The 216,992-nt window shown below is 43.2% G+C and overlaps 2 protein-coding genes and 2 long non-coding RNA genes across 18 annotated transcripts; 2 read left to right on the top strand and 2 right to left on the bottom strand.

Moving 5' to 3' along the window:
• The first annotated feature begins 1,416 nt into the window (after positions 1-1,416).
• LOC146494045 (myosin-7-like) lies at positions 1,417-33,501 on the top strand. Of its 3 annotated transcripts, none has more exons than XM_085147231.1 (45): positions 1,417-1,770; positions 4,959-5,058; positions 5,842-5,945; positions 6,205-6,348; positions 6,428-6,584; positions 6,852-6,879; positions 8,987-9,080; positions 9,184-9,276; positions 9,383-9,446; positions 11,099-11,197; positions 11,509-11,612; positions 11,690-11,828; positions 12,348-12,466; positions 12,564-12,713; positions 13,030-13,200; positions 13,293-13,472; positions 14,263-14,395; positions 14,507-14,583; positions 14,817-14,904; positions 15,693-15,810; positions 15,890-16,013; positions 16,094-16,230; positions 16,489-16,659; positions 16,756-16,840; positions 17,965-18,207; positions 18,293-18,469; positions 19,384-19,529; positions 19,626-19,716; positions 19,797-19,954; positions 20,293-20,524; positions 21,111-21,237; positions 23,973-24,091; positions 24,196-24,392; positions 24,553-24,736; positions 24,838-25,003; positions 26,792-26,916; positions 26,987-27,102; positions 27,758-27,944; positions 28,151-28,360; positions 28,444-28,569; positions 28,787-28,877; positions 29,157-29,236; positions 30,758-30,862; positions 30,955-31,050; positions 32,170-33,501. In XM_085147231.1, exons 2-45 carry the CDS (start codon positions 4,959-4,961, stop codon positions 32,335-32,337), a joined length of 5,823 nt encoding a protein of 1,940 aa, XP_085003357.1. In that variant the 5' UTR covers positions 1,417-1,770; the 3' UTR covers positions 32,338-33,501. The 3 variants fall into 3 exon arrangements, with proteins under 3 accessions (XP_085003357.1, XP_085003356.1, XP_085003355.1); XM_085147230.1 differs by lacking the exon at positions 1,417-1,770 and having other exon boundaries at positions 3,578-5,058; positions 32,170-32,313; positions 32,389-33,501; XM_085147229.1 differs by lacking the exon at positions 1,417-1,770 and having other exon boundaries at positions 3,578-5,058.
• Positions 33,502-35,136: 1,635 nt separating this feature from the next.
• On the bottom strand, positions 35,137-153,869 carry sulf2b (sulfatase 2b). Of its 13 annotated transcripts, none has more exons than XM_085147235.1 (23): positions 153,470-153,869; positions 130,942-130,977; positions 111,265-111,313; positions 80,591-80,819; positions 78,706-78,826; positions 77,707-77,825; positions 77,484-77,635; positions 76,830-76,999; positions 68,719-68,869; positions 66,403-66,502; positions 65,773-65,848; positions 63,264-63,392; positions 55,899-55,955; positions 55,227-55,356; positions 51,715-51,955; positions 49,553-49,745; positions 49,354-49,450; positions 47,801-47,895; positions 47,664-47,723; positions 47,349-47,518; positions 46,994-47,136; positions 45,481-45,604; positions 35,137-39,825 (listed from the first exon to the last, which is right to left on the bottom strand). In XM_085147235.1, exons 4-23 carry the CDS (start codon positions 80,748-80,750, stop codon positions 39,380-39,382), a joined length of 2,934 nt encoding a protein of 977 aa, XP_085003361.1. In that variant the 5' UTR covers positions 80,751-80,819; positions 111,265-111,313; positions 130,942-130,977; positions 153,470-153,869; the 3' UTR covers positions 35,137-39,379. The 13 variants fall into 13 exon arrangements, 12 of the variants coding, with proteins under 12 accessions (XP_085003361.1, XP_085003359.1, XP_085003360.1 ...); XM_085147242.1 differs by lacking the exons at positions 130,942-130,977; positions 153,470-153,869 and adding exons at positions 42,906-42,962; positions 43,109-43,142 and having other exon boundaries at positions 39,654-39,825; positions 111,265-112,251; XM_085147239.1 differs by lacking the exons at positions 130,942-130,977; positions 153,470-153,869 and adding exons at positions 42,906-42,962; positions 43,109-43,145 and having other exon boundaries at positions 39,654-39,825; positions 111,265-112,250.
• Positions 113,786-114,447, top strand: LOC146494044 (uncharacterized). The gene is made up of 2 exons (XR_014871713.1): positions 113,786-113,960; positions 114,238-114,447. It is a non-coding gene; the product is annotated as an uncharacterized LOC146494044 (long non-coding RNA).
• A 44,205-nt stretch (positions 153,870-198,074) lies between the features above and the next one.
• On the bottom strand, positions 198,075-216,044 carry LOC146494042 (uncharacterized). The gene is made up of 2 exons (XR_014871580.1): positions 202,079-216,044; positions 198,075-201,964 (listed from the first exon to the last, which is right to left on the bottom strand). It is a non-coding gene; the product is annotated as an uncharacterized LOC146494042 (long non-coding RNA).
• Positions 216,045-216,992: the final 948 nt, after the last annotated feature.

Below are 216,992 nucleotides of genomic sequence, written 5' to 3'. Positions count from 1 at the left end.
GAGTTGTGACCTCAACCCAACAGAAGACATTTGGGATGAATTAGAACAGAGACTGCAGCCAACCTTCGAGTCTGACGTCACATGCTTTTCTTAAAGAATGGTCCAAAATTCCCATAAACACTCCTAAACCTTGAGGAAAGCCGAGAAGAGCTGACGCTACTAGAGCTGCAAAATGTGGGCCGACGTCATATTAAATCTATCTGCCACAGTACTGCTGGGCTCAAAGCTGGACCCATGGACAGTAGCTCTGGGAGCAGCCTGCAGATTCCTTTGGTAATCTTTATAATATGACTGCCCCAACTTACACCACCTAATGCTATGTGATTTTCAGTTCCCCTGCCTGTTGATATGTGAGCTGGTCCTCAAAAACCAGCCGAACAGTGGAGCGAGCTGAGTTTTCACGAGATTAAAGAGGCAGCAGAAGGCTGGTTGTTCTCGGTGTAAAAATAGCACGATATCAAAGCTGAAAGCCGCGAGTTTAATCCCCACTGCAGATCTATTCAACTCTGCACAGAGAAATCTAATGTCAAAATCCACTGCGGTCCAAATCCTGCCTGGACTCGCTCAGTGTGTTATCAGTCAGTGAAACATGATGTGCATCATTGTCTTATTTATTACTGTCAGTGACTGATGGGGAAAACAGAGGATGATGGGAGCTTAAAAGCAGCTTCTAAGGCTGGTGTTTGCTTGAAAAGACAATCACAGTTTATTAGAGTGAATCTTTTCTATTATTAACAGATAAAGAAGCCAAAACTCAGAAGACCAATGCCATTATTTTCTAATTAAATTAGTGGTAGGTAGTTCATGGGTTTCCAGTTAGCATAGCATTAGCTGAATGTGGTTACAAAGTATTTTATGTGGGGAAGCAATTATAAACATTCAAAAAAGAAAGAAAGAAAGTGAACTGCTCATTTGTTTCCATTTTAGAAACTGCAATGATTTAAATTTTAACAGATAAATGAATTTATAGCTGCTCAAGCTGCTGATATAAGTTAGCATAGCTCGCATCTATATAACTAATTATTCAGACTTTATTAAATTACATCTTTGCTTTCAATGTTATTGTGAATGAATATTCTATGAATAGAAGCAGATACTGAAAACTAACTACTGAAGACACGAATGACTTTCACCCATCAAAAATCTGAGTCCTAGCACTGTGCTGTCATTAAAGCCAGTAAATATAAGAATTTTTGTTAACAGGTGGGCTATAAGAAAAAAAAAGTTGAAGAATAAACAGGAAATTTCTGTGAATTAATATTTTTTTAAAAAGTCTGTTTACCTTTAGAGATTTTAGAGCCTGAGGAGCAATGCTGACAGGTTTCTCTGATTTACCACATCAGCAGTTCATTGACAGCTTGGCTTAAGTTTGACGCCACAGGGTTAAATAAAGAATAATTGGGAGATAGCCTGGATGGGATACATGTCAGAAAGATGGAACAAAACACGGATGGGCAGAAGCACAGAGGGAAAGTCAGCAGTGGACAGTCAGTCTCCATAGATAGACCGGGATGCAGTGGGAGAAAACTGGGATGAGGAGGGAGCAGATGGGGCTTTGGTTCTGCTTTAGTTTGGTATTCTATCCTGACCACAGCAGGCCTTTTATGACCGTCCAGCAGACCAGTCTGCCCAGTCAGCTGCAGGGGAGGGGGTCACATGCTGCAGTGACCTTCACAGTGAGGTTATAAAGCAAAGTGATGCTCTTTGAGTTGCGCTATTGTGTTTTTCTGCACATCCTCAAAGATCTTCAAAACAGAGCCACCCAGCACAGTAAGTACGAGGCCCCCATGATGTATGCTTTGATATTTGAGATGACTGTCATAGATCCTAAGATGAGTTTTATTTGTACACAGCAACTTGTGTAACCGAGTTTTTAATACAAAAAGTGCAAAAATTTAAAGGATTCAAATTTCCCAGCAACCATCTGAAGGTGTTACCCAGTAACTGTATGAGTCCAGCAACACTGTGTGACACTCATCTAGTGAACTTTAGTTTAGTGCAAGTTTGCTACTGAACTGAGGACAAGATGCACGGCTAATAGACTTACTAACTTAGACTTAGATCCTCCCGCGCCGATCGGCGCATTAGGCGACAAGAGAACGCCATCGAACTCAGTCTATCGCAGCAGTTGTTGCTTCATCCCATGTCATCCCATGTCATCCCATGACACGGCTAATGGCTAACACCATTATTATCTGCTCCTTGGTAACAGCTGTAGAATTGTGACGCAGTGATGAAGTTACCTGTTTACTAATGTCCTACAAAAAAAATTGTTTTATATGTTTTACTTTGTTTCATTTTGCCAAAATTGCACGTTATTTTCTGTTGCATCCCCACTGGCTGCAGTCAGATCGTGAGATGGTCATCCTAATTTTCAGAAACACAATTGTGTCCCTGCTTATTCACTAATGTCATTTTGTATTAGCTGATCTTAAATTGTATTTAAAAGACCTGGAGAGTTCGTTTCAAATCTGCTTCATTTTTAATGAAATAAGGTGAAAATTGAGCTTCATGAGTAGGGATGGGTATTGATAAGATTTTCACGATTCCGATTCCATTTTCGATTCTGTTTAACGATTCGATTCTTTATCGATTTTTTTTTAAAAAAGGAGAACACTAAGGTCTAATAGCTTAGAACTTTGTTTTATATCTTCTCTTTGAACAAGATAGAAATTTAGGAGTAACATGGCCTTACAAACCCAACAGTGACATCTTAAGAGATCCACAGCCTACGGCTTTTCAATGGGGCGTCACAGGGTCCCCAGGAAAAAAAAAATGTAAATGTAAAATAATAAAATAAATATTCTTCTGTAGCAATAACAAAGTATAACATCAATTATTCTGTAGCAATTACACAAGAATATCCAGTAATGTCCCTGCCTACAATTAAACACATTTACTTACCGAAAATCATCTGCTGTGGCAAATGGGTGCAAACCTTTGACCACAAACTTAGTCACTGCTGGGTGACATTCGTCTATCCTGCCTGAAAGGAGACGCTACGGTAGACTGCAGTGAGAACTGCCAGCATCTGAGCCAGACTCTGTCTGTCTCATCATGGTCACCTAAATGCACAGTAATGGCAGGTTTTGTAATAAGGCAGATCGCGCTAACATAATATGCACTGTTAGTTGATTATTTACCTGCCGCATTAACGGGAGAGGACGTGCAAACGTTACCGCTGCTGCTGGGCTGAGATTCACGAGTCCGGAGCGGAATTAAAAACACGACATTCATTTAAGGTCATCGTGAGTTTTGTGAGCAAATGCTTTTGTATATTTGTAGTGTTTCCTCCCTTAAATTAAATATTACTTTGCAAGTATTGCAAGTTGTCCTGTTGTCATCCATTCTCGTAAAGCAAAACCAAACTTTTGAGCGTTTGAGCCGCTTAGGCGCCGTGTTTCCTGCCAGGTAAATGACGCTCCGCAACGTGGTGACGTCATTCGGGGCGACTGGAATCGATAAGGGAATCGTTTGCAAAAATGGCAAACAATTCCAAGGAATTGAAACACTGGGAACCGGTTCTCAACAAGAACCGGTTTTCGATACCCATCCCTATTCATGAGCTTCAACAACTAAAGAGTCTTTACTGGTGCTCAGAACTATGTGAATGTTCTTACTGAACCTCGTTAAACTAGAAAAGAACAGAAGCCTCAAAATATAAACAAGTACTAATGAAATATTATTATTTTGCTCTTATTTTATAAGAAGCAGACTGAGAAACAGCTTTCTGTGTTCACTCCCAAATAATCAACATTTATCAACAGTTCAATACGTTACTCACCATATTTGAACTGTGGACTTTATGTGGACTCAGGGGTGAATGGATTTAGGTTTATTAGGTCAAATGTGGCCAAGCAGATGATTTCTGCCCACTAATAAAATAGTCTCCTCCCAGTTAACTCTGTCCTGATGTTGAAAAGGAAAAGTGGACTTGTACAGCATTTTTCTGGAGTATTTGAGCACTCAGAGTACTTTCTTATGAAAAGCCTCATTCAAGCACTTTGTTCTATGCAGAATCACTTTTACACTCAGACATTTCAAACCCAAGATTCAGTATCACGGACTCTTCAACGAGTAGAGGAGGCAGGGATCGAACCACTGACCTTCTCATTTATAGACAACCTACCTTTTGAACCACAGATGCCGTAGAGACGCTTCACCTCATCTCGTGAGTCTTAGTTAAGGCACTCAGACTCACACAAAGGGAGATAACTGAAGGGTTATATTTACTAGAAGAATTTCTGCAGGCAGCATCAACTCAGCTGTGGGCAGTAATGCAGGGAGACGCCTGAGCGATGCAAAAGGATCCTCTTGAGCTGATGTGGCAGCTGTTAGCTCTCGGAAAGCCTGAGTAATGCAGCGAGTTTAGGCCAGAACTACTGTGAATGACTGCCATGCCAATTTGTTGACATCACAGTTTAGTTCAGCCCATGCCTGGGATTTACTCGCAGCTAAATAAAGATTTATAGTGCAGTCGATGGGATGAATGATCGTGGCTTATAATGACGGGAAAGATAAATGTGCTCATGTTCTATTTTTTTCTGACTGTAAAGAATTTCAAGAAACAGACGCAGCCTCTACATGAGAAACCTACTGATGACGTTTGCATTAAACAATGACGGTGCACGTCCTCTCAAGTGTGACTGGTGGAAAATGAGCATCTGAACTTTGTATCAGAACATATCTGCAGCCAACGCAACAGAACGGGAAGAAGTTGGTGCAGACGTTGGATCAGTGTCGCCCTACCTTAGCCAGAAGAAAGCCAGCTGTTATTTATTAGCCTGGTGATAAATGCTGCTGTCTGAGAATGCTTTAAACGTTTGCTCATGAGCCTTCAGAACATTTAAAGCAAAGCAAGATGGCAGAAAGTACCACATCTTTTCCACGTTGTTTGGGAAATAACAGCCCTCTGAGGATCTTTAATGAATGCTCATATCTGTGATGTTTGTGTTCAGATGTCTCGGTTCCTGGACATGGCGGAGTTTGGAGAAGCGGCTCGCTACCTCCGCCTCACCAACTTGGAACAGCTGGCTGCCCTGGCCCATGCTTTTGACGGTCTCCGTTTCCTTTTTATATTTCTCTGTACCAGAGGTGGAAAATACGAACAATCTGTACTTAACTATGAGAAAAGATACTAGTGTAAAAAAACTACTCCAGTAAAAGTCAAAGTAGTGATTCAACTTGTTTGCTTAAGTACTGCTGCTCTGAGCTTTAGTTGTCCCAGCTGAGTTCCATCCTCTACACTGAGACGATACAGTTTGTTGTTTTTATACTAGAAAGTATGAAGGTGGAATTCAGTGACTGAATCTCAGCATCATCACCTAACGTCCAATCAGTCTGTGCTACACCACAGCTGTGCACCAATCACACACTGTCCTTTACTACCAGTACTCCTTACCTTTGTAAAAAGACAAACAAACACGGGCCCACTTTAACACCAGACTATGACACACAGTGTGCAGCAACCCTGGTCATCAATACACAAACAGTACTGCCTTTCATGCACTACTGTTTAGGCTCACATCGCTTTGATGTCTGAAAGTGCGCACTGACGTGCAATAACTCCCCTCAAATGTTAAACCAGAAGTAAGGAGCCTGTTTCGAAAATGTAAACAGTAGAAAAGTACAGATATACATGTTAAAATGTAGGGAGTAAAAGTAAAAGGTTTTCAGGAAAATAAATACTCAAGTTAAGTACAGATACCTGAAAATTAGGAAATAACAAAGTAACAAAGTATTTGTACTTCCCACCTCTGCTCTGTACATAGATGCTGTATGTATATATATATATATGCTACTGCATACTAAATAAAATACTATGTAATCCATTTCTCTTAGGCACGAAGCGCATTTGGATGCCCGATGAAACTGAAGCATACACTGAAGTGGAGATCAGAGAGCTGAGTGGAAACAAGACTACTGTGGAGACCAAAGACGGACGGGTTAGTCAGCCAGCTAATTCTGATTACTCGATATGCTGTTTATTCATTATTATTATTTAGTCCTTTAATATGTTGAGTAGAAGCACGCAAGCCCCAATTATCCCCCAAAATAAAACGACATCTCCTTTTGATCTTTTTTGTTTCCATGCACCGTTTTGCTGTCCTGAGTTAAAATGTTGTTTTTCTTATTTCACAATCAAAAAACAAATAGTTAAATTTCACTTTGAGGGGTTTAACTAAAGCTTCACGTGTGTTTCAGTTTCTAATAGTAAACGAAGACGACCTCCAGCCAATGAACCCTCCTAAGTTCGACATGATAGAGGACATGGCCATGTTGACACACCTGAACGAAGCATCTGTCCTCTTCAACCTGAGGAGGAGATACAGCATGTGGATGATCTATGTTAGCATCTAATGTACAACCATCAAAAACATGTTTCCATCTTCCTCACTGTGTGTTTCTAACTGTGCGTCTCTGTCAGACCTACTCTGGTCTGTTCTGTGTCACAGTCAATCCATACAAATGGCTGCCGGTCTACACTCCTCAGGTGGTGACAGCCTACAAAGGGAGGCGCCGTGCAGAAATGCCGCCCCACATCTACGCCATCGCTGACAATGCTTACACTGACCTGCTGCAGAGTGAGTCACCTTTAGCCTCATCAGCCATGCTGTCAGCTTTCTCATTGCAGTCGTTACCTGGCAACCAGCCAGTTGATAATGTCTTCTATGCTGCACTTTTTATTCCAATTAAACATTAGAGGTATAGTCTGTGTTTGTGGTGTCAATGTACGGACCACTTTAGGTGAATGCGTGAATAAATCTTTTTTAACAGTTTGCTTAGTGGATAAACTTTGAGCTCATGATTTCTTCTGAATATTTATTCACTTGGTTTTATTTCCCCCACAGATCGTGAGAACCAGTCAATGCTCATCACGTAAGTCAGAATCACAGCTGATCTAACATTACGGTCGGTAATATGACATCATAATAAAAATACAAATGGAAATGTGAATTTTATAGGAAAAGCAAACCATGTCCTGTATATAAACGTGCAGTTTATTTAATTTAAACCACAGACTACATATAAAAAGATGGAAGTAGCTTCTAGGTCAGAGCATAAAGCTGTTAACCAGGAACATTCTTTCTATTGGCCAGCAGGGGGAGACTCCTCTAGTTTCAAAGTCGTGTACAAGTCTATGGGTAAATGCCTCTGCCACGCCCTTGATTATTTAGTAAATATTTCATGATGGCTTAATGGTCATAACCAAGAGTTTAGGGTCTTGTATTGTGGAAATCCAAATTTTAAAATAAGATGGTGCAGAGATGACGAAAAGTTGCTAATTAGTATCTAAAATACTGCAAAACTACACTTCTGTTCACAGAGACACCCATAGTAGACAAGTCAAAGGGTAGAGGCCAGACAGATTTGGACCACCCCTCCCTGGGGGTTGAGATAGGGCTAAAGGGACTCAGACCCAAACAGAGAAACACTGACAGAAAGCTCAAATCGACTTTGATGAGGAAGGATCTTCCCTGTGAAAGGAGTACGTGCTGCAGTTAAAGGTGGATTGGTCTCAACCTCGGGAAGCCAACCATTAACATCACTAGGTCGAGACTGAAATGGAATCCAAAAGGAAAGAGGAAGAGAGAAAGCCGGAGGAACACATGGCTCAGGGATACTGAGGCACCTTGGTTCTTCTTTAGGAACAGAAAAGTATAAACCACATACCAGGATTGGATTCTGAATTACTTCCAGTTCTTGGTAGCTGAGTGATCGTTAAACATCACAGCTCTCATCTGACTAGCATGATTTAACTCAGGGGTGTCGAACTCCAGGCCTCGAGGGCCAGTGTCCTGCCGGTTTTAAAACCCCCCCCCCTGGGTCAACACACCTGAAACAAATGATTAGTTCATTACCAGGCTTCTGGAGAACTTCAAGACATGTTGAGGAGGTCATTTAGCCATTTAAATCAGCTGTGTTGGATCAAGGACACATCTAAAACCTGCAGGACGCTGGGCCTCCAGGCCTGGAGTTCGACAACTGTAGTCCACATGGGTATCATGGCATAGGGATGGCAATAGGTCTTCCAGTTGTTTCAAGCAAGGTTCCAGTCTTGGTTGTGGAAGTGTTACACCCCTAGTCACTACTGTAGGAGAGCACAGGGCCTTGGTTTCTTCTGTAGACCCATCCATCGCTCATTACATCCAGTTAGTTAGCTCAACGGAAACAGCAAAAACACTCAGCTGAAGGCTTCAAAGCCTGTGCGTGACTGCACAATGTCATGATTTAAACCGAGAACAGAGAGTCGTGTTCTCACTTTGTCATGAACCGTAGTTCAGCACACAAGCTGGACCCAGAAGCAGAGACAACACGCCAAGGTGCACGCAAAAAAACTTTATTTTAACTAAGGGTGTCCCGAAGGGTCAAAGGAAAACACACCAGGTAACTAGAAAACCAAGGGACCGGGAAATAACTCAGGAACGCCGTAATCGGGACTGTGGGAGGCTGCAACAGAAAGAGAAAGAGGGTTACTGGGGAACGGAGAAATAACAGCATACGTGGGTAGAGAATTAATCTTACGGTCCAGATGGGGCCGTGGGAACCGGAGGGAGGGATGAGGGTCCGCGGGGAAGCTCCAGGTGATTAGAGGAGACGAGTGCCGGTCCAAAAACTCCAGGCGGGCAGGAGAGGGCTCCAAACACGTCGAGCTGTTACCGCTGAGAGGCGACTAACGGACTGGCGTGGAGCAGCTGGCTGAGCTGGGTTAAATGGTCCACCTGATCACCTGGGATGGGATGCAGGTGTGGAGTCGACAGCCACACCCGTGGGCGTGGGCATCCCATCAGCTCCTTGGACACCGGGCCGCGGACCATTTAATATGTGCCCCAGTGTATTCGTTCTGTCTTTCGCCTCAGAGTTGTAGAGTTTATACATGTCATGATGAAGTAGCACCAATATTTTATTGCTCTCATTCACTGATAAAGGCGTATTTTAAACTGTTTAACTGAAAATTGGCTTTGTTTTTACACCATCCTTTCAGAGGTGAGTCAGGTGCTGGGAAAACGGTCAACACTAAGAGGGTGATACAGTACTTTGCCACTGTCGCTGCTCTAGGAGAAAATGTGAAAAAAAGAGTAAGACTCAACAGTTTCCCTTTTCCTTAACTGTTCCAGTCCATAGTGAAAAAAAATACCCATACTGGGAATATGTCTTTGCAATGTTTCTCTTTGTATTCAGGGATCTTTAGAGGATCAGATTATTGAAGCTAATCCAGCTATGGAAGCATTTGGGAATGCCAAAACCATCCGCAATGACAACTCCTCCCGCTTTGTGAGTTCATCCTCAAGGCTGGAGTGGAGAACACAGCTTTGTGTCTCATGTGGATTACTGTGTAGACATGTTGTAAAGACCGTGGGTTTGTATTTGTGTGCTCCAGGGCAAGTTCATCCGAATTCACTTTGGCCCAACAGGGAAACTGGCGTCTGCTGACATCGACATCTGTAAGTGTTCTCAAAAAGTTATTCCAAGTTTGAATTTGTTAAAGTTAAACTGCACTAGCCGAACATGTTAGCCTTTCTACTCAGCATTTTTCAAATGGCATTTTATTATCACACAGCCACAAATACGTTTTAATTAAAACCATCCATCCATCTAGTGTAGAATTTTGTAAGGCATGCGGGTCTAAAAAGTATGGTGGCCCCTAGAGACAAAGCACGTACAAACTCCAAAACACTTGTTTTTTGTGTTTTGGAGTTTGCAAGTGTTTTGGAGTTTGCAAGTGTTTTGGAGTTTGTACGTGTTTTGGGATTTGCAAGTGTTTTGGGATTTGCAAGTGTTTTGGAGTTTGCAAGTGTTTTGGAGTTTGCATGTGTTTTTGGAGTTTGCAAGTGTTTTGAGATTTGCAAGTGTTTTGGAGTTTGTACGTGTTTTGGAGTTTGCAAGTGTTTTGGAGTTTGCATGTGTTTTGGAGTTTGCAAGTGTTTTGGAGTTTGCATGTGTTTTGGAGTTTGCAAGTGTTTTGGGATTTGCAAGTGTTTTGGAGTTTGTACGTGTTTTGGAGTTTGTACGTGTTTTGGAGTTTGCAAGTGTTTTGGAGTTTGCAAGTGTTTTGGAGTTTGCATGTGTTTTGGAGTTTGCAAGTGTTTTGGAGTTTGCAAGTGTTTTGGAGTTTGCAAGTGTTTTGGGATTTGCAAGTGTTTTGGAGTTTGTACGTGTTTTGGAGTTTGTACGTGTTTTGGGATTTGCAAGTGTTTTGGGATTTGCAAGTGTTTTGGAGTTTGCAAGTGTTTTGGAGTTTGTACGTGTTTTGGAGTTTGCAAGTGTTTTGGAGTTTGCAAGTGTTTTGGAGTTTGCATGTGTTTTGGAGTTTGCAAGTGTTTTGGAGTTTGCAAGTGTTTTGGAGTTTGCATGTGTTTTGGAGTTTGCAAGTGTTTTGGAGTTTGCAAGTGTTTTGGAGTTTGCAAGTGTTTTGGGATTTGCAAGTGTTTTGGAGTTTGTACGTGTTTTGGAGTTTGTACGTGTTTTGGGATTTGCAAGTGTTTTGGGATTTGCAAGTGTTTTGGAGTTTGCAAGTGTTTTGGAGTTTGTACATGTTTTGGAGTTTGCAAGTGTTTTGGAGTTTGCAAGTGTTTCGGAGTTTGTACGTGTTTTGGAGTTTGCAAGTGTTTTGGAGTTTGCATGTGTTTTGGAGTTTGTACGTGTTTTGGAGTTTGCAAGTGTTTTGGAGTTTGCAAGTGTTTTGGAGTTTGCATGTGTTTTAGAGTTTGCAAGTGTTCTGGAGTTTGCATGTGCTTTGTCTCTAGGGGCCACCGTAAAAAAGGGCTGAAACAGCACATTAGTTGACTGAAAACTTGTCTCAAAAACTAAAAGCTCTGGGGCATTGTTGGAAAAAGAGGCACATCCCAAACACTCCTAGTACACTGTGACAAATTACTGAGGAATAGTTTAAGTCATGCAGCAGTTACTATACAGTCCTCCAAGTTTCCAATATCTTACATTTCTTGGGCATACTTCATTTTATGGCTTGGTGGTATTGCAAGACAAGATGTGTTACTAACATCTCTGCGTCAGACACTGAAAGGTTGTGAGGTGTTGTGGGTGTCTCGCGATGCTTTGGCTGATGAGTGACGTAGTTTGTGTTTATTTTCCTCAGACCTTTTAGAAAAGTCAAGAGTTGTTTTCCAGCAACCAGGAGAGAGAAGCTACCACATCTATTACCAGATTCTGTCCAATCATAAGCCAGAATTACAAGGTAAAAAACAAACAAAAAAACTACCCAGTGCTGTAACCTGTCCAATGAAAGACACCAGCTACATAAATGACACTCAGTTTAATAGAACTGCATTATTAACAGAAACAGAAATAAAACCAAGAACATGCAGAACAATAAAAACAATGCACGTCTGTCTTTGCCTCTGCTTACCAAATAACTGAACAATAACATTATGAAATGTAACCACACAAAATATGAAACATGCCATTTACAGTCTGAGGAGTGTGGGAAGAAAGAGAGGGTTAACTGTGATAACTAATGATAAAATAATTTCATGATGTGTGATGCAGACATGCTGCTGGTGACCACCAACCCCTACGACTACCACTTCTGCTCTCAGGGTGTGACCACGGTGGAGGGCATGAGTGACGGAGAGGAACTGAGGCTCACCGACGTAAGAGGAACACAGCGTCTCAAAGAAAACTCTCTCTGATGATGTGTGTAAACTGTAATCTGTATGTTTGTGTGCAGCATGCCATGGACACGCTGGGCTTCACTCCAGAGGAGAAGTATGGCTGCTACAAAATTGTTGGAGCCATCATGCACTTCGGTAACATGAAGTTCAAGAAGAAACAGAGAGAAGAGCAGGCCGAAGCGGACGGCACAGAGAGTATGACCCACTAAACACCATCACAAAGACACAACAGTTAGTTTGTATGATGGATGCAAGCGATGCCGCCTGTCGGGGATTTTGGACAGAGCTTTCTGTTGTCTCGCAGTGTGTTATTAAAAATGATTTTGGTAGAATATGATGGAAAGATAACAAAGCAACAATATAGTTTTAGCCTTTTTAAACAAAAATTACTTTTTCAATTTCAATTTTTTGATTAAGGTACAGAAAGAACCAATGCAATACTAATTGTAGGCGAAAGGTCATGAGCTGGGATTAACTGCAGACCTCGCCCAAATCTCACAATACACAACCTCAGAGGATGTATTATGAACTTGTGGTTGAGCTGCGACAGCCATCAGTTACATATGGTTCATTGTAGTTGGTCTTTATAACTATCTGACATTCAAGTGAGCAAGTCCTCACCTTTTTTTATCTTTTTGTATAACTGTGAAAAACATGTCTAGTCTGTGCTGGTAGAGACCTCAGATAATTACCTGCATGTGTTTGTGTGTTAAGGTGCAGATAAGGCAGCTTACCTGATGGGCATCAGCTCTGCTGACCTGCTGAAAGGCCTGTTGAATCCTCGAGTGAAAGTGGGAAATGAGTTTATTGTTAAAGGACAGACTGTAGAACAGGTGATCAAAGTTTTCTGTCTTACTACATAAACTTGACTGTAAATTTCCAAACATGTTTATCTGTGGTTCCAGGAAAACTAACATCTTTTGTGTCTAGGTGAACTATGCAGTGGCCGCCCTGGCCAAATCCACCTATGACCGCATGTTTAAGTGGCTGGTGAGTCGTATCAACTCGTCCTTGTACACTTCTTTGCCTCGTCAGTACTTCATCGGTGTCCTGGACATCGCCGGCTTTGAGATCTTTGAGGTACGAAGGAAATACAAAGAGACACTTTCAGCACCTTCAAATCCAGCCAAGGTCCAGGTCTTTCCAATGACACCAAATATATGTTTTGAAGATAAATGCTACTGTAAAAATAGTGCGCAACCATTGGAATAAAAGTCGTGAAATCATAGCAAGGATATCCTAGCTGTCAGGTCAAACCTAGCACAGGAAACACTAGCAGATAGCTTTTCAGAGAAAAGATTTTTCTTCTTTGGTGTCACTCGTGGTTTGGTCCTTTTGCAGAGTTGAACATCTTTTGATCAGTAACTACAAAAATATGGTTCATTTCTGTTTGCAGTTCAATAACTTTGAGCAACTGTGCATCAACTACACCAATGAGAAGCTGCAGCAGTTCTTTAACCACCACATGTTCATCCTGGAGCAGGAAGAGTACAAGGCTGAAGGCATCGAGTGGACCTTCATAGACTTTGGTTTGGACTTACAGGCCTGCATAGACCTCATAGAGAAGGTATGTTTGCGTGTTACATGGGTTGCATTGGATGATTCCAATATGAAGCCTATGTGAATATGAAATGAATTAATTAGAGCTCCTTTGTCCAGCCAATGGGTATTCTATCCATCATGGAGGAGGAATGTATGTTCCCCAAGGCCACGGACCACAGCTTTAAAACCAAACTTTACGACAACCATCTTGGGAAGTCACCCAACTTCCAGCGGCCGCGTCTAGACAAGAAGCGCAAATATGAGACGCACTTTGAGTTGGTTCACTATGCTGGAGTGGTGGGTATCCTTTCATAAAGTCACTTTTTCTGTTGTTGGTCATTTGAAGTCTACTTGAAGGTGAAGTTCTCCAGTTTTATCAGGACAATTTAATTTTGGTCTTAGCTCAGATAAGCTACAGAGCTACAGCAGGGTGGTAGAGACGTTGTTCTGGCCTTTTCAGGTGAAGCCATAAAGCTTTTGATTTTACTCTTGAACTTGGGTTGAAACTCTGGACATGTAGAATGTTGCTGGGAAGGGAACGTCGGGATGGGAATTGGTGTGACTTTGAATAAGGAACACAAAAAATCCTAAAGATATAAACATGGAAAAAAATTGTGTTATATTCTCAGCATTGTTTTTAAAAGCTTGAGTTGACAAAAAAAATCTTATGATGTTTTATTTTGGTATAAATGGACAAATGCACATCCAGTTATTTATTATACAGGATCATACTTATGCTTTAAGTCATATGAGAGCCCAGTGGCTAGAAGAGCTCAGCAGCAAAGAGGCCACAGAACATCAGTGAAATTCGGTTACTTGTGATGACAACAAGGAAACTAGCTGATAGCAATGTGAACTGGATGGCTCTACAGTTAAAACAACTATCAGTGAGATTAAAGGATGCTGTTGACTGACAGGTGGGAAAAACATCTGGAACATCTACAAGCTAACATCTGGACATTTCCTTTGACCTGAGAGTGTCTGTCATGCAAATACACTTTGAATGCAACGCCTCTCTCTCTCAAGTTAGATGATGTCACATTAAAGATTTGGTATAAAAAGCTCGACTGACTGGTGTGCGTTGTAGGTGCCGTACAACATCACAGGCTGGCTGGACAAGAACAGAGATCCTCTGAATGAGACGGTGGTGGTCCTCTTCCAGAAATCCTCCAACAAACTGATGGCTGGACTTTTTGAGAACTTCATCAGCTCTGATATGCGTAAAAAAACCAGCTGCACTAAATATTTAATGGAAAACCGTTCAACTACAAACAGGAATTTAACTATATGAGTGTGTTTGGATTGAGTCTCGCTTTTTTGTGTTATTTTAGCTATTGATCCGAAGGCTGAAACCAAACAGAGGAGGAAGAAAGCAGCTTCTTTCCAAACTGTGTCACAGTTGCACAAGGTGGGTGTGACTGGCAGCTTCCCCCGAGACACCATTACAGTGCAATTCATTTTCCCAAGGTGCCACAGGAGAAACTGGGACTGTTATTGGAGGGCATAACCAGTAAGCTTAATTTGATCTCTTTATAAGTTTATGTGAGAGGGCCTCCACAGCAGTCTCAGTTTGTCATGTGACCCTTTAGCCCCTGCTGTACACTATGACAGAGGTTTCAACTAATTGTGTGTCTATTACAGGAAAATCTTAATAAGCTGATGGCTAACCTTCGCAGCACTCAACCTCACTTTGTGCGCTGCATAATCCCCAATGAGAGCAAGATTCCAGGTAAAACCATGAACCCTGGTATCTACTGACAGCTGGTGTCTGTGAGTCGTCCTCACCCAGAAAAATAAACTCGCTAAATGAATGACCTGTATGTGGTGGGGGAAAAGTTGTTTTTCACGTTGGCACCACTAAAGGTGTTTTTATCGTCTCGTGCCAGAAATATTACCAAAGATATTGTTACTACTTTACAAGTCACTAGGGATGCACCGATACCGATACTGGTATCGGGTATCGGGGCCGATACTGTAAAATGTGTGTGTGCTCATACTCGTAAAAGTTAACCGATACCATGAACCGATACCAACTTATTTCATTAATCAGAGGGTGGCTTGTCATTTCTGTTGTAGTTTTTTCGATTGGCCACTAGGGGGACATCCCGCGCTTTTTTTTTTGTGGTCATTTTTATTACGATTTTATTTTTTATCTGCAGAGAATAAAATAAAACCTGTCTTCCAATTCATTGCATTTGTGTGTGTGTGTGGTAGAAGTATCGGTTTTTGTACTCAGTATCGGCAAGTACACAGATCCAAGTATCGGTATCGTATCGGTTTGAAAAAATTGGTATCGTTGCATCCCTACAAGTCACAACAGACACATTATGTCTACATGCATTTGTTGATGCACTTTCAGTTTGGTTTTAGCGTAATGCTCGATTTTGTAAAGAAACCATCTGAAGTAATGACTTTTACTAAATTGCACTGAAAGCCCCAAATAAAAAATATTGTAGGACGGCACAGTTAAAGTATTCTCCAAGTTATTTTTTGAGATGCCTTCCTTTGTTTTTCCAGGTGTGATAGATCCCTTCCTGGTCCTCCATCAGCTCAGGTGTAACGGGGTCCTCGAGGGGATCAGGATTTGCAGGAAGGGCTTTCCAAACCGCATCCTGTACGCTGATTTCAGACAGCGGTGAGTCCCATATCTAACACATATTCATTTACTTCATCTGCTATTGCTCTTCAGTAATGGACTTTTCTTTTCTTCTCAGTTATCGCATCTTGAACCCTTTTGTGGTTCCAGAGGACTCATTTGTGGACAACAGGAAGGCTGTAGAGAAACTGCTGGGCTCTCTATACATAGACCACAGCCAGTACAAGTTTGGACACACAAAGGTACAACAAATTCGTGTTTACCCTGCCTTTGATACCTGTGTTGTTGGAGTTCAGCTGATGGTCCCGTTGCTTCGTCTCAGGTGTTCTTTAAGGCGGGTCTGTTGGGTCAGTTGGAGGACATCAGGGACAACCGTCTGTCTGAGATCCTCACCACCGTTCAGGCCATATGCAGAGGGAAGCTCATGAGGATGGAGCGACAGAAACTGATGCTGCAAAGGTTAGTATCACATCTATCAGGGGAATGAATGATAACAAATCAGTAAAAGGGAGACTTTAAAAACTTTTTAAGTGCTGAAGCCAGAAAAGTTGATCAGAAGGAAGGAGGAAGTTGTATTTGTAAGAAAGAAAAGCAACTTGACAAGTTTAAGCATGCCAAGATGTTTAAACTTTGCTTAGTGCAGCATGTTGCTGTTGTGTTGACTCTCATCACCTGTTTTTTGGGGCTGATGTGATTTTTTATTCTTCTTCCTCTCAGGGACGCAGCGATGGTGATCCAGTTTGCCATCAGGGCATTCTTCTCAGTGAGGACTTGGCCGTGGATGATATTATTCTTTAAGCTCCGCCCGCTGCTCAGGAGTGCCCAGGTAGAGAAGGAACTGGCCGCTCTGAACGAAGAGTTCAAGAAACTAAAAGAGGCCTACGACAGGTCTGTTAATCCGCCGATGTTTGAATCGGGGCTACAGCCTGAAATGAGCTGCACGCAGACAGACGTCTGATGTTCTGCCATGTTTTTTTTCATCAGGTCGGAGGCGAAGCGGAAAGAGGCGGAGGAGCGGCAGGTGGCTTTGGTTCAGGAGAAAAATGACCTGGCTCTTCAGCTTCAAGCAGTAAGACATAAAGAAATTTAAACGAGTGTCACCACATCAGGATCCTCACAGCAGGGTTTCACAGAGTAAACACAGAACTGAGTCAATGATGGCAGAAACCTGGTGGTCATTAAAAGGTTAACATAGGTTTACTTTCTGCATTCGATTGTGTTTTGTCCTGTTTATTGTTCGTGGTCTCTATAAATCTCTTTTTTATCGTCGGCCCACTGGTAGCAGACCCAGCGTAGTTCTGCTGCAGATTTCTTTAGTCATTTTTAATCGTGCGTTCTCGCCCTCTGAGGTCATAGTTGTCACGGTGGTGGACGGACTCAGGCACAGACCGAGGTAACACGGTTCAACAACACTTTATTAATCACTCCGGTGCGCTATGTACACGTGAAGTGGGGGGGGAACACCAGGGTCCCGGGGATTAATAGGGGGAAACACACTTCTTCACACTTGCTCCGCTCCTTGTCCAAACACTCCTCACACGAGCAACCCACTCACACTCACGGGGTCCAGGAATCAAAACGGGCGGGTCCGGATAAACCTATAAACATAGACGAGGGTAAGTCGGCGGCAAGTACGGGAACAACTGATTCACAATGAAGCCAGGCAATACTGACGAGGGTCACTCAATATTCCAGCGACGGATAGCTCAGAGCCCCGGCCTTAAGAAGATCCAGAGATCAACTGCAATTCACTCGAGATCAGCTGCAGGTGCGTGGGCCAAGGGCGGGAGCCCAATCAGAGCTCCGCCCAGGCAGACAGGCAGGAGAGAGAGACAGAAAAACAACAAACACTTGTGGCCACACTGGGCTGGCCGGGGAGGCACAGGGACCATGACTATAGTGATATACTTCCTGCTTTGCTATTTAAAATATGTTGATTGCTTTATTCTGGGTGCTTGTTTGAGCCTCAGCAAACCCTCTGTGGGTTTAAGCTCCCACCAGTAAAGAAACTCTCATTGTTTTAGTTATCCAGCTAGTCATGGTCATGGGACATGTGCAGTCATAAGAGCACAATTTTAGTCACTCTGTATACAGCGTAGTCCATTATGCAACAATTTTATGCACTTGTTCATATTACAGCTGTTACTGATATGCAGACTGGCCTCATATATTTAAATAACTTTTGGTATCCAGGAGCAGGACAACCTGATGGATGCTGAGGACCGCTGCAACCAGCTGATTCAGTCTAAAATCTCTCTGGAGTCAAAGCTGAAGGAGATGCAGGAGCGCCTGGAGGATGAGGAGGAGTTGACCGCCACGCTGACGTCCAAGAAGCGCCAGCTGGAGGACGAGGTGTTATCGCTGAAGAGAGACGTGGATGACCTGGAGATGACCCTGGCTAAAGTGGAGAAAGAGAGACATGGGGCTGAGAACAAGGTTTGTTCTCCAAAAGAGACCATATCAGTGCTTTCCATCACTTCCCTCACTCACAGAACGATGTTTGTTTTTTCTCTCCATGCAGGTGAAGAACCTATCACAGGAGATGGCTGTTCTAGATGAATCCATAGCATCTCTGAGCAGAGAGAAGGCTGCCCTGCAGGAAGCTCACCAGCAGGCATTGAATGACCTCCAGGCGCAGGAGGACAAAGTCAACATGCTGGCCAAGGCCAAAGCTCGACTGGAGCAGCAAGTGGACAGTGTAAGGAGAGATATTCCTGGATGTCTGACAGTAGGCTGCAATAATAAACTGTTATTTATGGATGAGCAGCTTGAGACGACTGGTTGAACCTGTGCTGTATAAATAAAATTGAATCACCTGAAGTTTATTCAGGTAAAATCTTCATATGAAAACTCAGATAAAGCATCTTGAAGGGATGGTTCACACTGAACTGCAATCCTCTGACCTGTGGGGCTTTTTATAATCCACGCTGTGCCGTTTGCTGTTTATGGGATATCAGCTTTGAAACATACTGCCATCCCCGTGCACACGTCTCACGTTAACGTCTCCAACATGGGTAGCTGTAACCGATCACCGATAACCACCGCCACGCTCACCAAGTCTCTGAAATGGACAGTTCCCCTGTGTTTGTGTTGTTTGTACCTTTTGTAACACTTGAATGGAATGAACTGAAACACAATAAGTGTTGCTGTGGAGTCTTTGTATCCATGCTTCAGCTTTTCTGAGTAAAATTCTGGTATTTTGCTTTTCTGTTATTTAGTTAGCAGAAATGTGTTTGTTTCAAACCTGCTAGCATTAGCTGGTCATTAGCATCTCACCCCAACCTTAAACCTTAACAAAATCCAAACGAGTGGATACAATTTTCACTCATACAGCATCACAATCGAGAGTAAACATGTTTAATTCTGCTGTAAAGCTGGAAATTTCAGCACAGGAGTGTGTTAGTCTTATTTTTGAAGCCAGCTTCAAGTGGACGCCACAGGTCTGGGCTTTTGGGAGATTTTGGCACTTTCACACTGATTTCTGTCCCTAAACAATCACTGAAATACCCAAAAGAATTTCTACAACCAACTTTTGAACGCTTGTTTAGCGCTGGTCCAGAAAAGACCTGTAATGTTCCCTGCTGTTATTACTGGTTTCTACCTCGTGTGCAGGTTGAGACTTCGCTGGAGCTGGAGAAGAAGGTGCGGATCGATCTGGAACGAACCAAACGGAAATTAGAGGGGGATCTGAAGCTGTCCATGGACTCAGTGAGGGACTTGGAAAACCAGAAGGAAGACCAGGAAGAGAGACTGAGAAAGTATAAATGTTTAGCTGAAAGGGCTCATTTTAACTGAAAAAAGGTTTATTACTGTCAATCCCTACAAAATGCTTTTGTCGTCACCCTTCTCTAAAGGAAAGACTTTGAGTTGGTGCAGCTTCAGTCAAAACTGGAGGATGAGCAGAGTCTGGCTGCTCAGCTTCATAAGAAGATCAAAGAGCATCAGGTTGGTGCAGAGAGGATCTTATTCAGCTTCCTCTTCTTCGCTGCTGCTGCTATAGTTTGTTTTGTACTTGCCCTCCTCAGACTCGTATCGAGGAGCTGGAGGAGGCCCTGGAGGCAGAGCGGGCATGGCGTTCCAAGGCGGAACGTCAGAGGAATGACATTGCCAGAGAACTGGAGGAGCTGGGAGAGAAGCTGGAGGAGGCAGGAGGAGCCTCAGCGGCTCAGATCGCCCTCAACAGGTTAAAATAGGCTTTGGTGATTTCTAACATTTAGTCAGAGCCACAGTAGCTACGCTAGAGGTGACCCGTCCTGTGTTTCCTTACTTTCGGTCATATATAAAGCGCTCAAATCATTGCTGTTTTAAAATAACATGGTCATTGTATGCAGAGGTACTTCCTGTGAGGCGTTGAGACTAATATGGCGATCTCAAGAACACAGCTCGAGCTGTATGTCAGAGAAACTCTTTAAAGATTACATGCAGATGTAGATTCCTACCTTCAGAGTTCAACAGTGGATGGATCAGTATCTCAATACTGAGATTTACCCAGATTATCACAAATACTGCTTTGTTGAACAGGAAGCGCGAGGCAGATTTCCTAAAATTGCGGCGGGAGCTGGAGGAGGCGGGGCTTCACCACGAAGCAACAGCAGCCACCCTGAGGAAGAAGCACTCGGACATGGTGACGGAGCTCAGCGAGCAGATAGATGCTCTGCAGAGAGTCAAACAGAAGCTGGAGAAGGAGAAGGCGGAGTTCCGGCTGGAGGCTGATGACCTGGCTGCCAGCGTGGAGCAGCTCTCCAAGTCAAAGGTAGGAGCAGACCTCCCGCTTAAGGGCCACTCCTCCAGGGTCATCAGTGTCAGTCTACTCGTCATGTTGAGTCCTGCTGGCCCTGTTTATGCTGCCTGGATGCAGTAACAGAGCTGGGTACAGCGCTGCCTCTCATCCTTGATCTTAATCAATGCTCTGACAGCTTTGTCCTCATAAAGCAGCGTTATTGTAAGAACTGATGATGGGACACAAAACAAGGTGGTTCTTGCTCTTGACCTGTTTACACTTTAAACCTGTGAGGAGGTGAAACATGTTAATGCAGTGCAGTGGGACCAGAATTGGTCACATTGTAACCACCGCACGTCGATCATGTTTCTTAGACCACATTAATTCAATTTATTTATTTATATAGCGCCAAATCACAACAAAAGTCGCCTCAAGGCGCTTCATGATACAGAGAAAAACCCAACAATCATATGACCCCTTATGAGCACTTTGGTGACAGTGGGAAGGAAAAACTCCCTTTTAACAGGAAGAAACCTCCAGCAGAACCAGGCTCAGGGAGGGGCGGGGCCATCTGCTGCGACTAACTGTGACTTCTCTGTTGATTGATGTTTGTGTGCAGGCTGCTGTGGAGAAGATGTGCAGGGCTTATGAGGACCAGCTGAATGAAAGCAGGAGCAAAGCAGACGAGCTGCAGAGACAACTGTCTGAAGTCAACGCTCAGAAAGCACGAGCAGTCACAGATACCAGTACAGCACACAGACACACAGACACTGATAGATTTGAACACCTGATTTTAGGCTGCCTGAATTTTCTTTCTCCTACATCTTGCAGCACTCTGTGTGGATGTCATAGCTCATAGGTGTCAAACTCTGGCCCGCGGGCCAAATTTGGCCCGCAGCCTAATTACATTTGGCCCGCGAAGCCATACCAAATTACTATTAGAGCTGGCCTACTGGTATTATACAGCTAATATATATATTGTTTAGTATTAAGCTTTGCTTGTTCCATATTCAGTTTTTCAGCCATTCAGTCCATAAAAAAATATTCATTCTTATATCTGGAGGAATAAATATATTTCAATAAGTATTAACGTTAGCCCGCGACTTTGTTCCAGTTTTGAATTTTGGCCCACTGTGTATTTGAGTCTGACACCCCTGTCATAGCTGGACTGGCCATCGGGCATACCGGGCATTTGCCCGGTGGGCTGCTGGCGATTTTTTGTTTTTATGGGCCGATCGATTTTTTTTTTTTTTTTGGAAGGGTATAAATAATGAAAGGTGTTGGATTGGCCAATTGGTCATGATCGACTCTGGGCTGGACCAATTACAGCCGAGGAGGTCGGATGCACCCTCCCCCTTGTTTAGCAATCTTATAGACCATCCATTGGCTCTTTGTTACTTCGGAAACATGGCTTAAACAATTTCCACGACGTAATCTGATAACAACCGATCTCTTTACCCGTCGGCTTCCCGTGGCTGTCATGCAACAGGAGTTGTGCCAAAAAGTGATTGCCTGCCAAAAAGTGATTTCCAATGTTTGCGTGTATTTTTTATGTGTAATATCTTTACGTATGTTGGTAAATAGACTTCGGTGAACAGCGTTTACAAAGGGGCTATATATGGAATTAAAAAATTATCTGTTTTTTCAAGTATCTTTACAACTCTGTGTTATTGTACTTACATTATAACCAATCCGTTCCTTTATCCCCACTTTAAATATTTTTACAGAACTATTGTAATATTTGAGCCATTTCTGCTGTCCAACTACTTCTTACAAAAGACATTTTTAATGTTAATTAGACTTTTTTTTAACGGCATAAATAAAGGTTATATAAAAGTCACTGCCAAAGACTGATTGCGGCTTCTACCTTGTTACACTAATGTTGTTTGTAGCTCAATATGACTTTATGTCATCCATGAGGGATGCATTTGACATATGTTTCACATGTTATAGCCCAACAAGTTACTTATAGCAATTTAAATACGAGAAATCAGTTTTTGGCAAATACCAGAAATCAGTTTTTGGCAGACAATCACTTTTTGGCACAACACCGGCTATTGCAGTTAATAATACAACAGTTTCTTGCCATTTTTTGTGTTTCTTTTTATCGCTGTGTAAGTGAGTTCAATTGAAAGCCTGCATGCGCTAGTACCAGAATCCTTTGCGGTTTTACCCCTGAATGACGTCACATTTTTGGTGGGCCGGTCTCTAGTCAAAATGCCCGGGCCGATTTTTTGTCCCAGTCCAGCCCTGGTGGACGTCCTCACCTTCCCGTCTGTTGTGTTAGGATTATTAGGACAAATGCTTAAAATGTACTCTATAGAAAAAAGTATTTAAAATGATTTCTATAGTGATCAACATAATAATATTAAACATTAATTGACAGCGAAAGGTGATGGAGAATTATTGCGATGGCAAAAATTCCTCTCCCTCTCATCTTAAGCTTTGCTAACAGGACAAGGAGAAGGTCATAAAATGTTAATATAAGCTTATTAAAGCTAGTGATGATGGCCATCACTACAATCATGGCTGAAATAGAAACCACTGGTAGATGATGTTGCTACTTTTAATGGCACCAATTTTTAAAAACTGAACTTCTTTAGTTTCCCTACATCGATGCATTGGTTTCTACACTTAGATTTAAAATTTCCCGTTAGATATTCCCCATTTTTCCATCTAAAAAAAGAATTTCAGGCTCAACTGATGAAATACCTTAAAAGTAAAAACTTTATGTATTTCTTTTAAATGGTAAATGGTCTGTATTTGTATAGCACTTTTACTAGTCCCTAAGGACCCCAAAGCACTTTACATATCCAGTCATCCACCCATTCACACACACATTCACACACTGGTGATGGCAGCTACATTGTAGCCACAGCCACCCTGGGGCGCACTGACAGAGGCGAGGCTGCCGGACACTGGCGCCACCGGGCCCTCTGACCACCACCAGTAGGCAACGGGTGAAGTGTCTTGCCCAAGGACACAACGACCGAGAGTGTCCAAGCCGGGGCTCAAACCGGCAACCTTCCAGTTACAAGACGAATCTTTGAGATTCCTTCCCAGGCACATTAGCCTTCACTCACATCTGGCGTCAGGTGATCTCAATAGGTCACATGACAGCGTGAGGCAATGGTTTTACCTGAAACCTCCGCTGATAATGACCCACAACGTTTTTTGATGTGGTAATAATCATCACACCGTCCCGCACTAACAGCAGTAAATAGTGAACTATTGCACTGGTGGATAATTTAAGTATCTGAGGGTTGTTCGTGATAGTGTTCTGTCCTCTGAGTCATAAAAAAGTCCAACATCATTTTATGTTTGATCTGAAATGATGAAAGTTTTTGAATCTGCGCTTATGTTTTGTCCACGATTCTTAGTAAACACGCCTACCAAAAATACAATTTGTATAAATGGTAAATGAATATCTGATGTCTAACATGCAGCAAGCTTATCGTACGTTTGGCTGTCGCCTTTTCAGCCGAGTACAGACGCCGTCTGGAGGAGCGGGACGCTACGATCGCTCAGCTCCAGCGCTCGAAGGTGGGCGCTTGCCAGAACGTTGAGGATATGAAGAAACAGCTGGAGGAGGAGAGCAAAGTAATACTTAACTCTTGTAACACATCAGGTCACGTCAGTGCTCTTATTAATACCTTTTTGAAGGTATTTTATTGGAACAAACGTATCCCGTGTCTGTGTTTCAGGCTCGCGTGGCGCTGGCTCATGCGGTGCAGGCGTCCCGACACGACTGCAGCCTTCTCAGAGAACAGCTGGAGGAGGAGCAGGAAGCTAAGGCTGAACTGATGAGGGCGCTGACTACAGCCAACAGTCAGGTGGTTCAGTGGAGAGCGAAGTATGAGACTGAGGCTGTGCTGAGGATAGAGGAGCTGGAGGAAGCAAAGTAAGACTGCTGGAGCTACACGTCACTCTGAGGTCCCTTTCTAACACATTATAGGAGAATGCAAAGACCACAGTTTAAATTCTTTATCCAGTTTCCTTCAAAGCAGCTACTGACGTCAGACTTTAGACTGGTAACGTTTAATAAGTTGAATTGTTTGCAGGAAGAAACTGGTCGTGAGGCTGCAGACTGTCGAAGAAGTTGCAGAGGCGTCTCAGGCCAAATGCTCCTCGCTGGAGAAAACCAAACAGCGTCTGCAGATAGAGATGGAAGACCTGATGGTCCAACTGGAGCGCTCCAACGCTGCAGCTCTGGCTCTGGACAAGAAGCAACGCAACTTTGACACGGTCAGACATATGGCACGATTCCCCATTATACCAGAGATTTACACTTTAATGCCCATAAGTCGGTGTGCTCAGAAACAAATGTGTGCACTGGTTTGATGCAGGTGCTCAGTGGCTGGAAGCTGAAGTTTGACGAGTGTCAGATGGAGCTGGAGGCCTCACAGAAAGAGTCTCGCAGTCTGAGCACTGAGCTCTTCAAACTGAAGAACTGCTATGAAGAAGCTCTGGACCAGCTGGAGACGATTAAACGAGAAAACAGGAACCTGCAGGGTACCGCAGCACCTCCCCTGTCCTCTTAACTTACTACAATCACACTGCTATCTTCATTTCAGGGACCTTACAAGCTCAATATCATGGAGAATATCATGATGTGAAGAGAAGTAGAGGTTTATCATATAATGTCATGCCACATGCAGTGCATTGTTTTCAGCATAGCTGTCCTGTGGGGCAGCGGCAGGCAGGAGGTGGACCCTAATGACCCGGACACAAAAACTGAACTTAAGGCAGCAGCTTTACTGCTGGGAAAAATGTCCAAAACATAAGCACAAAAACTAAAATCCTAAACTTGAAAACTAGAAAAAGAACACTGAGAACTTGAACTAAAACTCAAAGAAACTAGAAACATGAGAAGTACGACGCAACAAAGGGCAAAGGAAAACACAGGGATCTACAAAGGAGTAATGAGGGAATGGGAAACAAGAGGGAAACACAGCTGATAAGGAATAAGGGACCGTCAAAGTAAAACAGGAAACACGAGACAATCACAAAGACGCAGACTAGACACTGAGACAGAGACGACTGACAGGAGACAGAGGGGACATGGAGACGAGTGGCTACACGTGGAACATGGAGAAGACGAAGGCTACGTTCACTCTGCAGGTCTTGATGCTCAATTCCGATTTTTTGATCAAATCCGATTTTTTTGTCTGCTCGTTCACACTACAAATAAAATGTGACAGCAAACGCGCTCTAGTGTGAACGCTCAAAACGGCCGCATGCGCAAAAGAAGACGTCACACACAACGCGCTCTGTTTAGACCCAGAGCAACAGTATGTTTGACTGATGACCTTAATATAAAGACTTCGGACTTTACGTTTCCCAATTTTTGCTTTAAGTTATTTTGTTATTTACATAATAATGTAAATAACCTAATAATTATCCTTATTGCTGTTTTAGAGGAGCGCTGCTTCAAAGGATAGCTGCAGATTTCTGTCAGAATCTGCAGATTATACAGAACAAATAAAATGTTCACGTTTCTCCAACGATGTCTTCCCAACAGTTTCACCGGATGGCCAGGAAGTGTTCACGATGTCTTCTCCGGCGCTGATAATTGGCGTCTGTCTTGTGTCGGTGACGTAAAAGACGGATTTAATGCGACATGACCATCAAACAGCAGTCGCTTTCTAAAACATCAGATATGCATCAGATTCAGGACCACATACGAAAGTGACCCAGATTGGATTTGAAAATATCGGATTTGTGCCGTTCACACTGTCACACCATGATGGGATATGGGTCGCATAGGGTCAAAAAAATCGGATTTGATGCGCTTTCGCCTGCAGTGTGAACGTAGCCAAAGTAATAGAAGCCTAAATTCTAGAAATTAAAAATATAACATAACCAAAAAACACTGAGAAAATATAACCCTGAATAACAATAATCAAGGAATATAAATGAACCAATCACAGACCCAGTACCGTGACAGTTGGTGTCTAAAGAAAGTCGACATAAATCTGAAAAGTTATTACAATACTTAAGAGGGGGTGAGTCTGGTTGCAAAGAGAAGTTTGATTGTATAGAAATCTGTGAGAAAAAGACCTACTTGAATCATAATGTTCAGCAAATGCCATTATGTCAGGACACCCTTCAGTGTTACTTTAGTCTGTTTCAACAACACTTCAGCAACAAGAGTTTGTTACATTGTAGCTAGAGTAAGTATTTCTCCAAAGCTGTAGTCCAGTGAACAAACTACTTCAATTTTTTAATCCTTTTTTAATATTGTGGGAGTTATGGGATTAAATTCCAGTGTACCAAAGTGTTTTCTTCATATATCTCTAGAGGAGATTGTGGATCTGACAGATCAGATCAGTCAGGAAGGGAAGACGATCCATGAGCTGGAGAGGATGAAGAAGATCCTCGATGTGGAGAAGAGCAACATTAGAGCTGCCCTGGAGGAAGCAGAGGTAATTAGCTGCTGTAATCAATTATCTATAAAGTGTTTATTGCCTGAACTGTTACCTTTCCATTGATCAGGGAACCTTGGAACATGAGGAAAGCAAGATCTTGAAATATCAGATGGAGCTGGAGCAGATAAGGGCAGAGATGGACCGAAGGATTGCAGAGAAAGAGGAGGAGGTCGACAGCCTCAGGTAATAAATATATTAATAACAGACTGAAAAGGGCTTAATGTATGGGATAGAATAGAATAGAATTAAATTTAATAGCCCTTTATTGTCATTGGAGAATGCTTGAAAGTGGTGCAAAGTGTGTGGAAGAAGCTGTTAGTGAGTCTGGAGGTAGGTGTGGGAGCAGATTGACCTGAGGCGCTGACCACAGGGTCAAACAGGTGGTGAGCGGGGTGCGAGGGGTCACCTGTGATGGTCCTGGTTTTCCTGAGACGGGAGGATCTGGCGAGGCAGAGGGAAGCCAATGATTTTTTTGGGCTGTACCCTCTGCACAGCCTTCCTGTGTATCAAACACGAGTCAGGAGGAGAGCACGCTCAGAAGGCCAGCAGTGCTTCTGGTCCAGGTTATTCTTCCTCAGGACAGGCCTACTGTTAGCTACCGTTAGCTGGCGAGCTAGATAGAAGGCTCTGCACTGAATGGACGGCGAGCAGTGACTGTCTGTAATTCTGCTAAAGCCCCGTCCTAAGGCACTTAAGTACAGAGTCCACAGCAGCTCTTTCCCTGTGTAGGCTCTGCCTCAACCAGTCATACCAGAACAAAAAAGTTCATAACCAGAGAAAGAACTGACAACTGCAACCTTAGTGCTGATGGAGAGGTAACTCCAATGCTGTCCACCAGGGGGAGCCAGCAGCGTTCCCTGGAGACTATGCAGGCCAATTTGGAGGCAGAAATTCGTCATCGTAGCGAGGCGGTTCGTCTGAGGAAGAAGATGGAGTCTGACCTGAACGAGATGGAGATTCAGCTGGGAAACGCCAACAGGCAACAAGCAGAGAGCCAGAGGATCATGAGACACCTGCAGATACAGGTACGCTCACCTGTTCACATCAGAGTGATGAGTACAAACAGTGTCCAGGGAATGTGCTCTTTACTGACCACACTGTGCGTCATTATCACATCAATCATGGACTGAAAAATGCAGAAGTGAAAACTTCAACCAAAACTAAGCTGCGCCCCCTAGTGGCAAATGATATAACATGTAAACCAGTCTTTCTGTGCTGAACTCTCTCGCAGGTTAAAGAGCAGCAGGTGGAGCTGCAAGAAAAAGTCCAGCTGACCAATCAGCTCAGAGAGCAAATCGCCCTCCTGGAGCGGCGGTGTTCGCTGATGTCAGCGGAGGAGGAGGAGCTGCGGGGGGTCCTGGAACAGACTGACCGCACCCGCAAGATGGCCGAGCACGAGCTGGTGGAGGTGTCAGAGAGGGTTAACCTGCTCGCTGCAAAGGTTAATTAATTATGGCACATCCAATACAGTCATGTTGAAATATGAGCATTTCATCATCACGGTTTGATGACTTCCTGTTTTAGAACACGGGCCTCATGAACATGAAGAAGAAGCTGGAGGCTGACCTGTCGGTGCTGACCGGAGAGGTGGACGAGGCGATGCAGGAGAGTCACAATGCTGAGGAGAAGGCCAAGAAGGCCATCAGTGATGTTAGTCCTGACCCATGACCTTTGATCCCTGATCAAACCCATTGCTGCTGTTAAACTGTAGTTTTCATCATGTTAACTGAGTTTGATGCTGGAAAACTTTATTAATCTTTAAATTTAATAACTCAGACATTTCAGCATTTCTTATTCATTTATTTACCCCATAAAGCTGCGATTCATGCAGCCATCACACGCTCTGTCAATGTTTGTGCTTCACCAGGCGGCCATGATGGCGGAGGAGCTGAAGAAGGAGCAGGACAGCAGCACTATGCTGGAGAGAATGAAGAAGAACATGGAGTCTACTGTAAAAGGTACAATAACACTGCTGACAAAAATAAATAGATTAAAATTGCATGTATCGACTGTGATGTCACCTGTTGTCATGGTAGGTTAATAGAAACAATAGAAATGAGCTCGCCAAAACAAAAGCACAGACTTCTTGTCTGTTTGCTTTCTGGCACATTTGTTATCTGGATTATCTGAACGATATACTGTATATTCTTATTTCCTCACTTGTAGATGATAACGTGTTCACATAGTTCACCTGCAGACGTCACCGTGTTTTTACAGCATCTATGTTCTTCTGACAGAACTGCAGGTGAAACTGGATGAAACGGAGCAGATGGCTCTGAAGGGAGGAAAGAAACAACTCCACAAACTGGAGACAACAGTGAGTGAAAGCTCAGTCACAGGACCATCAGTCACAGTTAAATCAAGTTTCAGTGTGTTGTGGAAGTTTTCCACTTAAATAAAGCCTGCAGGCGAGCGGCGAGCGGTAGCTAACATTCTTTAATCAAAGCACACAGACAACCAAGCTTGATGGAGAGCCTGCATGACCGCGGGGCAGGTCAGCAGAGTCTCTCTGAGCCTAGCATGGCTCTCAGTTAAATACCTTCTCCAGCAACAAAGGCAGTACACAGCTGTTTCACACCTTAAGGTTCACACTCCCTTGCTACTTCCTAAAGTCCTCGAAGAGACAAAAGACTCTTCCCGTGGAGTTCCTGTTTCCCCCAACATCCTGACTACACCCCCTACCATTTGTCTTACAGTATGAGTGTCAGACATGTTAAAACAATAAAATAATGTGATTAATACCTAAGTGAAAGAAATTCCTATACAAGTGCAACACCTGCTAGTTTAACAAGGACACTTTCTACTTATCCTCATTTCTGTCATACAGATACTCTTCTGTACAGCGGTGCATGTGTTACATGCATTACATAAATAAAACCCCAAAACGTCTGAGTAACTTCTTAGGTCAGTTTCCAAAAAAGCACATTTACAGAAAAAAACTGTCTCTGCCAAAGTCATCTTAAAAAAGGGTAAACATCTGTATTTGAGGTTTATCAAAGAAGTAATTGTTAAAGAATATTTGTGCTGGGAACAATTTTGCTCTACTGGTATCTGCTGCATAACAATGTAGGCAGCATGTATAAACTTCTGCTGGAGGTGTCTTCCTGTTAAAAGGAGGTTGTTCCTTCCCACTGTTGCCAGGCGCTGGCTCACAGGAGGCTTGTTTGACTGTTGAGGTTTAAGCCTACAGTATAAAACACTTTCATGTATTGTTGTGTTTTGGGGGAGTGGCCAGTTATCTCCCATCATGCCTTGGGACACGTGCTGCTGTTAAGATGTTCTTGTTTTATTGTTTACGGTTACATGACTGTTCTGTTTATACTGCGGTTCAAAGTCATGGACGGTTACTGTTTTACCATGAGTGAGGTCGGTTATGTTGTTGTTGACCGTCGGGAGCGCCGTGCAGCACGTGTTTAATTAAAAACTCTTCTTACCTGTTTGGGGAGGAACAGCGAGCTCAGTCTCTGAGGGAGGATTTGTTGCTAAGATTCCTCTGCTTGCTCCAATATCATTAAAATGAAAACTGGAAAAGTAAATGACTCAAAAAAACTGAACGCACTATTAAATGCACTAAAAAATGCAGTTGATAAAATGTAACATCAATTGATACTTTGTTTTTCAATTTTCCTTTTTTAAATCACTTCCTCTTATTGGTCATTTTTACATTTGAATTTACCTTTTGTCATAGATTCATTGATGCATGCATATAGTGCAATTAAAGTTGCATATTTTTTACTGAGTCATTTAATTATGTATTCATGCTTGATTTTGGCAGTTTTGCTCCTCTATATCAGTAACAGGGAACCAGCAGGAAATAAATCAGCTGCTGTGTGTGCAGGTGAGGACGCTGCAGACGGAGCTGACTGTGGAGCAGAAGAAGAGCGAGGAGTATCAGAAGGGGGTTCGACGCTACGAGAGGAAAGTGAAGGAGCTGACGTACCAGGTGTGAGGTCCTCACTGCATCCAGCTGCTGCTGTCATACAGATGTTGGTCCCGTCTTCTGTGTTTTCATTGGATCTTTGTGCTTTTGTGCAGTCGGAGGAGGACAAAAAGACTTTGCTCAGGATGCAGGAGCTGATTGAAAGGCTGCAGGCCAAAGTGAAGAGCTACAAGAGACAAGCTGAGAACGCTGTGAGTGTTCAGTAATGCTCGAGTCTATAAAATGCAAATCAGCATTAAAATGATTAAAAAACATCTTTTTTTATTTCTATAAGGTCAATATTCCTCCACGGAGGGACTCACGTCTGAGCTTTTAATGTGAAACATGTGCAAGTATGCAAACATAACGAGTAAAGTAAGGGATTACTATTGCAAAAACGGTAATTAGATTGACTTTATTTATTTTCTGCTGTGTTTTACTTGCATCTATTTGAAAGACTGAGTGTAAACACAAAAATATTTTATTTTATGTGCTGGAATGTGCAGAAAATAGGTTTAAATGTTAAACTAATTTCTTCCAGTCAGAGAATGTTGCAGATAATTAAATTTTTGCTTGATGCATAAAGTTAAAAGATTAAAACTAATAAAACAAGTTTTAAAAAGAGACTTTTCCATTTGATTACATTTTGTATGATGATTATGCAGAAAAAGTAGAATTGGGCTGAAAGATCTATCGCTTTATCACCTATTCAGGTTGTAAATCGTGTTTTTATAAAGTAACTAAGTAATTAATTACTTTTGAAAATAAGTAATCAGTAAAGTAATGGGATTACTTTTTGGGGGAAGTAATCAGTAATTAGTTACTGATTACTTGTAGTGACCAACAGTGTTGGTCAACTTGACCAACACTGCAAATGACTAGCAGGACTTTTCCTGCATAGACAACACAGAAGGAAAATTTAGATCATAATCAGCATGTTCAGATTAAAACAACAATGATTCTGGGAGATTTTCTTTAAACAAAAACAGCATTTATTATTTTAATTTTTATTTGCTTGTTTTTAGTTTTTAATTAGTTAATTAAATTAATTAACAATTAGTGTGCTTACCTGTGTAGTCAACCCACTCCACCCTCCATAAAAGTACAGTTATTTCCTGAGCGCCACAGTTATTTGGGACTTTTAGTAAATGCACAGTTTGCAAACACTGACATCAACAGAGAGCAACCTAGAAAAGCCCCGCCCCTCAGTGGTCACGGCATATGGCCACCCGTCCTTGAGCCTGGTTCTGCTGGAGGTCTCTTCCTCTTAAAATATATCTAAATATATAAAATAACATCTATTTAAAAGGGATCGTCTTTTTGTCCACCAGGAGGAGCAGGTGAGCTGCAGTACCATACGTTTCCGCAAAGTCCAACACGACCTGGACGAAGCCGAGGAGAGAGCAGATATCGCCGAGACGACCGTCAACAAGCTGAGGATTCGAACTCGCGAACAGACCAGCAAGGTCGCCATGGTGAGTTACGCTCGTAGAGGTTAACGCTGTTTTGCTTCCATCAGTGTTCCTAATGAGCCGTTCGTGTCTCTGCAGATCACTGAATGAAGCTCTGCAGCATCTCCATCACTGATCAACTGTGTTGTTTGTTACCTGCTGTGTGTTTTTATCCAGTGTGTTTGTACATCTGCATCTACTGTACGACAATACGTTTTTTCAATGAAAAGTAATATAACCTGGTTTGAAAGGGAAGTGTTGAGGGCGGCGAGAACATACGAGCGATCATGTCAGCCGTGCGTAAGCCCAGAGGGGGAAGCATCAGTTCTCACCTCCTTAAATTTGTTTTGAACAGTTTTATGCTTGTTTGTTTTCAGCGGGGTTCAGCATGCTTAACAAATTAAAGAGAAGACTATAAAGATCTTTTTAAAATAGCAGTTTAATCTTTCCACAGTCAGCGATCCTGGAAAAATAATGTAACCAAAAGAAAGAAAGAAAAGAAAGAAAGAAGGCCTAAAAATAGTTGTTTTGCTTCTCGTATGTGTCAGTACTTCATGTATTTCTACAGGCATTAGCCGAATCCAGGAAAAGACAACTGTACAGACCTACAGGGCTGTGTACATACCACTGGGATGTGTATCTATCAGTTCATGTAGACTGGCACTGTTGGTTTAATAGTGATAGATTTAAAATTCATTGTAAAGATTAACGATGTTGTATTTTTATTTGGACTGTTTGTGTGGTGCACATAAGATGCAGGATGTTAGCTTTGTCATAGTGGTGACAGAGTGTGAGGCTGTGGCTATTTCCTGAGACTTACTAAATGTTGATGAAAATACTGCTGGTATTATAAAATCATGATCCAGTCCAATAAATACACCAAAGAGTCAGTAGCAGAAGGAGCTGTTTGACACCGGCAGAGAAGATTTTCATGGTTGCAACACACATGTGCAACCATTTAACAAACAGGAAATAAACCGGCTTTCAACTGGGACAGGATTTATTGCAAAGAAGCGTCGTTACAATAAAAAAATAATAAAACTATAAATGAATAAAAAATGTTTTATGTCAGTACTGAATCAGATGATTTTGTGGTTTTTGTGCATAAAAAGTTTGGTTTGTAAATGTTTTGTGGTGTCAGACTGTAACGTCCCAATTAAAGAAAGAAAAAACAGCGTTTAGAGATCGTCTGTTTAACCGAAGGGGGGAAAACATACTCGAGAGGTGGTGGAGACCAAAAATGGAGCTAAAAAGAAAGTTTTCTGATTGCTGGATGGAACATCAGTGCTGATTTTTCTCTGCCCACTAGTGAAGAAGTTCAAACGAAAGAAATGTGCCTATATTCAGACTGTAAGTATGTTGATGTGTGGCTTTATAATTATTTGTTTTACTGTGTAGTGACCAATAAAAGCCTGATGCTGTTGACTGCTGCTTTTGGTCCACTCCTCTATATGTTGTTCTTTCATTTCTGCACAGCTCTCGTAAAATACCGTCACAGCCTTTCAGTCCGGTTCATGTCTGAACTTTGGGCCGTTGATCTGCTGCAGAGCTTGGGATCATTAGCCGTGTCTCAATTCAGGGCCTGCATCCTTCGGAGGACCCAGCCTTCGCGGTCTACGTGGGCCGGGTCCTCCGAAGACCGAGAAGGGCAGAAGTGCGAGGCTGTGAAATGGGACGGTCTCGCCTTCAGATTCGCGTCAAAATATAACAGGACACTGGAGTAAATTCTCGATCATCTCACACTTCAGTTTAATCAGTTTTCTGTTTATTCAGCTGCGTGAAAACTGTTTAATCTCAGCCAAACTGATTTACTCAGGAACAAATAAAACACTGAAATAAATCAAATATTTAGACGTTATCTAAGTGACTTATATATCATGTTCAGTTCAGTAGCCAAATTCTGGGATAGGTACGAACGGTACACCCGACCCATCCTTCAAATTCGGGGAAATTAAGGACGCATTTGGAGCAGCCTTCGTCATGTCGCGTTGACATAATCGGCCTTCAAATGCGGCCTGGATGCAGCCTATGAATTATTACAGTGATAGTCTGTCACTGTAACAAAGATGATGTCACATTAGATTCCATCTTACTTTGGTATACAGAGTTCACGGTTGTGATCCGAAGGTGCCCAAGCCTAAATCATCATCCCTCCACCGCCGTGCTGACAGCTGGTGTTCGTGCTGTTTGTTGCAGCAGCACGTCAGGAGGACACCAAACGTCTCTGCTTTAGTCTCGTCTGTCCACAGGACATTTTTTAAGGTTTGCGGTTTATTCATTTGCAGCTTTGCAAATCTAAACTGTGCTGTCATGGTCTTATTTTAGGGAAGAGACTCTTTCCTGGAAACCTTTCAAAATAAGACACACCTGTTCAGTCTTTTTCTTATAAACTTTAACCTTTAACGTGCTATCTTTTTTAGCTTTTTACATTTTTTTACAGCTTTTCTGAGCGTTGCTGTCGGACCTTTGGAGGAATCTGCTGGGAGGTTCACTACTGGCATCTGTTTTGATTGTTTTCCACTTTCTTACTTCGAATGATGGATTACAAATTTCAAAATGCCAAAACATCTTTTTTATAGAGGTGCTCACATATGCATCCACACCAGTGAAGTAAATCTGATTAGCAGCACGTACCATATCATTCATTATTCCTGGGGAAACTTTCTTTCTTATAAATCTTCAGTGTAAAACTGACATAAAATATTGAATTTTATTTTGTGACTTACTAAGGTAAAAGTTTGAGTTCATTAATGATTTTAGCAAATAAAAATGTAATTTGTGGTTATTTTTTGTCTTTGTAGTGATCCGTTTCTGCAGACAAAAACACTTTGGACAGAAAAGGCACAGTTTGGCATTCAACACTTTATTCACAAACTAAAACCAATCACTGTATCCACAGGTCAGTGGGTGACTGTACAGGTGTGTTAGATCAGTATTAACCGGCTGCACATGGCAGCTTTACATCATGCCTCACCACGAACCCGCCATTGGTTCATTCGTCCCCTGTATCCTCCAATCAAAGTGCTCTGCAGTTTGTCCTTCAGTGCGTGTGTGTGTGTGTGTGCGTGTGTGTCGGGGTGGATAAAGTGAAGGTGTGTATGTGCGCGTCTGTCCAGGCTCAGCTGGACCACATCGGTCCGGTTCTCGTGTGCGTCTTCAGAAGACACGCCTACACATTTACAAATACATTCAAACACAACCAGAAGGTTTTTCCTAGATATCTGTTAGACAGCAAATAGCACCGCAGAGCAAAATACACTTTGGGGTTAAAGAAAGAAAGAAAAAACGTCTACAGACAGCAGAGTGACAGCTGCATTCACACAGGAAGGAAATCACCTCCAGAACTCTTCATCATGGCAACTCTGATATGACATTAGCGTGAGATTAGCCAATGAACAGCTGTCTCACTGTGGTGTTATGATATCATGTTAGGTCACTGTGTGATCTCCCTCTTCACCCTTGAGCTGTTCGGTACTCCACACATTAAATCCAAACTTTAAAAAAATGATATCACACAGACTGTTATAACGTACGACTAACTTCAGGGAACGAATAATTTGGATCACCGAGTTCACCGACATCTGTTCTGCTAATTTCCAGCTCCACATTTTCAGCCTTGGACTCTCTAGAGTAGCTTTTGCTGAGTCCAAGTTCAAAATAATCCTTCTTTATGCTAAACAGGGCTGTGGTGCTCGGTTCACTGCCTGTTTTAGCTCCTACCATCCAGATTTCTGCTGCAGGTGGGTGAGGCTGTGTCGGAAATGACAATATTAGGGATATTTCCTCTCTATGACATCACACAGACCCAAGCACTGAAAAAATGGTCTGAAACTGACTGTTGAGAGTCTGAAGCCCAGCGCTCGCGGTGATTATTTGTACACACTGACCTTTGTGTTTTGAACTTTGGCCATGTTTAATATGAACATCCAATACTGGACAGCTGATATGTTACAGAAAATACTGAAACGCAGAACAGGTCCATAAAACGAACAGCTGAACAGCATTCTGGGAAATATAAGAAACACAAGCGGGACCAGATGTAGGTAAGAAAACTGACGGAGCCAGAATATCTGAGGGGACCCCGACAGAAACCTGGGCTTAGCCTGAAATCACTTCCTGTCCAGCTGTACTGATGGTGATCTTCTCTCAACACTCAGCGTTAATATTCAGACGTGGAAATTCAAAAATAAACGACTTCAACGTTTTGACTTCCTGTGTGAATCCAGTCGTGCTTTTCTACAGTTACAATTTACATCTTATATGTTCCGTTGTTGATCTAGATGAAAAAAAAAATACTTTAAAACTCAGCTGAGCGGACGAAACAACTGAACCAAAAGGAAGGTGTGTAGGTACAACGTGATTGGACGATGAAGCGTTAAAAAACCAAAACACCGAACCAGATCTCCGTGAACTCTTGTTTCCAGACCTGATGACATCATCACCGTGCCCTCGCTTCACGGCTCACGAGACACTAACAGACCTTTTCCCCCAATTGTTTGTTCTCTTTGACTCTGACGTGTTCTTCTCTTCGGGGCTGCTGCATTGCATCATGGGAACTGTAGTCAGCCACCAGGTTAGTACAACTGTAGCTCTGTCATCAATAAAGCTGTCGGTCACTACGGTAACCGACACCCAAGTTAGCGAAGGGGAAAAAAGCAACATCACATTTGCATCAGCAGTGATGTCAGAGTGGTCGGCATTAAAGTTTGTGGCGTCCGCTTCAGTCTCCGTTTAGTAACAACAGGAAAAGGGAGAGCAGGTCCTTTAAAGTCCTCATGGATGGTTAGAAAGACTAAATATGAACATGGAGAACAAATGAGGCCACTGGGAGGTCACCTGAGGAGGAGGAGGAGGAGGAGGAAGAGGAGGTTTCACTTCTATGCTTCTGTGTAAAAATGGCGAGCCTCTTCACTGTGAGGTTCAACACGAACACATTTTCATCATGATCAGAATATCAGAGATTAAAATACTTTCTTATACTAAATTATGACAAAAACGTTTCAATAGAAAAATAACTTCTCATTTTTATATTTGACATTTTTTCTTGCTATCATGAGATTCTGTTTTTACAAGGAATAATGTAAACATGAGACGTATATGGCAGCTTTCTTACTTACATTTATAAGATTGTTATTAGAAGATGGAATCAAAGGTTGGCCAACAACGACCAAGCTCACTACAGACTAAAATGTGTCTGCAACACAAGTTCTCTAACTACATTTACCTGATAAATGTGGTTAACAGGACTTTCTGAGAGATTTGTGCTAATCTTTCTTCTTCTTTATCAGCCTGTTAATTAGCTGTAATTAGCAGGTATGCATGTCTGAGTGATGCCCAGTTCATTGATGAAGGTTTCTGACCACCAAAGCACTGAGGCTCTAAAACCATCTTTCACGTGTAGTTTAAAACAATGATAATAATAAAATAACTGTTTGTAGACTATTATTCCCAAACAGATGATTTAACAGCCCATGAAAAGTAACATCGTAAAAAACAATTCATACTTGTCTGTACTCTGTGTTTTCTCCTTACGATGAGATGATTTAACTGATAAATACGTCAAAATAAAATGAAAATGAAATGTTTTATTTTATAATTCTCTCTCACCCCAACCGGTCGCAGCAGATGGCCCCGCCCCTCCCTGAGCCTGGTTCTGCTGGAGGTTTCTTCCTGTTAAAAGGGAGTTTTTCCTTCCCACTGTCGCCAAAGTGCTGCTCATAGGGGGTCATATGATTGTTGGGCTTTTCTCTGTATGTGTTATTGTAAGGGTCTACCTGACAATATAAAGCGCCTTGAGGCGACTGTTGTTGTGATTTGGCGCTGTGTAAACAGAATTAAACTGAGTTGACTAACACAATCCCAGCTGTCAGCATGTTAACAATGTTTCTTGTAAAACTTCACATAATCAGAGTGAAACTATGTTTATATGTGTTACTATATTTTTGATGATCTCAAAATTTCAACGAGCTTTAAAATCATACTTTTACCTCTTTTTCTTATTAAAAACTAAAACTTTAATTTCATATCATGAAAACAGCCTAAAGTTCTTTTATACTCGTTTACACTTATTTATGGTTTCTTTTGTCATCATTACATTTCTTTCACTGAGCTTTGAAGATGAATCGAGTGATAACAATATTTTTCTAAGAATGTGAAAATATGTCAAAACTTCTACTACCTTTAAAAAGCTGATTAATAAAGATGGACTCAGGATATTGTGTCACAACAAAGTTTCACTACTTTTTAATCTCATCAGACTTTATTCTCCTGTTATTGTGATATACCAATTTCCCCCCTAAGGAAATGTGTCAGATAATAATGTAAATTTCAAAATACTTCACATTTCCAAGATCTTTTAGTATCCATGTCATTGTTTCTTATAAAACTCAGATATGATAAAAATGTCAGAAACAAGTTTTTTACTGCAGCTGGAACATTTTCCCCCAAAGCTTCAAAAATATGTTAAAATATTTGTTCTTGTTTTAAAGAGATGTGAATTTAATTTACTTATTTATTCATTATTGTGGAAACAAAATTCTGGTTATACTGTGACCGTTTATCTGCTTTCAGTATTTATGATATTTATGATTTAGGTTATTATATTATATTTTGTAAAAAACTGTAAAGCCATAAAAAATACAAATGTTCGTCCTCATAGTGGGTTCACATGTTTCCTCTTTTTAATTTATTCCATCTTTATGGAGCAAAGTTTCCTGTATCAAGGAAAAACATTTCCTTATGAACATTTTCTTGTTATTAATACCAATTTACCATTTTCAACATAGCGTAATAGCAAGAAAATGTATCAAAAATAAAGTTAAGAGGTTGGTACGCAACATTTATTTCATCACGGCAGAAGCTGTTTGTGTTGTTCCCTCACTGGAGACAAAAATGGGAAAATAACATCTGAACTTTTCCGTCTTTAACAGAGTCGCTCAAAAAAAACGAAGAAAAGAAACGTTTTTATAAACTGACGCAGCGTTGGTGTCTGAAAAAAATTAAACTCAAAGAGCGCTTCATGAACACCTGAAGCAACATGGTTTCTGTCAGAGACGAGATGAAAACAGGAGTCGATAAGAAGAATCGATTTTCAGCAGATTGATGTTCGGTGGTGTGAAACAGCAAAAAGTTTTTCCTCAAACAAGCCTGCTTTTATTTTACAATCAGGGTTTTCTCGTCTACCTCTCTGCCTCCTCCTCATCCCCATCATCATCCTCCTCATCCTCTCCTCCTCCTTCTTCTTGCTCCTCCACATGGTGCTCCTCTCCTCGTCAAGGGAGGAAGAGGAGGAAGCGGGAGCACCCAGTGGAGGGGTGCGTCGACTATTTTGTCCCAGTGTCTCCCTGAGCGGCAGGGTGGGAGGTCCTGGTGATGTCACATAGACTAAAGAAGCTGATTGGCTGACAGGTGAGGCGGAGCCGTGGTGGTCAATTGGTGATGATGTCTTGACGACCACGCCCTCCACCTTCGAGCTGATGTGGGTGGAGTTCAACCAATCTAAAGGTTTAGCCCTTCCATCCATCCCAGATCGGACCCCTGTTTGGATACACACACACACACACACACACACACACACACACACACACACACTGTCAGACTTGAACCACAGTTGTGTGTCTGCACTGAGAGTGTGAGTTACAGTAGTTACAGCAGAGAGGCCATGCAGGCAGCAGCACAGGAGGCGGCTCAGACACAAACGCGCTTTATTAAGGTGCCAAACTAGGGGTGGGTTTTTATAATCGATTTATCGATTAAAATCGATTCTGGCTTGGATTACGTAAAATCGATTCATTAAAATCCTGAATCGATTTTTTAATACAAATTTATTTTGCCCGAAATGCCAGAATCTCAGGTGAAATCTCACAAAATTTCAACAACCACCAAACAGCTAAAACAGTAAATGAGAGCAGGAACATGGATTCTGCACAAAGACTTAAACACACAGCGCAGCCTGCGGATCAGAATCAGTTAGATGTCGAATTTCTCACAGTCGGGGCTGAAAGCCGACAGCGCGCTGATTCTGATCTGTCGGCGGGTCCGCGCTTTGTGTTCACGCCCTTTATGCGCTGATTGTAAAGCTGTTAGTTTGATGTCTCTCCAAACAATATTGACCGAACCAGCAGCAAAAGAAGATCCAAACTAAGCTTCACATAAACAAAGTCATGAATTCACTCTGACTTTTACTGTTTTGCTTCTACCATGAGGCACAGCTCTCTCTCTCTCTCTCTCTCCCCCTCTCTCTCTCTCTCTGTACGGTTTTCTGCATTATTCGCTTGCTTGTTACGCACAAGTCTACCTTTGTTCACAGCGCTATCGGCCGACTTTTTTTTCTTTCCGTTTTATATACTTCCGAAAAGAAAACCTAATTTCTGCCGTTCAATGCTGAACAAATTTAAACTTTTTAAAATTATGCAAAATGCAAAACGCTAAGCCGTGTCTCTAATAAAACCGCTGTAACTTCAGAGGTAACGTTCATATGTTGATTAATGGTTTTCTTTCGTTTTTGATGTACTGCAGAATATTTTTATAGAATCCCAGGCCAGGAAAAATCACCTTCATGTGTTTCTGTGTTTTATCTTCAGCTACTTTGACACAAAGGCCTCTGCTGTGACGCTCACACCTTTGATAAAGTCTTGGTGTGTCAGCTTCCTTTTTATAGATACAAAAATATGTAAATGTACTAATCTGAATTATAATATTTCTGACTGTCAAAATTTCCCATATTCAAATCGAAGTGAATCGAATCGAATCGAATTAAATCGAATCGTGGATCGAATCGATTCTGGACCTTGTGAATCGGAATTGAATCGATTCTAGAAATCAGTGACGATACCCAGCCCTATGCCAAACAGCACGAGTCAGTAAATGAATTATTTAAACTAGACACACTCTACTTTTAGGTTTCTGCACCTTCAGTCTTTCACTTTTGATAAAACCAGAACATCTAACACATCATATGAGTTATTTCCTGCTGCTGGTAACAATTACACTCCTCAGTACTAGGGGTGGGCGATATAAACGATATACGATAGAAACGATATAAATTTGGCCAACGATAGAGATATCGCTCTATCGCAATAGCGCATGTTGATGATGTCATCAAGCTGCGCCTGTTTTGGTTGAAAGCATCGCAGCGGCTAAAACCATTATCATCTGCAAAATGCTGGGCGACAGTCACAGCAAAGAGATGAAGCACTCTTGAAATATGGGGAAAGCCAAAAACTGCTATGCGATTGCATTTGTCCCTGACCACCAGAATCCCTCACGTTAACTTTCATCCTCCAGCTTCACTGTGCTAATGTTGTGCTAACGTAGCTGTGTCGCTAGCAATCACGTAGCACAACATTAAATACCAGCTAGCCCAACTTCAGTAACCCTACAAACGCCATCGCCGTTTACTTTTCTGTCTTCATTTATGTTGGAAGTGATAGCAGAGCTGTACGTTTTAATTAGTTTCAAAAATCTCTCAGTCAGAACATGCTATGAAATGTTTAGGTGGAAACTAGCGAGCTAACTTCCTGCTAACTTCTAACTCCGTTAAATTTAGTAAATTCTGTTTTCATGGATGCCTGGATGTTAAACTTAATTGTTACACCTGATAAAGCAGCAACGCTGATGATTTAATTAAAGATGAAAGAATTTAGACCGTTTTTAACTCTCAGTGTTCGTTTGACTTTGCTAAAATCGGTTCGAGGTCAGTAAGCACACCCAGAATTCATACATTAGGAACACTCTCGATTTTTGAGAAAATGAAAGGATCTTAAGTGTGCCTTATAGTGTGGAAAACACGTTATACAGAACAAAAGAATATATCGTGATATGTATCGTTACCGCACGTGCTTCAAATTATATCGCGATATGAATTTTAGGCCATATCGCCCAGCCCTACTCAGTACTCATGTGGACGCAAACAGACATCAGTTAGCATTTCCACACAGTGTTTTATTTTGAAATTCAGGTCATATTTACACTTCCTTTGGATAGAAAAAAGCTATTAGCATCAGTAAAGGTTGATCCATCACTCTCAGGTCTGTTTTTAGTATAACAGCTGGAAGTTATTTTGACACCTGAAGGAGACATATGACCTTCGACCCTTCGAAGTCATCCTGTCAGCCACTTGCAGACCTCTTTCAGCAAGGCTGAAGACCTGCAGTGACACTAAGTGCAAACATGAACTTTTGTTTTAAATTTATTGTGAAAGATGTTGTTAGCGAGAGCCGGTCTCTGGTTGAAGCTCACTCCAAAGGTTATAGCTCAGGGTGATATTTGAGTCAAAGTGGAGCTGGAAATGTCCTGAAGTGTCTGAGGAACAACATTCAGATGAAATGAGCCAAACTGTGGAGCGTGCCCACGTTTCTCCACACCAGGACTGCGGTCATGTGCTTCTACTCGCCACATTTGCCTCGCTGTGTACTTCAAGTGCAGGTGGACAGGCCGAGACTTCAGCTGAGCTGAGAGCCGTCCAGAGGTGCACGAGGAGACCAGCTTGTTTAAATCAACTTTTACTGTATTTATTTATTTTTATTCACATCTCTACTGTATGTTACAGACACACAGTTAAAGGCAGTAAGCGGCATGCAGGTCAGATGAAGAGGAAAATGAGGAGGAAGACTCACAGGGTTCGAGACGATGAAGGTTTCTTGACTCTCTGCCACTTCCTCCTCTCAAACAGCCTGATGCAACAAACACACACCATGTTACACACACACACACACACTCTGCTTCACCACCAGCAGCCCTCAGCTCCATCAGGAAATCATGCAGCATTCAGAGCAGAAAAACATTATATACGAGCGTGTGTGTGTGTGTGTGTGTGTACCTGTAGTCATGAAAGCTGCCATGTTCCCGCCCTCCTGCTGAAAAGACAGTTTGATTGGTTGATGAGCAAAGGCAAGGCCACTTGTGATGAGGTATTTTGTTGTCCCTGATCATCAAGTACAGCAGCATCATGTGATCAAGGATCGCCTGAATGCACACACACTGCAGTGTAGTGGTAAGACCACACACCTCTGGAGTGGGAGTTGCAAGTTCGACTCCCACCCAGTATCCAGTAAGGGTCCTAAAACTAAGCCCTGGAATGGCGAGGCTACGTCTGCAGCTCGGACACAAATGTGTATGTGACGAATAAAGCTTGTTTGTTGTTGACTTGTCACAATGAGAAGCTGGAGTTAAGTTGCTGCTGATGATCACTTAAACGCCTTTTTCAGTAATGGAGTGCCACAGGGCTCTAACTTTGGCCCATTGCTATTGACTATAAATGCATCTTTCCATCTCTTCTGATACAATTTTCCTCCATCCTTTTCAGGGAGCCTATCCCAGGGTTCATGGGATAGACTTGTCTAATATAGAGACAGACAACCATTTGCACCTATGGGAAATTACCAATTAACCTAATCCCACTAACTCTGAATTTCAGTGTGTAAGCAAGTGCACATCGACAATAAAAGTTCAAGTCTAAGTCTAATTGCATGATTACCTGGAGAGAACATGCAAACTCCACATAGAAAGACCAAAGCCTGATGCTGGAATCGAACTCAGGACCTTCTTACTGTGAGGCAACAGTTCTAACTAGGGATGCACCGATACCGATACTGGTATTGGGTATCGGGGCCGATACTGTAAAATGTGTGTGTACTCATACTCGTGAAAGTTAACCGATACCATGAACCGATACTAACTTATTTCATTAATCAGAGGGTGGCTTGTCATTTTTGTTGTAGTTCTTTAGATTGGCCACTAGGGGGACATCCCGCGCTAAACAGGCACAGGGTTAGGCGAGTCAGACTGGCGGCTCCAGATAAAAAAGAGAAACTGGAGGCTGCTGTAGCTAGGCTAAACAAAATGTCAGCAGTGTGGAACAGCCAACTTTAACTCAGGTTTTGGAAAAGCGATGAAAAATGTCAAGAGAAAATCCACGGACAGTTAAAATAACAGAGGCTCTGACTCATTTTATCGCTCTGGATGACCAGCCAATGCCGGTCGTGTAAAACAGAGGATTCTTCTCAGCATACTCGAGCTGCGATATGAAATTCCCAGCCGCCCACACATCAGGGAGATAATGGTGCCAAAACTTTCTGAAGAGGTAAAGACAAGCAGTGTGTGCGCGATGTCAGTCCTCGGTTTAACGGCACAGTGGACTGATGATCCACGGGCAGATGGGGAGTTCGTTCGTCAATGCTGAATACTTTTGTTATTTTGTTTGTTTGTTTACAATATGGACACTCTGCAACAATTTAAAAGTTAATTTTATTCTCAAACCTAATTTGTATTTATTTTATTCCAAACAGAAGTGTTTATTTATTATTCTGAAAGCTCGAGACAGTAACAATAGTTCAGTGATATTTTGTTAAATTACAATGTGGAGACTCTGCAATAATTTAACAGAAGTGCTTATTTTTCACTTGAAATTTTTTTGTGGTCATTTTTATTAAGATTTTTTTTTTTTATCGGCAGAGAATAAAATAAAACCTGTCTTCCAATTCATTGCATTTGTGTGTGTGTGTGGTAGAAGTATCGGTTTTTGTACTCTGTATCGGCAAGTACTCAGATCCAAGTATCGGTATCGTATCGGTTTGAAAAAATTGGTATCGTTGCATCCCTAGTTCTAACCACCGTGTTTTTTAAAATGTTTAAAACCTGATTTTAAAACCTGTATCTTTATCTTAAATTTCAGAAAGTTCACATCTCGCTGGAACCCTGAACAGCTTAAAACCTTTGAGGCAGTGTTGCAGCCACTGGCTCTGAATTTGAATCCAGGCTAATTTTGTGGGCAGCACAGACACGCCTCCCCGGCTGAACAGGTCTGACGTACTCTGCACCTTTTTAAAAAGAACAAAGAACCACGAAGCTGCTTTCTCTCACAGAAAACTTCATTGCTGAGCAGATTTCTTATGTTAAGTAAGTGTTCTAAAAAGCCACGACAGTGAATTCAGCCATCAGTATAACAGAGCACAGGCTCAGCTGAGGGAACAAACGCTGCTCATTCATATCTGCAGGTGGAAATATGCAAATGCATGAAGCTGCTGTCTGAATTGCAGAAGTACAGCAGCTCCAGCTGAGCGTTGGAGTTAAAGTTTACAGTATTCATATTTCTGAGGAAGGATAGTGAAAGAGTTCCAGAGCAATAAAAACGGTGCTGTTTAGAGCAGCTATATGAATGACGTTTGTCCAAGGTGTGTGTGTTTGTCTTACCTGGCTCCACTGAGCGCGTGCGAGGATTACACTGTTTGTGTCCCTTGCACCCTCTGAGCTCCATCAGCTGCACGTGGAGCTGGTTGAGAACCGTCCGATCTAAAGAGCTGACAGCATTTATCAGCTGGAAACAGAAATGAGGAGACAAAGAGAGAGACGGTAGTTTGTGTGTTTGTGTTCAGGTAAATTAGATGATGTGTATCAGCCCAACAGCTGTGGGGCCTCAGGAACTCCACATTTCTGCTGTCATGCGAGTTTCTTGGACGTGTGCATTGTGAGTGTGACTGTCGGGCTGAATGTGTGTCATTTATAAATGAAAGAAATATGCAAACCTGTAGAAACATCGTGTCTCAGGGAAACACTGAAGAACTAGTTTACAGATTTTTACTTCTGGGCTGGACGACTGTAATTTGTTATTATCAGGATTTCCTAAAAGCTCCCTGAAAACCCTTCAGTCTTAAATAATCAGGCCCCATCTTATCTTAATGACCTTGTAGTACCATATCACCCTATCAGAGCACTTCGCTCTCGCTCTGCAGGCCTACTTGTTGTTCCTAGAGTATTTAAAAGTAGAATGGGAGGCAGAGCCTTCAGTTTTCAGGCCCCTCTTCTGTGGAACCAGCTTCCAGTTTGGATTCAGGAGACAGACACTATCTCTACTTTCAAGATTAGGCTTCAAACTTTCCTTTTTGCTAAAGCATATAGTTAGGGCTGGACCAGGTGACCCTGAATCCTCCCTTAGTTATGCTGCAATAGACGTAGGCTGCCGGGGGATTCCCATGATGCACTGGGTGCTTCTTCTTCACTCACTGTGTGTTTATTCACCTCTCTGCATTTAATCATTAGTTATTATTCATCCCTGACTTCTTCCAGTGTGTTTTTGTCCCGTCTTTCTCTCCTGACCCCAATCTGGTTGCGGCAGATGGCCTCCCAAGACGTTTCCTGTTAAAGGGGCGTTTTTCCTTCCCACTGTTGCCAAAGCGCTTGTTCACAGGGGGTTACTTTACAATATAAAGCGCCTTGAGGCAACTGTTGTTGTGATTTTTTATATTCTTGAGTCTTGATGTAATTAAATTAAATTCAGTGGTATCCAGATGTAGTTTCCTGCTGCAGACAGCCAGACACAAGTCTTAGTTTCTTGTTTTAAGCACACGAGTCTGATGGGAAAGGGTGTAACCCAGGCTCTGTTTCGGAGCTTTCATTTCCAGATGTCTCCTGAACGTATCACACACGGGCGGTCGTACAGTAGAGGTCGGCTGTAACACTCACTGAATGCTTTAGATGAGACGACTGCAGTGAGTGAAGTCATTTCTCACAGGAAACCGAAGATTAAAAATGATGATGAACATGACCACGTATTTTTCATGAGGACCAGTTTGACTTTTAAACCCCCCCTCCCTCCCTTTCACAGACCTGTTTGAGGGTTAAAGCCAAAATGAGGTTAGAGTTTGGGACTTTGGGAGGCATGTCAGCGAGCTAACGCAGAAGCTAAAATCAGAAAGCTGCTCTGTACCTGGTACGGGTCTGTGCTGAGGTCAAAGTACTCCAGGAAGCCAGTCGCAAACTCGCAGAACAGGAAGTTGTGGGACTCGTTGATGGTCCTCAGACACCAGTACGTGTTGTTGTTGGCACTGGTGCAGGCGCAGAATGAACCCACTGCAACACCAACACCAACACAAACACTCACATTAACAATATTTTTCTTGCTGCGCTGGTTAAACCTGAAGAACGAGGACATTTTTAGAAAGTGTGGTTCTCTTTTAGAAACGTCTGCAACAACAACGCTCGAAAGCTCAAACACGGGAGATCGTGATGTCAGAACGCTCAGGGCCGTGATAATCATCACTAAGTACAGCGGCGGCTCTTACGCGTCCAGAACGGCGCCGTGTGCCAGTGCTGGTTGTCATGAGTGAAGCAGGTGAGTCCTGGCATTGAACACGTGTCATTGTTTCTGATTCTCTTGATCATCTTCCTCATCTTCTTCCTCCTCTTCTGCTCCTTCAGAAGCCACGCCTTCTTGTCCCGAGCCCCGGCCTTCCTGCTCACACACACACACACACACACACACACACACACACACACACAAAGATAAAGCTTGTAGGATGTAGCTGCCCGGGGCCATTTATGTAAACACGTTCCCATGGCGTGCTGGCTTATTGCCACAAAGGTTGATGTATTCTCACCTGAACGGGTGCAGACTTCCTCCTCTGTACCTCAGTTTGTTCTTCAGTTTGGATTTGTACCTCAAACACAAACGTCACATCGCGTTTAATCACGTGCATGAATCTAAAACTGTGGCGTGCACGTTTCTGCTACTTACAGATATTTACTGCAGTCACACTCCTGGGGGCGGGCCTTCTTCAGGTGACCTCTGACCTCTCTCAGGTTCTTTATCTTCGTCTGCAGAGTCTCAATCTGAGAGAAAGTCACAGGTATCATTCAGGGCCACTAATAACATTCTGCAGAAACTTCTGCGGCGTCAGGTGTGAGCTGGGATTTTTAAAACAAGCGTCACTGCTGTGAGTCTTTTTCACTCTCTAACTTCCTGTTTTGATTGGCTGGGTGAGCACGACTGCTTGCCTAGATGCTGCAGATCTTGTTAGCTGGATGAACCAATTAGTCCTATTTCATTCATTTGCATCTCCCAGGTTTACCTGACAGGTGTGCCGTGTTGTGCACACCTGTCAGGAGCTGTGGCTGCAGTCCAGCAGACAGCAGCATCCTGGTCTGTAGCAGGAAGTTGTAAACTAATGAGGTGGAGAGAGAGAGGAACCCGGCACACTCAGTTATCTGTCACAGAATCATTCACCCGGAACAGCAGCAACAGTCTGCACAGACACGGGAACGCTAACATGCTAATGTTATCCACACTCTGCACATCCCAGCAGCTAGAATAGGATCAGATCAATGAGCAGAGTAATCACTGGTGTAATTACTGCGATCACTGACTTTTAAATGTGCCCTGTGTTTAACCGTTCCCATTAAATCGTGCTTAATTTGGACTGTTTTCTTACTTTTATACATGACGACTAATTCGATTTATTATTCTGCTGCTTTATAAACCGACTCCACGATGCTTGCCTCACACATGCACGACCCCGGGGTTTCGTTAGGTCGGGCGTACGGTGCAGAATCTGTGCCTGATCAAACATGCAGATGGATCGTGGGGAGGCGGAGCGGCTCAAGCACTTTATGAACATCCTCCCTCCAGCTTTCAGAAAAAGCTGAGTCAGGAGCTTCGAAGCTCGAGGACGGTTCAGTTTAAAGGGACAAGAGCAACTGACTGATTCAACATTTCAGCACTACTGTGTCTGCATGTGACTGCGGGATGTTATTTCAGGTGGAAACATCAGTAAATAAACCAGAGCTTCAGGGGGTAATTCACAAAAACCTTTAAGCAGGAGACTGGGGTTTAGGTACCACAACTACCTTTGGAGAAGGTCAAGTTTAGATTAAATTAAAGCTTTTAAAAAAGTTGTTTTAAAATCTGTTCATAGTCACTAAAGTTGTGAAGTGTTTTGGTTGTTGGCAGCTTAGTTTGTTGAACCCAGAAGTCACAAGCGAGTGATGAATCTCACCGTGAAGCAGTGATAGTGACCTGTCAATCACAAGGTAGGGCGGGCCTAAAATGTGCCTTCCTTCATGTTTTTGACTCAAACAGGTTAGAAATGATAAGACTTAAAACAAAAGAAAGCAAAACCATCAGCAAAGTGTTTCCTCAGGTCAGAGATCAAATACAGAAGAGAAACAATGCACCTAATGCACTTAAATGGGCTTCATGTCCACCTCACATGCGGTTTGTGGTCACATCAGTGCAGAGACGCTAACTCGTGCTGCTGTGTGGCTTTTGCAGAAACGTGAGAAGGACGTTACCTCGTGGTCGATATGCAGCTTGTGGTCCTTCCAGGCCTGCAGGGACTGATACACTCCCGTGTCACACTTCACTGTTGCATTAGCCAGGATGGAGCATCTGCAGGGAAACAGATTTAATATCAGTCGTGTTTGGTTAAAGAGCATCGTATCATAACACGGCAGATTTTAAACCAGAACGAAAAAAACAAGCATCACTGACCGGTGAGTGACTTTGACAGAGTTGGGTGTGACCACGGCGTTGGGATCTCCTCCCATCCCGCTAAACTCGTCCTCAGACTCGTCTCTCATTGGCTGATCCCAGCCTGCCAGGCTCTGGTTTCCGGGGTAATTGTTCGTCATGGAGAGAGAGCGGCTGTAACGGTTCCTGGAGTAATTCTTCAGGGTTTTGAACTCTGACAGACAAACACAATCAAGCTCATCACCTCAGCGAACATCACCACTGAGAAGAAGAAGAAGTTTATCATCACACTGCTCTTGCCCTTCACAATAAAATCCACTTCCTGCAGTCTCTAAGTACACGTTTACATGCCTCAGTGTTACAGTAATGGCTAAACTAAAGCTCATCAAATATCTGCATCTCTACCACCATAAGGGTGATGCAGTGCTGTCCTCAGACATTAGAGGTCAGCATCACACCACAAAGCTGCGGCCTGAGAACAACAGCTCTGAAACAGGAGAAACCAGGTTATCTCTCCTGGAAATCTAAAAACATCTTCGCTCACAGGCTCTTCACAAGAAAATTAAAGGAAAGGTTGGAAGCTCTGGTGGCAAACTGTTGGACACTGACCTAAAAATAACTTCTTTATTCGTTACACAGACGTAAGAGTCAATCTGTTCCTGCTTCAATTTAAGGAATTAAGAAGGAACATTTCACCATGTGTGCTTGCTGTGTGCTAAAACAAACCCAGCCTCGTGCACAACAGTCACTGCTCCGAGTGGTACTGTGAACAACAGCTGCAGGACTTTCCCAGTTAAATTTCTGCTCTAATGTGACATCTGAACAAGTCTGACAAATGGATTATTTAAACATGTGGGCCTCCAACCACAGAGTTCAAAGTAGCAATCCATCAGACACAGGATCAGCCAAACACACTGCTGAACTCGGAGATAATGATCCGAACCATGACAAGAGCGTGCACTCCTCTACGACCGCAACGAGCCGCCTCAAACGTGTCATCAAACGTGTCATCAAACGTGCCATCCTGGCGAGATGAGTTTGTCAATCAGAGGAGTGAAAGCTGACACGTCTGAGTTTATGCACCGTCTTTCTCTCTGAGCACACACAGCCATGCTCATATCATCTCATATGAACCGCGGCTCCTGTTTCATGACAAACTTATTACCACAAAGCAGCGACAGCTCTGCTGAAAAAAATGAAAGTTTAAAATCAGAAGCAATCAGCAGCTGGAAAATTAAAAACTGCAAATAAGTGTCATGCAAAAACATTTTTGTACTATTTTCCAAAAGCTCTGACATTTCTTTGGTGAGTATGACCGGCACTAATGTGTCATATCTGCAGGAGTTTGTCAGACGTGTCGGTGTGCAGGTGCTCGTTTGAGTTATTAATCATTGGGATTAAAACATCTGCGTACACCAGTCATCCACAACAATGAAACCACTGTAGAGTCAGTAACAACAATCATCTTGTCCTGGCACTCTTTTAAACGCATCATCCAAACGTATCCGATCATCCCTTCGCATCCTGCAGACACCGCGAGCAGCATGATGACACAAACCCCACCACACTGCAAAAAACAAACAGCTTGAGAAGCACAAAATCTCCAAATCACAGCCCAGTCGAGGCCAAGCAGGACGTTCTGGAACGAGTCTGCGAGGGCCTCGTCCGCACGCCGACAGGTCAGAATTGCTCTGGCGGCACACATCGGAAGCCAAAAACTGTCATTCAGAAACCAAGTCAATGCCTACAGACGCCCATTTAAAATTAGCAAATTTACAGCGTTAAAAAACTTGTTTACAGACGTTTGGACCACCATGGACAGTTTGGTGGTCCAAACTGAGGACAGGTTGTTTTTTTTATAAACTATCCACTTGGATACAACTCGGGTTTAAAATTCAAACCATTCAAAGAAGTTTCTGCTTCAGTTTTGAGATTTTTGCTTATTTTAGCTAAAAAACCTCATTCTAACGTCGTGATCGGATCCAAAAAACAATATGGCAGCAGCCAAAACGTGAACATGATTATGGATGAAACTTAATAAAGGAATCAGAGAATTCCAGAAAAGCTGCTAAACTTCTCACACATGGCGCTCAACAGTTTTCCATTTTAAACCCAACACAGAATTATGGTGCATGCCTAATAATCACTGCTGCCCCCTGGTGGTCTGAAGCGTTAACACTCACTCTTTTTGGAGAAGAAAGGCTTCTTGTTGAACGGCTTCATCATGGAGGGTCGAAGGTTCAGAGGTCGCAGGTCACGGAAATCGCAGTCGCAGGCACCAGAATTTGGAAGGTACAGTTGAGACTTGATGCTGATTGGACGCTGACGGCCAATCACACCCCTCTGGAAGCTCGTGGCCCCTCCTTCATTCTTACATTTGAAGAGGCGTAGCTTCCCCGTGGCGTCCTCCACACACTGCCACTTCTGCACACACAAAATCGAGCGCGAGGAAATATTTTTAACAGTTCAGAGGAGCTGGTTTAGTTTTCCCAACATCAAATGTTAGCATACAAAAGCTCCATAAATAAAATATAAATAAATACTTTAACGCGAATATTGAAAGCTGGAAGTTAAAAGGGAAACGGCATCCTGATGATCGTATAAGGATTATCTTCAGGCAGGATGTGATGTCACATATACAACAACTTACAAAAGATGCAACAATAAAGTTCACGAATCACAAAATTAAACCTCAGAATTAATTTACAACAACACGCACGCTTAACAAAAGCTCTTGTTTGGTCCACTTGGTTCGGTGTAGCGCCGTAATCACACTGAGCGAGGGAGGCAACTGACTGCTGCTGGTCTTGGATGTCAGGCTTTGATTTGTTCAGGTCGATGAAATTTTGGATTGGGGCTAAAGATCCTCACATACATCGGGCCATGAACAGCCGACGTGAAACAGCAAAATCTCCAGACGCTTACGTGCAGCAGCTCAGAGCTCCTCAGTCTGCAGGGAGAACGAAGTCTCCAAGCAGAGGCTCATTTCAGCTCTTTGACTCACAGCCTGAATATCAAACCAGCAGATAAATCAGACGCTTTGCCCGACAGCAGAGTTCTTTGTTGAGTCTGGCATAACGCACCTTATACTCATTACTGCACAAGGCCTCGTACGCCATCCTGTCCATGTGACTGAAAAAGACCCTGAAATACTTCTGTGGTTGGGCCGTTAACTCCCAGCAACAATCAGTGATGATTGGCTGATTATCCAAATCTTATATTAAATAAGGTGACATGCACGTGATTTAAACCGCTGATTACGGCGATACTCCAGGGGCAGCAACCAGGGACACCCGAGCTTCAACACGCCAGACTTGCACTGAGTGGCGTTCGTAGGTTTGAAACATGAGTGGTTTCCTTTTACACATCAGGTAAACGCTGATTACACAATGTTTCCAGGACAAATCACACTGGCTTCTTGTCTGCTCTCTGCCACCGGCTACAAAATCCTCGAAAGCTGTTGTGGAACCAAAAAGAACAAAATAACAAAGCTTCCATTTTTCTCCGATCGCTCCTGCAGGATCCTGATAGAAGCTATGAAAAGAGTCACTTTACTAAAGGAGGTAAAGACGAGGCAGAGAGCCTCTGAAAACGAGAACCTTGGACAGGTGTTTGAGAGCTTCGTGACTCGTGAGGGTTCGAAACGTTCACGTGGATTTGCTTTGATCAGCACGTAACAAACCTGCCGAGCTTTGAGTGAAGGCGGTAGGAAAGGCGAGCCTCGTAAACACGTACGATACATTCAGAGTCTTCTTTTGCTTTCAGCACCGGCTGCATCGTGACTGTAGTTGTTCATTAGAAGATTAGCGTGACCCGGATGAATTCCGACTGTTGCCCTGAGTCACTCACGCTTATTAAAGAGCGACAAATGCCTGAATTATTAAGTACACACACACATGTATGCAGTTTTCTTGGGGCTGTTTATCACAGCAACCCAGCAGCTGGCAGACTCTGTTGCTAAGAGACTAATCAACTTGCTAAAGGGATTTTTCGACAAGTGTAATTAACCTCAAACAAGCGTGAACACAAACACAGTGACACAGCTCTGAATGTCTGGCAGAAAAGTTTCTGTTGTGCTGTCGCATCTCGATTCTCTCCACGTCTCTTTGATGCTGCGGCATTCGGCGAGTCCATTGTGTTCTGGTCGTTCCAGTCGTTACTGCAGTTATTGTGTGTGTCGGGTTTACAGAGATGACATCTGGTTTTTCATCTCTGCGACACAAGTCTACCCGGCTTCTTTCAAGTCTCTGTTTATTGGAGCGGTAGCCATCCCAGCTTTCCCGTCTTTATTCCAGAAACAGCTTGTTACTGAGGACTGCACAGACCAAAGAAAAACTGCATCGGGAAGAGTGCAAACTTTATAGTCTGCATGTTCTGTCAAAGCGAAGCAGGAATAATGAGCAATGAGACTGTGATTGAAGCCACAGGATCAGGAGTGACGACAGGATCGTAGAAGTAACACGATGAGACTGGCAGTGGAGGAGCAGTTAGGAGTGCGGAGAAATTAAACATATGGGGTTCGGATTTCTGGAAGTTATGGAGTTGAGAGTAAATAGCACCTGGATGAAGTGATTAGACGAGGATTAAACAGGGATTAAGAGTAAATCAGTTCAGTTGTGAACAAAATGATGGGATCAGGAAGAAATGACTGGATCGAGAAACGTAGCGTCCCGAGTGAGGAACGAAACGATGAAGTCACGACTCAAATAATGAGATGAAGACTAAAGTAAAGTGGTGAGGTGTGCTGTAAACAACAACAGGAACATTATTCTGGAGTAAAATAGGAGTGTGCAGAACAAAGCAACGAGATGTTGAATAAAGCAATCCAGCAAAGGGAACATTTACTGGATTATGACTGAGGAATGGAGTGAATGTGATAATGTGATGTGAATGAAATAATAATAAAAACGAGTAGAATCAGGAATAAAGTCTCAGATCAGAAGTTAGAAATGGGATGTGAGGATATTGGGAAAATAATAAGGTTTGAAAGAACGATTTAATGGGATTGGGAGCGGAACGGAGCACAGAGTAGGATTCTGGAGTCAGGAAAAGGATAAGAGTCATTTAAAAGAGTGATAATGGGACCAGGAATGGGTTACCAGAAGGAAGTTTACAGAAAAAACAAGGAAAGGGAACGCTCCAAACAAATCTGATCTAAAGTGTGTGTGGAGCAAAGGGTTGGAATAAAGTACTGCAATCAGAGTTAAGTAATGGGATCAAAAGTACAGAAATGATATGAGGAGTCAAGTGAGTTCAATGGAGCCAAATTTATAGGAAAACTGATAATTTTATGAGTGAATTTGATTAATTTGGTGAATGGAGTGAAATAAGGTTTCTGGAGAGAAGTGAAAATTAGGAACATATTCTGGAGTAAAGTTAAGACTGGAGGTAAGGTAATGCAATCAGGGACACGTAATGAGATCAGGAGTCATTGGATGCAAACTCAGTGAAACTCATGACTGAGTAGAATCAGGAAAAATAAGGTATTCCAGAGTAAAAGAGAGGAATAAGATTATGCATTGAGGAATAAGCAGCTCGAATAAAAAGTAGAATAATAACATCAGGAGTGAAGTCATCGGATTCAGGAGATTATAAAAAAATCTGACTATTGTTGTGCAAGGATGGAGAAGGTGATGCCTTTGGGAGGAGTTCGATCAGGAGTCGAGGAGTAAACGAATCAGGAGTCGTACTGTACCTGTCCCGTCTGCTGGCAGGGCGTCTGGTACTCGGCTCTCTGACAGAGGTCTTTCACTCGTTGGCGTTTGGGCAGGAAGTTCTCCTCCTGCGATACTTCCTTACCTTCGACGACCTGGTGGAGCAGCTTCCTGTAAAAACGTCAAACAAGCAGGGAGGAAATCTGCATGTTTAATGAATTCATGAGTCAAAGTTAATAAAAGTTTATTTTGGCATTTTTTATTTATGCATTTCTTCTGCCTGAATCAAGAAATCTGTTTTTTTCTGTGTAAATGCTTCGATGGCCTCGAGCGTAGGGTCGCTGCCACGGAGACGAAGCCAGCGAGCGACTCACTCGAGAGTTCTTTACAAACTTTTAAAAGCTGAGAGTTAACCTTTAGCCCTCCGTTAGAAGAATATTTGACTGAATCAAAGCTTAATGATGTGTTTAAGCTGTGATTAATATCTGTCTGAGTTATTATGTAAACACTTTTTACTAATTAACCAAACATCATCGAGCAGATCTGCTTCCACCGGGTGGACGACACCGGCTGCACGTCCATGACTCAGGGACAGCAGTTCTAGCTGCCGTGTTTTCCCAGCAGTGAGAGCAGCTGCTGTGTTACACTCTGCACTGTTATGTGTTATATTTTCCCAAGCAGCAGCAGCAGCAGCAGCGATGTGTCGTCTTTACCCTCTCTCCACCAGGAACGAGTCTCTCCACACCTTCGGCTTCTTGTTCACTTGAAACCTGAGGAAGAGGATGAAAACAGCGAGAATCAGAATTCCTGCACTTCTGCTATTTTTAACCCACAACCAACACTGTCGCACCTCCGCCTGTCTTCACCTCACCTCACCTTCTTCTTTTTTCACGTCGACTCATTAAGCACGACTGCCTTTACTGAAGCGGCGTCTGAACGAGCTGCTAAATGTGCATCGCTGCTTCATTTTACACCCCTAAACTTCGGGCTGGAGCTCCTCTCACGGCCACGTCAGGAGCAGCGAGTTCATTTCAGTTCAAATCATTGAACATTACACACATTTATCCCCTCATTAAGCGCGCGACTCCATCTGGTTTCTATTCTGGGATGTTTGTAACGTTAACTTTCAGGAACAACATTTTGATTTTCCTCCTACACTTAAAAGAACAACCGCAGTGGAAACGACTGCAGGACTTTTTCCAGTCGTCTTCGTCTCGACTGATTCACAGAATAAACAGCACAGAAAGACACAAACATAATAATGAGGCTGCGACGAGGATTTACACACAAAGGCGGTGGAAAATGTTGCTGCTCGATGTAAAAGCTTGTCTCCAAAGTTTGAAACACACTGAAGAAGGGCTCATTTAAGTTTCCAATATGACAGCAAACAACTAAATATTTGGATTTTTTTAGTTTTACCTTTAACATCCAAACCAGTTGCCAGCGCAGCGCTTAGGTTTAGGGTTGGGTTGAACTTTAGCCACAAGCTGGGAGTAGTGATGGTAAATTTGATTCTTTTTACTGAATCGAGTTTTAATGAGTCACTCACCAAAGTGAATCGGGTTTTTTCACTGAGTCAGTCGACCAGAGAGTGCAAAAAATGTACATTTTCACTCAAACTTAATTTGTTTCTCTTTTCATGTAAATCCTACTGCTAAGATGAATGATTCTAAAAGAAAACAACTATTTTATAGAGCAAAAAAGAGCAAAAACATTTCTAAAATTAAGCAATTTCCTATCAAAATTGCTTAATAAACATTTATTTATTTTTAATTTAATTTAATTTTGTTTTGTTTTGTTTTGTTTTATTTTATTTTATTTTATTTTATTTTATTTTATTTTATATTTTATTAGTATTTTCCTTAAATGTGTTAAATATATATTTTCTCATCTAAATGTCCACTGAGCTGTGAGCCAGGGGGCGGTAATGCGCCTTAACATTGGTTGCCAACCAAGAAGAAGAAGAAGCTGTGAGCCAGGAGCAGTGTTGCCAACTTAGCGACTTTGTCGCTATATTTAGCGAGTTTTCAGACCCCCTTAGCGACTCTTTTTCTAAAAAGCGACTAGCGACAAATCTGGCGACTTTTTCTGGTATTATTGGAGACTTATTTATGACGACTTTTTGACGTGAAAACGCATATCGCTCTTACTCTCAACAAGCAGCGGTGCTGCCGTGGGCGCCTCACCCGTGCCAAAGTGCTCACGGGTGGAGGATAGTCCTCCCCCAGCTGCTATCAGGGCAGGAGACGTTCACACCTGTGCGTCCAAACGGCAAATGAATCGCGCATGAGCGAAGCCTCTGCTCCCCCACTGACTGTAACGCAGTCAGTTCTTCTTTTACTGTTATGCTGTTTTGTGGATCACAAGGTTTAAAACTACTTATAAACACACACAAAGTAACTCCACCAGAGTGCCAATTTCGGGTCACTTTTGCCCGGATAAAGGAGCAGGTTTGGAATTGTGACATTAAAAAACAATAATTGCTAAAAGAAATTAAATTTGTAGTTCTAAATAAATTCTAAATGCATTTAGGACGTTTTTTTACTCACTTTATGTCTCTTCCACGATGTTATTTCTCTCTCCAACAACGTAGGTTACAATTACATTAGCATGACCAATTATGCAAATTAGGTGATGACGTCATTTAGCGACTTCTAGCGACTTTTAGGACAGCCAATAGCGATTTTCCTTACTGAGGAGTTGGCAACACTGGCCAGGAGGGAGGGGGTGAGTAGCTCAAATGTGCTGTTAGCATGTTAGCAGAGCGATGCTACTGTTAGCACCGAGGAGCTATTTTCTTGATGTGAGCTTCTACTCAGGGTTTTTTCTTCCAGTTCAGAGCAGAAATGATTTTGTTAAGATACTGGATGTTGTGTTTTTCTCCACAATTTTAATTATAAGCTAGATACATTGCTGCTAACAGCAACAGGGATGAGTCAGTTGAGCTTGTGAATCATGATTCATGAGTCAGTAAAGTGATTCTCGAGTATTGAACGATTCGTTCATGAATCGCGCATCACTAGCTGGGAGATGCTAAACACACCCTGGCCAAACGGAGCTCATAAGATTTTTGTTTCTTATGTGAAAACATGTAGAAAGTCTGTAAAAAGTCAGAGAACTAAATCTAAGTGTAACTATTAAGAAGCTGCTGGTGACCTGAAGGACAGCACCTTTATCCACCGATTCTCTGCTGTTCACAATGGTTTAAAGACATGGAAGCAACAAGTGGGAGCAGAGCTGTCGAGTCGCCTCACGTCTGAGGCCACAGCGAGTTCACAGACAAAATCCCTCCGGCCTGTTGTGTGTCTGCTCCGGGCAGAGTTGGGCACGTTCAGAAGCATTCCGGTCCAGGCATTGTTGTCAAATTCCCAACATCCTTATTTTAAACAATTTTTATCATTTAGTTTCTTTTTATACGTGAAAAACAGCATAACACTGATCCTGGTGTTAGCTCAGGCAGACCATGAAGGCCAACTCAGCTGTGGCAAATCAGCTGACCTCGGGGTCAGCCCACATCAGCTGATGGCGCTGCTAATACCCTTTAAAGCATCTAATTGGCTGTCTTATACAGGGCACGCTATTTAAGCGGCTTGTGGAGGCGGGTTGTGGTTTCTAGGCTCAGTCGCAGGAAGCAGAGGTAGAGCAGTGTGTCTGATGAGGAGGGTGGGACGCCTGCTGGGGACGTCTAATTAACCCCTCCCCCGGCAGCATGGAGATTGTAGCAGATGAGAGACAGGAGATGCTCAGCGGTGAGTCTGAGAGCCAGTGCAGCACAGCAGGACACAGAGTCAGAGACTGTGTGAAAAGTAATGTTTGAATAAAACTGTGAAAGGAACTGTGGAGAGCTCGCAGCAGCAGCCGGTACACTGCTTTAACCTGCCCACAGGTACTACACATCTGCAAGCTGCTTTGCAACCATACCCACACCTGCTTTTTCATGCTGCATCTGTGACTGTACAGCTGCTGAAGTCTGCTCACATGTGCTGGATGTCTTTCTGTTGCTCTTCCTGCCTGCAGATTTCAGCAGTAAAGGATCCAGAACAGACCCATTTCACCAAATGCACCCTCGTTATCAGGGGGCTGTCTTCTTGTTGGCTCTCCAGTGCAGCTGTCGATACTATCATTGCCATTATAGCAGACCGTGACAGACTGGTGTTCCACTTCTGCCCATCTACGAGTCTGAACTGGCTAAGCAGAAGGAAATGGATTGATGGAAAACATCAAACGCCTTTTCACTACACTGCTATTGTTTAACAAGCAAACACGTTACCACAGTCAGATGAAGTCCAGGTCAACAATAAACTGGCACAAATAAAAATATGATTATTTTTGGTCAACAGGAGCTGCAGCGTGGAAGACTAAACTATCTGTAAATGCCTGCACAGTATCTGTTCTCATGTTTGTAGCACAACAGGACCCTCTTTCTTTATTTGTTGGCTGTAAACTGCTATCAGTCACTGTTTTGTCCTGTGCTGCTCCTGAAAAACACCTAGAATCTATAATCATGTGCTTGTTGTGAGCTGTTAGCTGCTGCAAGGCGAGTCTGGTTTAATTCTCCTAACTGCAAAGAGCAGACTGTTCTGGGAGAATCTGCACAGAATCAGTCCATTATTCTGAATAAACTCTCTGTAATCAGTCTTTCAGCTACTGTTGGTGTTTCCTCTGTACCTCACAGACAAGAAAAAGGGAACAGCTGCTGTAAAGTTCGACTCTATTCAAATGTTCAGACAGATATCCTCAGAGGCTTCGGTGTGCTGCAGAACTGAGAGTACAGCTAAAAACGCTGCGTTTCAAGTTTAAAGACACATATCTGGTTTGATTTGAATTCAACAACATGAAAAACACAAAGATACGGCTGCATCACAACATGTTTAACCGGAAAAAAGACAAACAGCATTTCTGCTTGTACGGACAATGTTTTAGAAGACTTTAATTTCTGAACTATTGTCCTCCTTCAGCTGCAACATCCCCCAAGTCTCTGACCTGACCTGACCTCAAAAACCTTTACTACTCGAACCCTCGTGAACCTGTGCAGTTTACTGAAACTCAGGTCCATCCATCCCTCCCTCCATCCATCCATCCATCCATCCCTCCCTCCATCCATCCCTCCCTCCATCCATCCATCCCTCCCTCCATCCATCCATCCATCCATCCCTCCCTCCATCCATCCATCCATCCCTCCCTCCCTCCGCTCATCCATCCCTCCATCCGTCCATCCATCCCTCCCTCCGTCCGTCCATCCATCCCTCCCTCCGTCCGTCCATCCATCCATCCCTCCCTCCCTCCGTCCATCCAGCCATCCCTCCCTCCGTCCATTTATCCCTCCATCCCTCCCTCCTCCCTCCGTCCATCCCCCCTCCCTCCATCCATCCATCCATCCCTCCCTCCCTCCATCCATCCCTCCCTCCCTCCGTCCGTCCCCCCTCCGTCCATCCATCCATCCGTCCATCCCTCCCTCCCTCCGTCCATCCCTCCCTCCATTTATCCCTCCCTCCCTCCCTCCCTCCCTCCGTCCATCCCTCCCTCCCTCCCTCCGTCCATCCATCCATCCCTCCCTCCGTCCATTTATCCCTCCATCCCTCCCTCCCTCCCTCCGTCCATCCCCCTCCCTCCATGCATCCATCCGTCCCTCCCTCCCTCCCTCCCTCCATCCATCCCTCCCTCCCTCCCCTCCCTCCCTCCGTCCGTCCGTCCGTCCGTCCATCCATCCATCCCTCCCTCCATCCATCCATCCATCCCTCCCTCCCTCCGCTCATCCATCCCTCCATCCGTCCATCCATCCCTCCCTCCGTCCGTCCATCCATCCCTCCCTCCGTCCGTCCATCCATCCATCCCTCCCTCCCTCCGTCCATCCAGCCATCCCTCCCTCCGTCCATTTATCCCTCCATCCCTCCCTCCCTCCCTCCGTCCATCCCCCCTCCCTCCATCCATCCATCCATCCCTCCCTCCCTCCATCCATCCCTCCCTCCCTCCGTCCGTCCCCCCTCCGTCCATCCATCCATCCGTCCATCCCTCCCTCCCTCCGTCCATCCCTCCCTCCATTTATCCCTCCCTCCCTCCCTCCCTCCCTCCGTCCATCCCTCCCTCCCTCCCTCCGTCCATCCATCCATCCCTCCCTCCGTCCATTTATCCCTCCATCCCTCCCTCCCTCCCTCCGTCCATCCCCCCTCCCTCCATGCATCCATCCGTCCCTCCCTCCCTCCCTCCCTCCATCCATCCCTCCCTCCCTCCCTCCCTCCCTCCGTCCGTCCGTCCGTCCGTCCGTCCATCCATCCATCCATCCCTCCCTCCGTCCGTCCGTCCGTCCATCCATCCATCCCTCCCTCCCTCCGTCCATCCCCCCTCCGTCCATCCATCCATCCGTCCATCCCTCCCTCCCTCCGTCCATCCCTCCCTCCATTTATCCCTCCATCCCTCCCTCCCTCCCTCCGTCCATCCCCCCCTCCCTCCATCCATCCATCCGTCCATCCCTCCATCCCTCCCTCCCTCCATCATCCCTCCGTCCGTCCGTCCATCCATCCATCATCCCTCCCTCCGTCCATCCATCCCTCCCTCCTCCCTCCCTCCCTCCGTCCATCCCTCCCTCTGTCCATCCCTCCGTCCATCCCTCCCTCCCTCCCTCCATCCGTCCATCCCTCCCTCCCTCCCTCCCTCCCTCCCTCCCTCCGTCCATCCCCCCTCCGTCCATCCATCCATCCATCCATCCCTCCCTCCCTCCCTCCATCCATCCCTCCATCCATCCATCCATCCATCATCCCTCCGTCCATCCCTCCCTCCCTCCATCCATCCATCCATCCCTCCATTCATCCCTCCCTCCATCCATCCCTCCATCCATCCCTCCCTCCATCCATCCCTCCATCCATCCATCCATCCATCCATCCATCCATCCCTCCCTCCCTCATCCCTCCGTCCATCCCTCCCTCCCTCCGTCCATCCCTCCCGTCCCTCAGGGCTTCATTTAGCTCTAGGTCTGCAGAGACTTAATTACATTTTAGCTGCTCAGCTGATATCCGTCCACTAATTAAACCAGACTAAATCATTCATCATTAGAGGTGATTGAGACTCTCACGCTGGTGTAGTTTATCTACTTTCTAGCAAGTGCACCTCAAGATCTCCCATCCACAGTAGGAAAGGAAAACAGCTTTAGAAGGAAGAAGCCACTCACAGAATAAGTCCAGTCACCTCTAACTTACCTAATGAAGTCATTTACAATTGACTTGAGCACCAAATGGATTGTTTCCATTGACCTGACAGCTCGTACAACTTATTGTGAGCAACACAGAGTGAAGCGGTTCTCAGTGAAGACAAACCGATATAGTTTCATTCATTAAAAACAGCTCCGATGTTTCCTACACAGATGGTCACGGTCCGTTTACCAATCACATTCCTGTAGTTGGGGACTATTTTTACTGATGGATGAATCCACATTTGGTGTCATGAGTCCTCACAGGAGGGTGTATGGAGATGAAATAATCACCAGTTTAGGTTATCGGCACTAAACCGCGACCCTGTGTGCAAAATCCTTCCGTCTCAGCTCGGCGGGTTTGACAGCACCCCGAAACGCTTTCCTGTTTGTTCCGACCTCTTGACCTTTATGTTTGCCTTTGTTGACGCTCTGATCATTATAAATATTAATAGAATATTTCTCTCGCTCCAGGCGAACCAGATGGCTCTTTGTGCTGCCGAATAGCGGCGCAACCAGGAGTTTAAATGAGGTCGTTACAGTTGAGAGACGCCCTGCTGCTCCGACGACTCTCTGCAGGAGGATGATTTACATACTGGTGATGCGTCTCTGTTCTCTGACCTCTGTTTTCAACAAGCAGCTGATTACCTCACTGTGAACTCTGAGAAATGAACTTCAATCTGTGTTTAATGGTTTGTGTGTTTAGGATGATTAATGGCATGAAAAAACTACTGTTTATTTATTTAGAAGCTCTTTGAGCGCTCAGATGGTTAAAGAGCATCTTAGCTGGAAGATGGTGACGCAACAGCTCCTTCAGATGGTTACAAAACAAGGAAGTGAAATGCTTTAACAATCTGGCATTTAGGTGTGTGTGTGTGTGTGTGTGTGTGCGTACCTGTTGGCAGGTTTGTCTGTGTCCAGCAGACTCATTATCGACTTTCCGTCCATATCTGGAGGCGTGTCGACGCCAGCGATGTCCAGGATGGTCGGAGCCAGATCGATGTTTAGGACCATGTGAGGGTTACTGACACAAACATGCAAACAGAGTATGAGCGCTTATTTTATTATACGTGTGTGTCTGTTTTAGCTTCATGCTGTCATAACGAAATCCGAAAAAGAAACTGTTAACAAGACTTTAATAAGTGTCTCGTTTTTACCAAAACAGGGCTTCAATTTTCTTGTGACATTCATTCCTAGAGTATTTAAAAGTAGAATGGGAGGCAGAGCCTTCAGTTTTCAGGCCCCTCTTCTGTGGAACCAGCTTCCAGTTTGGATTCAGGAGACAGACACTATCTCTACTTTCAAGATTAGGCTTCAAACTTTCCTTTTTGCTAAAGCATATAGTTAGGGCTGGACCAGGTGACCCTGAATCCTCCCTTAGTTATGCTGCAATAGACGTAGGCTGCCGGGGGATTCCCATGATGCATTGAGTTTTTCCTTTCCAGTCACCTTTTTCACTCACTATGTATTAACAGACCTCTCTGTATTGAATCATATCTGTTATTAATCTCTGTCTCTCTTCCACAGCATGTCTTTATCCTGTCTTCCTTCTCTCACCCCAACCAATCACAGCAGATGGCCCCGCCCCTCCCTGAGCCTGGTTCTGCTGGAGGTTTCTTCCTGTTAAAAGGGAGTTTTTCCTTCCCACTGTCGCCAAAGTGCTGCTCATAGGGGGTCATATGATTGTTGGGTTTTTCTCTGTATCTATGAAGCGCCTTGAGGCGACTTTTGTTGTGATTTGGCGCTATATAAATAAAATTGAATTGAATTTAATTAAATGTGATGCATCATACATGGTTTTATTACAGCCGTGCACACACACACACACACACACTTTCGTTTTGCTATCTTAGTGAGGACATCTCATTGACATAATGCTAGCTGATTAAGCTAACCATCTAAAATCAGTGCCTAACCTTCAGCTTAAACCCAACCACAACATAAATGTAACTCTGACACTAAAACCACATTTTCAGCCTCAAAATGCTCAAACTCGTGGGGACGGGCATTGTGTCCCCATAAGTGACTAATGGTCCCCACAAGCATGCCAATTTTTCTGTCCTCACAAAGATATCTAAACATGCACACACACACACACACACACACACACACACACACACACACACACACACACACAGTCAGATCTTCTTAAATTACTAGGGCTCATTTATTTGACGAGCCCTTTGTTTTTTTGTTATACCTCAAAACCTTTTAAGTGAAATCTTCCACCATGAAAACGGTGTTTGCTGCTGAAGCAGAACAGCAGACGATTAAAAAAAATACACATAATGGAAAATGTTAAAAAAGGACAAATTACTCGTCCCATCTTGCTTTGTGCTGATATTTTAAAAGCAAATTGCTGAAGGCAAAACAGACCCAAGAGCTTTTAAAGCACAGACTTGTGTTTGGTTTGGAGAGCAGGGGGGAAAGTTCACGGGGACATTTATTGTGAAGTATTGCAAACAAAGTGTTTTTTATCTCAGTAACGTCTGCTCCGAAGAAGGGAAAGAAACTCTCGCCCTGAACCCGTGATCATCTCGTGGAACCGCTCTGACTGTGGTAATTCAATTTGACACACACAAACGCACACAGTAGCACTCTGAAGAAAACAGTGCTGTCATATTTTTCATGGATACCATCTTTCTGCTGCTTCACGTCTCCACAGATTCTTTATATTTTTGGTTCTGAGATGTTTTAAAGCAGCCTGTACGCTCGTGGTGGAGACCAAAACCAGCAGGTTTTTGTACACGCTCCATCAGCTTCTCTTCCCTTGCATCCACCATGTGGTGCTGAGCACTGAGGGTTTGTTTGCTGCTCGAAACAAGAACAGGAATTTAAAAAAGGAACGACTCCAATGAAGCAGAGACGATGCTGATAGCTTCTGTACATTTAATTGGGCTGCAAAAAACATGTATTATGTATTAACATGTATTATTTGACGAGATGCTCTTTAAAAACAAATCATACAAGTCCGTCTGCTGGGACATGATGGTGTGCGCCACAGTTTGAGTGGCTGGTAATGATTCATTACCTGAAAATGACTGTTTGGTGTGTGATGGAGAGCCAGCTCTCATCACCAGATTTCTACCTGAATATCAGTCTGACAAAGAAGCTGATGTTTGCTTGTAAATGTGCACATGCAGGTGGTCAGGAAGGGTCCACAGGTGCGTGGGAAGGTGACCTCGGGCCTCAGAGAGCCCCTGACATGTAGGTTGCATGGGGAAAATGTGACTTTCCTAACCAGCTGGCATGTGGGAGGTGGAGTCTGTGAAAATAGAGGGTGGTGCACTAAAACTCTTCTTGCGATTGCTGTGGTCACAAAGTAACGTTTAAAGTTATTACTGAGTTCAGAGGATCGGCGGCGCCTTTGTGCAGTGAGTTGTTGTTGAGGTGTGTGTGCTTACATGCTGCCCTGCTCCACGTTAGGTCCTCTGATGTAGAACGGGACTCTGATGTCAAACTCGTACGGCATAGATTTACCTGGAGACACACACACACACACACACGTTATTAATGCTGTCATTTGTAGCTGAGCTGGTGACACTGAAGCTCGCACACACAGGTGTGTTTTGCTGTCACGTTCTGACGTTATCTTCATGCTCAGCACAGTTTTCTGATGAACACAAAACATTTGTTCCTTTAAACTCAAACATTTTATTATCTTGGATTCTTCAGATGTTCTTTACGTGCATCTGAAATCCTGTTTGCTGTTCAGCCTGTACTCACAAAGAGCGATTGTCCAATTTCCAGACTCTTAGAATTTGTGCTGTTTCGCTGTTTATTTTGTACATAATGCTGTTTCATCTGCTGGAGATTCATTCTTAAAATGAGTCTGGCACACATCTCACAGTGTTCCTCCCTCCACTGCAGCTGTTTTCCTACTAAAAAAAAATCTAAAAATCCTTTAAATCACAAATCAGGATGTTTCCAGACGATAATCACGTTTAATCAGTTATAAAAATAATCACAAATTCTTTCTTCCATCAGCAGAAAAAGAACCAGGCAGACACAACAACCTTATTCTCTGTTCGTACCTTTAACGAGGCCGAACTGGCCGATGTGGTAGCCGTGATCTGACGTGTAGATGATGTAGGTGTTTTCCAACTCGCCCGTCTCCACCAGCATGTTATACAGCTGAGAAACAAACAACACCATTTCAGTCTGTGGCTTAAAAAAAACGGAGTGATTTTGCACACTGGTCATCTTTTATCTGTTCACACTTCCACCAAACCTGACTCACTTTTGTGAGTGTGGACGCTTCCTCTCTTTGCTCTTTAAATGCTTTGCTTCTTTTCTTTTTCCCTTTTTTCCGTATGAGCTTACCTGCGATAGCTTCTGGACACTTATAGATCATTAGGACTAAAGTGTTCTTAACAGAAACAGCAACATTTTTATAGTTACCGTATCTTCAGTGCTCCGTGTGTCTGTGGCCTACACACAGCCTGAAGCCTGATTACAGTATCTGGGCACCGAACAGCCTCAATAGCCTGGAAAGGTGCTAACCGCTAGGCTAATTACTCAAACGACTGGAGAACTGGGCAGGTCTTTCAGGAACTGTACTAAACTGGTTCAAAACATACTTAGAAAACAGGAAATACTTTGTATCAACAGGTAACTTCACATCTGAGCAGACAAGTATCACATGTGGAGTTCCCCAAGGTTCCATCTTGGGACCCCTTCTGTTTAACATTTACATGCTCCCACTGGCACAGATTATAAAGAACAACAACATAAACTATCACAGCTATGCAGATGACACACAAATATATATCACAATGTCAGCAGGAGACCGAGGCCCTGTACAGGCTCTTGGTAAATGCATTGAGGAAATTAATAACTGGTTGTGCCACAATTTTCTCCAGCTAAACAAAAACAAACTGAAGTAATAGTGTTTGGAGCCAAAGAAAAACGATTACAGGTCACCAGAGAACTTCAATCTCTACACCTAAAAACCACAAACCAGGAGAGAAATGTGGGTGTAGTGATGGATGCAGACCTAAACTTAGAAAAACACATTAAGACAATAACAAAATCAGCTTACTATCACCTCAAGAATATTTCAAGGATAAAAGATCTGATGTCTCAACAGGACCTGGAAAAACTAGTCCATGCATTCATCTTTAGTAGGCTTGATTACTGTAACAGCATCTTTACAGGTCTACCTAAAAATCAGTCAGACAACTACAGCTCATTCAGAGCTCTGCTGCTCGAGTCCTCACTAAGACCAAAACAGTGGACCACATCAGTCCAGCTCTGAGGTCTTTACACTGGCTGCCTGTCCATCAGAGGATAGACTTTAAAGTTCTGATGCTGGTCTATAAAGCTCTGAATGGTTTAGGACCAAAATACATCAGTGACCTCCTGACCCAGTATGAACCTTCCAGATCCCTCAGGTCATCTGGATCCGGTTTTTCATCAGCTCCCAGAGTCAGAACCAGACACGGAGAAGCTGCATTCAGCTTTTATGCTCCTTATATCTGGAACAAACTCCCAGAAAGCCTCAGATCAGCTGAAACACTCAGTTTATTTAAATCCAGGTTGAAGACTCACCTGTTCTCAGCTGCATTTGAATAAAGCACCAAATCCACACTTTCAAGCTTAAATTTCAAAACTTACATTTTAACTACTGATTTTATCTGTTTTTTAATCAATTTTAAATCCTGCTTTTTATTGTTTTTGTTTTTTAATGTCTCTGTAAAGCACTTTGAATCACCTTGTTGTTGAATTGTGCTGTATAAATAAACTTGCCTTGCCTAATAACACAAGCTATCTTTTTCCAAGTGTGTAGCTGTTTGTGTGTGTGTTCCGGTCAAAATCTGACATTTGCTATCCTTGTGGGGACCAACAGCCCCTGTGGGGACCTGGATTTTGGTCCCGTCCCCCCAGAGTATCTGGTAACAGATGGGGGGCCATGGGGTTCAGAAGGGGGCAGAAGGGGACTATAGTGGTCTGGAGCTGCTTGGTGGTCGGACAGAGGCATACCAGGCGGAAGGTCCATCTGTATACAATCAGGGATGTATTCTTCTTTGATTAGTCCACTCGATGCAGCTGTATTTTGAAGGCTGAGACCAACGATGCCTGGTGACACCACCCTCTCATAATGGTAGGGGTTGACGCACACGCAGTCATACTTGAGGTCAAAAGCATACTGGCAGAATTTGACATGCTTTAGTTCATTCTTGTGGAGGTCAGGCCAGCGCCACAGCCGTGCATAAATCACATTTTTCACACTCAAAATGTGGTTTTAGTGTCTGGGTTACAATTAGGTTCTGGTTAGGGTAAGCGTCAGGGTCAATGACATGTCTCCACGAGGATAGCAATACCAGACGTGTGTGTGTGTTAGTGCCCACCTTCTCCACGCTGTCGTCCACAGACAGAAGCGTCTGCAGCCGTTTCCTCTGCAGCATGTTGGTGAACTCCATGTGAATGGGCTTCATGGGGCCGGTGTAACGCATGATCCAGTGCTTATCTGGGTTCGGCGCGTAGTTATAACTGGGAGTACTGGTGAGAAGAACAGTGACAGGAAAGGAGATGAGACAGGTGGAGCGGTGGGTAAATCCTGAGTTATTTGTGCTGAAAAGACGATCTGGCTTTGGATAGTCTGTGATAGCAGCGTTTACAACCAACGCTCTGTATATCAGAGCAACGTCATGGTGCTGCGAGTGCTTTAAATGTGCTCTGTTCTGCTTTTTCCAGTGTGTTAACAGATTGTATTATAAGTTTAATCACGAGACTGACTCTCGCTCGCCTCGAACATCTTGTGGAGAAACCTCTATGTGAAAGATACAGGATGGATTTTCCAGACAAATCCAAGCATAATGATCACGAATTTGAGGCTTTCCTCCCCCGAAGTACTTCCAATCCCAGCTTCTGAGAAATGGAGTCCACTAATCACTAGAGATGGACCGATCCGATATTACGTATCGGTATCGTGCCATCTCTACTAATCACTGACATCACGAAACGACTGACTTCCAACAAAATACCGACTCAAAGACAAACTGTGCAAAGTCGTATATATGTGTAAATCACAGTGTAAAGCTGTGCAACTGACACACACTTTCTACAGCAGGGGTCGGCAACCCTGGGTTGCCACAGCTGGCACGCGAAGGGTTAACTGAAGGCATGACCATAGCTGGACTGGCCATCGGGCATACCGGGCATTTGCCCAGTGGGCTGATGATTTTTTTTTTTATTTATTTATTTTTTGTAACGGTATAAACAATGAAAGGTGGTGGATTGGCCGATGTGTAAAAATAACTCAGTTGTTTAGTGGTGGCTGTGGCGGAGCTTCCACAGAGGCCAGCAGGTGGATGAGGGAAAGGGGAGGCAGGAGGAGGAAAGACCTGAGGTGGAAGCCGGTCCAAGTGTGAACTGAACTTCAGGTAAGAAGTTATGACCTGCAGTCTATCTGGTCAGATATAAACCAAGTTTAGGTGGAGTTTATTTTCGTTGTGCTGTCTTTTTACAGTCAGTTACAATAACTCGTACTGCGTGAGCTAGCATGACGGAGTTTCTATACAGCTGGGTGGTGCTATGATGTTACTGATAGTGAACTTTATTTTATTCATAAGGTTAGTTAGTAGAGTTGGCAACCATCCCGTAAAAAACATAATCGTTCTGCATTCAGAGAAAATATTACGCGTTTCATATTGAGCTGAGAGGGGACGCAGTTTGTCCCGAACTTCAGCTCGAATGGAAAAAGACACAAAGCTGGATTTATTCTGTCTTTGCTGCACAGCTGCCTCTTCCTCTCTCATTCTCCCCCCTCCCTCTCCTGTTTCTACTTCAATCATTAAACTGATCAATGATCAGCTGATCGTCTCTCTTGTTTGTTTATCGCCCACTTTGCACCAGAAAGAGGAAACCAGCGGATGTCGCGCTAAACAACAGCAGCACGTTTAAGCTTGATCAGCTGTTGTTAGAATTTATTTAATATTAATTTCTAGTATCAGCTGATGTTTGCTGGAGCCACAGCTGTAAAGCTGCTGGTCATGATGGTTTGGATATGTGGTGAGAGGGAAACATGAAGATGAAACCAGGAGACGTCCTTACTGAATCATCAGAGCTGTGATGGAGAAACAGGTTTACCTTTTAGGTGACATGGATGAGTTGAAGTTATGAACTGTTTCTGAGAGACAAATAACACCAGGATCCTTTTCTAAGCAGCTGACAGCTGGTAACTGTGCAGGGGCGGGTCTAGCAAAGCTTTGCCAGGGGGGGCAGGTAGGGCATTAACAGGGAGAGGGGGGCACAAAGAAATACTTTTCTCTCTTATTCTTATTTAAAATGTCTCGCTTTTAATAAATAATTATCTGAATCTTACAACCAAAGTTTTTAGTATGACGTAAAATGTATAGAAATCATACATATACCAACAAGACTGTACATCACTGTCACCACTGCGTCTCTTTTCATTCAAAGGCTTTATGGCTTTTCCTATAATACCTGGTGGGCCGGTCTCTAGTTAAAATGAAGTTAATCTAAGAAGGTGCATTAAAAAATAAATGGCCGAGCCAGCGGTGCATATTGCAAATCAGCTTGCATAGACACATTAGTTGTGCTGCTTCTTAATGACGGTATCTTAGCTAACAACCCCAACTACCAGATTCAACTTGTAATTGGCTAAAAATAACTTAGCCTACTGGTGAGAGGGACGTTGCTAGCTGGTAGTTTTTTCAAGTGATGTTGAAATTTCCACATTTCAACACTTCAAAAGCTTCAGGAGCTGTCGGCTCAGCGCAGCATCAGCACCGTGGAAATACTCGGATACATCCAAATACTCAAGACAGAATTCACAAAGTGTTTTCAGGACTTTCAGGCGTTTGGACCAATGTTTTCTTCTCTGATCAAACCAGAAGCTTTAATGAGCAGCTGGATTTGTCTCACATTAACTGGCTGAGTTAATGCGACATCAAAATGCAGCTGATTGAACTGAAAAGCTCGACTCTGTGGGGTCAAACTTTGCAGAACTACGAAGCAGCTGGAATCCACAGCTGTGCGTGTTCATGCAGCTGCATGTTCACCTGCTGGACGTCACTACCTGACAAGTTTAACTCTTCAGAACATTGCAGAGGCCTTATTGACAGTATTTGGCTCTACATGTCTGTGTGAGCAGATTTTCTCTCACATGAGGCCTCAGGTAGCCTCTGAATGCTAACGCAAACATGCAAACATCTGTGAACAAATATAATTCTATATAGTGTGTAACTGTTAATATAGAGCGTTATTAATTAATATTAGCTAATGCAATCACATGGCACACTGAGACTTTAGATGGCCCTCATCATCAGAAAGGTTGCCGCCCCCGGCTCTACAGTAACAGCGAGGTTAGCTCTGTGAGCGACTTTGCTCCACGATGATTGGATGTGTTGTTGTATCTGTGGTCGAGGATGAATTATGACACGTTGGCACTTGAGCAGCATGCAAAGAAAAAAAGGTCCACAGATGACAGAAATGTGTTTTCGGTCTATGTTGAACTTTTCTTTTGTGTGTCTTTGTGGTGGTTTTGCACCCATTTGTTTTATTTTTGTGTCTCCTTTCAGTCCATTTGAAGTGTTTGTGGCCGTTTTGAGACTCTGTGCAATCCTTTAGTATCATTTTGCGTCCTTGTTTTCGTTTTGTGTGCCTTCTCATCTCCAACATCTTTGTGTGTTTCTCTGCGGCTGTTTTGTGTCAGCTTGTGGTCGTTCAGTCTGCAACCACGTTTCATCTGCTTCAAGCTTCTTTCAAGAACTTTCCACATCCACGTGTGATTACTGTGTCTTCACTGGTTAACGTCTCTGTGATCAGTTTGTCTCCATTTCTGGTCCTTTGAATCTCTTTTTTGTTATTTTTATTTCACTTAACTTTCCAAGAGGAAATATCACTTAATACGAAGGCCCTCAGACTCGGCCTGTAGACCTTGGCAGTAATTCCTCGATGTCTGTGCTGATGTCAGGTCTCGGTAAGTTATGTGAACTGATCAGGAACAAGACTTGTATTTACTAAAGCTGCTGCAGCAGCAACAGGAAATTAAATGAGAAAAACAGGAAATGGAAGAAATGAAAAACTGTATGAGCTCCAGCAGGTTGTAAAAGTCTACTGGCTGTGAGGCAGCAACGCCTGATCCACAAGCTGCTTACAGACTCACCCGAGAAGAGTTTAGGCTAAGAGTGAAGTGAGCGAGCCAGCGACGTGCCGAACAGTCTGAACATTGCTCTTCTAAAAATACGTCTTCTCTTTGTGATCATGGTTTAACTGAACCATCCCACATGCTTTTTGGATTCACAGCAACTTCCTGCTTTATGGCATGACCGTATTTTAAAGGAGGACTAATCTCTAAAATAGAAAAACATGAATTTGTAATTTGACCGGTCCGTGAGTCGTTTGGTACCGAGAGTTGAGGCTCGGCTGTGAAATTTATGGTTTTCAGGGTTTTTATCGTTAACTCAGAGTCCCTGGGTCATTTCCTGTGTTGTAGTTGTGTTTTATTTTGAAAGAAATATTTACACGTTACCATAGCAACCAGAGAGCATTAAGGGGCAGAGAGGAGGACGTTACTCTCAGTGTTGTTGGCGCATTTCAGGAGGACGCTGCTAATAAAGTTACACAATTACACAGTGACTTCACGTTTATTATTATATTTACAAAACAACACAGTTTTTGTCGTATAATTTTATTTTGTTGTAATCATCCACGAGACCTTAAAGGCTCCATGAAAATATTGCCTGACATTAAACCGTCCGTGGCGGGGGAGCGCTGGACTACACGGCCATCAGCAAGAAGCCTGGTGAGAGGGTGACAACGGTTGGTGAGATTATTTGCAAATGGACAAAATATAAGTCACCCCGGGTCTGGTGCTCCATGCAAGGTCTTGCCTCATAGGGTGAGAATGACCATGAGAAAGGTGGTTGTTAATAATCTGAAGGCAGTTGGGACGACAGTCACCATGAACCCCACTGGTAACACAATGCATGATTGAGAAGGCTTGGAAGAAAGTGGTGTGGTTAGAGGAAACCAGCATCGAGCTCGTTGGCACCAACTGGACGTGCCGGGTTTGAAGGAAGACGGCGCAAACGACAACCACAGTCAAGCACGGAGGTGAGGACATCGTCAGATCTTCTGTTAACAGGACAACTTGGCTGCAGGATGGAGCTGCATGGATTGAACTTGGACGAGAGCTTCCTTCCCTCAGCCAGAACACTGAAGATGAGTTGATGAGTCTTTCAGCAAGACAGTGACCGAAAACATGCCACCAAGGCAACAAAGCAGTGACTGAAGAAGAAGCACATAAAGGTCATGGCTTTGTCCAGACAGCTGAAGCTTGGAGTTGCTGAACAGCAGCCAAGAAAGCTGAAGGATTGAGAGAGTTTCTGTAAAGAGGAGCCGGTCAGTCAGCCTCCTGAGATGTGACCAACAACAGGAAGCATCTCACTGCTGTTCTTATCAGTTTAACCCTTTAAAACCGGTCAGAGCGGGCACGCTCTGTTTTGCGTAACTATCTTTAAATCCTTGTAGCTCTGCAACCACGTGAGCTAGCACAATAATTTTTTTTGCATATGAAACCGGAGGAGTTGTACTTACATCTTATGCCATCAGCTTGTCCTCGGTCACAGTTTCCTTCCACATATAGCTTTGCAAAAACTGCATAAAAAGCACTTGCAGCAACAAAAACATGATATTCCAGAAACACGCTTTGCTGATCCGATCAGCTGTTTGTAACACTTCCTACGTTGGAATAGACGTCAGCGCGAACTATCCATGTCCGCCATTTCCTGGCCGAAACCGGAAGTGACGTCAATTTCGCAGAAATGTCGTTTTTTTACCATCAGGGCCTCATGAGCCTATACTGGTGTTTTGACTTTCTGACTTTCTGTGTGGTTTCTGGGATGCTTAGGACTCATATTGCACTGCTGGAAATAGTTTATTTTGATGCATATGCTGCTTTTTTGCAAATTTGCATTATAATATTTATTTTCGTTTTTCCTGCAGTGTATAAAAATTGGTGTATTTCAAAAATAAAACTATGAAGACACTCAAAATAAATTTCCTGTGGTGGGAAACTATTTTGTGCAACTTTTTTGTGTTTACAGTTTTGAGGGATAAGCCTCTTAAATTTCTCTAACTAGAAATATATGTTAAAAAACAAAAACGATTTTCAATTTTTTTGTAATTTATTGCACTTTTTTTTTTTAGATTTTTTTAGATTGTAATTACTATGCACTTAATGCAAACATATTATTAAAATCTGGGCTGTAATGGTTGTATTGATGTATAGCAACTTGAAATGCTCCCAAAAATGGCTCCACAGCATGTAAAAATATAATATAAGCTCTGGCGGACTTGGTTCTATGGTAGGTCTTAAAGGGTTAAGAGTTTAAGACACCGAGTCTGGATGCTTCCTCTAACTTTTATGTATATGTGGAGGCAGTAAACACCAGGCTGAATATGAACACGCAGTGTTAGAATGAAGCGTGTGTGTGATGTGTGTGTGTCTGTGTGTAGCTGAGTGTAATATCATGTTTGGACACATCAGGCTGTGTGAGGAGTGATGACAGCAGATGCTCCTTTTCATTAATAACACAGTCTCTGTCCTCCTGCTGTGTTAGCTGCAGAAGATGTTCCTGCTCTGTGTTCTGCGTGGATAATGAATGACTCCCATCAGCTAACTCGTTTACTCCTCTCCTCACTCCTGCTCGGCAGCTTCATAATTAAATTTCCTCGTCGGGACAGAAATGCTGCGGGCAGCTGGAAGCGTCTGCACGGGCGCAGGCGGCTGGAACGCTTCGGTCCGTCTGACAGGCGGTCAGCTGACACGTGTGGAGCTCGTGAACTCGTGTTGGGGAAGATTGACTTTATTCGTTTTGAAGGACTGCGGCGCGCCTCATTAGTGCAGCTGCGGTGAAAGCGTTACCTCACAGCAACGAGGTGCTGAGCTCAAACCTGCCAGGCGACAATCAGACAGTTTGTTGACATTTAAACGGTTCTCTTTGAGGCGCTGCTCCCAGATTCACTTTCACTGCATTTTCATGCATTTTGCAAGTGCAGCTACCAAAAAGCAGAATTGCATTCAGCTGGTAAACTGCGTGTAACTGACATGATGATGATGCGTCACAGTAAGCACGTTTGAAGCAGATCAGGCTGCTGGTTCTGGTCCAGTAATGGCGGTTGGCTTTGGATTCGTTTGAGGTGTTGAGAAATGAAATGAAGCCAACACAGAAATGCATTTCCTCTAATCGGCAATGAGACCGCGTCCAAAAGTGAGTCAATCCCCACAGAGGTTTACAGGCTGGTACAACAAAATGGTTTTAGCATCTACGTTCCCACCGCTGTCTTCAGCGTCCAGTCAAACCAACTCGACGTGCAGCCTCGGCGCCTGTTTCAGAGCAGAAAGGTAAAAATGTTTTCTTTCCTTCTGCTTCATTTTGTCTTTATTTACGAGACTAAAGCTGAATGCACGGCTGTTTATTACTTCGGGGAGAAGCTGCAGCCTTTTCTTCAGAATTCGACAACACAACAGGTCTCCGCTTTCATTAAAGTCTGCAGCACCACACGTTTCCTTAATCAGCCATCGTTCGGTCCCGTCAATAAGGTTTAAATTAGACTTTGCAACTGCTGCTGGTTTCCTGCTTTCTAATTCATACTGAATAATAAAAGGAGAAGCAACTCTGCGCCTGTGCTGCATTTTTGTTCTTTGTGCACAAAGACAAAACTGTCAAACGCTGATCATCCCGGCGTATGAGCGTCGAGTTATGCGCTGACTGTCAGAGGAAAGGGATTACTGTCGGCTCCGAGTACTTCCAGCAGCGTTTCTGTGTTACAGGAATAGAAAAACCTGCATAAAAATCCCTGTGAGCTTTAAATGGGATTTAAATGGTCTCCTGGCAGCAGGAGTCCAGCCGGAGTTTCCTCGGGCATCTGTTTATATCTGCGGGATGAAAAAGATTTCAGTGTGATGTCTCCGTCTGCTCAGCGTCTCCCAGTCAGGTCATAAACAAGGGAACGTATCTCTGATGCGAGACTCGCGCGTGGACTTTGTCACGTTCGCTAAAATTGGACTCAATTCATGTAAAGATAGTAAATAAAACTCATGTATTCATTAACACACACACACACACACACACACACACACACACACACACACACACGTGTTAGGGAGGATTGTGCCGTTTCAGTCGTGTTGCTTCAGGATTTATCCCGTGGTGCAGAACAGAGCTGCTCCATTGTTCTGCTGGATTACAGTGGCTTAGTCTCATTGTATGTGTGCATGCGTGTGTGCACTTGCATTACTACTTTTGTGAGGACATAAATGTGTTTCCACAGTCGCACTGTGGGGACTCGACTTCCTTATGGGGACAAAAATGAAGTCCTTACAATGTAAATCATGACGTTTTGCATGAGTTTATTTTTTAGGATAATTCTCTAGGAAACGAATGCAAGTCGAGGAAAAGGTAACTGTGTGTGTCTGTGGGAGGCCTACATGTGCTGCGATGCGTTGGGGAAGGCGGTGCTGTACTGCGGGGCAGAGTCTTCGGGTCCATGAGGGGCCGCGTGACTCAGAACCATCAGGACAGGGCGGTGAGGATAAAGTCGCTTTGAAGAGCGGAAGTAACGCATCGACTCTGCCGTGATCAGGTCGGTCAGGTAGTCCTGGAAGCACAACAACACACGTCACTATTATTAACCCTGATTTTCTTCACTTTAAGTTAAATCTCACTTAACTTCTTGACATCCACCAAATCAGTGAAGCAGTCAGCGCAGCATCAGAGTTCACTTCAGTTTCAGCCACATGCTAAACTATTCCTGACCCCTCAAATCCTCAAGGCCTCCTACATTTACAAAACAGCTCTGCTGACATCAGATTAACTGGTGACTCTAGCTCGCCCCACGACAGAACGACCACATGTCCGGGGTGTTCGGCCCACTCCAGCAGAAGCACTTGGATTGGACTGGTAACACACTGGACTGACATGCTGTCCCCTCACCTGAACCTTAGATGCTGTTTAGCGTAATAAGCATCGCTTGCTTCCGCCTCCATGATTACTTGCGTCCATACAGACAAAGTGAGCTGTAACTCTAATAAGAACTCTGTTGCATTGCTGTGCAGTGACAGAGTTGTGTTGCGTGTCCTCACCTGTGGATACTGCGCTCCGTGCTTCTCTCGCACGCCGTTGCGACACAGCGTGTAGTTGTAGAAGCGGCTGTTCTTCACCAATCCGAGCCATTCCCTCCACCCGGCGGGAACGTACGAACCGTTGTACTCATTCAGGTACTTTCCAAAGAAGGCTGGAGAAAAAGCACAGCTGTGTTAACAGAAGCCTCACAAAGCCTGAGTGCGTGTTTGTGTGTTTGCCTACCTGTCCTGTATCCAGTGTCGTTGAGGTAAACGCCGAAGGTCCGTGGCTCGTGCTGCCGTTGCCAAGACGGCGAGGAACAGTTCTCGTTGTTGGTGTAGGTGTTGTGGTTGTGAACATACCTGAGGGAGACACAACACGTGTTACTACAAGAGGCTCGTGTAAAGTTATTTAATAGTTCTGCTAATAGCGCTTTGGTAATAAAACACATCCATTATAGGATTTTCACCCTCTCCTTTACACATGAAGACATTAAAATCACCTGTCTGATATTACTAACGTCTTCGTTGGGCCGCCAAACCAGATTTGACCTGTCGGGGCACAGATTATCTCACACTGAGGCATGCAGCTTATTAATCTAACACCTGCATCAGGCTGGTTCTCTGCAGAAACAGCCAAGACACGATAACTGGAAAAAGCTGGAAATGACTCATAAGCAGCTGGTTGCTTACAGAACATAAGAGCAGAAGAATAGAATAACCCGTTATCGTCATTGTTCAAGGGACCTGTGATCTGTCAGACGCCACTGCTGTTCTTGGGTAGTTGTTGTTGCTTCAAAACCGCGGGCCTCCTGACTCAGAGAGGAGCTACTACTTAAAGGTGGTGTAAGTGGGGAAAGTGAGTAGACCAGCCGATGGAGAGCAACTGTAATAATTGGTGGAATAACTGGTTACAGCATTCGGCAAATCATCAAGCTCGATATAGGTCGAACTTGATCGATCCTTAAGTGTAAATGAGCTTCATTATCCTCTTTGACTTGATTAATAAAATTAACATCCTTTTGTATTTAATACGATTTGAAACGAGCACCCAACCATGAACTCATCAGTGAAGTCTTTACTGACGCCAGGAACGACCTTTTTCCTGTAGACAGTTTATACATCGGCTTTCTTTTTGCACTTAGACCAGTCGCCCCCTGCTGGCCAACGGAAAAACTGCGTCTCGGCTCTGGCTTCCCTTTTCGGGTGTAGCAGGCACCTCCATCTTTGGAACTGTACTTACTTCCCAGTGAGCATGCTTGAGCGTGACGGACAGCACATGGGCGTGGTCACAAAGGCATTCGAGAAGGAAGTCCCGCCCTCCTCCATAATGCGGCGAGTCTTATTCATCGCCTGCATCGACCCTGCGTGGAGAAACCGACGGTTAGCACATTGTAAACCTTGTCCACCTGCTTTGGTGATAAGTTCCTTGGTTTCTGTTGAAAATTGTTCAAAATCATTTGTCTCATAAGCCTCAACATAAAATGCGACACCTGAAACAAGGTTCTTATTTAACCCTTTAAGACCTACCATAGAACCAAGTCTGCCAGAGCTTATGTTATATTTTTACATGCTGTGGAGCCATTTCTGGGAGCATTTCAAGTTGCTATACATCAATACAACCATTACAGCCTAGATTTTAATAATATGTCTGCATTAAGTGCATAGTAATTACATAAATTGCAAAAAAGTGCAATAGACTACAAAAAAATTGAAAATCGTTTTTGTTTTTTTAACATATATTTCTAGTTAGAGAAATTTAAGAGGCTTATCCCTCAAAACTGTAAATACAAAAAAGTTGCACAAAATAGTTTCCCACCACAGGAAATTTATTTTGAGTGTCTTCATAGTTTTATTTTTGAAATACACCAATTTTTATATACTGCAGGAAAAACGAAAATAAATATTATGATGCAAATTTGCAAAAAAAAGCAGCATATGCATCAAAATAAACTATTTCCAGCAGTGCAATATGAGTCCTAAGCATCCCAGAAACGACACAGAAAGTCATAAAGTCAAAGATAACTTTTAAAAACACCAGTATAGGCTCATTGAGGCCCGGACGGTAAAAAACTACATTTCCGCAAAAATTACGTCACTTCCGGTTTCGGGCAGGTCATGGCGGACATGCGATAGTTCGCGCTGACGTCTAATCCAATGTAGGAAGTGTTATGAACAGCTGATCGGATCGGCAAAGCGTGTTTCTGGAATATTATGTTTTTGTTGCTGCAAGCGCTTTTTATGCAGCTTTTGCAAAGCTAAAAATTATTGTGCTAGCTTACGTGGTTGCAGAGCTACCGGGATTTAAAAATAGTTACGCAAAACAGAGCGTGCCCGCTCCGACCGGTTTTAAAGGGTTAAAATGCTCGATGATTAAAGATCAACTCTTCCCTCATAAAGAGACGTCATTCGACCACCTCGCCTCTGCCCTTAATAACGAGTTCTGACACCTCGGTTTATATCAGTAAAGTCGTGGTTTGGCGACCATTAGAACAGCTGCATTGGCGGAGACCACGCTCACCAACTTCTGAGGCAAACCCAGCAGCTTTGTTCTACGAGCTAGCCTGAAATATGACAGAAACTGCTCAGAAAGGCGCTTAAAGGTTACTCTTAGTAAGCTTTAAAGGTTTAAAGAGTTTACCACAGCTGTTCTGGTCAGAGCAATGAGCTACTAAGCCAGTACAAGACCCAAAGAGGTTACAGAGGGGGGAACAAAAGTTCTCTCCTCCTGCAACACGCCTGCACAATCTACGATACATTTACTTAAAATGGGATCATAATCTCAGACAACAGCCACTTCCAGCTGTATGTCGTTAATAATAGAAGATTAATTTTTGGATCGCAGAGAGGAAGTTAGCCCTAAAAAGGCTCCCAGACAGTAATCATTGCACTCCGACCTGTTAAAGAACAAAATAAAGGAGTTACTTAATGACTCACAAACACTTTGAAGTAAAGCTCAGTTGCTCAAACGAGATCCGATGTATTAATATGACGAGTGTAATATTATGTTAACTGTGTATTATTGTTAAACTGAGACTTATGTCCACACCAGTGTGTTACCAACAATCACATTAACAGTACAGTCAGACTAATGCTCATAATGAGGCTTGTAGTGGAGTTTCAGTCACCCAGCTCCATGTCCTGGTCATCAGTCAGGATCAGGATGATGTTTGGTCGGATGTTGCGTCTGTCTCTCTGGAGGCGGGGCTTCAGGCGTTGTGTAGAAGAAAAATGAGCGTGGCAGAGCGCCACGGAGACAAACAGGAAGAGGAGAAGTCGACCCGCCATGGCCTTTGACCCCCGGGCCTCCCCACAAAGGTCAACCAATCAGCTGCTTCCCACAAGTTGTCTCAGCTTCTGGAAAACACACAAAGAGACCGCCTCGAGTTCAGAACCGAGGTTCAAACAAATCTGCGTGAGACCGAGCCACCGGTTTACAACGTTCATCATTTCCAGCTCCATATTTTTATTCCAGACTCCACTTAGAGCAGTGGTTCTTAACCTGGGTTCGATCGAACCCTAGGGGTTCGGTGAGTCGGTCTCAGGAGTTCGGCAGAGCCTCCGCCTTGACATGCACGGCTCATTTTGTGCACCAGTAAAAAACACATCTATGTCTTGAATTTGAAATAAATCATATTTTATTTTTCACTAAAGAGGGGTTCAGTGACTGCACATATGAAACTGGTGGGGTTCGGTACCTCCAACAGGGTTAAGAACCACTGACTTAGAGAATCTTGGCATGATCCAGGACTCAGGATAATCCATATTTATCTTGGTGCCCCCTCAGTTTATGCTGTCTCTCAAACAAGCCGAGCTCCTATCAAAGCCACCCTGCCTACAAGACAGCTTTCCTCTGACTTACCGTTCACAAACAGAAGATTTGAACAGTCGATGGTGGAGTTTCTGTGCTACCAGTCTAAGATGACCACAGTTTAGTTACCATAGAAGAAGAAATATGTATGAAACAGAGTGTTTAGGACAGGCTGACGCCTGCGTTTTAGGCTCACGGGAACTGAGCCTGATATAAAACCTTCAACTGGCCACTGAAAGAGAAGACCTTACAAAAGGATTCACCGTACCAGAACCACATAATGCTGCTTTAGTTATAGATATTTTAGGAAACTGTTTTCCTTCTGATATTGCAAACACTTCCTCAATCTGTTGCTAACATTCGCTTCCTCGATGCATGTTTGTTGTAGTTGATTGGAATCCTGCAGGTGGTCATCAGCGTCATCGGGATTGATCCTCTTGGAGGCGAAAAGTACCTGCAGCAAATGTCAGAGTAATCTGGCCAGCAGCGGGTCAGATATTGGAAAAGGCCAAACGAATGCCCCGCTGCTCCCGCAGCTGTCGGACGTGTTATGACTGTTGCAGCAGCGTTTAGCTGAAATGTGCTGCGGTACGTGACGCGCTGCGTTTATTTACTGCGCGAGGGCGGGAATGTTGATGATCCATCCAAGAGAGCGCCGCTTTCACACAGCAAGAATAATAATAATAAAAAAGTCAAAGATTTCTGGTCCCAGTAGTTACAGGACACACACACACACACAAACACGTTTGTGTGTTTGTGTGCTAATGACAACACACACAGTTGTCATTAGCTGCAGTCTATTGTTTCTCTGATAATAAAACGCTGAAATCTTATCAGTCACACTGACGTAAAGCACAGTAGGAATGTGTGTGTCTGCAAGTGTGAGTGTGTGAGTGTGTGTGTGAGTGTGTGTGTGAGTGTGTGTGTGTGTGTGAGTGTGTGTGTGTGTGTGAGAGAGAGAAAGAGCTCACAGCAGGGTGTATCATGCAAATTAGCCAGTAATCAAAACAGAAGAGGCTCAGTGTTCATTGTGAACACACCCACGGTGATTTGTGTGTGTGTGTGTGTGTGTGTGTGCGGCTGCTGATGGAGCTCTCATGTTAAAGTGGTCTGGTGGCTCCAGCTGTGAACAGACTGGAGATTACACACGACCTGCTGAGAGAGAGAGATTGGCAGAGAGACCTCCACGCTCCATTCAGGCCACAGCCACAGTCACGTATTTCATTTTAAAACAATCTTCACCAGAAAAACATATTTTGAGCTCATCTGTTTGTGTAAAAATGCTCAAAGAATCCAGAATGAAGCCACCCGGATGCTCCACAGCAGTGTAAAGAGGTCACAGAGGAAGGGAACACTGGGAGTTGGGAGGTTTTGCAATGCAAATCCATCAACATATTCACGTGATGACAAGATTAATATCCACAGACAGAGAAAGGACCCACACTGTAACGATGAAATCAGAAAGGGTGAGCCGGGCTGGAATATTCTGGGTCCTGTGACAGATGAAGACGTGATGGTCTGCTTGAAGAGTAAAGTGTCTCCACTGTTTTCTTGTATTTGTAAGACTATCTGTGGTACCATGAGTCTCAGTCAGGAAGTGAATGTGGTCGTCTACGTCATTGTTTCCCAAACTACAACTAAACTAAACTCAACTGTCCTTACATTTCAGAGTAGATCAGCTCAAACCCTTAAATGCGTCACAGCCTTAAAACTGTCAGCTGCAGCTTCTCATGTGCACAGTTTTTCATCTTTAATCTTTGTTTCCATATTTTTCTCACTTTGGAGATGAACTCCAATTTCACATTCTTACGTAATCAAACCAACTTTTGAACCAATCAGCATTCAGCCTGAACATACAGAGGTCACATTTCATTGCTACTGCTGCATATCTGCAGTCTGTGCTTTGGTTCCCATGATCCCTCTGTCTGCAGAGGCAACAGGTTGCACAAACAGACGTCAGAACTGGACCATAAAGCCCAGATTTATTTGATTTATTTATGCCCAGGGCATGCTCATGTGGTGAGGACCCTAAACATGGACTGATGTCACACACGGATCTTGTTTCCGTTGCTGCTATGTTGGAATTTTGAAACTGGATGTTGAAAAGTGAGGCGCTGACCAAAAAACCATGAAAATGTAGCACCGGAGCATTTACGCAGGTGGCCTACGTTAAAGGTTAGGGTACTTTATCACTAATGGGGATCATAACATTAAAAATAAACATCATGTTGTCATCAGTAACACTTGAAAATAGGGATTGAGACCATATCTAGATAAGTCGCCCTCTGCTGGCCAAAGGAAATAATGCTGACACTTCTGCATTTGCTTCATATTTCAGTCCAGGAAGCTACTCTGACATTCCTTTGATTTTAAAATATAATTCTTCATAAAGCACCAGAGATGGGCAGTAACGAGTTACTGTAATCCGATTGCTTTTTCAAGTAACGAGTAAAGTAAGGGATTACTATTGCAAAAACGGTAATTAGATTACCGTTACTTTCCCGTAGGAACGCTGCGTTACTAAAACCGTGATTTTTTGCGAGAATGTCTCATGACAGTGACGTAAGCGAGTGCGACGTTCGTGACAACAGCTGTGTGCAGATCAACAATGGATCATATATCGAGTGCAGAGAGAGTATGAGGTGCAGCGTTTAAAGCGTGGAAGTACTGACCTTACTTTGAGTTTGATTCCATAAAAAGTGACAAAAACATTAGTGTCCGTTGTGCGTGGGAAGAAAACTTCTTTTTACAGCGAAAAAACCCCTAAACTTCCGAGCAAGCACCGAGTAGCTATGACGTAATGGGAAACTCACAGAGAAACTCGCGGATTCTTCCACTGACCGCTGCACACCTGCACCAGGGTAACCCTCCGCCTACCCCACTCCTGCTTTACAGGTGAAAATAGAGCAACAGGACCGCTAGTCTTTGACTTTATTTATTTTCTGCTGTGTTTTACTTGCATCTATTTGAAAGACTGAGTGTAAACGCACAAAATATTTTATTTTATGTGCTGGAATGTGCAGAAAATAGGTTTAAATATTAAACTAATTTCTTCCAGTCAGAGAATGTTGCAGATAATTAAATTTTTGCTTGATGCATAAAGTTAAAAGATTAAAACTAATAAAACAAGTTTTAAAAAGAGACTTTTCCATTTGATTACATTTTGTATGATGATTATGCAGAAAAAGTAGAATTGGGCTGAAAGATCTATCACTTTATCACCTATTCAGGTTGTAAATCGTGTTAAGTAACTAAGTAATTAATTACTTTTGAAAATAAGTAATCAGTAAAGTAATGGGATTACTTTTGGGGGGAAGTAATCAGTAATTAGTTACTGATTACTTTTTTCAAGTAACTTGACCAACACTGTAAAGCACCAACGTAAATACTGACAGCTAAAACTGATTGCATTAAACTTAAGATGAACAACTGTGCAGATTTATTATAGAGTGTTTGGTGACATTAAATCTGCATTTGTAATCTGATTTAACAGAAACTGTTCTAACAAACTTTCTGACATTTGATACTTAAGCTGCTCTCACACAGACTCCCACTTCGTATATTTGCATTATGATTTATATGGCACTGATGTTATTGCAGCTTTAGCACAAGCATCTCTTCCTTTGGTTATTACAGCTGAATTTCATTCATTTGTTTTTATTTCTACGTATCTATCTTTTCATACCAAAACCATCAAACAAATATGATACAAATATGTTTCACTCTGGTAGATACACACATGTATTGCTGTCCTTTTAGGGATGTTGGCTCTAAATGAATACGACTGGCTAATGATGCTGACTTTGAACAGGAACCAAGTGAAACTGAGAATAAACACATGTGAGACTCTGCATTGTTTAACCTGGTTTATGGATCCAACCCAACATCTGGACTGAAGTGGAGCGGTCCAGCTGTTGGCCATGTTCAGCCCACCACTGTCGGTAATCTACTGCAATATATTCATGTTATGTCATTGAGCGTCATTATGAAACTGACCTACAAACTGACCTGAGACCAGACCAACCCCGACTCAACCTGCAGGATTATTTTTCAGTCTCAGTCTGGGTCACAGTCAGCTTTGAACGCAGCGCGGTTAAAGTGCAAATGATCTGCAGCACTAACGGATCATAAAGGTTTCAACACGATGACACCTTGATTTATTCGTGCAGTTCATGCTGTTGAGTTATTTATCCCCACAGTCACACAGGAAAAAAGACAATTCTGATCATTAATCGGGCACCAAAGCGAAAAAATCCAAAGGTAATATCAGCTTGAAGGAAAAAAAGTTTCCATCTAGTGCTGCTATAGAAATACGAGCCGATTCATAGTTGGTGGAGCCCATTCCCCCGATCCAATCTCAAACACTCAGCGTAGAAATCGTGATGGGAATCTATCATTTTTGTTCTCGCAGGCCTGCAACAGACTGGTGACCAGTCCGGGGCGTAGCCCGGCTCCAGGAAAGGCTCTGCAGCCCTGGATTAGATAAGCTGAAGAATATGGATGAAATTAATGAATCACTGAATGGAAACTTCTTGAAAATACCCAACAGAGGTGCCTGTGATATTGACACAGTCGGATCAGACATATTTAAACTGTAAGCTCTCTGGTGTGAAGTCCATGTGCTGCTCACCTGCACCTGTTAGTACCATCTGATTAATTTACAATGAATGAACTGGCATCCTGTGTGCTGCCACCTGCATGCTCTCGCCTAATCCAAACCATATTTCCAGCAGGGATGTGGACAACTAATCAACAAGATGTTTAAATACTGCAGCAGAAACACCAGCTGATTAAACATAGATTTTATTAATGCACATAAAATGTTAAAAGTTGGTTGAATGATGTTAAGCTTTAAGAAGTTGGACGTTCTAAACAAACCCAGCTGGTCTGGGATGAGTTTGTGCAGAGCGAAGGAAAATAAGTGAGAATTCCTTCAAAATAAAAGCATCAAAGGTGACCAAAAAAGAGTAAAAGAGTGCAACACTATTACCAAAGCAAACTGAGGATAATGTGAAGGATGTGGATTCTGTTTACATCACAGCTCCAAAGGTGTTGCCGTTTTGCTCTACCTTGTACAACATTCGAGTCCTTTGAATAAGAAGCTGCGCTCAAACATTTGGTAGTCAAGATAAAAAGGACGTTTTAGTGCCGAGCTTCTGTTTGTCTCCATGCGTAATTAATTCTGCTTCTCCTGCTGCTCCTCCAGCCCTCCTGCTCATCAATCATTTCTACTGTAGCTTCTAAAATTATCTACCTGAAACAGTCAAGAAACAGCTAATTAAAAAGAAAACTCATTTGGCAAGCCACCAAGGACTAATATCATGAAATACCCTCCGTGTTTGGTGAAATATAATAGGTAATTTGAGCAGGAATATTTAATTTTCTAGTTACAGCCGGTTGTTTCTCCCATCAGACCAGACAATTACACCCTAATAGGCTCATCTTAGCTGCCAGCATATCATGTGAACAAGTTAAAAGCCCCATAACTTTGATTAACGGCACGAATTAGCATAACTGGTCTTTGTAAATAAAGCTTTAGTCGAGCCAGTGTTGTTAAAACGAGGGTTTTAAGGCCATTGCAGAGTTAATAGTCTGTTTCTGATGTTGATTACAGGACTGCACATGATCATGTACGTGCACTCGCCGGTCTGAAGATTCAGTTTTGCATTGAAGATGCTTTGGTTCACTGCTCGGGAGCGAAAGCCTTTATAGTGCTGTAATTTCAAACTGCTGAAAATACAGCAGCTGTTTTGAATCCCAATACTTTCTTTTCATTTGATATTCATGGAGTCGAGCCTGAAAATAAAGCCGCTGCTCTCGATTCCAGATAGTTTGTTTTATTTGATATTCAGAGCCTTTTCGTGCTGAAATATTATATCCTCACCTCTGAGGAACATCAGTAAACACACAGGCAGAAGCAGCAAAGAGCAGAGTCACTACATTATTTAAAACAGACGGTAAAGTTTTTAGACTTTACAGAGAAATTTTCCTTTCCTGAGTAATTAACAAGAGAAGAACCACGTTTTATCCTCAGAAGACACAATAGAGCCGTACTGTGGCTTTTCAGTAGATTTTTTTGTTTATTTCAGATGTAAATAGTCTTTATTTACCAGCTTTCTTCTGATTGGCTGCCCCTCACAAACATGGCATTTGAACTGCAGGTGGGAGGGGCTTCAGTGAGCTGCTAACTGTCTGCTTGGCCACACATATGCTCACTGCGTTTGTGGCTTTTGGTGGTAGAGATCACCCAAGACGTCTGTCCTTTTGTAGGTGAGTGAAACCCAGTATTTATTCATCTGGACACCAAATAGCAGGTATTGGTCTGTGCACTGCACCTGTGCAATTATTAATGGAGCTAGCATTAGCTGATAACTTTTAGCATTTTAGCATTTTAAGCTCTTGTCCAAATTTCCCCACTTCTGCCTCCAAAACGAGTCTGGACTGTTGCCAAAATGCTAACTTCACTAACCGAGGCTTCAAAATGCAGATCTGAACACCAGTGACTGAGCCATGGTGTCTACATACAGCCTATATGTGTGCCTAAAATAACCATATATCAGGGCAGTATCTGGTCCCCACCTGATCCTGGATCTGCCGGAGGTTTCTTTCTGGGTGCTATATAAATAAAATCAAACTGAAAACCGAATATGGCTTCATAAAGAGTAGTGTTTAAAGTGTTGGGAGCTGTTGGCTCACAGGAATAACTTGTAGAGATGCTGCCTAGCCAAAGCCAACACGACAGCTTTGCATGGGAGACATCTTTAGACATCCAGACATCTGAAGACCGAAGACGCCCGAGGGTTAAAAGTGTGTAGACGTTATCTTTCTATATAAAGATGCTTCCATGCACAAAGCCCGCACCATACAGAGATGCTTTTCCAAGTGCTGTGAGGATGAACTTGACTGGTCTGCATGGAGCCCTAAATCCCCCCATCCAACCCTTTTGGGATGAACCCAAGCACCGGCTGCGAGCCAGATCTTATCACCCAACATCAGTGCTGGACCTCAGTAACCCTCTAGTGTCTGAATGGGAGCTAATCCCTGCAGCAGGTTCAACATCTGCTGGAGAGACTGAATCCAGACAAGGAAGGCTGTTAGAGCTGCATATTAATGATCGTGGAGTCACAGTCACGCTCCGCTCTCAGACAGCGCCGAAATACCGGAGCGACTGCACGCTTTCGGCAGAGCAATGAATGAAACTATATTATGGGGCTATAATATGCGCTACACGTGCAGTCACGCTCTCCTGAACTGTGAACAAGCGCTCCAAAGCCCCACGGATCATAAATTCTCTCGTCTGTCATCCCGATGTGCCCTCTCTGGCTGTGGCTTCTCGGTCACATCTATCTGCTCATTAATATTCATGCGCCGTGGGCGGGCCTCGCAGCCGAGGCAGCTGGCCACCAAGTGACTCAATATGAAATGTGGTGAATGTCAATAAAGAGATACTGCAGCCATAATATGGCTCCAACTGCTCATTCATATTCATTAGCATCTCTACATGCAGAGAGACCAGCAGGGGAGACTTAATATCTCCCTGGGCGGAGGTGAAAGGTCACATTTTCCAGGTGAAAGGTCAGCTCAGTGCTTCTCGACAAAACTCTAAAAAGTATCAGACGAGAAAATGAAAAGTGCTGCGGTTGCTGTGGTGACACGTTAGCCTCTTAGCCTTTATTGCAGAGCCGGCTGCGGTTATTGACATACACTATGCTGATCGCAGACAGAAATATCAATGCATTTGCCATTTTCATTTGGCTGTAATTGATGCGCCGGCTAATATTTCTCGACTTTTACTAATAAACATGTCAGGAGGCATTTAGAATGAGGGATTTATTTCTGGACACAACCTTAAATTCTCTCCGGCAGCATCGCCTCTGAGGCTCTCAGACCACGTTTAACCTTCTGCTTTATTTAAAGTCCATCAACAACACCACCTCGCTGTATCACTGCACCACAACAGTTCTTGTCAAATAGCAGCAGGAATTTTATTAAGGGCCGGTAACAAATCAGCACAGGTCCCACGTTTATTTTAACACAGGTTCCAGTTTTGTTTGATGCTGCTGTGGCCGCAAACCTGAACTTTCAAGAGTTCAGCTGCTCCAAACACCAACAACCTGAGAAAATACTTAAAAATACACCATTCTTTCAATTTCACTATTTCACTCAGTGCAACAAGCTTGGATGCTCGAGCAAAGCTGGTCCTCGCCACAGTGACGCCACCCGTTTGTCCCACTGTGAAGCTAATGGCGAGCATTTCCAGCGTCATCATGCACGATGAACGAGGGATGGATCTGACTGAGAAAAGGAAGGACTGCACACACGGGGATCACACGTCCTCTTTTTCAGCCCTTTTCACTATACTGGGAATAGCCACAGGCTCAGTAAAGTGTTCACAGGCTCACAGATAAAGCAGCAGGGATGTGACCCCTTTCTGGCCACTGCAGGTTTAATTCACTTACTTATTTTGGACAACAGCACATTTTATTTTATTTTTTGTAGTATTGCCTCCGTGCACCACCTCAGTGGACTTTAAATCAAACAATCTACAGCTTTAATTCATGCGTTTGTAACAAAAGTACTGCACGCGATGAAAGGTGTCAAATCTGTGCCAAGTCAAACACTGTGGCATCCCCTCGGGAAGTAAGAGAGCAGCCAAAAGGTCTTTTAAAAGTAATTAGACAACTGACTGACAGGCAGCAGGTGAGGCCTGTTCCCTCATTACTTTGTGGGAAAGCAGATAAAAGGTGATTCTAAGTGCTGAACGTGTATTTCCCAGCGTTTCACTGAATATATGAGGAACAAGCAGAAGTATAAAAGGAAACAAACCGGTCAGAGTTACAGAAACATTCAGGAGACGCTTTTTATAGGCAAAAAATAAATAACAGTCAGGTTTTGCTTCATTGTGGGTCCAAGCATAGAACGGAGCAAGTCAGAAGTAAACCTTCATGTTTCGCTTTTTAAATTTTGTTGGTTTTACCTGCAAAGCACATCATGTTTCCATGGAATAACTGTGCACTATAAATGAAGCTGCCCTTTCTTTCCTTCCACGACCTAATGAGCTTGTTCTACCAAGCAGCAGCAGATTAGACAAACACAGCATATTGAACTAAACAGTGGACAATTAGGTGAAACCTTCATTCAGGGTGTCAGCGAGAGGGGAAGGCTGGCGTCGATGGATTCCTCCTACAAGAGACGGAAATCTTTAAAAGCACACACTTCCTCTTTTCAGAGGATGAACCAACAAGTTCTGCATTCGTTTCTGCAAACAGATTTATAACTAGAGAAGCTGTGTGTTTACAATCCACCAGGTACAGTTAGAGAGGAGAAATGTAACAAGATAACAAAAGCCTACAAAAGTTTCATTTCACACAAATCTGTAGATGTTCCTGAACTTATTTCTGCCCCCCTGAGGATGAACCCGGACTCTGTGGCCTTTTCATCTCCAGGACAGAGTACCGTGCGGTAAATTTCTCTGCTTAAAGTTTTGCCTTGAAGCTGTGTAAATAAACGGAAAACATTTTCTGTTATCAAAGTACAATCTCACCACTTTTCTTGACTGACAAATGTTCTGCTTCGGCGAATCAAACATGCTGCACTGAATGGAGGCCATCCATCCATCCATCCATTCACTTCCGCTTATGCTTTTCAGGGTCGCGGGGGGCGCTGGAGCCTATCCCAGCTGTCATAGGGCTGAGAGGCGAGAGGCGGGGTACACCCTGGACATGTCGCCAGTCTGTCGCAGGGCCAACACACAGAGACAGACAACCAGTCGCACTCACATTCACTCGCACATCCACACCTATGGGCATTGTGAATTGTTAAATTAACCTATCCCCACAAGCTGCATGTCTTTGGACGGTGGGAGGAAGCCGGAGTACCCCGGGAGAACCCACGCAAACACGGGGAGAACATGCAAACTCCACACAGAAAGACCTGATGGTGGAATTGAACTCAGGACCTTCTTGCTGTGCGGCAACAGTGCTAACCACCGTGCTGCCCTGAATGGAGGCGTGTGACAAAAACATGTAGACGTCCTTTCTTACTTTTCACCACCACCTCCGATTGTATCATCAGCTAGGGCCACTTGAACCCTCAATTGAGGTGAACAAGGTAAAGTTGAGGGCTATTTTAATGTACAGCGCCCTCTGTTGGCATTAAGGTAAATAGCAGGAAAACGTGCCCAATCCGTTCCTTTGACTGACCCCGTCAAACACCACCCTTACATTTTTGGATGCTGCAGGCTGGACTGAGACGGTGCAGGTGTGTCTCTTAGTTGGACTTCAGAGTTAAATGGTGCTAAATGTGAAATAGCCACACTCAGCTTTGAAGCGAAATACAGAAGCCAACTAATGGAAATCCAGTGTGACTGCTATAATAAGTAACAGCTACGGTTACAATAAGCAGCAACGATGGAAAAAGTCCAGCTCTGTTTGCACTGGATTCTTTTCCTTCTTCTCTGTTGATAAAATGAGACGACAGCTTTGGCTGCTCCCAGTCTCTGCACTGGACGCACACGGATGAAACTAATACGCATCAGATGGCCGAGGACACCCGAAAAAATGCGTCTCTGTTCTGTTTTCTGTACAATAAACCTCGAGTGCAGGGTTCACAGTGATATCATATTACCAAATGTTTTGGAGAAGTAGAAATAGGAAACTTCTGTTTGTTCTCTCTGTCCAGCACTGAAGCCAAACTTTGATTGGGGACAAACAGGATGTTCAGTCCTCTGGAGTTTAACTGTATATTTGTCTTACTGTCAACAAATCCTATGAACACACCAAAGTTTGTGTGTCCCCCCCAAACCTTCTGACCTCGTATTGATGGCCCTCAACTCCAAATCCGCTGGTTCCTGCCAAAAAGGCAACTCTATAGAGCAACAAACATAATGTTTCATTTATATCACTGACCCGGCGACGTGTTACTAGACATGGGAATCATTTATCGAACTGACAGATGGACGTAGTTCATTTGACGGGACGATTTTCAGCCGTGAATTAACAGACATTTGGAGTATTTCTGAGATAAAGACAGATAAATGAAAGAAATCAAGCAATGCTCCAACACAACACACCCAAAGCCAGAGATAAGGAGTGTAACAGCCTGCTGGCACAGTAATGGTAAACGGTTTACTGCCCATCACAGCAGTGAAGTACCGCAGAGTTACTCAGGTGCTGTATGCTAATGAGCCAGTTGGTAGAATTGAAACGGCTGCAAACAGCTCCACTGAATTCAATTCAGTTTTATTTCCACAGCAACAATTCACAATAATAGTTGCCTCAATAACTGCTTCTGTGTTGCAGGTAAAGAAGAAAAGTAAAGAAAGTAAACCCCAAGAATTCGTCGATACCCTACGAGCTGCACTTGGTAACAGCAGGAAGAAAGACTTCCCTTTTAACAGGAAGAGACCTCTCAGCTGTACGTCCAAATGTAACCATCATGTGAACTTGAGCTGAAGCGTCAAAAGTAGCCATTACCACTATAATGCCTTTATTTTGCTCCAAAATACAGAAATATCAGTAAAAGTATCAATAAGAGTATCCACTGACAACTCTGTTCACTTCACCCTATTTCAGGGGTGTCAAACTCAAACACACAGTGGGCCAAAATTCAAAACTAGAACAAAGTCGCGGGCTAACGTTAATATTTATTGAAAAAAAAATCTTCCTTCACATATAAGAATGAATCTTTTCTTATGGACTCAAACAAGTTTTGCTGAAAAACTGAATATGGAACAAGCAAAGCTTAATACTAAACAATATATATATTAGCTGTATAATACCAGTAGGCCAGCTCTGATAGTAATTTGGTATGGCTTCACGGGCCAAATGTAATTAGGCCAGAATTTGACACCTATGCCCTATTTGATCTAAGAAATATTAAGACTCACTCATTCAAAACATCTCAATAATTTTATTTGTTTGCAAGAAACATTTTGTGTTTGTTGGTCAAGAAAGAAAAATCCAGAGCATCACCAGATTTCACCTTAAACCTTTATCTCTGTAACAACCACATGTAAGACTTCTAGACGTCCGTCTGATGTCTTTTCACGTAAGACTCTGAATTTGATTCGTCTGTCAGAAACTTTTCTTTCTACAAAATTCACATTTTTCGCTGACTGATAATCCTCAGCTTCTTTCCAGCTTCTCTATTGTGGGGATGTTGGATTTCCTTGTGTCTAATATATTTCAGTCATATATTTAAACGATGTATATCTGTAAGTGACTGAACAGGAAATGGAGAAGAAACAAAGTATTTAACGACAGACTGACATTTTTGGTTTGCTCAGATTTGCTGACGTTCATTCTTCCTCTGCTCTTTTCTATCGATAAAGCTTTCCAAAACACAGGCACGAAACCATTTACAAGCAGAAGCACTTACTGCAACGAGGCGAAGAACATGAAGCCGAACGTGAAGAGATCACACAGAGAGAAACACGACGAACAGACGGAAGTCGGAGGAGAAGACGGCAGAAATTCTCCTGAAACTCTGCAGAATAAGCCGAGCGCACAGCTCCACTTCTGCTTTCTGTTCCTTTTTGCTTTCACTTCTTCTTTCGCTTCCTCTCAGATGATGTTTTACTCTCAAACCTCTCACTACACTTCTCTCTTTCTCCCTCTGCTTTCCTTTGTCTTTTCCTTCACATCGCTCTTTACTTCTGCTCTCGTTCCTACCTCGTCCTCATGGGCCACGCTGCCTTGCTCGTAGGCTCCGGCGCCAAACCGACAACCTCCCCAGCCTCCTCTCAGCCTAGGTCCTGTTGGCTGTTGTCGAGGTGGCAGACATGACAATAATCCCCGTGGCAACAGCTCTCTCCCCTCGGCGACCGCACGCTCTCACTGTTGTAACAACAGCTGAGCTGCTGCTGCTCCTCAACCTCCTCCGTCCTCTTCCCCTCCTCCCTCGCTCGCTCCAGCTCGTTCCCTCTTTATCACTTTCTCTCTCTCTGTGTTGATCTTTTTATACCTCCTGTTCTCTCCCTGCTCTCCTCTGGCTCTCTCTCCATCACTCCCTCCCTCGTTCTCTGGCTCTCGCTCTCTATTGTCTCTCTATCGCTTCATCACTTTCTCATATCTTTCTGCCCATTCCTCCGATGTCCTCCTCCCAGTTACAGTTTTACAGTCATTTCACCGATATGTGAATTAGTCGTTAATTTGCTGTCTGGATTATTTTGAATTGCAGTTGTTGAACAGAGAAGAAGAAGAAGAAACCAGGGTCAGGAGCGATTCTGGTTCTTCAGATTAATTTGAAGCAACCAACTTTCTGTATATATATATATAAAAAAACAACAAAAAAAACATGTTGCTGAATCACATGAAAATTGAACACATTAGAAAAAAAGTGTATTGGTGTGTTTGAGCACATCCACAACCTCTGATGGGACGTTTTCAAAGTGCTTGCTCCTCCACAGATTTCTGACTTTTGATTGACCGACCATTTCTGTGACTGTCTGAAATTTGTGACCTAGCATTTACTACAATATCAAGCTAAGCTAATCTGCATTTTCTTCAGGATAGCACGATGTTGTACGCACCCATCCAACACCCCGACCTCCACAGCCTTAAAGGGCTTTGGGCAGGAACTTTCAGCACGATCTGATATCCTCGTGTTGGTGTTGTTCCCAGATCATCATACTAAATGTTGTTCCAGGATCAACATTGCAAGTGACCAATCAGAATGTTGTGATGTCATACTTTTGCGACTTCGGGAAAAACCGGCGTAAAACAAAAAACTGTACTTAAGCTGCGAGAAACCGCCTTTGTCCGCCAATCAACGGACCCTAACCCTGACCCTTTAATAAACGCTAAGCAGAATTGATATTGTCCTTGCAACATTGGAATTTCATAAATGCACGAATGGGTTGGTGCACAAAAGAATAACGTCACAATAATGTGATTGGTCACTCGCAATGTTGAACCTGGAACAACATTTTCATGATGATCTGGGAACAACACCAACACGACGATATCAGATCATCTGGAACTTTCATGCCGTGAGCAGCTGCACAGGAACCAGCCGGTCTTTGTCTTTTCTCATTCATCACACTGTTATTTATGGAACTTTCTCATGTGAAAAACAGTACAAACGTCTCCCTGTAAATCTGAGCTACTCTCTCCAACTGGACTCCAACTGGGCTCTCACAGTCTTGTGGAGTGTAACACCCACGCTATACCCCTGACAGAAGAATAAAGTGGTCCTCACTTGACACCTCTCAGCAATAATAACCATCAGACTACATTTTACAGTTTTAGTTTTATAAGGATGTAAAATGACTGCCTCGTTTATTAACACAGTGTAGAGTTTGCTCAGTGTCAAATACTGAATTCGTCTTGTTATGTTGAACCTGTTTAGTCTGAAAAACAAATCCTGTTTTTCATTTTGGTATAAATACGCTTCATGAATCACCCTAAACGAATGAAAGACGGGGTTAACTAAGGACGGCGCTGACAGTAGATTATTCTGGTGGAGCGTACCATTCAAAAGAACCATAAATAGTAACATCAAAGATGGAGAAATCCACAAACGGCACAACAAAAGCTCTTATTACACAACCTCCATGAATCTGTGGAAGCACCGTTGACTGGATATGAAAGGTGGAAGTAGTGTGATGTCACCCATTGGTTTTGAACGCTGCAATTTGAAGCCTCAACGTTAGCATTTTGGACACCGCCATGTTGTTGTTTTGTAGCCAGGAGTGACCATATCTGGATGAGAGGGTGGAGTGCTAAATTATAAGCTAGCGCTAGCCAGCTTTGTTAGCGAGCTTAGTGCAACACATAGTCACATTTGTCTTCAGTGTATTGAAGTAATTTTAAACTTGTTGACTTAAACTTGTTGAAGTCCTGAAAGCACGGTCAAGGAGAAGCATGTTACTCACCAAAGGTTCCACCAGAAATGCTCCAAAAGGTAAAACAAGCACAAACAGGACAGTCCGGGTCAGAGACCTCGAAGACACTGATTGGCTGCAGCTCCCTGCAGAGCAGCACCTGCCAATCAAGAGGCGGTTTGTGTCGCCTGTGCAGCGGCTTCATTTTCAGCCCTGAAGGTTGCCACCTGGGAACCACACGCTGCAGCTTCTGACCTTTGGACACTCCTACCGCTTGTTCAAAAGCTGATTAAGGTGCTTCCATTATTAATAACCAGCTAGAGAAGAAAAGCCTTTTCAACACCGAGCCTTACATTCGATAACTAGCAGAGACAAATTCTAGTAAATGTAGGCAGCGATGACGTGGATAAACGCTACAATCTGATTTGTCTTGAATTGTCCTGAACACATTCAGGCTCTGCAGAGAACAGTTAGACTGTAATGATCTTTAAATTGTTCATGCACACTCAGGTAGGGCTGTGCGATATGACCAAAATCTCATATCCCGATATAAGACATCTATCGTCTGATAACGATATAAATCACAAAAATGTAACAATTTCTGTAAAGTCTGTGAATCTCGGGCAGCTCGACTTGCGTGAAATGTTTCCAGCTGTGCGTCGTGTAGCTGGAGTCGAGTGTTTTAACAGATGCATGAAACGATACATTTTTAGACATAAGTTGTAACGGCTGCCGTTTTCTTTGTGAGTATTTATTACACGGCGTGCTGCGGGGAAAAGCCTGTTCTGTTTGAGTCTAAGATTAATTTTTTAGCACCTGGCGGCTCTTTTTACTTCCCATCCGTCAATAATACTTTTTCACATGATTCAGTTTATTTTGAAAAGTCTCAACAGGATCTTGAGCTTTATTGTGAAAGGTTTATGTGGAACATAAACAAGCGGACACGCGATGGTTTTACCGTCATTGTTGCTAACGACAACGCATAAAAACAGGCGCTTGTCCGTCCGTAGTGTGGTTATATTAAATATAAGAGAAAGAGAGAACTTTAAGAAATTAATATAGCCACTACAGTGACATCAAAACGATGAAAAAATATTGCCGCAAACAGTTTATTTTGCGACACCACAAAACAAACGATAGCGTAAAATGAAATGATAGATGTTTTTATATCGTCATCCGATATATATCGTTATATCGAACAGCCCTACACTCAGGACAAACATCTTTATCTCACCACTCATAGACCTTTACGTTACTTCACCTTCACATGTGACTGCAATACCTCCTGTAGCCTCAAGGGGTCAGATCAGATCATTAGTGTTCCCTAATATTAGACTAAGAGAAACCTTTTGATTAGGAAATAAAAATAACAGTTTAGCTTTTCTTCAGTTTCAAATCAATTCATTGACTTTGATGATTAAGCAGTTTTTGTGTGTGTTTTCTTTAAGCGCTCACACGGCGTCCAGGTCTGAATGATTTAAAGGCAGCATGGTTGTGAAGCAGAGTGACCGCTCTCATCACCTCACCGCTCTTCGGCTGCTTCATTGATGAGGACAGCAGCTCCACACGACCATCAAATGTAAAAGCGCATCGACTTCAGCTCTCAGCCTGCTGATGTTTCGTGTCACCGTCCTGATGTCTTCAGTGTCTCTACCACCATCAGAACTTACAAAACCACTTCAATAAGCTCAGGAAAAACCTCTGAGAAGATGAGACTGAAGATTTTACAGCAAGTGCCCCTAAATGACTTCTGCTAACATCCAAGAAAGCTGGATGGCCCAACAAACCCCAAACCTAACACTGGATTTATTATCATCACTTTGGTTGTCCTTACAGATTCACCGGGCCTGTTGTTGCACCAGCTACCAGCCACAATACACCAAAAACCAGCTCAGGCATCAGTGTGAACTGGTCAGTGCATTCACTTTACATTGTTACTGTTACCAAGAGTCAGCTGCAGTGAACCAGGTCCCAGAAGAAGCGCTAACTCAGCAATCCAACGGCTCAACGGATGTTTTCCTTTTTGTAGTTTGTGATTTAAGCGAAAAGCGTGCTGCATTAAAGTGACGCCTTTAGTGAAGCTCACTCTCCTGTGATGTTCAGTTTAGCACTTGATGGGAAGCTTTTATTGCACTTATGGTAACACATCTGCTGTGCTCCCAGTGTGGGGAGGTGCTCCTGTCCTATCAGATACTCAATAATCATTTATTCTTCAAAGATGACGCTCAAATGACTGTTTCAGCCAATGTGGCATTTTGTCCATTGTTCATACATGGAGTCGGCCATTTACACACATTTGCACAACACGTCCTCTCGCATCTCATCCATCTTCCACACCACAGACTCCGCCCACTGCCTCATTTACACCTCCACTCATCTCTTTAATGCTCCTTCCATCTGTACACCAGCTCTCTGTGCCTTTATCCTCCATCTCATTTGCACACATCAGTCATACATACAGTTATAGACTTCATAGAGTGCACTCCATATCACGGGTGAAGGCATACTAATGAAATTAACTTTGAGGAAAAGGAGGACTGCGCCATCCTCCTGAAAGCTGAAAGCCTTTAACTATAACACAGTAACAATAATGAAGAGAATAGGATGAAAATCTGATTTCTCATCAGAAAAGTCAAAGACGATAAGGTCAGAGAAAAGAATGAAAGGAGAAAGCAACGAATGAAAAGGCATTTCTCTGAGAGCACACCCAACCAGCCAATTTTAAAAATGCTGACGATGCTGATGATCAGCTGATTTCCATTTGCTTTGAATATTTGCCACCATCAGAACAAAAACCTCGCCCTCGACAGATGAAACAAAGATACAAATGTCCTTTAAATGCACTGAGGTCACTCGAGCTCCTCAAGAGAGAATCCTGGGATTTTCCTTTCATATAAGTTTACGCTAAAGAAAACAGTCAGCGACAGAAAGCCTTCAGCACTGACATCATCAGAGCTCCTTCAGGTTTATGTGGTCGCGCAGTGTTTATAAAAGCCAAGAAAGAACGTTTATTATCTGTTGGTCGTTTAGCTGAACTATTACCTGAAAAAATAACAAATTGATCATCGATATAATAACGGTGTTGTTGGTGTTTTTGAACACTAACGATAAAAATGCTTTTTATCGTTATCATTAAAAAAATGTATCAGCATAAAAATAAATAAACTGAAGTGCCACAGAGACGTATCCAGGCTAATGCAAACCCCGGGCTGGTGGGTGAACCTGAAACTCACGGCAGCACTTTCCCTTCATCCTCCCAACACTGGTTGGGATTCTCTCTGTACAAAGGTATCAACACCAAAACATGCTATGCACATAATGATGAGACCTGACTGCATTTGACAGCCCACAGTGAGAATTCGCTGGATTAACACGTGTAGAATGATTTAGTGTGCAGTATTCGTTCAACAGCATGACCAAAACTAAGACAGAAGTATGCAATGAACCTGCAATCTTGTTGGACTGGTTGAAGCCTGGCAGCAGGTCTGCAACCAGTCGCAGTCAGCTGCCGACTTCAAAGTGATACAACAGCAATAAGACAACAAGCCTGCAGGCAGTTTGATCTGTTTGGGACGGTACATCAATATAGTAGAAATCAGTCAATCAATATACAAGTAACAAGTGTTAATGCACATAAAAACAAATGAATATGAAAAAGAAACAGGAGGAAGCAGATGCTCATCAGTTTTGTTTCTCTCTCTCACATCGACTACATTTTGAGTCCAGACAGAAATTCCTCGACGCTGCACAGAAACACAGGAAGTCGTCAACAGGTAGTGAAGGATTTACAGGAGGAGAATTTAGCTGAATACATGTAGGTGCTCGGCAACCGTGTTTTATGTTGGAATACAACAAGAATACAATCAGTTGGTAATCAGCTGGATCAAGTTCCCATTTGCGATATTCATGGCTGCGCTGATCTGTTTCTGGTTTTTACAAACCGTGGTCAACGAGTCGGAGAAGGACCAGGTCAGTCTGAGCTGCATGTGACAGGTTGTCTCCAAACAGGCAATCTGTGCAATCTGCTTGGAATCAGTTGGCAGTTCTCACCTCAACTCTTGAATGTGAAAAAAATGAAATCACCTGTGAACCGCTGATTTTATCTAGAGGAATCTCTCTAATATCTAGAGTCACTTTGAAGACAACAACTGAGCGTAAACAGTCACAGACGTCCCCGACTGAAGGAACCATTTCAAAGGTTTATTTCACACAGCTGCAATAATCCATCCAGTTTTCCCTGCAGTGACTGTTGCATCACTGAAAAGTTGTAATACCATTATTTCTATTTGATTAAATCAACTCATTTCCAATCAACATCAGGACCACTTAAATCAAACCCAGTATTTAATCTGCAGTAGTTTATATTTATATACACTCCATAATTAACTTTTATTATGGATGGTGTTGTTCTTCCTCTCAGTGAACATGGAAAGTCTAAAGGCAGACAAAGCAGCAGTGAGACCTCCCATAGCAGCAATCAGGCATCAGTAGCACAGGACAGGACATAGGTGGGTTGCAAAGTGGACTGCAGGTTAATGCAGGCTGAAGCAGCTTGGATTTGAGATTTGCTATTAGGATGTGCATTAAGGAAACAGCTGACGGTCGGTCCCAGTTTGCTGGTACTGCTGTCTGAAGGCAATGCTTCATCTTCACTGAGTTTCCTGTAAAACATATTTTCAGCTGTAAATGAAATGTATGTGATATTTGTATATCATTGCGAGGCAAGAACTTTAGACTTTGTTATGTCAGGTGAAAAGAATCATTTTATCTGAATAATCTTGTTTTCATATTTGTAGGAAATCCAAATTGTGAGTTGAAATAAAGCGCCGAGGCCAGAGTGGACGGAGCAGTCGCGAGGCAGGAATGAAGAGAGTGGAAAAGCCGAAGAGACGAGCGCGAGATGAGTTATCAGAATAATGAACTCTTCTTATCTCGCAGCGCTCCTGAATGACGAGCAGCGTCGCGGACGGAGGGAGTGACGGATTGAAAGACGGCCTTTTGTCCCCGGGTGAGGAGCTCCTCTCACAGCAGCTCCCGTCTGGGTGATGAAATGAAATGCTAATGCAACGGCTCGCATACATCTGACGGCTAAACGTCACACTTCTCGCCCAGAATAACTGCAGCCCGAGGGAAAATCCTTTAACATGAGCATGAAAAAGTAAATAGTCAAAAATAAATGACTCGTAAAACAATCTGTATGAGCTCTGCTTGCACTGAATATATATCAGCACCTCGGCCGTTTTCAAGAAGCTTCCTACCAGCAGTCAAAAGTTACAATTATTGGCTAAATTGCAAATCTGACTGTTTTGCTGTAAATGTGGTTTTGCACGTGTCAAACAAAAACTCCAGATCACCACAATAATTAATATTTATCTCAGAACCAGCTCTTTGTGTCACAAATGATACAGTTGAACCAGCTGGGCCATTTCTGTCAGCCATGTTGTGTTTTCACAGGCGAAAAGCACAGTTGCATTTTTCCACACTAATCCGGTCTTTAAGTCTGACGTCATTAGCTGTGTCCGCTTCAGGTCCCAAGGTCAAACAAACACTGCAGCATCGCTGAGAGTTACAAACTGTCTAAATTCTTTCATCTTTAATCAAATCATCAGCGTTGCTGCTTTAACAGGTGTAACAATTAAGTTTAACATCCAGGCATCCATGAAAACAGAATTTATTACATTTAACGGCATTAGAAGCTAGCAGGAAGCTAGCGGAAGTTAGCTCGCTAGTTTCGCTAGTTACCTAAACATGATATAGCATGTTCTGACTGAGAGATTTCTGAAAAAAATTCAAACGTACAGCTCTGCTATCACTTCCAACATAAATGAAGACAGAAAACTGAACAGCAGTGACGTTTGTAGGGTTACTGAAGTTGGGCTAGCTGGTATATAATGATGTGCTACGTGATCGCTAGCTACACAGCTATGCTAGCATAACAAAAACACAGTGAAGCTGGAGGATGAACGCTAACTTTTTTCCCCTCGATAAAAGTTAACGTGAAGGTTTCTGATGGTTAGAGACAAATGTAATCACATGGCAGGATGCTGTAAACGAACCAAACTTCAGTCGGGAGAACAACTGAGATAATCCATCCACAATACCAGGTTAGTCATTAATATACTGCTGCTGGGCTGTAGTTACATCATAAGGGTTTAAAAACTAAGCTTTAATATGATTAGAGGAAATAAAACCCGAGAGAGGCCGACAGTGATCACTTTATGGGCTTGTTCAGATTGAATAGAACAAGGTACAAAGCATTAAAACACGTTAAAAACACAACAGCCTTAATAAACACAGAGTCGTTTGGACCCGGAAGCAGAATTCATACGCCAGTACAGACAGTTTAGAGTATAAAATATTTATCAGAAGGTTAATTTATTCAGACTAATCCTCGGATTACTCTTTAAATAACCAAAAGTATGGTTAGTAGATTCTGACCAACAGACAATATTTAAGACAGTTACAGTTACTGATATTTGGAGATTTAAAAAGCTGACTTTTTCAACGTATCAGTTGAATTTTTTATGTTTTCATTTTCAGGTACACATAACCAGGAGATTTCCCCAAAAGTTGTTATGTGGTGTTTCTTTATTTTTTTTAAATATTTTTTTACTCATTCACGCTCTGCCCGGCTCTGCTCAGATCAGCTGATTGTTGTTTGTGGCGTTTCAAACAGGTGTTACTAATTAATTAAGTTACATAATTCTCTCAGGCTGTTAGTCTGGCCATGGTGACAATGCGTTTGTTACCCCACAAACAGACCGAGCACGGCCGCTTTGCTTTTCAGTTCTGATGCAGCAGATGAGGAGAGCAGGAAGTGAGACACAGGAATGGCACAAATCATTAGGTCAGCTTTTCAAAATAAAAGACGAAATGCTCTGGTTCTGACATACTCCTGTGTGATTTGAAGCCAACCAGAAGACTCGGAAGACCAGCGTTATTATCACGAGTCACGTGTTTCTACTGCATCTGTGTGGCTCATAACAACTTTGCACTGTTAACCTCCATTGCAGAGATTTGGACAAATGACAAGAAAAAACAAACAAAACCATTTTAAACTGACTGAGAGGACACAGCTGCACAGATGAATTTAGGGAACACCTCAGTGTCCTCCTGAAGGAGGGAAGCCTGTGCATCTTGGCTCAGCCTGCGATCCCGCTGACCGGGGCCTGGACAAGTGGCAGAAAATGGATGGATGGAAGCGACACTTTATTAAGTGCATTAGGGATCTCATCACTTAACTAGCCCGGCTATTCATCTGCACATATGCTTTAATGAGCCGATCTCGCTCAACTTTGCACTGCAAATTCTTTAACCTGAGAGTTTCTTCTTGTGTTTATGAGACAAATATTTAAATGAACTTTAGCAACACGGTGCTGCAGTAACTGTAACTGTAAAAACAAAACCCAAAACATGCACTCAAAGAAGACAGAGTGCAGCTATGTTTGACGCATAACAGATTCTGAGGTGATGCTACCGTCTGCAGTCAGACTCAGATTTATGATGCTAATTAATGCAGTTTACCAGTTCTTTTGATTTTTACTGACTGTAACCTGAGCTGGACGAGACCAAGTTTCACAAAAGCCTGAAGACAAAACCACAGAAAATAAAACACGAGCAAAAGCCGGCGAGTGTGTGTGTGTGTGTGTGTGTGTCAGTAAGTTGTGTTATCGGGCTGCCAGAAGGTAATTACTGCCTCCATTAGAAAGATGTGTTCATGTTAAATGCTCACCTCTGACACTGCACACACTAAGAGATGCACACCGTGAAGACTTTGATCTGTGTGTGTGTGTGTGTGTGTGTGTGTGTGTGTGTGTGTGTGTGTGTGTGTGTGTGTGTTCATGTAAAAGCTCTCAGCAGAGCTCTGAGCAACTAAAAGCTGCTATTTTGTGTCATTACAGTGAATCACGGTGCCACATTAGAACCGACCCCAAGCGTTGGCATCTGAACCTCATATAACATTTTTCAAAGGAATTCATAAACACACATAAACAACAACTACAATACTCGTAGCAACTGAAATAAAGTAACAGATTTAACATAATAAAACCTTCACTAACAACACACACACACACACAAAGGAAAAGGATATTCCACAAGTTTAAAAAGCAGTGCAGAGGCCTTGAAAGGACATTTATTCCAATCAGACTGTGGTGAAAACATAAAAATACATCAAGGTTTCTAAAATGTGACTGTGTGGAGTGCAGCCTCACGCACACAGAGAGGCAGCACCTAAAACCAGTTTTATTTCTAAAGCATTAAATCACAAGATCAGTCTCTTCAAAGTGCTTTATGTCGTATGGTAAGGATGACAAAGCGCTATGGCGAGAGTAGGAAGGAAAAACTCCCTTTTAACAGGAAGAAACCTCCAGGAGAACCAGGCTCAGGGAGGGGCGGGGCCATCTGCCGACCGGCTGGTGATGAGGGGAGGAAGACAGGACAAAGACACGCTGTGGAAGAGAGACAGATTAACAACAACTAAAGGGAGGTGTGTCAACACATGGTGGCTGAAGAAGAAACACTCAGTGCATCATGGGAACCCATCCATGATGCGAAGCAGCCTATCACAGCCTAGCTAATGACTCAGAGTCACCTGATCCAGCCCCAACTATGACAAAGCAAAGTTTTAAGCCCAATCTTAGGAGCAGAGAAAGTGTCTGTGTCCCAAATCCAAACAGAAGTGCTGAAGCCACCGAGGTGTTCGCTGGCGGCGGTGACGTGATGTCACTTGTATGAATGAACTTATTAAACTTGATGCAGTCCAATAACTCCAGCCTTCCTCATCTTGTCCTTTAAATTCTTTATTTCCACGATTTAACAAAGCAGTGCAGCGGTCACAAACTGTTTGCCTCCTTCTGATCAACAACACACCTTCCGCTAATTCCGTGTGTCCACCTTAAATACCTTCACATAAACATAACATGCAGACAAACTCAAAAGGTGACCTATAGCAGCTTACATAACGTATCAATGTAAAAGGCTCCTACACCGACAGCTGCATCGGAAAGCAACTTGGGGTTAGTATCTTACCCAGGAGTGCAGACTGGAGCAGACGGGGATTGAACCACCAACTTCCTGATTAGTAGGAGCCCTGCTTGACCTCCTGAGCTACAGACGCCTCAAACACATAGACACACAGTGTATTTGCTCAGCAGGTGTTTAACATCGTCCATTAGGGGCTCAGTTTAAATTCAGCCTTTTAAACATGACTGCTCCTTTTTCTGCTGGAGTGAAACTCTGTGGAAAAAACACAGTTTAATATGATCAACCCAAAAGCTGGAACGCCACGACACTTAAAATAAAATGTTTCCATAGTGACGTTTGAAAATGAAATGGCTCATCAATGACAGAGATACCTGAGCTATTACCGAGTGGGGGAGCTATTACCGAAGTGTTTCTCTGCAGACCTTCAGTTTCTCACCCTTCACTTAAGAACACAGGCAGTTAATTGCTGTAATTTTGTGCTATAATGGGTTTAATACGTGTGAACAGGAGACAACTTTAGAATAATGAACCTGCGTAGGTTAATAAGTGTCAAACTGCTGGAGAATTACTTATTAGCAAGACATCACTTAAGAATGCCGAACTCAGTCCACATTAGGCAAACCTTAATTAAGGAATAAAAGATATTTAATAAGAGCCACTAAAGGAAAACGACTAACTGTGCGGTATAAAGCCCACACACACCAAGACCTTAAGACTCTACTTAACGACCTCCTACCAGCTATCGAGGTCTTGCTCTTCTAATAGTTAATGCAGTGAATTTATGTTCCTCGGCACAAACTGTTACAAGCCTCACTCGTTTAAATCGACACTCGTTTGTTCTCCTGCGCACGGCAAGAGTTGTGTAAGCTTCACAGTTTCTGCAGCACTGACTTGGCTGATCGACTCGACACTGTGTGTGTGTGTGTGTGTGTGTATACGTTGGGCTGTTTGTGTGTTTGTCTCCTTTCAGACAAACAACAAAAGAGCTTTCAGATTCAAATCCAGTCCTGCAAAACAGATGACGGCGAGTTTGCAGGAGAAAAAAAACGTCAAAGTGAAAAAAGGAGAGAGGTCCAACCGGCGGAGAAAAAATCTCTCACTCGACTATTTGATTGCTGTTGTCATGGTAACCAGGCTGATGCTGATTATTATGGGCTACGCTGAGATGTAGACTAAAAGAGCAGCTGCAGACACGATCTATCTGTCCATCCATCCTTTGTGAGCTCATTAAAGCAAATAGAAAAGCCTGACAGGCCAGTACCAGGTCCCTCCATCGGATTCTGCCCGCTTACAGAAGCTGATCCCCGCCGGCATGTGAGGAAATAACGTTATAAATCCCTGCTGTAACACCGCAGTGAGGGGGCCACACAGCCAAGCAGTCGGTGAAAAATACATCTAGAGCCACACCAGTGTTCCTGCGAGGCACACGTGTTTATTATATCCTCACAATATGAGGAGTGTTGGAGAAATACATCCGAATTAGAACCACAAGGCTTTCATTCGCCCCGCCGCAGGGCTCGGTCGTTTCCCGAAAACTCTCCGAAATGCATCATTCGGTGACACTGCTGTACACACACAAATTACTACACCGCAGAAATAAGAGAGCAGTCGACGTGCCACAAAAACCAAAACGTGCTTTGTTTTGGTTTTTGCCATTTTTGGCAGATCCCCCCTTCAGGGTGGCGTCCTCGTGCAGCTCTGGACAGCCGCTGCTCCCCTTACACCCCATCTTTACTCCTCCAGTTTCAATACAAACTTTAACACAATAATTATATAAATGAAGTAAAATAAAACTATTACTGTGTTGACTTTTTCTACATGTTCTTCTTCAGTCTTGACTTTTGCATCCAGTGGACTCCTTTACTTCACAGCGATGTCAATCAGCCGTCCCTGAAGGGCCAAACTCGCTAACATAGAGGAACCTCAGAGCACGATTTGCCCCCCAAAATGATCCAAACAGTGTTTGTTGAGACATATTAAAGTCTTTGTTAGCAAGATTTACAATCTTCTCAACAAAGGCGACTGAACGTTGAGGCGCTAATGATCTGCATGCTGCAGGGATGTGATGGATCCTTCGATACAGACTTCAAACAAAACCAAAAACTGAAGTGAGAACAGGAAATGGACTCAAATATGTCATTTGTTCTGATTATTGTTGACTCAGATGAAACCGTCCAAACAGACGTCCTACAAATCCATCCTATTACTACCAGGACCCTTTCCCCCCCTTTCACGTCACAAAGAGGCATATCATCAGAAATGAAAGCTTCAGACGTGCTCTGTGTTTTTGACAAACTGGAGATGATGATTGGTCTGAAAGCTCCGCCCACCCTCTGCAGTTGGAAAGCACGCCGAGCTCATCACATCCGATTGAGGCAGATGGCGAGTCTGCTTTCAGGGGACGAGGAAACTGAAGTCAACACAAAAATACAAATTGCAAACGGATCCCAGTAAATGATCGTCGTGTTTGCTGTACTGTTGTTCAGCTCACAGTGAGCAGGGTTCAGCAAGCAGCACAATATTTGGTTTTCTCACCATCACGTCTGGACAGCAGACTAATGGAGGGAAGAATAAACAACGAAAAGAATTTCAAACCTTTTTGCAGGGTTGTTACTCACAGTTCAGTCACATGACAGCAAAGGCCATGACGCCGAGTCATCTCCTGTATATTTTAGTATGTCAGAAATATAATTTACATTCATCCAGTTTCAGAAAAAAGGATTTTTAATTGTTGAAGTGAGTACAAATCAATGGAGAGATACGAGAATTTGTTCAACTTAAACGATCTTAACTTGTCTTTTGGACCAGTGACAGTCAATCAGTGCTTTCTTTGATCAAGTCCTAATTATAATGAGTTACAACAACTAAAGATGAACTTAATGAGAAATGGATGATTTAGAGTCAAACTGAAAGGCTCAAACGGTGCAGAGATTCATTAACTGCTGACGTCTGCATGGCTTTTAATTAGTTTTAATGTGAAAAAGTTCAGAGAGAGTCAGGAGCTGGGTACAGTGACACAGTATTTATAGTTGAGGATTGTCCAAACTGTTTTAAAGGAGCTGTAAATGACTCTGGAGGGTCGCCCTGACCACGCGTCCACCTCCAGTGATGTTCTGCCATTTTTATTCTGCTCCAGGCTCTCTGATGTTTACTTTCTGCTCCAGTTTGAAGCCCACGGTGACAAGTTCAAATGTTCCTCATTCAGCTTTTTCTGGTTTGACCTGATACCTGCGGCGTGGCTGTGAGTATCATCCAGTATGAAGTAGTGATCCGATACCAGTCAATCAATAATCTCCATCCCTCACTGTGGGAATGATTTGGGAATAGTTCTTTATGTCTAAGCACGTGTGAGGCTCAGTTTAAACGGGGCTGCTAACTTAGTGAGGATCATTACTCACTGCTTATAAATCATTTGTTGTAAGTCTGAGATGTTTCATGGATACACACCTGGTGGGTCTGATCAGGGCTGGGTTTTGATGATCAATTTATCGATTAAAATCGATTCTGACTTGGATAACGTGATATCAATTCATTAAAATCCAGAATTTTTTATATAAATTTATTTTGCCCGAAATGCCAGAATCTCAGGTGAAACCTCACAAAATTTCTGCAACCACCAAACAGATAAAACAGTAACTGAGAGCAGGAACAGGATTCTGCACAGAGACGTAAACACAAAGCTCGACTCGCCGACGCATCAGAATCAGCGAGATGTGACTTTCTCACCCGACGGCACGGACACGGTCGGGGCTGAAAGCCGACAGCTCGCTGATTCTGATGTTTCGGCGAGTCGAGCTTTGTGTTCGCGCCCTTTTTACTCTGATTCAAAAGCTGTTAGTTTGATCTCTCTCCAAACATTATTGACCGAACCAGCAGCAAAAGAAGATCCAAACTACGCTTCACATAAACATCGTCATGAATTCACTCTGACTTTTGCTGTTTTGCTTCCACCAGGATAAAATCACACTTCATGCACAGCTCTCTCTCTCTCTCTCTGTGTACTTCAAGAACAGTTTCCCGTCTAAAAATCTTTTTTCTTCATTATTCGCTTGCTTGTTACACACAAGTCTACGTTGTTTGCAGGCTGTCGGCTGGTGTTTGTTTCCTTTTACTTACTTCCGAAAAGAAAACCTCATTTCTGCTGTTCAATGCTGAACAAATGTAAACTTTTAAAATTATGCAAAATTGCAAAACTCTCAGCTGTGTCTCTAATCAAACCTCTGTAACTTTGCTCTGCTTCACTTCAGCAGCATCAGGTCATGTTCATGTGTTGATTCATGGTTTTGTTTTTGATCGACTGCAGAATATTTGTATAAAATCGCAGACCAGGAAAATCTCCTTCATGTTTTTCTGTCTCAGCTACTTTGACACAAAGGCGTCTGCTGTGATGTTTACACCATTGATAAAGTCTCACAAGTATCAGCTTCCTTTTTATAAATATAAAAATATGGAAATGTACTGATGCATGATCAGAATTATAATATTTCTGTCTGAGGCAAAATTTCCCCAATTCAAATCGAATCGATTCTAGAGATCAGTGAGGATACCATCCTTAGGTCCGATGGGTTTACCATCATTATCATTGTCGTTGTAACTGTCGTTACTTTTGTTGTAACTAATTATTTATTATTTTTCCTGTTATTTCTGTCAGCTCTAATCAGTGCTAACAGCTGACCTGATTGGCCTCCCTGGACTTGTTTGGGGTGTAACAACAAGAACAATATTAATATTTATATTTATAACAAGGTGCAATAAACACACTTGTTCTTCTTTGTATTACTTAAGTTAAGTTACTGTGTTGTGTTGCAGGTGCCGATGTGGGACAGTTCTCCAGTTTCACTGTACTGTTGTACATGTATGACTGTGCAATGACAATAAAGTTATCTTATCCTTTTTCCTTTTCTGAGGGTTTAATGACTGTAGTGTCCAAAACGTGCTATTTGCATAAACTTGCTGTGTCAGCAGCAGTTACGCTGCCGTCACGTCGGCTATCTGATCCAGCTTCAGTGGACTGATATCTGACCCAAACATCGGGCTGACGTCGTTAACGTTTAACTCTGCAGACTTTTTGAATAATCCACTTGTTTTTCATGCTGTGAACCTTTTTTTGAATTCCAGTTTTGCTTTAATTTTGAGATTTTGTTTTTAATCTTCCAACAACAGGTTTGCTTTCTGCTGTTTAACCTGCTTTACACCTTCACTTGATTCCTCTCTCCAGCTAATCATCTTAGGCAGCGAGGCTCTCTCGCCCAAACCAGATGGAGTATTTCCAGTAGTGAGACCACGTTTGTCGCAGACCATCTCCTGCTGGGTGCTTCCTGCCAGCAAGAACAACTCTGGCAAATGTCCAGACTTGCTTCTTCCAACGTTTCAGGACATCTTTGTACATGCTAATAAAGATTTGAGTTTTGCACTAAAGATGGATAATATAGCTTTGATAAAACAGCAGAAACATTAAAAAAAACAACTTTGGGAGGTAAAGAAGAAGAATGGGAGAGTTTCCAGCTTTGCAGGGACGGAGCCACTGAGGCGCCTCAGAAACAAGATCCACCGAGAGAGTAATGGCATGCTGCAGCCTACTGGGCCTCTGGCATCATTTGGCAGAGCGTGTGTGTGTGTGTGTGTGTGTGTGTCTCCCGCAGTCAGCCTTGTTGCCAGCAGCGGGCTGAACTAATCAGTTAGCGGGTTAGCTGCAGCACAGCTTGACCTTTTGACCTCTGGCTGCTCTGACAGACGCATTAAAACATGAAAACCAGCAGAGCGCTGAAACAGACTCGCGCGTCGGCGCCACACAACAGCGCATCACGACGCTGCCGGCCGCGTAAAAGCTTTTTCAAATAAAATGCACCCAAATGTAACCATGGTTACGGCTGAGAAACACGGTCATTTGTCGGTTCTCGTGACGGCTGCTGCGTCTGACCAGCTGTAGCAGCCTGGCCGCAGGACGCACACGGTGACGAATTCATCACACACCAACAACTAATTGGTCCCGAGTGCGTCTGAGTGCACAGCGGCGTCTTTGTGAGGACCAACCTTGGACGTGAGGACGTTTCGGTCCTCACTCACTTTGGGGCGGAGCTTCAAAGGACCGTTTGAGGGTTCAGGTTACAGTTACTCATTTAGTTTGGCCCGTGAGGGGCTTGTGAAGGCGCACAATGTGTACGTGCATGTGCGCGTGTTACCTTGTTCTGATGCTGTAGAGTGTTTGACAGCGCTGGGCTCAGCAGGGACCTGAAACAAACACACACATTAGATTAAACACACGCAAACAAACGACGTGACGCCATCACGGCAAACATCACTGATGTGTTAGAAAGTCCTGCCGGCGGCCCCCAGAGGCGCCGGCGCTCGTTCCAGCAGACAGTCATCAAGGAAGAGGACGTTTTCTAAATTCCTGCGAGACGTCTTGTGCATGACTGTACGTAACGTGAAAAATGAAGCGTAAGCGTGCACAGGCGTGATCTTTACAGGCAAGGGAAAAACAGATTACGAATAAAAGAAGATTAAACAGATGAACACTAAAAGCAGCTTCTCTAAATTAAAGTCTTAGTTTGGATATTTTGTCATGAGTTTGTAGATTTCCCACAGCTGATCGTAACAGCAGGCTGCGGTTTGGAGAAGCCAAATCAGGAATACTGGATCAGAAGCTAAACAAAGTCCTGCTGTGAACAAGCAGCAATATGGATTTCACACATTCATCCATCTTTTCAGTTCAGGGTCGTGTTTGTGTTTACAGAAACTGGGATGTGACTCTACTCGTGTGGACAAAATGAGCGTCCCCAGTGTGAAGGCGTTTTTGAGACAAATCTATTGTCAACTGACTGATGATTTGTCAGCATCACTGAACTCCCTGTACGATTGCCTGAGAGAGGTTAAAGATTGGCTGTCAGAAAATTCTCTCGTTTTAAATGAGAAAAAAACTGAAGTTATGGCGTTCGACAGCCATATTCCTCGAGACCAGCTTGTTGCCCTGCTGGGGCCCCGAGCTAACTCTCTCTGATTCTATGTGTAACCTGGGTGTCTATTTGGATCGCTCCTTTAAGCTTGATAAGCAAGTATCATCTGTAGTTAAATCTGTTTTTTTTCAACTGCGCCAGATTTCTAAAGCTAAGCATTATGTACGACACAGGGAGCTGGAAAAACGTATCCACGCTTTTGTGACCTCCAGGTTAGATTACTGTCTCTACTGTGGTCTCCAAGCCTTCGAAAGCTGCGGCTCGTTCAGAAAGCTAGAAAATTTGACCCTATTACTCCGGCTCTTGTTGATCTACACTGGTTACCAATCAAATATCGCATTGAGTTTAAAATCTTGCTGCTCACTTTTAAAATCCTGAATAACATTGCGCCCAGCTACCTCACTGACCTCCTCAACCTGTACACTCCTTGTCGTGCATTAAGATCATCAGGTCAGTTACTCCTGGCCCAACCTAAGTTTAGACTGAAGACCAGAGGCGACCCTTTGCTTCAGCTGCACCGACCTTTGGAAGCCTCCCAGCTTTGATTCGAGCCTTGGACTCTATCCAGTCCTTTAAATCAAGATTAAAAGCATATCTATTTGACTTGGCTTTCCCAACCAGTTAATACCCTTTTAAATCTTTTAATTTTTAAACTTTTAAATCTCTTAAATCTAATTAGATTTTATTAAATTTATTATTTTTTATTAATTTTACTGCTGTTTTTGTCTTCTTAGCATATTTTGTATTTATCTAACTCTCCTGGTCTCTTAGTGCCTCTATCCTGTCTGTGCTTGTGCCCGATTTGTACCCTGTTATTGACTTATGTTGACTCTCCGTATTACTGTGAAGCACTTTGGTGTGCTATATAAATAAAATTGTATTGTACTAAACATGGTGTTTTAGTGTCAGGGGTACAATCAGGTTATGGTTAGGGTCAGGAATTCAGTTTTTAGGGTTGTTGTTAGGTAAAGCATTACATCAATTAGATGTCCCCACAGAGATATGAAAACAGGACTGTGTGTGTGTGTGTGTGTGTGTGTAACCCTATCCCAGCTGTTATTAGGCAAGGAGCAGTTAAACTGTGGGAGGATGTCCGGGTACCAGGAGGTTTCTCCCAGATACAAAGATCATCTGTTTAAACGTGAGCTGTAACTGAGTGTTTTTTAAATACAAGAAACCGAATATCAGGGTTGCTCTTCCACTGCGGCCTTGATCGGTTACTTCATTTTATTCAGTGAACACGTTCGCAGCATCACAGCTGAGTAAGGCCACGCCCACACGTACACCGAGATTTTTGAAAACACAGATTTTTCTGAGCGTTTGCGCCTTTCGTCCACACGTAAACGGCGTTTTCACTGAAAACTGAGATTTTTGAAAACTTCTTTTGTGCGTTTACGTGTGTATGAGGAAAAAGGAGATTTAGTCACGCCACATCAAAGATGTACGCCAACTTTTTTGCGCCACTGACCGGTTTATGCCCGACAATATTTTCACGGACCGGCCTTTAAGGTGTCGCGGATAAATACAACAAAATAAAACTAGTACTGGTACCGAAAAAAAGAAAATTTATTCATAACACACGTGAAAAGACCCAGGAAAACTGAGTAAACGATAAAAACGATGACAAAATAACGATGAAAACCGATAAAAACCCTGAAAACTATACATTTCACACCTGAACCTCAACTCTCGCGGCCCGGTACCAAACGACTCACGGACCGGACCAGTATAATAAAAATTTAAAAAATAAACTTTATGCATGCTATTTGTGTTTTATTGATTCCTAAGTCGTGAGTCTACACCAGCCAAAATACTGTTTTTAGTTATTAACATTTGAAATGATGAAGGCATCGGAAAAGTAACACAAAATGAGCTGCCATCCCAGAAAAACACAACTTTTCAGAAGTATTTATTTCTGTTTAGTCTTTCCCTCCCAGGATCCTAGACTTCTGATTGGCCAGCGTTTCTACACAGTTAGGATGTGGCGTGTTCTCGACAGTGTTTGACTTTGTTTTTGGCGTTAACATGTGGATGGAGATATTTATCAAAACTGCGCGTGTGGACGGGATTTAAAAAAACAAAAACGCTGTGTTTTCAAAAACACCCGTGCACGTGTGGACGTAGCCAAAGAGGCGGAGCTCCTCTCTTCCATGAGGCTCCTCCAGACTCCGTCCTGCCAAAGTCTGATGGCATTTAAAGAGCGTAACATGAGGACAGTCTGGGGAAGGTGAGGGAGTGAAAATACTCTAAACCTGAAGTCCATGTCAGTGCTGACCACATGCACAGCAGCACTTTGGTTCGCTTCTGTGCCGCCGTCTTATTCTGCGAGTGTGCAGGAGACTCCCAGAGCCTGAAAGAGAATTTGATGTTTGCTCTGAGGACAAGTTTGAAGTGCAGCAATGGAGCAACGTGAAAGTACTTCAAACAGCCCTGCAGAGTTATTGTAGGGATGTTTTCATTTGATTTGATTTTATGGTACTTCGGTGGTGACCTGTCCTGGCTGTACCCCGCCTCTCGCCCTGTGGTGGGCGGGTAGACTCCTCTCTGACTCTGGTTGGATGATAAAGGGATAATAAAAGAAATTAAAAATGCACTAAGAGTAACGTATAGTTGCTCTGACTTTCTATCTCCATGACATCAGCTGTTTGGAGCGTGAGGCTGCAGCACATGAAAATAAACTCTGCGTGTGTTTTTGTATTTAAGCACCCGTCAGATTTAATTAGTCGTTGACTCTGTTCTGGATCATTCTGGTGCTCGTTAAACCGGCTCGGTGTTTTCATTGTGCTGCACTCGGTTGTGTTGAGCTACAGTTGAGATTTTTATGCACTGACAGAGATCCTCATAATTCAAAACTTAACAGGTTATTATCTCCACTTATTGACTCCAACTTATGAGGAAATAACACAAAACTATTATCAACTTGGCAACTGTGGCAGAAACCGGCTTCCACAGTCAGGTCGTGCAGAAAACTGGGAGCACTCATCTTTGGCAAATCATTTTCTGAACTATAAAACAATAGAGACATAAAACTGTGGGCTCACGTTGCTGTCCACACATTTTATAAATCTGGCTGGGCCATCTCTCCTTTCAAGTACAGCGATGACTGATAACTCCATTAACTTTTCCTTATTATAACAGCCAGATCTCCCAGCGATACGACTGTAATCTCATTAAATACAGAATAAAAAGGATTATTTGGGTCATATTGCAGCAATAGTTCTGAATCTGACACATAGTCAGTAGTTTCAAAGGAAATGTAACCTGCGTGACCTCAAATGAAACTTGACGAGCTTTCGTGTCGATCACTTTGAGAGACGGGGCGGTCTGGGATCCTTTCGTGTGCGTTCAGCTCGTTTGTCTGCACAGACACATCTGATTGTTTGATCCTGTTTCCACTCTCAGATGCGTAAATCTCCGATGACAGGAAACACTTGTCGTCTTCGTGTTCTCGCTTGTTTAAAACCTGTGAACTGTGATCAGCGTGCAGCCCGAGGCACCCGAATGTTTGCATGTCGCACAAACCAAAATAGACTCAGAGTTTCATTAGAGCTCAGCTGCAAAACACCCTGACTGGGATCAACGGGGGGCACCGGGAGGGGGCTCGGTCCCCGTAAATGCTTTGTGTTTTTCTGCGAAAGGCCACGTTTCTTTGTTGAAACTGCATCCCCCCCACAGAGTCATTATGAAGCAAATTAGCTCGGCGATTTGAAGTTTCATTTTTCTTTCAGGGTTCAAACGGAAAACCACAAACACATTTAGACGGAGCTCAAACCAACAGAGGGCTGAGCACACCGTGTGACTCTTTACAAAAGTAAAAAGCAACCGTCTTGACCCTGGAGGTCCCTCAGTCCTCTAAAACAGCGGTCACCAACCTTTTTTGCGCCACAGACCGCTTTATGCCCGACAATATTTTCACGGACCGGCCTTTAAGGTGTCGCGGATAAACACAACAAAATTAAACTAGTACCCGTACTGAAAAAAATAAGATTTATTCATAACTTATTCGTTGGGGTGGCTGTAGCTCAGGTGTCAGAGCAGGTCAGCCACTAATCAGAAGGTCGGTGGTTCGATCCCAGCCAAATATCCTTGGGCAAGATACTAACCCCATGTTTGCCTACTGGTGGTGGTCAGAGGGCCCGGTGGCGCCAGTGTCCGGCAGCCTCGCCTCTGTCAGTGCACCCCAGGGCAGCTGTGGCTACAATGTAGCTGCCATCACCAGTGTGTGAATGACTGAATGTAGTGTAAAGCGCTTTGGGGTCCTCAGGGACTGAGTGAAGCGCTGTACAAATACAGGCCATTTACCATTTTTACCATAACACACGTGAAAAGACCCAGGAAAACCGAGTAAACGATAAAAACGATAACAAAATAACGCTGAAAACCGATAAAAACCCTGAAAACTATACATTTCACGCCTGAGCCTCAACTCTCGCGGCCCGGTACCAAACGACTCACGGACCGGTACCGGTCCGCTGTTCTAAAACAAAACCACGTTAACCACATTGTATTTCATGACAAGCTGTCAGAGGCATTAAAACCATGATATATCCACAGACTGTATATAAAAGATGGACACAATCACTGTGACATCACTCGCTGGTTTTGGTTTGTTCTTAGAGCACAAAATATGTGAGCAGTGTATGAATGTGCACTGTTTACCAGACCTAAAGCCAACGATGTCCAACTTTCTGAGGCCCAAAAACAGTTTACATATATAATAGAAGATTCGTCTACTTCCATTTGTTTGGTGCATCAGGAGAAAAAGAAATGAGGAAAATATTAAAATTACTCTAAAGCTTTTAAATGATCATTCTGAGAAGTCTTATTCCTTTTCTTTTTGTATAGTGACTAAACTAAGTCACAGATAATGACCCAGTGCTTTGACTATAGCAATGTAAGCAATAGAATACAACATAAAACATCAAGTTAGTGTGGAGATACAGAAATTATTTTACTGCTAGAATATAACCTGCATTATTAATTGCATTAATAATATACCCTACAGCAGCGGTCCCGTGTGTTATGAATAAATCTTCTTTTCTTCGGTACCAGTACTGGTTTTATTTTGTTGTATTTATCCGCGACACCTTAAAGGCCGGTCCATGAAAATATTGTCGGGCATAAACCGGTCCGTGGCGCAAAAAAGGTTGGAGACCGCTGCTTTACAGCCTTGATATTACATTAAAGATGTTTATTAAAGCTATTGCCATCACGTTAACCTTTTTATTACAGGTGCAGCTATGATTATTTTATACACATTGCATGTTTGTGCTCATTCAGAGTTGATGCTCAGTCTATTAAAGAAGGTTTTAAGCTTTGTGAAGCGCTGTCTTCTCTATTGTGTAGGTGACTCGGAGCACAGAAGGATGAACAGCGTACACGCTTACAAACACACATAATCCAGAAGCCTGCCAGGCCAAAGGCCCAGAATTCATTTAGCTTCTAACTGCATTTCAGTTTACCTAGTAACAGATGACAGAAGACCAGTTAAGAAAAGGACCAGCTCTTAGAGACCATGTAGGCGTGAAATCTATTGCCATGTATGGAAGGTGTTATAGAAAGAGGAACTTCTGTGTCTGTTTTTATCTAAGATGTACCATTTACTGTAATCGATGTATTTGATCTGTAATCGATGTATTTGATCTGTAATCGACGCGAGACGGGGCGTAAACCCTGATGTTATAAAATCATTTTCAAGTGTATTCTTAGCAGGAGACGTGTGCTGATGTGATGCTGCAGACTTCTCCTGTTTTAATAAACTCATCGTTTGATTGCATCTCCTGGGCCTCTGTTGGTTTGTTTCATTGCAACATTTTCAAACTTGTGACTCGTATAAAAACGTCTTCTTTTATAAGCCAGTGGAGTTTGTACAGCGTAAAGACGGTGAAACCCAAATCCTGCCTGGAAAGCCAGTAACCTCTGACCTGATGACCTACGAGCCCGGGACGAAGCGTGAGGTTTCAGCAGGTCAGAGATATAGAGGAGTGTAGCGTGCCGAAAAATCACAAACATTTCAAACTAATTCTAAAATGTAGCAACAAGTGACGAGACGCCAAACCTGGAGTGATGTTTGATCTTCTGTTGGTCCCACTTTAACAACGAACCATGAAACATGACGCCCAACTCTCTGAGGCTGACATGCTGCCTAATCTCTGAAGAAACAATAATCATAGTTTGTTTTAAATCAATATTTAACTGAAGGAAACGAAACATTTTAGAAAACTCAGAAGCTGAAACAACCGTGTAACTGAACCTCATTAGCATAGAGATAATAAGAAATTGCAAACATAACACAAATACATCTAAAAATATGTCCAATGAGGAGAAGCCAAAAGAGAAGTGGACCCAAAATAGACCTCTGAGGTACACCACGAGGCACAACTGTTCTATCAGACGTCACTCAATGTGGATATTATTGATCACAGTATCAAGGCAGAGCTGAGATCCAGTACAAGCGAAACTGTGTACTCCCCAGACTCTGCTGTAATCTGAATACTGATTATGTAAGGTACACACCATAAGGTACGAATCACGACCTTACAGCGTACCGCCGCAGTGACATGTTGTTGAACTTGGATATATAACCTCTTGGGTTTATCTAGAAATGCAATTATCACTTTCTTTTTAAACAGGTGTTTAAAATCACCTGAGTATGAATTGTTGTGTCTCTTTGTGTTATCACCTGTTTCCCCAATGACAGCTGAGACAGGCTGCACCATCATGACACTGATGTACGAGTGGTAAGAAAGGAGAAGCCAGATTAAAGAAGAAGCCAGATTAAAGGAGAAGCCAGATTAAAGCATCACCGAGACGTTTAAGAACTTTTACTTCCAGTTATAAACGAGAGTCGAGTTTTCAGTGCAAAAATATTGAGCACAACGAGAAGAAAGTTTAAAGGCTGGTCAATCGTCAGAGAGACGATGACACCATGGTAACAACTACTGCTGCTCGTGTGTGTGTGTGTGTGTGTGTGTGTGTGTGTGTGTGTGTGTGTGTGTGTGTGTGTGTGTGTGTGTGTGTGTGTTATAATTACTCCAGTGAGGCCCGCCTTTGGGGAGAAACACACACAAAACACTGAGACACTGAGAGATTATCTTATACACACTCACAAGGCTAAAGCACAGAATTATCTCTCTCTCTCTCTCTCACACACACACACAGACACACACACACACACACACACACACACACACCTCCACAGGTAGAGTAATGGAACAGTAAATCAACATGGTGACAGGAAGTTGGCGAGGCTGACAGGAAACGGAGAGTCTCTCCCCGGGTGGCTCGTCTTCTCTGCTGCACATCAGTGCAGAGAGTGTGTGTGTGTGTGTGTGTGTGTGAGAGACTACTGCAAAAAATGTTTATATTTTCTATCAAACTTTCTACATTTGATCATTTCAGGAGTGAACATCGATGCGAGCTGCGCTGCATCTGCATGGCGTGACAGAGATTTGGAGAAACAAACAAAGCTGTGAACATGAATCATTTCAAATGTTTCGTTTTCCGTCTGCTCAGAGAAACACCTGGAATTAATATTCTGCTAACTGCGTTATGGACAACCCGACCATCTGCACCATCACCTGCAGGTTTGCCTCCATCTGTGAGGCCGTGGACAGCTTTCCTTTTACTGAGCTGGTGATGGTGACGTCATAACAGATGATATCAGCAGATAAAACGACTTTTTCCACGCTGTAACAGCTTTGGACGGCCAGTGTCTGCTGGAGCCTGTTTTAATCTCGTCTTTCAATTAAAAGAAATAATCTCCAGAATAAAGATCATCAAACATTCGTTGGATTCGTTAGTTCGCTAGTTTTCTCACCTATGTGCATATTGATCACATACTGTACATAAAAGATGGCTGTAGCGCACTGTGATGTCACCCATCACTAAGCTATTGTGATTAACTTTAAGCTAAACCTTAATATCAGCTAACTGGCTCACAGAGAGCCTTTGATCAACAACATCCACCCAGAGGAAACTCAGAGGGTTTCTGTAGGTGAACCTGTCCCAGGATTATCTGCAGCCGCCCTCGTCTCAGGATTTGTCTCCTGCTCTGCTGCCAGTACCCATGTACCCACGAGGCACGAGGCTGTTGGTTTATTCTCTCCAGCTCAAGGTCTTCTGAGGGACCTGATGCAAGTTCACTTTGAGCTGGAGCTCTCTTTGCTCCCACTGTGGAGTCTGTCCTGCAGTGACTGCTGGCTGGCCTTGGGAAACTGGTCTTATTATACGTGTCCCCCGTGACCCCCGTGACCCCCGTGACCCTCGCCTCATTTTTATTCATTTGCAACATTTGTTAACTTGCTAAACAACCACGGTTACAGTATTAACCTGAATAACTGTGATGTGTGCAGCTGAACAGCATTACATCAAGCCCATCTTAGCTTTTTGAAACCAGACAAGTGGGACGGACCTTACCAATAAGACGCTCGCAGCTCATTGGCTAATGACTTGTGATTGATGAAGATCTTTGGTTGAACAGGCCTCGAGATGACTGATGTTGTGATTTATAAATAAAATAAACTGAACATTGTATTAAGCAAGATTTGAAAGTGTTCACTGATGTCACAGATCAAGGGTCGTTTTCCAACAAACATTTAGTTAATTGAGAGATGCCCCCTGCTGGCAACTAAAGAGAACTGGTGTTTTAGGCCCTTTATAGAGCAGAAGGCCATCTTTTATATACAGTTTATGCTATCAGCAGGTTCTAGGACTGTGCAGCATCAGCTGTGTTAACTTGACAGCAGCTGATTTAGTTTAAGCTACAATTTATCTGCTGCACTACAATATAAAGTGTGTTATCACCAGTGTTGGTCTAGTTACTTGAAAAAAGTAATCAGTAACTAATTACTGATTACTTCCCCAAAAAAGTAATCCCGTTACTTTACTGATTACTTCTTTTCAAAAGTAATTAATTACTTAGTTACTTTTTAAAAACACAATTTACAACCTGAATAGGTGATAAAGTGATAGATCTTTCAGCCCAATTCTACTTTTTCTGCATAATCATCATACAAAATGTAATCAAATGGAAAAGTCTCTTTTTAAAACTTGTTTTATTAGTTTTAATCTTTTAACTTTATGCATCAAGAAAAAATTTAATTATCTGCAACATTCTCTGACTGGAAGAAATTAGTTTAACATTTAAACCTATTTTCTGCACATTCCAGCACATAAAATAATTTTTTGTGTGTTTACACTCAGTCTTTCAAATAGATGCAAGTAAAACACAGCAGAAAATAAATAAAGTCAAAGACTAGCGGTCCTGTTGCTCTATTTTCACCTGTAAAGCAGGAGTCGGGCAGGCGGAGGTTTACCCTGGTGCAGGTGTGCCGCGGTCAGTGGAAGAATCCGCGAGTTTCTCTGTGAGTTTCTCATTACGTCGTAGCTACTCGGTGCTTGTTTGGAAGTTTAGGGTTTCTTTCGCTGTAAAAAGAAGTTTTCTTCCCACGCACAACGGACACTAATGTTTTTGTCACTTTTTATGGAATCAAACTCAAAGTAAGGTCAGTACTTCCACGCTTTAAACGCTGCACGCTCATACTCTCTCTGCACTCGATATATGATCCATTGTTGATCTGCACACAGCTGTTGTCACGAACGTCGCACTCGCTTACGTCACTGTCATGAGACATTCTCGCAAAAAATCATGGTTTTAGTAACGCAGTAACGCAGCGTTCCTACGGGAAAGTAACGGTGATCTAATTACCGTTTTTGGAATAGTAATCCCTTACTTTACTCGTTACTTGAAAAAAGTAATCAGATTACAGTAACGCGTTACTGCCCATCTTTGGTTATCACACACAGCCAACATTGAAGGTAAAAGGACTCACAGCCGTCCACATTCAGGTCCTTCACCGTATTAAGCCGCAGCTTATGTAAACACACTGATACGAAGATGGAGGTCATATGATCACATGTCCCAGATGGAGATCCAGCGTAGGAGGGCTTTAGGTCATGAAATTCAATGTTTTTAGAGGGGAACTGGTCACACAGGGTTCAGGTTTCAGTTTGAGGCCTTTGCAGGACTCACTCGTTTTTTTCTCCGTACGTTCATCACGAGGAGTAATGAAGCTGTGGGAGGAGTTTCCAATCTTTCTGAGGAGTTTTGAGTCTCTGTTACAACCCATCCATCAGCACGTCCACGTCCTCCTCTCCCTTCTGTCTTTCTCTGTCCTTTTACTCTGGATTGAAATGCAGGTCACCAAATCCCTGCCCACACCGGGCGAACGCAGCAGCCGGCGAGCCGCATTTCCCAGGATGTATTTGTTGTTCTTTAGCTGCTCTCCTCTCTGGTTTAGAGTTTCTGAAACAGTAGCAGAAGAGAGCCGCAGGGAAGATTTAGTTTGTCCTCCACAGAGCTGGGGACATTTGTCTTCTTTATTTATTTATCTTTTTCCCTGCGACGTACAAATAGCTGAAGGCTGCAGCAAGCAGCGGTCATCAGTTAGACTCAGCACTTCCCCCTTCTCTTCCTCCTCAATCTCCTCGCCTCCCTCAGCTCCTTCTCTTTCCTCTCACCCGTCCTCCACCTTTACCTGGTAGCCTGCTGACCTCTCAGCACACAGGAGATCTGTGTGTGTCACGGCGAGTCCCTCAGGCGGTATCCTCCACCAGTGAAGCAGCTGTTTTCCTGCGAGCAGGAGGAGAAGCAGCTGCTGCCTCTCTCTCTCTCCCAGATTCACTCAGTTTTCTCTGTTATTCATTTACCGACTCGACGTTCGCTCGGAGCCGGCGACTCTTCAGTCTGACCTCAGTCACATCAGCAACCCGAACCTAATCCTGCTCTGTGTAATGGATGCTTCTGCTAAATTACACATAAATGCCTCGGCCACCATTGAGGCAGGATTAGAGGTGAGCAGCCAAAGAGCATATTTATCTACACAGTGTTGGTCTAAAAATGAGCCAAGAGGAAAGTAATTACTAACACTACATTGTCATCTTTACTTTTAGGTAACTAATGCAGCTCTTTAATCATGACATTTATCTTTTTCATGCAGCTGCTCACCGACATGAGGCACAAATGATCTTTAACCCTTTAAGACCGACCATAGAACCAAGTCCACCAGAGCTTATATTATATGTTTACATGCTGTAGATCAGATTTCCCACACAGCGAGCAGTGAGAGGCGAGAGGAGACATGTTGCTGAGACGTTCCTGAAAAGGAAACGCAGACTGAAATGTTCATGTTCAAGCCTGTTAGAGGGAAACACGAGTACAACAAGTCACCTGGACAGGTGCACGTACTTTTACTCAGCTTTCACTGAAGCTGGTTAAACAAAACGTCCTTTCAGTCTGCAGATCTTTAAGTGCCAGTGACAACCAGTGGTGTCCGAAGACTTCACTAATGGACGGGCGAGAATTAGACCTCTGAGGTGTCCTTACTCTGTCCATTCACAGCCTATCACAGTCTTCCTTTGCAGCGACACCTGCCTCTCTCTCGCTCCGTGATGTCGTCTCTAATTAATTCATTACGAGCTGGAGGAAAACAAAAGCAGATTGAACACAAAGCGACACGGGTCGATCGAAACGAGAGGACGGCGGCATCACATACGCTGCTCTTCTTCTACTATTTCCACCTCTCTCACTTTCTCTTCATCCCCCTCTCCATCCCTTCGGGCGGTTCATCCATCCTGCCCACTCAGAGACAGAAATAGACTGGTGGAGAGCAGGAGCGCTCTGCTGGGAGATGACCACCGGACGCACACACTCGCTTTACTGTATGCACACATATATAAGACAAAACATGTAATGTGTGCTCCTGCAGACCTGCTGCAGGTTTCTTTCACCTGATTCACGGCTGACAGCAGGTCTGACGGGATTCGACTGCTTTAATATTTACGTGCTCCTCACAGCCTCTGCTTTACTGCAGCTTCTCGCCTTGATGAAGGCGGGATTTATATCCTGGCGGTTGTTTGTGCCTAATTAACGGAGCGTATATTATAGAACGTCAGTGAGTCATTTAACACACATGCCATCGGTTTGCCTGCATTGAGCCGGGGGGGGCCTGCGTAGCAGCAGATATGATGACCTCAGCTGTGGAGGGATTTGTTTAGTGGGTATGAATGAGTGTTTAAGTACCTCTAAAAAAGCAGAAACGTGTGGTTTTCATGTTAAATAACAAAAATGTAACTAAATGTAACTGTTAGCGAGTTTTCAGAATTGTTTGGGGCATTTTGAGCCTTTTTGGCAAATGCAGGGAGAGAGCGGGGAGGAATGGCACGCAGGAAGTGATCCGGGACCCTGCAGTGGCCTTCAGCATAAAGCTCACCCACTCAGCCTGGTGAGTTATAGCAGCAGGCTCTGGATACGATTTTAAAGAAAGATTTAAAGAGTTACAGGTGGCTCTGTGGTGCAGAGAAAAGAAAAAAGGTCCCTGTGAAGGATTCCCACTTTTATTCCCACAGTCCAAAGACGTGGTCGGTGTGGGTGTGTGGCTTTCTGACTCTTAACCCTTCTGTGTGCTGCAGGCACTTTAGAACAATGGAGCACCACCAAAGATCCCGAAGATCAACTCAATCGATGGAGACGGCAACATCAGTGATCTGAAGGAAACCGTGATTCCCACCTCAGGAATGCTGCACCAACTCTGAGAGACAGGCCACAACACCCGCGACGCCATACATGAGCAGAGGGAGGACAGCATGTCCCCATTACAAGGATAAGATCAAGACTGTTGGAAGAAATCTGCATGACAATGGAGAAGTGAAGAAATGCGCTGAAGGGAAGTGGAAATGTGTAGCAGAGACTTAAGCGCCTTGACGCAACTGTTGTTGTGATTTGGTGATATATAAATAAAAGTGAAGTGAACGGTGCAACAGCATCACAAAGAGCAAGACAACTCATCCAACAGCAAGGAAGGAAGGAAGGAAGGAAGGAAGGAAGGAAGCCTTCAGCTAATCCAAAATGCTGCAGCAAGAGTCCTGACAGGGACTAGAAAGAGAGAGCAGATTTCTCCTGTTTTGGCTTCCTGTTAAATCCAGAATTCAAAATCCTGCTCCTCACATACAAGGTCTTAAATAATCAGGCCCCATCTTATCTTAATGACCTTGTAGTACCATATCACCCTATTAGAGCACTTCGCTCTCGCTCTGCAGGCCTACTTGTTGTTCCTAGAGTATTTAAAAGTAGAATGGGAGGCAGAGCCTTCAGTTTTCAGGCCCCTCTTCTGTGGAACCAGCTTCCAGTTTGGATTCAGGAGACAGACACTATCTCTACTTTTAAGATTAGGCTTAAAACTTTCCTTTTTGCTAAAGCATATAGTTAGGGCTGGACCAGGTGACCCTGAATCCTCCCTTAGTTATGCTGCAATAGATGTAGGCTGCCGGGGGATTCCCATGATGCATTGAGTTTTTCCTTTCCAGTCACCTTTCTCACTCACTATGTGTTAACAGACCTCTCTGTATTGAATCATATCTGTTATTAATCTCTGTCTCTCTTCCACAGCATGTCTTTATCCTGTCTTCCTTCTCTCACCCCAACCAATCACAGCAGATGGCCCCGCCCCGCCCTGAGCCTGGTTCTGCTGGAGGTTTCTTCCTGTTAAAAGGGAGTTTTTCCTTCCCACTGTCGCCAAAGTGCTGCTCATAGGGGGTCATATGATTGTTGGGTTTTTCTCTGTATCTATGAAGCGCCTTGAGGCGACTTTTGTTGTGATTTGGCGCTATATAAAATTGAATTGGAAGGAAGGAAGGAAGGAAGGAAGGAAGGATGGATGAATGGATGGATGGATGGATGGATGGATGGATGATTTTTTTGTTCCTCTTCCCATCACTTGACTATGATTTAGCTACTTAGCTAAAATGCAGTCCATGATTGTCCATCATGTGGCTGAAGACAGGACAGCTACACCTCAAAGTCAGGAGCAGGTCTAGTTACAGTCATTACTTCCTGCACAAACACAATGTGTGAATGCTTTCTATGACTTGTGTGTACTTCCTCTTTAAGGACACCATTTCAAGTCAGTCAGTGTAACGTATATTTTAGTCCTCAGCTGTAGGTGTGAGGCTGATCTGTCAGCCAATCAGCTTCCAGATCACTGCTGCGGAGAACATTTGAATTTTGCAAATAATTCCCTCGGAGGATTGGACTGACGTAATGGAAGTTTAAAAAAAGAAAAAGAAAGAAAAGGAGCTATTTATCATTTTCTCTAACACACACACACACACACACACACACACACACACACGCCTGCACTCCTACACTCGTGAGGACACAGTTCCAGTCTAAATCTCTCACAGATCAATATCTTGCTCTTCTCTGTATTTGACTCTTTATTACTCTGAAACCATTCAGGCATCTGCTGCTTTACACAAGAACGTGTTAGATAAAGGTTAGAGCACACAAAGATCGCACACTCCATCGGCTGACATTTAAACAATTACAGACTGATTATTACGTTTAATATGAGTTTCTGTCACAAACTGTTTGACTGTCTCAGCCGGCCGGAGCCTGCTGCTCCGGTTTAAATGCTGAGGCTCTGAAGCTGAATTTGTGTCGTGTTTGTGCATTTACAAAGCTTATTGGTGACACAAAGTAATGGAAATTCTTTGTTAACGTTAGTGAGTGGCTCCATGATAACCAGATGATTCAAGTCAGCATCATCACAATAAAAAGTTACGTTCCACACAGAGGTTCTCAAGCTGTGGCCCGGAGGCCCGCAGCAGGCCTCAGCAGCACTTAAACACATTCATGTATCCACAGACAGCCACGAGCTCCTTTCTTCAAGCTGTTTTAGTCAAAACTCAGTTTCTCTGTCTCGCCTTGATCCAGCAGGCAAACGACCTGCTGACCTGATTTAATGAATGTTTAAAAAGATAAATGTAAACAGGCACAAATATGACAATTACTAACATTAAACATCAAAAGTCTCTCTTGGCTCTTGATGGAGGCGGTCGCACTTTCTCCCTCTCTCTGATTGGCTTCTCATGTCTTTTGTATAGTCTCGCTTATTCTCTAACCCTGAGAGTCTCGCAGACTTGTTCTCTAGAAACCTGAAGAAGAATTATGGATTTGATCAACTGGTCCCGTAATGCAGCGGTCCCCAACCCCCGGGCCTCGGACTGGTACCGGTCCGTGAGCCGTTTGGTACCGGGCCGCGAGAGTTGAGGCTCAGGTGTGAAATGTATAGTTTTCAGCGTTATTTTGTTATCGTTTTTATGGTTTACTCGGTTTTCCTGGGTCTTTTCACGTGTGTTATGAATAAATCTTCTTTTGTTCGGTACCGGTACTAGTTTTATTTTGTTGTATTTATCCGCGACACCTTAAAGGCCGGTCCGTGAAAATATTGTCGGGCATAAACCGGTCCGTGGTACAAAAAAGGTTGGAGACCGCTGCCTTAATGGAATTGACACCCTGCTGGGCTTGGAAGAGCCTGATTGTCCTGCAGAGACGTTTGCTGCTGGATACTTGATGGTCGGTTGCGTCGTGTGTCTGGCGACACTCTCGATGGAGGACACTGAACGACATCTACCAATTCGGATAACAGAGTTCAGGCTGATTGGAGCTGGATCGGACCCGGCTTATCGAAGAACAACAGCTGTTCAAAATCCCACAAAGCTGTTCGGCATGATAGACGATGGGCTGTGAGCACTCAGACTGTGTTTATTGAATGCAACATGGATAAGATCTTGCAGAAGAACAACGGGAATTCAGAGACCTGTGACCAGTGCCTCTTTCCTCATGTGGTGCATTTTCCATTGTCACACCTCTCTGACCCGTCTTCCCCATGTGACGTTTGTGTAACGTTGTGTATGTATGGTCTGAAGGGTAAGACGGCGCTGGCAAGGCTGGCAGCCTTAACCCAATTTCCCTCGGGATGAATAAAGAATGATCAATCAATCAAAACCAACGAGCGATCTGCATTGTGAGACGAGTTTTTTCTCCTCTGATGTGCTGCTGCTTCACAACGCTCCCTCCAATCCGAAGTTATTTCTGCTGCAGGCTACCAACCGCCAGAAAAAGTGACAGACTCAATAAATCAAAAACAAGAGAGAATTTAATTCTGTCTCCTTTCCAGAGAAAAACAATCAGCGTGAGGCACCGATCACTTGGTAACTTCCGTGCTGTGCAGGGATGAAGGCTGCAGTGAGAACGGGCCAATTAGACGTAGATTATCCATAAGTCCTACATCCGAACAGTAACAGGCGCACACACACACACACACACACACACACACAGGGCAGTGATGCATCATGCTGACAACACTGTGAGTCTCCTCACTGCAGTGACCGCTGGGAGTGAACACTACCGCTGAGTTATGCTTGACAGATGAAGTGGCTACAACGCTGACAGATAAGATCCCTGATGTTCCTCTGACCCGCTTCCACTCAAAGACTTTTATTTTAAGAGCATTTCTACTTTATTACTTCATTTGACTGGACACGGGAGAGACCGCGGAGCAGCAGAGATCCTCAGACGGATCTTTGAACCGATCCAGTTACACAATCAGTGTCGTTACCTCAGAGACCATCGTTACATGTCACATGTTTGTAACGATTGTCTCTGAGGCAACGACACTGATTGTGTGCAATCAGTGCAACATTGCATATAAATTTTTGAAAGATGGAAATATTTTGTGTAGCTTATTTCACATGTAGACAGAGTGCAGATGCCAAACACCAGGGGGCGCTGCTGGGCGAGGTTAATCAATCAGATGGTCGATTGTTTGGATATCACTGCTGCTATTTAAAAAAGAAAAGAAAGGAAAACATGACACGCTTTACAGGCCGCCCACGAATCAATCACCCAGTCACTTAATCAATAAACCAGTAAATTAATCATTCTGCTGTTTGTAATGAAGAGAAAAAATACGTCGACGTGACACCTCCCGAGTTTTCTCTCTGCCTCTGTGTGTCCTCTCACACACGCGCACACACACACACACACACACACACACACACACACACACACACACACACACACACACACACACACACACACACACGCACTGGGAGGAATGTGGAGGAGTGCAGGTCATCTGGAGCTGAACCAGAAATCAGCTGCAGGGAAACAAACGAGTTCACGCTGAAGCACAAACTCGTCACTCTGCAGCGTCTCCATGATCCACTCTGTGCTTTTTCCACAGCAGATTTCACAGAAACATTAAACTCACCTCTGCCTCCGAAATCGCACGATTCAGTCACTTTATAGTCAGAGTTGTAACATCGTATTCTTGTACGCAGCTGGTCTTGAAAACATCTGCAGCGCTGATATCTCTGATATTTCTGCCCGCGCTTGTTCGCCAGCTGGCAGAATTTCATCGCACTAAATGTTGAAAGTTCAGCCACGCTCCACGAGAGAGACGTGATTTGTTCTTGATGCAGCTCCAACAGTGTATTTATGGAACTGCCGTTTCATTTCTCTTCATTTGTTGAAGCGGGCGTCTTATTTACAGGCTCCAACATCTGTGTGTTTTTGCACTAAGCGAGCGATCCACGTGTCCTTCTCCACGTCCACGCTTTCAGGACAGGTGCAGTAAAAGAACACGTTTCATGGAGAAACATGGCCATGGCCATGATGATGTAATGGCCGCGTTTCCTGTTTCTGTGCATCTTTAAAGTCAGAGTGATCATCACCATGTCGATGCACCAAGTTCACCAGCGCTCGTAGCCCTGATCTCTGACTTTGAAGCAACCAAAGACAGCAAAGATCAAAGGTTGACTGCAGTCAGTTGCATTCATCGTGGGCGTGCTGTGGTCAACCGCTGTTTCCTGCACTGTGACTGTAACATGTGACTGTGGCGGTCTTTAGGTCGTGTCTCGGTCTGATTAACATCTCAGCTGATTCCTGCCAGAGCGAAGGAAGAGCCCCCTCTTAACCACTCTGAGCTACTGAGATCCTCACCCTGACTCTGGGCGAGCGTTGTGACGCCCCCCGGGCACTGGGTGTCTGTATTTTGGATTTTGTGTTGTGGTTTGTTCTGCAGGAGCTGATTGTAGTAACTGGATGTGTGAGCGACACCTGGGCCAATCAAAGCTCCCTCTCACTTGTTCTCTTTTTGCTCGCCGCCCTGATTTGGACTACCAGCTTCCTAGTGTAGATCAGCATGTGTTTTTGAGTCACACCCATGCATGCGTTACTGCTTCTACTTTGCACTTGTGTGTAATTTCCCCCCCAGCGCTGCAGAGCGGTTCGTTCATGAACATGATCGGAGCTCGATCCGAACCAATCAACAGGTGTGTGCGGTCTGAGCTGAATAACAGACCTGATGAAAAGCACAAAGAGGCGTGAGCGTGATAGCTTCCTGTATGTGAGTGTGAGGTGTGCACATGTGATCACAATCTGTGTCCGTGTGTTTTCATTGTTTGGGAACAGCCCCGTCATTAATCAGGAGCGTGAGAGCGCGAGGCTGCTCTTACCGGCTCGCAACCCGGCAACGCTCAGCCTCACCTCCTCCTGCATCACTGCGAGTCTACGTCTCATTTTTGGAGTTTTTCTAACCTTTGTTTCCTTCACACTGCATTCTTCGGTCAAACAGCTCTGCGATCTTGCTATCCTGGGATAACAGGCTGTGATTGTGATTACAACTTCCCATCTTGTTTTCACAGGGTAAAAACAGCAGTTTGGTGAAGCTGCTATTTATCCGTCATTACCCCACGATGACAACGTCGTGGTTTTAAAGAGATTTCATGTGACACCACAGACTGAGATCAGATGTTACAGCAAGAAATCACGAACCGTCGAGTCCCAAGAAAATCGTTAAATAAATAAAAGCAGAGTTTTTATTTATTTCAGTAATGAGTGTAATCATTGTTTCTGCAAGCATGAGTGCCACAGATCTACAAGATGATTGTGATCCATCGCAGCTGTTTGCAGCTGTTTGCATCTGTCTGCGGCCGTGCTCCTCGTTACCAGCAAACAGACGGCGTGGCTAAATTAGCGAAGAGCAGAAATAGCTTTACCTGTCAGGTGTGTGGCGTTTCCCGCTGTGTTCAGTCCTGCAGAGACAAACAGAGACAGAAGAAGCTGTTAACGAGGAGCTCTGACTGACATTTACTCTGACGTCAGGCGAGTACAGGCGCAGGCACATTAATGAACTGCTAAATCAGTAGCCTGTCACAGCTCAGTGGTGAAAACAGTGGCTGCAGCCATAGACTGTATAACGATTGATGTCGGCACTGATGAAGCTCTGTTATGCAGCTGGAAGTGAGGCGTAAAAGTGGACACAGCGCACACTCGTTGGGTAAACGTCTCAGAGGTGGAAGCTCCACGCGTCTTTTACAAAGCAACGATGTCAAGAAGGCTGCCTGATTAAAAACAAAAATCATAATTAATGATTTTGGTTCCTGGAAATAATATTCACCAAGATAAGTTAAATTTCCTGGTTGAGCTACGAGCCGAGGCTCACCTATGGCCATGAAATGTGGTGTGGCTTATTGGTGAGGGGCTCAGAGCCGACACCTCCAAACTGAAAGGAGCCGCCAAGGTTCAAAGACCTGACCTGATGCCTCGTTGGTGAGTCCCAGACGAGATGTTTGTGGGACGTCCTGCCAGGAGGAGACCCTGGGAAACCAGCTGGCTTTTGGGTTTATACTGTTGTGAACGCAGACAGCTGGGGAACCGATGTCAGTGCGCTCATTCCTGTTAAACCTCTTTGAAGTCGGCTGACTGGGCGGATTTTTCGCAGAAATAAAGTTCTTGCGTCATCCACATTTGGTGTTCGTTTATATTTTCTAAAGGTTTTCCTGATACGAATCCATTTCAGACTGTTATTCTAACTGTATCTAAGATTTCCCTCAATGTGTTGTTGGGAGTGAAGAAGAACAACACAAACCTGTTTCTCTTATGCTGAGGTCAGCAACCGATGTTATAAACCTAACTGGATGACAGCATGGCAGCGGTGTGTACACGATCGACAAACGTGGCGTGTAACATCTAATCCCGCCTCCTCTGCAGAACATGCTCGTGTGCATGAGTCGCTTTCTTCCAAAGCAACCCAAACCCTGATTTCCTAAACCTAACCGAGTCGTTTTCTAGTTCTTAAACTCAAACAGTGAGTTAAAGTGAAAGTAAGAAAGGAGTTCAAGACAGAAAAGAAAAGATAAAAGGGGTCCCGGTGGGGCACGTCGCATGTAAGGCAGCGTAGAGGGAGAATTTATAAGAGGCGTGTATATCACGCAGCAGGGTTAGGGTGCACCGGACCAGCACGTGGCTTCAGAGTAAACCCGACCGAATCGCCGCGTATCCTTCCACTGCTTCTCTCTGATATTTGTTTGTTTTCATTTGAAATATATTTAAAGTTCAAAAAAACTCTTCTGTAAATGTTAATTGAATCCATGGCAAGTGTTACGCTAATTAAAATTATGTTAAACAAGCCAAATTGTTCCCGCCATCATAATAAGGCCGTCCTGGTAACAGACAGCACTTTCAGTTTTAAAACTTCCAGCAGACGACCTCTGTGACCCCAGCTTAGCTCCAAAATAAAACCACCGCCATACAAATACAGTACAGCGCGTACACACACACACACACACACACAGCGCAGTCAGTGATTCCACTCACGTCCACCTCAAATCCCCCGAGTGAGAAGGAGCGAGGAGACGATGAAGAGGAGGAGGAGGAGGTGGTAACTGAAGGCACATTTACCATCTGTAATCAAAAGAACTCCGTGTTGGACTGTCGCCTCCCCCCTCCTACTATTCTCTCCCTCCTCTCTTTTTCTCTCTCTTCAATTTCCTCCCTTCTGTTGCAAAGCATGAGCAGCATACTGATGGTGGGATTACACACACACACACACACACACACACACACACACACACACACACACACACACAATCTAGTGAGAGAAGTAATGACTTTCTGCCTTCTCTTTCAATTCGCTCCGAGCTGCCAACTCCCACTGGGTCACCGTGTGTGTGTGTGTGTGTGTGTGTGTGTGTGTGTGTGTGTGTGTGTGTGTGTGTGTGTGTGTGAGAGAGAGAGACACACAGAAAGAGCAAAAGACACGAGGGAGGTGATACAACATCTCCAATTAGCTGGGCTGGTGGTCTGTTTGGGGGGTTTGGTGTGTGTGGCTGGATAATGAGGCCACATGTTGGAGGTCTTCAGGCAGGTTCAGGACCTGAACCTGCTCTCTGGACTTTCTGATCCACCTGATTCCACTTAAAGACCTCAGTCTGTCTGCAAAAATGTATTTTCTTTGCCCTCTGCAGAAGGCTTCCAGCAAGCAGCTGGAGCTCGCTGGGCATTTTATGGTAACCGAATCCAGACGTGTACCTGCTTATCATAACTGAATTTGATTATCAAACCACACATCAACGTGCAGTCAGGAGTCGGCTACTTTAAAAAAACAGAACTGGACCACACATTTTTGGGAAAAGTGGTAGAAACTCAGAGCAACGGTTAAACGTTTAAAGTAACTGGATTTTAAAAAGGTTTGGAACGAGCCAAAAACTACGAGACACACGAAAAGATGGACGTGTGCGTACGTGCTGCTGGAGTCAAATACTTTCAATGGTCCATCTGAGAAAAAGCGTGTGCACTGAGAATCTGAGCATCCAGTGACGAAGGCCTGAAGGACACAACAGTTAAATGGAAACAGTGAAACTTCACTAACCATGGATACCAGAGCAGTGATCAGCCACCTCTCCAGTGAGCTCCACATCCCACAGATGGAGCAGTAGTTACTCCACCAGGGTGAGAAACTCTCTGGAACAATAAATATCTGATAAGATAGAACAGGAAGGGCTGGTTGGCAGAAACAAAACTATCAAAATAAGAATGATGGTCACGATAGTAAATCGATCAATGACGTCATCGTTCTCTTGGGTGGATAAAAATAAAACGAAACTAAAAAAAAGTTTGAGAGTTTACGCGGGCGGACGCTGTGTGTGGGTGAAACACCTCTCCATCCATGATTTAAAACATCCAATCATCACGTTAATCACAAACTCTGTGACTTTAATTGAGATCAAAGCGCCGTGACCAGACGAGCACGACACTGACACTAATTAAAACTACGACAACTCTGGTAATTAACTTCAGGACAAACTGCTGCAGCTTTCATTAACCCTGAACTGTCTCAGGGTTTCTTTGCTGCACATGGTGCTGTAGTCATTTGTTGCTGCACAGTCACAGTGTGTACTGGCCTCGTGCTCGCCAAAGGCCCACATCCACTGCCCACACTGGTTTCAGCATGTTCTAACAAGCCGTAATAATTAACAACCAGGTTTATGGTGCTGGATCTTTAATGCCAAATATCTTCGGCAAAGGTTCGGATGCATGCTGCTCCATTTTTCTGTCAGATTTTAAAAAGTTGAAATAAAGTCCAAGCACTGAAACCGAATGATCTTCTTTCTTCCAGCGTGCACAGCATCTTTTATCCAGTCATGCAGAAAATACACGAGTTATATCGAACATTTCTTGAACTTTCAGATCTGCGGTTATTCCCAGCAACACGAAGCAGGAAGTGCTTGGTTTTCCTGAGCTAAATTAGCTGCAGGATGGATACTCGTGAAGATGTGGGCTGGATGGCACACAAAGCAGAGAATCTGTAACAGAGGAGGTTTTGTTGTTGCTGATTCTTAAATCCATTTGTTCAACTGAGCTGACGGCTCGGTGCACTGTAACATGAAACAGCTGTTTCTTAAAACAATTGACCAAAGGAGTATTGCCATAGCAACTAACAATTAGCCAATCAGTCCAATAGGGAGAGTCAAAGCTGTTGTCAAGCACTGTTAAATCGTGAGATTTTAAAAGGCTTGTTTGTTTTCAGGCATCCATGAACTGAGATGAGGCTTGAGACACACCATGCGAACGAGTTCTAGCACTTATCTGCAAATACTAACCACCGAGAATGGTTCGCTTTGGTATAAAAGCTTTGGTATAAAAGCTTTGCTACTTTTAAATTGCTCAACTTCTACTTTGAAGGTTAATGGTTTGTGTCATAACTGCTTAGCGGGTCGTTTATGAAATATTTTAAAATTCCCCAATGCCTGAGTCCAGTGGGGGTCAGTTTAGGGCAGGGGTAGGCAACTCCAGGCCTCGAGTGCCGGTGTCCTGGAGGTTTTAGATGAGTCCATGATCCATCACAGCTGATTTAAAGGGCTAAATGACTCCTCAGCATTTCTTGAAGTTCTCCAGAGGCCTGGTAATGAACTAATCATGTGATTCAGGTGTGTTGACCCAGGGTGAGATCTAAAACCTGCAGGACACCGGCCCTCGAGGCCTGGAGTTGCCCACCCCTGGTTTAGGGCTATTCAGCAACCTTGCATTGCTGACAGCACAGTTCACAGAGTTGCCTCCATAGAGGAACACACTAAACGTCTTGTTGTGGATTTTGGTTGGTAGACAGAAACTGTAAAAGTGTAGCTGACTGGAGAATGCACTGCAGCTCTTTGATGGTTTGATGTTTTTTCGGTTTTACGTTGAAGTAAGATGACCTTTCCTGTTTTTTACTGCAGAGTTCACTACGGATGTCAAATGCCCATTTAATATCACTTAACTTGATTCTTTCTGACGGCACTGTGTTTGTAAAAACTGAAGGACGTGCATGTGTATAAATGAAAAGTGTCTGTGGAGAAAAGCAAGTGGCGAATGAATTTAAAGGAAAGCTGAAGAAACGCTGAGCAGCAGCAGAGTGATCGACATGTGAGAGAATCTCCAGTTTCCAGATTCTTCGTCTGTTTCGTATCGACGAGTGCTGCTCTGACGCCTCCACATACACAGGGAGGCGCCACCAGGTCAGAAAGGAGAGGAGGAGCTTTTTTAGGAGGTGATGGGGTCGGAGATTTTGTGCACGAGTGTGTAAAAGAATCCCCCAATTCTCATTTCATGCTTCAGTGAAAAGCTTTTCAGCCATCGTTGTTTCTCATCCTCACCTTCTTTCCTCTTCATCACCCTCCTTCTCTTCTGTCCTTTCTCTCCCCCTTTGCTTCCTTTTTCCTTACCTCTTCCATCCTTTAATCTTTTTCCTTCTATCCTTGTTTCTTTCTCCTTTGTTCCTCTACTCTCTAAACAGAAATAAATCCATCACCTGTGTCGGTGCCATAAAACCACTAAAAGAAGAAAAGAAAGAAACCCTGTATTTGGGATAAAAAAGGTTTTGCTACAATAAAGTGTGAAAAGTGAAGCTTATGTAAAAGTGCTACCTGCAGTTCCTCTAATGACCACTTGCTGACACTAAGCAAATATGTTCTTGTTGCAAAAATGTCCAACTTTACACTAACATGCTTTTTAATGCTGTAAACTTGTAACTCATCATCATGTAACTGATTTATAGGTTTAGCTTGCTGACCAAGATTTGGCAGTTCAAGCTCTCATCCAAATATCTACTTTTTATTGGTCCTTTATTTATCCAGGTAAAAAATCTTATTGAGATAAAAATCTCATTTCCAACAGAGACCTGGCATCAAGGCAGCAAAAGTCAAAATCCTCTGAAAAGAAAAAAAAACATGGCTGAGGCCAAACTAACCTTCAAAATGTGAAAAACCAAACTGTAAAGTAACCTTTTATATACAGTTTGTGGTATGAAACGAGACCATCAGACCCGTACTATTCAGTTTCCTGTAAAACAACTGCAGTTTGGTTTTTTGGTTTGCTCGGGTCACAGATTTTATGGTGTGTTTTAAGCTAATTTACTGTTTGTAGTTTAAATTAGTTTGAGTTTTGCTACCTCTCCACAGGTGCCAACAACTTTTTCATTACTCTCTTATTCCAATAGTAAAACTTTATATGTTTGTCTGTATACAAAGTTCAGCAGTGCTTCCACTTTGATCGTACGCTTGTGCTTAGCCTTGTCGGCATGCACAGTGCTAAGACTGTAGTTGGTCATCAGGTTTGCAGAAACCTCAGGAGGCATTTTGGCCCACTCCTCGTTATAGAAACTTTGGCTTCAGCTCACTCCACAGATTTTTGATGGGACTAAAGTCTGGAGACGAGGGAGGCCACTCCATGACCTTAATGTGCTTCTTCTTTAGCCATTCTTGGCAGTATGCTTTTGGTCGTTGTCATTCTGGAGACTCATTCATTGACCCAACTTTAGATTTTTGTCTGAAGGAAGGAAGTTCTTGTCTGAGATTTTATGGTACATTGGCCCATCCAACAAGGAAGCAGAATGTTTCCACCTCCATGCTTGACTCCATCTTAGGAAACTTAAGCCGGCCTGCTCCTCCCATGTAGTTCAAGGCTCATCCACCACCTTTCTCATGATCATCCTCATGGAGCTCCAGACTGAAAGCAAGTTATTACAGAAGAAATATTTCTTCTGTTTCCAAATAATTGCTCCAACAGTTGTCACCAGGCTTCTTGCTGATGGTCATGTAGCCCACTCTAAACCTGTGCAAGTCTACAGTCTTGTCCGTGACGTTCTTTGACAGCTCTGAGGTCTTGCTGATGGTGGTGGAGAGGTTGGACTGGAATGTGTGGGTTTTTTCTGGATTTTTTAGTTGATATTCTGCATTAAAATAAAACTACAATAAAAATTAAAGACTGTTTGTTTCTTTGTAAGTGAGCAATTACACACTTGACTTGGCCTTCCAACATGAGGAACAGATATATGTTATAGAAAAATGTGTTTGTTTATAATCTAACAGAAGTAAACTGAGATCTGATTCAAATGTTCCCGAGGTACATAACAACCAGAGTTTCTTCATACCTATCTGACAGCAACATCTGGGTAACAAACCACTAAAACAACCCTGAAACAGCTGCTCGCTCACTGACAGAGTCCAGTCACAGACAGCTTTGCCTGCTGCGTGAGAGCACGATCACGTGCTAATGGGGGAGCAGTCACTGGACAAAAAGATGTTACACGTATAATGAGGAGCTTTGGGGGGAAAATACCCATATCTAGAAAAAAAGAGCTAAAAGCCAGAGAAAAAGATAACAGACATCCCAGGGCATCGAGAAATACTGTTATGTCAGATACTGCCGGCAGTGCCCTGAAGCAGCGGCAGTGATGATGATGATGGGCGATATATAACTGTTGTGATCATTTGGGAGCTTTGACCTTCATTTTGTTTACACTCACTTATTGTTTTTACTTCATTTTTAAGATCATGAAACAAAAACTACTTGGTTCATATTTAGGAAACATCATGCTGACGAATGACACTTCACTGTGTGGTAACAGCGTTCTTTATGAGGTGAGTCAGGTGTGAGACGTGTTTAGATATTACACATTATCCGTTACTCTTCTGGAGTACATTACTTAGTTACTACTTATTACCTGTTGAAGTTCAGGGTCCGACTGCTGGGCTGCACTCGGCTTTATAATAACTCTGGGTCCTTGGCTAGCTCACCGTTAGCATGCTCACCGTTAGCATGCTCACCGTTAGCATGCTCATTGTTAGCATGCTCACTGTTAGCATGCTCACCGTTAGCATGCTCATCGTTAGCATGCTCACCGTTAGCATGCTCACCGTTAGCATGCTCACCGTTAGCATGCTCACTGTTAGCATGCTCACCGTTAGCATGCTCACCGTTAGCATGCTCACCGTTAGCATGCTCGCTGTGCAGATGGCTGCAGAGAGCCAAAGCTCTGTTAGCAGTCTAATGCAGTTGTTTCTGTCTTGGATACAGTTTGCTTTTTATAATCATGCTCTTGTCTTTTTGTGCAGTAAAAATGAGATAACTGTAGAACCTTTGTAACGGATGTAACAGCATAATTGTTACTGTAATGTAAATACTGAAAAATGTAACGTATTTACAGTAACGCTGTAACACTGTTGCCAAACAGTGGTGGTGTAACGTGTTGACATGGTGACCTCTGCATGATCGTAAGGGAAACAGACACAGCAAGTTTCTGAAGTTTCTAATGATTCATGGACAATTCAGCTTTTTGGGAAAGTTGTGAGGAGCTCATGCTTTTTGCTGGTAAACCCAGCACGGCATTTAGAGACGTGTTTGAAATGTTATCGAGGATTTACTAAAATGTTGTCCCTACAGACGAAGCCCTGGACGTGAGATATCAGAGAAACTTTACAGCAGGTGTCAAACTGTTGTCTGTCCTTTAAAAGTCTTTGTCAAAAACAAATGTTGGAAAATGTGGGTCGATCCGGTAGCTGATCCCGGGATAGCTGTAGGACATGAACTCTACAAGTATTCAGTCATCAGGTGTGTCCCTGCTGTAGAAGATGAAGCAGTGAAAGCAAGCAAAGTATTTTGGGACGGTGTCGGTGTCCGTGACCGTGGTAACAGTCGTTTCGACCACCAACAGGTTTCCCCCGGGGACAAAAAAATCATCTGTGACCTTCATGTGAAACTCACTTCACTTCCTCCTGCTGTCTGTCTTCACCCTGTTCTGTCAGTCTGAATCACTCTGCTCCATTTCTGCACAGCGTGTCACTGCTAATGGAGCCCCACGGACACACACACACACACACACATGCACACGGACACACACACACACACACACATGCACACGGACACACACACACACACACACACGCATACACACACACACGCGCGCGCACACACACACAGTGACCTAATCAGTACCTCTCCCGGAGACGGTGCTGGAGAGTTTAATTCTCCTTCCAGCTCTTCGTGTGCGCCTCCATCCGATGGGCCATCATGAGATCATGTCTGACTGCTGCTGTTTTATTCAGCACTTTACCCAACATGCTCGGCGATGCCAGCGGCACTAAAATACGTGGATGTTATCTTGAAGTTTTTAAGATTTTAAGAAGACACCTCTAACTTCTCCCACCACCGTGCACAGACCACATCAGAGACGCACGGATTATAATTCTCCTTGATGACTGATTTCTAAAGTCGGACTTTATTTTCTTTTACTTTCTTGTCCCTGTGAAGGATTTTATAGCTAAAAAGTGCTAAATCAGATACAGATTTGTTCTTTTTAATAAGCTCACCTCACATCATGCTGTTTGCTGCTCATCCTCAGTTAATACACTCACAGTTAAATTTTACATACAAGGTAAATAACTGAGGGTAAGAAGATGCTTTTCTTCTATCCACAAGACAACAGCTTGTTCACACATGTTGTGCAAACAAGCCACAGTTTTGCTCAAACTGAATAAAAACTAGAAAAATTTGCATTTCCTGCGAAAATGCTGTGTGGATGCCGAAAAAAAGCTGAAAAAGTTGAAAAGTTGCAAAAAGTTGTATGGCGGTGAAGAAACTGAAAATTCTGCTGAAAACAGGTGAAGAAGCAGACATTTTTTGCTAAAAAGTGGTGAAAAGCAAAATATTCTACTGAAAGGGGGAAAGACGGAGAAATATTTGCTGAAAAGTGGTGGAAAAAAAAGTTGCCCTGAGCAGGATTCGAACCTGGCCCTCCTGGTCTCAAGGCGGCTACTCATCTCACTGAGCCAAACTTATTCTCACAAAGAAGATGTTAGAGACTGACAATTCTACTGAAATGAGCAGAAGCTGCTGAGAATCATGCTGATAAGAGGTGAAAATGATGAAATTTGAGCTTTATTCCTGAAAACAGCTGAAAAAGCTTAGATTTGTGCTAAAAAGGGGTGAAAAAACTGAAAATTCTGCTGAAAGGGGGTGAAGAAGCTAAAATTTGTGTTGAAAACAGTTAAAAAAAGTTTAACTGTGAACTGAAAAAATTGTTGCCATAAGCGGGATTTGAACCCGGGCCTCCCAGTCTGACAACAGCTCCTCATGTCCCTGAGCTAAAGCACAGCTCATCCACACAACTATAAAATATGAATACAGATTCATTATTATTACCTCATTGGCCTTCTGTACTGATCAAACTACTGAATATAAGGGACTCCATCTGTGGTATGAGGAGTCTCGGGTCCACTTGTCCAACTTCTAACCCTGTGAGGTCCAAGTCATCGACCCCGTCGCTAACGCTACCACAATCTACAGATTTCTTTTCCCCTCAGCTGTCCTCGACCATCTGGGAAGAAACCAAAATAAAATAGTTGCTCTAACCAAAGAAAGAACTAGAACTTTTATCCTAAATGACTTTTTTGGAGCGAGCCTTGAGATCTTCACCCACAGAAATGTCGAACTCACTGATTTCATCAGACTGGAGCGGACTTTGTAAAGCAGAAAATAAACAGTGTGTCCAGATTATTGTTCAAAGCCATCAGCCTGACAATGAAAATATCATTTTTATGAGCTCCTTCAGTATCTGCTTCAAGAAGCTTAATCCTGATGACTGCTGACTTCACTAAATACTGGCCGTTATCCCCAGAGGCCAAGTCAGCAGACCAGATGATGGGTTCCCACACCGGCTCATATCAGTAGAGTTTGAGAGCATGAAGTAAAAAGCAATCATTTTTATTGATTGCTCAGGACAGAATTAGCAGATTTTCACAGGAAAAGCAAAGACGGGTTCAGACTGGGCCCAGAAACCTCTGGCAGTAAATGTGGATTTAGTGTTAGCATTTAAACAGCAGACTCTCCTCATCGTCTTTGTCTCTGATTTATCACGGCAGTTGTGGATGTTCCACAGTCAAATGACTTCTTACAGCCTGCAGTTAGTTTGGCTCCACTGCTGCTGCAGAGAGCGTCGCGCTTTAAAACTGCTGCTCTATGAAGAATTTACATTCATTAAAAACTAAAACCTCCCCTCCTGCCTCCCTCCATCGCTCTCACCGAGCGTCTCTGAAGGTCAGCCGCTCCAAAGCAGCGGTCTATAACGATTACCAATTTCATCAATTCTGCTACAGTGAGGGGGAGGGCGAGGGGGGGTTTAAATATAACAGTGCGAGGAGGGCGAACACCAATCAGAGCTGCTCCAGCTGGATTTTTTATACATCCTAAGTGACCTTCTGTCTAAATGAAACAAAGTGAAAAGGACAATTAAAGTGGAGGAGATTTATGAGGCGATTTATGAGACGCTGATGAAAAGTCACACGGCAAACAGAACCGCCGAGAAAACACTGCGGCGTGCCGGGGTTCAGAAGGGAACGACTGGGAATGCTGTCAGCGCTCCCTGGAGGCCGCAGATGTCATTACAGTCACAGTGGGAAGGTGACGAACGGAAAAAGAACATCCCAAAGATTTATGTCTTCTTACAGCCTAAAACAAAAAGGCGAAATGTTCTTGGGAGAAGGTTGAGTTTCTGCAAACATCGTCCACAGAAATGATCAGAAAACTATCAGAGATCAGGCGTCAACAGGAATAATGGTTTTTCCCATTCAGACTCAGGAATATGAATCTGGTCTCCATTCATCCTGACTGAGATGCTGAACAGCAGAAACCTGCAGGCTTAAAGGACCCTGAAGGCCACAGGGCTGAGGTCATTACATGCATTACATGTTACTACATCAACTACTCCCCATATGAAGTAGTTGTTGTACATGGCTGACAGAGGTGATGGCTTATGACACCAGCTTTCAGCCTTGAGATCCTTCCCCGTGCACCTTACCTCAGGTGACCCCAATTGGTCACACTGGGTGGTCGTGCAAGCTCTCACCAGTGGTTTCATTCAGGTCTCTCTAGGTTACCATGACCTGTATGAGTGAGAACCTACCCACATAAAGTAACTGTTGTGTTACAGCACAGCGTGGTGTGAGATGCAGTGTAACATAATTACCAGATAACAATTTAAACCCGAGGCTACAGTCGAACACGCACGTGCAAACCCTGAATGCATACATATGACCTGAAAACCAGTCGAAAGATTAAGGCTACGTCCACACGTACCCGGGTATTTTTGAAAACGCAGATTTTTCTTTGCATTTGCACCTTTCGTCCACACGTAAACGGCGTTTTTGGTCACTGAAAACAGAGATTTTTAAAAACTCCGACCAGGGTGGATATTTTTGAAAACTCAGTTTTTGCATTTACGTGTGGACGAGAAAAACGCAGAAAACGGAGAAAACGCAGCGTCAAAGGTGTGCGCCTTTTTTGACGTCACACTGTGCGCCACGTTATTGTTTCGGTGAAATGAATTTCTACAATACTGTTACTGTTAATTGTTCTCTCTGCAGTGTTTAAATGCTTACATATACACACACAGTTACTGTCCCTCCACACATACGACTCGGTTCTGCTTCTATGCCCCAGCTTTGTTTACTTTTTCCCACCGAGGCTTCTAGACTTCTGATTGGCCAACATTTCTACACGGTTAGGAATATATCGCCACCTGCTGCTTTGGCATGTTCCTAGCAGCGTTTTCCTTCATTTCTGTGTTTACGTGTGGACGGGATTATTTTTTAAAACCGAAAATCTCCATTTTCAAAAATACCCGTGTACGTGTGGACGTAGCCTTAGACAAATGGTAACAGATTGTCCTGCAGAAACATCATCACTGCCTGTTTCCTGTTAGGATCTGCTCCGGCTGCTTGGATTGGGAATTGCTTGCTGCTAGCTTGGTGTTAGCGTGCAGTCTTGGCGGGAGCTTTTAAAGAGTCAATGTCGCGTCGTCCAGTTGTGGACGGTCGTTTCTGACCTGCAGTTTGAACTTTACGTCGTGCTTTTGTTTTTCGTGCAGTAAAGTTTGCATTCATATCACCACTGCTCAAACTGCTCAAACGTCTCAAACGTCTCAAACGTCTCAAACGTTGGAGACCACTCTGTTATTTTCCTTCCCAAATTCTTTAACCACCCATCGTGCAGATAATGAAAGAATGTAACAACAGTAACTACATATTAGTTTGATAGATAACAGTAATGTGATTACTACATTTAATACAGTGTTACATGATTCTGTTACAGGAACAGCAACACTGGAACGTGTAACAGCCTCCGGCAACAATAAAACGAAATGTTCAAAGGACACAGTGACCGACCGAGTGTCGTTCACATCCGTGGTTACACAACCGACACAATCCTCCAGACTCAGAACGCTACGACATCTTTCCCTTTGCATGAAATATTTACACGCACCAGCTTCAGCGCCCTGCATCAGGTCCACACGGGATTTCCTGGATGTGAAATTTGAACGTCTGAGATAACAGACAGTTTGTTTTTGCATGGAGAGGAAATAACAACATGCAAATACACCAACACGTGCGCTACCTGGCACCTTTTTTTACTTTCCATGTTATGACGCAGATCAAATTCTGTATCACACGTGTGTGTGTGTGTGTGTGTATTCATATCTTTGTGGGGACCAAAAACTGGAAGTTTGCTATACTTGTGGCGACCAAAATGCCGTCTCCACAAGTTTGAAGGCATATTTGAGACACAAAAATGTGTCAGGGTTATTGTAATGGATGGGTTTTCATTTTTCATGGTTAGACTAAGGGACTAGGGAAAGCATTATGTCAAATAGATGCCCCCACAACATATGAATACCCAACGTGTGTGTGTGTGTGTGTGTGTTTCATCTCTGCTGACGGGTGGTGCTGTTCATCCTGTCATGAGTTTTCCCATTAGCTGAGGGCGCCGTGTTTGAGTTTGAAGGGCATAACATGCAACAGTAACTGCAGCTAAAAAGAAAAAGGTTCAAATTTAGAATAAAAAAAACCTCTGCCTTCAATCATTTGTGTTATATTGGAAAAACATGTTACGTTTTTATGGCTCTCATTCAACAATATGCTCTTTCACTCGTGATGATTTATATATATCAATGTGTGCATGATGACAGTTATGTAATCCTTCTATTATTTGCCCATGCAAATGTGATTTTGCACGCCATCTCCTGCATTATTCTATTTATCATGCTTCTGTATGTTTAATTTGAGGGTTTTTTGAAGTAAGCAGTCTCCTTGCCAGCGAGTACACGACAGTAAACAGAGTCATGTGACACAGTGAGACATAATCTTCTATAGGGGCGATCGTGGCTCAAGAGTTGTGAGTTCGTCTTGTAACTGCAAGGTTGCCGGTTTGAGTCCCGGCTTGGTCAGTCTCGGTCGTTGTGTCCTTGGGCGAGACACTTCACCCGTTGCCTACTGGTGGTGGTCAAAGGGCCCGATGGCACCAGTGTCCTCGCCTCTGTCAGTGCGCCCCAGGGTGGCTGTGGCTACAATGTAGCTGCCATCACCAGTGTGTGAATGTGTGGATGACTGGTTATGTAAAGCGCTTTGAGGTCCTTAGGGACTAGTAAAGCGCTATATAAATACAGACCATTTACCATTTTATTTTTATTCTGTTCGGACACTTTTATTACTCACTAAAATATTTGTTCCTTTTCTCGAGCTTCTGTAGTCTGAGGCTGCCTCCTAACGTTGCTACCAGCACGATATCTTCCTTTTCCCTTTGGCGTAGCCGGAGATGCTGTGATCGTTTCCCCCGTTTGTGTCGATGGTTTGAGGTTCTTGGTGTTTGTTGCATCACGCGCGTGCAGGAGGAGCACGTCTGTCAGTTTGTTTTAAAGCTTTACTTCAAATATTTTACAGCAGTCTCACTTTTGCAGCACACAGATATTAATGTGAGAACGAGCAGAGATGCAAACAGAGGTGATGCATCAGCATCGGTACTCCTGCACTCAGCGAGCGCTTTATTAGGAACACCTGGGGGACATGTTTGAACTAAAATGTTATAAAGTATCATTTATGTCGAACTGTAACAACAGCAACAAAAAGGTCAACGAATTCTGTCCTGAGTAGAATTAATAACGGCTACATTGAGCACATTTGATACAATAACAACTCCCTCCCTACAAAATATTACACATTTGGTATAATTGTGTGTTTTTTAACATTTACCTCCAACACTGTGAAAAGCAGCTCCAGCAGCCACAGAGACTGCACTTACTCTCCCAACGTCTCCAGGGCCCAAAATGCTCTCTGTTTTCCATCTGGATACACATTGAGTAAACTGCACATCTCATTACACACTCAGAGCTGCAGGGAGCGAGCAGACTGCCGCCGTGTGACTGTGGACGAGTCCAGAGACGAGTTTTCACTTTCAGAGCGGCGATAAAGCAAATGAAAAAGTAATGCTGAGTGGAATCTAAACAGCTCCACAACAGAGACGAGTGTGTGTGTGTGTGTGTGTGTTTCTAAAGACCAGAAGCGTCCCTGCTGTTCTTTACATCTCTACATGTGACCTCGGTGACCCGGCGCTCGCTCAGTCGCTCACACACGCTGACATTTCCATCCCTGTGAGGACACTCGAGCCCAGATCACACTGAACGTGGACACGCACAGCTGGACGCCCGACGGCTGAGTGGGCATTCGCGTTGTACTTCTTTGAAGTCCGCGGGGACTCTGCCGCTGGGGCACGCGCACACTCGCTGCATTGTAATGGAAATTCTCTGCAGATGCGAACGAGGGGTCAAGAAAAAACAAAAACACAGGCGGGCACGCGGAGCCTCACGCTCACCCACTGTAACAACATTTTTGTTACTGAACCAAGCAGACTTGAGCTCATGGAAAGTATTCATCCAGGCTTCAGTTAGAAAACTGAAATTAAACCAAAACGAGGAAACAAACATCCAGGAAGTGAAAAAACGTGAATTAAAGATGAAAGAAACAAAACAAAAAGGAAGGAATATTAGGATCGCTCAAGATAAGCAAATATAATAAAACAATATAATGGAAAATACAAATAAAAAAGGAGCTTTAAGAAAAAACTTTTAAAGAAAACTTTCAATAAAATTTGTAAATTTCAGAAAAACTCCAGAGATCAACAGACCAGACGAAATGTTATTAGAGGATCAACGACACAACGACACCTCCGTCCAATCACATTATTGATGCAGACGATAAACTACAAGCCGAAAACTGACTAAAATCTCCAACCAATGAAAACAGTCCAAAGTCACAACCTGGCTCAGAGCATCAGGCACGCTCAGCACAATACACCAAACACACGCCCAATCAGGTGGTGACACATCACTTCCACTGCTGCATCACTGCCTGATGCACTTTTTAATCAGACTGGTGTTACAGAGCAGGGCTGGTCTTACGCTGAGTCTCCTGCCATTAAGTATCGGTCCTTGGACCCACTGTCACGCCCCACGCTGGTGCATGAAGGAACTGATATCATTGGCTGGTTCCACAGACTTGCCTTGACTAAATCTAACAGAACACATTTCGTTCTGTCCGATGTCACCAGGTTGCACCTCAGAGCGTCCAGGTGCTCAGTGATGCTGGTCCAGATCTGGGAGGAGATCCTCTATCGGCTCATCAGGAGCACGGTCCGAGGTTCTCGAGCATGCGTACGAGCACGTGGAGGCCATCCAAACTACGGAGCGCCACTTTGAGTTCCTTGACTTGAGTTGGACTCTTTGAATTCAGCCCTGAAGGTTGATTAGTTTCATGAAGTGATGTTGCATCCTTCCATTCCTAACACATCACTACAGACGTGTTAGGAACAGCACGACTGTTTTCAAATTGCTCCTTTAATTTTTGAGCAGTGTATTTATGGCATGAATCAACATGATGGTGCACGGAGTCAGACAGTGACCAGGACACAAACCCAGGCTGAGATGCTAATGTGAACTTAAGGCCTTCTAAAAAACCCAAAGAGCTGCCTGGAGGTGTTTCCAAGATGACGCCTGAGAGGCAGTTTTGCCCTAATTTCCTCTCAATGTTTTATTATCCACACAGCATAATGTAGTTTTGGCTTCACAGCTGTGCTTCTGGGACTTTTGAGGTTTTTCTTTCTTCCCTTCTATGATGAAACTTTACAAAAACCTTTAAGTCACAACTAAATTCAACCCTTGATCTGCACGTGATCCAAACCCGACCTCTTTTTATCAGGTCGGAACCATAAAGAGCTTTTTGAAGATCTGAAATAATCTGAGAACCAGATAAAATGTCCTCACTTTGTAAGGAAAATTAAACTCATTGGTCCTCACAGAGACAGGTACACGAGTACAAACACGCACAGAGAGAAGCCGAGCCGCCGCGCACGCTTCAAACCGCCGACGTTCCAAATGAATCAATATTAGAGAAAATAAACAAGAAGAAAAGGGCAAGAACACGAGGAAGAGGGAACGTGCCGAAAACAAACCGAAGAACAGGAAGTGTGTGTGTGTGTGTGTGTGTGTGAGACCCTGCACAGGCTCCAACCTGTAACAAGTTCGAAGGTCACCCGGCGTCATCGCCATGGTATCGACCTTGCTCAGCAGGATCAGCTGACGTGCGGCATGACGTCGCTGTGCTTTGCTCAGCAGCACTGCAGCAGCTCAGAGAGTCATTCAGGTTCGATTGTCAATAAAGCCTGAAAATTGTCTCGTGAGGCTTCTGTGGGAACATCGACCCTTTTTTGCAAATTCAATCCATATTTAATGTCACGCAGCGATTTGAACATTTCAATTTCACAATGTTTAGAGCCGAATGTAACACAATGCTGCAGTTCAGCATGCTCCGACTGACAATCAGCGCCCCACAGCACACAGCAGCTGTTTCACTGCGTGACATATTTAATCAACATTTAGAGACCAGACTCACTATCTGCAATACAAAAAGACTCACAACACGACATCACTCATGTGACTGCTGTGTGTGTTTTAAAGCACTCTCTGTTCATGTGCAAAAACACACGTTCGCTGCTTTGACTGTTGAAACGGGTCTGAGCTCATGTGGAGTCACGTGACACAAACCAGCTGACGTCTCTGATGCAACATGAAGTGACAACACTGGAAGTGCAGCGAGAGGAACAGAAGGTCGGGAGGTCAAAGGACAAGAGGGATGTGAAGCGGCTCCAGGCTCCAGTGTCATCGTCATCATCGCTTCACGCGCACACACAGATGTAGAGTGATGCGTGACAGCGAGCCGTCTGTCCTGCTGCTTCAGTTTTTATTTCACTCTCGACAAACTTAAAGAAAAGAAGCTGAAATATGTGCAGACAGTGTGAGTCCACGGCGCTGGTGCAGCTGCGCAAAGAGCAGCGATGGAAACCAGCGGGAGCGCCACTCAAAACTGCAGTTCCTCTTATGGCCACTAGAGGCTCCCACAGCAGGTCCGTTCCCACAGACTCGTGGGTTAAATTAGGAGCAGAAATCAAATCTGTGGGTTTGATCCTGTTTTATAACAAACTGGCATCAGTTTCTTTAATAACTAAATTATTCAGCCTTATTCGTGGGCTCAACGTTAGAGGCGTGGCCGCTTTGACTGACCAGCGGCTGCTCCGCCTCACCGCTGCTGAATGGAGTCACTGTGTTTGTACCTTTCAGAGCATTTTTAATGGTATCGTCTAACAAAGAATATGTCCGGACACGTCACTCGGACACAAGTCTTTACACAAGTTTTGGTTTCTAGAATTTGTTTATTAGCAGGTGTCACTTCTGTGTCATTAGCTGATAGCGTAACAGTCAAACCTCTCGTCCAAATATGGCCACTTCTGACTAAAAAACCCCCAAAAAAACCCCCATAAATACTTAAAAATGACCCCCCAAAAATCAACAATCAGTGGCCAACGTACGATTGAGGCTTCAAACTACACCTGGAAACCATGGAAACCAACGGTGACATCATGGTAGTTACAGACGTGTTTTAGAAAGTGTGTCACATGACCAACATTAACCTTAATTATTAATGAGCGTTTTTACACGTAGTTCATTTATGACACAATTACATCATTGTTCTAACACGGTGGCTTTATTCTTTACTGCAGCCAAAAATGCTGCAGAAAATGAATCCTAAATAATATGCAGATCTATTATATTTATTAGTTTTTAAACTAATCAATTATTTTAGGTGATTGGTTATATGTTTTTCTAAAGATCAATGCTGGAGAACCCACGTAGTTGGGTGGCGAGCACCTGTTGCTGCTCTAACACACAACACATTACACAGCGAACACAAAGGAGTGCCACGTGGCATGACCTCCTATAACTTGTTCCTGTGGCTCACGCAGCGATGACCTGTGTGGGGTGGCGTCTTTAGCGTTACCCTCTTTAACCGCGACTTCCTTGAAGCACATCGTCGGCACAGCTGGCTGACTTCGATCAATGGGGCAAAACCCCCGATGCCTCCAAACAGGGTGGCTGTGTTTTTCTCTCTCTACCGCTCGCCTTCTTTCACAGCTCGCTGAGCTCAGCAGCCTCGTCCAACAGCAGAGACCGCCCTCTGGTGGCTCTGCAGTGCACTACAACATATTAACTCCTCAGTTTAGGAGGACAAACGCTGAAAATTGTTTATTTCTGAATACTCTGGTACGCTGTAGTATTTTCTATTTGTTGTTTTGTGAAGACTTACTGGCATTAAATATTAATTCTGCTGAGTGGCGAGCGTAAAACTCGTGTGTGTGTTAATATTTAAAGAGTCTGGGTCAGTGAATGTTTACATTCCAGTGGTGGCAAAGTAGCCATAAGCCTCATTTACCCCGTGCTGTGTGTGTGTGTGTGTGTGTGTGTGTGTGTGTGTGTGTGTGTGTGTGTGTGTGTGTGTGTGTGAGTGTGTGAGAGAGAGAGAGAGAGATGGTGGAAACCCAGAGACCAAAATCGTAATAATTGTCAACACAGTCCCCGCCAACACTGACCACTGCAGCCCACACACACACACACACACACACACACACACAGAGGACAGGTTTTAGTGTACTGCTGCTGCTCGACTTTATACTTTGATCTGTTGTCTTTAGTAATCAGTGCAGCGCTGTCTCCACAAAACGTTATGGCGCTCAAAGATGAAGCAAAACTGTCGATTATCTCAAAACCAAAAGTTCTATAAACAAATATTTGTGATCTTTCTAAAGAACTAAAGCCTTTGAAATAATAACCTGATCGCTCATCACATTTTATTGCATAATTTCCCCCCAAAACATCCCAACTGTGTCCGTCTTCCGGCCTTTTCCATCTGGATCACCGTCTGTGACTCCTGATGATTGTCATTGGCTCCAAATTGTTGTATTACAGCATCATTAACTAAACCTGCAGGGACGATCTCGGCTCTCTTGGCCAGACAACAATATTAAATACTTAAAGATCTGCCCCAAAGGTTTTCACCAGGCAGGAAGTACTGGAGCATAAACAGGGAGGTGTTTCAGGGCCAACTGCTGGGCGGGGCTTAGTACTGACGGGGAACAGTTCATTTTTCTAATTCAGCAAAAAACAGAATTCCAACCCAACAAACAGCAAAGCCGACAAAAGGACGGATCGCAACAACCTTTTCCACCAGCTTCACGCAAAGTATTCATTCTGAAACTGGTCCGTGCACGGGTGCAGAGGAGGACGTCTGATTTCACTCAGTGAGAGATGAATGTTTGGAGCATTTGTGGGGAGTCCTCCAGGGTCAGTCAGCAGTGAACGTGTTTGCTTAGAAATATAAAAAGTGTTTGATTGTGAGCTTCAAGTGTCAGGTTGAAGGATCTGTGGCCAACAAACAGTTTACACTAATGTGGGTTCATCATTATTCTGAGTGTCACAGAAAAACTCTTCGTCCTCTTGTCCTGCTCTAGTGTTTTTTTAAACACGTTGAAAACGAGCTTTCTTAGAACCAAGGCCCTCTCTTCTTCATACAGCTTCAACCTCTTAATTTCCAATCAGTTACTGGTCGCTCGTGGCTGGAACACGTTACCTTTCAAATAAAGCCTCAAACACAGCGTCACAGTGTTTCCTGCTAAAAGCTTTTCCGTCCCTGACCCTGAATGCTCCATCAGTGACCTGCTGGGTGTTATTGGAGGCTCGTGGTTATCTGGGAGCCCCACGCCGACCTTCTGATGTAATTTACATCACTCACACACAACAAGAGGTTAACACACACATGTAGTCAAAACACAGCCCAGCAGCCTGGACACAGGAGATACGCAGCATCATTATCATGAAGTAGAGCTGGGCGATAGAACGATAACGATATGTGTTGCGAAATAACTTTTTCTCGATAGAAAAATTAAACTATTGCGATAGACCTGACCGCTCTTGGTCTCTTAAAAAAAAGAAGAACAGCCAATCCAAATTAAGTAGCACAGAGCCGAACCAATCACAGCCGCAGCGTCACGTCAGGTGACTTGTTACGTGCAGCACAAGTGCCAAGCGGCACATGTGTATTTGTTTGGGAAGCAGCCAGCCGGGCTGCCCAGGTAATGAAGGAAATGAGTGCGCCGACTAGAGAAAAACCAACCGAGAGCGTGAGCGAAGGTCACCGAAGAAAAAAACGATGATGGTTCCAATGACGGAGAGATTGTTGAACAGAAGAGCCACAGAAGTCCTGTAGTGTGAAGGTATTTCAGCTGTTTCAAGTCTGACAAAGCAAGTCTGGAAATACAATAAAGCGGTGCATGCTCAGTCTCTGACTGGAAGCGCTAATTCATCATTCGGCTTTTGTCGACTAAAGTAACTGTTAAACTGTTTGAAAAGCTCAGCTATACAAGGAGAGATTGAGAATTTCCTTTTAGTTCTCAGTTTATTTGACATTGACAAAAGTTAGTCAATTTTTTCTGTTCTTCTGTAAAACAAACTAAGATTGATTTTTAGAATTAATATTTTCTTTATTTTTTTTAAAATAATTTCTAAGTGGAATTGACAATTTAGTCTGTTTTGTTTGTTCTGTTTTGAAACGTAAACGCTTTAGCGGCTGCCTTTTGTGTAGTTTGCAATATTTGCCTTTATTTATCTGAAACAGTCTCATGTTCCTTAAGTACATCTACCCTGTTGAACTTATTATGGGAAATAAATATTTAAATCAAAACAAGCTGCTGATTATTTCACATTTTACTTGTGAGCAACGGCACATTGAAATCTTACAAATATAGTTATTTGACTTATATTGTGATATATATCGTTATCGCCAGAAATGAAAAAAACATATCGTGATATGAAAAAATCTTATATCACCCAGCTCGATCATGAAGTCATGTACAACACAGTTATTTTCATCTTAATGAGCCGTTCAGTCTCCAACAGTTATCCAGGTCTGCAGAGTCGTCCTATCACAGCGTGTGAATATTTAAAGTGTCTGCACTTTATTAGTGTAACTGCATTAAACAATTACAGTTTGTGCAGCTCTGACTTGGCTCGTTTCATGAGTTCAGCAGAATTACACAACAAAGTCACCGTTTTCCACCCGGAGCTCAGTTATTGTTACTGAATTCATGGAGTCTCACATCACTCAGCACGGTGTGTGTGTCACGTCTCACTTCACTCTATTTGTTGCACACTTCTTGTGTTTTTATGGTTTCTATTTGCTCTTTACAGCCGCTTTTCACCGTTTATATTCCCCATGAAGCCCTTTGTTACTTACTTAGGTAAAGTGGAGCATAAAAAAATACGATTATAATAAAAACAGAGCTGGGTGGAACAGCTTTCCTCCCTTCCTTCCTTCCTCTTTCCCTCCCTCCATTCATCTACCTCTCCTTTCTGTCTTTCCTCCCTCTCCTCTATCCTGACTGACCTCAGTGCTGCGCAGCTAAAACACACTCCCACGTGTTCAGCAATCAGGAAGCAATAAATACACACACACACACACACACTTTGAAAAAGGTGGGAAAGCACGTGAAACACACAGTTGCAAACAAGTCTAAGTACAGGATGGCCTCAAAACTAATGCGAGGAACACGTCGGTAAAGTGGAGCAACACACACACACACACACACACACACACATTAACAAAGCTGCTCTGACTAACAGCTCTGACCACAGAAAGTGACACACAGTGAAGTAGAGCAGAACTGAACACACACACACACACACACTCCTGCAGAAGCATGAAGACAGTGCTGTACCTCCTCCTCCTCCTGCGGCTGCGGCGCCTCCTTCAGGAACTCCTCGCTGTCAGCAGGTGTTCTCCCCTCTGACCCCTCCGGCAGGAAGGGGAGGAAGGCTGGGTTCACACCGCCACCTCCATAACTCCCCTCAGTTTCGAAAATCCATAAAATAATGTTTTTCAAACTTGCGCTCACACCGGCGTGTGCTCCTGTGCGTCTGGAGAGGAAGAGTGAGTTTGTGAGCCGAAGCAGAGGAGGAGGTGAAAGTCTCGCTCTCTTCCTTTTCTCTTGATTTGTTCCACAGCCACGCTCACGAGCTCCCCTCCCTCCCTCTCGGTGTGTCTAACGGCGGTGCTGCAGCCGCCGAGCCGCCGCTGGTGAAGCCATCTGTTGCAACACGTCCGCCTGCTTCCTCCACTTTCACTCTGCCTCGCGGAGAGGAGAGAGAGAGGGGGGGCGGGACTTTGCCCTGTTTCTGGACCAATGGGGAGGCGCACAGATCCCTCACCCTGACTGGAAGGGGAGGACCAGCAGCGGAGAGGACAGAATGAAATAAATACAGGAGGGAAGGAGAAATACAAGAGGCAAATATCCACGCACACACACGCAGAGAGGGGAGGTGGCCCAAGAAGGGAAACGCAGAGACGCAGACGTGACAGTATGAGGCCAAAAATATGCAGACAATGCGTTAGTGTCCTCTCAGTTTCGATGAAGGGAGGAAGTCCTGGGTCACAGTGAGCGGTTGCAACTTTTTTAGACACCTGGCCAAAGTTGCATGAAAGCTACAATTTTATAAAACTGTACAAAAGTCCAAAGCGTGCCGTGTTCTTGGTGTCCGTCCGGGTTAAAGATGTGTGAGCGACAGACGGCCTGCTGTTCAACCTGCTGCAGAGCTGTGCAGTTTGAATGAAAGGAGCATGTGGTGGGGGGGGGGGGGGGGGGGGGGGTAGGATCAGAGCAGAGGTATTTGGGCCTGTGTGGCTGAAATTGTTACCAGCAGTGACAGATAAGCGTTTGTCTGTTTCTACCTGTTTCCAGTGCACTGATATCACAGTTTAACCACAGACTGTATATAAAAGATGGATTTACTGTTGACAGTGTTGGGGAGTAACGGAATACATGTACCGCCGTTACGTATTTAAAATACAAAATATGAGTAACTGTATTCCGTTACAGTTACCGTTTAAAAAGGTGGTATTTAGAATACAGTTACTTTGTTGAAATAAATGGATTACACGGCGGTACTTCCCTGTTTCATATTGTGGCGGGTCAGGACTGTTTGGGTTTTGTTTGACAGCTACGTTCTGTTGTTCCAGGCAGCGTTACGGTTGCCATGGTTACAGGGTGACGCTCTCTCTCTGCGTGTTTCCTGGGTGAGAGAGGCCCTTTTGTTGTTGTTGTGCTAAGCTAACAGGCAGAATGCTACAGGTATAGCTCTAAAGAATGTAGCATCATGGGCAGTGTAGTCCGTGCTGCAGGGAGAATGGACTGCCATACACGTTATGTGTCTGTGAGCGAGGGAGGGAGAAAAAGGAAAAGTACGAGCTGTCATCGAGCAGAAACGGGAGCTGGAAGCATGTAAATATAATAATAACCACTGCAGCCAAGAAGAGAGCCTGACGAGCCCAGCTGTAAGTAAGCTATTAAGACTCGACTGTACACCGTGTTCGTGTTTTCCTCCAAAAACAATAAGTCCCGTTGGAGCAGCCTTTCAATGCCTCTCTCTGTCTCTGCTAGCAAAGTTGACCCAGACAACAAAGTAAACACGCGAATCTGCTGACTGAACAGATTAATAAAATCCTAGAATTTGCGAGAGAAAGCCACGTTAGTTTTCACATAACTCTATTAAAATATTCGAAAAGGCACCAACACCACAAACACAGTGGAGAGCTTCAGGCTACAGACTGTGTAGGGAATGATTCGAGTTCACGCGTGCATTATTGCTGCAAGATGAGAGGCTACAAACACGATTTCACAGGAGCTTAAATTTGGCGTCAGTGAAGAGAAGCTGAAAAAAACTTATACGATTGCACTTTATCTGCAAAACAGTAACTTTTTACTGGTATGCTGATAAAGAACAATCAAAATGGGCTTACTGTGACACTTTGAGTAACTCTATGCAAACTAGAAATAGTTACTACTTTGGCATCTATCAGTATCACATAAACGAGGAGCCAGCGTGTCTATTTAGATACCAGACTATCAGTGGACTTTGTACAGGTGCAACATTCAGATGTCCCCATACTTTGGCCATGGAGTACAGGGTAGAGAGAGAAGAAGAGCAGGGGGAAAAGAGTGAAGCGATGGAGAGAGAACAAAGAGGGAGGGAGGGATGAAGAGGAGGTAGAGTGCAGATTGTAATGGAGCTGTTGGCAGAGCTCCTGGCTGTTCATGGGTATTCATGTAGCTGGTGGCTTCAGTTAAATGGAGCGAACAGAGAGAGGCAGAGGGGGGGAGACGGGTGCTGAGTTTCAACTGAACAAGAAGTCTACTTATGCCCTTTCCAAGGAGCACCGTGCAAACACTTGCAGACATGTTAAATGGTGAATTCAGATCCATTCAATTAAATTAAATGTCACAGCGACTCGACACGTCCACGGGCTTATGAGTCCAGCAGGTAAAGGCATCGCAGACAGAACGTGCAGAGTGAAGACCTGCAGACGGCGCAGTCTCCAGCAGGGCCACAGCAGGTTTACTGAGTGCAATTTCTAAAGAGAGGCTTTTAACATCTGAAAATCGTCTGCGAGGAGACTCGTGCATTTAGAAGTTAATTTTTGCAGATTGCATTCATCTTTGTTCAGAGTTACTTAACCAAATCAAGGCAGCGTTCCCTCACGCGGTGCGGCGCTGTGAATGAAGCAGCGTGTTCAGGAACCAGCAGGCAGTAAGACGAGCTTCAAACACAGGTGTTCGTGTGTCGCTTTTGGTACAATTTCATGCTACATGTCACCTTTTCATATGAGTAAGAAGCTGTAAAGGCAGTGTTTCTGACATTTCTATTAGTGCCTGTGATGAGTCACAGGGCTGCGGAGAAAGCGTGATATTTGGAAAGATCGTGTTTGACAGCCGCGCTGATATTTCATGAATTTCAGGTGGAATTTGTTCTCAGGTTGTGCGCAAATGTCGCACAACCTTCGTTTTTTGCATCCATTTTGCATTAAACCATTACACGACCCCTAAAACAGAAACAAGTCGTTCTACTTTATTACTGAACATGAATATAAAGAAACAGCCACGCTAATAAAACAGTTGTCTTTGCTGCACGACGTTGTGCCACTGTTGACATGATGGATGATGCATTACTAGTTTCTCCTGTTCAGTGACAGTTTGAAGTCTGCAGTGGTCAGGGTAAAGCGTATTACTGTAGCAAAGCTGTGGACATGTTGCAGTCCAGCCTCTGCAGTTGTATCAATTCTCATTTTCATCTTTGGTCATGGCGTTTCGGGAGACTTCAGAGTTCCAGCCAAGCCCATGAGACCCAGAACTCTCTGGATGCACCCAAACCTTGGTCAGTGCCAAAAGGCTGGGTGGATGGATGGATGACATTATTGGTAGGTGTTAGTTGTATAGCACAGCATGTCCTCTAACTACAGCGGTCCCTCGTTTATCGCGGGAGTTTCGTTCTAAAAATAACCCGCAATAGGTCAACTTTATTTTTTACAATTATTGTAGATGTTTGAAGGCTGTAAAACCCCTCACTCACTCACTCACTCACTCACTCACTCACTCACTGACTCACTGACTGTTTTGTTTCGCTTAATGCGCCTTATAATCCAACACGTTCTCACTCCCAACGCGTAACATTTTACGCTAGGTGACAAATCGTCAACATATTACGTTTTCGGCTACCCACCACGTTCCTAAATGACGACCTCGGAAAAATGAGGAAATATGAGAACCGTATGGACTCAATCTACACATGTTCGCTTTTTTTTTCTTCAAATCGCTTAGAAACACGCTATTTAACATCATTAAAGTCCTGGTTAAGGTCAGGAAAAAGGTTATGGTTAGGGCTGGAATACAGAGCTGGAACGTCTATTACCGCGGGAGCGTCATTGCACTGGATTTCGCCCATAACCCGCCGCTTACCATAAGAACGCCGAAGGTCTCCTTTCGCGTTCCTCAGGAACACCGCGGGACGTGACAAAACGTCGGCATGTTACGCCTCGGGAGTGAGAACGGGCTGTATAATCCGAAACCTTCCACACTACGCTCCTTTAGCACATCCACAAATCAGAAACAGCGAGGCCACCCACGAAAGGTGAACCGCGTTATAGCGAGGGACCATATTAGCCCAGGTGTGTCACAGGACCTCAGCTGAAGTTCACGTCAATCTTGCACTTTGTCAGGATTGTGCGTTAAATCTCAACATCAGTTCACATAAACTCATTTTTCCCACCAGCTGGTTGTGTCACCGATGACACGAACACAACACCTTTACCGTTATTCATGCTTTGCAGTCGAGTGAAGTATCTTGTACTTGTTGAGGAAACGATGTGCGCACCGTTTTCCTGTACAGTGCTGCTTCTCAGGTACCTGCTGTGTCTCCATTATGCACACAGTGTCCTTTAGCATGGCTACTCTTGACATTCCAGCCACAGCTGCATCAGCTGCCAAGAGATAACAGCCATGTTTAAGAGATGTCCAAAATCCTCATAGGAAGGTGTACTTTCCAGGATTAGCAGCAAACCGGACACCGATTCGTGTCTGCTTGAGAACTTTTTGTTTTGGACACAGTTTCTTTTTTTTCTTCACTTTTTAGGCTCAGGAACTAAAACCTGCCTTCTTAGGGAAAGATGGTGTTGTGGGTTGAAACACATGTCTGTACAATAGTAATCCTCCTCATTGATACATGTTGGGAGTGACCATCAATCTTACTGATACCATAACCAGACATGTTGTAACACATTCACTAAACTCTTGAAGATGGGCCGGATTGAACTGATGAAAAAATAATGTGAGAGAGGAAAATGAGTGTTTGTCCACACATTACACATGAACCAGCCATCTCTAATGTGACAGTGAACGTGAACTATGTCCATTTGTGTGCTGTGTGTAAATCAAACGAGTGTTTTTGGTTCTTTAGATCAGTTTTAAGAGAGGTCTGCCTCTTGGCTGAGAAACCAACGCGAGCGTCTGGCAGATGAACCAGTCAGCTGTCAAAACCCGGCTAACACTGCAGCACAAACCTCCTCTGCCGCCTCCTGCTCTCCATAAACGAGCTGCTGTTTCATGTGCTTGACAGAGCTGAGAGTGTGGCATGTTTTCACGGCACAGAGTGGCTTCACTTCAAAATATTTCGACTTTTAGCATCGCACTCTAAATGGATTTAATAGCCTGACTTTCAACAGGCACAATCTGTTTACTGCAAGCACAGAGAAGCAGTGAAGGCAACTTTTAATCTGAAAAATTACTTTTTAGTTAGTGTTTTTTATTCTGAAAAAATCTGCCTATTCAGCATTCACCCGCGATATAATGTCACGTGCTAACTTCCATGTACAGTATGTAATCTGTATAAACATACATCTCCATATGAATGCATGGAGAAGATTCGTGGTACCTGATTTTTGGAGTGCATCTACAGACCAATCATACATAACAGACTTTACATGGAATGTAATGATGGCCGTAGATGGCCCCGCCCCTCCCTGAGCCTGGTTCTGCTGGAGATTTCTTCCTGTTAAAAGGGAGTTTTTCCTTCCCACTGTCACCAAGTGCTTGCTCGTAGGTGGGTGTGATCTTGTGTTATCCAGTTGCTGGTAAGTGTGGGTTTTTTCAGTAGACCATCTTCAGCACTAACTGTAGTTTTATGCTGCTGGGCCTCACTGGCTTCAGTGGCAGCAGGTTTTTGCAGTATTGATACGAGCAGCGTTGCAATTTTACTGCAGCGATGAATAATGGCAGACAGTTAAACAGAATGAAATATGCAGGCTGAGGGAATCCTCGGTGGTGCAGTGAGCAAATCAGTTGTTTAGTGTTCTTACGGCCTATTTGTTCCGCTGACGGTGCCAGAAGCAGGGACTCTGTGAGAACGCCCTTTAAACGCCTGATCTGGGGACTGTTTCAGAAACAGAATACAGTATGTCATTATGCAGATTTTTTTATACACTTGTAATTCTTTACACTTAAAGGGGAGCTTTCTCTTTCTTTTGTTTGCCTCCTGTATGCAGGAGGAGACAGAGCCACTGACTGTGCTGGCTCTCTGGATCTGAGCCGTTAATTAAACATACTGTTGTGTAACTATGTGCATGTCTTGTTTTCTGCACGTGGGTTTGAATTTTGGTGCTCAGCCTCCAGCCGTTTTGTGACATATTGTGCAATTTTCATCATGCAAACTGATCCTAACAAAAGAACTGAGGAACTCCACCTGACCGACGTTCCCCTCGGATCAAAACACCTGGGAGACGTCTTCCTCAGATATGTAGAAATCATGCATTGGCTCTTTGTTTGTGCGTCACTCTGTTTTACTGTACAGAGTGCAAAGCTACAGTGACCCACAGAGAGACATCAGACACATTAATGAGAAACAGACGAGGCTACAAAGCACCCGGAGGGACTTCGGGGTGTAGGTGAAAACCAGAGCAGGGTTGTTAGCACGAATGTGCAAGTCAGAGAAAGTATACACGCGCATATCTCTAATATCTCTGTGTGAGTGTATGCATACAGCTCCAGGACGGCACAGGAATGGTAGCATCTGGAAATCTGCCCAAGTTGCTGCACACACACACACACACACACACACACACACACACACACACCCCTCCTGGGTCTTTGAGCTGTAAAGCATCCTGGGAAAGCAGTTGTCCAGCTGCTGCAGCCTTGAGGCATTTACAGAAAAAATGCACATTAAATCATCGACAGACTCGCAGATATTTACTCAGCAGTCTGTTTTCTCTGCAGTCAAACCTTCACTGACTGAACTGCACTCAGTCCCCTGCAACACACTAACAAGCCTGTGAGAAAACATCTGCAGACAAATGGAAGAAATCACCCAAGAAAAACACCCACACCGCTCTGCCATGAATTCCACATTCTTTATGTTCAGCGTGGACATTTTTAATTTGTATACATGAGGTCATAGAGGAAGGCGGGGCTATATACATTACAGTATCCTGAGAAGTGTGGCTGGGTTTCCTGTTACCGAACAACTGATGATGACGGGGGATCCAAGTTTCAGCAATCTCATTACAGCTCATGCTCGACATCTTACAATTTCAATAAATACATTTTCTACCAGTTGAGGTTTTTCTTTCTCTATAATATTATATAATAATATGTCAATCTTTGAGTGAGAAACAGCTGCTTACATCACACTGGTGATTATTATAGTTTTTTTTTTTTTTTATTTTTTACTTATTTTCAAAAGTAATTAATTACTTAGTTACTTTTTAAAAACACGATTTACAACCTGAATAGGTGATAAAGTGATAGATCTTTCAGCCCAATTCTACTTTTTCTGCATAATCATCATACAAAATGTAATCAAATGGAAAAGTCTCTTTTTAAAACTTGTTTTATTAGTTTTAATCTTTTAACTTTATGCATCAAGTAAAAATTTAATTATCTGCAACATTCTCTGATTGGAAGAAATTAGTTTAACATTTAAACCTATTTTCTGCACATTCCAGCACATAAAATAAAATATTTTTTTGTGTGTTTACACTCAGTCTTTCAAATAGATGCAAGTAAAACACAGCAGAAAATAAATAAAGTCAAAGACTAGCGGTCCTGTTGCTCTATTTTCACCTGTAAAGCAGGAGTGGGGTAGGCGGAGGGTTACCCTGGTGCAGGTGTGCAGCGGTCAGTGGAAGAATCCGCGAGTTTCTCTGTGAGTTTCCCATTACGTCGTAGCTACTCGCTGCTTGCTCGGAAGTTTAGGGGTTTTTTTCTCTGTAAAAAGAAGTTTTCTTCCCACGCACAACGGACACTAATGTTTTTGTCACTTTTTATGGAATCAAACTCAAAGTAAGGTCAGTACTTCCACGCTTTAAACGCTGCACGCTCATACTCTCTCTGCACTCGATATATGATCCATTGTTGATCTGCACACAGCTGTTGTCACGAACGTCGCACTCGCTTACGTCACTGTCATGAGACATTCTCGCAAAAAATCACGGTTTTAGTAACGCAGTAACGCAGCGTTCCTACGGGAAAGTAACGGTAATCTATTTACTGTTTTTGCAATAGTAATCCCTTACTTTACTCGTTACTTGAAAAAAGTAATCGGATTACAGTAACGCATTACTTGTATCTCTGACCATCAACACTGACACAAATACAAGAAAACAGCCTTTGAAGAAGACACCACTGGGAGATGATCACAGGATCTTTTCTATCAGGGCACATAGTGGTTTACACATTTAACAAGCAAAAGATCGCTGCTCCAGTCTCAGGAGGAGGCTTTTTGGAGCTGAGTCGGGAACATCTGGTATAAAAATCTGTCAAATGGAACATGTGGGGCCGCCTGGTGAGCTACTGTACATGATATTAATATTATGTAGAAGATGCAGAGCTTTACTCCTGACAGACTGAATTTACCAAACATCATCTACAAACCACCATGAAAAGAAGATCTGCAAGATCTTTTAATTACAGTTTCAACATAAATCCATCCACTAACCTAAACCCGATGACAGTTAACGTGTGATAAATAATTACACGACTGTCGCTGAAAATTTCACTATTAATTGAAATCATTTCTTAACATATCGGATCTTAGAAATGAACATAATATATATGATCGATATTTTCGCAAAAATAAATAAATGAATAACAATTCACCCCATGCATTAAGCACTAATCCTGTCAGATGTTAATGCTAAATGCAGCTTCTGTAAGATACAATTAGGCAGAAGAAACAGTGTGATTTGGATGCTTCAGCAGCAAACTCTGAATAAACTACAGCATGTATGCAGGAAACTTAAGAGAAACAGCAGCATTTTCTACTGTTTCTCATTAACAATACAGCAGCCTCCCCAAGTGACACACTGTGTTTACTTGGTTCAAGAGAAAATGTGTCAGCCAGGGATGATTCAGCCCTGATCTGCCTCCGAGTGGATATATTTACCCAGGCAGGAGCAGTGCTGGAGACGAACAATGATGCCGGACTAGTTCGTGGATGTGAAGAAGGAGCAATAGAAGCTGATACAGGGTTGTTCCCCATTCATTCTTGTAAAAGTTCCTCCTTGGGCACTTACTGTCTGCCAAAATAACTTCCTCAAGCTCCACAAGCTTCACTTGGCAACAGTGGGAAGTAAAAACTCAGCTGTTGGGGGTGAGCGGAGATTTCTAAGTATTCTTGTCAAGTGAACTGCAGTGAAATATATAAGGTCACAGCACTGACCTTAGTTTTCTGGCATCCAACAAAGATTTCGTTTTTATATTTTATTTAGGTCACTAACATTTTCCGACTTCAGGTTGAATCTTCGTCCGTGCAGATTTTCCAAGTCAGGATGAACTTTTCCTGTTTTACCACCAAATGCATTCTGAAGGTGAACTGGCTGACAGACTTCCTGTTTGAAACGTCCAAACGCAGATGGCATTTTACAGCTTTTCATTTTCCATTGATTATGTGAAAGTTATTTTAGGGCCATGATGCTGTGCCTGGAGAACCTTATATGGGCCTAAGGTCACAGACAGGAGTCCACAGTGGACATACAGAGGTGAGGAGTTGAGGCAGCAGCATTCAGTCATGGTTGTCAGGTCTTGTCAGTTTTAGACTTTAAAACCACTTGGTTCAACTTCCTGAACGTTTTGGCATTTGAAAAATAGCATCCATCTATCACTATCCATCGATCCACTGATGGGATGAAGAGGTGAGTCAAACCAGACCTACATTAAGTGTGAGAGAATGGATGGATAGTGACAACCCAGAGGTTTGTCTGCTTTGTAGAACATGTTTGAAGACTTTATGCCAATTTACTGCATTCAGTTTTAAATGGCATGCTAATTTTGTGGTTAGAATTACTCTAAAACATATCAAATCAATAATTGTGCTCCTAAGGATGCATGATTTATTAAGATGCATGTGACATTTCCTCTCCTGTCTCCATCCGCTCAAGAAATGTTTAGATCTAATGAGCAGATTGGTGCATCTGTCAAATATGCAGCTCAGGGAAACCAAAAGCCATTACTCAGCTTGTCCTACCTGTTTGATTTCTGCTGATGGCTGGGAAACCAAATACACATTGACTTTCCCTTTACTGTGTCACGCATATTTTTCAAATTAAGGTGGTGCATTCTCAGCCCGCCTGAACATGTTTCACCTCAGTTAGAGCCACTGACAGAAAACTTACTGAAATATTAGTAATAAGGCTGGCACTAATCTCCTTTACAAGCTCCTGTTGTTTTAAAGTGGCAACATTGAAACACTATGTTTCTACTAGTTGTTTACTGGTTTATCTGTTTTAAATGGACATATAATTTTAAGTTTCCAGTTCAATGTTTTATTCTTACACAGTGCGAGAATAGCACTGCATGATTGTTCAAAATAATATTCATTTATCTCACACTGTTATCTGTCTCGTTTATCTTAAATAACTTGTGGTAAATATAAATAACTCCTCCCTCTTAGCCCTGCCCTCCCTTTAAGGCTGCTTTCTTCTGATTGGTTGCCCCTCACAAACACAAGGTTTGAACCACAGCTTTGAGATTCTGCTGCATTTTGACATTTTATTTGTTGCAGTAATTTTGTACGATACCGCTACTCCATCAGAAAACCTGATGATCCAACATTGACCTTATTTTGCTTTTTGGCTTTTGCTCACTCGTTTGGTTCAGGCTTGGAATAACTACGTGGTTACGTTTTGGATTTTGGTGATTAAATGCAAAGTTGAGGCCCCGATTTATGATGATTTGGGACCAAGGTTATTATCGTTAACGAAAACTAACGAAATAACGAAAACTAGAAGTGAAAAAACATTTTCGTTAACGGAAATAAAAATAAAAACAAAAACAAAAAAAGGAAAACTAACTAAAACTATAATGAGTGTTCACAAAACTAACTAAAATTAACTGAATTTATAGCAAAAATGTGTTTAGTTTTCATTGATGTGTGCGTGTCATACAAGAGTCAAGGGTGAAAATGAAGTTTAGTTTCCAGATTTTTTTCTTGCTGTGTCTCATTATGCCAGCAGGTGGCAGCACGTTAGTCGAGTCGTCTGTGTTGCTGCTCCGTCCACGCGCAGAATCATGTCAGGAAAAGTCGGGAGCCAGAGTCCAATTTGGGATTACTTTGAATATGACTGTGTTTTGGATAAAGCAAGTGTCTTGTAGTGGAAACAGACAAATTATGAGGGACATTTCTAAAGGGAAACAAATCCCACAAACCTTAAAGTGCACTTGAAAAGCTCACACAAGAAGGCTAACCTAGCTTAGCTTGAGAAGGTAAGGGAGCACACTCAACCCTCATCCCCAGAAAACAGAAGCTAACCCCAGGCAAGGCAGCGTGATGCATCCCGAGACAACAGGACGGGGATATCTACACAACTGTGTGAGTCAATTACCTTCAAAAAGTTTATCAATTCACTTGAACCACAATTACGAACACCCGGTGCTGCGAGAGTTAATAGTCTCATTGGGGCCAAGATATACATTTTATAGTTGCCTGGTATCAATGGTTGTTCATCTGCCTTTATTTATTTATTTAAAGAACCCATAGGTGGGAATGTGAGTTGTCTGTCTCTGCGTGTTAGCCCTGCGACAGACAGGCGACCTGTCCAGGGTGCAGTATGGTAGCTGGAACAGCAACATACCCAAGGATGAGCAGAATGACTGATATGATGAAACTGGGATTTTGTTACACTTAATTATTGCAAACACAACTAAAACTATAACTGAAACTAATCAAAACTAAACTGAAACTAAGGATTTTCAAAAAAATAAAAACTAAACTAAACTAGCAAACAATTGGTAAAAACTAATTAAAACTGATATAAAATTGAAAATCTGAAGTCAAAACTAAATAAAAATAAAAACTAATGAAAATTGCAAAACTATTAAAACCCTGGTTGGGACTGAAAGGCCCATCCTCCTGCAACCATAACTGATGATGCTGGAAATGTATCTCATTAATACGCTTTGTGCATTTCTGCAAGACACCAGCGGCTTTAGTAAACAGTATTTGATGCCCTGGTCTTAACACATCTCACAGCTGTTATACTCAATCCAGATCTGCTTACCGAGGAGGCCACTCAAGGCCACTGAAATCACTGTTTCATTAGACCAGTTAGACTTGCCATGAAGTATTATCTCGGTAGAAGTGGCCATTAAGAGAATGACTGTGGCCATCGAGGGATACGAGCCATCAGTGACAATGCTTATTATGCGTTCAAGCTATGATTGTTGGTATTGAGCGCGCCAAGGAAACATTCCCACAGAATTACACCACCAGGAGAAGTCTGGATGCCTCACATGTGGCACGTCGTCTCTCAGGAGACGCGAAGATTGATCAGCTCAATCTTTCACAGTCCAGTTTTCAACATTAAAGAAGCTTTTCTGTCCAGCAAAGTTGTAAAACTACAATTATGCCCAGAATCCCCATCCACAGATTTAACATTGTCTAAAAAAAGAAAAGAAATGGAAAAAAGTAATTATCAGTCCTGAGAGACGCCACCTAACTGAAACACAATAAATCACACAAGTGTTCCAGATTCGACACTTCAGCTTTTCAGTTCGTTAGAAAACACTATTTGGACATAAATCCTGTTTACTGGGGAGTGTTGATTTTCTCTTTAGGCTCCCAGCAGGCTCTGAAGCTGTCAATACCATCGACAAGGAGACAAATGGCCCTGTGCTCTGGACTCTAACAGCACTGCAGTGTCTGTTAAAATACCTGCTGTCTGCTTCGGTCCACGGAGCTCCTGAATCAGGTTTATTATTGGAGTGCTGTGTTATTTGCTGGCAGGTACGGCACTCACAGCAGAGACTGCAAAGACATCCTGACAGAAAGTATGAAGATAAGCTCTGACTGTCTTTCTAATTAAAGCAAAATGGATCTGCAAGACGGTTTAAAAAATATATCAAGCGGAGATCAGCTGACAGAGATTATGGTTTTAACATGGATAACTGCCAGTTTATTCCTCAGACTGGACTTCATGCTTTAGGACTGTTTTCTTTACTACAGTGGATGCAAAAGTATTCGGCCTCCTTAAACTTTCCCACATTTTGTCACATTACAGCCACAAACATGAATCAATGTTATTGGAATTCCAGGTGAAAGACCAACACAAAGTGGTGAACACGTGAGAAGTGGAACGAAAATCCAAACATTTTTACAAATAAATAACTGCAAAGTGGGGTGTGCATAATTATTCAGCCCCCTTTGGTCTGAGTGCTGTCAGGTGCACATAGACGTTGCCTGATGAGTGCTAATGACTAAACAGAGAGCACCTGTGTGTAATCTAATGTCAGTACAAACACAGCTGCTCTGTGACGCCTCAGAGGTTGTCTAAGAGAATATTGGGAGCAACAACACCATGAAGTCCAAAGAACACAGCAGACAGGTCAGGGATAAAGTTATTGAGACATTTAAAGCAGGCTTAGGCTACAAAAAGATTTCCCAAGCCTTGAACATCCCACGGAGCACTGTTCAAGCCATCATTCAGAAATGGAAGGAGTATGGCACAACTGTAAACCTACCAAGACAAGGCCGTCCACCTAAACTCACAGCAGAACAAGGAGAGCGCTGATCAGAAATGCAGCCAAGAGGCCCATGGTGACTCTGGACGAGCTGCAGAGATCTACAGCTCAGGTGGGGGAATCTGTCCACAGGACAACTATTAGTCGTGCACTGCACAAAGTTGGCCTTTATGGAGGAGTGGCGAGAAGAAAGCCATTGTTAACAGGAAACCATAAGAAGTCCTGTTTGCAGTTTGCCACAAGCCATGTGGGGGACACAGCAAACATGTGGGGGACACAGCAAACATGTGGGGGACACAGCAAACATGTGAAGAAGCTGCTCTGGTCACATGAGACCAAAACGCTATGTGTGGAAAACTAACACTGCACATCCCTCTGAACACACCATCCCCACTGTCAGATATGGTGGTGGCAGCATCATGCTCTGGGGGGGCTTCTCTTCAGCAGGGACAGGGAAGCTGGTCAGAGTTGATGGGAAGATGGATGGAGCCAAATACAGGACAATCTTGGAAGAAAACCTCTTGGAGTCTGCAAAAGACTTGAGACTGGGGCGGAGGTTCAGCTTCCAGCAGGACAACGACCCTGAACATAAAGCCAGGGCAACAATGGGATGGTTTAAAACAAAACATATCCATGTGTTAGAACGGCCCAGTCAAAGTCCAGATCTAAATCCAATCAAGAATCTGTGGCAAGATCTGAAAACTGCTGTTCACAAACACTGTCCAGCTAATCTGACTGAGCTGGAGCTGTTTCAAAGAAGAATGAGCAAAGATTTCAGTCTGTAGATGTGCAAAGCTGGTAGAGACAGACCCTAAAAGACTGGCAGCTGGAACTGCAGCAGAGTGTTGTGGAGTTTAATTCTCCAGGCCTTTTGAAGGTCTTTCGAGGTTTTTACCAAAAAAGGAGAAAAGTCTGAGGTATCTCTAACTACACAAGAACTGGAGTGAATATCAATGGTAACTGAATTTGTTGACGGATGAATCCAAAATTAAAGTTTTTGGATCAAATTGGCGATACCTCTGGATTGGCAGACTGGGGTGGTGGTTCCCATCTTTAAGAAGGGGGATCACACCTCAGCCTCCCCGGGAAAGTTTGTGCCAGTGCTGGAAAAGAGAGTCCATCCGTGAGTCGAACCTCGGATAGAGGAGGAACACTGGACCAGCTCTTTATCCTCTCAGGGATACTCGAGGGCGCACGGAGTTTGCCCACCAGTCTAAATGTACTTTGCAGACTTGGAGAAGGCATTCAAGCCTGTGATTTTGATCCCCAGTGCAACAGGCAGCCAACAAAGAAATTACAAGAACGATTCCTAAGCAAGATCTGTTAAAAGTAAAGGTCTTCCTATCAAATATGACTCGCCAAGGTTGTTACAATTGTACAAATTTGCACATATTTCCCATTTTACTGGAAAAATATGAAGAAATGAGGGGTGGCTCAAGATTTTTGCACAGCACTGTGTCAGCAAGGATCATAAAAAGCATAAAAAACCCACCAAGCACACATTTTCTCTTCTTTTTTTACTCCTCACTAAAACTTGAGCACTCTGACTGCATGACTCACTACATTATCCTCCTCTAATGTCTTCCATGGAGCAGCAAATTAGCTGACTGTGATGCTGCTTGTTCTACAATATATACATTTTCTGATTATTTTTTTTCCCACTGAACAATGAAGAGAAAATCCTGCATTATGATTTAGAATATTAGTAAAGCAGTCAGTTGTACCCATGAGCCCTCGTGAGCCTTTAACATCACACCAAACAGTTTATATAAGCTGTGCATTTGTGATCTACAAATCACAAACTGATCTAAGAGGCATAGCAATGTCTCTTCATGCAAGATGGCACAAATTGAGCATAGCATTAGTTCAGGCAGGCCACAAAGTCATTGTCAGCTGCAGTCCTGCAAGAAGAAGACTGTCCACTGTTTAAGACGCCTTTTTGCAGCAAGCTACTGTGAAACCCACCTCCACACGATTTTCTTTTCGTGCTGTCACTGATGCCTGCTCCGTGCTGCAACAGTGTAAATGCAATGGTGAGGAGGAACAGGCCGGTGTCACCAAATATCCACACTGCAGGTGGAAATAACCAAACTAACCTGACTAAATCAGTGATGTACAAAACAGAAGAGAGATAATCAAGGACTAAACGCTCTCCTTTCTAAAAGCAGGTCTTCCATTATTGCAACTTCAGCGACCTTGGCTTCCTGTTTTTAGCACCTTTAAAGGATCATTAATGTTGTATTGTTCAAAAAATTCATGGAAAGTTCACAGTCTGGTGGAGAGCTGTGAAACCAGCAGGGAAGTCACACATAGACTTTGCTTGGAAATAAGGTCAAAGTTCCATACCAAAGTAAGGTTTTATTACTGGACACAGCATAGCTTGACCTGTCCTCACTGCCTTACCTCTGAAAAACCAGCAGTTTCTGATGCAATGGCAAATATGAAATTTCATCAAGAGATCAACACGACTATACTTCACAGATACTTAACAAACCTCTGGGTGAATCCAGAACAACCTGCTGTCAGTCAGTTTCTATAACTGTAACTTTGTTTCCTTTAAAAATGTTGCAATGTTTTCACATTAATCCCAGTTTTTCTTTATCTTCTTCTGCAGATGAAGGAACAAGTTTTTTGACAGGATGCTCTTGAATAAAAACAGACATGATAATGATGAGGCGTGGTGTGGGTTGCAAAGCAGCTTGCACAGTGCAACGGGGGAAGAAAATTAAACGGTGGGCCCAGTGGCGGTCCTAGCCTGTTAGGCGCCCTGGGCGAACACCCCCTCTGACTTCAGCAGCGAGCAGGCGCGCCGAGGGCTCTTACGCTCACTTTTCGTGTATAGAATTTTGAAAAAACATCGGTGCAAATTGTAAGTCTGTATCATGATGTCTGGTGTTTTCGTGTTTGTTGTTTGTTTTTATTTTTGTTTTATTTTGAGAGTTGGTAATTTTTGCTGCTCCAGCCAGCCAGAGAATCCCCCGTGGCCCCGCCCTCTCCTCCCTGTGCAGCAAGCAGCAGGCGCACCTCGCAAACGGAGGGCGCCCTTACTCCCATGGGCGATAGAAAATCGATCGGTGCCTATGCCATTCCCAATATGCGCTCGCATGATGTCGGGGCAGCATGAGTACAAGCAATTTTTTTTTTAACCGATGCCTGTGATGCTGCCCCTACCACGATGCCGCCCCGGGCAACCGCCCGTATCTAAAACCGCTACTGAGTGTGCCCTTCCTTCCAAAAGAGTTGACATATACAGCTCAGTTTTGACCTTTTAGCAATTCAAAGGTGAGGTAGGCTGGCTGTACTGGTCAGTCACCATTTTCATGTTTAAAAGAGTGAGAGAGAACAAAAGAAATCAGAATGCATGTGCAGTTCACCCAGCAGATACATTACTCAAAAATGGGGGATTTTATACATTCTCTGCAGGTACTTATTAGTGGCAGAGAGAGCAAAATACACACCGCTGTGTTTCATTGTCTCTTTCAGGGTCTCAAATCAATAAAGCTGAAGGTCCAGTCGGAGTAAGATTGATTCTTCCAGAGTGCTACAGAGGTTCAGCTCGGGATGAAAAGTGTGGCACAGAAACCATCGTACTGGAGGACGGCTGCTGCCACCGAAACACAATGACAGGAAAATACTGCAGCTAGACATGTGAACAGTGTGTGTGTGTGTGTGTGTGTGTGGGCGTGCATGTGTGTGTGCGTGCTTGTATGAGAAAGAGAGACGGTGATGAATGTGTGTGCTAGCCACCCTGCAGGGTAATTCATTTCTCAACCTGAACAACACTTAATGTCAGACTGAACAGGATTAATAGAGGACCACAGCCAACACAAATACACACACACACACACACACACACACACACATTCCCGAACAGAGCTTTGGCCTCACTATTTCATCTGAAATCAAATTTTCCATGGTTTTGCAGGAAGTGATGTCATTGGGTGCAGTAAGCCCTGATACCACAGTGACATCATCTGTGGAGGACCAATGAGATCACACGCTGACCTTCAGGCATTACTGACCTTTGAGTACTCAAAGGTTTTAATTTGATGACAAAATGCAGAAACACTGAGGGCGACCTCTAAAATTATTTATTTATTTAGTGAATTCCCAAATTTTCTCAGAGATGATGGTAGCTGTAAAAACGGAACTTTTTAACGAACAAGCACGGATTTGGTGTCTGTGTTTGGAAATAAAAAAGAAAATAAATAAATAAAATACTTTTAGTAAAATTAAATCAAAGATAAACAGGCAACTATTTTATTGGGTTTTCTTTAGAAATAAATGACGTTTTTAGTCTCATCATTCTCTTCAAAGCAACCCCTGAAGCTAAAAAATGAAAGTAATTTAGAAGTGCCAAAAAACCACCATGTTAAAATGTTCAAGTCAGTAAAAACAAACATGTTTACAGCCTGATACAAAATAAAACGGTCTTTATAGCTATGTGTCTTTAACTGTGTGGTAAAAGATTTAAAAAACTGTTTTAGAGCTTAAAATTATCCATATTTGTTTTTATTGCCTGCTCTATTAAACACGACATTGAAGACTATCATCGAGGTTTGCTCACATGCTAAAGGAGTTTTATCATACAGCACTCTGATTTATCTACATCACACATGCTGGCCAAGATTGTCAGTAAGATAAACCAGAACCCTTTTTCATTCGCTAATGCTAGATCTGTTTCCACACGAGTGCTGATGGTAACTGATCTCAGAGCAGGCGAAGCAGAGCCAGTGGCAGATTAACTAGTACACTAGCCTCAGTTTCCAATTAAACAGCAGGAGTTTAACCAACAACCAAAAGAAGACCTGAGGACAGACACACCCATGAAAACAACAGATGCTTTAGCTTTCAGTGGAATCAAAGGCAAGTTCATCCTGCTTCCAGCACAATAACCAACTGCAGCCAACTGCGATGTTTTCACTTTGATTTTAATCGATAGCTATAATTAGATTTCACTGGAAAAACACTACTCGCCGTGCTTCCCCTGACAGACAACCACTGACGTTACATCATGTTACCTCTGTCTTTTATATAGACTCTATGCAGCTGTCATCATCTTTCCATACAGTAAAAATCCATCACAGTTTCTCATGAACGTCCTCACACTCAGGTTTAGCTGTCTGAAAAAAAGCTGTTTAACAGTCGAGTGGTCCTTGATCCGATACTTCAGTATCTTTGTCTAGACTGCATTACTAGGTACAAACCATGAGAGTGAACGGAGGCCTTTATCAAACTGACTGAGTCGCAGCTACACCTCAGTATAGAGGTCCTGAAGATGTGGCAGTGATTTCCTCAGCAGTGTGAGCTGTCCTGCTCAGTTTCCTCTGTCACAGTGTTTCAGAAACAGGAACAGATACAGTGAGTGAAAATCTGCTCAGTGGTGTTTCTGTAAAATATGGTCAAATAGGGGAGGTCCACCTTCTTCAGCCTGCAGAGGGAGTGGAGGTGTTGTTGGGTCTTCACTGCATAAGTGAGTAAGTCATGAGTCAGAGTGAGGTGAAACAGGGTGGAGTGTGTCCAGATCAGTGGGGAGGTATGACTTGATTCATGACCAGCTTCTTAAAGCATTTCATGACTATGGGGGTCAAGGCCAACAGCTGTTCATAGAGACTTGATGTCAGGTCTTGAGTCAGATGTACTATGGTGGTGCTTAAACAGAATGGCGATCTGGCTTGGCTGGAGGAGATACTGAGCATGTCCATTAGGGCTGCCACAAACAATTATTTTGATAGTCGACTAATCAGATCATCATCCATTGGACGTACAACGTAGCTTATTGCACCAGCAGCATCTGCTCTTATATAACTATCATTAGCTTACAGCTTTAAGTGTTTAAGGTATGTGCTAACTAAAAATAAAGACAAGATGATAGTTTATTAAAGTTTAATGAAATTTGCAGATTGTTTCGGTGAAGTTTAATAAACTCCTTGCTATCTAAAATATAACAGGACACCGGAGTAAATTCTCGAGCATCTCACACTTCTGATAATCAGCTGTCTGCTTGATGTTTATTCAGCTGTGTAAAAACTATAACTTTAATCTCAGCCAAACCGATTTACTCAGGAACAAATAAAATACTAAAAAAAAAGCCAAACAATAACATTTTAAGTTATCTAAGTGACTTATATATATATTTAACCTGAGTAGTGAAAGACGGCGGTGGGTTTGAAAATGATTAGCCGGGAGTCCGGTGTTCTCATGGCTCTAGTTAGCCTAGCCCCCGGCTAGCTATCGAGCTAGTGGGTAACAGACCTCTCTGAAAACGTCGGAGCGCTTTTGAAAATATGTGGTGTCTTGATAAACTGAGCAGATATTTGAGGTTTACACAGCTACATTCTCACCTGAAAATATGTTAAACGTTTATTTTGTGACCCAGAAAGAATAATAAGAGTAATATTAAAACTAACTAGCTGCCGCCATTGTTGGAAACTGAGCTGGGCTGTGCTATGAATTCTGGGACACAGCTTCTTCTTCTTCGGGGTTTAACGGCAGCTGGCATCCTTGTACATGCAGTGCTGCCATCTTCTGTTTCAGTCCGTTATTACACTCTTAAATCCTACTACTTATTCCTGCGTCTTTTGTGATCTTACAAAGCTTCAAACGACGCGTCAACTATTAATCAGTCGTCGACTATCAAAATCGTCGACGACTGATTTAATAGTCGTGACTAGTCGACTAATCGTGGCAGCCCTACTTGTCCATGAAGGCATCCTGCTTTTCTACACAGCTCTTAAGCACACAACCTGGGATGTGATCTGGACCAGCAGCACCCTGGCTGCTAGGAGGCAGTGCTTATCTTTGTAGTGCTCTGTTGTCTGTGTGTGCCTCATGTCTTTGGTGTTGGTGATTGGACAACGTTTTTCCCATGAGGCTTTTTAGACTCTCTGGTTTCTCTTTTTAGGTTGTTTCTTGCTGTCTTATATCACCAGCTGTAAACGCAGCATCACAGAGCCTCAACAAGGAGCAGATCTCCCCAGTTAGCCAAGGTGTATTTGTGGAATGCAACTTGACAGATTTAATAACAGTCACATCATCGTTGCATTTTTTAATAAATCCAGTCACACCCTCAGTATATGGCTCAAGGTCTACACAGTCGTTACTGTCTTTTTTGAAAATGCACCACTGTGTGCACTCAGAGCTGTCCTGTAAAGGTAGAAAAGCCTCCACACACAATGTCCTTCTCTACTTCTCTCACTCTGTGCGCTGAAGGGATAGTGAGATAATCAGAGCTGCCAACGTGAGGCAAACAGGGCTCCAGCCAATGCATTTTTAATGCTTGAATACATGTGAACATATCTTCTCTCTTGCTGTGCATATATATATATATATTAGCCTTGTTGAAATCCTCGGTGAAATGCATCTGGATTGACTTTCTGTAGCTGAGCTGTAAAGTATCGTCTGCTGGAGCGGGGACAATTTTCTGTTTAACCCTCCTCGTGTTAAACTTGCATTTCATATATTCCAAGAAAGAAAATCTCCCACAAAAAAACCTATTTCATTCTCATCCCAAGATAAAAACTTGAGCATTTTAACCTCTCCTCCAGAGAAACAACTCCTGGGCTGACTCATTGTGCTAGATCACACTTCTCTCTTTCTCATGTTTCCATGTGCACGTATTTCTATTCTCAGGCTGTAATGAGTCACCAAAGAGAAAATATATCAGAGTACAGCCACACACGGGTGAGATGTGATGCTTTTATTTGTCCCCTTACAGTTTGACTGCATCTGTGAGATTCTTAAGAGAAGTGAAAACAGATCAAACCGTCAGTGAGCGTTGGGATTCCTCCACACCGCTAACAGCTCTCGCTTATTTGAAATGATGCATGCATGCAGGCAATCACCTGACTATTTGTCATTCAGGGACAACAGTGACACAGGCACAACTGCTATCTTTGGTATCGATTTGATTTATGAGATGAAACATCATCAGTTTGCCAGATATGAACCTTTAATGATCACTAAAAACTGTGATTTGAACACATTTTAGACATCTTTTATTTTGAAACTGGGTTTCTATGGAGACCTGGAGTGTAAACTTCCACTGTTTACATTTGCTATATAAATAAAACAGGCAGCAACACAAAAAGATTATAATATTCAGGCGTCTTTCAGTTAATGTAAAAAATATTTAACACGATGGGGATGAATCCATTATTTAAATGCAGATATGGGCAGTCCGATTACTTTTGGATTTAAACAAAACAAAAGTAATCTGATTACTTTTTTCAAGTAACAAGTAAAGTAAGGGATTACTATTTCAAAAAAGTAATCAGATTACTGTTACATTTCCGTAAGCACGCTGTGTTACTGCGTTACTAATTGGTGATTTTGTTTGTGAGAGCGTCTCATGACAATGACGTACGAGTGTGACGTTCATGGCATCAACAGACGTGTGCAGATCAACAGACGTGTGCAGATCAACAGACGTGTGCAGATCAACAGACGTGTGCAGATCAACAGACGTGTGCAGATCAACAGACGTGTGCAGATCAACAGACGTGTGCAGATCAACAGTGGCTGATATGGAGTGAGAGAGAGTACGACCAGCATTCAAAGCGTGGAAGTACTGACATTACCTTCTTCATTAACACCAGGAGTTATCAGAAAAGCACAAACGTTTCAGAAAAGCAGGACTCTCCACACTTCATCTCACAACTTTCTACAAAGGCAACATTGAAAACATCCTGACACAAAGTTTTGCAGCTTGGTTTGGCAGCTGCGAGTCCTACGAGAAGCGTCAACTTAATAGGATTGTTAAGACTGCCAGGAGGATTGTTGGTGCCCCTCTCTCACCACTGGAGATCTACAAACAGCGCTGCACACGCAGACCTCCATCATCAGAGACCCCCACCACCCCTCTCATGGCCTGTTCACCCTCCTGCTGTCTGGCAAGAGGTACGAGAGCATCAGCTGCAGAACCACCAGGATGCTGGAGGCGTTCTTTGCACGAGCCTGAGACGGATACATGGACTGTGCCCCCTCCCCACCCACACAGCCACCCACACAACTACACTGTAAGATCAACAAGCAGACACACACACACACACACACAATACACTCCCCAGATACACACACCACCTAATTTAACGATCCTCTTCTGAACTTAGATTTGATGCGATTTCTGTCTTTTTTGCTGCTCTTTTTTAAACGTATTCTTTTTAAACCGTATTGCTTATTGCACTGTAGAGGCAGGTGAGAAACAGTATTTGGTTTCAGGGTAACACCGTACGAAATGACAATAAACTTCTTGAGTCTTGAGTCTACTTTAAGGCTGTAAAAGAACCTTTTCCGTGAGTATTTAGTTCGTAAAAAGTGACAAAAACATTAGCGTCCACTGTACACTCTGCGTGGGAAGAAAACCTTATTTCTAGAGCGAAAATGTAATTCCAAATCAGAGCAAACACCAAGCAAGTCGCGGGAATGTGAAATTCCCAGAGAAACGCCCACTGACACGACCACTGCAGGCAAACCTGCCCCGCCCACTCCTGCTAACAGGTGAAAATAGATTTAAGAGCGACAGGAATCTTTGATTGTATTTATTATTTCATCTGCTTGACAGAGTGAGTGTAATCACAAAACACTATTTTATGTGCTGGAAAATGCAGAAAAGAGGTTTAAATGTTAAAGAATTTCTTCCAGTCAAAGAGTTGCATATAATTTAATTTTTCCTTAATGCAAAGTGAAAAGAGTCAAACTAATAAAACAGTTTTTCATTTGATTAAATTTTATATGATGGATTATGCAGAAAAAGTAGAATTGGGCTGAAAGGTCTCTCGCTTTATTACGTATTCAGGTTGTGTATTATGTTTTTTAAAAAGTAAGTAATAAAGTAACAAATTACTTATGAAAATAAGTAAAATGGTAAATGGCCTGTATTTATATAGCGCTTTACTAGTCCCTACGGACCCCAAAGCGCTTTACACATCCAGTCATCCATCCATTCACACACTGGTGGAGGCAGCTACAGTTGTAGCCACAGCTGCCCTGGGGCAGGCTGACAGAAGCACCATCGGCCCCTCTGGCCAACACCAGTAGTCAACAGGTGAAGTGTCTTGCCCAAGGACACAACGAATGAGACTGTCCAAGCCGGGGCTCGAACCGGCAACCTTCCAATTACAAGGCGAACTCCCAACTCTTGAGCCACGATCGCCACAAAAAATAATCAGTAAAGTAACAGGATTACTTTCCTGGAGAAGTAATCAGTAATTAGTTACCAATTACTTTTTTTAGCAACCGTGGCACTGGGGGTTGGGAAGCGTATCGGTAACCGGAAGGTCGCCGGTTCGATCCCCAGGCTCTCTGTCCTGCTCGTTGTGTCATTGGGCAAGACACTTTACCTACCGCCTACTGGTGTTGGCCAGAGGGGCTGATGGTGCTTCTGTCAGTCTGCCCCAGGGCAGCTGTGGCTACAACTGTAGCTGCCTCCACCAGTGTGTGAATGTGAGAGTGAATGAATAGTGGAATTGTAAAGTGCTATATAAATCCAATCCATTATTATTATTATTATTATTATTATTATTATTATTATTATTCAAGTAACTTGACCAACACTGTTTAAATGTCTGAAAATAATTTATAGGTAATCAGTGTGTATGACTTCCTCTGCTCCTCCCGGGACAACACTCTCTTTTTCTTTCATGTCTATATATTTCCTTTCAACATGTATCTGTGTTTGCAGTGTTTTCATTTACAGCTGTAAAGTACTTCTGCATGTTGCCTTTAAGACAACAAGTTCACAAGTTCCCCGTCTGTTGAGTTGGGGACAGGCTGAGGTCTGTGACCGCTCGCTGACACTTTCTCTGGTCCTTCGAGTCAGGTCTGCTATCAGTTTATAAATGAATGAGGCTGAGTTGGCAGTTACGTACAATGTGTTTGGGATAGTTTGGTAATTAACTTTAATAATTCCATCCATCCATCCATCTTCATCCGCTTTATCCGAGGCCGGGTCGTGGGGGCAGCAGCCTAAGCAGAGAGGCCCAGACCTCCCTCTCCCCAGCCACCTCCTCCAGCTTATCCGGGGGAACACCAAGGCGTTCCCAGGCCAGCCGAGAGATATAATCTCTCCAGCGTGTCCTGGGTCTGCCTCGGGGCCTCCTCACCTCACCCAGGAGGCGCCCAGGAGGCATCCTTGTCAGATGCCCGAACCACCTCAGCTGGCTCCTTTCGATGTGCCCCTCCTGGATGGCCGAACTTCTCACCCTAAATCATTGAAAATCAAAACTCGTTTCACATGATCTAGTCCGGTCAGGTTTGAAGGTGTTGCATACTCAACCTTAATATGAGCAGCTGGTTGCCATAACTCAACGTAATCACTGCAACAAGGGATTTTCCTACTTGCTGAGGAGGTTGTTGTCCTATTTTTCCTCTAGTGTGATGGAGTCATTAAGGGTGACGGTGATAGCTGACAGGGTTGTAAAAATATGGCTGTCTAAACAAAGAGAACCGTCCCATATGGAAAAGAAATAGAAAAAACGACTTGCATCAGATGTGGCCTCCTTCATATAGTGAATCATGTGAGGCTGATATTGTTTTAGGAAGTATCCAAAAGATACAAGTTTCATTTATATGATTTATCTGTTTTCACTCTTTTCATACAAGTTTCACACCAGACAGACACAAACTTTATAAGATTTATATAAATCTTTTCAGGTGACCAAGCAGATGATTCTAATCACACTGATGAATGTGGCCATCTTCACATGATGGTTTATGGACATGCAGAATCTAAAAGTAAGAAATGCATGAACTAATAAAACTAATGGATGGAAACATAATGCATGCTGCTGTCTGCCTGGAGCAGATATTCTACCTTTATTTCAGACAAAGAAGAAGAAGCTGAGAAACATCATTAAAGCCCAGCACCTTCTCCTGGGTGGACTGTCTCTGAGAAACTCTCCCAGTATACTCCTGCCCTACGCAAATGTTCACATCACGCCTGCATCTTCAACCCTAAAGTGTCTGAAAAGTAAAACATGAATTGCTCATTTTTAAGTAAGGAAAGTAAAAGGAGCCGTTGCCCAGAAAGCCTCGTTAATGCGACGTCTCTGAGGCTGCACAAAGAGTCCTAACTGGCCGCTCTGATGTGTGCACTTTTATTTGGGTGTAATTTGTGATTTAATTACAGTAAACATGGTATGAAGGGCTGCTGTGATTTAATGCTGGGGGTTCGTGAAATGCCAAAAAGCTTTTAGTATAAAGCAGCTGTGGACGTCAGCCTTTCACAGCTCTGTGTGACACCAAGTCTTTTTGGAAAAGTGGTGCAAGTTGAAAATGTGTTGAGCAAATTAAAGCAGACAGGAGAGCTGCAGCCCACAGGCTCACTGTGCATGTAGGTTCTGCCAAGTCTCATATTTTTATCATGTAGTCGCACTTATTTTTTGAAGTGGAGCCCGTAAAATCAAGCCAATCAGCTAACAGCAGCTCCTGTTTGTAACATACCTGTGGATGCACAGACAGCGAAGCCAAAGAAACCCTTAAAATGTGTGAATGAGTTCTTGTTTTATACGCTCTGCAATGAACCGTGAGTTAAATTCCCTGAATATTTTATTCCCCATCTCGTCTACTAATCCTGCACAACCACACCGCCTCGAACGAATGAATCAAACAGAAAACTCTCCTGAACATGAACAGTGATGATCCGTTTTTGACCACTCAAGCCTCTTGTTGAACTACCTGCATAATTAAGAACCAAAGCACCTATTATGGGATGCAATAAAGGTTCAAATTTGCTCCAGTTGGCCTTTAAAATCACACAGCATCTGCTTGAGCACCAAGCAGGAACGTTTCCCCCTCTATGTATATAATCAGTGTTGGGGAGTAACGGAATACATGTACCGCCGTTACGTATTTAAAATACAAAATATGAGTAACTGTATTCCGTTACAGTTACCGTTTAAAAAGGTGGTATTTAGAATACAGTTACTTTGTTGAAATAAATGGATTACACGGCGGTACTTCCCTGTTTCATATTGTGGCGGGTCAGGACTGTTTGGGTTTTGTTTGACAGCTACGTTCTGTTGTTCCAGGTGGCAGCGTTACGGTTGCCATGGTTACAGGGTGACGCTCTCTCTCTTTCTGTGTTTCCTGGGTGAGAGGGCGCTTTTTCGTTGTTGTTGTGCTAAGCTAACAGGCAGAATGCTACAGGTATAGCTCTAAAGAATGTAGCATCATGGGCAGTGTAGTCCGTGCTGCAGGGAGAATGGACTGCCATACACGTTATGTGTCTGTGAGCGAGGGAGGGAGAAAAAGGAAAAGTACGAGCTGTCATCGAGCAGAAACGGGAGCTGGAAGCATGTAAATATAATAATAACCACTGCAGCCAAGAAGAGAGCCTGACGAGCCCAGTTGTAAGTAAGCTATTAAGACTCGACTGTACACCGTGTTCGTGTTTTCCTCCAAAAACAATAAGTTCTGTTGGAGCAGCCTTTCAACGCCTCTCTCTGTCTCTGCTAGCAAAGTTGACCCAGACAACAAAGTAAAGCTAGTTTTCAGCTACGAGCCGACACAGAACCCACCGTATTAGCCAGAGGTCCCTTTACTACGGTTCGGAGCCGCGGACCTTCAGTAACAGTAATAAATCACAGCAATAGTACATTCATGTAGTTATAAACAACATGATAATATATTAAGTAATCCAAAGTATTCAGAATACGTTACTCTCATTGAGTAACGTAACGGAATACGTTACAGAATACATTTTGGGGCATGTAATCTGTAATCTGTAATGGAATACATTTTAAAAGTAACCTTCCCAACACTGTGTATAATGCAGTTATGCACACACAACACAACAACACTGGAAACACAAGCAGACTTTTAAGAATTTAACAAATGTGCACACAGCTAAAGCTCTAACCCCGTGTCTTTAACTCGGTATTCTCACATTATTCTCAGTGTAAAATAATACAGTTCGTCAGATGTCACTTGGGGCTTGATGCCAACATCTTGATGTAGCACCTTTGGAGAGCTATAAGGTGCACAGGTACTTACAGGCTTAAATGTTTCACACCGTGTGTGTTAATAAAGTCGACGGTTCTCTGGTGAATTCACATTCAAAGGTGAAGTCTTAAGTTTTAGCCTTTCAGATACTGGTTATGTGTGCATGTTTATTGAGTGGGATATCTGACTGTGTGTCATGTGTTTGTGTTTTAGTGCATTCCAGCTGAAGTTGGAGGTTGGAATTTCCAAGTTCCCAGTTGGAGCAGCCCCACTGCCCCGACTTAACAACCCGGGATGGCGACAGTGAACGTAAACAGCAGCAAACCTAAAACCTTTCATCTGGATTCCCACTGTTGTGTATTTGTGACTCACTAAATAAACCAGATGCAGAGCACTGACCATGGATGTGGTGCAGCAGAGTTTTTAATCACAGACAAACACCACACAGCACCGTCTGTCACTATCAGTGCATTTTAGTGCCAAAGCTGGAGAAACAAGGAGGCTGAGGCCGTCATGCATCAGTAGCAGCACAGCCTCAGACGTAGCGACGTATTGCTGACGTAGCCTGTATGTGCTGTGTGCTCGGCTTTAGCAACTTTGAAACGGAGACGTGTGTTTACTTATTGGAAAGAGGTCGTTTGCTTGCTTAGTGCTGCTTTGCTTTTGTTCCATCTCTCGCTGAGTGAGTCTCCTCAGAGCAGGATTCATAGTGAGGGTGTAGGTTGGTGATCAGTGAGATGTTGGGGTGGTGTTGCTTACGTCTGCTTCACCAATGCTTTTTCTCTGTCTGTACGACCACACGAGACATGTTGGGTCGCCTGGAGAACGTTTGGGGCATGTGAGCAGTTTAGCTACATCGTGTATTAGCAACACTGCCAACAACAACACATCTGGGTTTAAATCCCTCGTTTGAAGCAGCATAAACATTGAATTTTATATTGTAACTGTATTTCAGTGTTAGATTAGCGGTTAGCTATCGCAGACAGAGACAAAGCATAATTGAGGTAACCAACACTGACAATGAGAAACTTACATTAACGATACTGATTAATCCTCATGCAGGCGAACCTGCAGGAGCAGGCAACCACATGCCACCTGGACGCAGTGGCCCATTCAGTGCACATAGATCAGAAATACATCGCTCTGCTGACTGAGGCTGTATTGCCAGAGATGCAGGAATGGCTCCGGTTTGTTAAGGAGGAACAGAAATCCAGTTTTTCTTTGCTTTTCCAGCTTTAAAACCAGAACACGCTTAACTTGGGAGTGACGTCACTCTCAGCCCCGACATCCAACTTCCAAGGCAAATGAAACAGCATCACTTTATTGTGAATAAAAGTCTGGAGTCTGGAGTGGGTGGATGTCACGTCTCCTGCAGCTCTCCGGGCTAAAGCAAACTGAGAACTCTCCTGAAGCGTTTTCTTGTTGTTTGCAGCATGTGAGTGAAGACAACTCTACAAGCAGCTGATGCGATTCTCCCGGCACTGTCCGGAGGTCTGATGTGTGAAAAAAGGCCGGTGCTTTAAGGGACGCTGAACTATTTGTGGCATCTTAATGTGGGCAAAATGCTGATAAATGAACTGCATCTCAGAGTAAAATAGCTGTAAAGTAGCCGGAGAGCTGCTGTCAGATATAAACTGTTCCTGCTGCTTTCTTCCACACACGCACCAGCACACAGACGACCCCTCAACCCATCCATCAGAGGAAGCTTGTTCCTATTCAATGAGCTGCAAATTAGACTGACCCTTTCCTAGAACCCCCCCAACCCACACCGACACACACACCGACACACACAATCCGAGCATGCTCTCTGCCCTCTCGCTCTATTCGTCTTGGCTGGCTGGCTCTCTTCTTTGTTTTCACTTTGCCTCCCATCTTTAGAGGCCCTGTCATGGCCTGACACACAGGCCGGCCATCGGTCAGACCACACAGACACACACACACAGACGCACACACATTCACAGCAGACAGACATGGGAAACGAGGGGGAGAGGGTCATTAGCTCTACAATAGAGGCAGAAAAGGCAGCAGAACAGTTAAAGCAGACGCTGATGGATGGAGGGATGGACAGATGGGTGAAGATGGTGGGTGTACAGGGATGGAGGCACGGACGGAGGACAGGCTGGATCGATGAATGAGCAGACAGTTGGGAGTTTAGGTGGAGGAGAGGATGATTGGATGTGTCTGGATGCAAATATGCAAACATGCACTGAGAAATGTGAAAAAAATGACTATCAGACTCTTAATAGCGATAAATGCATCGTGCTTCACGTATCATTGAAACGCTGTGGAGGCTGTTGCACCTGTTGCATCATGTTGCCAAGACTCGTGGCACTTTGTTAAACAGTGCGAACCGCTGCTATTATGACTGATTTATGAAACAGGACTACACTGAAGCACACTTCGTGTGAGCTCACACGTTATTTAATCAGCTTATTAGCCGTTTCCAGGTCCAGATACTTGGAAGCATTGAAAAACAACCCCACAGGCTTTTTAGAAAACCTTCGTCTACGGCTGTGCAGCACGTGAGTCATGCTAATAAAAACCCAGAGAGGCTGAGAACAACAAATAAAGTGCTTTTGGATGTTTATGTCGGGTCAGAAAAACTTAGAGCCTCAAACAACGCAGGAGATGCTTCGACGTGGAAACGGCGGTGAGTCATTTTAACAAGTGAGGCGTTTAAAATATTAGTGCTCAAGTTTTCAACTATATCAAATATGTTTATGCAGATGGAAACACAATCATAACTTACTTCAAAATCAAGAGTATGGTGCAAATCATACAAAAGAAAGAAAGAAAATGCTTTTCAGTGAAAATACAGAAAACTTTGTTTAATCGCCTTTTTCAATCTGTCCTCGTACAACATGGAAAATGTGGCAGTGATACCCAAGCAGGACACTGACAGGCACAAAGAGCACTGGACTAATTAACAAGCTGATGCCTGAAACCGCCTGTTTTGGTAAACAGAGAGCTGAACGTGATCGATCTACATCTACATCTACAATCCAGGAATTCCTCTAAAATAACCTTCCATTGATACAGATATGGGAGCCACCTGTCGCCTACAAACTCTGACTGATGAACGGGTATCGTTAAAGTTGCAAGTGGCCCAACCCATCTCCCCAAAGAGCCAATCATCTGCTTTAAAATAGCCAAACCAGGAAACAAACAAACCAATCATTTTGTTGCATCAAAGCAAGAGAACGCCTAAGGTTCCCAACAGTTTCAACCATGTGGTGGGAAGATGAGCGATTGCCCCATGAGGTCTGGACTCTAGACCCTAACTACCCCAACACTTAAAAATAGCAAAGGGTAAACTCGAAAACCAAGTTAAACTGAACTGAAAAACCTCTGAGGTGAGAAGTGAAATGTCTCCAGAAAACCTAAAGAAGTTGAATATTTAAGAACACCTATCCATGATCTGGATTACTGAGAACCTGCTACTATATACAATCAATATGCACGAATCGAACCTGCAGAAAAGGCTAATAGTTGTGTGTGATGATTGCTCTGCATTTTAAAACACTAGTTTTCTTTAAGAAAAGGAGAAGAAATGTTGCAGTAGTCTTTCAGAGGGGTTTGCAGTTACGTACAGCATAGATGTGATGTTGATTTAAGGTTCAGTAAAGTGAACTTTAGCTTGGTGGTCGAATGAATGTGAAACTGCGTGCGTGTGTTATATCAGGGCGTAACATTTTTATCTATTCATGCGGTTTTTAATGTTCTGTTTACCATTGAAACTAGAGTTGTGGTTCTCTGCCGGTTCACTGATTAGCCTGGTCTCACTACCCTGGAATAACTCCCTCATGATGTTATCAAGATGGCTGCCAAGTGGAGCGGCTTGCCAAGAAAGATTTGGTCACTTTGGCTTTAAAAAGATGTACGTTCACGCTGCAGTGCATGCGTGAAAAGAGCTTTCACTTTGCAGCAAACGACACGATCGCTGAACTGTTTGAATTGTATTACTTTGCACTGTTTCGCGGTCACACTGTGCAGCGAAACACGTCTTCTTATGCACAGACTGAGTGCATAAATCTCTGCACTCCACCTTTGGGTGGGTATATAGTGGAAAAATTTAACAGTTGAAAATCTGAAGCAGTACGAACTGGCTGATTCACTTTATAGTGACTGAGTCAAGAACTCCAACACACCCCGGGGGCATTAAAGTTCCTCATCTGCCTCCGTGAGCTGCGAGTCAGTGCTACTGCTGAAGCTCCATCTTCTCCCGTGTGCACAGACGTTAGCGTCAAAGTTTTCATCAGTTTCCCAGCCGCAGAACTTCCAGCGTTAACAGCAACAGTGACACTGTGGAATAAAAAAGTGTTGTGGGTATGCCGCATGTGTACTTTCAAACTTTGCTCTCCAAATTTGCCTCCAGCAGCGTTAACTTGAAAAACAAAACGGAGAAATGCTGTCGACGTCCGCTGGCTCCAAATCAGCCGTTACTAAGCAACAGCCAACAGGCTGAGGACTGTACAGCTACAGTAGCTATAACCGGAAACTGTGCGTGCGTGCGTGTGCGTGTGTGTGTGGTCAGAGACGTCCGTCCTCTTGGGGGCCGACAGCAGTGGATCGAAAAAGAGACGAGCAGGGATGTATGTTGGTAACCATAGCAACAGTGAAGTCCAATTTGTGTTTAAATAAATTCATAGCGAGTGCGGCTAATTAGCCCACAGGCAGCCTCTTCACACCAGCAGTGTCTGCTCTCACACTGTTAAACACCAACACACACACACACACACACACACACACACACACACACACACACAGTAGTGAGAGCAGGTGAGCAAAGTTAAGTGCACAGTGTTCAACGTCCTGGGGCTTATTGATAACTCCGCTCCTCTCCTGTCTCTTCATCTTCTCTTCTCCTTTAGTTTTCCGTCTCCGTCTCTCTCTTAGCACTTCTCGATTCCCAGCCTCTGTTCTTCAAAGCTGTCGCCACAACGTAAGCCACTGGGAGAGCACACATTCAGTGAAAGCTTAGGGACTTTCCCAACTTTCCTGTAAAATATTCTGAGATAAGCCCCTGAATTCTGGGGATGTGCACAACCCTTCAGATACCTCAGTGAGGAGGTGCAACAGTATGGATGGAACAACTCTGAGCAGTGCACCTGTGCCAATTATTCACTCATAACATCTTTCCAGTGATCCTAGCACAGTCGTGTCCTCAAACCACAAACCAGGAATTCTCAACAACGACCTCCACATGTCCATCAAACAGGACTCGAGGCTTCAAACTTTTCTTTTTGATAAAGCTTTTATTTAGGGATGTATCAGGTGACCCTGAACAATACTGCTAGCCGGTCTTTAAGCGATGACGTATGAACTATGCTTCTGGGTCCAAACTACTCTGTGTTTATTAAGGCTGTTGTGTTTTTAACATGTTGTAATTCTTTGTATCTTGTCCTATTTAATCTTAACAAACCCTTAAAAGAAGTCAGTGATCACTGTTGGCCTCTCTCGGTTTTTATTAACACTGTTTATTTTAAAACTCAGTTTAAAACTTTACATTGTAGTGTACGATGAAGTTTGGTCCGTTTACAGCATCCTGCCATGCGATTGCATTTGTCCCTGACCATCGGGAACCTTCACGTTAACTTTTATCAAGTGGAAAAAAGTTAGCTTCACTGTGTTTATGTTATGCTAACATGGCTGTGTCGCTAGCAATCACGTAGCACATTGTTATATAGCAGCTAGCCCAACTTCAGTAACCCTACAAACGTCACTGCTGTTTAGTTTTCTGTCTTCATTTATGTTGGAAGTGATAGCAGAGCTGTACGTTTGAATTTTTTCATAAATCTCTCAGTCAGAACATGCTACATCATGTTAGGTAGAAACTAGCGAAACTAGCGAGCTAACTTCCTGCTAACTTCTAACTCTGTTAAACTTCATAAGTGCTGTTTTTGTTGATGTCTGGATGTTAAACTTAATTGTTACACCTGGTAAAGCAGCAACGCTGATGATTTTATTACAGATGAAATGATTCAGACAGTTTGTAACTCTCAGCGATGCCGCAGTGTTTGTTTGACTTTGGGACCTGAAGCGGACACGGCTAATGACGTCAGACTTAAAGATCGGGTAGAATCAGGCTGGTTGCTTTCCATAATGCACCGAATATTACTTTTTATTTTTCTCTCTCTTCCATAGTTTGTGCTTTATCCCATCTCTCTGTTTCGGCTTCTTGTTCTATAAGCAATAAACTGGTCATGGTGGTTCTTGGCTCTTCCAGTGGGATCATCCTGTAAAAAGGGAGATCTGTCTCCTCACCATCACCAGATGCTTGCTCTGCGTGATCATTGTGGTCTCTCTTTAATATTGTAGGGCTCTTAACATATAATGTAGAATTTTGTTGTAAAGCTAAGCACCTTGTCTAACACCCACACACACACTGTTGGATGCAACTGTGGGTTACTACTCCACAAACTGGAGTAGCTGGGGCTCAAACCACCGAACCTTCTGATTGGTAGATGACCTCACCCTATCTGCTGAGCCAGAGTGACCCCAATCTATGGATGATTGGAAAACTTCCTGAGGAAACCTGGTCTTATTAGCGCGACAGCCTCCATTCCACTTTGGATGGTGTAGCTCTGGCTGAACACCAGGAAACAGAGTCGCAGTCTTTTTAATCAGGGATTTCAAAAAAGTTAAATCAGATGCAAAACACAAAGGTCTACACTGTGATAAATCTGATTTCCTTTCCTCTCTCTGAGGTTCATTTATTTCACCACCATTTTTCTTGTCTGCCCCCCATTCCCCTTTCCCACCTCTCTCTTCTACATGATCATCTTTCTTCTGGTCTTATCTCGTCCTTGTTACTATACTTCCTTATCTGCATTCTTCTCCTCCTTTCCCCTTTGCCTCACTCTCATCTAATCATCGGTTTTCCTCCTCTTGGCCACATTTTCCTACAAATTAAAGACTAACCTCTACGCCTCACCTGAAGGTCAGAACGTCAACAGGAAGCATCCATCACTCTTTGCCCATATTTGGACGTGTGTTCTCTTCATCACCTCCAGCGACGAGGCGTTCTGTCAGAGCAACATTGTTGAGTGTCAGATTGTATCTGTAGCTGATGGACACAAACACACTCACACATCCCTCCTTGGTGTGTCCTTGTCTTATCGTAACTGTGTTTTCCCCTAAATCCCGAACAGATGGGATCATCCTTTAAAAGCAAGGATGCACAAAAACTCCTAAAACAGTCATGTTCTTGAGTCACACATATGCATGTCTGTGAGAGAGATAAGAGATAACTGCAGCTCCTCCTGCGTCAGCACTGCAGACAGCTCAGAGAGTTCGACTCTGCAGCATTTACATGACAACACTCAGCAGAAATCCAGAATGAACAAAATGAAGACTGAGGAGGTGAAAGCAGTAGTGTCGTACAACAAAACAAATCATTAGTCTTGAAAATAAAGACCTCCTGCTTCATCTAAAATATGTTTCTACTGTAAGTAGAATCTACCTTCAATCGCTTCTGCCTGCAGGACAGCTGATTACTGGAAAACTAATCCTTATTACAGAAATCTTCCTCACTCACTCAGTTTAACTTGTTAGTTTGGAGAATTATGGCCACAGATTTTTGGGAAAATTGCATCCACCTGCAGCAGGAACTATTACACAGGCCCAGCATGTACTGGAAGACAGCTCCAGCGAGCATCCATTAGTTTAAATGATTAAACTGGAGCTGTTTCAGATGAATAACCAAACTACCTGAATTCTTACAGCTTCGCAGACATCACACATATTTCTATTTCCTGGTACAGCAGACTGTTGGTCGTTTAAGGGGAAGCTAGCATGCTAATCAAGTCGCCCGCATCCAGAGATGAAGAAAAAACACTTAAGAGGTCAAAGCAGTAGTGCAGTAAAACAAAACAAATCATTAGTCGTGAATATAAAGGGATCCCACTTCATCTAAAACACATTTCTGCTGTCAGCAGAGTCTGTCTTCAATCACCCGTGCCTGTAGGACGGCTGATTACTGGCAAACTAAACCGATTCAGCCTGCATGATTTCAGTAATGAGGATTAATTTGTACTTTTGAGAATGCTGGTCACAAAGTTTTGGAAAATTGCACCCACCTGCAGCGGGAACGAAAATACAGCTCCAGCAAATATGTGTAAATAATTCGATTGAAAATAAATAAAAAGTAATCGAATTACCTGAAGTCTTAGTTTAAAACACATATTTGTGTTTACTCAAACTGCTGTGTTAGCTTCTGCAAACTGAAGTCCCCGGCGCTCACGTTTAGGACATGAAAATCATTTTTCTTAGACCACAAAACTGAGGTGATGAAACGATGAAGCCGCGATTATCTGAGTGCTGACTATGATCAAACAGGAGTTGAGTCTCACGCGTCGGGCATAAAAACACAAAAACTGTGTAAAATTAAAGTGAATGAATAGGGAAAATGTTTCTTTTACTAAAAATGAACTGAAACACTTTTTTCATTGTTAACTATTAAGTGAAATCTCTGAGAAGTTAGAGCCACTGTGTAAAAGTCAAAAATTACCAAAATGTATCAATAAAATTTTACATTTCATAAAAGACTTATTGAATTATGTGTCTGGTCCTTTTCTATACACCAATCAGGCTTGAAATTATGCCTAATATTGTGTTGGTCCCTCTTTTTCTGCCAAAACTGCCCTGACCCATCAAAGCATGGACTCCACTAGATCCCTGGAGCTCTGCTGTGATATCAGCAGGAAGGTTTCCCAGCAGAGCACTGCCCAAAGCGTCACGCCGTCTCCTCTGGCTTGCCTTCTTTCCATACTGCATCTGCTGTTGGCTGTTTTGGCAGTGGACAGGGGTCAGCATAGGAACGCTGACTGGCGTGTAGCTGTGCAGCCTCAGAGACAACAGACTGCACTTCTGTCAGAAGCAGCATGAACGTCTTCAGCAGTTTGAGCTGCAGCTGCTCATCTGCTGGACCACACGGACCAGCCTTCACTCCTCAGCAGTGTTGGCCAAGTTACTTTGAAAAAGTAATTAATTATAGTTATTAGTTACTTCTACAAAAAAAGTAACCGAGTTAGTAACTAAGTTACAAGATTCTAAAAGTAATTAATTACTTGAAAAGTAACTATTGCGTTACTTAAAAAACAATGTTTAACCCTCTGAGGTCCAGATTATAATTGGCCATTATTTACTACTTTTCCCTCTATTTACTTTGTCTTGTTTGGTCTCATCAGCACAGCCTCACGTGTCTGAATTTACAGTCATGGTTTCATTTTGACTTTTCATTTTCATTAACACAACTGATCTAAAATCAGACAAAAAACACATTTTTTACTGTAACAACCACAAACATGTTTATTGAATCATATTTCATAACTTTAAATGCAAATATAAATTGTCAATTTTAAAATCGTTAAAGTTATTTGCAGCCATTTACCTTTTATCTTGATTTTTTAAATAACCATTTCAAACTATTTACAGAACAATCAGCTGTTCTTCAATAAGATGCCACAAATTATTTGTGCCACTCCAAATATTTCTGTCCACTATAAAGGAAACATCACAGCCTGATACCTGCAGCTCTGACAGCAGCAGGTGTGTCACTCCTGTTTCTACCTGGAGACAGCAGTCGCCTTATTGTTCTGACACACAACACAAAACTATCCACAACACTACACACTAACTACACAAGACAACACATTAACTACACACTCCAAACACGCTAAACGTCACAAATCTCTCACATTAAAAACTCTCTCTCTCTCTCTCTTCCTAAACAACCAAATGTCATGTTGCCAAATCATTTTTTGATTGGTCAACATGGTGCATTCTTCCACCAACAGGCTGTTTTTTGTTTTATTATTTGTTGCTCATAAGCAGAGAGCGCTCGCTGCGCTGTCCTTAGACAGTAAACATGAAACTATTGAGGAAAAACACACGTATATCTTGTTTATCATGGTTTTATGTGGCCACACAGTTTATAAACTGGTATATGTCACCTTGTTGCTTTGTCATCTTTAAGTGGTCATGTGATTGACCACGACTACTTTATTCTTCCTCAGTCAAACAGCAGCACTCATGCGATTGTTTTGCCCCCTGAGCTCCAGGTGTTAGTGGTGCAACGGATCAAAAATCTCACGGTTCGGATCAAATCACGGTTTTAAGTCATGGATCGGATCAATTTTTGGATCAGGAAAAAAGAAAAAAACGACAAAATTTTAACATTTACTTATTAACTTTTTAAGTATTTTTTGCCTATTAAAAACATTCAACTCAAGACTCATTCTACGCAATTATATTAAACAAGTTAAGGGGCAGTACAGGGCTTGTATCTACCACTCTGTGATGTAACGAGCGGTCACGGTCACGTGGCTTTCCGTTGACCTGGAGGTCCACCCGTTTGTAGTTGGCCAACAAAAGATGCGTGGGACAGTTCAGCCATAACTTTAAACTTCTCCTGCTCATACATGCCTGGAACAATCCACTAAAGTGGACGCGCAACAGGAAATCATAGTGTGGCTCAAGAACGTTCATCACAGTTTAAACCTTGTTTTGCACAACAGAATACGCCTCACGTCTGGAGCTAAACACACCATTAGCTTCTGTAATAGCTTTAGCCCGGTCGGACTGGGCAGCAAAGGGCTGTTTAAATGCCGCAAACTCCTCTGCTCCTCCACTTGGACCGCTAGCGCTGGCCATAACTACCGCTTGACAGACCCACCACGCCACCATACACATACTTTTTTCCTTCTTTTTCGAATCTTCGGATGACGTGCGTACCGAGCCGTGGAGTGGGATCAGTTCAACCGTGATCCGTTGCACCCCTACCAGGTGTTGTGCCATAAACTGATCGCCGTCCGCGGGAGCGCAAGCAGCTGCTTAAAGCTGTAGCGCCCAGATTACTTACAGCTACTTCTGTGCAACTGATATAAGGCTGAACACAGCTTCAACCGTCTGTTTGTTGAAAAATAGTAACGTGACCGCATTTTCTTGTTAGATAAAAACGATAGAAACAGTAATTAGTTAGATTACTCGTTACTGAAAATAGTAACGCTGTAATTCCCATCACTGCTCCTCAGTGAGGCTTGGCTGCCCACTGCAGACTGGGAACACCCGACAAGGCAAGAAGACATGATTGTAGGTCTCTACCTGTAATACAAAGTGCCTCGAGGGGTCTGCTGTTGTGATTTGGCTGTACTAATGAAAAAAAAACAAAAGTGGATGTTGATGAGACCACGTTGTGTCTAAAGAGAGGATAGTGAGTCACTTTAGCATCCAGTGTGCCTTCAGTCCAACGACAGGAGAAAAGGCAAGGACAGGGTTAAGTTAAGGGGAAGGTCATCGCTAATGAAGTGACATGACTCATGAAAAGCACAAATATAGCTCATAAATAACAAGTCAGATGCTTTTCCATGTTGTTCGTGAGCCATTTCATGATAGCGTGCTGGCAGCAGAGGCCTCCTGATGTCAGCGTGTTGCGTGCACCAGGCCTCCAATCATCTCTGTGGCTTTATGCATGTGGCCAAGGTTGCTAGGCTAAAAGGTGCACTGCCAAAAAAACACACGCTAGGCTTCGAGCTCTCTCATTCATCTCGTTCTTAACTGTCTGCTCAGTGGACAATTAATTGCGCCACACGTGACTGTAGCAGTCTATGCAGCTGGAGCTCAGAGAAGAGCTTTTGTCTCTGTTTTAACAGCGATGCTCCGACTGAATGTCAAACAGCTCGTGCAACAACAGAAACCTCCTCTAAATGAAAGCTGCTGCAAACTTATTGCCAGCGTTTCTACTTATTGCTGCTCTAAACAAGCTCGCCGTGTTCCTCCCCGCCTTTGTAAAGTGGAACATTTACCTGTTGTGCACGACTCCCGATGATTGAACTGCTGAAAGGAAATAAGAAACTCAAAGTTTCGCAGGAAATGAAAAAGAAGATGCTGAACACACGCAGGACTGTATAAACATGTGACGCAGCCAAACCACAAATCAGCTCCGGCTAACTGCCTTCAGCGGTGTGTGTGCAGCTCACCACACACACACACAGATCCATCCTTTATTATTATTTTTGTCTGTCATGTTATTTTATTTTATTTTGCTCCTGTTCGTTACACACTCGTCTCATGCTTCTGTCTCTGTGAGGACACAAACCGACACAATCAGCCTGTAAAGCTCAAACCTGAGCTATTTACTGTAGACTCGCTCCAAGCCCGAAAGCAAGACCGAGCCGCAGATCTGCTCGAGTCTGCTGCGATCCAGCAGTCGTTTCTTCTTAGAATAGATGTGCAAATGAGCCCGAGTGTGACAGAAAGTAATTAGCAGCTGCGTGGTTGGAAGCCAACAGGTCTCATTGTCAGAAACAACTTCTGGGAAACATCATCAGTGTTAATAGAGAGAGAGAGGAAGCATGTGCGTAGGAGTGTGTGATCGTTTCTTCCAACACACACTCTTCGTGTCTCCAGCGGTGCGTCGCAGCACACGTCATCGGCAGCAGCTGTTCTTCCTTCTGTGATCGTTTCAGATCAGCAGGAAGCGGTTCTACCTGACGGGCCGGGAGCAGCGCTGTACTCAAACTTCAGGACCAGGACTTGTTATATAAAGTTATCTCAGCGTCAAATGATGACTTAACGGAAGAGCCCGAACTTGACAACATTCAGGAATACGGTTGGTGTAAAAGCTTTAGTGTCAGGATGAATTATGTCCCAGGGAAGACCGGATAAAGTTTTGCTTTTGTAAATGCTGAGTCCTTCCACCTCATTGTTAGTCCATTTAAAAAACTCGACATTTTGCCGCGACGATTCGAAGAGCCGGACAGTAAATAAACAGCAGACAGAAATGAGGCAGGTCGAATCGTCTTGCGTTCCACACATGCGCAGGACTGCAACGTCACAACTCTGTGAAAACGACTGAAAACGATGGTGTAGACCAGTGTTGGTCAAGTTACTTGAAAAAAGTAATCAGTAACTAATTACTGATTACTTCCCCCGGAAAAGTAATCCCATTACTTTACTGATTACTTATTTTCAAAAGTAATTAATTACTTAGTTACTTAGTTACTTTTTAAAAACACGATTTACAACCTGAATAGGTGATAAAGTGATAGATCTTTCAGCCCAATTCTACTTTTTCTGCATAATCATCATACAAAATGTGATCAAATGGAAAAGTCTCTTTTTAAAACTTGTTTTATTAGTTTTAATCTTTTAACTTTATGCATCAAGCAAAAATTTAATTATCTGCAACATTCTCTGACTGGAAGGAATTTGTTTAATATTTAAACCTATTTTCTGCACATTCCAGCACATAAAATAAAATATTTTTTGTGTGTTTACACTCAGTCTTTCAAATAGATGCAAGTAAAACAAAGCAGAAAATAAATAAAGTCAAAGACTAGCGGTCCTGTTGCTCTATTTTCACCTGTAAAGCAGGAGTGGCGTAGGCGGAGGGTTACCCTGGTGCAGGTGTGCAGCGGTCAGTGGAAGAATCCGCGAGTTTCTCTGTGAGTTTCCCATTACGTCGTAGCTACTCGGTGCTTGTTTGGAAGTTTAGGGGTTTTTTCGCTGTAAAAAGAAGTTTTCTTCCCACGCACAACGGACACTAATGTTTTTGTCACTTTTTATGGAATCAAACTCAAAGTAAGGTCAGTACTTCCACGCTTTAAACGCTGCACGCTCATACTCTCTCTGCACTCGATATATGATCCATTGTTGATCTGCACACAGCTGTTGTCACGAACGTCGCACTCGCTTACGTCACTGTCATGAGACGTTCTCGCAAAAAATCACGGTTTTAGTAACGCAGTAACGCAGCGTTCCTACGGGAAAGTAACAGTAATCTAATTACCGTTTTTGCAATAGTAATCCCTTACTTTACTCGTTACTTGAAAAAAGTAATCGGATTACTGCCCATCTCTGGTGTAGACGCGGAGCGTTTTCAGACGGGTTAGTATGGACGTAGCCCAAGAGGAGCACCTTGCAAGCCTTAGTGCTGGGCCTAACCTGTTACCCACCAACAAGTTCACGAAAGTCCAAACTTGGGCATGCAGTTTACTTTATTAGGTGTGCAGCTGGCAGAGTTGATGCAGGGAGTATGAAAAGGTTTTAGTGTAAGAGCCCAGGCAAGTATATACATCCTGCAATAATATAAATACATTCATTCATTATTTAAATCTCCCGACAAGACAAAGATTCACTGTCATTCAGCCACATCATGGCTGGATGCTGTAGAGCAGCAGAAGGCTGATGATGCGGTCTGTGTAGGCTGAAGCCAATAAACATCATCAAAGTCATCAGTTTACAAAGAGAAGGAGATAAGGCTGGTAGGCTGAGATGAACTGCAGGGAAACTGGCCCCCATTTAACAGCTTCTGACTGGGACGTGGATCTAAAGAGGAGACTTCTTACTGGCTGAACAGAAAGCATCTTGGGATGGCAGGTTATACATCGCACCGTAACTAATGGAATTGTAATGTAGATTTGTTTAGTGGGACTCAAAAGATAGCAAGCAACCATACTTCACTTAAATACGCGATGCTGTGAAAGTCAACAAACTGAAGAAACCAGAGGACGCACAGCCGGGGCAGCTAAATACAGCTTAAGATAGCAATGGGAGACTAGCCACCAGTTGGAGCCGCGCCACAGGCTAATTTAGCCTTCACTGCCCCGCTCGTGCAAGACACTCAGGCTAATCGCTAAAATGCTTTTGACCCTAAGGGAATCAGAGGGTCTCTATCCACTATCTAATCTCTCCAGCATGCCTTGGATCTGCTGCAGGCTCCTCAGCTGTACAAACCCAAAACATCTCAAATACTCAAACTACGTTAACTTGTCTCTTCTAATGTGGAGGAATCGTCCAGATTCTCTAAAGGTAAAACTCCCTGTTCCCTGCAGGAGAAGCACATTTCTGCTGCTTAAAAAAAAATATAAAAAAATCTTATCCTGTATTCAGTAGCAACAGCTTGTGGTCAAAGGTGAGGGTGGAAATGTAGATTGACCCATAAATCAAGTGGTTCACCTTCATGCTAAGCTTCCTTATTAAAGGTCTGGCAACGATACGAATGTCAAGAAACACGTCAGGAGGAGAAACCGATTAGTGAGCGAGCAGCAAACCATCCGAGATGTTCTTCTCATCCACACACAGATATCTGGACGAGCACTTTATGGCCTGTATGTTCTTCAAGTTTCATTTCACCTGTCGTCAACAGAGATGGGTAACACATTACTGTAATCCGATTACTTTTTTCAAGTAACGAGTAAAGTAAGGGATTACTATTGCAAAAACGGTAATTAGATTACCGTTACTTTCCCGTAGGAACGCTGCATTACTGCGTTACTAAAACCGTGATTTTTTGCGAGAATGTCTCATGACAGTGACGTAAGCGAGTGCGACGTTCGTGACAGCAGCTGTGTGCAGATCAACAATGGATCATATATCGAGTGCAGAGAGAGTATGAGCGTGCAGCGTTTAAAGCGTGGAAGTACTGACCTTACTTTGAGTTTGATTCCATAAAAAGTGACAAAAACATTAGTGTCCGTTGTGCGTGGGAAGAAAACTTCTTTTTACAGCGAAAAAAACCCCTAAACTTCCAAACAAGCAGCGAGTAGCTACGACGTAATGGGAAACTCACAGAGAAACTCGCGGATTCTTCCACTGACCGCTGCACACCTGCACCAGGGTAACCCTCCGCCTACCCCACTCCTGCTTTACAGGTGAAAATAGAGCAACAGGACCGCTAGTCTTTGACTTTATTTATTTTCTGCTGTGTTTTACTTGCATCTATTTGAAAGACTGAGTGTAAACACACAAAATATATTTTATTTTATGTGCTGGAATGTGCAGAAAATAGGTTTAAATGTTAAACTAATTTCTTCCAGTCAGAGAATGTTGCAGATAATTAAATTTTTGCTTGATGCATAAAGTTAAAAGATTAAAACTAATAAAACAAGTTTTAAAAAGAGACTTTTCCATTTGATTACATTTTGTATGATGATTATGCAGAAAAAGTAGAATTGGGCTGAAAGATCTATCACTTTATCACCTATTCAGGTTGTAAATCGTGTTTTTAAAAAGTAACTAAGTAATTAATTACTTTTGAAAATAAGTAATCAGTAATGTAACGGGATTACTTTTTTGGGGAAGTAATCAGTAATTAGTTACTGATTACTTTTTTCAAGTAACTTGACCAACACTGGTCGTCAAGCATGCCAAACATGTAACGTTAGCTACTGCTGCCAGCATTTCATCATTTTACACTCAGTTCCATGTCACGTCCCTCTGCAGCCTCTAATCTGCTCAGTGTGTTCAGCTGGTGATAATTGGCCACCTAGTCAGGTGTGGATAAAAGCATACCTGAGGCAAGCTTCCCAGAGAGCTCACTAGTCTTTGCCTTGGTGGTACCAGCCATTTGAGCCAACCTGCTATGCCATTTTAAGATAAAGCCTCTTCTCACTAACACTCTGGTATTCATCTCCTTTTTTATGTTGCGGCTTTTGAGCCGGGTCGTAACGTCCAGCTAAAACCGAGAAGTTCGACTGAGAAAAGTTTTATAAGAGTGAAAACAGAGCCGTGTGTCACTCGCAGACAGGCCTGATATGGACAATTAAGCTCAGCTCAGAGCACATCTCATATATAGTGTGTTGTGCAGAGTGTAGACGCGTCTATTGCCTGTCTAGCCTGAGGCTGTTGCCAGAAAGCGCTGAGAACATCAGTCATGTAGTTTGTTTTGACAGGAATTCAGCCATCTGAACAATAAGGTTATTGACTCATTATCAGTTCCCGATGCATCGGCCTCCGACACGTTGCCCCTCCCCGTTTTAGATCCGAGATCTGTTCCTGCTGTGCGACGCCGACAACACTGACGGAAATACGCGAACAAGCCGTGACTTCATCTCGATTTGAGCACTCAGGAAGCAGAAGCACAGCAGAGGCGGGATGAAGACTGAGTGTCCTGTTTTATCAGATGGAAGCAGACGCAGAGCGAACACAGCAGCATCCTCCGTTTCCGAGCTGCCCTGAGAGTGCCTGTGCATGCAGACAGCCTCCTATCAGATCTCTATCAGTTTATTGATGACTGGGAGACGCTGATCAATATTCAGAGAGGTCACCTCTATCTATCACCCCTAGCTCTCTTTTTCTCACTCTTTCCACTTGATATCATCTCTTCGTCTAAATTAACTGTCTTATTTTTCACCTTTATCGGTTTTCTCTTCTTCTTCGTCTTATTTTAGCCGCCCAGTGTAAGATTTTATTATTTTATTCCCGGCATGTGCCTTCTATTAGCCTTAATGTCTATTAGTTGACGCACATGTGCGAGCACCCCCACACACACTATGTCAGTACAGACAGTACTTCAGTGTTCGCCTCCCATTAAGCAGATTCCAGTCTGATTACATCCTGGAAGACGGACAATAAAACTCTTCACTGCATCAGCTCTTTTCCTTCTGTCCTGTTTTTCATCACAGCAGCAGGACGTCAGTCGGTCGGTCCGTTTAAACATCGCACCACTGATAAAAAATTGTTGAGGAGCAGTGAACTGCACATATATTTGATGGTGATTCACAAAGTATTAGACTGTAAAATACTGAAACTATAAACAGTTTGGTTTAAGATGAGGAAAAAAGCAAAACCATACATATTTCCACAGTTAGTGTTTCCGAACATTTCCATGTAGTTATTATTATAAAGTTTGATGTTAAATCAAAGATACTGAGCATGTGGGGACGGCCTGAAGTTTAATCGCCCCTTTATTTGAGCCACTCAACAGAATGAAACATGTTTACATTTGACACATTGTATCAGCTTTGTGTCCTTGTAGTTCATTCTTTTACTTTAATGCTGCAGCTGTAATGGTACAGTCAGGTTTGCTTTGGCGTTTATTTCTGATATAGTTTCCCGCTGAGCCCCGTCCCTCTTTAGGATTATTGTTTCTTAAACGTGATCAGAACTGGGATAATCCTCAAAACCAGGGCATGCATCTGCACATAAACACAACATATACATACAAGGCCTTCAGTCAGTGAAAACTCACGGGATATGGGAAAATACAACACAGAACAACTGACAATCATGGAAACCCAGTGTGTGATTCATAAGATATAGAAGCACAGAACCATGTTTATTTACAAAAAGGAAAACGGCAGACAGACAACAGACAAGGGAAACTAAACACGGACACCTCTTGTTTGGGGTTAATATCTCATGTCATGATCAGGCTGTGTGCAGGCAGGAGAGGACCCAAACGCAAACTCACGGGAAAACAGGACTGAACTCAAAATACAGCTTTATTGCTGACAGAGGATGAAGGCGATACAAAATAATATGAAACTAAACTGGAAAGTACTGAGGAAGTGACTCACGAGGAAACACACGGAGGGGCACACAGTCACGAGGGAGACGCAGACATAAATACACAGAGGGTTAACGAGGGAAGTGGGAGCACATGGGGAACACAGGTGACACTGATAATCATAACAAGACACGGCAGGAGTAAACGCAACACTGACGGGAGACTGTCAAAGTAAAACAGGAAGTACACAGAGGTTCAGACAGGAGGAGAGAGCACGGACATAACGGGCTGCGGAAAACATGGGATAAAACACAAGGAGGGGAAACGAGGGTTCACAGATACACAGAGGGGCACAACAGAACCTAGGAACCACGGCATAAGGAACAAAATACAAAAATACAAGAAAACTAAGAATGCTGGGCCAACATAGCCCAGGACCATGACATCATAACTATTTGATATTAGTATAAAAACTAAGGATGACCTCACATGAGTTTAGTTTACATAGTTGAACAAAGTTCAAGTTGTGGAGGAGAACGTGTAAAGTGCAGAAAATCCAAGATTAACATCACATGAGCACAGAGGGTCACAGCTAAAGAGGTTAACTACTGATGTGATTGGGATGAATACAGCATTTCAGAAATACTGATTCATGATCCTGTGAAAGACTCTGAGGGCAGTTTGACAGTTTAAGAGTAAACAGAACATGAGAGTTTATCATGGAAAGACTTACAGCTGCGTTATATTGTAAAGTAAAGGAATTAATAGGATTTTGTGGTGGAAATAACTAAACTGAACACCAGTTTTAACAAATGTAGCGTCCAAACTCGAAAACACTGACTGAAACAAAAATCCAGCCTCTGCTTTCTTTTCTTTTTGAATGTAACATATTACTGGACTAAATTCAGTAATTACACTGCATAACAAAGATTCTTCAGTTACCTGTGCAGCAGGCAGGCAGGCAGAAAGAAACAAACAAAACAAACTTTCAATTTTCTTCCTGCACTTGCAGTCAGCTGATATTAGTCCGTGTGCGTGGGGAGGAAAATGATGGAGTGGAGATACAGACGTGACTTTTATTGTTACTGCACAAAAAGATACAAATGCATCCAGGACAGAAACAACCACATTATGCTGCTAACGCAACAACAGCTCCTTGCAAGCACCTGCACAGACAGCATGCTAACGCTAAGCTAGCCAAGAACACACAGTTACAGCTGAGTGTCGACCGCAGCCTGAACATTAACAGGTAACAAAGACAGTGATGAGCCGCTCATCGATTGAATACACTCAGTATTTGACATGTGATCTTTGTAGTTTCTTGTGATTTATATTTCATATAGTGCCCAAACGTTTTGGGAAACATGGCTGCATAAAAACACAAAAAGAAAAAACATCAGGATGGTAATTTAAGTGTCACTCTAGCCGTCCTCCTCCTGCAGCCTCCATGCTCTCACTCTCTGACACATAACCAAATTCCTCACATCCTCCTCCTCCTCTACACTGCTTTGTTGCTCTAACAGAAAGGGTCACTGTTTTCTAATGTCTCTGTCATGGCACACGGCTCATCCTTAGCTGTATTTAGGGTGGATTAGATTGCATCTGTTTCAGGTTCGTTTTATAAAAGTATCATATTCCAGACATAATCTGCCTGCTTTTAATCCCAGGTCAAAGTTTTACCTGAAAGCACAACAGCAGTCACAGGATATCTGCTCTCCCTTTAATGCATTATTGCTTTATCCCTAATCAGAGTAGGTATTACACATCAGCAGGTAACCTACTAATCAATCTGGAGGGGGCTTTTTCCCCTACATTTCAAAGGCGTTGCACCAAAGTCCTGCTGAAATCTCAGAAAGTGGGCGGCAGTCTGCTTTTTTGATGTGGTGGTGTTTGGCTTCATCACACCAAAGTCAGTGTGTGCTGGGACATTTTGAAAGTAGCGGAAGAAGAGGAGCTCTTCCACTTTTAGGGCCATGGTGCTGGAACAGATTACTCCCTGCAGGTCAAGATTTCCTGCCACAAATACAGATGTTCAAACTAGGGCTGTGCGATACTCAGACCTCTGAGCGTACAGTGGATTACATCAGGGAGAAGTTCACTCAGAATAGGACCTCTGAGCGAAAGTTGGATCACGTCTTGGAGCAGCTCACCGCAGTCGTGAGTTCTCAGAATCAGCTCTTTGAGCACAAGAATGACAAGACCACGGAGCGCAAGGTTGATAACATCATGGAGAAACTCGCAGCTCTCCAACAGGAGATTGAGAGACCAGTGTCGGAGTGTTAAAGAACAGCTTTGAAATTCTCATGAGTTGTTCGCATAAAAGAAAAACCACCATCATAATGCGGCTATCCCTTCGGCCCCAGCTGTGGGCTCAAGGCTGGAGCCGAACAAACTCCCTGATAACGACTGTGTTGAGTCTGTTCCTTCCCTTTCCATGCAAGGCCACCTGGGTTGGCTGGAAGACTGTTTACTTAGGCTAGCAGGGAGAAGGACGATGTCTCAGCTGAACTATGGACACGCACACACATACATACACTGATACAAACTCATCCCTCCTCCCTTTCCAAACGCCTTCGATGCTTGTTCCCTCCTGGGAACACGGCAGGTCTGAGCCCGCGCTGGAATAATAGCACAGGGCAGGATGGATGCTGTGTTTGCTTCGGATTACTCCTCACCCCCCACCCGACCCTGTGGCTTGTCACGTGCTCCATGATGTTGTGCTGTGGACATTTATGTGCTTTTTTGTGCAGAGGAGTTTTTTTGTTTCCTGTTCTCATCCTGTCCCTGCATGAGTAGAGGTCTCTTTTTTCCTCTTGTACTTTCCCATTGTAGTGTATATTTCAGTGTTTTTCCCTGTAACGCTACCGATCTCCGACCTGTATCCCCATGTGATGTCTGTGTTGTGTCCCATTTCGCTGCAGGGCAACCTGCACATGGCGAATCAAGCCTTGATTGATGGATTGATTGATTGATTGACCAACGCATTTCGGCTTGTGACCTTCATCAGGGTCATAGAAAAACATTGTAGAAGTTTGCTTAAATAAAAGACAGGGAACAAAAAAATTCAAATTAACCAATCACATCTTCATAGATAGAACAGCTGACACATAACAAGTTGCTATTGGTTAATTGGTCACATCCAAGTAAATACTGGACTAGATCATCAGCTTCCAAACAAGCCTTTTCAGTCTTTTTTCTAATTGCTCTGCCATGAACTTTAACAGTGGCTCATAGTGTTGTGGTTTACACATTTGCATAACAAGTATAATCTCCCAGGGTTCAGGAGACACAAATCCTGTGGGGTTGCATCATTAAGGGCATCTTGTATAAAAATCTGCTTAGTCAAACACGCAGAGCTACTCTCTGTGGGCAATCCTGTATGAATAAGAGAACACCTTATTCACAAGGGCTAACACTGCCATGAACATTTGACTGATGCCTGCAGAGTCTGGGATGCTTTCTTTAAGCATCGCACCTTATTGGGGCGAGGTTGCTTCCTGATTAGCGTCTGCGATGAATGTTTAATCCCTCTCACTGTAGGATGATGGACAACAATTGCTTCTTTAAGATCGCTGATATTTTCCCTTCTTGGCATTTTGTCAAAACATCCCTGAATTCTTCAGACCAGCAAACACCCAAAACATCTTCTCTGACAGAGGTGCTCACACTGGCTCATGATCATTTAATCAAGTGCATTTGATTAGTGGGAATACTCCTATGGAGACGCACTTCATTTTTCACACTTTTTTCTTTCTCTTTAGTGTTTGATAAATAAATAACAACATCTTGTAATCTGTCATATGTCAGACTGTATTTACCTCATTTTAAGACCTAAAACTGAACCCAGTGATTTCTACCTTAGAGCTGAAAGAGGGTGTACTTTCCTTTTCATATGACTGTCCATGTACAGTGATTGCCTTCAGTGTTAACTCACTTCAGGTCACTGGTTTGAGATGATGAGACGTGAACAGCTCAGTTGTTGAATGTTGCTGCAGAAAATACAAAGAACCTTGATTTAAAAGGCTGTAATATGAGCAAAACGTCCTTCTGGCAGGTTGGATTCATCAGCTGCGTTTCATAAGAGACCAACACTGAGGCTGGGAGGAGGTGATGGAGAAATAAGTGTTATGTGGGTGGGTGATAATGTGGCAGGGGGCTGCCACACAGAAGCAATAACACCACCTGTCATTTTTTTCCTGTTGATGTATTTAGAGATGCATGAAAGAGATGCAGCCTTTTAACTCTTGACCCTGGAAACACGACATGGGACATCCAGTATAGAGGATTTAAAGCCAACAGCAGCATCATACATTCAGGATTATGGATTATCCATCTGTCAGAGATCCTGCAGGGATCTCCTCGACAGACAAACAACAAGGTCACCTCACTGACCCTAAAAGGAGGAAAAAGGCAGTGAGAGGTGTTGGAGTCTAACACATCTGATGATTGATCACAAGGTGGAACAATTCAACTATTTATTGTTTGTTTTCCCAGACAATATTGGATAAGATGTGAGTAGAGCTCTGCGAGGACCATTGAACGAGTGAGTGAACCGTTGTAGCTAACAATTGTGGCACAATTTCAGAAAAATGTTCCTCGATATAAAATTTTCAAGACTTTTCACATCTCATTATCATTTCACAGGCGTCTCTGTTTAAGATGGATGGAGTCGACATTGGATATGGGATATCTTTGGGCCCACGGGCAGTGCAGCATTAAAGACTGCAAAAGCTCAAAATGGACTGAGGCAAAGTGAAAAAACTGGAAATCAAAATTCTATATTCTTTTTTGGACAACATGGACTCCACATCCTCTGGACTAAAAGGCAGAGGTTCAGTCTGACTTGTTGTAATTGCTCAGTTCTTAAGCCTGCATCTCTGATGGTACGGGGGTCAATAATATTTCATTTAAATAGTGAAAAATCTCAACAACCACTGGCTGAAGGCACTCGCACTTATGGAACGACCACATCAGAGCTGAGAGATATATACAAGTTTTAGAGCAAGATAAGCTCCAGATTACATCTTTTTAAGGGTCTAGGTCTTGCATATTTCAGGAACACTGAACCCGGGCACCAGTTTAGCTTACTGGTTGGGCAGACAAAGCATGGCTGAAATGCAGTGGACTGAGTTTGAGTCCCAAGAAACTTTGAATCAGAAGTGACCATTCATTGAGAGCCATCCATTTATCCATTTCCTGCCACTTATTCAGAGCTGGGTCACCAGGGCAGGAGCTTAAACAGAGAAGCCCTGACCTCTTTGTCCTGCCCCCTCCTTTAGCTCATCCAGGAGAACACTGAGGCATTCCCAGGCCAGCCTAAAGATGCAGCCTAATCTCTCCAGTGTGTCCTGGATCTATCTCAGGGCCTCTTCCTGTTAGGACATAGCCAGAACACCTCAACCAGGGAGCCTGCTAAGAAACCATCCCAATCAGATGCACAAAACACCCCAATTAGCTCCTTTCAGTGAGGATGGATTGCTAAATTATCAGCTAATGCTAGCTACCTTGTTTAGCAATCTTGCATCATAGACTGTACAGGTGATTCATAAACTATACGGGTTAATCATATCCGCATACATATCTGCTAATTAGCACTAGTTAAATTATTTTAGACAGGCAGTAGCTCACAACAGTACCAATAACACAAACACGGACGATATCAATGCGAGTCTATCCAGTCTGTAACTTTATAACATGTTTTTAACATGTTTTAATGTTTTGTATCTTGTTCTATTTAATCTCAACAAGCCCCCAAAAACAGTCAGTGATCACAGTTGGCTTCTCTTGGTTTTTATTACTGCTAATCATTTTAAAGCTCAGTTTTTAAACCCTTACGATGTAACTACAGCCCATGCAGCAGTATATTAATGACTACCCTGATATTGTGGATGGATTATCTCAGTTGTTCTCCTGAATGAAGTTTGGTCCGTTTACAGCATCCTGCCATGCGATTTCATTTGTCCCTAACCATCGGGAACTTTTATCGAGTGGAAAAAAGTTAGTGTTCATCCTCGAGCTTTACTGTTTGTTATGCTAACATAGTTGTGTGGCTAGCGATCACGTAGCACAACATTATATACCAGCTAGCCCAACTTCAGTAACCCTACAAACGTCACTGCTGTTTACTTTCCTGTCTTCATTTACGTTGGAAGTGATAGCAGAGCTGTACGTTTGAATTTGTTTCATAAATCTCTCAGTCAGAACATGCTATATTATACTTAGAGGGAAGCTAGCGAGCTAACTCCCTGCTAACTTCTAACTCCGTTAAATGTCATACATTCCATATTCATGGATGCCTGGATGTTAAACTTAATTGTTACACCTGGTAGAGCAGCCAAAGTGATCCTTTTATTACAGATGAAAGAATTTAGACAGTTTTTCAACTCTCAGTAATGCTGCAGTGATCATTTTACTTAGGGACCTGCAGCGGAGTTTGAGCCTAGACATGGCTAATGACGTCAGACTTAAAGACCGGATAGGAGTTTACTTAGTTTGTAGCCATTCAAATCATCAAAGAGAAACACCCCAGCACTCAATAACTGCTGTGTAGACACACACTCAGGATCTCACAAGTGAAATGTCAGATTAAAAAGAACCACGTCTAACATTAACGTGCTGGACGTGTATTCCAACAAAGACACAAGTAGTAAAGAAAACAGCTCAAACTGCTTAAATCAGTTAGGCTCCTCTGTAATCTGAGGGAGATTCCCCAAGTTTAATTCTGTTACCACCTCTCTCTCAGATGTTACTCATGTTAAAAGCTTTGCAACTTGGCAGGAGGAAGATGAGATTTGCCCTTAAATCCAAGGCCTGGGTGCTTTTAGGTTGTGCTGTGTCTACACATGAAAAATAAAATGCAATTCAGAACTCCATCACAGGATATGTTCAGGTAAAATACCACTGTTTAGGTGAGGAGAATGTGAACTCCAAAATTACAGCAGGTCTCAGAGGAATAAATCACTACATGATGGCTCAAAACCCAGGTGGAAATACGAAGGGAAGCGTTATAGACGGGCTGAAGTTGCTCCTATTAGATGATGTCTTATTAACACAATGTAAGTGCATCTGCCTCTGAATATGCACACATATTTGACAACTCTTCTGTGTGAAATTAACCACTAATTTCTATTTGTCAGCTTCCCAACACTTAAACTGTTGAGATGGATATTTTAGGTACAAAATTCAAAACGTGTAAAACTGTGTAAAAATGTGTAAGAAAATACTGTAACAATGTTTAAAGACTGTTGACATAGTGCTTTTCTCCTCGTGAAAGTATTGCCAGCGATTGTCCCACTGATGAACACTGCAGCGTTAAACCCGTCAAGTGCAAACGAGCTGTTCTGCCTGTAGCTTGTGGCTGACTGCAATCGGGTTGGAGCAGCCTAAACATTTCACAACAGATGAACTGACAAGGCTTTGTTTTGTGTTTTTGTAAGCAAGGCAATCAGAAACTGCTTCACGTTATTTGCAACAATGGACTAATTTTCTTCTTCCCGGGACTTTTGCCGTGCCATTGAAATGCCAGACACAAAGTACTGGAGGAGCTTTAGGCTCCGGAAAGATTTCTGGACAAAATTCAAAAGCTATGAAGTTTCTAAAGAAGCCGAGTAAAGTGAGTAAAGTTTCCAGCTTTCGAATCATCTTCGCAGTTCTTATGGAGGGATTTTAAAATACTACATGAGATGTAAACAATCATCAGATTAATACAAAAAGTAAACGAACAATTCTGCTGGATAAACTGCTGATGAGTATAGAGGACTAAAAAATGCATCGGAATGAGTCCCTAGAGGAACATGAACCACATTTCTTGGTAATCCAGCCATCCTTTCATACTTGCTACCATGAAGTGGGATAGAAGTTAGTACCTCAAAGTTATCTGGAAAAAGAGCAGAATGAGTTTGAGAAGAAGTTATTAATGAGCATCCTCTGAAGGGTCCTCTGAACTCGTCCTTGGATAAAGTGTCTGACCAAGTTGCTTCCACAGCTTAGGTAATGTGTTTTGGGAGCGTCCATCTAGCGAGTGGTTAGGATATGCCTCAATGTCCACCCTGAAGAAATTTAGGCGATAGTTAGAGAGATCCACAGATGCCCAGACTGTCACAATTTTACATGAAAAAAATCACCCAAGAAAGTTTGAACCACAGTCCATCAAAACTTTCTTTCATTTGAGGCTTGACTGAAGACACTGCTCAATTGTCTGTAATCTCTTCACCTACACAGCCACCACAGTCCTTAATAACTCTGTATATCGTTAAGAAAGTAAAAGTCTGTAAGTCAAGGTAAAAGATCTAACTTGATTTTTAATAAGGTAAGTTTCTACACTCTGAGTCATTTCTCAGAGCGTCTAATGTCTGATTGTGTCCACACAGGCTGACCTTCAGCTGTAGTGCCCTCAACTCTTCAGGACTTTACCCAAAACAGCTTGGGAGACCTTCCGACTCTCAAACAGGAAGTTTAACAAGACATGGTAGCTTGCCTTCAGACTGGTTATGACAGATCCCCCGATGTGAACTTTGGCAGAGGGAAGAGATGAAGCGGGGATTTGACATCTGGAGCAGGTGTGTGTGCTGAGATCTGATACATCACCGGTGTGTGTGGCAGCTAACTGAGCGAGTGCGTCTGTCAGCAGATCAGCAGTTTGATCTCCTTCAGCTGTTGAGTCTGGGTGTAATAAGGCTCCATCAAACTGTCCAATATGTGACCTTTTTAATCGGAGGATCAGTGTCTGTGTGCACTTGTGTGTGTTTGTGTAATGAGGCTCTGGGAAACTGTTGACTGTACATTAGACGGGCTCTAATGGACCAGTTTAGACATGCTTGAAAGAATAACATCCTTTTCGGTGACTCTTATCAGCACCGAGGTTGTAGTATGTTAATGGGATCCACTGCTTTGACCTCGCTAATTTAAAATACGTCACTTGTGTTACAGCCAGAGAAGATGCAAAATTACCAGATATGCACCACGTGGGCATTATTGGGTCTACAGCTGTGGCTGAGATTCGGCATCTGCAATTGCTGTTTGCACAAATATACATCTCAGCCATATAAAATCACAACAAATCTAACTATATGTGAAGCGTTGCTGATACATTTTATACTGGTAATTTTTTTTTTTAGCAATAAACAATTAAATGATGATTGTTTACTGATCATTAGTAATGTTAACATTTACATTAGACAAGGAAGTCTTTGTGAAAACTGTCGGCCTCTGCATGCTAAACTGATTAGGCTCCAACAATCTGAGGCTAAATCCAAAGCTCTGTTTTTGCTTTAGTGACACACTATTATCTGAACCACTAAATTTGGGCTCTCTGATGAGCATTTTGAAACTGAACCCTCATTAATTTGATCTCTAGGCTTACAGAGACTTTGATGTTTGCCTTGGCAAGTTGGCCAACGGCTCATTTATTTCCTGTGCTTGAGTTTCCAGAGTCAGCTTTATTGACCAAGTATGTGTACACATACAAGGAAATAGGCTCTGATTTCTTCTTTCAGTACACTTCCTGGGAGACTGTGGATTCTAAAAACCTCAATATCAGACGCAGTGATGTTGAGTGAGGTGAGCGTGGCAGTGGAGAGGAGCTCCACCTTAAGTCCACAGTTTTGACCATATTCAGCATGTTGTCAGCAGTGTTGGGAAGGTTACTTTTAAAATGTATTTCATTACAGATTACAGATTACATGCCCCAAAATGTTCTGTAACGTATTCCGTTATGTTACTCAATGAGAGTAACGTATTCTGAATACTTTGGATTACTTAATATATTATCATGCTGTTTACAACTACATGAATGTACTATTGCTGTGATTTATTACTGTTACTGAAGGTCCGCGGCTCCGAACCGTAGTAAAGGGACCTCTGGCTAATACGGTGGGTTCTGTGTCGGGCTCGTAGCCGAAAACTAGCTTTACTTTGTTGTCTGGGAAAGACTGCTCCAACGGAACTTATCGTTTTTGGAGGAAAACACGAACACGGTGTACAGTCGAGTCTTAATAGCTTACTTACAGCTGGGCTCGTCAGGCTCTCTTCTTGGCTGCAGTGGTTATTATTATATTTACATGCTTCCAGCTCCCGTTTCTGCTCGATGACAGCTCGTACTTTTCCTTTTTCTCCCTCCCTCGCTCACAGACACATAACGGGTATGGCAGTCCATTCTCCCTGCAGCACGGACTACACTGCCCATGATGCTACATTCTTTAGAGCTATACCTGTAGCATTCTGCCTGTTAGCTTAGCACAACAACAACAAAAAGGCCTCTCTCACCCAGGAAACACGCAGAGAGAGAGCGTCACCCTGTAACCATGGCAACCCTAACCCACCTGGAACAACAGAACGTAGCTGTCAAACAAAACCCAAACAGTCCTGACCCGCCACAATATGAAACAGGGAAGTACCGCCGTGTAATCCATTTATTTCAACAAAGTAACTGTATTCTAAATACCACCTTTTTAAACGGTAACTGTAACGGAATACAGTTACTCATATTTTGTATTTTAAATACGTAACGGCGGTACATGTATTCCGTTACTCCCCAACACTGGTTGTCATATAGTAAGTTTCATGTTCAACTTCTTCCCTTACTATACCTGCCCGCTTAGTCAGCATATTAGTAAATGCTAAGGTGTTTGGACCACACTCTTCGCCTAATTTTGAGATGTGCTCATATTTTTTCTGTCAGATTTAACCTCATGAATGTAACAGACGACCGTTTTTCAAGCTCTATGTGATACTGAGGTTTTTAACCAGTCACCTTTCATTTGTGTCTCTGAACATCAAGATAGTGGAGAACACGTCCAATCCTACACCTGTCTGTCTCAGAAAGTGTGTTTTTTAGCCATTTAAATGTGGAGACGCTTCACTATCAGCAGATATGATGCACGGCCCGATGAAACTGTCCATATAAATGAAAACAGGGAGGGGTGATTGTGCCCACGAACTGCTGGGAGACAATGTTATGGTAAATGGCCTGTATTTATATACCGCTTTTACTAGTCCCTAAGGACCCCAAAGCGCTTTACACAACCAGTCATCCACCCATTCACACACTGGTGATGGCAGCTACATTGTAGCCACAGCCACCCTGGGGTGCACTGACAGAGGCGAGGCTGCCGGACACTGGCGCCACCAGGCCCTCTGACCACCACCAGTAGGCAACAGGTGAAGTGTCTTGCCCAAGGACACAACGACCGAGACTGTTGGAGCCGGGGCTCAAACCGGCAACCTTCTGATTACAAGACGAACTGCCAACTCTTGAGCCACGATCGCCCCATGTTGGAGCATGCAAACACAAATAGAGAGGTCTGCGTGGTCATGAAGGAGCTTCATCATAAGGTTTCAAATATGTGTTAAAGGATTCCTATCATCTTTCTCTCCTACTTTGCTTTAATGTCACATTTTGCTGTTGTACTGTGTAAACCTCTGTCTGCTCAGCTGATTAAGCTCCAACTATCCGAGGTTAAATCCAAAGCTCTTTTTTCCACTTTAGTGAGTCATTATTATCTGAACCAGTAAATCTGGGCTGTCTGATAAGTGTGCCGGTGGTCATTTTGAAAATGAATCCTCATTAATTCGATCTGCAGGCTTACAGAGGCTTTGATATATGCTTCAGTAAGTGAAAACAGGCTGATTGTGTCCACGAACTGCTGAGAGACTTTGTTGGACCATAAACACACACAGAGACAAGCCTACTTGGTCAGGAAGGACCTTCACCCTGAGGTTTGTATACAAATGCAAATATGTGTTGCATAATTCATGAAACCAACTTTTTTCTCCTACTTTGCCTTCTGTGTCACATCTTGCTATTGTGCTCTGCTCACCATAGTATCAGCTCATACTGGAAATAATGCCTTGTCCTTTCCCAAAGCTCCGTCAGGCAGAAGCCAAAAAGAGCTGAAAGGACTTTGCCGGCCTTAAGCTATAACTCCCAGTATAGTTTAAGTAAGGTAAATAAATGGTTTCGGAAATTAGGCCCACAACCTTGTTAATCTGCCGCTGCAGGTTATAAATCTCCTGTGCTGAGAAACTGGAGGGCCTGAAACTGCAATCTCATCCGAACGCCTCCCTCTGTCTGTGGTCCAGTTGCTGTAGTCGTTAGATATGGAGGATTGTGGGTTCAATGACCACGGGCACTGACAACATAATGACCAACATATGGTGTGCAGGGACGGAGGGAAAGACGAGAGACAGATGGAGGGAGATTGGATGGATTCAGTGGCTCCAGACTGGGACACAGCGAGCAACAATGAAAACCTGTCATCCTGCATTAATGCTGAAACACAAATATATGATATTTGCAACAGCTTTGGTCCTCTTTGTATCAGCGGAGACATCATTTTCAATCATGTGCTGTGCCATAAAGTTTTATATGCATTAACTAGGAGGAGGTAATAGTAGAGTAAATGAGATTTTGTTCATTTGTTAATATTGTGATGATGTTGTTAATAAAAAACAATCTAATTTGATTTAATATCCATTTCAATAATCTGTTTTTTCTGTTTCCTGTTTTTTATTTAAAACACAAACACTTTGCAATGACGCCTATGAAGGCCACGAGCACGTTGGTCGGCTGATAAAGCCGCGTCGCTGGTGTCTAAATAATCTGTTCACTGACAGGATGTTTTCCCCCAGGATCCAGTCATGGAGCCAAAGTTCAGAGTAACTCGAGCCGAACCAACCAAGTGGCGGTTTTGAACAAGAACAACAGCGCGTGCAGGTGCAGCGACGTGTCTTTCGTGAGTTAGCAAACACGCAAAGAGATAATTATTAAGATATCGTGCCAGATGATCAGGAACCAGTCACAGACCAGTGGTTCCCAAACGCTGTGCGCTGTGAGGCATGTCCAGGTGTGTGATTTGTGTCAATCAGGCAACAAAAATGTTTTTATACCTTCTGTGAAAAGGAACTCGAGTCGGCTCTCTTAGCTGTGAAATGGTGGGAATTATTACAGCGTGATAAAAGTGTGCAACGAAGCGTTGAAAGCAGCCTTTGGCTCACAGGGAGCACCTGTAGCTGACCCTGTTATTTGAAACTCCAGCTATGTTTGATGTAAGTTCACAAATTATGTGAAAGCTGGTAAAGAAGATGAATAAGTTCACCTGAACACGACTGAGGAAACTGTTCAGTTGTGTAGAAACGTGTTTGAAGGTAACAGAAGATTCATGCAACAGCCTGCATGAGGTGAGAAGATTAACTGTGGCAGGGATGGTCGTCCTATAATCAACAGATAAATAACATGAAGGTGTACAAAGTTTACTTTTCAACATTGTGTCTGCATGTTTCACCCAACCTTTGTGTTTCATTTTAGCCTCGTGCTAAATTTTCAGGAAGTAGAAGATGGTAGATTTCCAATAAAGTTTGTTCCTGTTAGAGCTTTTTAAGTTCAATGGTGCAAACAGGCACAAATTAAAAGAGGTGTTGATGTTAACTCCAACCTTACCTCTACTCACTCAGGTTACAATGTTATGCTTTTGTGTCAGATTTAATATTTAATATCCTTTCAAGAGTTCGGCTAACAGCTAGTCCCGTTTGCATGCAGCTAGCCAATGACGTCGAGCCACGTATGAGACGGAGCGCGACGGTGGAGCCTCGGTTTCTTAACATAAAACTCATTGTTGCACCCGGGGCAGCACAAAGGTGATGATTTTTAGTTTTAGTTTCCTTATTTTCCTCTCAGTTATGTCACGAGTTTGCGAACATAAGCTAATGTAAGTCTACAGCGGCAACCAACCAACCAACCAACCAACCAACCAATCATGTGACGTCACATTTCGTGTTGAACATGTTTTTAAAACTTTAACTTTAAGCACTTATATTTAAAATCTAGCTTCACAGACAGAGTTACATCTATTTTACATCTATCTATTTTTTGAGCGCAGGGCTCCATGATGTAAATTATGGATATGTGCGTGTTACATGTCCCCTTTAAACGTGTGTCTGAATTTCCACACCTGAACATCTACCGGGGTCCTCTGGAATCCAACTGATTTAAATTTTATTACTTATTATTTATTTATTATTAAAATTTTATTTATGCTTTTGTGTCAGATTTAATAGGTTCAAATTATTCATATGGGAACTCAGACAGTTAACATGTTTCAAGTCCTGCGAGCGGTTACGTGGCTGCTGAATCTAATTTAACCTGGTCTGAAAACTGAACACAAATACACTGAAAATCAGTCAACACGGTCTTTGGCAAATGGACACACAGGAGCAGAAACACATAGGTAGTCTGTGTAGCCTGAAAATATTATCCTAATATAGAGTTTTAAAGTGAAAATGCATCACTAAGAAAAAAACTGCATAATCATAAAACAGAATCAATCATTTTTAACAGATGTGGAATCAATAAATTGGTTTTTAGGGCAAACTAGCCTAAGACGTTTTATATCCAACAGTCTGAAGTCATCACTTGCAACAGGTCCCCACAGGTAACGGGGTGTGTGTGTCTGCCTGTGTGTGTGTCGCCTCTGTGAGGGTGGGCGGTTAAGTCCAGGTTCACGGCACTCCCTGAATAACAAATCAATGTCTGCTGAGTCACCCGAAGCCCACGCACACCCTGCACAGCTACGCTCTGTGCATGTGTGCACAGCTTTGTGCCATTTGTGCGTGAGCCAAAGCACACCTGCCAGGACCCGACATCAGGGCAGACAAATAAAGCACAAGCACACACAGACAGACAGACACACAAAAACGGGAAAATATGTATCTGGAGATAAAAACAATGTCTTTGCAATTAAAATGACGAGCTGTGCAAAATCATCGCTCCAGGCTTCTGAGTCAGAGCTGAGACTCGACACAAAATGTCAACAACTTGTGTCATTTTTATAAGTTTTTATCACTGCAACTTTTTAGTAGTTTCATTTTGAAGCTGAGATCATCATCTGAGCTCACCGCTGTATCTGGCCACATGTGCTGAGTCACAGAAGTGCTGGGTGTTTGGATGCTACGAGTGCAAGACGGGGATTATGCTCTGTTGTTGACAGCGACACAGGCAGCTGCAGACACCATGCAGCCATTCTCGTTATACTTAATAATGAAAACCGCTTGAAGTCTGCCTGAAGGGGGCATAGCTGGTGCATTTTAATGCAAAGTCTCCACAGATGAGTCTGATCTCACGGTAAAATTTAAATCAGTTGGATTCCAGAGGACCCCGGTAGACGTTCAGGTGTGGAAATTCAGACACACGTTTAAAGGGGACATGTAACACACACATATCCATAATTTACATCATGGAGCCCTGCGCTCAAAAATAGATATTAAATATAAGTGCTTAAAGTTAAAGTTTTAAAAACATCTTTAACACGAAATGTGACGTCACATGGTTGGTTGGTTGGTTGGTTGGTTGCCGCTGTAGACTTACATTAGCTTATGTTCGCAAACTCGTGACATAACTGAGAGGAAAATAAGGACACTAAAACTAAAAATCATCACCTTTGTGCTGCCCCGGGTGCAACAATGAGTTTTATGTTAAGAAACCGAGGCTCCACCGTCGCGCTCCGTCTCATACGCGGCTCGACGTCATTGGCTAGCTGCATGCAAACGGGACTAGCTGTTAGCCGAACTCAGGCTCCTAATGGCTGAATGGTATCAAGTAGGAAGCGATAACAGGAACAACAAAGGAGTCTTGTCCCATTGTTCAGTGTGATTATTTTCACCCTCTTAGCTGATCTGTCATTTGTTTTGCGCACTTGTTTCTCTTCATTTAAGTGCTTGGCTTAAGGCTCGTCTTTGACTTTGAAATAATTGTTTTACTGATTATAACGTTTCATCAGGCAGTCCAAAATATAAAGTCTCTAATTCTTGCTTATTTTGCTTAATTATGGCACTTTGTGGAAAATATGTTGTTTCAGTAAACACAGCCCAAGTAATATTTATGCTGTGTTATTATTCCAGCCTGTTTTCACTTCAAAACATCCACAAATTAAGTCAGTGAGCGCTACCAAACTGAAGGCAGAGCTGCCTGACCTGAGGCTCTTTGGATCAGATACTACTGGGAGAATCTTTGAAATACATAAATCTCCTAATGCACAACATCACAGTGGAATGAGAAAACATTTCTGCCAGATGACTTTTAACAGCTTTATAACAATGAGTCAGGAAAAGAGTTGTTATTTAACCAGTTTTCAGAAAGTTTACTGCAGCAGAAACCAAGTTCAACAAAAACTACATCCGTCGTCACATTTTATTTTATTCCTTTGAATCATTAAACATTCCTTTAATCTCACTAAATAAATATGGAAACAAACTATGTGGTAAATAAAGATCCTTCAACACAAAGTACCCGTGTTTAGTCGTAGAAATTTGTTTTTGTGGGATGTTGGCCCCTTTTGTGGGATACCATCGTGACACACAACCTTTGGCAATGGTCCCAAAATTGGTGGCAGCATCAGCTCCTCGGACAAGCTAGCTTTAGCTCAGTTGGCAGAGCAGGTCACCTGCAAACCAGAAGGTTGGTGGTTCGATCCATCTGCTCCAGTCTGCACCCTCAGGGAAGGTACTCAAGTTTCTCGTATGAGTTAGGAAAGCGCTCTACACAAACCAGTCCATTTACACATAACTGAGCCATGCCAGTGGCTTTGACTAACATAACCTGAAAACTGGATTAAGTGATGCTAAATGAAATAGTTGCAGGCCTTTGCTATTCTGGTTTATTTACCTGTTCTGAATGCAGTATTGTTTGGTTTTCTGCATATAATCCACATTTCCATAAACAGTGCTGCAGCATGCAGGCTCAGCACAGTTGCTCATATGTTTGTTTTTCTATCATTTCTTCTCTTTACGTTTGTTTTAGGGGATTGGAGCACCCTCTTATTAAAACCGATTAAACTGATGGCATTACTTGGAACTGGACTCAGTGATTTCTGCAGAATTACTCATATTACCTCACCCGTAAATAAGCCCCCGGAGCACAAACAGTGTCGGCATGAGTCAAATCACTAATGCAACCCGTAACAAACATTGTAAAATGAGTTTTTTCTGCTGCGTCTGTCCACCTAACCCGTCTACATCACCAGCCTCCTACCTGTGTGCTCACCTCTTTCAACGAGGCAGCTCTCTGCAGTCATTCAATAATAGATGAAGGTCTTTTCTTCTAAAGCCAGAACCTGAAAAAGCAGGAATGGACCAGCACAGCAGGAGGGAGTATTTTACATACACACACATACAGTCCTCAGAGCCAATGAACTAATGGCTTCCTCGGGGACCAGGCTTATGAATATCCCAGTGGATGCAAGAGAGAAAAGAAAGAGGATGAAAGGTTGAACAATTTAAGGTGCAGTGCAAACACAAGTGTGGAGCAAAGCTAAAGTGTTTTCTGTCTGTATACAAACTGAAACGCAGTCGAGCTGGAACTGAGTTTCCTGATTCACCGTTTTGGGGATGAAAACGTAGAAACAGGAATTTTACATTAAAAACGATGTCAGCTCTGCTCACTTTAGGGTGACTCTTTTATAATGGTGTAATTATGTATAACTGCAGAGACAGCCAGCGTCACCGCGACAGTAACACAAACGTCTACAAACCAGCAGAATGTTTCAGTTCCAAGTTGTTGAAGTATCAGGACACACACGCTGTTTGTCTTGTCTGTGTCACAAAGATCCCGCCCACATTTTTATGGGTCTCACATTCTTTGTGTAGGGGGAACCACACGGGCATCTAACATGAGACCCACACAGGACGATTCCACACACATGTGGGTTCTAGCTGGTTCATTATAGGAGACCTGCTACTTTTTGT

Source organism: Neolamprologus multifasciatus, chromosome 20, assembly GCF_963576455.1.
Source record: "Neolamprologus multifasciatus chromosome 20, fNeoMul1.2, whole genome shotgun sequence".
NCBI lineage: Eukaryota > Metazoa > Chordata > Actinopteri > Cichliformes > Cichlidae > Neolamprologus > Neolamprologus multifasciatus.
The sequence above is the reverse complement of the archived record's forward strand: the minus strand, read 5'-3'. Positions and strand labels throughout refer to the sequence as shown.

Excerpts from the sequence above, each read along its gene's own strand:
- LOC146494045 (XM_085147229.1), top strand. The coding sequence starts at position 4,926 with ATGAATGCTCATATCTGTGATGTTTGTGTTCAGATGTCTCGGTTCCTG. Across the intron at positions 6,880-8,986 it reads AACCAGTCAATGCTCATCAC|AGGTGAGTCAGGTGCTGGGA; the intron begins GTAAGTCAGAAT and ends CCATCCTTTCAG. Across the intron at positions 11,829-12,347 it reads CGAAGCGGACGGCACAGAGA|GTGCAGATAAGGCAGCTTAC; the intron begins GTATGACCCACT and ends TTGTGTGTTAAG.
- sulf2b (XM_085147232.1), bottom strand. The coding sequence starts at position 78,995 with ATGGTAGGTCTTAAAGGGTTAAATAAGAACCTTGTTTCAGGTGTCGCA. Across the intron at positions 47,724-47,800 it reads TGTGACTGCAGTAAATATCT|GTACAAATCCAAACTGAAGA; the intron begins GTAAGTAGCAGA and ends TTTGTGTTTGAG. Across the intron at positions 47,137-47,348 it reads CACGGCGCCGTTCTGGACGC|TGGGTTCATTCTGCGCCTGC; the intron begins GTAAGAGCCGCC and ends TTGGTGTTGCAG.